The sequence below is a fragment of the Drosophila montana genome, unplaced genomic scaffold (assembly GCF_035044405.1).
Source record: "Drosophila montana isolate Dmon_TW-CO22-7 unplaced genomic scaffold, ASM3504440v1 contig_3848_1, whole genome shotgun sequence".
In the NCBI taxonomy this organism is placed as follows: Eukaryota; Metazoa; Arthropoda; class Insecta; order Diptera; family Drosophilidae; genus Drosophila; species Drosophila montana.
The window spans coordinates 1,700,543-1,944,335 of NW_026998720.1; the positions used below are offsets into that span (position 1 = coordinate 1,700,543).

Here is a 243,793-nt window from a genome sequence, read left to right on the forward strand (position 1 = left end):
TGTACTTGAACAGATCTATATGAAAACTTATTTGAGATATGTTTAGTCGATTACAATTCACTGTCAAGGGTGATTATGTCATGGAAAATTAGTGGAACCATTTGCTATAAAACAAAATGTAGGAAAATATTTCCTGCGGTGGTTTTTCTTGCATAATTTCTATGGTTAGTTGTTTTTTTATAGCATCTACTTGAAAAGATCTAGAAGAATATTTTTGTGCACAGTATTTAATCGATTTTAGATAAGTCACTGTTAAGGGCGGAATTCTCAAGAGAGATGGAGGATTTAGGTTCTATATGCGAACGTTTAATATTCTTTCATAGGGCTTAAGTGTATGCTCAGAGTCTTTACATGCAAAAAGGAGCGGTATGTGGTTTCTCGAATGTTGACAAAAGCACGCCTACAGGCGGAAAATGGGTGAGAAAGCAGACGTTAGATATTTAATAAAAACAAACAATGAACTATTTAATATGACATTACAAGAATAGGATTTAGTTACTTGTACTATGACCTTTAGCTACAACAATACAGTGGATCCCGGATTCTCGTAATTTGCCTTTTACCAAATTAGTCAGTTTTAATATGTTAAGTGCTTTAATTATGCTACGTATGCGATAAGGACGAAGCTTAATTAAGAGGCAATAAAATCGTTGCCGGTGCGTGTCAGTGCCATGCAACACCTGAAGGCGGCAACACGCCGCATACGCGCCTCCTGGCGGACGCCTCGACTGCGCAGCTCCTGGACACTGACCAGTCGCGTGGTGATGGGCTGTTTGATTATTGCTATAGTGCAGAATATTGTGTATGGGATCTTTCCGTGTTGTTTCGATTTCAAGCACAAGAAGTTTGTGTTTTGCAAGACTTTGGCCATTTACTGCTTTTCTGTGGCCACTTTAATTGGCGCGTTCTATGTGACTCAGATATGGGTGGCATATAGCGAGAACAAAATCGATCTGCGCGATCCCATTCAGATCTATTGCTATATGAACCTCTGCGTGGCGCTGATCAACTATGTGACCCAATGGGCCATCGTACCGGAAATCTTGAGTTTTCAGAACAGTTTGCCATTATTCAGCACCATCGACTTTTTTACCATCTCACTGAGATCAGTGGGCCGGGCCATGTCTCTGGCCAGCCTCAAGATGTTTGTCCTTCCGCTCCTGATGCATTTGACGCTGATTGTATACCAGAGACATAAACAACCCGATCTTAGTTGGATAGGCACAGCCAAGATAATGCTGCCCATCTACTTGGGTAACCAGCTGAACAACTGCTTCTTTGGCGGCATTGTGATTACCAAGATTGTGCTGGTCGCGATCAACAGGCGATTGCGTGAGATTCTCAACGAGGTGAACAGATTGCAAACACAATTGGAGTTGCTGCTGCACAAATCCTACTATCGTATACAACGCTTCTGCGACCTGGCCGATCGTCTGGATGAGCTGGCGTGCAAGTATACGCTGTCAACTGGTTACTCCATGAACTATCTGCTGCTAACCGGCATCTCGCTAGTCTCATCCATGGCCATTAATTTGATTATCACAACGCTGGGCTTCTACACGCAATATCAAGCCGTTGCTGATCATATTATGCTCGAAGAGGCCTATGATATACCCCGAGCATTGGCACATTTTGTCTTTTTGGTGGTTCCGTTCACAGAAATATGTTTGGTGGCGCGCGTCAGTCAACAAGTGCTAGATGAAGTAGTTTGCCGAGTTGTCTGTAAAATTTAAATAAAACTATTCGCTTTCTTGCAGGCTAAGGAAACAGGTGACTTGCTGCAGCGCATCAATTTGGAGCACGCCGACGTGCGCTTCAAGCAAGTTGTGGATGCATTATGGCTGGAAGTGAGTACAATTAAATACAAGTTGATGCCAATGGGTCTGCTAGAGCTGGACGGTTCGCTGATCAACAAAATATTCTCAACAGTCGCTGGCTTTCTATTGTTTCTTATACAAAATGATCTAACACAGCGATTTTCGCTGAAATAATATTTGTTAATTTATCAGCTTTAAATTCAAAACGTTTCTGGCGTCAATCGATAAAAGTTCACTTACTGCTTGTGGTGGCTGTGCGATAAGTAACTAGGCACTTACCAACACTAAGTTTTCGGGTTACGCAACACTGTTTGTTTGCATCGAACGGATGATTGTAAATAAAAGCATTAAAATGCAAATGCGCCTTTTTATTTTTAGTTTACAAAATTAGAGCATAAGTTAAAAGTGAACACAATGGCGCGCATTACATGGCGCACAAACTCCACACAGAGTCTAGTGTAAGTGTGAGACCGGGTGTTCGATTATCTGTCTGTTGTGCATATGTAAACTTTGTTATTCTACCGGCAGCTCCACATTTCGCCTACGCTGGAGCTATATGAACCATTGCTGGCACTCGCTCACCTTCAATGCACACATGAATTCCAGCTATGCCACCGACGTGTGCATGACGCCCATCTTCTGGGTTGTGGACAACTATACACACTGTCTGGGACCAGTATGTAATGGCTTTTCAATTTGTTTACAAGCAGCTCATAGGCAGCGATGCCGCTTCAAAAAAGCGGTATTCAATGTTAAAAATGGCTAAAACAAGCTAAATAGCCAATTCCAACTGGAAAATAGCTGAATTGGCAGTACTGCTCGCAGATTATATATTCACTGATATACACTTGCAGAGTTTGAAAATTTGGTCATACAAAAAAAACTATATACACATGTTCTTGATCTGTATCAACAGCCAAATCTGTCTGTCTGTTTCTGGGCAAACTAATTTAATAAATTTAATCCGCTTTTAACTTTTTGTATTTTTGAGATATCTAAAAGTAACTTTTCTTTTTAATTATTTTTAAGCCCATCGAGCTGTATGAAATACCTATCATATAATGTCTAACTCCTTTGGCCAACCCTCAGCTAAAAGTTCTTTCTTGTTTGTACTTTCAGTTCTTCGTTGTGGGCGTGGCTATACTGACTACTGCCGTTGTGGGCATCGCCTATTGGATTGGGCTGCCCTTTTGGTGGGCCAAGAGCCAAGTGGCAACGATACTGCTGCTTATTGTGGGCAACTGGCTGCTCCTAAACATTATTTTCCATTATGTGATGGCTGTGATAACGCCCGCTGGACAGCCCCCAGAAGGTGTTAGCCATGTGGAGGCCGTCAGCATGTGCACCAAATGCATTTCCCCAAAGCCGCCGCGCACGCATCACTGTTCCGTGTGCAATCGCTGCATATTGAAGATGGATCATCATTGTCGTGCGTATAGGGTCTGACTTCCCTCTTTGTACTGTTTATAGCAAAGTTCATTTTTAGCTTGGCTTAATAACTGCGTGGGTTATGCGAATCATCGCTACTTCTTTCTATATATGCTGTACACCACGCTGGGCTGCCTGTTTCTTATTGTGTGCGGCCTGGAGATTGGCTACAAATATCTCTGGCTGGATCACAGCGAGCACTGGACGGAATTGGAACCGCTCGAGGGTCACCCAGTCAAATTCAATCTAAGCGGACATGCTATACGTGTTGTACGTTTATTCAATCCAAATATTATTGCAACTCCCTTTATATATATGTATATGGTTTGCAGACGCATCCGCATGAGTACGATGACATCCTGTTGCCAGCAGCTGTGCATCATTTGCCCACGCCCATGGCAGACACGCTGGCTGACTCCACGCCCACACGGCGACGCATTTTATGGTTTATGGCCGTGACCAATGTGGCAGTGGTGATTGCCCTGGGCACCCTTTGCACCTGGCACGCCAAGCTCATCACACGCGGCGAGACCAGTGTGGAGGCGCATATTAATGAGGCTGAACGCAAAAGATTCTTACAACTCAAACGCATTTACGTTAATCCCTATAATTTTGGCACCAAAAAGAATTGGAAACTATTTCTGGGCCTTGTGCGTGGCAGGTAATTCCTGTCGTTAAATACATACTTTTACTTCACTAACACAATACACTTTCTTTTCAGATCGTTTTGGCGCTCCGTGTTGCTGCCCTCGTGGCACAGACCCGAGGGCAACGGTCTTAGTTTTCATACTGTGCACGACGCAATCTTCGAGGATGAGTGGCCATAGTGCTTGTGCGAAGGATTGAAGCTTTTGTGATGTCATCTTAGCGAATTAGTTAAATTATTAGGCTTAAGTCAAGCATTTCCATTAGGGTGGCATGCCACGAATATTTATTAGTCATCTATTAGTAAAAGCTAAGACTCGATATTCAACGTTTCCATAGAGATTATCAGCTAGATATGTGTATGTCCTAACCAAATAAACGGAACTGCCGCAATTTACAAGCTTAAAACCTGTTGATTGGATACGTTGCTAGGATATGCCTTGTGCGCCGGTATGGCAACTTGTTGCCAGGACGCCAATTTATGTACTTTTGGGTTTAGTCGATACGAAGAGCTGAGTTGAAGGGAAGCAAATTTATATTATCCAAAAATGTCCAAGGCTTCGGGCTCGGAGGACGAGCCGTTGGTGCCAGATGACTTTGATGATGACTTCTTCAGGGAGCTCAGCGATAAGATACCCGAGGTGAGCCGCATCTTTACGAGAATCAGGACGCTCTAACAATTTCGTTAAACATTTGCAGGCAACCAAGGCGTTGCGTCAAAAGGATACGCCCAACAATGCGGACAATGTGCAGCGTCTGCTCATCTGTGGCACACGCTACAAGAATGATCTGCGCATGGAGGAGGGTCGCTCGCAAGAGCTGCGCGAACAAATAGCTGTGCTCGAGGAGCGTCTGGAGAATGCGGCGAACATAAGCAAATTGGATATGGCCACCATTGAGCAGCTGCGTGGGGTTATAGGTGAGTGTTTAGAGAGAGCAACGATCGTCTTGTCTATCATATATGTTGCCTGCACAGAGGGCGCTTGGAAGCAGAAGGATGCCTCCCAGATACGCGAGCAGTCGGCACAGGACGAGGTGTTGAGTCTGCGTCAGAAACTGGATGCCGCCGAGCAGATGATCATACACCTTAACGAAAAGGGTCGCGCCAAGAGCAGCAAGCGGGATGACAGCAAAGAATGTGAAAGACTCAATGATGAAATTAAGGAGCTAAACAAGCGCCTGCAGTTGCAACGCGCCTACGCGGCGGAGGTGGAGGCCACCATACAGGCGCTGGAGGGCAAAAACAAGGAGATCCTCAAGCTGCTGGATGTAAGTATGAAATAAAGCTGATCGATAGACACTGCCTATAATAGATATCTGCCGGATCAGGAAACCTCCAGCGATGCGTGCAATTTGAAGCGCAAGAGTGATGCTCTGTCCAAGGAACTGGCTGCCATGAAAAGCGAGGAGACCAAATATCTGGAGCAGATAGCACACATCAAGACGTCCAATGAGCATCTGACCAAGGTCAAGGTGCGTCAGAATTTGCAAATACTCTCGCTGAAGACGAACATGGAGCATCTGAATACGCTGCACAACAGCACCTGCAATAAGCTGGCCAAGATTACGGTGGATCTGGACTATACGGTGCAGGAGCGGGACAAAAATAAACGTGCCTTGAATCAGCGCATTAATCTGCTTAAGGTGCGTGAAGATGAGCTCATCAAGCTGCGCCAAGACAACGCCAAGCTGGCCAAATCACAGGAGACCATCGCACGCAAATATGGCGGTCTGGAGATGTCCAAGCAGGAGGTGGAGCAGGAGAATATGCGGCTCAAGTAGATGTGCCACATCCTCCATAATATATATGGAATACATTAAATATTTTGCATTTACAGAACCCAGCTGGGCACCCAAGACAAGGAGCTGGAGTCCATGCGTCGTGTGGTGCATCATTTCGAGAAGAACAATGAGAATCTGATCAAGGAACGCGATGTGCTCAAGCGAGATCTGCAGGGCGAGCATCAGAGCGCTGAGAAAAACGTCGCCCTATATCAGGAGTCCCAGCACGAGGTGCGCGCGCTCAAGGACATCATCAGCAGTATGGACTTGAAGCAGAAAAAACTGCAGGAGGACTTGAAGAAGCAGAAAAAGGAAAATGCCAAAAAGCTGGACGAGATTCAGCAGTGGGTTGATAAAGTCGATCTGTTCCAAAGTAAGTGTGCTGCTGTATTGGAAAATTCTATTAAAATTCATGTCACATCCTATTACAGATGAAATTCATCTGAAGGAGAATCAAGAGATCGAGCTGAAGCGCACGATTAGCGATCTGGAAACCAAGTGCTCTAAGTTTCAGCAGCAGCACGATCTTGTGTCCAGCGAGCGGCAGGGTCTGCAGCGTTCGCTGCAAGCCGCGGACGAGGAGCGGCAAAAGCTGCGGGATCAGTTAAGCAATCTGCAGTCACAGATCGAGACGCTCAAGGGCAAGATTAGCTATCGGGATGGTGAGCTGAGCAAGCTTCAGCTGCAAATTGATCGCATGGAGAAGGAGCGTCGATTGCTGCGCAACGATGTGCGGCATGCGCAGCTGGGTCAGCAGCACACCAAGGCGGAGCTGCTGGACAAGCGCAAGGAGAACGATCGTCACGCGAAATCGCTGCAGGAGGACGAACAGCGTTTGGCACGCCTGCGCAAGGATGTCGACAATCTGATGAACGAGAAGAACTCGATCAGTGCGGCGCTGACCAAGCGCAACGAGGAGTACTTCAAACTCCAGCACAATTTGGAGAATCTGCAGACCGCCCACGATCAGACGGAGCGTCAGTTGCTCCAGTGCCAGGACGATATGCGTCTAATGGGCGTCGAGATTAAAAACTTGCGCACGGAACGCAATGTGCTGCGCGCCGATCGCGAAAGTGCCGCCGATCTGCGGCAGGAGCTGCTGCAAATGCAGCGCCTGCTCAACCAGGAACGCATCAAGGCGCGTGCCCTGCAGGACGAAATGATGACGCCCATGAATGTGCATCGCTGGCGTCTGTTGCGCGGCAAGGATCCGGAAAAAATGGATTTGCTCGAACGCATACACATCCTGCGCAAACAGCTGCTCAGCCAGAATGTGGCTGCCCTGGAGCAGGAGCGGGCGCTGACTGAGGCGCAACAGCTCTATGCGGCACTCAAGGAGTTCATGCTCAAGCTGCCCAGTCACAAGGTGCAGGCGGAGCTAAACACTGTCAAGGTGGGCGTGGCTGCTTACGTTACTTTACTACTTACGTTACGTTACTGTTTACGGCCTTAGTCTATGATGTGCCTACTGGCAAATATTTTTAGTATTCAGTCAGGTTCTATTCTGTGGGAGAGTTTACAGTTTGCTAAAGCCAAAAAACGTTCTGGGTCCTCCATGGCCACATTATTTATCTTTTCTATACTTGTCCTATTTTTTATCGCGAGTCTAGTAGAATTGTATCCCATGATTTGACTTCAGATTATAGAAGATTTTCATCCATGGTCACATTATTCAGTTTCTATATTCCTCGTCTTTTTCTAATAGCATATTCTAATGAAATATACATCCATAGACATAATTCTACCTCAGATTATAATAGATTGTCCTCCTTGGTCACATCATTTAGCTTCTATATTCTTTGTCCTGAGCATTATTCCACTTATATCTAAAAGTTTTCATATATCCACAGAATAAAAGAAAGTAACAAAACCCTCTTCATATTAAAAATATAATCTGTTCGTAGTAAATAATAGTTTACATATCTTCGTATTCTGCCGCTTTTGTGGCCTTGTTTCGCCTGCAGGCCTGCGTATCCGCCAAGGATCGGAAGCTAAAGGTGCTCATGGCCGAGCTGAGTGCCCGGGAGGCTGGCGAGAAATGCAACGCCCAGCAGCTGGTTGAGCTGCGCGGCAGCCTGGCGCAGACCAAGACGCAGCTGCTGGAGGAGAAGCGACGCAAACAGAAGCTTCTGGAGGAGCGTCAACTATGGGAGCAGATGCAGGCGCATTGCTACTCGGCACCGGCGCAGCTGCCACGCACCCTGGGAGCCGGCTTCAAGGTGATCAGCACGTTGCTCTAGAGGATCGCCTAAATAAATGCACATATACCAGCTAAAAGCTACAGTCGTTGGCTTTCCTTTCAAGCGGTGGAGTATGCAAAGTCGCCGCAAAGCTCGCTGGAGCCCATGTGGAAGACCTGCTGGTGCTTGTGGGCACGGCCTTTGCGCGATACGGAGACTATTTTAAGTAGCTGATCGATCGCTGTGTTGGGCTGCTGCAGCAGTTGCTCCTTTTGGATCACCTGCTGAAACTCATCAATGATGAATTCCCGCGACTTCAGATCAATCTCATTGATGGCCAGCTCGGCTCGCATCGCCTTCACCTTGCGGCGCTGCCGCTGATTGATTTGCTGCTGCAGCCAGAGACGCTTCACCGTATCGGGATCGGGCATATGCTGTAGCTGCTCCTTGAGCGTATCGTATAGTCGCTGTATATCCTGCACCCGACGCTCCATATTGCCACGCTCCACGCTGAGCCGTATGTTGCGCTTGAGCAGCACCTGTATTTTGCGTATCAATTGATATTTACACGGATCCTTGCCGATTAGCACACGCCAGCGATGTATGCGATATGGATACTTCATCTCCTCCGTGAACGCGGCCACGTGCAGGCGTTCACGATTGAGCTGACGCTCGAGCCGCACAACCTCGTGGCGCATGTTGGACGTATCGTTGAGGGCACGTCGCAAGCACTCGTTGGACATGGACAGATTGGTGATCTCCGTTTTGAGCAGTCGTATATCGTCCACCCGCTGATTGTACTGCATGGTGCCGCGCTTGATTGCCAGCTGCATCATGGCGAGCCGTTCCTGCTGGACGCGCAGCTCGCCGTTTCGTCGTACCATTTGCTGGCCGACCAGTGTCTTTTCCTTGTTGACCTCGTCCAGGCTGATGGTGATCTGTTTGAAACGCTTCTCATCCTGCTCGATGGTGTGCTGCAGCTGCTCCCCATGCATCTTCATCTCGGTCAGATCGGTGCGCATGCGCTCCAGCTGGCGATCCTTGGCATGAATCTCGTTCTGCTTGTGCTTCACCAGATTGTCCAGCTGATCGATGCGATTCTTTTGCATGACTATTTCCTTCTCGTTGGTGGCCAATTGCTGGCACAATTGATTGATCTGAAAGCTGAGCTTGCCATTGATATCCTCCAATCTCTGCCTCGCCCGGCCGCACATGTCCAGATTCTTCTCCAGCATTATCTTCTCGTTGTGCACAAATTCCATTTGTTTTTTGGCCTTCAGATAGCTCTCGTGCTTATGTTCCAGCTGCTCCCTAACTTCCGCCAGTTTCTCCGTCTTTCGTGCCATTTTCCCTGCAAGTGCAACATGCGTGCGTGTGTGTGAGTCAGTCTCTGAGTGTGTGTGTGTCTGTTTATGCCACTTACCTTCCAATGACTCGATTGTCTTGTTCAGCTCATTGCCCTCTACCTGCAGCTCGTTGACCTCCCTCTTTATCTTATGTATTTTTATATCCTTGTCGTCCAACATTTTGTTCGCCCGACCCAGCTGGATTTGCACATCCTGCATACGATTGCGTTGCACGACCAGATCGTGCCGCAATACAGCCATCGCATCGTTATGATTTACCATCTCCGTTTGCAACTTTTTATAAGACCGTGTGATATCCTCCTTCTGCCGTATCATATCCTCCAGTTGCCCGTTGGTCACCAACAGTTTCTTTTCGAGCGCAGTCAGCTCGTTACTGAGAACAGTGAGAGAAAAGTTGGGGAGCTATTTATGGTGATTGATTGATTGACTGACAGACCGATTAAATGACTTGACTCTCTGTTTGACTTGCTCGTTAACTGACTAAATGAATCGCTGACTGATTGATTGACCGATGGACTAACAGAAGGTTTGATTGACATAATGAATGATTTAACGACACACTAATTGGTTAACTTACTCACTAATTAACAGACTGATTGACCAACTATAAGACTGACTGCTTGATTTAATGGCATATTGATTGACCGATTGACTCACTGCTCGTCGAACTGACTGACTGTTTGAAGGTACTATTGAAAAAATTGAAGATTATTTGACAAACTGGCGATCAGACTGATTGATTGGCTCACAGCCTGACTGATTGACAGGCTGTTTATCAATGCACAGCTCGAACTAGAAAGCTTACACTAAGACGGCGTTTTAAAAAATATGCTCCCACAAATCCATCTTTATGTTGACTGACACTTACTTTATGTACGTCTCCTGCTCAGCGTATTCGGCGTTCTTCTTGGACAGCTGATGGAATCGACGATTGAGCAGCATATAGATTTCGGCTTTCTTTTTCTTATCGTTGTGACTTAGTCGAATTGCTCGCTCCAATTCATCCTTTTTGTGCAGCAGCGCTTTATTGGTGGATTCCAAATTTTTGAGTACCGCATTGGTGTAACGTTGCTCCTCGTCCATTTGATGATTGATCTTCATCAAATTGTAGTTCTCATGCGAGAGCCGATCGATTGCCTGTCCTAGATTATTATTAAGGGTCGAGGTCTCATGAAATTTGTTCTCAAAAACGTGCATATCCTGATTCACTGCATTCAGATACTCCAGTTCCTTGCGCTGACTGATGACCTTATCCTGCAGGCCCTCCACAATTTGACGTTTCTTGTGCTCTAGGCCATATAAATCCGATTCGAGCTGCTTAACGCGATGTTGCTGAGACTTAATCGTAGTGCGATGATCTAAAATGATGGCCTCCAGGGAAGCGGCATAGAAGCGATTCGTTTCCAGGCGCTTTTGGTATTCTTTCAGCTCTCTGGCCAGACGATCCCGTTCCCGAAAGACAACACCGCGTATGCGCATATCCTTGCTGAGAGAGGGAGAGCGAGAGAAAGAGACCGTGAGTGAAAGGGAGATCTTAATTGCAACTCTATAGTACTTACGTATAACGATTGTCATTGGATTGCAATATCTTGGCATGATTTTCCTTTGTGGTATAGTCCACTTGAGTGTTCCGCGCCAGGGCCTCGCGATATTCGACCGCATCGGCTGTGCGCCAGGCCTCGGCCAACGATTCGCGCAGTCGCTTCATCAAATTATGTGAATCGGCAGACGCCTCAATGGCGAGCTGTAGCTTTGTATTTGCGGCATCGACTTTCGCCTGCGTGTCCTTGGCAGCTTCCACCTCGTCCACGTAGTATGCATGCAATCTGGCCAAAATGTCCACGAAGCGCTTCACCTTGCTGGCCACAAAGGTATTTAAAGGCACCAGATGCTGCACCAGCTCGTACGATATGCCAAAGAAATCTTCGTTCAAATCCTCAATCAGATCCAATTGCGCTGCATCCACCTGGTCGGCGTATTTTTCATCGTGCATCATTGTACGCCAATAAGTCGACTCCGATTTTTCAACGGTTTTCTTTTTGCGCAGCTTCCGGTCCGGCATGGTCGTCCTTTAAGAATGGAGTGCGACAAATATGAAAACACGTGAAACTAATGCAACAGCAAAAATAACTGCAAAGCAACGAAAGAAATTGGTAAAAAGCGCGCAAAAAAAAAAAAATAAAACACGCCTATGAAAAATTCAAAACAAACAATACGAACAGAATTAAAACGCAAACTAACTTCAGTCTCAAATAAAAAAAAAAACAGAAATTTGTTTTTACTGAAGTTCAGATTGGCATGCGTAAAAGTTAGTAAGTACTATTAACGCACAGTTGGACTTAATATTTAGTATAGTGAGTATATTATGTATATATAGTATATTATGAGTATATTATATCCTGTGGTATATTAGACTTGATTTAATATATATATATATTTATACATTTTCAACTAATTTTAGTACATATGATATACTTAATCATGCAATCCGCAGCGATTGCTAGATATATATATGCTAAGGTAAAGCCTCCTAATACCTAATATATATACTATTTATATTTTATAGATTTATTTTATTTTAATTATATAATTTCGTTCAGCTTTAAATTAAGACTAGAAAGTACAGGTAACTTACGAATACCTTCTATATATATATCTGATTCTTGAAGCTTAATTTAGCATGGCATTTTACATAAACTAAATTTACGTCCGATTGTCCCTATTAAAGCTTCAACTTCCCAGTTGAGTCAAAATTGGTTAGTTTGGTAAAAAAAATTTTAAAATGAAAATGCAAATGCAGTTTTAAATTAACTCTCAATTTTTGTTCGAACTCATCAAGTTTGGCAATCCTTCCAGAATATATCAACTTATTATAATACCCTCTACAAGCGTAAGCCAAAAAACTTTCCATCTATTTTTAAAGATTTCTTTTAAATATATATATTATTAACATACTGAACTCCACCCAATCATTTAGAATTTCGTTTTATTGATTTAAGCAAAATATGATATATGTATTTATTAAACAGTTTTTTTTTTGCTTTTGATTTTTTATTAGTTTTTATTTCAAGTCAGAAAAATATATATATAGGCATATATGTATATTATGTGTAAAACTGTGTTTTATAAAGTTGAAATCAATTTTCCGCTAGCTTAAAGAAATGTTTAACATAAATTGGATTTCGTATAAAGTAAGAACACAATAGTCGGTTCATGCCGACTATATATATATATATATCTGTATATATTTATATGCCCTGTACATAAAGTAAATGTTATTATTACATTTAATTGTTAATGGGTATTGCTGTTGCTTTTTGCGGAAATTAATGTTGGGACTAATACAGGGTATATAAATAACAATAAATCACAATAATTTTATGCAAATTTTCGCTAGAATTTATGTCTATTATTCTGCTCAGTTTGCTGCACATGCTACAAAAATATATATACATTATGTACTAGAATCTAGATCTTAAACGTGACACGAGAACAATTTCAATTTAATAGCTACGATCCGTTGCGCTACGAACCCCAGTCCCAAAACCGAAAATGATCTATTTGAAATGCAGGCCATCATCTGATATAGACATACATAGAGAAATGTGTGTGTGTGTGTGTGTATATATATTTATATATATTCTATATGTTGCATTGATACATATGATATGAGCTGAAAGCATTTGTTTGCAGTTACATATTTATAGGTTTACCGAATGGTACATATATAAATATATATGTATATCTGTGTAATATATAGTTACATGGATAGTTGCGTATAATACATAGATCGAAGCTTTATTGTACAGTTTTGATACGACACTCGAATTGGTCAATTTGTTAAAAATAATAGAATTTAGCGGTATATCTATATATAGATCGTATATATATATATGTATAAATATATATTTATGGGGTATATGCGGGCTTCTTGTCTAGGAATTGAAAATCTTTCTCTTTTCTTTTAGGTTACAAAATATAATAAAAAACAAAAACAATTTTGACGAACGATTGCGTTTCACAGTTTTGCTTTTCCCTCCATTGGGGCGGCGCCAGTAGAGTTGCGCACATATTTGGTCTCGGCGTTGGCAGCGCCAATGGCCACTCCTAAGAGGCGCTCGCTGCCTGCGGCCTGCTCGCCTGGCTGTGCGTCTGTGTCCGGGACGAGCGCACCTCACGCACATAGCATTCGCGGCAGACGCGCACCGCTTTTGTCAGACCATATTTGGGCAACGGTGCGGATGCATTCGAGCAGACGCCGCAAAAGACGCCGCCGCAGTTGCGGCAATGATGACGTCGCCGGAAGGCTGTGAATGGCGTTTGGCAGGACATGCAACGCGGCGCCTTGCCATCGGGTATCCAGGCAGGTGGCGACATTGTCGTTGTTGTTGATGATGTTGTGGTGGTGGCGGCTGCTGCTGCAGCTGCTGTTGTTGTCGTTGAGCCTATGGACGGCATCGATGCCGAGTTGCTATGCAGACGCCGGCGGCTGCCACTGCGCGTGCTTATGGGTGAATTGTTCTCCGAGCTGGAGCTGCTCGAGGAGGCGCTAGAAGGAGAATTGCTGCCAACGGAATTGTTGCGCTGTCGCTGCATTTGTAGCTGCAGTTGCGCCTGCTGTTGCTGTTGCAGCTGCTGCCGTTGTTCCTCCTGCAACGTGCCGCTGGTGGCTGCCTCCTGATCACCCAAACTGCGACTGCGCGCCACATGGCTGCGTGCCACTGTCGAGCTGTTGGAGCTGCTGCTGCTGCCGCCGCTGTTATTGTTGTTGTTGTAGCCGCCACCGGCCAAATCTATGGTATTGTTGCGCTGCATTGCCGCGCCCGCGGAGTGACGGGCTGCATTGGTGCTACCGTTGCCGCTGCCCATGTTGAACACATTGTCCAGCTCCGGATTGACCTCCTCGGCTGAGTAAATGCTTTGATTGGAGCCGGCGCTCTCTTGTATCACATCGTTTTCCGAGGCACGAAACTCGAATAGCTCCGATTCCTTTGTCTTTTCTGGTATATCAATATCCTCCTGGGACGAAGACATATTGATAAGGAACACGCTGCGCAATATCTGGCGCAGATCAGAGGCAAAATTTGTCTGCAGTTGATCGGCAACACCAGCAATGCAAACGAACAGACGGTGCAGCAGATTCTCAGTGCTCCTGTGGATAATATGATGATAATAGGTTACGCAATTGCCGCCATATATGCCGATATATATGTCAGAAGGATACTCACTTAAACTTAAGGCGCGCTGTGGTATTGCGCATGGCCAGCGACACATCATCGGAGAAGGACGAGGCATTGCTGGTATCGGCACTCGCCACGCCATGGCCATGATCCATTGTTTGCTGCTGCTCAGCGGTCGTCGACTCCCAATGCTCCTGGCTGCAACGTTTGCGTGCGCTGCGACTTGTGCGATGCGGATGCGTCTGATGGTGATGATGATGGTGACTTTGACTGTGCTGCTCCGCTTGTGCTGGCTGCTGCTGCTGATGATGCTGGCGGTGATGGTGATGGTGGTGATGGTGTCGATGATGATGGTGACTGTGACTGTGGTGCCGTTGTCGATGGCTTCCGCTGCGCATTGACTGCCCGCCGCCATTTGGTGTTTTGATTGTCAATTGCTGATTGCTTCCGGTCGTTTGCTCATTCTCGCTGCTGCTGCTGGGCAAACGCAGACGCTGCAGTGTGCGTCGTGCGGCCAACATGGCAGCACTGGTGCTGGGCTCCTCCTGCTGCTCTGATGGCTGCAGTTGCTCCCCTTGCTGCCGCTGCTGCTGCTCCTGTTCTGCGCCAAACTCATCGTCTTCGCTGGCCACGAAGTTGTCCGTGAGTGGCGCCGTTTGCGGTTGCAATAGATTGCCCAGATTTGTATTGGGTATTAGATAGCCGGAGGCACAATCCGCCGCTGCCACAATGGCCTTCAATTGTGCCTCAATATATTCATCCACATCGCTGTCGCTATCATCATTCAAGTCCTGCTCATCGCTGTCCAGCATACCACACTCCTCCTCATCGTCTTCCCCCTCCTCCTCCTCCACCTCATCATCATCATCATCCTCGCTCCAGTTGGCCGGCGGATTTGTGGAGGTCGTGGCCGCCGAAGAGGTGGATGCTATGGAATGAGAGGGCGTGGGCGAGGGCGCTGGCGAGGCTGTGGGCGTGCTGCCCGCTGAGAGCGACAACATGGACGGAGAGCGTGCGACTGCCTGTGTGGCTGCACTCGCACTGCCGCTGCTGTTGTTGTGGTTGTTGCTGTTGTTGTTGTTGCGATGATCCACCAGGCGTTCGACGGCTTTGTGCGGGCTTGTTGTACTGGTTTTTGTGCTGCCGCTGTCACTGCTGTTGGCATTGTTATTGTTGTTGTGGTTGTTGCTGCCGTTGTGCTCAGGACTGGGTGCCTCAATGCTGCTGTAGCCTAGTGGCACCTGCAGGCGAAACCAGAATAGATAAATAAAAGCGCCAATTACAAATTGAACGAGAAGACTAACCTTCGTGTTGATCTCTTCATTGGTGCAGAGCAGTTTCTCCAGCTGATACAGCTCCTGTTTGCTCAGGTTGCGCAACAGATCCCTGATCTTAATAAGTATTGTGCGAAATGGACGAAACATTTCGGAGAGCTCATCGCCCGGCATATCCATATTGAGCGGACCCTTTGCATAGATTACCAAACCGGCCACAATAGCCAATCGTGGTATAGAAAACATAAGGCCCGGATCGAAAGCATCCACCATGTCCTGATCGAGCAGTCCGATCTTCAGGGCACGCTGCAGCGTTTCCGAGAAGAGCACACCAATCCATTGCTGCATCTCGTATTCGTGACGCGACTTCACCTGCACCATGGCGCTCACATAGCTCAGTTCGAACTCGGCGAAGAGATGATCGAAGATCTTGAGACTCTCGTACAGCTGCTCGGTAGTCGAATCGTTAAAGTCCAGGTGAAGCGTCTTGCTGTTGGGCACATTGTTGCGCAGGCATTGATCGCGCAGCAGAACTCGCACATTGCTCAGACTTTTGGTGACGGCTTGGGCCAGCGGACGCATCTCTTTGCTCTCGGATTCGCGGTTCAAAATCGATGAGCCGGCGGCAAGGCACTCGGCGCCAAACCACAGCTGCCCGGCCAGGTTCTCCTGCAGCACTTCTTCCGGGAATTTGGCGCGAAAGGCACGCGGATCACGTTCTTCGCCCAGCAGCTCTTCCATAATCAAGTTGGTTATGGCCAACACTTTGTCCTGCAAACGATTAACCATATTTTAAAGATGACCCTTTAATTAGTAGGCGTGGCACTCACCTGATTCTGGCGCAGTCTGCTGACCAAGCGCGTGCACCGATCCGGCTCGGCGCGTCCATCGAAGCTGTCCAGCTCACTAGCCACGGCCGTCAGCGAACGGTCTGCATGGTAGAAACGTGCCAGCAAGGATTTGTCATCAGCCTGCAAGGAAGCGAGAGTAAACAGATAGGCATTACAAAAGGTGCTCTTATCAATGCAATAGGACGCAACTAAAGTGACGCAGCCTCACACACACACACACACACACACACGTACATTCGCTAACTGCGTTGCGAATTCATGTACATATTTCACAAGCACCGCATCACGTAATGGAACAAACAGCTAAACGCAGCTCAGGTGAGTAAGCGCCAGCAGCGATAGCTACTGGCAACTTCTGACGATAAACGTATACAGTGCTCGCTCGATATGATTAGCTATAATAGTAAGATGTGGTAACCTTGCAAAAGGCAGTGCAGCTTAATGCCGAAATATGTATGTACTATTTTATTGCATTCTTTGTAAAGTATTTAGATTTAAAATATTTGATTAGCTGGCTCGATTTACTAAAATTTGGGTTTAATACGATTTTTTCAGTATATTTCGGCTGCAACGCAACGAAGGACGCCGGTTCAAATCCATAAATAGATATGTATGTATATATTTTATAGGTTATATACATATATATACATATAACTTATATATACATATAACTCTCTCCCTCTCTTGAAAGTATCTTAATGAAACTTTGCAGGCAGTTCATGTGGGAAATTCGGCCGAGTTGGATCAAAAAATCGAAAATGCAATGTCAACAATCGGTGAGAAGTTGAGTTTCTTTATAAAAAACCGTTTTTGGTTTTTAAGAAATCATGATCAAGTTGTCCAAGTCCCACATTTAGGGTGGTCCTTATATTAAAGAAGAAATTATTTTGCATCGGAACTCATTACGCAGCACTCATAGGAATGATAGAATGGTAGTATAATATTTATAAACTTAGTTTTTCAAGATACTAAGCTGTTGAAAAGCAAAAATATGTCGAAATAGGTTCAACTTAAAATAAAAAAATAATTTGTAGATTATCTAGACTATCTTTATTTATTATGCTCGTAACAATGAGCCAAATGCTATATTTTATCCATTCTATTCTGCGAGTAAACAATGTGATTAGCTCTTGTCAAAGAGTGGGAACAGAAAAATAACGCTTCACGTATTAGCTGTATCTTTAGATATTTCTTGCGGTAGATCTAGATCTATATTAAAAATCATATGTTATTCATGAAGCCAAACTGCGCAATATGCAGAGTTACAACTTCACTGATCAAGATATATTTTTTTTATATAATTGTGTATAAATCCATTTTAATTCAATCCGCTAATTAAAATAAGTTAAGCATTCGTTGCTGCCAACTTGAGGCAAAAATCAGTAAGAGAGGCAATCTTCACTCTTCAGCTCTCTTGTTTGCTGTCTCTCTCTCGCTCTCGCGCCCTCTTTCTGTTAGCAAGTTAACGGCAGCTGAACTTGTTTAATTTTTGCTCTGCTGCTTTTTTTTTTCTTTCCTTTTGCTTTATTTATGCATTTGTGATCTGTTTAAATATGAAATAAAAAGCAGACGAAAGGCAACAGAGCTCAAATGCTAAATGCGTTGGAAGGAAACAGAAAACGTACGACGAAATGTGTTTATTATAAAGACAAACACGTCGAAAAAAACGTTGACTCCACAAACTGCGCAGTTCGACCAGCCAAGTTAAGAGAAGAACAGAGCATTAAGAGTGGGGGCAGCAAACGGGGCGAGGCAAAGGCAATTGCAAAAGTTTTGCGTACAAAAAAAAAATAATACGAAAAAATGTTTTAAGGGAAATTACGGCAATAAGAAACAACGGCAACAACAACAACCACGTCAAATACAATGAGAGAGATAGCTTAATTACCACGTTTCCAGTTCGTTTTCCAGTTAGTGAACGCCAACGAATGGCCAATAAGAAAACAAAACCAAAACTGAAAATGAATCACGCGCGAATCGATGAATGTGGAATAAGTAATAAAAACGTATAAAATGAAGTTAAGTCTTATACGTAGTTATACGTACATATACAAAAAAAAAATTGAACCGAAAGCGAGGCAACACTCAATGCCGACGTCAGCGTCAGTGCCTACGTTGTGTTGTTGTTGTTGGCGTCGTTGTTGTTGTTGCTACATGTGGCAATTCCATTTGTTTACACAACAATTAAACGTGCAATAAGCGAAACGCTGTGTGTGTGTGTGTGGGACTCTTGACTTTCGGTTCTTTGGGGCCATGTCTTAGGTAGAAGCATTATGTCTATTATATGTATATGTATGCAAGGTCGTGAGTAAATAGTTCAATGACTGCCGCCACTCAAGTTCTCACAGCCGCTCGCGCTCTTCTCTCCCTCTCTCTCTCTCTCTCTCTGTAACCGTCTCTTTCTGCTTTTGGTCAAAAAGCGACGTCGCAGTTGATCGACCATTTGTTGCTTAGCGCCAGATTTATTATGGCCATTCACTTGACGCCATTGCGACACTACGCAACACGTCAAACTGAGCATCGGCTTTGCCAAAACACAACTTAAATATCAATCAAATTTGATTGATAAAGAGCGTAACTTTGGTGAGCACTGCTTTTCGAGCGGATGCCAATGAACGACCTTAAAGTCCACAGCAAACACCTAATTAATTAATTAATTACACTTAGCTTATATTAAGTTTAATGCACGAATCTCAATTGCAATTAAAAGCAGAGAACCGCAGGCCTCAGACAAAACCAACAACACATGAATGTCTAATTAAATATTCCAGATGTGTTTTGGCCAGGTGTAATGTCGTTAGCTAGAGGTACAGCTTATGCCGGTTAAGGCGCCGTCAAGGATACATTAAAGACATTTTCTTAACTATAAATTTGAGGAAATCCAGCTTTATATTTATAATAGTTATATGATAATGCCTTGGATTGTGTATGCATATACTTATTTCTAATTGCCATCCAAAGTGTACTCTATATAGAATGTTTTTGTAAACAATTTACACACTGAGTCATCGATTTTCTTAGGTACAAAAGTATTAGTGCTCCACAAATTTCTGATAATAAGGTTTAATGATAATTTTGTAATGCGAATCGCATGAAATCAGTTTTGTTAGTTGATGATTGTTTTGTTGTGATGTGTTGTCGTTGCCCTTGAAAAAATAAAACTTGATCGCTTAACTTAACTTAAAAAAATACTATTTCTGAACTAACAAAAATGTTTACATCTTTTAAGGATTTACATTTTTTTAAAGAACATTTGGAAAGATTTATTATAATTTATTTTTTATTTAAAATAAATTTTAAAAACGCATTTTGCTATCTATAAATTAAAACGAGAAAGAAGTGCTATCTTCGGCACACCGAAGATTTAATACCCTTGCAGACCCAACCTTTTCAAAATGCTCATAGTGCTTTGCCCGTATCTAAGAAGCACAGGGAAAATAGTTAATGCCGAGTATGGTTAAGATATCTTGAAAAACAAAACAGGTTTCCATACAACAACTTAATTTTCGACCGATCGTTCCTATGGCAGCTATATGATATAGTTGCCCGATGTGAATAAGATTTTTGCATAAGTGGAGGGAGCATAGTAAAACTAATAAATGCCGAGTTTGGTCAAGATATCTTGAAAAACAAAAAAATTCCATACAACAGCATAATTTTCGACTGATCGTTCCTATGGCAGCTATATGATATAGTTGTCCGATCTTAGTAGAATTTTGCATATATATGGGGACCGTAGTAAAACTAATAAATACCGAGTTTGGTTAAGATATCTTGAAACACATAAAAATTTTCTATACAAAAACTTAATTTTCGACCGATCTTTCCTATGGCAGCTATATGATATAGTGGTCCGATCTTAATAGGATTTTGCATATATATGGGGAGCCTAGTAAAACTAATAAATACCGAGTTTGGTCAAGATAACTTTATAAACAAAAATGTTTTTCATACAAGAACCTACTTTTCGACCGATCGTTCCTATGGCAGCTATATGATATAGTGGTCCGATCCAGCTGGTTTTGACATATGAGCTGCGTGCAACAGAAAGAGGGAATTCTGCAAAGTTTCATAAAGATAGCTTTAAAACTGAGAGACTAGTTCGCATAGAAACAGACAGACGGACAGACGGACAGACGGACATGGCTATATCAACTCGGCTGTTGATACTGATCAAGAATATATATACTTTATGGGGTCGGAGATGTCTCCTTCTATGCGTTACACATTTCACGACAAAATTATAATACCCTCTGCAAGGGTATAAAAAATGCGTTTCATCAATGTTGGCAACATGAAATGCTGTCGCATAGTGTGATTAGGGGTAATCCCCATTACCCAATGCTATAATAATTGTTAATATGCATGTTTTTTTAGCAAACATGATAACAAACCGAAAGCAGTGTTGATTTAGAACAATTTGTACAGCTGTTTGATTTTAATTTAATGTTTGATATATAAACAATTGTACAGAATGTACAAATGGAAAGTAATATAAAATAATAGAATTTGAATAAAATCATAAAATTCAAGTGAAAATTTGCGGCTATGGAATGCGAATGGATAACAAAAATCGATATAAATACATTTGTGTAGCATGATCTTGAAATTCCTTAAAATAATACACTCTAAACTGCGCAAATAGAGCCCGCAGAAAGTCTTTTGAATACTAAATCCCATATGTTAAGGTAGTTTTAGTTATTTTTGGGAAATAATGCACAGAATATTTGAATTATTGCCTCAACTGGTTGATTGTAGCTTATCGCAACAACAGCAAAAAAAAAAAACCAATAATAATAAATTAAATGTGAGTAAGCGAATCGAATGTTGCTGATAGCACGCACACACTCTCACACTCACATATATATATATAAATATATATATGGCCACACTTATTGTAAACATATCAAAAGTCCAGGCAAACGAGACAAGTGTTTGCAAGCGCATGTAGACTTCGGGTGTGCGGTTGCAATTCGTATAAAAAATATGAAAATGAGACAACAATTTTGAATGCCAAGTCAATCATTTTCAGGCTACAGCAGTTGTTAAGGACACATTTTCTGACGTCAGACAAAAAGCGACCTCGCTGGCACAAAATGGCCAGCAACAGGCAACTGACACAGGTCCTTGAGCCGCCCGGGACGAGGACGAAGGCGAGCACGACCACGAGCAGGGGCAGGAGCAGGGGACAGCACTAAATTGCAGGCAGTTTTTAACCTCGACTGCAGCTGGAAAAATGAATGAGGTACTCAACGAGAAAATCCCCCTCCCCATATTGCACTCTTGAGTAGCGTCATGCGGTGGCGCCAAGCCGACTGCGAGCTCCCTTTCACAGCAACTGTTCGTCTATCTGTGGACGCACTTGACATTGAATACATGCTATGAGGTCGCATCTTTTCTGGCACTCAATCAGTTCAAAATTGGCAGGGACGAGGGGGGACAACAAGAAAGAGAAAATAAGAGAAAAATATTAGCAATTGAAAGCCTTGATTACACACAACAACAAGAATGCGAACGAGGTGGAGACCCAATGTTAACCCCACAACATGACCTTATAAGCATGAGCGCACACACATACATATATATATATATATATATATACATATCTGAACGATTGTATAACAGAATAAAGCAATATTTTGTGCGCTTCCCTGAGGCGCTGGCACCTGCTCCAAAACGATTAATTGCCAATTAGCGACGTGTGTGGGGCATGGAAGAGGGATGCTGTAGGGGCAGGGGTGAGGGGTGATTTCTATTGAAAAATCAATTGAATTTAATTGCTGTACAATTTATAACTAGAATTAGACTAGTGTCAAATTTAATAGAGTCGCAAACGGTGAGAAAATAATCAAACAACTAGCAGCTGTTCTTCTAGTATGCCCCAGGCCCCAGGCTCATGATAATTGCTGCCAGTTATCAGTAACTATGCTACAAATATACACACACACACACACACAGATACACACATGTACATAGGTTTGTCATTATAATCGGCATTCCAAGCAAAACAAAGAGCTTCAAATTTAGTAATCACCTCACACAGTACTTGACAAATGCCAAACACAGATAATTTTGTAGGTATACTTTTATAAATTTCAACTATGCTCACCATAAAAATATAAATATAAAGTAGAAAAACAATATGCGTCGCAAATAAAATAAGTTGAACAAAAATAATAAATTCGAACGGAATTAGAAGTTAAAAGCGTGCAACTTAATAGGAAACTGAGACTAAGAAACAGTGCAAATTATCATATAAGTACAGTTTTTAGTTGCGAAAATATAAATAAGAAGTTGTCAAAAAACTAGAATATATACCAAGATCTAGACGGGTTCGATCTAATATTATATTTTAAGCAATTTTTGAAAACAGAAGTTTATGGGAGTTTGAGGTGCTTAATTTTTTTTTACCATTATAGAGGGTATTATAATTTAGAATAGAAATGTGCAACGCATAGAAGGAGACATTTCCGGTCACTTTTTGGGATATATGTATATATTCTAGATCAGCATCAACAGTCGAGCTAATACAGTCTGTCTGTTCCAATGTGAACTAGTCTCTCAGTTTTAAAGCTATCAACATGAAACTTAGCATAGTCTTGCTGTTGCAGGCAGTACATATGTCGGAACCGGCCGGATCGAACCACTATATCATATATCTGCCACAGGAACGATCGGTCGAAAGTTAAGTACATGTATGAACAACTGTTTTTACATTGAGATCACTAAACCGAGCTCGGGCTTTATAAGTTCCACCTAGATCCTTATATAAATTAAAAAAGTTATCAACATCGGAACACTATATCATATAGCTGCCATAGGAAAAGTAGGTAATATGGCAAAATATTCTGTTTTCAACGATATTCCAACAAACTGCATTTTCGAGCTGCACATTCTCATATATCTGCAAAACGGAAATGTCTACAAGGGTATACTTTCTCATTTTAATTTATGGGAAATTTTTAGCTTAAAATATGTCAAAAATTGTTAAAATTTACTTTTTCAATTTAAATTCTATCCGACACTATGTGAAAATATATATGTTCCATATCATTTACATTGTTAATTTGTCTGCTGCCATTGCCGAGGTCTGATCTAGTTCCGTACCTGTAAACGAATTCGACTTATTTTATCGATTATATATCTTTTATCACCATGTCTAGCCACACAATCGAAAGTTATCAATTACATTAATAGGACAGATAATTGGTTTCTCCAAATGTAATCGAAGGTTTCGATTATAATTGTTGTTAATATAAACATATATGCATATATACATATGTATATACATGTATATATAAACTTTTATATTGAATATAAAAATGAATCAATCGATTAATATAAGGAAACTGATCTAAAATATACGTAAACCTAGATGTATAACTGAAATTAAAAGCCATAACCGAAAACGTTTGTTCTCACAGAACAGTTAACAGAATTGGCAATATCATTTACTCAGACAAATTGCTATATATAAACTATAGCATTTGGTAATTGTTCCTAATTACGATTGTGCTTAATAGGAGCTTCCGAGGAATTAAATTAGCTTTACGATTTGATTTACAGGCATTAAGTGTCACGCAAGCCCAACTGAAATTGAATTAGATATATATGTATACAAACGAAAAATGTATGCCTAGATATTCGAATATACATACATATACATATATATTTTCACTTTCGATAAACAGGCAATGCACGAATTCGAACTGAGTGTAAAAATACAAATGCGATTGTGAAATTGTCGCCTTTGGCAATGGTGTCGATAATTGGGGAACTGTCTCAACAAGGGAAATGAGCGCAATTTAATGAGGCGGCAAAATGTGAGTCATGGTCAAATTAATTATATAAATAAATGATAATCCCCATATGCATATACATACATATACATATATGCACGAATGCACAGCAGTAGCTACTGCAAAAGATTAACAAAAACAAATCAATGCAAACCCCACCTCACAGCATTTGCCAGGAAGAATTTATAGGCGCAATAATTATTCTCATTTATGCCGAGTGCAAAGATAAAGACAATAAAAGAATATTAAAGCAAAAATAAATAAAAGTCCATGTGGCGTAAAATTAGCTGAGAAAAAAAAACATTAATTATGAAACGAGAAAAACGCATGATTCAAACGAATTTGTTCAGGCTTTAACGTCATTATTGATCTGAAACAAAAGAAGAAAAACTTTTAACTTTTATTTCCGGGCAATTCGTAATGCATTGCCTCCGGATTGCGAGTGCATTCAACTTGCAAAGCAAAAAATATAACTAAAGGCAAAAATAAATTAAAATTCCCTTTATATTCGACAAGCATAAGTGCAAAATCCGGTAAAAAGTTAAACGGAAGTTAAGCTAACTCTCAGGCATAACTCTCTCGATTCAGGTTCTATTCGCCGAAATTTTAATGCAGCCCCGTTTTAGAGTCAACAAAAGTGGCAAAAATTAAACATTTTATTATGTCACAATTTATTCAATTTGTTAACAAATAAAAGGCCACATTTGCATACATTTCCAAACAAACATGCAAGTGATAGAAAGCGACAGATAGAGAAACACAGAGAGAGAGAGAGAGCGAGAGAGGGGTAGAGATAGAGCGAATGAGAGAGAGAGGGGTATAGATAGAGCGAGTGGGAGAGAGTGATAGAGAGGGCTTCAGATAGACCGAGTGAATAACCAAACAAACAAACTAATGCGGAAGAGGCGACAACAGGCGAACAAACAGGGGCAAAAACAAAAGCCATTCCAATAAATTGAATAATAGCCGCGTTGGGTTTGGGCCAGTTTAGGCCGCAATACCAACTGGGCTGACCCGATTACATATTCATGAGTCGTGGCGAGGCAACGTAAACCTTCCATCATATCATTCTTATGTCATTTGTTGATATAATTTCAACTTGATCGGAGTATCTAAGAAGACATTTTAAATAATTTTTTAAATGAAAACAAATAACAGTACCTCTAGTCGAGAATTCCCGACTGAAAGATACCCTACAATCTTTCGAGATTTCTTATACATATATATAGATACATAACCACACATGCATCGCAAGTTGCGCGTTTTTGACTATCTTCGGTGTCTATTGTCCGATCTTTTTTGGAACATAAATATGTTATTAAAACGAGCCTAAATACCGCAGCGCAAGGCTTTCGTATTCAATTTTTGGGGAGAGTTTTTCCAAAAATAAAATATTCTGGATATGTGTAAGCTATACGTAAGTCTGCGTACCAAAATATGTCTAGCAAAATGTACGCTTTTTAAACATAAGAAATATTAAGCAAAGCTTCCGTTTTTCTGTCCAGAAGAGATTTGTTCTTTCGTATTTTATAATATAATCATTAAATATAAATACAAAATTGGTTTCCTCTTATCGCCCGCATTTTTGTTGAATACTTTAAATAGCTTTCAGTGCATTAAGACTATCAAGCACTATGGCATTTTCTTTATATAGCAACAACAATTGCACATCAGTGCGCTTTATCAGATTTGCATGCCAAGAGGCACACGTAAATGGAATATTTATAGACAATATATGTAGATAAATGATATAGGTTTATATTAATAAACGTGCCGCACTCGCAGCCCAAGCTACTGCATGAATATAGTATTTTATTAGATAAAAGCCTACGCAGGCAAGTTTATAGTTTATAAGTAGTTGTACTAACTAAAAGTAATAAATATTATTTTAAACAATTTTGTTTTCTTTCACATTTTTGCTCATCTTTTAGTGTGACCTTCCTACGCGTCTGGCGACCCACTTACAAAGAGGCACTACAGTCGCCTCGAGTTTAAGTGAATTTTGCAAGCCCGAGACAAAAAGCGGGTTAAACCAAACATTAACTGGCTCAGCTCAGCTCAGGGGCTGCTCGGTTCAGCCACGGATCTGTTGTGATTATAAAGCAACGCTTTATTCCCATCCACAGGCGCCACAGTTTGTTGCCCATTGATGACAAAGATGATGAACCGCAAACGCTTTCACTTTTCTTTACGTTTTGTTTATTTTATACCCTGAACCCATTGCAAATGGGTAAATGGGGTATTATGATTATGTACAAGAAGCATCTCCCACAACATAAAGTAGGTTCTTGCTCAGCATCAGCAGTCCATCAAGTTTGGTTTGAGTCATCGATAGCTTGGACCGTATCCACCAAATCTTTTATCCTAGCTTTTATGAGCTAGCGTATAAACAGATGCAATATATTTCACTTGTTGGATACCTGCCTACTTTTGGAGGCACAGTCTGGGGCTTATAATTTTATACACATTTGTACATATATCAACTTTAATCCGTGAAAATTAGTTGATCAGGAACACATTTCTCATAGTGAGAGCCGTAGGGACAAAGAGGCACAGCAGCGTAGAGTTTCAGGGTATCTCCCAGTCGTGCACTCTCCACTAGAGCACTCTTAATTGCTTTTACGTGGGTTGAGGTTAGAGTGCAAGCTACGCAGCGTTTAATCATTCGACATGCGTTGTCCGCACTCGGAAGTGACGCGTCGCTAATTGAATAACCAGAGATATTCTCAGTTAGCCAGCAAGTGGTCTGTGGGAGACGGTGGGGGGCGTTGCTTTGCTCGCAGCACGCGCAGCAGTTCCAGTTTCACAGCACCAAATTTACCTACCCCCAGCAACCCGACCCGTCTCCCTCTCTCTCTTTCTCTCGCTCTCTAGCTAGCTTTCGCATCTCATTGATATGCCAGGCAGTGCGCGTGGTCTTATGCAACTGCCGCTTTGAGCAATTGATAAGGCTGCTCTGTAGGGCACACTCTCGGGTAGTCTAACCTGGGCTTCACTCTGTTCGTTGGGATTAGGTAATATGTGTGTATGTACGAGTGCCTCGGTGGCTATTCGAAAGTAGGAGATTGGCTGCTGGCCAGTGCATTGCACTGCTCGCAATGCAGACGCCGACGACGTCGACGACGACGACGGTGCGACGATGCGACGAGATCGATTCGATGTGAATGGTGAAAATTTCACCGCTTTTACTTTTCCCATTGCACACGGTCAGCGGTCTGCTTGGCTATAAATACTTATATATATATATTTTTTTTATTTTTTGGTTGGAAAATGTTGCTGTCAGCGCGCGTCGGGTAAACACGTAAGCCGTAAACGTAATAATTGACATATTGGCGCAGACAACGCTGCGCCAAACCACCTGCAGAGGTGGCCAAGCCAGAAGATGGCCCGGTCTGGTCGCAGTAGCGAAAAGGAAAAGGGGGGCTTTTACTTTGGCATATGGCATCAACATGTATTTAATTGTAACGTTTACCGTTTGCAATCAGATCCAAACTAAGTAGGATCCATCAACAATCAAATACAGACAGCTGTTGGAGTGAGTTTGAGCTTTATGTGATAACAAAGAGCTGTCAAATAAGCTCGGCAACATCAAAAAACTAATGGGATTTATTTCAGAAATCAAAACTCATGATTCACGACGGCCAAACAATGATATACAACGAGAATGGCTGGCGCAGCCAACTTAATACCTGCCTCTCATGTTGCCAGATCGGTGTAAGAAATCAAAAATGTTCTTTACTTTTTTGTGCCTCTCTTTATGCTGTCTATAGACATGGCGTTTCCCAATCACACACAATTACCAGACTGTCGAAAAAGGAATAACAATGTTAAAGTAAAAACAACTTCCAATTATTGTTAAGATTTTTTGTACTGGCGCAGCCAATGCTGCCAGATCGTTGTCAAAACCCAAATGTCTTTTGTCGCTAATATCAAAATTCATTCCTTTACGATTTCAAAATAAAAAATATACTTCGATCAAGCTCAGTTATGGCTATCAAGCAGACTTGATAATGCTTGACTATTTTATGAAATGTTATTGCAGCCAACTTAACGAGCACTCAATCAAATAGTGTTGCCAGCTTGTTGTTAGAAATTAATAATCTCTCCACACTCGTACATTTATTGCTACATATTATTTTCTAATTCCCTCCCCTTTTACTTTTTAATGCAGCCGAATGAAGCTCAAAGTTACGACTCTCACAATTGCCACTCTCGCATGAACTCATGAAAATGTCATGAAAAGTTATTCAATAGCAACGTTAACAATCTCCCATCGACTAGACAACTTTCGTACCTTGCATTATCGCATTAGATGCAAGATTTATGTAGATTATGCCAACAAATCGCAGCTCTACAATAAAAAATAAAATGAAAAACATTGCCAGGCCAATTAACAGCCAAGGCTTTTTTGCAGTTCGAGATTTTCACTCGGCAATCGAAGCTCGTAAATAACCGATTAAACATTCACACTCTGTTAATTTAGCTTATGTATGTAAGTGTATACATATGCAATACATTTTCCGAAATGCTCAACTGACTCAGTTGTGCGCTGCCTGCCTTCATTCACTCAATACTTTTCACAATTCATCAATTTTAAGTGTTGTTATCACTTGTTTTCCTGGTGCTTGAGCCCCATGCGTCACAAAGGGCGTACTAAACAGCGCACTAAGTACACACACACACACACGCACACGCACACACACACACACGTACACACAATTGATTACATTTATTAATATGCATGTGTAGAGTTTTCATAGTTCCCAATGGAAAAGTTACAGATACGCAGAATATTTTACACTGATTCTGTCAAGCCAAAGTCTGAACAGTAGGTGAATTATATTTTGAAAATATCGACACTTAAATACCCTTTTGAGAATCTTCATATTGATACGTTTGAGCTCATAAAAAAGAATTTAAACTGAAGAGTTGAAAAATATTCAAAAAAAAAGGTTTTCAACAGGTCGTTTCATAGGAAGTTGTTCGATAACCTTATATATGTAAGTTAGGTGCACAGTTTGACTCGTAGTTAGTTTATTTAAACGATCTTTCCTGTAAAATGTGTAATATGTGTGTATTGCAATGTGGCCTATTCAAATATACATATGCATCATATATAATGTCTGCAAACAAAATACAGATCTATGCCCGCTTTTATCAAACTGTTTTAAAATTAGCAAACAGTTTAGATACAATTAAGTTAAATTCCAACAACTATAAACGTTTATTCTTGATAGTTTCAAAGATGAATTCTCCGATGTGTTACACTTTAAGTGAACTATCTAAATTACCGAGTGGAAGTGTATTAAGAAAACACTTTAATTCATCGTCGTATCAACAACAAATAAATTGGTTAAACCGCTTACGAAATTCTTTCCAGCGATAAAAATCACGTGCAAATCACGTCATTTGGGAAAAGCACAGTTCAGCGAATTAATTTAAATGATATCCAAGTGCAAAAGCATGTGAAACACTCGTGAATAGACCGAATCAAAATCGTGCATTTCTTTATTATTTATGTTAAGCCAGTGTGTGTGTGTCGTAATATTCAGATGGCATTTTCTGGGCTTTACTAGAAGAACCAACCAAATGGGGCCAACTAAAATGAGCGCAGAGCAAAAGTTGTTAACAGACGGCGGCGTCAACAGCGGCACATGTCAATATGGCCCAAATTGTATGAGCCAATGGATAACAGGTTCTTGTTGTTGTTGTTGTTGTTGTAGCTGTGGGCACGCGCAACAGGCCGCGTCCGCCATTCACTTGACGACACCAATAGCAGACACACACACACGTCCACATACACACACACACACACACATAGACACAAACACACAGACTGCTGCAGTCTCATTTTGATTAACGGTACGTATGCGCATCGCACTCATTCATAAAGTCTATTTGCTTTTTGTAAGTTTACACTGCACGAAAATCAGGTGCACTGCGTTTAGTCAAAATGTGATTTACAATATGAATAAATAAATTTATGAAAATTGTTTAAGACTGATTGAATCAATAAAAAGAATAATTTAAATCTCAATATATCAACAACAAAAATCAATAAAAAACATAGCCTAAATCTGATTGAATGATATGTTTGCTTTTTAACAATATAAAACATAAAACCTGCATTTAAAGCAACTAGATCAACACTTTCTTAACTTATTTCAGCACGTTCGCTAATATAAATAATATACATAGAACTACTTTCCCAACAATAACAACAATCAGTTAAGCTTCCTAAAGTTTCTTTTGAATTTTGGAGTAGGGTTACCACCTCAAGGTCTTTAAACAACATCATTTTCATTAAAAAGACTAAAATCGGGGTCGCCACTTGTTAGACCCAAGCTTTTTTCCTTAAGTAATTTCTGGTATTTCTCGGCTAGTTGTTAAAGGTACGACAACTATGCCAGATATAAAGCAGCTCCACTTTTATGATATCTGCCGATATTCTCGCTCAAGGTTGCCATCTTAAGCGAACATTACGTGGCACATTAAACAGTTTACATTTTTCAAATGTCACATATGCATTAACAATAAAATCAACATTGTTATCACAAAGTATTATTAACTATCAAGCTGGCGAGCACTCTTACATCTTACAAAGTCGTCTATTTGTTTTTCCAGTGCATGAAAGAGTTTAATTTGAGTATTTGTCGTGTGTGTGTAATTAAAGTAGCCGTGGCACTGCCATTACCAATATTAAGTATACAATTAGCAACTGTACTTTGCCACTGGTCTTGAGTATTTCATTTCATTTCTATTTTGTTTCATTTGCTTCCTCAACATGAAATGGACATATTGCGTTTGTGGTTGCTTTATAAAATTTTCTCGCATTTTGTTGTTATTTTTGTTGCTTATTTTATAGGGTTAAGAAAGCGTTACGAAATGAATTTTCAACAGGCAGTCGGCGTTTTGAGAGTGACGTGCAATTCAACCTCCATTGCCCTGCAAGTCAGAGTCAGTTACTTGCAACATATATTTATATTTCTCGCTCTCTCCCTCTCCCTCTCTCCCTCTCTCTATTGCTATCTAGCCAATTGAAAGAAAGCTCTTTGGGCCACAGAGATTTGTGTCAAAAATGACTGTTAAATGTTTTTATTATTATTTTTTTTTCGTATTTTCTTATTGTAATTGTTGCCATTTTGCCTGCTCATGTTTTTTCTTTGCACAAGCAGCATTTTTATCGCGGCAGACAGAGTTTACTGTGTTAATGGACCCTTTGTGCTGATGGCGCGAACTTAAGTGCTTTACCCTTGCAACATACTCCGAATGCAGAGAAACCCGAATTGTAATTGTGGAAAAATTAAATAAATGTGGATACATATTTGAGTATAAACGAAAACCTTAATTATTAAAGCCAAACCCAGTCCGAAACAAACAAAAATAAACTCTTTTCAGGGTGCCAATGATACATTTGTTTCTCTCTCTTCCTTAGATTTTGTATAACAACAAGCGTAACTTTTCTATGAACATTTTCTGCTACTTTACGATACCCTATAAAAAAGCAATTGGAGCCAGATTTCACTATTTATAATTTTTTTTTTCGCTGACAAGCTATAAAACAATTCAATGCCAACATTAATCGAGTTAATGACACACAATTCAAATAGGCAAGTTTTAAGGCAATATAAAACGTATGTATAATACGTAGTACGTATAATGAGGCAGTCGAAGAGATCCCAACACAGAAGTGTAAAAATAGAGAACTGAATAAAATTGCAAATTGTGATTGTTCACATTCCGTGTTTCATAATTATATGAACAACAGGTAGCAGGCGGTGCAAAGACGTTAAGATCGGAGAGGTGGGAGGTAGGCAGATCAACTCAAATACTATATAACATACACACGGAAATTTGGAATCAGCACACCCACAAACAACATATAAGCTGATAGATAAATAAATATAAGCCACGTGTACCTCTAGTAATTTGCATATGCATATGTGTACATAGAATAAACGCAATATTTATTGAACAGCTCTAGACTTGTAAGCATATACACATATTTTACAATAGAGTGCACATTGAACTCTAATCTTGTTTATTACATAATGCTTGTAATAATTCACCTGGCCGGTGTATAGTAGGTGTATTCACGATTGTGCCCATTTGATAATCAATTGCAAAACCAAGGCAATGAAGCTGTCCCCTTGTTGCAATTGTTTTAGCTTTTACTGGATTTATTTTGGCTGTGCTTTGTTTTCAGGTACATTTTTAAAAATTGTTGCATAGCTTAAATGTATTGTTGTCTATTTTAAATATAGCGTTGCCACATAGTGAAAATGTCATTTGGAAGACCTAAGAAATCCGGCAACTATTGCGCTGAAGACTTAGCTACAAACAATGCTTTTCTTTTTAAGTATGTATGTAAAAAGAGACTGATATACTTTGGCCACACTTGCCTTGATTTATTAGCCAGCGACTTCGCTCAGAATCGCAAGACAAAAGCAAAACAAAGGAAAGTAGCCGCAAAGCCACAAAAAAAAAAACAAGACACACACACACACTTTAACACAAACAATAACGGCAACAATGAAGCACCAGGAAGCATCTGACGGATTACACATGTGCAGTCAATGAAAGAAAATGAGTGCGAGAGTGAGAGGACGCAGACAGAGTGCAAAAACTATGCTGCATTTTCTATTTCATTCATTCGCCTGCTGACTTTGCCGCCTCTTCTACTACTTTGATGTTGGAAAACGTAACGTTATTTACGAGGTTTGCAAGGCAAGAGTAGGCAAACAAAGAAGTGTGTTAGTGAACAGCGCAAAAAGAAAAGCAAGACTAAAAAGAAATTGCAACAACAACACAAAACACTAGGGAAGCAACCGGAAAGTGAAGCAACTCAAAAAGCTGCTTCAATTTATTTGTATTATATGCATACATACATACATATGTGCAAAAACAAAAGGAGAGAGAGGAACAAAAATTAATTCCACGATGCATTAGTATGCGCATGCATGTGTACACATGCACATATGTGCATTTCCAGTGGCTTATGTGCATATAAAAAAAACTTTAATGAATTTATTGCATTGCAGTGCAGCGAGCGTAGAAATTTTCAATTAAACGCAAAGGAAAATTGTACTATAAAAACAGCTATAAAAATTGGGTAAAGCAGAAGAAATTGATAAATGGGAAATGGGAAGCACCTAAATCGATTGAGCCATGCTGAACCAAAGTGATGTGCATGTGTGTGTGTGTGTGTGTGCGATATTAACTTGGACGTAGGCCCATATTGTGGGTAATACCAAACGAATTGACCGTGTATGCCGTTAGATAATCACGTATATGTACAAATGTGTGTCTTTAATCTAACTGCATTTGCCATACCCTCTAATGTTCCTGACACAAATTTTTTAGATGTTTAACTGTACCTTATATATACGTACATATTTATATGCATATGGTCCGTCATATCGGATTTAATCGGGCGAGCTCTATTCTATTATACCAATTTTAAATCTTGTCTAATCTCTACAGTTATTTTATATGCAAGCGAGATAGAAGGCTACAATTCCAGAATCAAATCAATAATACAAACATGACAGATTGCCAAAAGCTTTCTTTTTCTAAACAACAAAATAAAAATGATATAAAATTATAAATTATTACAGCATATTTATAATTAAACAATTTCCTTAACCCTATTTCTGTAAATTGTCACAAATTACCCAGTATAGTTAATATTTTACATCATTTTGAAAATGACTTCCACTTGACGAGGTCACAAATATAAGACTCTGATTTTAAACTGATTTTTAAATGGATTTTTGCGTGTAAATTGCTTCTAATTTCATTTTATACACTTCACATTTGTATATGTATTTGAACATAGCTTGTGAAATGAGCAGAGCGGACGGCAATCAAAACGTCAAGCAGATTGATAGATTGACGTGCGATTGCAGTTAAGAGCAACAAGGGAAGATACAACACTTAAATCGTGAGTGTGGGGGGGGAGTGAAACATTATTTTTGGAACAGTATAAAATGAAAAAGATCTTAACGGGACACATTATATTTCCAGGAAGCACCGTGAGAGCGTCAAGCGATTCGTCTTGCGCCTAAATTTAGAATTCAATGAATTTGTATTTGGAAATTTCTTTTATTTTGAGTGATGTTTGAGGCTAAAAATAACTAAAACTGAAATGCTCGATACAATACTAATAAAAAATCTGATATATCTAATTAGACTCGAGTCGATTTGTGCAATGCTTATAATTGGAAGAGTTTTCAATTGGAAATTCCAGGTTTTTTTCCATTGAAATGAGCTGCCTGGCAAAACAACAAAAATTCCCAGTCAACGCGGCCATTTTCAAAGTCGTCTCAGACAATTACATACGTACACATATATATACACGTATTACTAAATACGTATACATATGTATGTACATATATACATACATGCCTTTATTAAAATCAAGAACAGAATCAAAATTACTATACGTAGTTCGCAATTTACAACACGAACAGACTGATGGCTACTGTTGTTCTTGTTGTCGTTGTGTTGTTTCTTTTTGTTGTTATTGTTTGTGCTGTATCAAGTGTTGTGTTCCGCACATGTTGCCAATTTGTATAGTGTGGGTAACGTATGCAGTTTTCACATCTTAATGCAACTGCCTGCGCGCTAGTGTTGGTAAATGTTGCGGCTGTTGTTGTTGTGCTAGCTGGTTTCCAACTTCTGCCAACGTCAGCGAATTAATCATGCAAGCCCCAGTGCCAGCGATTACAATAGCTAACTACGAATGAGGAAAATAAAAATTGCGGTTAAAACGCAGCTGGCCGTGTGTGTGAGAGGGAGAGGAAAAGAGACTGAGCCAGCCAGGGCCAAAGCAGCACTGTGATGACGTCACAAGCGCACACAGCCGCACGCTACTTCTCGCTGCTTGACACCATTTTCGCTATTGCTCTTAATTAATTACAGGTCTCCTTCATTATATTTTTTCTTTGTAATATATTTTTAAATGATAAGCAGAGACCAACACAGAGTGAGACGCTCCAACTATTATCATAATTATAGAACTGAAGTGTGTGCGTGTGTGTGAGAGTACTAACAAATGCAAATTAGGTTATCAGCGTTTTGATGTTGCTTTCTGTTGGCATACGCACCTTCGGTTTATTTAGCCACTTGCGAAATGTATCCATGGTTCAGCTTGGCCGTCCCGTTACCGTCAGCTGAACAGCTGTTAAAACTTTAACTGAGCCACCGTCTCTCTCCACCCCACTACTACACACCGATGACAATTAATCTGTGTGTAAGCAGGCTGTCAAATGACTAGCAGTTGGCGCCGATTTGCTCCAATAGATGGCGTCGTTGTCGTCCTTGCCCAACGCGCGCGACTGGCACACAACAACAATAACATAAACGAAATGGCGCGTATGACAAATCCAAACAAAACAATAGCAAATATGCAAGAGAGCACAATAACAACTATGTGTCTGGGTGTCTGTGTGCCTGTGTTTTGTTTGTGTGTGTACTATGTTCTGTTTACTGCTTGGCCACACTGCGTTCAATACAAGCGCATATGCATGCGTGTGTGTGTTGTGTGTAAGTATGTATGTTCGACTTTGTGCGCTACTGTTGCATTCGCGTTGTTGGATTTTCACTTTTCGGGCATTTTCAATGCATTTTATCGAATTTTACACTTTTTGTATAACTTGAAATTGCTTCGTCTCATGCTTCTTTTTATTTTGTAACTTTACAAGTGCTAAATTAATTTTCTTTTTGTTAAATGCCTTTCGCACTTGGCTTCGTATATTCGTATTCGGTTTGCTTTCAACACACACGCGTGACTGTTGCGTGCTCTTTCACTATCCAAAAATCATTTGAACTGCATTTCTTTATGTGGAAATTGCGTCGATTTGTTAAAATTCTTGAAATATGTTGAAACTATATCAGAACACAATTGGAAAATAGGTTTTTTTGCGAAAAAACCATTGAACTCGCGCAACACTTATCCGCCCTACCGTCTAAACAAGCGAAGCACGTACGTTGCGTTCAAAGATTTTTTTCGACTAACATATGTTAAGATTTTTTTGTTATTTAAAATAATGTAAACGGAATGTTAACACGCTAACCATCGATAAGATATTCGATAGCTATCGATGCTCTTACACATTAGAAATGGTACGCTGGTCAAACTCATTTTCGCTAACACAATAGACTTCGATAGAAGAATATCACGTGCTCCAATTATGTTGCTATTCGAGTAGATAACGACTGAACATTGTCAATTTGTTGGCCGATTTTGGCTTATTACTTTTACTTTACTCGTTGCAAGCAAAAACGTATTGTGCATTAACAGCTTCTTTACATGCTCTTATTTGCGTTATCGTGCTCATATTTGCGTACACATTCCCCTGGCGTTAGAATGACTGTTAAACGTTCAAGACCTAAGAGAATTGCATTTTCATTATATACAAATTGTAGTGAATGTATATGACATGATGTGTAATGGCAAAAACCTTTCTAATTAGAATTTTGAATTTGCCTTGAATTTTAATTATGCCGTATCAGTCAACTAAGAACTTTCATTAAAACAGCTGGCAACTACCAGCGAAAGGTGTGCGAACGAGACAACTATATGAATTGGCGCCAACATTTGAAAGATTAATTATATTATGCGGCCATTAAATGTATTTTAATGTACAAATTGTGTGCAAAATATTCTAAGCTAGTGATTTCTATTTACTGCAAGGCGATGCGTCGAAAATGATTGTTGAGCGGACCCTCGTCCGAGTAGCCAGCGATCTCCTGGGGTATAATACCCGATTCTTCAATCGAGGTGCACGGACGGCACATGCACTCCAGCGGCGCCTTGGTAAGGACTTTCTTGAACTTGCGCTCACCGTGCTTGACCTTGGGGCAGAACAACGAGACGGCGGCCTCACGCTCGCCCGATTCCTGGCAGCACATGCAAGAGCGCTCCATTTGCCAGATCTTGCTGCCCGACACCTGGCAAGGAGAGTATCAATGGATTGTGGTTGAATTGATTGATTAATTGTGATTCGATGCCCACCTGTATATAGCTGGCACAGCGACCCACACAGGCAAACGAGGGTATGGGCTTGGGCACACAGCCCGGATATTGCAGGACATGGATGACGGGCGTTACCTGGCAATCGTCGCCCAGATGCCCGATATCTGCTGATGCAAGCAAATCAGAAATGAGGCCTGTAGACAGCACCATTAGCTAAATAATTATATATTCATACCGTTATCGCGGGCACCCGCTGCCGCGCTGTCCGCCTGGGCCATGCACATCTTCAGCAGGCTAACTAGGACGCAGTACAACAGAATCAGTACGAATATCCTGTTGTTCTCGTGGCGTAGCACATGGCGCAGCATTTTTGTATTGTCCAAGTGTCCCCCAAGTCGCGACGCCTGCAAATGGAAAACGCTGCCAGCCGCCCAACGCTTTTTATAGTTGCCGCTCCAAAGTGGGCTCCGTGGCCCGCGGCCGGCCGCAGCTGTCGCCCTAATGTCCTCTGCCCGGCCACATGACTTATAGCCCAATAAAGGCGACGCGGCCCGGGATAAACCTTTTTGCCTAGTAATTGCATACATGAAAAGGGCATTTGTCCCGCTGCGCTGCGCTCCTCGCGCTCATTTATTGCCCCACTCACAATCACAAATCACAGCTTAAGCAAAAACCCGACCAGCGTCGACATCATCATCAACGACAACGTCAGTCCAGCAGCTCCATTCCTCTGGGCCAGAAAGCTGACCAGCTTGCCCAAGCGCTGCTCTGCCCATTGCACATTCGAGTCCACCGTCTCCAGTGCCTGCCTAAGCGTCTCCGCGGAGCTGCCGAACAGCGTCTGGCTCTCCTTGTAGAAATTCGAGAACAGCTGCTGCTGCTCCCGCGTGCTGAAATAGTCCGCCAAATCGCTCAGCGCCTGGGCAGTCTTCGGCCAGCTCTCCAAGCTGCAGTTAATTAAGTGTTATCTAATTTGACAGAAACTAAAACTACAAAAGAACTTACGCCTCAGCCAGTTGTGCGATGTCCTCGGTTATCATTTGGAAAATGGGCGTTACCAGGTCGGGATTCTGCTCGTACAGCTGAGCCAGGCCAACAATCTTCAGGTCCACGCTGTTGCCCTTGCCTAAGATCTCGTTCTGGTAGTGCGTTCGATAATCCCTCGTACAGCTGGCGGCTCGCCAGAATATCTCTCTGTCTATATAGTTGGTTTCGTTTGCATAGTATGCCATTACGCGGGCATATCCGCCAGATCTGGAGGCTGCACAGTAGAATGTCTCCCGATAGTCTGGAGATGGCTTTTCCGTGCTGCCTTCAAATAACTCCTTTATCTGGTTGGTGCAATTGGAATTCTGGTACTTGCAGAGCCAGGCGACCTGCTTGTTGCGATTGTAGACATCCAACACCTTGTCCCCGGAGGTCCAACCTACGCCCAGTATATCGAAGACCGCAGCTGCGATATCGCTTAGATACTTGTTAAAGTTGGGCAGCTGCTGTGGGGTCAAACGCTTTGCGACCTCTTCCATGCCCACATATGCCGCATACCAGGGTATATATTCTGTTTCTGTGCTCATGTACTCCATGAACTCGAATACCTCCACATAGTCAATCAATCCAGCGAGGGCGAAGTTGAAGAGGTCGTCAATGATTGCAGCACGATTCTCGACGGGGATCCCACTGTGGTCACTCTTGGTCAGGGCTACTTGAATCCGGCCAAGCAACGGTCCTTCGTAAAAAACTCGGTAGTAGTTGGCTTGTTTAAGATTAACGATAACCCAGTCAATGGGTTCGTCCGACCAGCGCGCATATATATCAACTATTTTATCAAAGTAGAAAGCGGGCGTCAGATTTTGGAAATTCGGTGCTAGGTTTGTGGCGTAGGTGATGGGCACTGTGTAGCGCAGTTTGGGATCGCTACCATCGCTGGCATTCAACAGAAAGCGTTCCTGATCCCAAGATAACAAATGGTTATCCAGAGTGAGGCTCACTATGATCCGTGGGTAGCCCACCTGCGCGGTAAAATCGTATATGAATTGATTTAAGTCGACGTGCGCGAGTTGAGGCCAGTTTTCCCTGAGGTGGTCAAACAAATCTGTGGGCAAGGTGTTACTCAAGTGGCTAAACAAGAATGAAATCTAAGATTTATAAGATTGGGCTCAAGGAATTTGTACTCACTGCTGCTTCAGGTAGTTCCTAATGGCCTTGTCAAAGTTTTCCTCGCCCATTGCAAGGCGCCACATGCGGATTATACTAGCGGCCTTGGCAAATGCGATTCTTCCGAACTTGTAATCGATGTCTGCGGGTGTAAGGATGCTCAGCTCTGAGCTGGTCATGGGTTGCGTAAGATTTAGAGAGTCGGTTATTAGGATGTGCTGAAGCTTATGCACAACAAACTGCTGATCCAGCTGATATTCCGGATATAGCTGCAAGGCAATGATATGAGAAAGGTCAAGTAAAAGCAATGCAGTCGGTATCCCCCAATAGGGGAATAAATCTCAAAGCAGATCGGAAAGAACCTTCACGATTAAGAGGAAATTAACTTCTAAGCTGACTCTAAGGAGGGAGTCGGGAACAAAAATCTTGTGCTTGATCTTTAATGATCTAGCCATCAAATTGTTGATTATGGCATCGAAACTGTGGAAGAAAAGGAGTTTTATGCTTTGCGAGGACGTCTTTGAGTATGGACGTGGCTCTATACGCCTAACTCCTTATTTGGAGTATTATATATGTTATATACCCAAAGTTTAGCTTAAATGGTGTCTGACTACACTGCATAAGCCCAAATATATTCTGAACAAAGCAAATAATCTATAGATGATAAGGCATTTCAGATACCACAAATCGCTGTTTGCCTATCTTACCTTGTGTCCCATGAAGAACTCATAGTAGCGCGCGAATCCCTCATGCAACCAAATGTAGCTCCACCATTTGCATGTGACGCTGTTCCCGAACCACATGTGCGCGTTCTCATGGACTATGTTGCGAATGGTGAACTCCTTCTGCGTCCAGCCATCCGTAACGCCTGGCTGTTCCAAGACCGCCTTATCCCTGGAATTGTATGATTTAAGAATGATTTAAGGACTCCGTTCGTCATATTAATCCCTGAATATACCTACTTGAAAATGACCAGGCCCCAGTTCTCCATGCTGTTGTGGGGAAAACGGGGTGTGGTTGCATACTGCAACAGCTCGTTGCCGAGCTGCTGATAAGACTGCTGGAACAGCTCACCAAATGCGGGCAGCACACGCTCTGCCACGCTGTAGCTGAACTCCGTGTAGTTGTAGTACGCCGGACGGGTTAGGATGGACAACGAGCTGTTGCCCCGTGCCTGGTACTCGGAGACCACGAAAGCCAACAGATAGGTGGACATGATGGGGGTTACCTCAAAGTGATCCGTAAATCGATTATTCCTGCAAATTCAAATTGATTTAAAGGTATTCTATGAAGGAACTATCCGCTTAAGCATACCCCTCGTCTGTAGTTTTGATCAAATGCGTGTTACTGACGACCCTTAGATCACTTGGTCGGCCAATGTGCATCTGGAACTTGGCCTTTAGAGCGGGTTCGTCAAAGCAGGGAAAGACCAGGCGTGCGTTGATGGGTTGCATCTGAGTTAATAGCACCCATTTGGTCTTCATCGTAGCCTCGTCTATATAGCTGGCGGAGAAAAGACCCACCGTATCGGACTGAACTTTCCCGGAGTACTTGAAGTACAAGGTGTAGTTGGCATCGGCAGCTAAGGACTGCGCCAGGGGCACTGTTAGCTGCTGTGTCTGCTCCTCAGTCGTCAGCCGATTGTTAAGTCCACTCTCCACCAGCTGTCCAGCAGCATTATAGAGTGAGCATTCTTCTATATCGATGGATATATCCTTGTGCAGCGTGATTTCCTTCACATCTGCCAGCACCGCCTTCAAAGTGATGAAGACCTCGCCATCGAACTGTGTACCAGGGTTCTCAGCGTCGCCGCGTAGACCTATGGTAAGGTTATAGAAGGTGGGCACTACGTTGCCTTCGAGCCGATAGTTGAGGGCACACTCATTGCTCCCGATCCAGGCAAATGAGAGAAGTGCGATTAAGGGCCAACTTCGGATTTGACAACTTTTCATGTCGAAAGCGATTCCAAGACTGAGTTCGCTTTAGGCCAATTCTATTCATATTGACTCATGAAAATCTTTCCAACAAAAAGGTTATTTTTTTGAAAGATTAGATTAAAATCTGAGCTAGGATGAACAATTGGCCAACTAGTTTATTTTGATAGCATATAGCTGTTTCCAACCGTGAATCGGTATAGCTAGGGGTATATCTATGCGGTTCCAAGCTATTGACATGAAATATAATTATGAAAATTTATTAGCTTTTTAATTATCAGAATTGATAAGCATATACACACGTTTGGAACTGTGACGTAGAAATGATTATTTTAACTTCCTAGAAATCATATACACTTTGTTAAATGATTAGATTAGGTGAATTATGGCTTGTTTTAATGTTTTTTTAATCGATAGGGGGGCCTGTTTTAAAGAACCATAAGCTGTTTGGCACGTCTAGTATCATAGATATATATTTATATTTAATGAAATACAGATATAGTTATAGCCGAAGATATATAGATGTACATTTTAAGCTTGATATTGATCTAAATTTATATATTCATTATTATATATACATGTATAGATTACAAAAGAAATAAAAGCAAAATGTACTTAGCAAACTCAGGAGAAGGCCTTTTTCGTGCAAGTGAGGAAAACATTCCAAACACATTCCTGTCGCTTTACAGTAGCCTGAATGGACTGACTTGTAAGAAGCTGGGAAAGTGGGGAAGGTGAAAAAACTTAATGCCCCAAGAAATCATACATTCTCACTAGACATTAAGTAAGAATTTTAAAAAAAAGCTTTGTAGGTAAAGCAAGACACCAGGAAATGCGTATTGGCGTATTGGGCCAAAGTACTGGAAGAATCGACCAGAAAACTCCCCAAAAAGCTTACAAATTTGACAAGAACCTAATGTAAATCTATTAAGGTCTAAACATCTACGAACTACAGGCATAAGAAAGTTGATCATGGGTTTTAAATGATTTACAATCTTGTAAATCTAACCCACGCCTTTATTTAAATTCCTATTTAAGCAACAAATTCAAAAGTGTGCACATCATCATTAGCAAAGAAGATACCAACGTCAGTCCAGCAGCTCCATTCCTCTGGGCCAGAAAGCTGACCAGCTTGCCCAAGCGCTGCTCTGCCCATTGCACATTCGAGTCCACCGTCTCCAGTGCCTGCCTAAGCGTCTCCGCGGAGCTGCCGAACAGCGTCTGGCTCTCCTTGTAGAAATTCGAGAACAGCTGCTGCTGCTCCCGCGTGCTGAAATAGTCCGCCAAATCGCTCAGCGCCTGGGCAGTCTTCGGCCAGCTCTCCAAGCTGCAGTTAATTAAGTGTTATCTAATTTGACAGAAACTAAAACTACAAAAGAACTTACGCCTCAGCCAGTTGTGCGATGTCCTCGGTTATCATTTGGAAAATGGGCGTTACCAGGTCGGGATTCTGCTCGTACAGCTGAGCCAGGCCAACAATCTTCAGGTCCACGCTGTTGCCCTTGCCTAAGATCTCGTTCTGGTAGTGCGTTCGATAATCCCTTGTACAGCTGGCGGCGCGCCAAAGGATCTCTCTGTCTATATAGCTGTTTTCATTTGCATAGTATTCCAATACGCGGCTATATCCGCCAGATCTGGAGGCTGCACAGTAGAATGTCTCCCGATAGTCTGGAGATGGCTTTTCCGTGCTGCCTTCAAATAACTCCTTTATCTGGTTGGTGCAATTGGAATTCTGGTACTTGCAGAGCCAGGCGACCTGCTTGTTGCGATTGTAGACATCCAACACCTTGTCCCCGGAAGTCCAACCTACGCCCAGTTTGTCGAAGACCGCAGCTGCGATATCGCTTAGATACTTGTTAAAGTTGGGCAGCTGCTGTGGGGTCAAACGCTTTGCGACCTCTTCCATGCCCACATATGCCGCATACCAGGGTATATATTCTGTTTCTGTGCTCATGTACTCCATGAACTCGAATACCTCCACATAGTCAATCAATCCAGCGAGGGCGAAGTTGAAGAGGTCGTCAATGATTGCAGCACGATTCTCGACGGGGATCCCACTGTGGTCACTCTTGGTCAGGGCTAATTGAATCCGGCTAAGCAATGGTGCCTTGTAAAATACTCGGTAGTAGTTGGCTTGTTTAAGATTAACGATAACCCAGTCAATGGATTCGTCCGACCAGTGCCGATATATATCAAATCTTTTATCAAAGTAGAAAGCGGGCGTCAGATTTTGGAAATTGGGTGCCAGGTTTGTGGCGTAGGTGATGGGCACTGTGTAGCGCAGTTTGGGATCGCTACCATCGCTGGCATTCAACAGAAAGCGTTGCTGATCCCAGGTGATCAAGTTGCCATTGAGATCTAGGCTCACTATGATCCGAGGGTAGCCCACCTGTATGGTGAAGTCGTAATAGGATTGATTTAATAACCCATATTCCTGTATAGGCCAACGTTCGTTGAGAAGTACATATAAGCCAGTGGGCGACGTACTGCTTAAGTAGCTAAGTGTTGGAGAAAATGCAAGTAAGATTTATCGGGCTGGATTTAAGGCATTTGCACTTACTAATGCTGGAGGAAATCTTGGATGGCCAAATTAAAGTTCTCCTCGCCCATTGCGATGCGCCACATGCGGATTACACTAGCAGCCTTTGCAAATGTGAGTTCGTCGAACTTATAGTCAATATCCGCGGGTGTAAGGATGCTCCCTAGTGGGCTGGTCATAGCCTGTGTGAGATTTTGAGAATCACTCAAAAGGGCATTATGAAGCTTGTGCACAAGAAATTGCTGGTCAAGCTGATATTCCGGGTATAGCTAAAACGAAATTTGCGATACATTAAAGACAAATTGAAATCCAAGCTTATAGATTCTAAGGCAACCTCCTGTCCCATAAAGAATTCATAGTAGCTCGCGAATCCCTCATGCAACCAAATGTAGCTCCACCATTTGCATGTGACGCTGTTCCCGAACCACATGTGCGCGTTCTCATGGACTATGTTGCGAATGGTGAACTCCTTCTGCGTCCAGCCATCCGTAACGCCTGGCTGTTCCAAGACCGCCTTATCCCTGGAATTGTATGATTTAAGAATGATTTAAGGACTCCGTTCGTCATATTAATCCCTGAATATACCTACTTGAAAATGACCAGGCCCCAGTTCTCCATGCTGTTGTGGGGAAAACGGGGTGTGGTTGCATACTGCAACAGCTCGTTGCCGAGCTGCTGATAAGACTGCTGGAACAGCTCACCAAATGCGGGCAGCACACGCTCTGCCACGCTGTAGCTGAACTCCGTGTAGTTGTAGTACGCCGGACGGGTTAGGATGGACAACGAGCTGTTGCCCCGTGCCTGGTACTCGGAGACCACGAAAGCCAACAGATAGGTGGACATGATGGGGGTTACCTCAAAGTGATCCGTAAATCGATTATTCCTGCAAATTCAAATTGATTTAAAGGTATTCTATGAAGGAACTATCCGCTTAAGCATACCCCTCGTCTGTAGTTTTGATCAATTGCGTGTTACTGACGACCCTTAGATCACTTGGTCGGCCAATGTGCATCTGGAACTTGGCCTTTAGAGCGGGTTCGTCAAAGCAGGGAAAGACCAGGCGTGCGTTGATGGGTTGCATCTGAGTTAATAGCACCCATTTGGTCTTCATCGTAGCCTCGTCTATATAGCTGGCGGAGAAAAGACCCACCGTATCGGACTGAACTTTCCCGGAGTACTTGAAGTACAAGGTGTAGTTGGCATCGGCAGCTAAGGACTGCGCCAGGGGCACTGTTAGCTGCTGTGTCTGCTCCTCAGTCGTCAGCCGATTGTTAAGTCCACTCTCCACCAGCTGTCCAGCAGCATTATAGAGTGAGCATTCTTCTATATCGATGGATATATCCTTGTGCAGCGTGATTTCCTTCACATCTGCCAGCACCGCCTTCAAAGTGATGAAGACCTCGCCATCGAACTGTGTACCAGGGTTCTCAGCGTCGCCGCGTAGACCTATGGTAAGGTTATAGAAGGTGGGCACTACGTTGCCTTCGAGCCGATAGTTGAGGGCACACTCATTGCTCCCGATCCAGGCAAATGAGAGAAGTGCGATTAAGGGCCAACTTCGGATTTGACAATTTTTCATGTCGAAAGCGATTCCAAGACTGAGTTCGCTTTAGGCCAATTCTAATCAGGTTGACTCGCACTCCTTTCCGAAAAATAGGTGATTTTGTTGAAAGATAAGATTAAATTCAGAGCCACAATGAACAATAGACCAACTAGTTGAATTTTACGCTGACGACGGTTGCTAACTGTGAATCTGTATTTTACGAGCTTGGGAAGGATTACACATCGATTGTCAGTATCAGAAGTGATAAGTATATATGTCGATGTTTATATGCTACCAGGTGTTACCTAGAAATAGTATTTGAATCCCTTTTAGCTGATTAAATTAGGTGAACTGTGGCAATTCGTTTTTATCGAGGCGAGTGTGTTGTATTAGAATTTTAAGTTATATGCAGAAGTGTGGATACTAAACATTTATTTATTTGTCATAATTAAAGACATAAATATGGGTAAAGATTAAGAGAGATAATTAAGTTGAGCTATTGACTTGGATAAACAGATTTAAAAAGTAGATATTAATTTAATACATAGAAAATAAGACGAGGGTGGCTTTAGATAAAATCGGATTACCAGCAATCGGAACATCAACAATAAAGAAAATGTTAACTTCATGGCAATGAAAGGATGTTGGAGTTTCCTTAAAATATATGTCCGAGGCTAAAAGCCGGTGAAGTACTTTATGACTTTACTGCTGAAAATCCTTTGTTTTTGGCGAACACTAAATTACCTAAAGGCGTCAAGAAAATCGGCTGCAGGACATGCAAGGGGACATCAGGAACCAAAACCGGGGGCCACAGTAATAATTGTTTAATTGAGACAATCTAAAACAAGTAAAAGGTTCTAGTCGGGAGCTCTCGACTAGAGGATATCCTGATATCCTCTAATTCCAATACCAAATGTTGCTCGCTACTCGCGCTCGTTTGCTTTAGTAGTAATAAAATAAATTTAAAAAAATATAGTTCCCTCGGTAGGGTTCGATCTCGCTACAGACCACACTCCTTGACGAAGCCTCTACTCAACAGCCACACCAACAACTGAGTCTTGATGAGAAAAAAGCGGATTAAAATAGCAGCACAGAAAACAATACAATCGCAATTGCAATGCTGTTGATAGAATTCACAGAAGACGAATTCTGTATACATGTATACAGAAGTTCTTGCAATTTGCGCTGGCTGCCGAAAACAGGTGGCCAGCCAAAACTCGTTTTCTTTAATAACTTCTGTGTTTCCTAACTGATCTTGACGAAATTTTAAACAGTAGATCTTATTGTACTATAGAATATTTGTATATTATCAAAAAGTCCGTTGCATTTAAATTGTGGCTTAAATTGGTGGGCAATATTGGTGATAACAATAAAATGAAAGATACTTGATCTATTAATATGCTATTTCGGAAGTTACATGTCTAGTTTGGTGACCCTAGCTTTTATAATTGACCGAAATTGCTCAAAAAGCAGGATTTCGATATAGATTTTTATCGATTACTTGCAAACGGGACAAGTTATCGAATATCGGATAAAAACTCGTACTGCGCGGGCACTAGGAGGACCTACATTTCAAATGTCTAGCTCTTATAGGTTCTGAGATCCTTGCGTTCATACATACGGACGGACGGACGGACAGACAGACGGACATGAAAAGATCGACTCGGCTTGTGATGCTGATCAAGAATAAATATACTTTGTGGGGTCGGAGATGCTTCCTTCTGCAGTTGCATAAATTTGCATAAATACAGAATACCCTTTTTACCCGTTTTCAATGGGTTCAGGGTATAAACATACATTTATTGCTAAATTATTAAATGTCGAATATTCAGCTCTTGTGTGTTTGGTAAAACACATAAAAATGATTTATTTTCGTTCCTATCCAAGCAAGAAAGTTAAAAGTGGGGTCATCACTAGCAAAGCCGACACCAGCGTCAGTCCAGCAGCGCTGTTCCTCTGGCCCAAAAAGTCGATCAGCTTGCCCAAGTTCTCCTCTGTCCAATTCACATGCTTGTCGACGTTGGACAGTGCTTCGGTAAGTATTTCCGCCGAGCTGCCAAATAGGTTCTGGTTTTCATCAATAAAAGTGGAGAAGAGCTGCTGCTGCGTCCGTGTGGTAAAGTAGTCTGACATACTGGCCAGCGCCTCGGCAGTCTTCGGCCAGCTGTCCAAGCTGCAATTAAAAGAGTGGGATTTTTTTTTTATAAAAAAAATTCTAGAAGGAATTTTGTAAGGATCTTACGCAGCAGCCAACTGTGTGATGTCCTCAGTTACGGCAAGGAAAATTTGTGTTATCATGTCGGGATTCTGCTCGTACAGCTGTGCCAGGCCAACCATCTTTAGGGACACGCTGTTGGCGATACCTAAGATCTCCTTTTGGTAGTGCGCTCGATAATCTCTTGTACAACTGGCGGCGCGCCAAAGGAGTTCTCGTTCGGTGGGGTTGGTTTCGTTCGCATAGTATTCCAAGACGCGGGCATATCCGCCCGTTCTGGAGGCTGCACAGTAGAAAGTCTCTCGATAGTCTGGCGATAGCGGTTCGGAGCTGCTTACAAACTTTTCGCGCACCTTGTTATTGCAATTCATGTCCTGATACCTGCAGAGCCAGGCCACCTGCTTGTCGCGATTGTAGACATCCAACGCCGTGTCGTTAGCCCTCAAACTTACACCGAGGCTTTTCTGTACCGAAGCTGTGATATCGCCAAGATATTTCCCGAAATTGGACAGATGCTCTGGGGGCAAGCGCTTGGCCACACGTGCCATGCCCTCATAGGCCGCATACCAGGGAACATAATCGACTTCCCCACTCATGTACTCCAGGAACTTGAAGACGTCAGCGTAATCAAGACTTCCAATGTAGGCAAAGTTGAAGAGATCATCAATGATTGCCGCACGGTTCTCGACTGCGATTTCACTGTGGTTGGCCTTCGCCAGAGCCACTTGAATCCGATTTAATAGCGATGGCTCATAGTATACACGATAATAATTAGATTGTTTTAGATTGAACACAATCCAGTCAATGGGCTCAGGCAAACTCAACTGCACAAAATCCAAAGACTTATTGAAGTACATATAGGGTGTCAGGTTCTGGAAATTGGGCGACAAGTTCGTGGCAAATGTGATGGGCACCGTGTAGCGTAAATTAGTATCGCTGCCATCGTCTGGATTCAGCAGGAAACGATGTTGTCGCAAGGTGATCATGCGGTCCTCCCAGGTAATATTCACCATGATTGTTGGAAAGCCCACCTGCTCGGTGAAGTCATAAAAAAACTGATCTAAGTTTATATTGACAGCTGGCCAGTTCGTCTTGAGATGTGTAAACAAATCTTTGGGTTCTGTGCTACCCAAGTGACTAACCGAGAGAAGAGACATGAGATTTATGGGATTAGACATGAGGAATGTGTACTCACTGCTGCTTCAGGTATGCTCGGATGGCCGTATCAAAGTTGTCAGCGCCCATAGCATTACACCACATGCGAACTATGCTGGCGCCCTTGGCATAGGTAATGCTGCTGAATTTGTAGCCGATTTGGGATGGAGTTTGTATGCTCGCCTCTGGGCTGGTCATCGGCTGGGTGCTGGCCTTGGCATCGGTTGCAAAGATCAACTGAAGCTGGCGCACAACAAACTGCTCGTCTAGTCGATACTCTGGGTGCAGCTGGTGAGAAAAGAAATCTGCTTGGTATCTATCTGAACTGATATTTCTTTAGGGATAGATGTTTACCTGATGCGCCATGAAGTACTCGTAATAGCGTGCAAATGCCTCGTTCAGCCAGAAGTAACTCCACCAGGAAAAGGTTACGCTGTTGCCGAACCACATGTGCGATGTCTCGTGTGCCAGAATCCGTATCGTATGCTCCTTGTCATTCCAGCCGTCTGAGTAGTAAGGCTCATGCTCCAGCACGGTATCTCTGAAAAGTAAAGCCACATTTTGAGCATTAAGATGACTTGCAGGGCTGCAAGTGGGAGTTTTATCCATTAAAAAAGGAATAAAAAGATTGGAATAACAAGAAAGAATGGCTAAATAGCCATATAGCTAAGAAGTTCGTGCATACCAAGGCTTTATTTTGAACCCATTGATCCTATAGTATACAGTACTCCGTTTTTAATACAGTTTTGCAGATATGCGGGGAGAATAGTTTAGCTCTTAATAGCCGAAAAGCATAAAAGTATTCCATGAAATGAGATAATGTAACAGGTAATAGATGGCTTATTTTTATCAATTTAAGAGATAAAGGGGCTGAATTTTTATGATTTAGATTACCTTTTTTTAAATAGAAATTACTCATGGGCGAATATGATGCTGTGGTACCTTCTAGTTGGACACTCTCGACTCTAGCACACTTACTTGTAGATAATGAGACCCCAGTTCTCCATGCCATTGTGTGGAAAGCGCGGTGTGGTCGCATGCAAGAGGACCTGGTTGCCCAAATCCTTATAGGACTGCTGGAACAGATCGTCGTAGGCATCCAGCACGCTTTTGGCCACATTGTAACTGAACTCGGTCTTGTTATAGTCTTCTGGCCGAGTTATCACTGCTAATTCGTTGATATTGCCACGTGCCCGATACTCGGAGACCATGAATGCCAATAGGTAAGTGGACATTGGTGGCGTCACGTCAAAGTGATCCATAAAGCGATTGCTGCTGCAATTCGAAATTTATCAAGTTTAGACAGGCTTGGGCATTATCTTCATGTTTTCAACTTACCCCTCGTCAATTGTTTCGATTAGCTTCGTATTACTTGTGGCATTCACGCCGCCTGCTCGGCCAATGTGCACCTGGAACCTGGCCTTGAAGGCGGGCTCGTCGAAGCAGGGAAAGACCAGGCGTGCATTGATGCGCTGCAGCTGCGTTAGGAGCATCCACTTGGTCTTGCCCGTCTGCTGATCCACATAGCTGGCGGAATAAAGGCCCGTCATGCCGCTCTGCACTTGGCCAACGTACTTGAAGTGCAGCGTGTAGTTCCTGTTGACGGTTAAAGTCTGCGCCAGATGCACAGTCAGCTGCTGTGTCGGCTGGTCATAGGTTAGCGAGCTCTGCCCAATATCCTCCAATAGATCACCGGTATCGTTATAGAGCCAGGCTCCATCTGCTATTTCAATGTCGTCCTTGTGCAGCGTGATTTGCCGCACATCCGTCTGCACCGCGTGCAGCGTTATTTTCACCTCGCCATCGAATGTTGTGCCTGGATTATTAGCATCGCCCCTCAGACTTATGGTCAGGTTGTAGAATGTGGGCAATACGTTGCCTTCCAGCCGATAGTTGGCAGCGCCAGCAACGCCGGCAAAAAGGGCAATCAGTGATAGAAGGCCGACGAGCAGCCAGTTGCCCGGTCCAAAACTGTTCATGCCGAGAGCAGGTACAATACTGAGCAAATACTCATACTAAAACAAAAATGCTAAACAATCAGCCGAGCACAGATGATGTTGCTTTTTTGTCGATTAGATAACACGGACAATGGGTGTCGATGCGATGATTAGCCACACCCCGCACAGCAAAGTGGTTCTTGTAGTTATTTGGGTTGTACTTGTCGCAAAACAGTGTTCAACAAATGCTACTTTTAACCCTAGGCCTACCTATTTGTTGACAAAAGGCTATTTACATCTATATAAATAACAAATAACAACAAATTTCCATACTACCAGTTCTCCATATATATATGAAGCCTTAACTGTTTGTACTTGACATACATTCCTTAACCGATCTGAGCACGGTTTGCTTTTGAAAGGTTTGGCAACCAGTTTTGAATGAAATTACGAGATTTTATTCTTTTGTTGTTGTATGGAATATTTTAGCATAATTGCGCAATTTACTGAGTGTAAAACCTAAACACATCTAATTTGACGTATATTGTTTATGTACATAAGAATAGATAAGCGCATATATAAACCTATTCATATAACCTTATCAAACTATTCTCTCGATGATGCTGATAATCTCAAGAAAGTCCCCCTAACTGTACTCATATTTCTTATCGCTGTTAATATAAATAAATTTAACTGAACGGATCGACTATTATTATTATTATTTTTATAGGGTATATTGGTTAGGGTATTATGGATTTTTGCAAATGTATGGAGCAGGCAGAAGGAAGAATTTCCGACCTCGGAGATTCAGATTGAAATTCAAATCACGGATAGCTTACCATTTTTCCATGAAATCGATAGGAATCCATATCGAAATTCTGTTTTTCGAGCATATCTCGTAGCTTATAAGAGCTAAAGACACAAAATTTGGTATAAAGACCTTGGTTTTGGTATGGTATTCCGGATACGGAATATTTTACTTTTTTATACCTTCCCCTGTTCCCGCCAAATATATTCTTAATCAGCATTAACAGCAGAGGCACTCGTGGTTTTTGGTAGTAGACTAAGGTAAACATCGTTTCTTCTAGACTTATTATGATAATGAAATTAAGAAGTTTAAAGCCGATGAAAGTAGTTCTTAAGCGTAAAGTAAAAATAATATTCAGCCCAATTTGCAGGGAACTATGAAACATAAGTCCCCTTCCCCATTTAGATTAGATAAAATTGTAGAATTTTTTATTATAAGTTTTAGCCGATAAATGTAGTTTTACTAAACGCCATCTTATCTGGCTTTTTTATTGCCTCTTGAACAGGCGGTAATTGTACAAATACTTTTTGTTGGACGAGCGCCCCAAATGCAGTTGGCAATTGGCTAATCTTGGCCTTAACGCAGCAGCGTGACCAGGGCCACCAGCAGCAGGGTCAACAGGCTGAAGCCGCTTAGCATGGCGCTGCCGTTGCGTTGGGCCAAATATGTGCGGAATGTGCCCAGCTTGGATGTGGCCCATTCCAGATTCTCCTTGACGGTCGTCTCGGCTGCCGTCAATGTGGCTGCCGAGCTACCAAATTTGCCGCCGTTCGCGGTATTGAACTTTTGCAGCTCCTCGTATTGCGATTCCTCCGTGAAGCGTGCGGCAATGTTGGAGATGACTGTGGCCACCGAGGAGTAGCCACCCATGCTGATTGGGGCAAAGCGGAAAAAAAAGAAAGAAATTTAGATATGCTAACGAGGCTGGTAAATCAACCGGTAACTTACGCAACGGCCAGCTCCTCGAATCGTTTGGTGACCAGCTCGAAGACGGGGCCAACATTCTCATTGTTCTCAGTGTACAGGGTGCTCAGCACTGAGGATTTGTCCTGTTTTCGAATCTCATCAGACAGCGTCAGATTGAAGACACGCTCGATGAGCGTACTTTGTTTCACACAACCGAATGAGTTCTGCAGCAGAGTTTCCTCTGTGGCCACCTTCTCGGTCTTGAATTTCTCATACAAAGCCTCAAACTCCGTGCTGCCGCCCTCGCGCAGCGCCACACAGTAGACCACGGAGCGTATGTTCTTGGGAACAGTGGACAGCGACTTGAAGTAGCTCTGTGCCTTGCTAATGCAATCGGCATTGCCAAAGCGACAGCTCCAGGACAGCACCTTGGTGCGCAAATAAATATCGAGTGCGGTCTCATTGGAGGTCTCATTAAAGCCCAGCTGGCTATAGGCCTTGGCGGTCAGCTGCTGAATGTAGTTGCCGAAATGGGCGGTATCTGTGCCCAGTCGTATGGCCAAGTAGTTGAAACCATTAAACGCCGCTGTCCAGGGTATATAATTGGTTTCCGTTTCCAGATATTCCAGCACCTGCAGTGTCAGATCGTAAAGGATATGTCCGGCACGGGCCAAATTGAGCAAATCGTCAACCACCTGGGCGCGATTCACCTCATGTATATCACTCCAGTTGGTGCTGATGAGCGCGGAATGAATAGCATGCCAATTGCTCTCAGTGTAATTGACGCGATAGTAGCCCGTCTCCTGAATGTTGGCCAGCACCCATGTGACTGCATTGGCTAATGTAACTGTCTGTGGAGTGGACGATGACAGCACAAACTTCGGCTTGGTGTCCGTGAAATTCTTCTCCAGACTGGTGGTGTAGCTGATGGGCACCGTGTATGTCAGGCTGGCATCTGCGCCATCGTTTTCCTTGAGCAGGAAACGCTTTTGACTGAACTCAACGCTCTTTCCATCACTGCTCAGCTTGGCATTGATCAGCGGATAGCCCACCTGGGTGGTAAAGTTGTAAAAGATGTGCTCCGCGCTGCTGTTGAATCGATCAGTTGGCCAATTCGCCTTCCAGGCGCCCAGCAAATACTCCGGCACCGATGACTGATATTGGCTGTGGATGGCAAAAACTATTACTATCTGTGACCAAAAAAAGCAAGAGTGCTCTAGTTAGTAGTGCTCGTCTAGCAGATACCCTGTTCCGCGTCACACTACCAGCTGCGCACCTTACTCTGCGGCTGCGCTTCTTCACTTTGATCCACACCATGTGTGCTTGAGTAGCTTCGGTTCCGATCTTAATGAAATTTTTACTGTATTCACATGTGACACAAATTTAAGGCTTTAGCTTTAAAATTTAGTTTTTTTTTTTTTTTTTCCAATTTTTGGTATAAATAAGAATGGATGCCTCAAAAAAGTAAAACATTTTGGATCTATATATACTTTATGAGAACCACCATACCTTGGTGTATCTAGCTCTTAGCATTTGGTAGTTATTCTTGAAAAGTATTATGAAATTGGGGCTAAATAATAAACTCGTTCTGCCTATCGTAAAAAATAATATAGTTTTAAAATTTCAATTCTCGAGCTTTTGTAGTTTGATAGACCGTTGGAAAGTTTTCTCAGGCGGACAAGGTTAGCCTAAGAAGCTCACTGTCCTTATCAAGATATTAGGTGATTTGATATATACTTCCTTCTTCCTATTACATACATTCCCACAAAAACATTACACGCTCTTCACCCATTTTAAATGTATACAAGGTATAAAAACTATAAAATTGACTTACTATTTGACAAGATATTCCTGCAGCGATTTTTGGAAATTCTCAGTGCCCATTGTGTGCTCAATCATGCGTATAAAGGTGGCGCCCTTGTTATAGGAGATGCTATTGAACATGCGGCTCAGATGAGCTGGCGTATAGGTATTCGGGTCGCTTAGGGGATTTGTGGCATTAGTGGAGTCCATGGCCATTACCGATTGTAATTGATCGACCACAAACTGTTTCTCCAGCTCCCATTCGGTTTCGACAAAGGCGGTACCGAAGTATTGGAAGAAACGGGCAAAGCCCTCATTCAGCCAGGTGTAGCTCCACCATTTGCAGGTGACCAGATCACCGAACCACATATGCGCCTGTTCGTGGGCGACAACTGCAGCAATTGACTGGCGGGATGAAAGCGTCGTGGCGGACTCATCCACCAGCAGGCTGCGCTCTCTGTAGGTGAGCAGGCCCCAGTTCTCCATGGCGCCTGCTGAGAAATCGGGTATGGCAGCCATATCCATTTTATCATTGCCCAGCGTATAGTAGCTCAAGTTCAAGTATTTGCCCATCTCCTCCAGAATCAGACGACCCACATTGAAGCTGTATTGCGTCTGCGCATAGAACTCGGGACGTGCCAGGACACCAAACTGGTCATCCTTGCGTACGGTGAACTCGGAGATGATAAAGGCCAGCAGATATGTTGACATTTTCGGCGTGGTATTATACACATCCAAATAGTATTCGCTAGTATGGGAATATAGTTAGTAGAGGATCTTCAGGAATTCACCCATAACTTACCCATTGTCGGTGGGTGTGCTGGACAGTTGTCTGGTATTACTAACCGAGGTGAGGGTGCGATGACGTTTCAGGGTCACATTGAAGGTGGCCTTGAACTGCGGCTCATCGAAGCTGGGAAAAGCGCGACGTGCATGATTTGTCTGGAACTGTGTGGAACCCAGCCATCTGTCAAATGAAAAATAATGCAAGCCACATTAGCTCCTGCTAACCTGGCAACTGAAAGTCTCAAACCCACTTGGTCTCATTGTTGTCATTCACATAAGAGCTGCGATAGAAACCATGCATATCATCCTCCATCAGACCCGTATAGACGAAATGAAGTATATAACGTTGACTGGCCTCCAGATCCACTGTTACAGTCAAATTTCTAATATCCGTTTCATCGCTCTGTGACACTAAGGTCAGCGCTGTGCGAGTAACTATTGCGCCCTCTGTCGCCGGCTTGGTCCAGTATTCGCTGAGCGAATAGGTCAAATTTTTCGAGTGCAGCACCACATATTTCGTTTTAACCACTGGCTCAATTTCAATCCAAACCTCACCGTCAAAGGTAAAACGCTTGTCGCCATCGCTTTCCAGCAAATACGGGCGCAACGATATGTTATAGTTAATAGGATTAATGTCCTCCGTCAGTCTGTAGTCAGCGTCTGCGGCGGCATAGCTGGTCGGTGGCTGCAGGTCCAGTTCCTGCCGAGGGGCCGCGAGCACAGCGCACAGGCAGGCAGCCCATAAGACAGCCAAACGCAGGGTAAACATATCAACTGTAGAAATTGGGATTTTCCATCGATTAGTGGTTCCAATAAGTAGTAGTCGAACTATTTCACCACACGTTATGCAATTGCTGAGCACTTACTTTCAATTCTTCTTGTCTGTTTTCTTTCTTGTCACTGGACTAAAATATTATTCGCACGGCCTGCGGCACGCAATTCGGAAACTTAACTAACGTCAGCTGCAAATCGACGGTACTATATATGAAGCCTTTAACTGGCTATAACAGCGATTTATCTCTAACCTTAAAACATTTTATTTGAGTCAAGATAATGTGCGCATTGCTTATAGATTATACGACGATTACGATGACGCTCCGATAAGAGAGTCAGGCGGTGATTTACGCCCTCTGTGTGCATTTGCCAATCAAAAACTTAAGCATGGCCGACAGTTATATATTGATAGATTTAATACTGGACTTTAATCCAGTTGCCAAACGGATATGACTCAGAGAACATAGAGCTAAGAATTGGGGAAAAACATTTCAAGCATTCAATCTTTTTATACCTCCGACCTATTAAATTGGAAAATAATAACTTTGGGAAGAGCTGGGGTAGCTTCGTAATGAAGACATGTCTGATACTATGATCATTACTAGATTAATGATACACTTCTCTAGTCTAATTTTGAAGACATAGAGATAGCAAGCTTTATCTTAAAAATGTTCTGATGTAGGTATAAAAAGATAAGTATTAGGGTGAAATTTTAAAATTAACAAATCTTAATGTACGTGTACTGTCGAAGAATATATATAACCAATCTTGAGTAAATAAAAGGTATTTTAATCGTAAAAAAATCGTTTGCTGTTTTGGCAGGAAATAGGACAAGCTTTAATTAATAATAGCTGCCAAAGATGGACAAACAGTGCTCGATTTAGTTAAATGGTTGTGACGATCAGAACAAAAACAAAAAGATATCTCTATATATAAAACTGATAAACTGATTGACTGATTAATTGACTGACTGACTGATTGGTAATCAACTCACAGCCCATACCGTATGAGCTAGCTGAAATTTTCACTGTAGTTACCTTATGTGATGAAGGTGCATGTTAAGACGTCTCGGAGGTTTCGGAAAATTCAACCCACAAGTGAAAAAATCGCTAAAAGCGTTTGTATGAAACTTTTTTGTTTACCATCGTCCTTAAACTCATTTTCAAAGACATTTGTTCAAATTCATTTGCTTTACACTTTTCGCAGAATCCAAGCTTCCTTTCGTCTTCAAGATTCTTACCGCAGGTCTAACATGAGCGGAAACCGTTGATTCCAAAACTTGGTTCTTTAGTCGATGCACTCAATACATATTTTTAAATAGAAGTGGAGATCAAGATGGGTAGATTTCAATTTTCCACGGGCGTGTACTTAGTGGAAAGGTAATATCTAAAATGTTTAGCACAAAAACGTTCCACGAGCAAGGCCGGGCAATACCCGCTAGAAATATATATATTGTTGAATAAATATATATATACTATACCTTTTAAATCCAATTTACGACAACAGGGTATATAAATTAATTACAAATGCTTTTATTATAACATATATTTTTGCCTATCATCCTGGTGTGCTAGAAATATCATTGTGATCAGATAGCAGGCACTTCAACCTTATCTTCGATCAAGTGTAGCTTGTATATGTTATAATTATTCAACTATATATTTTAAAGCATTTTATACCATTTATACGTATATAATATGCTATATTTATTGACTTGGTAATTTTTTTTAGTCATAACTAAATTAAAACTATGTGTATACTTTAGGAATTCGAAACCGAACTCTCGTTATTCAGTTGACTGAATGAGTCAATTTGCAACTTATTCACCCTAAAGTGCGTTCATAAATGTTTACATGTTTCTCTGTAATTGATAGTTACTTGAAATAAAAAGAACAAATCTTTATCTAATCGCTCCAATCATAAATTAAAAATATAAAAGGCATTACATGCAATTTTTTCTAATAAAATAATATTATGTATTGTAGTTTTTATGGCCAATAAAACGCTGGTGATATGGGGTTTATTTATAATCTATCGGCTGCGTCTAGACCACTCGGGAAAAAGTGCTGCTTACTATGGAAATATTTCAAATTCGAATTGCATGCATACGATGAAATAATATTGCATAAATAAATCTTACTAGAATTCGAATTATAAATAGGATTTTAGATGTCATTCAATAGCCACAACCTAAATTCAATGTCAGCAGCTGATGATAAATTGAAAATGGCTCTTGTCACGAACGGATTAGCCAATTGCCGATAGTTCGTTATCGTTATAGATGATTTACACTTAACAGTTATTGTTGCCATGTGATCATATTGCTCATGTTGATAGGCATATGAGCTATTTATGATCAACATAAACGTAATATTCCTAAAATGTTCCTGCCTAAAAGCTTCATAAATACTAAAGTATTTTTTGCTTAAGAGTAGATAATAGTTTCTTATCGGGCTATATAGAGCTATAACATTCATAATAAACTGAGCGACAGAATCTAAAGTATTTGGAAATGACGTGGCCATTTTGTTTATTAGCGAACGGAAATGTAAAGAATTTGTATATATACATAACTGCGAAACGAGGAAGACCCTAAGCTAACTTGATAGCTCCTAAAATAATACCTAGAACAATTTGGCGGCCAAAAGGCACAGTGCTAGAGCTAGCACAGATGCGGTCATAGCGGGACTGCCGTTGCGGAAGCCAGTTACCCAGGAAATGATGGGCTCCCGATTGGCCGACAGCCACTCCATGTTGGCGGCAATGGTGGTATCCACGCTGGCCTGCAATGTGTCGGGTACAAATTCAGAGCCTTTGACAACATCAATCAGTAGCTGCAGCTTTTGCTTTTGACTCTCGGTAACCACATAGGCAGCCATGCTCTCAATGTCAGCGTAGAGTGGATTAGTACCACCAAAGCCAGCATTCAGATTGCCATACTCCTGCCAATGCTCGAGCAGGAAATCAATGCAGACGAGCAGACCCACCTCACCACGGGAATAGGTGGGACTGAGCAATGTGTAGCGCTCCTGGGTGCGCAGCTTGTTGGTCTGATCAATGCTGCTGGACACATACTTCATCAGCTGATCCTCGTTCTGGGAACAGCCCAGGGCTGAGATGAGCAGACGACGCTCGGCCTGATCGTTGGAGTTCATCAATTTGTCATAGACAAAGTTAAATGTCTTATCCTCGGCCTGCTTGAGGCCATTGCAATATACGGGCGTCTGCAGATTCGGTTCAATCGGAGTGCCCTGATCGACCAGCGCTTGCAGCTTGGCGTTCGTCTCGTCCAGACAGCTCTGCAGACCCGCCAGACAGGCCACATTGATGACCACGTTGCGGGTGAACTTGGCCAAATGCTGCTCCCCATTGATGTCATTCACGCCAAATTTGTCGAATTGATCGCTGACCAATGCGGCCACATAGAACTGGAAATGCTCGTAGGCCTCATCGCTGCTCAGATACCGATTGAACAGGGTAATCGCGGTATTGGCCGCCGACCAGGGTGCATATTGATTCTCCTGGGGCAGGTAGGTGAGCAGCTGCAACAGGAGAGCATGTGACAAGCGATTGCTCGTAGCGAAACGATATGCATCGCTGATCAGTTGGGCACGATTGCGAGGGTGAATCTTATGCGAACGGTTGGCCAAGCCCTCAATAATCAGCTGCCAGTTGCGCTCATCGTAATTGATGCGATAGTAGCCTGTCGACTGTTTGTTCAGGATCAACCAATCATCGCTGCTCAGCTTAGCATCGGCAACGCTCGTCTCCTTCACCTTGAGCAGATAGTGTGTGGCCTCGGTATTGCGGAAATCAGGATTCGATGCAACCGCATAGTTCACAGGTACATACCAGAGCTTCTCGCTCGTGAATGTCTTATTATTGGTATATTGCTCCTGCTTAATGGTGAAGGAGCCATCGTTATAGTTGCGCTCCACAGTGATCAGTGGGACACCACCCTGTCGCGTCCAGTTGGAGAGCATGTCTCCCACGAGAGCTGGTACCTCATAGTTCAGTTCGCGGGCGGCCAGCGAAATGGCATCAAACAGATCTGTCTCATTGGCAGCGGAGTAGGCCCTAGAAGATGCACATTTTCATGATTTTTCAGTTTCAACTTACAGAAATCCACTTACTTGGTCACCAGATAGTTGTTAAGACCTTGCTGGAACACGGTGTTGGTCAGCGCATGACGCCACATGTCCAGCACGGAGCCGGCCTTGGCATATGCAATTGAGTCATAGAGCTGGGAAATTTCCGACGGTTTCTCCACAAAATTCGTCATGGGTCGCACATTGGGATTGGCATCAGCAATGAGAGCGCTCTGATAAGAGCCAGCGTGGAAGGTTTGGAATATATCCCACTCTGGATAGGCCTTAGACAGAAAATCAATTGAAGTTAGGCTTACGTTAATCTTCAGCTAGCCTAGGTCACTTACCAAATCAGTAGCTAGGTTCTCGAATAGCGTGGCAAAACCCTCCTTGAGCCAGAGATAGCTCCACCATTCAATGGCAACCAGGTCACCAAACCACATATGTGTATCCTCATGTGCCTCGACAGTAGCAATGTTCGTCTGCGTATTAATAGTAGAGTTTTCGACGTTGTACAGCAAATACTCCTCACGATAGGTAGCCAGACCCCAGTTCTCCATGGCACCAGCTGCAAAGTCGGGTATAGCCGCCTGATCCAGCTTAGGTAGAGCAAAAGGTACACCGAAATAGCCGGAGAGACGCTTCTCGACCAGCATGCCTGTAGTCAGTGCCCATTCCTGCTCATGCTCGGTGCCCTTGCGCGAGAAGACGCGCTGGGGCAACCCATTCAGTTGACCCTCCGAGTACACAAACTCCGATACAATGAAGGCCACCAGATAGGTGGGCATACTGACAGAGGTCTTGAAAGCAGTAATACCGGAGCTGAAAAAAATTAAAAAGGAATTAAATAAGAATCCAGTTGAAATTCCATAGGGATTCCTTGGGAATTTCATTGAAAATTCGTAGGAGTTCCCAAGGAATTTCGTAATAATTCTAAAGAAATTTGGCTGGTATAACAAACCTGGTCTTAGAGTCATCCACTGGCATATTGCTGATGGCATTGTAGCTGGGATCGTGATGGATGGTAATCGTAAAGTTGGCCCGCTTGGCTGGCTCATCATAGCAGGGGAAGGCGTGACGTGCATCGGTGCTCTCGAACTGTGTGGTGGCCAAGTATTTGGTAGCACCATTGTCATCCGTATACGTGGACAAGTAGAAGCCCCCATTGTCCGTTCGCAAATTACCCTCATACTTGATAGTCAACAGCCAACTGGTGCCCTCCTCAAAGGTAAGATCATTGGCGGACAGCTTTAGGAACTCACGGTCTGTATCGTGTGTGATTTCCAGTACAGTGTCAGTTGTCTCTCCATCCTTGCGTATGGTCGCCGTAAAGTTCTCCAGCTGTCGCGCATGCACTACAATAACTGTGCTGGTCTCTAAAACTTTTAAGCTTATGGTAACCGTGCCGCTAAAGCCTGTGTCGCCTGTGTGCACATTCGTGTGCAGCTCGACGGTATATTCCACAGGTTCCGTGTTGTTGGGCAACCGATAGGTGTCATTGTCGGCACGTGGTGCTAAACGCAGATTGGGATTCTCTAGTTGCTGCAGCTGCTCAAAAGGGGGAAAATTCCGTACAACGGCCGCATGGGCGGTGGTGGCCACCACCAGCAGTAGGGCCAAGATCGTGACAAGAACGCGAGCCATGTTGTCAACGGTGCGACGACAACTGGACAACAACTGGGTAGCGCTTGGTAGCTTTCCACTTTTAAGCCAAATTGTCGCCCCAGCCGAGACAATTTTTCGCTCGTACATATGAACTAGTGGAGCTCGTCTTATCGTCTAACCAGGCATAAAGATTATTTTAATCATTCAGGGCCGCCCCTAAGCCTTGCCACGCCCCAATTCAATTGGTTGGCCAATTGGCCAACGAATGTCGTAAATCAAAGAAACGATCTTTGAATTGGCTACGTTAAGTGGAACGCGTGCGCCTTGGCTATAAGAATTGAACTCCTTGAACGCGGTTGTCAGGCGTGGATGAGAGGTTAGATAAGAAAACAAGTAGACGCCAGTTCAAGATACTAATGTCATTTGATGATAAGTAGTTATATTACTTATTAAGATAATGTATCTCCAATTAAAAACTACAATAAAAATACTAGTGAAGAAACTTAAATTTACCGACTATTTGAATTTAGTTTATCAATAGAAAACAGTTAAGCTTATGATATATAATTAGGAAATAAAAAATCGCTCAGCTCACGTGAGAATTAAAGGGCAATTACGAAAATACAAAAGTATTCCACTAGAAGATGCCCTACACATAGTTTAAAGTGGCTGAGTAGCATAATTCCTCCATTTGCAAATATAGTTTTTAAATATTTGGGGAAATAAAATATATCGAAAAACAAAAATGTTTTTCTTACAACAGCTTAATTTTCGACCGATCGTTTCTATGGCAGCAATATGATATAGTGGTCCGATATTGTTAGGACTTTGCATATATATGATGAGCATAGTAAAACTAATAAATGTCGAGTTTGCTCAAATTTTTTTAATAAAATAAAAAGTTTTTCATATAAGAACCTACTTTTCAACCGGTTCCTATGGCAGCTATATGATATAGTGGTCCGATCTTGCCGGTTCCGACATATGTACTGCGTGCAACAGAAAGAGGGACTTCTTCACAGTTGTATGACGATAGCTTTAAAACTGAGAATCAAATTGGCATAGAAAAAGACAGACGGACAGACGGTCAGATAGACAGACGGACATGCTTATATCTACTCGGTTTTTGATACTGATAAAGAATATATATACTTTATGGGTTCAGAGATGTCTCGTTTTATGCGTTGCTTATTTCACGACAAAATTATAATACCCAATGCAAGGGTATAACAAGTAAGAGGCTGTAGTCGGGAGTTCCCGACTAGGGGATACCTTGAACCCTCTTCCACCAACACTAAACACAGCTAGCGCTACCAGCTCGTTGGCTTTAGCAGTAATAAAAATAAAATTAAAAAAAAAAATTCCATCAATAAGACTCGAGCTTGCTGCAGACAGCACTACCTACCGCTGCCTCTATTCAACAGCCATAACACTAATTCACAATTGCAATGCTGTTGATAGCATTTAATGAAGAAGCGCATGAATGTATTTGTGTAACCATCCTTGCAATTTGCACTAGCTGCCGCAGGCACGAGGCCAGCCAAAACACATTTTCTTTAATAACTTTTGTGAAATTTTCAGCAGTAGATCTTATTATACTATAGAATATTCGTGTATTTTCAAAAAGACAATTGCATTAAACTTGCGCCTTAAATTGGTGGGCAATACAATTTTCTGTATTTACCTGATTTATAACTATGTGGTGGTAGCGGGGTAGTGGCGATAGCTATAAAATGAAATATACTAAGTATATACATTTATACTATTCTAGGAGCCACAAGTTCGCTGACTCTAGCTCTAAAAACCTAAGATATTTGCTTAAAAAACAGGATTTCGGAATCAACTTTGATCGATTACTTCAAAACAGAGCAAGTTATCGATGATCGGAATCAAACTCGTACAGCGCGGGCATTAGGAAAACCTACGATCCATAATTCAAGTCTCTAGCTCATATAGGTACTGAGATCCCTGCTGTTCAGGCGGAGAGATAGACAGGCGGACAAGGCTAGATCGACTAGGCTATGGATGCTGATTTTAAAGGATATGAAAAATATATAAAACTAAACAAAATATTAACTGGTTATCGTAGTACTGGTTATTCAAGGCATTGCCTTTCGTTGAAACTTAGAAAATCAAGTTAAAGATCGATTTTAATTGCAGAGTATCGCAAACCTATAAGATCTGTTTTAAAATGTCTCAGATTGTCGATTTTATACAGATTCGCAGATGAGCACGGTTAGATCGGATTCTAGATTCTTCGTTACATAAAAATGTTGGACTATACAACCTTATTGAGTCATGTTTTTTTTTCCAAAACAGAATGAAATTATGACTCTGCCCTTGACAAACAGCCACTTAAAGCATTCAAGGCTTGTGCGGTTCATAAAGTTTGAGTATTATCGGAATTATGGCCGAATCATGATGTGTACATTTGGTAATGACAATTGTGTATAGGTTTTAGTCACAACTATCACGGCTATATTAGTGCTGTGTTAAATGCGATAAGATTGATCAAACTGAAGTGGGGCCAATAAAACCAAATTCCAGTTAATCAAACTATGGCTATTGTTTTTAAAGGTGCTACTAAACAAAATTTAAAAATTTCACCATATTTCCCAATAAACAAGGTGCGAAATATGTGTGTATACTAAGAATGCATTTACAAGAATATATAGCTTAACGCAGGGGGAATTACTTAGATTTATTATCGATTTATTTTCTAGACATCTGAATTCAATTGAATCTGTACAAAAGCAAAGTTACGAACATTGTCAGTATGGCGAAAGTGGAGGCAGAGAGGGTACTGCTGCCGTTGGTGCGATAGGCAACTAGCCAGTTTATGACCGGATCACGATGCACATCCAACCAATCAAAGTTGGTCTTTATGTTGGCCTCTACATCGGTCTCTGTGTTATCTGCGAGATACTCAGCTCCGTTGGTCCTGATTGTGTCCACCAGCGCATTAAGCTGTAATGAAAAATTCATGAAAATTGGGCGCTATTTTTAATAGAATGTTTAGCTTACGCGATTCTTTTGCGACTCGCTAACCACCGAGCTGGCAATGCCGCGCAATGCTGAGTCCAGTGGCTTTTGATTGCCTGTGCCCAGGTCGCCGTATGCCTTCCAATTCGCTTCCAAGAAGTCCAAGCTAGCCGTAAGACCCGCCTCGCTCCTGGTGTAGGCAGCACTCAACACGGAGGTGCGCTCCGAATAGCTTAGATTGTTTGTATCATCGATGGAGTACGCTACAAATCTCTTCAGCTGGTCGGCATCCTGCGCGCAGCCTAGCGCGGAGATATATGTGCTGCGATCGGTGGCATCATTGGAGTTCAGCAGATTGGTAACAACTGAACTAAAGGTTGCATGCTCGGCCTCGCGCAGTCCGGCGCAATAGGCCTGTGTCTTTAGTGTGGGCTCGATGGGAATACCATCATATAGGGAGTCCTGCAGCTTTTTGTGCGACAGTTGGTAGCACTTGGGGCTGCCCACCTGGCAGGCCAGACTGACTAGGGTCACGCGCAGATAGTTGTTCAGGTAGTGTTCGCCAGGTATTTCGTTGACGCCCAGCTTACTGAAGATATCCTCGACCAGTTCGATTACGAACTCTCGGAAATGCTCGTAATTTGCATCGCCGCGCAGATATGTATCGTAGATAGTAAATATGCTATTGGCTGTGGACCAGGGCGCATACTGATCCTCATTTCTCAGATATGCCATCAGCTGAAACAGTGTGGCCTGGCTAAGGCGACCCGTATCCACGAAGCGATACGCATCGTGCATCAGCTGAGCCCGATTGCGCGTATGGAAAGCGTAGGGCTGCTCCAATAGGCCTTGCGAAATTAGCCGATAGTTCTCCTCATCGTACAATATACGATAGAAGCCAGTGGATTGTTTATTTAGAATCAACCAATCATCCTTCGATATTTGCACATCGCTCACCGTCAGCTCCTTGACTTTGAGCAAATAGTGGGAGGCGGTGGTGTTGCGGTAATCGGGATTGGAGGCGGAAGCACAGTTGATGGGCACATGCCAGGTGGCCTCATTTGCAGTATCCTTGTCATTGAGATAACGTTGCTGTTTAATGGTAAAGGTGCCATCCTCATAGTTACGCTCCACGGTTAGCAAGGGAAAACCAGCCTGTGTGGACCAGCTGGAGAATATGTCGGGAACCCCAGCGGGTAACTTGTGCCCAAGCTCATCGGCTGCCTCCTGCAGTGAGGCGAACAAATTCCACTCGTCCGTGGAGTTGTATTGACTGGTGGAAAAATATATTTGTAATTATACATAAGTTCAGGACATGTCCCATTTTTACCCTTGAAACCCCTTACTAGGAATATATCTTTACAAATAAAGCTTTTTCCCACTAACTGATCGTAGCATTAATAATCCAAACTTTTAAAATTAGTTTGAAGGTTGGAGGTGGAATAAAAATTAAACTTTCCCACCTTAATTTTATAGGAATTTCCAAAAGGCTAAAAGCACGTCATAAGTCAATTTTTACTAAGGTCTTTGAAAACGTGTTTAATGTCCATGGAATGGGTTTTGCAAAATTCCAAGAGAAATTTTTCATAATCTGAATTGTACACAATTCAGTTTCCTACCTCATCAGTCATCAGTCTTTCAGTCAATCGGGATAAACAGGACTTTCATTTTAAATACTCACTTTTGTGTTAGATATATGTTTAGGCCACGTCGAAACACAGCATCTGTAAACGCATTCTTGAACATGTACAACACACTGGCTGGCTTGGCATAGGATATGGTACCATAGCGTCCCGATATCTCATTGGGTGTTTGGACGTAGTGCGACATGGGCGTAGATATGGAAGCATCATTAATCAAGGCGCTGTTGTAGTCACTCACATGAAAGATCTGATAGGTATTCCATTCGGGAAAGGCTATATCATTGGATTCATATGAGAAGAGGGTGGCGAAACCCTCTTTGAGCCAGAGATAGGTCCACCATTTGAGCGATACCAAATCACCGAACCACATGTGCGCATACTCGTGTCCAATAATATTAGTAATGCTCGTTTTGAGATTAATCGTGGATGTCTCCTTGGTCCACCACATGTACTGCTCCCGATAGGTGGCTAGGCCCCAATTCTCCATGGCGCCGGCTGAAAAGTCCGGTATGCCCGCTTGATCTAGTTTGGGTAGTGCAAAAGGCACACCGAGGTATTTTTCCAAGCTAGCCTCAACTACTAGACCGGACCAGAGAGTCCACTCCTGTTGATCCTGCTTGCCCTTGCGCGAAAATACACGTTGGGGTAAGCCATTTAGCTCGCCGCCTGTGGACTCAAACTCCGAGACAATGAAGGCTATCAAATAGGTGGACATCTTGGGTGTTGTTAGGAAAACCGTTTTGCCGTTGCTATCATAAGAACGATGTTGATTAGAAAACCCTCTTTAACCCACTCATGGTTACACTCACCTCGATTCGGCTTCATTTACTGGCATGTTACTGATGGCATTGTGGCTGGGATCGTGATGGATGGTAATCGTAAAGTTGGCCCGCTTGGCTGGCTCATCATAGCAGGGGAAGGCGTGACGCGCATTGGTGCTCTCGAACTGTGTGGTGGCCAGATAGCTGGAGAGTAAGCCATTCAAATATCAAATCGATTCATTCACATAATTCAATACCAAAGAACTTACTGTACGACATTGCTGTCATCCGTGTAGCTGGATATATAAAAACCGCCCATATCGTTGCGCAACAGACCCGTATAGTTGATGCTTAGCGTCCAGTTACTGTCTTTTGCAAAGCTTATGGTGCTGTCAACCGGCTTGAGGGTCAGAAATTCTCGTGTGCTTTCATAACTGACATTCAGACTTATCGGTGCGCTCTCCGCAGAATCCTTGCTTTGAATTATGGCTGTAAAATTTTCAGTTTGACGCGCATGCAGAGTGATCGTATTGGTTGTCTCGATCACCTGCAGATCGATCGTGACAATGCCATTAAAGTCGCGAGTGCCATTATGAACTTGTGTCCACAGCTCCACATTGTAGGCTACGGGCACCGTATTGTTAGGCAATCGATAGTTATCCTCGCTGTTGTTATCCTCGCGCGTTTCGATCAATCCCGATAAGGCCTGATATCCTTTGGTTTCCAGCTGCACCATATCCTCCAATGGCGGCAGCCGAGCCTGTTGACTGGCCGCAACCAGCAGCAGCAGCAACAGCCACGAATTCAACACCCAACGCGCCATCTCGAGCGCTCTAAATTCAAATATATATAAAGCTTCGGCTTCGCAATGCTCGCAAATTTATAGAAAACTTCATATCTTATCCTGCAGGGCAACCATCATATAGATAACTCCCTGATAAACGAACGATAAAGTACACTTAATGCACTCATTAGCCCAAGTAGTTAAGTTGGTTTGGCATTTGGTACATGAGTAGTTATTGGCTCGTAAAATAAATCGATTGTTCATCGGTTAGGCAGCTTATCTCTAGACGTGGTCAATAAATGATTTCAATTTGGTTGCTGTATTAAAATAGTTTACTAGTACAATCGCACTTATATAGAAATTTGACCTTACAATTCAATGACTATGATAAAAGTGAATAACTTTTAATTTCTACTTCATTAATCAGTTTCAGGGTATCAATGAATGTATTGATTACTTAGCGCGTATTAAAAATTCCCTATATATGCTGATCGAGAAATTTGTAAATTAGTTTAAGGTATAGGAATGTAAAAACCCGGGTTCAATTCATGAAAATCGCATAGAAATGTAGTTTTTATGTGCGAGGAATTGAGAGCGATAGAGAGAGAGAGCGAAGAAAGTAAGCTAAAGCCAATGAAAGGAAAATAAGACAGAGAGTGGTTAAAGTAAATATGAGAGACTGGCGGAATGAATTACAGAGAGAGTGAGATGGCATGGGAAAGTGGTTGAGCATAAGAGAGAGGTAAACTTTAAATAAGAGTGCAGAAATATATAATAAACTAGCGGGTATAACCCGGCCTTGCCCGTGGCACGTCTGTTATAAAATCAATGTTTTCAAAAAGCTTTGAAAATGATTTTGAAACTGATCGGACCGGAATCAAACAACTCTTATGCAAATCGAAAAACTCTTTAAATTCACCAAAAAATCTTAAAAATGCATTTTCCACCGTAGGAGTTTAGATTTTGCGAAAAATGTGAATCCCGTCTCAAATGAATTTTCATATAGATCTTTGGAAATAAATTTAAACACAAAACGTCATCCACCAAATCTTCGAACCCCATTTGCACCAAGGAGGGATGGATTTTGCAAAAAGTGTGAAACACCTCTCAAATGAATTTGAATATAGATCTTCGAAAATGAGTTTGGGGCCGATCGGATGGTAAACAAAAAACTTTCATACAACCGTTTTCCGCCATTTACCACTGTTGCGGGTGGAATTTTCCAAATCGTCGAAATACGTATTCATTAAGTTCTTATTGAGAGCTTTGAAAATAAGTTTGAAGCAAATCGGACACAACTTAAAACTTCGCACAAAAAATCTTTAAATCGCATTCCCCCCGAAGAAGTTTGAATTCTGCGAAAAGTGTGAAATACGTCTGAAATGATTTTTCTTATAGATCTTTGGAAACGAATTTGAGCGCGAAACGTCACCCACCAAATCTTTCACCTCAATTTCCACCAAGGAGGAATGGGTTTTCCGAAAAGTGCGAAACACCCCTCAAATGAATTTGAACTAAGATCTTTGAAAATAAATTTGGGGCCGATCGGATGGTAAACAAAAAAGTTACATACAAACGTTTTTCGCGATTTTTCCACACTTGCGAGTGGAATTTCCCGAAACCCCGTCTTAAGGTGCACCTACATCACATAAGTAACTACAGTGAAAATTTCAGCTTCCTAGCTCTTACGGGTTGGGCTGTGCGTTGATCACCAATCAGTCAGTCAGTCAGTCAGTCAGTCAGGACAAACAGTTTTATATATAGAGATTACTAAATAAAACCTTTCAAATAAACACCGCTAACACACACTATAAAATATGTAAGACCTTTTAGGGATGATAAAAATCGCATATAGTTCCGATATTTATTGGATTTTTTGTAGGCGCAGCTTCCCGGCTTAGTGTTTTTCCTAAACTTTATTTCGACTATTTTGCTACTTAGTTAAAAATTTATTTTAGTTAACTTTTGACTTAAATTATACACTTAATACAATGGCTAAAACTGCAGCTTTACGCGTAACGCACTGCGTACCATTTTGCTGGCCGCACTCAATAGGCCTGCGGGTCGATTGGAGCCGTTGGCCACACTGAGAGATGCTGCATAGGTGTTTTCACTGCCAGTTGGGGAAAGTTCTTTGAGCAGCCAATTGTGTATTGGGCGTTCGAATTTGTCCAGAAACTGTTCGCTGTTGCGCATCTTCTTGCCCACCCGGCGCGAGTCTATAGATATCAAAGGATCCTTGGGACTGAGATGCTCCATTTGCATGTACATATCAATATTTTGGCGCAGCGTAGCAAACTAAAAGGTTGAAGGAAATGCCGTTTAGAAAAATATGGCTAATTCCGATAGTAAAAACTTACATGGTGTTTTTGACGCTCAGGCACGAATTCGGTAATATCATTAAAGAGCTGCACAAAGAAGTTGGAGCGAGCTAGCAGCTTATAGTTGTGATCTATAAAATGCCAGATGACGGAACGTGCCGCCATATTCGATTTGAATACATAGGACAGATACATCATAGCCTCCCGTTCATTCAGCAAAGTATACGTAGAATTCTCGCCCACCAACAGATTTAAATAGTGTCGCATATGCTGATGACTTTGTGTGCAGCGCAGCGAATAAATCATATCATCGTAGTAGGCAGAATTTCGATCCGTAACATGCAGCAATTCGATTAGGCTACCGAACTCCTCATCGCTCAGATGTCGCACACCCATGCACAATATAATATCGTGCATGGCATAATAATCCGGATAATCGCTCTCAAAGTTGTTCTTCTTGAAGATATACTCATGCGCCAGCCGATGCGTATAGTCCAGGCACTCGGGCATATCCACACGGCATGCCATGTGCAAGATATCGGAGCGTGCCAGTATATCCATAGTTGCCTCTCCAGTGTCTTCTTTGTGGAAGAGACGCAGAAATGTGGGCGCAACTAGGCGACGCACGAACTGCTTGAACAGCGAATGGGCTGTGGTGCCATAGAGATTACAGTCAAGAAACTCTATGGTATTGGCCACCTGACTCCAGGGCGTTAAATCATCTTCAAATTTCAAATACTTGAACAGCTCAAAGAGCACATCAACCGATTCGAGCTCATTCCGTTCGATCAGGGGAGCCAGATCCTGAAATAGAGCCGCGCGATTCATGGCATGTATAAGCGAATGATTCTGCTGGAGCTGCCGTGCTATCGCCTGCAGATTGTCCGTATCATAGAGCACATGATAGAAGCCCGTCTGCTGTTTATTAACAATCAGCCAGTCCCGTCCTCCCAGCTGCAGCTGCAGCTCCTCCAGACTCAACGTATGCTCCATCACCGGCGGCATGAAGTACTCGGCATGCGTATGCTCAAAGCTAGGGGACTGGGCGCTGGCAAAGTTCAGTGGTATCCACCAGTGTTCACTCTTCGAGTGTATCGAACGTTGTCTCAAGGTGATTGTATCGTTCTCATAGTTCCGTATGACCGAGACAATGGGAAGCCATTCACTGTGCGTCCAGGACAGCATGATGTCACGCACCATATGCGCCCAGGATTGCTGCTGGAATTGTGCATCCTCCAGCACAGACTCCTGGATGGTATCGAACAGATCCTGCTCGCTGACAACGCTGTATTGGCTGGAAGATCGTTAAACTTATGGCACATCAATTGCAATTGATCAGTTCAGTGGCTCCCCTCCGGGACTTACAATTTCTTCAGATAACGGCTAATGCCCTGCACAAAGGTCTTCTGATGGAAGGCGTGATGAAACATCTTGATGACGCAGGCGGCACGCTTATAGCTTATAATATCAAAGACATGCATAATATCCGGCTCGGTTTCCACGTAGTATGTCATTGGGCGCACATCAAAGAAACTGCTGTAGCTATAGGCATGCTCCGCTTCATCTCTGATGAATATATCCATGACCCTGTCTTCGGGATGCAGCTGTAGGCAGATAATTTTGTTTAGTAATTTGTTATAAATTTGTTATAAAATATCTAACGATAAAGTATATGTATTCTTCAAAAGTATAAATAGCCGTTTGGATAATCTCTCAGCTTACTATCGCCAAGGAATCAGTACATATATCGGAATCAGGCGGATCGGACAACTATATCAAAAAGCTGCCATATGAATGATCTTGGTTCTTGTATCCGATGGGATATCTTGACTAATTTTGGCATTTACTAATTTGACTTTCTGCGAAACCGTATCAGGTGAGATTACTTTATTATATGGGACAGATCGGTTGGAAATAAAGCTAGTATATAAACATATGCAAGCACTTCTCAAGAATATGTCCGGAAGAGTATTCAATCATCCGCGTATCATTCATTATTTTCCCAGTCACTTACCAAATCAGTTATAACGTAGCTAAAGTAGGTGGCAAATCCTTCGTTTATCCAGACATAGGACCACCATTCCGGCGACACCAGATTACCGAACCACTGATGCGATATCTCGTGATTCTGCATTAGTTTATTTTTCAATCGCTTGTGCTTGTCCGTTACATCCAGTGACAGTAGACTATCTTCCCGGAAGGTGATTAGACCCCAATTCTCCATGGCAGCACCCTGGTTCTTTTTAAGCGCCACGTGATCCAACTTGGGTAGCGAGTATCTGACACCAAAGTAATCCTCCAGTGCGGCCACAGTAAGCACTGCATTCTTCAGTGCGGTGCGACCCTTGTCCTTGCTTGTGGGAGAGGAATAGATGCTCTGCGTAACGCCGCGATACGTCTCCGAGATGTGCTCAAAATTGGAGATAACAAATGCCACCAAATACGTGGACATGGGCGGCGTAGTCTGGAAAGTGGTTGTTGTCAGCTCGCTGTACTCAATACGAAATCGCATTATAACTAAGTCAAAGATTAGGCTTCAGAGGGAACATACCCATGATTAAGCACCTCGAGCACAGGCATATTTGAAACTGCCATCAAGCTGCTGCTGTGCGTCAATCTGATGCTATAGTTGGACTTAAAGGCGGGCTCATCATAGCACGGGAAGATCAAACGTGCATATGTCGGCTCCGATTGGGTGGCTGCCACATAGCTTTAAATAAACAATTGAAGCATTAAATTGTTGCTTATTTTTATGTAGCGCATAGACCAATTCCTATTCCATAAATTATATATACTCTTCATCAGTAGAAACATTTGTCCTGAAAATTTCCATAGGTCTGCCTGTGCCTCCTACATCGAAATAGGCTGAATTGGACAAGAAAATAGCTTCCATGGGAATATTTGGTTAAAATTAGGTTCTTATAAGACAAACTTTATTGTTTGTTTTTTATTTTTAAGATGCCATGTCTTGAATTTCAAGAGTTTTACCAAGCGGCTTAGTTAATTGGCTTTCAATACTTTCTGCCTTCTCGGCAAGCCAAAAAGAACTGTTCTTTCTTGTTAAAAAAATATCAACATATTCCATAGCATATTTTTCTTTCGGCCAAAAATTGAGGTACACGATCGTGTGGCTTAGTATAGAAATATATAATGGAAATCTACTATATATCTTATAGGGTATTTAATCTTTAGCAACACACAAAAACACTCTTTTTAACACTAAATTTGTATTTTTTAATTAGGAACTGCTATTTCTTTGAACTTGCTTCAAAGGCAATTCTCTGCATTATACGAATTGCTGTGTAAAGCCAAATCAAAACAAACACATTGCCTTGTTTCCATCAAGATTCATTGAGAAAGCGGCAATAATAATAAATAATCTATTATATATATTTTGTTGTTGTCAGCGCTTTATCGGGGCTGCTGCTCAGCTGTCGTCGCCGATAAGGGACTGACAAGAGTCGCAGCCGGATTTTGTTGTGGTCACAGTCATGCCCCTTTATGAAGAAAACCATTGAGCCATTCGACATAATGTTTGTGCGTCTAAAATATTTGTTTATATGCAACTTGAATGACGCGCATAACGAATATGAGTACTCTACTATTGTGTGATAAGGCCACGCTGGACGTGTGACTATAAACAAGTGAGTGTGCTTGAGATAAGAGTGTTTGGCCAGACAAATACCCTGTAGTCAAGGCGAAGGGAAGAGGACAGGTGAATAGCAATCTTGAATATAAATGAACTTACAGTTAAGTTCATATTTTAATGTTTGTAATTCAATATTTTTGATCTGCATTCGGTATACAAAACTCCACGTATCTAATTTCCTAACTCTAGCTCTTTTAAGCACTGAGAACTGACTTTGTTTATATGACTTCTACCCTATTTTAGCATTTGTCTGCTAGCAGGGTATAAAAAGTGAGAGCTAAACAAAGCAGAAAAAAAGCAAAAGTTATAATTATGCGAATATCATTATCGTTTAAATTAAGAGTTGTGATTATATAATAAGAAAGCACGCGCGCGCGTGTATAGAGTAAGTGTAATGCATTTGCGCCTTTGAACCTAGCTACACAATGAGGCTTATCAAACCGAAATAACAACAGCCAAAAACAACAACAGTAAAAACTCACACAGTACGATTGTTGAGCGGCTCCTCATAGGCCATCCAATACAGACCCTTCGGACGAGTGCCCATCAGGCCCGTGTAGGAGATGTGCAGTCGATATCGCTGTCCGGCCTCAAAGGCCTGATAGTTAACGAGCGGATGTACGATGAGAAATGTTGTATGCGGATCATACGTATGCGTAATATCATCCACAAGTTCACCCAAAGCCTCTGGCATGTCTGGGTCAAGTAGTCGCAGCGTTATATGAATATCGCTCAAGTTCTTTGCATGTAGCACAATCTCGTTCGTTGAACGCCTAATCTCAATGTCTATGGCGGTATTTCCGCTAAAGCGCCAATCCCCAAGATGTATATTAGTGCTAATGTCCAGCCGATAGCTCAATGGATACGTATCGTTCGGCAGGCGCAGCGATCGCGTGGACAGCAGATGCGGCGATGGGGTTGTCGTTGCCGTTGCCACTGCCTCAACTGCCTCAGCCTCCTGCGACCAGCCGAGTGCCGCAAACAGCACAATAATAATACTAGCACACGGCGTAAGCATTACGGAAATGTGATTATGTGAGCACGCACGTTGCCTACCAAAACTCGACTAAACGTTGCGTTGGGGCGACTGCGGTTAAAGCGTTTAAAGCCTGCTGTTTGCTGCTGATAAGATAACAACTGATTGATCGTATAAGAGCGTCGAGTGCTGCTGTTGCTGCTGTCGTATACATTTTGGAGTCGAAATTGTGCTCACGACATCCACTTGCGACAGGTCAGTGCACAATCCTGACTCTCCTTTAAGCTAGGCGCTCTTAAATACTCTCTTACGTATTAATTTCCCATTCTTAAACAGTGCACAACGCTCAACTGCTTGTGTCTTATTGTGCACTGTGAGAAATTGGCAGCGTCGTACATGAAATTTCCAATTGTATAATTAAATTTAAAAACAATAATCTTGACTTGGACAAGGCCGAGCAATCTATGCTTGTTGGCATGTATTTATTAACACCATCACCTATAATAATAATTAATATTAATAAAACAAATTTACTTCGGAAAATTATTATTTTGATGCATATGCAAAATATTATTTATTTTATTATTATTTTTAATTATATATAAATGTTATAAAAGAGCTTACAACTATATTTAACTTAATTATTATATAAATGCAAAGGCTGTGTACCTTAGTACAAAATGTATTCACGAGAATTCAAATAAGAATATATAAAATATTATATAAATTAATTTTCGAATAATGCGCTATTTTATTTATATAACTACTTTATTTATACTTATTTAACATATTAACTTGTGCTTATTTAAAAAATCGTATGATATATATGTGTGTACATTTATTTAAATATTAAAAGCCAAACAAATTTTTTTCTAAATATATATAAAACTCTTACACACAAATTCAAATCGATCGATGCCTCTTTTTTTTCGCAGTGTATGGCCTGTGCTAAATTCACTGCATTAATTGCCCTTGCGATTGCTTCGGCGAAGCGTTCGTTCGCATTGTTGTTTTTGTGAGCAAAACACCCGATCGAATTTGAGCTATAGACGGGTGTACGACAACATATGTATATCATCGGGTTGCACAAGCCAAACGCTTCAGTCGATGCTTCACTTTCTTAACGTGAAAATGTCAATTTGCCGCTGCTTTAAACTATTGTTGTTATGGGTATTACTGTGTTTTTGTATTATGCGCCATGTGCAGGCGCGACAAGATAACATAGTAAAGCGCAATTGCTCTGAGAATGGACAATATGTGAGTATATGGCAAAATCAGACAGTTTTAGCATTAATAATAACAATACATATATATGTACATATATTTTAGTGCCAAATGCATATGGACTGTTGTTCCCGAAAGTGCATGACATATATGTACAAGTGCGCGCCCAGAGTGCCAGAGAAATATCCTGAAAACAATGGCAGCCCAACGGGCTTGAATTCTCTCCCAGACTTTTGGTGGCCTCTATACCATGCGAATGCATCACTCAACGAAGATCTGGAGATTGTTACGCTGCAAGATGATAAGACCACAACAAGAGCTGAGCTCGTTGAAAACAACAGCCAATCAGTGGAGAAAGCGGGCATTGCCTACGATATAGTCACTCCATCAAGCACTGCTCCAACCGCGAGTACACCCCGCTGTAACCGCGTTGGCGATGTGGTAAGCAGATGTAGTGCTTCGCTTACTTTCACTCTTATATATTTATATGTATATATATTTATTTGCTTTTCAGTGCTCAGATAGCAGCGAATGCTGTACAATGCGTTGTCACACCTACCTCCATAAGTGCGTCACCTAAAGTCACAAGCCCGCTTACTAACTGAACCTACCCACATGTATTTATATGGCATAAGTTTTTGTATGCTGATTCTGTATTGTTAATAAACAAGTCTTTGCACATATTTACTTATGGATTTTTAATTTAATTAAGGGCTCAGCAGCAGCGTATTTGGTTCTTTAACTGTATTTAATGTTGTTAAATGATTTTATCATTCGTAAATTTGATGAAAATTAACTATTAGAATTCACTATACGAAACGTACATGCAAATAATATTTTTGGACTGAACAATACTTTTAATCCTTTTAATCTAAAAAAGATACATTACTTGTTTTGCAACCAAATAGCATTAGTTAAAGTTAAGAATTTAAGTGTGACAAATATTACGAATACAAACATATATGAGAATGGAAATCATCAGAGAATAAAGAAAACAAACACATGCTTTTATATCTAGCATAAATAAACGAAAAAGATTATATCATATATAGATAATTATTTATATAAGATATTATATAAATTTGAACTTCATTAAATTAACTAGTTCACGTTTTTACAATGTCAGAGGTAAGAAACTATTCATAACGAAGAACCCTTCACCCCAATAAATAAGGGATTTTTTGTATTTTTGGAGTTATTTGCAATTTGTATATGGAGGTTGCAAACATTCTGATAAAACTCTAAAGCCCACAGATAGAGAAGAGTCAATCTAGCCAATTCGTCTCTCAGTTTTTTAAGTCTTATAAAATTTATAATAATGAAACTTAGTATATTGCCCATATTACGAGACGTGAAGCTTTTGCGTTAAAACCCTGTATAGAGATACTAGCGGGTATAGCCCGGCCTTGCCCGTGGCACGTATATAAAAAATTTTCCCTAAAAGCTTTTGAAAATGATTTTGATGATCGCTTACCGTTCGATCAACTTTCATACAAACGTTTATTTTCCCAAATCGCTGAAAGTTAAGTTCTTATGTATCGCTTTTGCACTTTCCACCGTGAATGCTTTGATTTTGACAATACAGCACGTCTCAAACGAATTCATTAATTTCTTATGTAGAGCTTTGAAAATAGGTTTGTAGCAAATCGGACAGAACTTAAAACTTAGCCCAAAAAATCGTTGAAGCTCACTCCTACCGAAGAAGATTAGATTCTGCGAAAAGTGTGAAACACATCTCAATTAATTTATCATATAGATCTTTGGAAATAAATTTGAGAGCGAAACGTCACCCAGCAAATCTTTGACCCCCATTTCCAGCAAGGAGGAATGGATTTTCCAAAAAGTTTCATACAAACGTGTTTCGCGATTTTTCCATACTTGCGGGTGGAATTTCCCGAAACCCCGTCTTAACGTGCACCTTCATCCAATAAGGTAACTACAGTGAAAGTTTCAGCTTCCTAGCTCTGACGGTTTGGTCAGTCAGTCAATCAGTCAGTCAGTCAGTCAGTCAGTCAGTCAGTCAGTCATTCAGTCAGGACAAACAGTTTTATATATAGAGATAACAAGCGCGTGCTAAATGCATGCAAGTGTATATAACCTTCGGCTCTCGGAAGATGGCTGCCCTTTCTTCTTTTTCATTTATGCATGTGTTGTTGTTTTGTCTATTAGTATTATACAACTCAGAGCGGCTGATAAGAAGTATATAAACAAAATACCCATATCTGAGTATTTAAATGCAGCTTATTTCGTCTGCGGTTTTTCGAGTCGAAGCCCGCATTTAATTATTTAATTCAGCACACAGTATAATTTGCGAATTCCCCGCCCTTCGCGGAATTCGATTATAGGTCGTTTAAAAATAACAAAATAATAATAATAAAGCTTAAGATAATTAGCTGTCATGCTGTCTAAAATCATTTGGAAAATTTGGAAAATCATTGTAAATTTACAGAGATTAATAGCTTGATTTGGGTAAATGTGTTAAGTGGCATTTTACTATGTAACAGACAAATTTACCTGGCGTTGCCCGGCTCAAATTAATTAAGAGGTTTTTTGTGTGCAATTGAGGGAAGTAAAAAAATAAATGTTTTAATTTATAGAGCATACATATATTTATTTAAAAACAATTCGGGGGCTCGATCTCTACACATCATCCAATCATGCAAATAATACATAAGACAGTATAAAAGTTAACAAAAAAAAGAAAGAGGCTCTAGTCGGGAGTTTCCGACCAGACGAATACCCTGAACTCTCTTCTACCAACAACAAATGCAGCTCGCTCTACGTGCTCGTTTGCTTAAGCAGTAATAAAAAGAAAATGAAATTAAAAAAAAATATTTCCCTCATTAGGACTGGAACTCGAACTCGAACAGACCACTTGCCACTGTCTCTACTCAACAGCCAACCCAATAAATAATTGCTAATGAAAATAACGAATTAAAAGCGAAGCACATACACACACAGCACAGGAAACAATACAATCGCAGTTGCAATGATGTTGATGCAAACAGGTGGCCAGCCAAAACCCGTTTTCTTTAATAACTTTTGTGTTTTACCGATCTTTATGAAAAATCAATAGTAGATCTTCTTGTGATATACAATATTCGTATATTCTCAAAAAGACACTTGCATTAAAATTGTGGCTTAAATTACCGGGCAAGACAAATTGGTGTCTTAACTTGATTTATAGCTATGTGGTGGTAGTGGGGTGGTGGCGATAGCTATAAAATGAAATAAACTATATGTATTTATACTATCCAGAAGTTACATGTCAAGTTTGATGATTCTAGCTCTGAAAATCTCCAAAAACAGGGGAAAAGTTTTCGATTATCGGAAACAAATTCATACTGCACGGGCACTAGGAAAACCTACGTTCCAACGTTAAAGTCTCATATCGGTTCTGAGATCCTTGCGTTCATGCGTACGGACGGACGGACGGACGGACGGACGGACATGGCTAGATCGAGTCGGCCATTGATCAAGAATATATATTCTTTCTTTTTATTTCTTCTGACTGTTACATAGATTTGCACAAATACAATTTACCCCTTTTACCCATTTTTAATGGTTATAAAAATATAACAAAAGATTAATTTTAATTTTTATTATTAACATCCATTCGAATTTTATTTATTATAATTGCTTATTTTTGAGAATAACAAATTAAATAAACAATATTAATAATTACGCTGCAGCAAATGTGTTACCTCACTAAATATTACCGTATAGGCTTTTCGTTGGTCACCAATAAGGACAAACTATATATATATAAATATTTATATTATGCAAGATGAGCCTGCAAAACTTTCCGGCAGTCAAAGCATTATGTGTCGTTGCTCGGGTTCTGTTGATTGTTGTCCTTCACCGTACGGTTCGTATAGAGCGCATTAACTTTGACAAACAAAACAAAGCATAATATAAATGCATGCAAGTTAATATATATCTTAAAGGACAGGGGCACATTCTGAATTCGTAGAGCCCAATACATGTGATACTTATTGTCCAACAATACCCGCCATAAGCGCCGTATACGCAAAGTTCAAAAACGACCTTCTATAAAGCTATCTTTTATTTAATTTTAAAGAACATTTTTTCATGTGTTACATATTGCATACCAAAAATGCAGTACCCGCTGCATAAGCATAAGAGTAGCACTTATGCCACTTTAAAAAATAACCTTGGACCACTGTTCACGCACATTGCGTAACCCAGCTACCTTAAGGTCAAGCATCAGAGCAGCATTGATTAATGTGTACACAATGTTATCTGTACCTGGACTCGGTTTGTTTGGTTGACTTTAAATATTTGCCCAGTAATTTAACTGAGGAAAATATTCAATTATCTCGAACTCTTGACACAGATGTTATCAACTGCCTTGACTTGGGCAAATAGCAATTGGAGTTGCATGTCAAACGAGCTAAAAACTTGGCAATTAATTAATGACCGGGGTCATCTAACTAAAAGCTGCTCTTAAAATCAAGCTCCAATCGGCTGAGCAGCTCAGTTCACTCGAAGCTGCACTAGAAGCAGACTCACTGGGAAAAAATATGATGCTGATGCTACTGCTGCTGCTGTCTCCGCTGCTGTTTGGTGCTGCTGTAAGTTGACATTTGACTCTCATATTGCTTAGCTGTTTGATTGGGACTTTTTTCAACCCAGCAGAATGGTAAGGCCCTAATGCCTCTCAACGCTACGGGCAATGCAGCGAAAAAAATTTCAATTTTGCCACCGGCGCAACAGAATTCGGCATCAGTCAATCCGGAGGATATTAATCTCTTCACAAACATGTTCCTTAGCCTATTGAAAGGCACTGGCGATTGGCGCAATCAGGTGGCCATCGAAACGGTGCAGAGCGTGTGGCAAAGTCCGCCAATTGTTGACTACAGCCATCGGCTTTTTTCCACTTAGCTTTATAAATAATATATAGCCTTATCGGGGAAATGAAATTGTAGACAAATGTGTTTTCCAATAAATAAACCAAATCCACTTACCCAAAAGCATTCCATGCATTCCGACATCGGCCTATAAAAGCAGCTTCAATTTTTTATTGCCACTTAGAACATATTCGCCATGCAACTATCTAGGAACACCCTGTTGCTGTTGTTCGTTCTTGGAGCGTTGGTTAATCTTGCACGCAGCGGAGTTGTCAGAAATATCACCAGTGAGGCTGAAGACCCATTAGTTTCAGATGCCATTGATTTCGATATGAGTGCCAGCATAAGGAAATCAAAGGTCCAACTACCTCAGGTATGATTGAAATACAAATACAGATTGAAAAAATGTTTATAATTGAATTACTCTTAGAAAAACGCACAATCAGATATCCTTGACGCCGAAATAATTCCCTTCAGAAATGATTTGTCGCAGGTGCGATTTAGTCTTCATTAAACACATTTATCATTGGATACTATATTGTCTATTTGATTATTTAGATGAAGCGCCTGGAGTTAATGGACACCTGCAAAGGAATGGGTGCCAACTGCACGCGGTCTGAGGAATGCTGCACGCTCCAATGTTTAATGCTCAGCAAAGTGTGTTCCTTCTACTAAAAACCATGTAATGAATCATTTTAAATAAATAAGTTGCTGTGCACCTTGATTGTTTCTTTGACAATTCAGTTATTCAATTATATAAGAAATTGTCTCCGACTAAAGTTGTGGGTTGAATTAGCCAATAGCTACGGTAGTATGTTATAACATATATATTTTTAATAACAATTAAGAGAGCTCTAGTGGGGAACCCAGTAAAACTCTAGCTTTTTTTTATACATACATAACCAAAAACACATATTGACAAAGACACAGACACGCTGCGACTGTGCTTCTTCCGCCCTTAGCCCGAACAATGGAAAATGCAATCTTAATAAGCATCGGCTTTAATGGTTCGACACTCATGAAATTTTCAGGACATTAGTTTGACATCACAATGTGTGTATATATCAAAGCTCACGGCTATACCTTCAAAGCTGCGTTTTTATTGAAATTGTGGCGAAACTGTAAGTTTACAATAAGTAAAATATTCTGAAATTGTTTACCCTTTACAAGAACCTAATTCCTAAGTGTAGTGACACTTGCTTTTATAAGCCTCAATATTCCGAAAAAATAAATAAATTGAGCTATCGGTCATTTGAGACTGGCCCACGTTTCAAATTTAAAGTCCCTAGCTCTTTTAGTCTCCGCGATCGACGCCTTCAACAACAGACCGCACTACTTGCCGCCGTCTCTACCCAACAGCCACACCACTAGCTGTTTGATTAAGTCTCAATGAAAAAAACAAAAAAAAAAACGGACTAAAACAGCAGCACAGAAAACAATACAATCGCAATTGCAAAGCTGTTGATAGAATTCAAAGAAGACGCTTATGATTGTGTGTGTGTACATGTTTGATACCCAAACTCGAGGCCAGCCAAAACACATTTTCTTTAATAACTTTTGTGTTTCCTAATCGATCTTAATGAAATTTTCTAAAATACATCTTATAGTGCTATACAATATTTGGCTATTCTGAAAAAGTCAATTGCATTAAAATCGTGGCTTAAATTGGTGGGCAATACAATTTGGTTAATTAACTTGATTTATAGTTTTGTGGTGGTAGCGGAGAGGTGTCGATAGCTATAAATGAAAGATACTTGATATATATACATTATTCTAGAAGCAACATATAAAGTTTGGTGACTCTAGCTCTTATTATTTACCCAATTAGCTCAAAAAACAGGATTTCAATATCGATTTTTATCGATTGCTTGAAAACGGAGTAATTTATCGATTATCGGAAACAAACTCGTACTGCGCATGAACTAGGAGGACCTACATACCAAATTTCAAGTATCTAGTTATTATAGGTTCTGAAATCCTTGCGTTCATACATACGGAGGGACGGACAGACGGTCAGACAGACGGACGGACATGGCTAGATCGACTCGGCTGTTGATGCTGATCAATAATATATATACTTTATGAGGTCGGAGATGCTTCCTTCTGCCTGTTACATACATTTGCACAAATACATTATACCCTTTTTACCCATTTTCAATGTGTTCAGGGTATAAACATCTGGCCAGTCAGATATTTACAGTATGTTCACAGTATATACAAATGAATCGAACTGCATTTATGCTTATCGTCTACAATGTTTTCTTTGAACAACATTTTTAATGAAAACAAGCAAGAGTGCCTTAGTGGAGAGGTTCAGGGTCTAACGAAATATTCAAATATTCGAGGCGTGTATATACACGAGAGACTACAAACCAGACTTGGCTCTATAACCTTCCAAATGCTATATATTGATTTTTAACGATTTCGCTACGTTCGAAATCTCTAGCATTTGCAATTTCTGAGATTGATGCGTTCGTAAGTGCAGACGGACAGGATGGACAAATGTTTGTCCAGACAGACGAACATGTCTAAATCGACTCAGTTCATACTGAGTATCAGGAGGTATCAGGGATATCAAAGATATGTCCTTCTGCCTGTTGCATACGTTTGCTCTAGGCCATTATACCCCTTCTAAACCAATATCAATGGCTGCAGGGCATAATATTTTATGTATTATATACCGATATCGAAATCATTTTCTTGCATAAACAACAAATAAAAACAGATGTAAGCCAGAAGTACATAGATACATACATATGACTTATATGGTCACTGTTGCCTATAAAAGCTCGAATATGTATGAATTGCATACAGTATTAATTGTGCAATTACTATATTAAGAATGCAAATAACTTTGTGCGCATTACTTTTAATACATTTTCTGGGAATGGTCCAACTTGTGGTTGCGGAAGAAAATATTCCCAGAATACCGTTGAAAATGATTCCGGTCACTAAGAATCCCGCTAAAAAATTGTCACAGGTGCAGTCTGCATAAGCATATGTTAAGATTGTACATATATTACAAAAATGTCTACATATATTATATAATGTTTTTCATCCTGTTGCTTTCAGCCAAAACGGGTAAATCTACGTTTGAGGTACAAAAACGATACCAAAGTTATGGCCCACTCTAAGCATTTGTCACAGGTATGGATTGAAGTAAATTACATTTAACAATACAATTTTGTAATCGCAATTGAAATTTCTTCTACCGATCTGCTTTTAGAGAGAGCGCTTGACAATATTTGAAGACTGTCAGCCAATAGGTGGAGTGTGCAGAGTGCCAGAGGATTGTTGCACCCTGAAGTGTTTAAAGCTTTCCAAATTATGTGTTATTTAAAATAGGATTTGGTCCATCAAAATGAAGTCAATCACGAGATAACTGCATACTTGCTTTAATTATGTATATATCGTATATCCTACTAATTATTATCATTATTAAGTATTATTAATAAACAGAGAATTTGACAGAAGGTACTGTTATTCAATATTCAATATTGCTGTCCTACTTCTATTAGGGCTGCTGCTAAAGCATGGTGTGAGACAAAGAATATAGTCTCTGCCGAGCATGGCCCGAGTGCGTTGTGTAGCGTTCAGTTTGGTGTTCAGTGTTGGGTGTTCACTAACAGTACTAAAAGTCAAAGTAGAGTATTGAATGAAAAGAGAATAAGTAGTGCGCTAGAGGACTAGGAAAATCTTCCTATTCGAATGTGCAGGTCATTGTTTAACGGACGTACTTTTGAGAAGACACTTTGTGCTGCCAGTATGCCTAATTATAAGGAAAATGATTTCTCTGCTCCGACATATATATAAAGGAAAAACAAAGCAAATCAGTACCAAATATTACATTTCCAATTTTATAACATTCAATTTGTACCATATTTCAAAATAATGTGACGGCGTTGCATACCACAAATATATTAATCTCTTAAGAATTATATAAACGAGAGTGCGCGACTAGAGGATACAACGTTCACACGTAGAATAAATACTTCCCTGAAACACTTGAATATTAAAGATTAAAGATCAACTTGATTCGCATCCGTCATTCCTATTAATTTTTATACCCCGACCCCATTGAAAATGGGTAAAAAGGGTATAATATATTTGTGCAAATGTATGTAACTGGCAGAAGGAAGCATCTCCGACCCCATAAAGTATATATATTCTTGATCAGCATCAATAGCCGAGACCATCTAGCCATGTCTGTCTGTATTTCCGTCCGTCCGGCCGTCCGTCCGTGCGCTTGTCCGTCCGTCCGTATGCATGAACGCAAGGAACTCAGAACCTAGAAGAGCTAGAGACTTGAAATTTTGAACGTAGTTCCTTCTAGTGCCCCGGCAGTACGCTTTTGTTTCCGAAATTCGATAATTTGCCCCGTTTCCAAGTAATCTATCTATATATATCAAGTGTATCTCATTTTATAGCTATTGCGAGTGCACAACATAGCTATAAATTAAATATATAAACCAATTGGAACGACCCACCAGTTTAAGGCACAATTTTAATGCAATTGTCATTTTGAGAATATACGAATATTCTATAGCATAATAAGATGTACTCATTTTCTTTTTCTCTCTCTGTCTCTCCCAGTCTTCCTCACTCTTTCTAGAATAAGATTCTATATATCTCTTATCTCCATCTCTTTTTCTCAATCTCCATTATTAACCGCCTGGCTCTCTCTCTCTTTTTCTAATTCTCTCTTTCTTTCTCTGTCTCTCTGTCGCTATCTCTCTGGCAGCCCCTATCTCTAGCTTTCTCTCTCTCTCTCTTCCTTTCTCTCTCCCTGTCTCTGCCTGTCTCTCTCTATTTGTCTCTCTGCCTTTCTCACTCTCTCTCTTTTTAATTCAGCATTCAGTCGGCTGGCATTAATAAACTGTATCAACTGACACGCCCATCAAGCACCCATTGACAGTAATGTGAATTGAAGCACAATCAAATGGCATCTGTTCATCAATTTGTGTGTTTCCAAGACCTAACCCACACATAAACACACACAAACACGCAAAAACATACAAACACGAAAACACACACGCACACACTACAGCGGCAAACAATATTTCCGCCAGTGCAGACAATGCGACTGAGTCGTCATGCAAATTTTTATATTCATAGACATGCATTGACACATACGCTTACATATACAAGCGCACCCCCCCCCCCCCCCTCCCCGCCCGCTATTCACAAACCCACACATACACACGTATCTCAAGTGATATATTTTTTGCGGCACACACAAAACCAATACAATGAATTTAGACAGCAATTGTTTGGTTGTGTTGTTGTTGTTTCTGTGTTGTTCAACTGTTAGTTGGATCCTTTGTATATTTTATCGGCATATTCAATATGACAACATATTTGTGGTGTATTTTGTTATTACAGCTGTAAAATTTAAAGCCCCATTGTGAAGTTTATCTAAAGCTGTTTAAGCAATTAGCATTTGATTCAAATGCAGCCTATTGCCACTTTATGCGTAGCTGCTCAACCATATGGTAAACAGAGCTGCGACTTTAATTTGAGCAAGTGCTCTTATACAAAACTAAATAAACAGAGAGTTTTGATGGCTTTCAACTATACTTTGATACCCTAATTACGATGCTGATTTGATATACGAAAGAGCTCGTGTTTATATTTTTAAAGCTAATCGAACTCCAAGTCGAAAAAAAAAAAAACGATTTAAAATCACATATTTTTTAGTTGCATCGAATCTTATAGACCTCTGGCGTTCTAGTCAGGAGTGCCTGAAATGGAGTTATTCTGAATCCATTCTTCAATTAATTGGTGTTTATGGTCCCATCCTTATTGTGAATTTGACGCCCAAAAGTGTGTATATACCAAGGCGCGAGACTAAATTTTTTTTCGAATTTCTGTTTGAATATTTGTGGAATATCCAACAAGTACAATATTTTTGAGCTGTTTATAATCGAAATCGATATTTATTATTAAAATTAAAATTCCAAAACTCTAGCTTTTGTAAAAGCAACATGTCACGCTCAGACAGAAGTACAAATATAGCAAGTTTATATTCCTTTTACCTGTTACACACATTTATACAAAACGCTTTTTACCAATTTCAGTGGATTCAGAGTATTGCCCTATTATAAGCATTAGTTATTGGTGTTATGTATGTTTATTTGTAATTTATTGCCTAAATAAGTATATTTGTATTCTCTCTCTACCTGCGCAGATAAAATATTTGATCATTCCAAGGCCAAAAATGTTTTGTATTTAATAGCTGCTGCTATCATATTGACTTGTTTCAATTCCATTTGTTGTTGTAGTTGTACTCATAGAATTCATATGTATAAATACATTTTCATTTCTATTTTTTTGTTGTTGGTTAGACAAACGTGCTGCTGGTGCACATACGCTTCGAGCATTTGCATAAAAATCGCGTTCATAGCTAAAATGTGGACCACTTGAGTGCGCGAAATTGAGCGGGGAAGTGCAGTGGCGGGAGAGGGTAGGGGATATAAAAACCAAGGGCCATCAAGGTAAATAAAACAGCAGTCCGTGCCACGATTTGGGTTGCCCGGCAGCCCGAGCTCAGCACGTCTTTCGATTTAGTGTCTTGGATTTTTGGAAGCAAACCCTCTCTCTTTTTTACATCTTCTTCTTATTATTATTTTGCGCTTATTTTTCATGCTGGGAGGAAGACATAAAATCTGCGGAAGTCTTCAACATATCCGGCATGCATTGAAAAACTGTTCTACCCGCTCCACGCCCCCATCCTACCCTATTCACATCATTGCGAGCGATAAGAGGTCGCGCTGCGCGACAAAATTTGCGGGGCAAACAGATTTTTTGTGCTCGGATTCTTTGGCAGTGCTGCAAACCGGGAAATCACTTTTCATGGCAAGCTTTTCGGTGTCTGAATATCGATTGCGTGGCCCATCAAAATTCCATATGCACACAATCGGCTTCAGTTTCATATGCTTAAGCATTCCGCCTTAAAGTATGCAGTGAAGAAAAAAGATACGCGTGCAATTTGTCATGTGTGGCAAGTGCTTTCAGCCCACCCAACTAAGCGACCACCATCTTATTAGGGATTGCATTTGACAGTTGCTGTTGAATGTGTCTTTGGTCTGTGTGTGCCGTGGCTCAATTTGCTTTCCTTTTGTGGCTTATGTGTGCGTTGGTGCATAAAACTTTTACATTCGCTCTGTTGCCGACATGGCAGACACTTAAATGTTGAATGAATAATTTCACATGCCACGACCCACGGCCTCCGAAACTTTTTGCCGTTGACGTCAGGTGGCAACTGGCTTGAATTTTATGCAAGAACTTTGCTTAATAAGTGGTCGCAATTTCCCTTTGCCATTTGAAACTGTTTAATTGAAGTTCCACAGCCGTTGCAAACGACATGTATCCCACATAAAGAAACCTTTCACCTTATACATATATTCAACAATTGTCTATGTGTTTTCATATCAATTTTGCAACTCCATTTCGTAAGTTGTTTTTTCTTCAAATATTACGATTAGTCTCCATATTATATAACGTTTCATTGCATTTTGCAAAACTATTTACTTTACTGCTAAGTTTTCCCAATTATTTTACTTTCCTCACGTATAATAACAAAATTGCAAAATTTTTCATAAATATCGAGCAGAGATAGTTTCAATATTCAAATGTTGGAAATTTAATCGTTGCTCCAGTTTTTATTATGATATTACCTAAAAACCATTTGCCACAAATTATTTAAATAAAAACTACTTTAATAATTTAAAATATATATATATATATATCTATCTAGCGTTGCCATCATCAACTGTGTGCGAAAGGACATTGCCATTTCCGCTTCTGTACTACCGTTGCATATACCTGCATATTTTACGCTATTAACTTCCGTGCAAGCTGGTTAAAAATGTGTAAGAAAAACAAGAAGGGTGGAAAATCGATGGCAAATGTAAATATTTACATTAATTAATATTTCTACATTAAATGCTAAAGTTTAAACAATTGATAATTCCCAGTACAGGTAAGTAACAGCACTTGACGTTCACAAACATGTAGATAATTAATTTTTCCAATTTCATAATCCAACTATTAACTAACTAATAATGAATACATTTTAATTTTGTATTAAATATGGCCGACTAGTTGTTTGTAGACAGCTCGGGTGACACTCGCCAAGAATAATGTAATTACGTTGTTTCACTCGGCTTAGCACGACTTAAATATAACATAGATTATTTTATTACTTCTATAATAGTTTGCAAGTGCATTTAATCTTCTGATAGTTGAACATATTTTGTATTTGAACTCATAAAGTCAATGCACGACTGGCGACTTGTTGCCAGTGCCATGGTCCGTGCCCAGCCTGCGGCCCAGGCAATGTCAACATGACCCAAATGAACTTTTGCTTCCGCCTGGTCAGAAACAGGAAGTGTTCGCCGGGCATTGAACCGGCACAAGCTAAATGCAGCATGATGCAACTAAATTTGCTATGCTTGACTGGCTTATCAGCAATGACCTTCATATCGCCAACCAAACCACGGAAGCGGGTGGTTCGAAAGAAAAGAAGTATAAAATAAATGACAAAATGCTGCAAAAGCGTATTTAACAGCAGCTGTATATGTCTGTGTGTGACATGTGTGTGTAAAGCATGCAAAGAAAAAGCACATAAAAAACCTGTGCTTATGTTTGCATATGTCTAAGCTCTGGCGGCTCATTGGACTTGACAGCAACAACAAAGAGGACACTGACTCAAAAAAGGCAGGATTTTGCTGAACTTTTTCATGTGTGTGTGTGTGTGGCTTGCCACAAAAATTGATTTTAAATGTAACGTTGCCTAAAGCGGTGTCAATGAGGTTTGCTGTACCCCAGCTTAAACACAAAATAAAAACCTAGAACCTGAAAAAAAGAGCTCAATGCGAGCGAGATTAAGTCCGACATAAGACTAGGCCGTGCATTGTTGTTGTTCTTCCAACCACACATATGACATCAAATGGCAACTCATTATGCGGCTTTGGCCGGGCTTAAACATAAAAAAAGGCTAAATCACATCAGCAGCAGCTGTAGCAAATCAAAGCGAATGTCCATCAGCATTATGAGACTTTAGAAAGCAACCTGGCAACATGCTTGCAAACACACACACACACACGGACACACCGACACCTGTGACAGGGCAAAGTGTCAACGGTTGTCGCTTTGTTTGCCAGCTGCGGCTTTGGTCTGGACAGCGAATGGCTTTGAGCATTCAAACGAAACTCATTATATGCCATATAAGAACTTGTACGTGGATGTGTTTTCCCTTTTTTTTCTCAATCGAACAAACAATTTTCTTTTTTATACCCTATACACAAAAAGCGCTGCAGAGGTATAATTTCATAGTGTTGTATAATGTTACACCAAAAAAGAAAAGGGAAGAGTTAGTTTGGTTTAACTGTTTTTAAACAAAGAGATTAATAAATAAATCTGTTTTGTTCTTAAGTTAAGTTTGTTAATTATTAAGTCAGCTGTCTTATTAAGTTTTAAGAGATAATAATTAATTTAAAAATGTTGTGTATGACCATATAACTATTTTCATTAATAGTAGTCTTTAAAAAAACTATTATCTTATAATAAGGCACGGATTATAAAAGTCTGTCCTCGTAAGAGAAAATTATAATTAAGTCCTATTCTCCATTATCGCATTAGAGCCCTATTTGTAGCAAATTAAAATGTTTTCCTTTTTATTCAGCAATGTTTGAAGCCTTTAAAAAAATACATAAAGTTATTCAAGCACATTTTAACTGTTGTCTATTGCAAAGAGAAATTGTCAAAATTTGCATGAGTAAAACTGGTAGGAAATAAATTGTGAAAAGCCAAGAGAAACTTTCAGTTTCCTTTTGGGTCCTCAGATAACTTCTTCTGCAGCTCTTTAAATTTTGTAAATATTATTTTTAATATATATTTATATATTTAATATTCTATTTAATATTGCGATGAACCTAACGACTTTGTCTGGAAGTTGACGCACAAAAAACTAAAGGAACTTTGAAATAATTGATTTTTTAGTACGCAAAATGTTTAGTGTTTTATTGAATGCTAAAATTTACAAGGCTATAGGGCATCCTTTCGTCAAGCAATACCTTCTTTATGCCAATACATGTTTTAATACAAATTTTGCACGCGTTTGCATTTGCTTTTGTCAGACACAGCGCTTTGATGTTCAATAAAAGCAGGGAAAACTTTATAACTGTATTACAAAATAAATGTATTAAAATCACATGCGCCCTTAGGTCACCTTGATGTTGTCTTTGTACATTCATTTTTGGCCAGCCTTTAATACAATTTAAGGCCAAGTTGTAGTTTTAATTGGATTAAAGCCACTTAAAATGCATGTCCTACAAAAATTTGCATATGTATAGCAAGTACAGCTAATGGCAGTAGCCCCCGTTTTGGCGCCACATTCAAATTAATGAGCCATTAAACAGCTGCTTCAACACGCCTGCCACGTGCCCCAAGCGCCAGCTCAGAGTGGCTCGATTTGGTCATTTTTGCCTGTTGAGTTTGTATACCCTTGTAGAGGATATTACAATTTTGTCACGAATTGTGTAATGCATGCGTCTCCATACCCGTACATTATATGTATTCTTTATCAGTATCAATAGTTGATATATAGCCATGTCCCTCTGTCTGTTTGTATGTAAACTAATCTCTCAGTAAAGATATTTTCATCGGATCGTGTGTCTGTTGCAAATAGAACTTATGTCGAAATTGCCCGCATATAGAACAAATGTTGGAGTCGCCGTATCGGATCACTCTATCATAAGGCTGCAAAAAATTGCAAATGTCTGTCGAAAATTAAGATTTAAGTCGAAAAATGAAAATATTGGATATTTTGTTCTTGTATTTTCAGATATATCCAACAAACACTCCAACTACAAGGAAACGCCTTACAAGGATATTAAATCTTCGGCATGCCACGATAGCCGTCCGACTTAAATTTGTTTTTTCAACTTATGTTAATTGAATTGGTCAAAATGACAATGCGCCGCGCGTTGTAGAAGTAGCCGCCTTTTGTTGGCCCACGGCCTCGCTGTCAAGTGTGCTTCAATTGCTCGGGCTAAAAGTGCTTGTTACGCATACGCCCCGTGTGCCAAACAAAACTTTATGCATGCGGCATACAAAAAGCAGCTTTGAAGAGCTCTCTCTGATTTTGGGTTTTTGTGGCAGGACACGCACGTACATATACACAGTTGTATCACGCCCATTTAAATGTGAATTATATACATGTGTGTGTGTGCGTGTGTATTTTGGCCAATATTTGTTGCAGCGTTAACGCTTTTGTTAACAACTTTTTGCGCTTGTCGTAAACATTTTATTCAGTTTTTCAGTTGCGGGCGACAATTTCCGCAAAAGTAGTTCGACCTTTGGGAATTAGCTTGGGTTGCCATCGAAACAAGCAACAAGCATGTTAAACATTTGATTTTTTTTGTTTTACTTATTATTTTTCTATTTGAATTTCATTATGATTTGATTGTGCTTCCATTTAAGCTGCATCTGCTTTGATTTTCGGTGTTGCACAACTGACACGAGCAAACTTTCAATATGCTTTGCAAATGTTTGTTAAATGAGTCGCAAGTGGCTGCAGCTTTTTTGACAATTGCTGCAAAGCCTGGGGGCTAGTTTTTAGATTGTATGGAAAAATTATTAAGACAGATATATTTGACTGCGGAGTATAAAAAGACATTAGGGAAAACAGTTTTAACATTGAAGAGCATGATAAGTCGAAATATAGTTTAACTACTCGTCAAACTTAACTTTTCATCGAACATTAAATTTAATTATATAAATAAAACAACATTCTACCTTTGCTTGACAGACACGAAAAAAAAGCAACAGCCAATCTAGCTATTTATCTGTCAGCTAAGTATTTTAGTACAAGACAAAAATCACATACTGTCACACAATTTTTATCGTAAAGTATTCGGTTTTATATTAACTGACTAATAAGATTTGACCATGAAATAGAGAGTGAAACAATATAAAAATTAATAAATTAAGACAAATTGATCTGCTTGTTGAATTAATATTTAACAGCAATAGCTGTGAATTATTCGTCAGTTTAATGTTTGACTATTAAACTCGATATTTTTTATCATGGTATTGTAAGAGCCATATTGATTCTAAAAAGAGAAGCATTATAAAACGAAAAAATTGTACTGCTCCCCCACGCATTGCCTGGTTTCGATTTGCAAAATTGTTATTGACCTCTCAATTGCATGCAAACTTTGAGCATGGCCAACACTTTTTTAGCCTCATAAATGTTTCATCATAATTGTTCTGCAGGCAACACACAAACCCACAAAAAAAACAAAACACTACACAGCAAAGCAACAGCAAATCAACTAAAGGCTTCAACACCAGCAACCGCAATAATAATCATAACAGCAACTACAACAACAGCAGAACTCAATATGCTGTAAAAGGATTTTCTTGTCAAAGCCTATGCCAAAAGCAAGTCAAAGCTGTGTGACAATACACACATATACACTTTATTATACGCACACATGCACACGCAAGCACACAAGCCAAAGACACAGACAGACGCGCGCGTCGAGTATACGCAGCATGTGCCCGAGTTTATTTGCCTGCTGGCTTTAATGAAATTATTTTGTGCAGCTCGGTCAAAACTGTTGCATTTAAAGCTGCACATGTTGCCACATTTAATACAATTTTCATGGTAATCCCATTTGCCATCAATTATGCAACAGGCCATGGCCAAATACGTAACACACAAACTAGATGGTTTTCTGTTCCACTCAATATTTGAACTAGCGCTTAGATAGTAAAATAAATCTGTTGAATGGGGAATTTAATGTTAAATGTGATAATGGAACGAGTTTTGTGTTTATTTGAGTGTAAATTGAAGGTAAGCTTCGTTTAGGAATACTTTGAGTATATTATGAGAGCCGAAAAGGAAGGTCTAACGTTTAAAAGAAACTCTTACTTCTAATGTGTACATTAACTAGCGGTTCTTACACACCTTTTTCCGAACCAAGTTTTTTGCTTCAATGTTATACAGCATTTTTTCCTCCAGTTCTTCGCCCAGGGAAATTTAAATCAACCCGTAGCTCTTAAAAACACACGTATATAAATTATATTTTACATATACATATATATATTTTTGTTTTAATAAAAAATTGAATAAATTTAAAAGTAAACAATTGCAGTTGAATTTGAACCGGCCACCTCTCGCTTTTTAGTCCGATGCTAATAAAGCTGAATTGATTTGCATGCAAATGTGCTTACTTTCGACCCAAAAGGCAGACTTAGTAAAAACTCTAGCTACCAACTCTTAAGTTGAGTCAGTCAGTTAAAATTATTTTATATGTAGTTCCCTTTGACTAACTACATACAAACGAATAATGAACATATCCTGCTCCATGTTTGTCTATAACTATGCCCTGTCTTAGTTTTATCTCTTAGGCTATATCCCGATGTCATTTCTGGTTTCAATTGCCTGACAACGGGCAAAGTATCTGCTATGGCAACCGGATGTGCTGCCTGGTCTTCACTAAACTTTAAAGCTTGAGATTGTCAGAAGCTGTCAGGGCTGCAACAGTATGCAACAAGCATGTGGCAAGGACACACGCATAGCATGCTTATAAGCCGTTCGGCTCAGTTGCTGCCAGTATAAGCCGTTGGAAACCAGACACCTGCATGAGCAACAACTTCACTCACTCACCCACATCCTTTCTCTCTCTCTTTATCTCTGTCTGACTGCTGCTGTTGCTGCTGCTGTAATCCTTTCGCTGCATTTATCAAAGCAACGTTACGCCACGCAATTAATGGAAAATGTTGGCAAGTGAAGCACTGGCAGCTGGGTTTCCGTTTGTATGCAGCTGTGGTTTGCTGTCAACACTAATTACCCGCTCAACTAGTTCAATTTCCAAGAGATTTTCCAATGAACACAACGGTTATGAAACCACTGCAAGGCACAAGCATTTCCTAACCCTACCCCCCGACCACAACAGCGCTGGCTGCCCGAAATTCATTCGTGGAACTCAAAGTGACGCATTTGGTTTTAATGTATGCCGCATTGTATGCCACTTGCCACATTTAGTGCACCACGCTCAAATTTCCACAGTTTCAACATCATTTCCTTGCAACCGAGCTGCCTGTGGTTTTGGCTTTTGTCAATGACTGCTGATTATGCCACTCGTTAGAGCTGAGCGTGTGTCGTACTTGATGTGATGACTTAGCGTTGCATGAATATGCATGATATTCCTTTATAACATTTATATGCCCTTCGTGACCGCTACGCACAAATCCAATACGCGCCCATCTCTAGCACAAACAGAACACTAAACTGGATTTAGAAATTACAGATTTCTTGCACCATTAAATGGCACTAATTGGAATGTGCCACTAGTTGCCGCCCATTAGATGTTGTCAGCTTATTATTGGCTAACCATGGGCGTTCGGTTGTGGAGTTGAAAATTAATGTGTTGCTGCTCAATCTATGGCTATTTATTGTGGCGCCAGCTTCTGATGGCAGCCGTTGAAATTCTTTGATCTAAGGCGTAGTCATTAATCATACACCCATACAAACAAATACACACACACATACACACACGCACAGCTTCAAGTGTCACTCATTGTTGGTGGCAGATAACTGTCATAAACTTTAATTATATTTTCATCATGACAACGGCGACAACCACATTTCGCTGTTGATGCGCATGTTGCATGCCTCTCGCGCTTCCTCTTTGACTCTTGTTAGTTGCCCCAGCTGATGTGACTAGAACAGCCAGCACGTGCCACAGGCGCTGCCTGTGAAAAGCGAAAGTTGCAAAAAAAAAAAACAAAATGAAAAAAATAAAGGCAAAATTGCTAAAAGTACCAATTTCTTGCGCTGCTTCAGTCTTCACCGTGGCCGGCTGAAGTATTATATCTGGGCGCTGCACTGACAGGCCAACTAGTTGCATGCCAATAAAATTGGCATTCAATTTCAATTGTTGCCGCCATTGGCGTGTAAATGACAATTCCAGTTATCCCTTACATTTTTTATTTGATTTTGATTTTTTTTTTCAAATTAAAAGCAAGCCACTTAATCCACCACAGTCAGTGCCAAAGTCAATTAAACGAAAAACATATATAAAAGGATATGAAAAAATGCTCTAGTGAGCGTACTTGACTTGGTGATACCCTGTACAAAGGTGTAAGCAGAGGTAAATTCAGTGTTTTAAAAGCGTTTTGCTCAAAGTGATAAATCTAAAAAGATGCGGTTGAAAATCGCTGAAGGTCGTAAATATTATAGATACCTAGATGTGTTTATCAAGAATTTGAAATGTTTTTTTCTTAGAAAAGGAATATTACAACTTCACGTTTTTTTATTTTACTTTGAACAATAATTATATAAAAATTACTTTGTTAAATAATTATTATTATTTTTATTTAAGTTAAGCTGAAAGGTTTTAAGCAGTTAATATGAAAACTAATAAAGTATTTTGTATAACAAATTTGGAGATACAATCGCGTAGAGTCTCTGAGAATAAAGTCCCAAGACGTGTGTAGACGGATTTGAATAGATACTGACCGCAGCTGGTCAGAAATATCTACTTTATAAGAAGATGAAATAACTTCTTCCACCTGTAGCACAAAAAAACACAGGTATACAATACCCTTTTTAATCAATTTTTAGCATTTAAGAGTATGAAAACAAATTGAATGTGTGTGCGTTTGTATTTGCCGATTTTTATTCAATTTGTACCGTTTGCTGGTAGCTGCACCATAAAGCGAACTCTTCCATTATTTCTCGCTCAAATATAAAAAATTAAGAAAAAATCCGACGAGGATGTTCGATATGTGTATGTACTAGACCTACATGCGTCGTATATAAATATATATATATATATATATATATATATAAATGTATATGTGCGTAGCCATAAGCTGTAGGCCGACATTGATTGCCATTTAAGTGAGTTAATAAAGTTATTGATGGAGTATGCCGCCCGTTATACGTGTAACGAGCCTAACGACTTTTTTAACTTCAACTCAGTTGAAATGTGAAATAAAAGCGTGTCCTTACAGTTTAAATAATTGCCTCATTAGTATTAACAAGCTCGATAATGTGCGTTGGCAGACACGGCGTATACGTAATATCAAAATTTATTTAATCAACGGGCTATTTAAATAGCAATGCGATGCTGATCAGTCAGATAGGGCAAAGGGGGTGTCTCATTGAAGTGTTGAACAAACAAAATCCAATTAACAACGAGTGCGACAAATAATAGCCAAGACATGGCATAGAGATTGGGTCAAAAGCGAATGCGTTGATTGAGTTTCGGAATTTATTTACTACATTCAGTGGCCATTCAATGCGTTGCCAAGCAAACAGACACAGACACTCACACACACTCACACACACTCACACACAGCTGGCAAAGCAACAGGCGCTTCTGTTGTAGGATGTGCATGAAGGATGTTGCATGCAACTTGGCGGGCCAATGTGTGGCATGGGGGAAGCTGAAGTGCAGGTTAATTGCTTTGGAAATTACACACAGCGTAACATATGGCAATCGGTTTGTTGGCTGCCATACACAACGCTAATCGATTTATAAAGCAATTTTGAATGCGTTTAGCGGGAGTCAAGCAAGGATGATGTGTTGAGTAGCTGTGAGTGAAGTGAGGTTAACGCGTTTAGCTAGTTAAGATGTTTAGTTGCAAAGTGATTTTAATTTAATTAAGAATGTTGATCGTTCAAGATACATTTTAAGTTTTGCTCTTAATTAGTAAGAATAATTTGATTAACTCAGCTATTAATTAATGCCAAGACAAACAACAGGCAAAAGCTCAAAAACTGAGAAATCATCAGCGCGAAGTAAATTCGGCTTAACATACATACATAAGCGGATATAAAATAAAAATTGAGAATTGTAAAAGCCAATAATTAAAAAATTTAAAAATATAAACAGATTCATATCAGGAATCAGGTAAAAATCAACATCTATATCTAGATCTTTCAATAATTATCTTAGAATGATGGTGTTTAAATAAATAAAAAATGAACACATTTTGAAGGACCTGTATTTTAAATTTTCGGGTTAATGCATTTTTAGTTACTAAAATCAAGCATGACAAATCCTGTCGCTTACGAATAAAAATCTTCTCTTTCAACGTGATTATCCTCAGCCATAATGGGCTTAAAATCGATATTATTGATATTTGACTCTGTTTGAAACAAACAAATAACTAATTGCTCCGAAAAAAGCTATATGTAGGAGATAGGTTTAAATGTAATAGTAATTATAAAAAATATTTCATTGTGGTTGACCACAGCTCCGATTACCAGAGAGTTTATATAGACAGACGACTGAGCAGCAAAAAAATGAGTCTTCAAATGGGTGAACAATTAAAAGATTTTAATAGCCGTAAGCTGAAAATCAGAAACATATACCATATACATATTTCTATATTTTTTCATAGTTTTTACAGTTGAACATGACAACTCATAAAAAAGCAGAAGGAAATTTTCAAACAAACTGTGTGGGCTGTTAGGCGGACCATACGGGCGGGATATACATATTTTGAGGCGTCATTCGGCTCAAATGATAACTGTCAGGCGCTAAAAATGACAATAGGTTTAGTGCTGTGTTGGCCATGTTTGTTGATGCGTCGTTAAACTTTTCAGCCTCACGCATCGCACACATAAAGCCCTATGGGGCACATATCAATGCCTTATGTAGGAGCGTATATCCGAACGCGGGCACCAGGGCCAACGCAGCGGCTGAAATTGAATTATAGCTCTCACACACACACACACACAAACACACGGACGGACGCATACAAACACACGCATACACACACACACCAACACAATTGTATAGCTGAAGCCTGACATATCGAGCGAGACGTAATGAAATATCTGACTCTCTGACTGCATAACGCTGTGACGTCGACGTCGTAACGGTAACTGAAATAGAAACGGTCGCACACCAAAGGGGGTCGGGGCCATGGGCTTGGCTATGGATGTGGCTATGCAAACAGCAGCAACCATGCCACATTGTTAGACTCTTTCATTTTCAGCTTCGCATTTATGTATCTCGCACGTTTTTGTTGTTTGCTGTTGTTGTTGTTGTTGTTGATGTTGCCGCTGTTACTGTAAAATATGGCTACGGCCGCAGAAATATAACAGCAAATAAAATGAAACAACGAGAAAGAAAAACACTTCTATTCTAGTTAGCCGAAGATGAAATACCCTAACAGACATCGAAATTAACTTGATCTTTTAACAGGTGTACCATATAGAAAAATATGCTTCCAGACGACAGAATCCAGATCCCTGGCATTAGGTTCGGTTAACTTATTTAACTTATTTAACTTATTTATTCACTTATTTATTACAAAAACAATGGTTGTTTTTTTAGTCAAGTTATTGGTCCCTTAAAAGCTATATATTTGAAACCTTAATATCTTTGACGGAAATGGACTTGGACTTGGGCTTCAGCTCGGTTTAATGTAAGGTTCGGTTTTAGTCTGATTTGACATAGTCAGAGACACAATTTTAAACGATTTCCTATATAAAGTTGCGATCTGATTCCTTCCGCTTTAAAGAAATGCAGTGAAAAGCGGGGCAAATAAAATTTGCTCAGCAACAATTTCGCATATAAGTGTTGAATAATAATAATATTTAACAGTGGTCTCTCTTCATGTGTCACACATTTGGTTTCAAAATCCGAATGCCCCGTTGCTGAGGCATAAATAAGTTAGGCGAAGCCAACGCAACTGCAGGAGCCAACAACCTGTGCAGGAATCTGAGTTGGCCCGATGCTAGCCTGGCACCGGGACGAGCACCAGAACCGGCACCGGCATCAGCATCAGGACTAGCACCGGTATCGCCATCGTCATCAGCATCAGCATCGGCATCGGCATCGTCGTCATCGGCTTCGTTTTATTCTATTGTTTCATTTCATTTTATTGTCGTATGTCATACAATGGCGTTACATTTACATTTCCCATTAAACTTTTTGCTATCAGTTGTTCTCTATTTGTTGTTGTGCAATAAATTTAAATGCTTTGTAAGCCATTTTCATGAATTATATACAAGCAAGTCTCTTAGTGTGTGTGTCTGTTGGTGTGTGTGTGTGACTATGCGTGCAATAGGCATATAAATAATTCCAATATAAAAGCTTGTTGCAAATAATGTTTTTTCTTTTAAATTCTTTCTCGATAAATCGATTTTGATCGATTATTTTGACACGTTATTATCAGTTGTTATGATAGTTAAAATATTTTTAATCTCATATAGATTTTTATACCCTTGCAGAGGGTATTATAATTTAGTCGTGAAATGTATAACGCATAGAAGGAGACATCTCCGACCCCATAAAGTATATATATTCATGATCAGTATCAACAGCCGGGTCGATATAGCCATGTCCGGCTGTCCATCTGTCTGTTTCTATGCGAACTGGTCTCTCAGTTTTAAAGCTATCTTTATGAAACTTTGCAGAAGTCCCTGTTTCTGTTGCACGCAGTACATACGTCGAAACCTCATGAATCGCACCACTATATCACATAGCTGCCATAGAAACGATCGGCCAAAAATTAAGTTGTTATATGAAAAATATTTTTGTTTATCAAGATATCTTGAGCAAACTCGGCATATATTTATTTTACTACGCTCCTCATATACATGCAAAATCCTATCAACATCGGACCACTGTATCATTTAGCTGCCATAGGAACGATCGGTTTATTTTCCCTGTGCTTCTTAGATATGGGCAAAGCACTATGAGCATTATGAAAAGGTTGGGTCTGCAAGGGTATTAAATATTCGGCGTGCCGAAGATAGCTCTTCTTTCTCGTTTAAAATAATATTGCTGCAATTTTTCATTTAATGGACGATAGAGCTTTAATAAATCGGCTGGCAAACATTTAATTGATAGTTTGAGCACGCATTGATGTGTTTTTTTTATTTTTATTTTTAAAATATTTTATTTGTTAAATAGCTTTAAAGGTCGCTGTTGCCTTTTGCGCCATTTGTGTGTCTTTAGCATAAGTTTTAACAATATAAAAACTTGTTTAGGATTTGTTATGTTATGTTGTGTCGTTTATATTTTGTTGGAGTTAGGGGGTAGTATCTGGGCAAGGGTTCTCCTCTTTAGTCTCCTGATGGGACGGGCACCTTGAAGGTTGCTGGCGAGCCTATTGGCGTGTGTTGTTGTATAGCGCTCAGTTGGTCCTAATTTGTTCTTCAACCCAGGGGATTTACAGATCTCTGTGAAGAACTCTGTTGTGCACGCAATATGGGGATCCTGCCATCCTGCGCAGACTCATGCTTTGAAGGGATTGAACTCTTTTCCGGTTAGATGAAGCAGCCAAGCCCTAGATCTGTATGAGTTTGTAAGTAAGCTAGCCGTTTACTAGATAGGGGGTTGTGGAGCCATTTTAGCTTAGTCAATTTATTTCGGCAGCTTTCCACAATTCCCCTAATGTGGCTGGCGAAAGTTAGGCGCCTATCGATGGTGACGCCCAGGTGTTGTGGTTTTTCTGTTTCAACTGTAATTTAATTTGGTGTATTTGTATTAATTTTTTGTTATTTCTCCCTGTGAAATTACCTATCGTCGCCCGGCAACCTCTTGCTTTTTAGACGACTCTCAAATGCCTCGGCCACCTCGCAAAGCACGCTTATATGGCTGCGTTTCTGTTGGCGTGCTTCATACCGACCACTACCACGTTTTCTCCTACTTGCAAGAAGCATTTTCGAAAACCACTGCTCACTCTCGACCCATAAGGTAGCTTCTGTAGAAATTTCAGTTTCACAGCCCCTCCTGTTTAATCTGTGCGTCATCAGTCAGTCACTCAGTCATGAAAAACACTTTTATATTTATAAACTATATTATTTATTGAGTCTACTAAAAAATGCTGACATACATAAGTAAAAATACTTTACAATGAAAGATCTAATAAATATATATTTGTAATATATTCCAAAAACGATAAAGAGCGCCACATTTGCCCGTTCGGACTAGACTCTTTTTGCATTATTATATTTCTTTATTAATTTTTATTAGTACTCATTTTTCATTATTATTATAATTTGTATTGCCGAATTGGTTTATTTATTTCCATTGCATTGTAGCAGCTGATGAAACCGAATGCAATTATTCCTTAAATTCCTAAAGCGAACGCCACGCCAGGTTCCAATAACAATATGCAGCTTTATAGTGTGTGTGTACGAGTGGATGTGTGTGTGCGCTTGTGTGCGGCCCACAAAAGTATGCATCAAAAAACAGCCGAAATCACTCAGAACAATTTTGAGATGAAAAAAAAGCAAATGAAATTGCAAACAGTAAACGGAATATTGATTCAAGCTTGCACACAAGCATTCCTCACGTGCACACACACACACGCACACACACATACACACCATACCACATAGACCAGGTTGTCAGGTCGCTACTTGCAGATGCAACAATTTGTCATTGAAATGCAAGCGCATGAAAAACTAAAAACCAACCGAAAAAAAAAAATAGCCGACACCGACACCAGCAACGACGGTGCTGTTGCTGGAAAAGCTGTTGCTGCTGCTGCTGCGGCGCATTCTTCGTGGCAGCAACACGGCCGCCACAGCAACAGCAGCAGCAGCAAAGACAAATACGAAGAAGGATACGGCCGAGTCGCGGCCATGGCCGTGTGTGCAATTGCCGAGCGCCTTATATCGTATACGATAAGCGCACGACCAACAGTTGCTCGCAACTGGGAGCTGGTTGATAGGCAGCTTGGCGGCCAGGCTAAGGCACAGTCCACACTCGTCCGTTGGGCTGCACAGACGCGTTGCACGGCAGTTGACAGGTGTTTTTCTCAAGTGTCGCGTAACGGTTGAACAGAGATTTGAATATTTGAACATTCACTTTTGTGACAAGTGCAGGCAAATAATAGTTGCAAGTGCAGTTGAACGTTTCGCAAATTCAGAGTTGCGTTTGCTGTTGATGGCCGTGGCGCCTGCGTCGAAGGCAACTGTTGCTGCAGCTGCTCAAGTTGTGCATGTAAGTTGCAACACACACACACACACACATATATGTATAAATTTATATAAATATATACAAATATATATATAAATGAATAGACAAAACAAAGCTGAGATTGCGCCATCAATCCTGGCATGAAATTAGATCAATCAAACTTGTTGTGCTACGATATGTGTAGTACTATCGATTTACAACCAAACACACACAAATCACACACACACACACACACAAAACAAAAACACAACCACAACACACATGCCGAACAGATACTCAGCTAGACAGGTGCCAAGCTAAGGTACATCTGCCTAGAAAAGTATTCTAAAAATATGTAAGCTCACAGGGCAGACGACGACAACAGCCTCCGGTTTCGCTGGCTGTTGGATTAAAGCCCAAGCCTGAATGCATAAGGCAGGAAAATTGCGGCAATCTAAAATTGAATTTTAAACTAACGGCTTATAAATAAATTAAATCTATGCCAAGCAGAACGATTCAGACATAGATTGGCCCAAAAGCAGCGCTCTTTTTCAGCCACTCATGCATTTTCAAGATAGCCACCCATTTTTAAGCCATCAATGCATATTTAATTTGAATTCAAATTGCAAAAAAAAAAAATAAGCTGCGCAATTTGAATTCTATAATATTCCATTAAATCGAATGGGCGCATATTTAAATTATCCTTATACAAATTTACATACCTTAATCACAGTTCAAAAAATAAAAAGCAAAAAATTTCCTATAATTCATTAGATTTCTTTAAAAAAAAAGATAATATTTTAATTGCCAAATGCCCAACAAATTCCTCTGACTGCAATATCTAATATACGGACTTGTTTTAGATAACCCATTCCATAACTTATATATGTAAACTCTTTTTAATTGATATTTTAAATAATTTAAATTGATAAAACATCGAAATCTAAATATCAAATTGTTCTCATAGTTTTTTAAGCACAAAGCCATTCTAAAAAGTCGGAATGGAATCGGGATTAAATTTAAAACAGACCTCATACATACAATCACGAATGGTATTTGAAAAGCTTGGTTTTTTTTTTATAAATTAGCACCATCAACCCACAAGGCCTAAATACCAAAAAATGTGCAGGTTATTCGTTTAGTTCGTATAGCCTCCCAGCTCTATCCTTAGAATTGCAAATGTCTGGTCCCCTATTCGAAGATTTAACTTGATGAGAATTGCAAACGGCAATTAATGATATTTGATTCATTTGTATTGTTTGAATATGATTTTCATTATTTAAAGTAGTTCGGTAAGTAAAGTTGTAACTTAAATTATTTACAATTTTGAAGTGTGCTTAATTAAATAAATTTTATATATTTCTGAGGAAATAATAACCACAATTTTAGTTTTCCTCTCTAAACTACAGCTTTAAAGTGCCGCATAAGTATCTTATGGTTAAGTTGAACTACTCTGCAAAAGCCCGTTTTAATACCTTTTCTAGTTGCGAAAATGCATTAACATTTGCACATGCTTGTGGGCCAAGTTGTTCAATATGTTGGCCAACTGCAGCAGGCCAAAGTTTTTAAAGTGCTTGACCGCAGTGAGCTTCACCTGTGGCCAGCTGAAAAGCAATAAGCAATGAGCCTAACCCACCCTGACCCCACCTCCACCGCCACCACCCAGCGTTCTCTCATCAACCCGTTTTATCAGTTGAGCTGCCTTTCAGGGGCCTGTCAGCAGCCAGAGTGGGTCTGAGGGTTTTATAGGGGGGCATTGTCTGGTATGCCCCTCGCTTGCTTCCGACTGGCCAAATCGGAGACTATAGTATCCATATCCATTGAAGTGAATGTCACTCACAATATTGTGTAAAAGTTATTCGAAAACGAGCTACACCGAAATGATTTCCGTGAAAAGAAATGTGCTTAAAGGCATGCCAAAAATCAATGGAAAGCGTCTCCGCCCCAGGGCCAAGTGAAAGGCGGCATTTAATGCACAGCAAATGCCGCTGGTGGGCGTGTCAACGCCCCGCACTTAAATTACAACTTCACACACTTGTATAACGTGTAATAAGAACAAAAATAAAAAGAAACAAGAGTGAATGGCTATCATCAGCAAGCAAAAGATTGAATACTCTATTTATCACGTGGCTAACAATTTATTTTATACGGAAGCTTAATTTCTGATCGATTGTGCCTATAGAATTTATATAATATTGTAGTCCAGTTTGACAGAGTTGTGGACACAGTTTAGAAGTATAGTTAGGCACTTCATTGCTGAATTCGGTCCAGATTTCTTGAAAAACGGAATATAAACTCATTAATCAGTGAAGTCTTCCCATATTCGATATATAATTGACATTGATAATCTCTTACTCTTATGTAAGGCAAGTAGTTCAATTAGTTAATAGCAAGATTAGGCTAGATATCTTGAAAAAAGTCGTTGTTCAGAGTAGAATTTGTTCTGATCGACTTTCCTTGACAGTTATATGTTTTAGTGGTCTAATTTGGCCCTATGCAAGGTTTCTTAGCATTAGATTTAAACAGACCGAGAGTTGGCATAGAAACGGCCTGACAGATATGGCTTTATCGATTCGCCATGTATTGCCCATCAATAATAAATATATGAATTATTATGTAGAAAGCGGCTGTTTCTGTGCGCTACACATTTTAAGACAAAATTATAATACCCGCTGCAAGGGTATAACAAGCCACAACACGAAAAGCGCAAAAGGAAATCCAACAGCGACCAACTGACAGAGGGTGGTGGGGGGGAATAGAGGGGCCTCCCAGGCAAGCTAGTCATCGACATGTTGGTCATAGTCATCATCTTGGGCCGCATTTTCGCTTAAGGAAATTTGTGTGTCAGAAGCAAAAATATGAGGGAGAAAAAAACAAAGTATACAACTACTTTTTTTTTGGGAGGCGTGTGGAATGGCGCTTTACAGTCCCCAGCGGCCTGATTAAATTCGTATGCCACAGCCCAGTTCGGCCGCAAGAAAAAAAAATGGCCAACCGCCAAGAGAGACACTGAAGCTGGCACAGGATGCGTTTAGTGCGGCGCGCAAATGATGAAATAAACGAAACTAATCCAAAAGAAAGCCCAAAACGCGAGCGCAAAATTCCAAAATATTTACACTGCCAACCGCAGCCGCCACTGGCCACCGCCACGCCCTGGCCCTGCCCCAGTAGGATGAGGCCAACCGGCTGCTGTGATAAACATCTTTGCCAAGTAAGCAACAATTTTTGTGCCCCAAATTGGGGTTTTCTCTTCACTTGGCTTTTTTTTTTGTATTTTTCGGTAGGGTGGCTGATTGGATGACGAGGCTTAGCGCGTGCAGGCAAATATTTTTAATGATTTTTCCGTTCAGGCGCTTCGCTTCGATCTGAGCGTTTGTTTTTTACGCCCCAGTTAGTGCGAAACTAATTATATTGAATGCCAGCGCCAGCGTAGATATGGAAACAGAAGCTTGGACAAGAATTTCCAATTACGGACCAAAATCAGAGATTTCACACACTTCGACTCGACATTTTCTCGCCTTCAGTCATCGTCAGTCAACAGAGTAACACTGCTTGGCAACCCGTGCCCTATGTGTGAAATTTAATCGAATCACATAGCAGCGCAATTTTTTAAAACTGCGCGAAAATTCTGCTATCTCAAAGAGCTGAAGTTGATATACACTGCCTTAGACTAAGTACATGCACGATTGAGCCAAGCCCGTAACGTGCTTAATCAAACTGACATTTTCATAGATTAAGTACAACAATTTTTAGCTTCAATGCATATTGTTGATCTTCAAGATTGATTATTTTAGAAAAGTCCTGTATTTGAAATTGAACGTTACAATAACCCATCTTTTCTCAATATTTTTACTTGATTCGAGTAAAAGAATTTCTAAATTTTTCACGTAGTTCATTTATCATATTAATCATACAAATGCAAGACAATTTATTTATTAATAATATATTATGTATAAATTCTATAAGATTTTATAATTATGTTTTTATTTCAGTAACACAAATCATCAATCTGTATTATATATATATAATATTATATTATTTGCGGTGTTTTTATGAACATATATGTGTATATATTCTCGAAATCCGTACGAATGAGTAAATCATTATTTGTATATCGCCCCCATTCGTAATTTCCAAAAATGATTTTCAAGCATGCCTCGATAATTATATACGCTTTCCGTATAGTTATAGACAGTTTAAAAACGACAGTAAAGACAGTTTAATAATGCCTTGAGCCTAGATAAATTCATTAGCCAGTCCTTCCGTCTGGTTCTAATGCACAGAGCTCAATTTCTTTTCTTACCAAACTGCATCACAAATTGTTAATGCCTTTGGCAGTGTGTGGTTCAATCGGGCACCACGTGAGTCCATTTATTAATTTTTTTTCCTTTACTTCTTATTTTTTCTTCTGCCTGCGCTGCATGCAAATTTGTATCACGTTCGCGGACATTTCCAATGAAAAGTGGCAAGCAGAAAGGCTGGTATGCTGCTGTCGGCTGATTCTTGTTGCGTTTTGTTGCCGCTGCTAATGCAAAATTATGGCTTTCAGCTGAAACACGCTTCTACATTTCCGTTTCCGTTTGTGCTCTTGTAGTTTTAATGCATAGCACGCAAAACTGTGTGTGCCTCGATGTATGTGTGTGTGTGCGCACGTGTGTTTTTGAATGAGTGAGCAACACGTTTCCTTTGACATTGATTCACTCGCGCGGCAGCTGGAAGGATAATGTTTATCCTTTAGCCTGTACTAAACATGATCAAAGTCAGCATTTTTTAACCTGAAACTTGGAATGAGCCTAATAAAAAAAGCCGTTTTATGTGGAATTATGCTTGCCTAACTGATTTTTTTTCGTGTATATGGCAAACTTTTTTCACCTGCACTTTAAATAAGGCACAGCCCTTAGCTGCACTCGCTGCAGGACGCGTCTCTAGCCAGCAAGCCGTACATCCTTCACTTGGCCAGCCAATTAGGCCAACACAAGTGGCCAGAACGTGTGCTTCCACCCACTTAACAGCTCCTGGCCGGGCTTAGCCTTTGGTCAAGCCCTACTCCTTCATTGTGGGACAACCCTTCCGCCCAGGCAATTACAAAATGCTGCCGCCTCGTTGCCATGGCTAAGACGCGTGCCCTCTGTCCCTTGGTAGATTGAGCTGGCGGCATAACTTATTAATTAGTGGAATACATAAAGGCGCGTCAATTTCAATGCAAATGCACTTTTAATTAAATTTGAAAATAAAGGGTAAAAGAAAAAAAAATTGTTTACAACCCCAGCTCAACGCTAATAAAATGCAAATAAAATGCTCGCTAATTTAATTTCCGCTTAATTGTTAATTAAAGTGCAATAAAAAACACGCTAATTGCCGGAGAGTGATGGGGAAGCGTAGCATCGTGCACAGCTGCTGTTGCGAAATGAATAAGCTAAATACATAACTTGCAACATTCCGTTTCAGAAATTGCGATTTCATAGTCCGACATTATAATTTGCTTATAAATCTGCACGAAGTTTTACAGCTAACAGTTTCAATTCACAAGTTACAAACTCTAAGTGCAATTAGGAACAGGCGCGTATGTGTAAAACAAACTGGTATTACATGCCACATGCCGCACACACACACACACTCACCCACTCGCACTCAACTGAAAGACAACAACAAAATCCAATTTGGGTCTGTTGGGCACCCACAGTGTGTGCCACCGAAGCAGCCAGTGCCACACCCACAAAAGCACTCAAAAACAAAAAACCAAAAAAAAAAGCATGCAAAAGCCGTTAGATTGTGGCATCTCAAAAGTAGGCACGGCTCGGTCAACAGGATGTCCATGTTTTTGGTTGCCCAGCCAAGCCGATTATCTTTTCATGCTACATTTGTATCTCAAAAAAGTCAAATGGCACTAATCCAAATTTCACAAAAGGCGAACAACAAATTCAAAAATATGAGCTAAACGCATGTGTCTGTAGGTGTGTGTGTTTGTGTGAGTGAGTGTGTGCTGGGACCTTCAAAATATTGCAGCCTAAGCGCAATGGCAGCAACAGCAGGATCAGATTTTGCCTCCCACTTACACGCGTGTGTGTGCGTGTGTTTGTGTGAGTGTTCTAACTCCAAAAATTAATCTGACATTTTATAGTGTGGTCGTTTGAATACTCTAACAGAGTCTTGGGTAACGTTTTACTGTAGCTTAAAATAAAACATTTTTATATTATAATAAACATAATATTTTACAATATATTTCATGTTTAATATAGTTATGTCCACACATTTAGTCTATGATCATCTGCAAGCTACATAACCTAATGTCTTACATACATAGCACATATATATATACATATACATATATATATATATATATATATATATTTATATTTACATATCTATAATATAGGTTAACGCAGATAAAACCCTAGGTAATATTTGTGACATTCGTTTTAAACCAACTCTCTGCCTTTCGGTCTGGACATTTAACACAGCGGTACGATGAAAAACATCGATGATCAATAATTTAAAGCGCTTTCTTATTGAATCGATACTATCGTCTGTAACATCGATACCTTTGCAGCACTGGTAAATATATCTAGATAGCTTGTGATTTTATAGATAGCTTATATAACAAACTTTAACCAATTATTTCGCCTTTTGGTCGAGTTCTTACGATATATGGAAATAAAGCAGCGCACTTAAAATTCGGTGTTTTGCATTGTTTATATTCATGTTTATTCTAACGCTGGCATCTTTCCCCTACTGTCCTTGTCGTTCGTGGCCATTGCCAGCCACACATATAAAGTTGAGTTTATCTCAAGAATGTAGATTGCCTGTAAAATATTTAATTACACACTGCGGTGCCGCCGCAGACGCACAGAGAAAAAGCCTGGCAAGCGACAGCGACAGCAACAGCAATGGCTAACCAGAGAGGACATAACACGCATACGCCATGTATGGCTGGATGGCTTGTGCTTGTTCACTTGGCAATTTGCAAGTGTTGGCAACTGTGGAGTGTGCTACACACAAGTGACACTTGTATGCATGTGACTGAAGAGCTGTGTCGTGCTTGTGTGTGTGTGTGCGTGCTTGTGCAATTTGCTGTTTATTTATTTGCCCTACAGACTTACGGGTAACCTGGCTGTCAGCTTTACAACCAAATAGTTAAGCACATTTTGCATTTTTAATAAACTGAAGCAGCTCACTTTGCATATGAAATGTGTGCTGTAAAAAGAACTTCACAATGTTTTCCGCACATTCATTCATTAGTCGCCCGGCCACGTCGGAGTGCCAAAATGTTAATTATGTTTATTGAGCGCCCAACAGGACAAACAACTCATAAGGTAACTGGCAAACAGTGCGCGTCACATGAATAGCTACACAACTATAGTTTATTGTAATCCTAAAATACATTTACAACAGTAACTAGCAGTACAATATTTGTTTAAATTGTTAGCTTTATTTATTTATTCTTAATATTTTAAGGCCAATTAGATCTCGGTATGAGCCTTCTAATTAACAGGTTTCCATAGCTTAACCTCTTTAAGACGCCCGCATTGTGGCAAACAAATGCAACTAAAGTAAAGACTTATGAGAAGAGATATCTTTGTACACTTAAAAAAACTGCTTTAATTTATTTATATTTTGAGTACATTTCAAATTCTCAAAATTTGCTTATGTAATATTTTATAACATTAAACTAACCTAAAATTTAAAAATAATATTCCAAAAATATCCCCTGACACTTTACGCCCTGGTTTTAATTTAAGTTTTTTTAGCTGTTACGTAGGAGTGAAACGTTTTATTCGCGACTTTTTTCTAAGAGCTATAAATTGATACAAAGTCTTTTGCAAAAAACGTAATCAATATTATACTTGAAAAACTCTGGATCTAAATGAAAATGCAGATAATTGAAAGGAAAGTTTGAAAAATAAACCCATCTCAGTAGGTCTGACCATCTTGCATTTTCTAGTTTTCCTTTCGAAATAGGTTGATTTGGACACAATATACGCGCTATTTACTCCAAGTGTAGTCCGGTATATTCCTTAGTTCTAGACAGTCATTGCCACTAAATCGGCTTTGACCTTTCCTGAGAGACAAACGCGTTACGCTGGCTGCAGGAAAGCTTTGCATTTGATTTGCGCGAAGGTCGTTTTAAAAATAAGCAGGCGCCAAGCCAACCGCAAGCCACAAGCGCTGACACACGGCCTGTCGATCAGAGCTCGTCACTCAGTCAGTCAGTCAGTCAATCAGTCAGTCAGTCAGTTAGCCAGTCAGTCAGTCAGTTAGCCAGTTGGTTGGTGAAAGCCATTTCACTGTAGCCTTGAGCGCGCCCAGCGGCGTTCAGTCTTTGCATTGACATTGGGTGTGGCAGAGCCAGGGGCTGGGCCACGGCTCGTGCCGCACACAATCTGACGTGCGTCGAGGTGCTAAATGGCGCTCATTGGCTACCTGGCTGCTAGACACACAGTCTGTGTATTTATATGTGCGTGTGTGTGTGTTTCTGTTCGAATCCCTGGCAAGCACATAATTAAAAGCGACATTTGCTTGGCTTTTGTGGCATTAGAAAGTTGTTGCAATTAGAAAACTTTAATGAGCGCCGCACATAAAATCAGACTCGATGGGCGTCTAATGAATGATTGGCTATAACATAATTGGAACAGCGCCAATTGTAACTAAATCCAGTCAAAGTAACTCGACCCACACATTGACTGAGCCAACATGGGCTTAATATAACAACTCCAATTTGGCATTGATTCGGCAGCTATAAATATAAATGGGGTATCAGCAACAGCTTTGGTGTCTGACAAACTTAGGTATTTTGTTACTGACCCAGGAGCTGCAACAGCTTAAACTGACCTTCAACGCTGGCATTTTGTTTATTTTATTTGCCACCTTTGCTTGCGTGTCGCTAACAATTTTCGTATATATATTTATTTATATAGATTGGCAACAGCTATGTGTACAAATTGATTATAGACTTTTTCGTAATTTTCATTCATTAAAGCTTTACAGATTATGTCATTTATGCATAGCTATTTACAACAAAAAATGTCCACATTTTATTTTGGTTATAACAGACTCGATATTAAAATGCTTTCATATGATTGCTTTTTGGACCCCCAACAAAAACGAAACAAGAAAAAAATAAGAAAAACTTTTGTGAAATATTTGAACTATGTGTTTTGTCAGGAGCTCAGCAAAATGCGTAAAGGGCAGATGTCTACCTGTACTTGCCGTTGGGGCTATTGTTACACTGAAATGGAAATATAAAATACATGAAAAATTTATGAAAGGGAATTCGTTTATTATAAAATTGAACAATGCACGGCAGACTGCAGCACGCAACTTTAAAATTCGCATCAAAAAAATAAAAATTAATAGGGAAGAAAAGTTTCAAGTTTCTCCTCGAGCTGCTGAATTATTAACTCTCTTTTATATGATATATCATTATTTTTTCTATAAGATATTTGAACAACTCAAAACATCAATACATTAGCCTCAAATATGAACACTTGCTTTCCCTTCGCTCTCATCTACCGAGCACTGCCAGATGCATTTTACTGAAATGTATATACTTACTATACATATATATGTAAAATAATACAAAAGCTGGACTACCTACTCTAAAGGCTCTAATCACCTTGGTAAAGGTGATTTAATTGGATGCCAGGAATACGTAAAGGAAAGGAAATACATAATTCAATTATTATGTTTGCTTGGCATGCAAATTAGACATTCGATATGGTGCGTAGTCAAATTAGAATTTCAATGCAATTAAATGCACATTCAAAATAACTCATACGCACTGTTGCGCCGAAAATCAGAGCAAGAAATTGCTGTAACTTAATACGTATACGCTACGTACGCCAGCAAAGTAAAAAGCTCAAACCTACGTCTATTGACGTTTGGCCAAGCGTAAAGATGTAGCAGTGTGGGTGTGAGTGTGTGTGTGTGTCTGTGTGTGGGGTTTGGCTGTCGTAGGGTGGGGCCAGCTAGTGTCTAGAGTTGGACAATAAGCCAGAAGAAATGGCTTAGCGAAACGAAAAAGTGCTGCAACACGAACGTGTCAATGAGGTTTTTAAGCTTCTTGCTGCTTGACTAACAGTAAAGCACACTGACTGACGCAATGTGGGCAATCTCCAGCCAACAAACTAGCTGCCACCTGCCACCTGCCACCAGGCAGCTGCCACACAACTGGCTGTACTGAATCCCTGCCTGCCCTTTTGTTATAACATATTACTTTGCTGCTCAACATGTTGCGGCTGTGATGGCAACAGCATGTAAACAGACAAAAAGCGAATGCAGCAGCCAACGAGGCCAGATAAGAGGAGCCTGCAACATGATGTGCGTGGATGTGTGTGTGTGTGTGTATGAAAGAAAAACACAAACAGCAAAGTACACACACACACACACACACAATCACACACACCCACATGCACACACGCACAGCAAACGGATTATTTGTTTTCGGCAGCTACTTCTTTGTTTGCTATTCATTTTTTCTTTCACTCTTTGCACTGTGCAACATACAGAGGCCTTTCTTTATCTGCAGTTCGTGTGAGCACAACTGCCACCTGCCTCTATACACACACACACACAGACACAGCTATGCATATGTATGTATGCACAGCATGAATAAGCTAAGTGTTGCGCCTAAGCCTGAGGGCTAGTTTAGTGTTATATGCCAAGTGAAACTAATTTGGCAACAGCTTAGCAACAACTATCAGACCTTTGAGCTCAATACTCGATACGCTCGATATGTATATATATATATAGATAGATACATACATACATATATATATATAAAAAAGATATGGTCATCAAGTCAGAATGGGATGACATATTACCATAGCTACGCCTGTGTGCCTCGTTATGGCTCGGTTAGAAATTAGTGCGTCAGATATGGCCGACTGCCTTTTTTTTGCAGTGTTAATAAAATCACAACAGCTACTGACCACTGTGGGTGGGTGCTTTCAACCCAAGCGCCCGAACCACCCACACCAAAGCGGTGCCACAACAAACGCGACATTTTCAATATGCTGGCCAAAAGCAGCGCGAGGCTTTGAGCAAACATTGGTCAGGTCCGTGCTTACATGTGCGCCTGGCGTGGCATAAACAAACAAAAATAGCCAACAGATACACACACACACACATACATGGTGTTGCTGTTGTTTTTGTTGTTGCTTCTTTTTTGTTCTTGACGGTCCCGCTGGTCGGCCTCTAACGTGTGCAGAAGTCAATTCCCGTGCTCCCAAGGCTCGCCTGGTCGCGGTCGTGGTCATCACACGAGCTGACGCTAACAATGTTATTAAAAACTCATTCAAAGTCAATGTGCGTGTTTGCATATATCTCTGCGTGTGTGTGTGTGTGCCTCGGTGTTGATAAGGGGCGTCAGAGAACGCTCGATATTCCGGTAAAAGTTGTCGCATCTGTTTTTGCATTTGACACGTTTCAATTAGCACATGCACGCAGTATCAATCATCATCTCTTGTGCTCTGCTGAACAATTGGTCGTTTTACAGCACTGGTAAATGAAAACAAGAGCGTACGAAAAATAAAAAAAAAGTATTCAAAAACTCATAATGCATTTCAATTGTCACATTTCATTTTAATTTTCCGTTCAGCCGTCTAATAAACCAATATTTTAGTTTGATGATATTTTTCTTGTGATTCTTCAGTAGATTTAACTAACTAAAAAAAGCTGTATTAATTATACATCTAATTTTTTTGTGGTTGTATAAAATAAGCATAAAATACATATTTTTTATCAATAACTCTATCAATAAATCGGAAATAACAAAACCTTTGACATGTAACTTTTTTCATTCCAGTTCCAGTTAAATGCTTTCAACGTTTTTAATTTTGTAAAAACTCAACTGATTTTTTTAAATTTAAATCATTTAGTTCGTGGTTTGACCTTTACAGCATCTGAAAATTTACTATCTTCATTTTTATATTGATATCCAAGCTCAGTCACAATTTTGAAATCGGTGTCAATATTAACATTGAACAACACATGAAAAAATACTGAGAGAATCAAGTATTTTGTGATATTTCCTGGGAACATTGATTGCTCTGTTTAGATCCCAAATGTACTTTCCAAAATTTTCAATTGTTATACCTTTTTCAAAACTTCGTTTCGGTCACTGTTAGACGTTAACTTTTATTGCAGATAAATTCTGTTTATTGTCCGATTTGTCGGATGGCTTATGTGTTACCTAGTATATTAACACAATTCTATTACTCCCATCTTATCCCCATCGAAATATTTATTAATTACGATAATAATTGCCAAAGCATAAACATTAGCAATGGGCAAATGAATGTAGGAAACTAAAATATTGGCTGGCTGGCTGGCGGGCTGGAAGGCATGGCATTTAATTTCCTGTAGCTGGCAATCAATAAAAAGTCAACTAAAATGGACTTATTTGGTGGCAATGTCTATGGAACATAAAACCCAAAGGGTCTGCGAAATGAACAAGCGACAAAATAAAATGTTACCGAAAACCTTTAGCCAAGGATTTGCGGCAATGGCGATGAACTGATTAAATTGTTGACGGAAACAGCGTTGGGCCATGTCGCTGGGGGTTTATTTTTCTTTCTTTTTTTTCGACTGTGCGGCACATTGAAACTAATTCCGGCAGCGAAGTGCTGCCAATGGGTAGCTGCCGCACCCAACTCCCCTGCTCCCAGTTGAACTTTATCGATAAGCGTTGAGGCGCGCTGCACAGCAGGAATGTCTATTTTCGGCACGTCGAAAATTTAATACTCTTGTGGACAAGTGGCTTAGAAATGGTAAAAACTTATTTCTAGAGAGCTATATGTAGTAATCCGATGATAATGTGATATGATGTTATGGCCCATATGTAAGGTGTTTAGTAAAAATTTTAAATGCAAAACAGAAATGTTTTCATGCAACCACTTTTTACCGATTTTTACTATAGAGGTATATGATTTAGTAATCCTATATTAATAGGATACTGCTCAAATGTAAATGCCAAGTTCGGTCAAGAACTTCCGGCAGATTTCGACATATGAACTGCCTGCAACAGAAAAGGGGATCTTTGCATAGTTTCATGATAATATATAACTGCGAGACGAACTGGATAGAGGGCATGACTATCTCAAATCGGCTGTTGATACTGATCAAGGATATATATAATACATAAATTCGGAGTCGCCTCCTCCTATGCGTTACACAGTTCGTGACAAAAGTATAATACCCTCTACAATGGTGTCAAAAAGAAAAAAATAAACATGTTTGGGGAGATCTTTGCTGGCTAAAGGGAAATACATTTTTATGGACAATTTGGTTTTTATGTCAATTTTCTGTTGTTGCCCAGTGTAAATATGTACAAGACAATTCAAGCAGTTGCACAGCAAATTCCAATACCAATACCCAGACCCAAAATCCAAAACCAAGGGCCAGACCCAGAGCCCGAGCTCCAGTTCCAGTCAAGTTGGCGCACATTAAAAATGGGCGTTGTGGGGCGCATCGCTCACTGTTTGCCTGATTGGTTGCCGCATTTTGTTGTACGCTGTTCGTTTGGGTATTATTGTTAGTGTGGCAGGATGGCAAGGACGATGACTGCGACACGATGTTGTGATAATTGCCAGCAGCACTGTCAAGCAAAGAATGGAATGTGCCTGCTCTCTTCGCCCCGCACAGCCCAGCCCCTGGCTGTGGCAACTGTGGCACGCTGAGACTTTAAACATTTTCCCCGTGGCTTGCCGAAAGATTTCAGTTTTGTGGCAGCTGTAAACACACAGTCAGGGATTTGCTGCTAAGCCGCGCATAAAGCGTCGACTATGCTTCATACAATGCGCAACGTGCTGTAAAGTGGCAAGTCCTTTATGGTTCATAACTTACGAGTCTCCACAAAGCAGCAGCATATTATGAACCCAGTCAGAGATAAGCATTAACGCAAAGCAATTCAATTGAATATTATGCTGTTGAAGAATAACAAATATTTTTTTCTGGAGTAAAATTTTAAGGCAAGCGTTTTTACTAAGCTAACGGCTGGAGCTATAAGCTAAGGGCGATGTAGTCTTACTTATACAATTTTTTTTATTCCACACGTATTATATGTTCCATTTTTATAAACACTTCCCTTTCAATATTTTTAGGAATTGTCTAAAAGAAATAAGTAAATAGTTAAACAGAAATATGATCCTAATTATATTATGCCTAAAAAGTATGCTATAGACGACTCTTCAGTTCCAGTCATCTACTATTAGTTCTAGGCTGGAACTCTAACCGCAACCTATCTTTGACGACATCGTAAAACATGTTTCCCAACCCATAAGCCAAATATTCTATAAAAACTATATTTTTCATATTTATTCTCATAAAAAATCATAAAACGACAGCTGCTGACAATTCTTAATCTTTCGTAACCGTCGACTTTTACTGTCGAGTTTGCGAAGCTTTTTTTTTTATACCCTGTTCCCATAAAGTGTATGTTATAGGCAGAAGAAACTCCTACTCTATAAAGTATATCTTAACTAAGTCCGTCCAGCTTTGTCCGTTTATTTGGCTGTCCGCATGAATGCGTCTCTCTTACAGAATACAAGTACTAAAATCGGCTCTCGATCTCTGCTCATGATTTCTATATTAATATTTATAGACTTTCAACGCCGATTGATGAGCAGAAGCTATATCTACCACCTATCTAATTTAATAATTTCATTTAATGCCTTGATCTTTGATATATGCCTAAAATTGTATATATGTCTAAAAGACACCCAAAATTTCTGAACGATCTGAGAAAAAAAACTGAAGTTATTTAAGTAGTTATTCAATATGTGGTTCTAGGGAAAGAAGCGAAAGCTAGTGTGTGTATTTGTTGTTGTGCATGTGTGTGCGTAGCTATGAACTTAAGTTATGGCCAGTATGAGCTATAGGGTATTTATTAGTCGAGCTACCTCAAATCTAGCACTGTTGCATGTTTATCTTCATTGTTTTCTTTTTTTATTGAGGCCGCATTTATAATTCATTTTGCGCTAATTTCGACTATATTGTTGCTGACCAACTCTGTTGGGCGGCCTGTGATTTTGCTGCCACTGCAGAAGCACACACACACACAGAAACACACAGCCGCGCACACACACGCGTACGCACACACTCACACAAAGAGAGAGAAGCATGTGTGGCAGCAATTTCTCATTTTTATGCCTCGACATGTTGTAAAACCACATTAATGCGATGTAGTCCTTCAACAGCAACAATTACAATAACAACAACAACAACAACAACAACAACAACAAAAACAACAGCTGTCGACAGCGGCGTGTTGCATGTGGCACTCATATGCCTCCGCTCCCCCCATCATGCCGTCTACTATCTCTCGTTTGTCTAAGCTGAATTATGACTTCCTGGCAACACGTTTTTATATTTCCGTTTCCGTTGTCTGAAATTATTACCATAAAAGTAAGCAAAACTGCCGCAATAGCACCACAACACCACCCAACTCACATACAAACCACCCACTAAAGTGCACAATTACGCGCAGCAACTCATGGCGTGTTGGTTGGTTGCCCATTGGAATTTCAAAATAAATCTTTAACGATGCACTGGGGGCTCACGTGCTAGCCAACAGCTCGTCCTCCTTGAGCTATATATATGTTGTCATCGGTCGCTTGGATGGTCCGTTCGTCTGTCTGCTGTATACTGACGCGTTTGTATCTTTTTGCCCACACAATTCGCTCGCTAAGGCTGAAAGCACAACACAGCGACTGTAATAAAATGGGCCACAACACGTTCTCAAGAAAAAATCGTGGCTTCAAGTGGAAGGACTCAAGGATGTGATATTTTGTTTTCTTTTTGCTGGCAGCCATTTCTCATAATTTCATAAATAATTACATAATGCGTTGACAGCAGCGACAACAGCAACAACAACAAAATAAAAATATATAAATTAAAAAACGTTTTTTGGCGCAAGCCGCAGGAAGAGACACTTGATATAAACATATAAATGCGTATTACTTACGAGTTTTAATACTTGTGCGTAATATTAAAGAATACCGTGTTGGCAGCCGAATGATCTATTAGGCACAGGGTCAGCTTTTTCAGATTTTCTTATCAATCAGCAAGAATTTAGATTTGGAGCAGGTTCTTGCAAAAAAAAATTTGAAAAGATTAAATTTTTTTAAATAAGAATTTCAATATACCAAATAACCAATCCCAAATGAACGAAACAAATACAGAGTGGGTAAAAAGAAATAAAATGAGAGAGAAAAGGAGACAGAGCGAGAGAGAGAGAGAGAAAGATAAAGAGAAAGAGAAAGAGAGAGATTATGAGCACAGATAAAGTGTATTAGATTGTCAAAACAAGTTGTCAAAATAACACAATTAAACAAAGCATGCAAGCACTTTATGTCTTATTTGAATTCATGAGAACCGCATAGTAGGGCAGTAACTTAAAATAGGTTTTTCGCTGCGCAAGGCTTGGATAAGTCAACTTACGTACATATGATTAATATAATAAATGTTCTTATCTATATTTATTTATAATTAAATTTGATGCTAAACAAACTCAATTTTAATTAATTTCAAAATCAATTTTAAAATGTATAAAAACGTTCTATTATGATAGTTGCCTATGAATATCTTTGCTTATCATGCCGTTTCTATCGCAAAAACATTGTAGTTGCATTGCGGCAGCTGCTGCTGATTGTCACAATTTTCTGCACAATTTATACAGTGCGACGCCTCCCCTATTCTCAATCAGCAAAAAAAAAAAACAAAAAAAAAATTAGTACAGAAAGGGAAACACTGCGAATCAAAATGCAGTCGCGCAAATGAAAATCCATTTCCCCCGAACGAGCTCGAACTGTGCTGGGCAAATGGGAAGAAGAAAAATACTATAAAATACAGTAGATTCGTTTGCATGTTGCTGAAATCCTTTAACGTTGAGCGCACGCCTGAAATTGAAAAGCCAAACAAAAGGCATTGCTCGAATAACGGAAAATAACTGGAAAACATGAAAAACTACTCAACAGCAAATTATATGGAGGCATAATATCATAATGCCCCCGCCCCCCTCAGCACGCCAGCTGTTCGCCGGCGAATATCCACTTACATTGTGTAGAATTGGCTGAAATTTATAATGTACATAGATTATGCACTTAATTAAGCTCTTGATGTACTTGACGTCTGGAAAATGTTTAATAATTGCGTTAATTTTTCCCATATACCCTGTACAAATTAAATAAGGCTTGGATTATTTATATCGTATTGTTTGAAAGTAGTTTGTTTTATCCGTCGACTTCTAACTCCTATTCCAAATAAAACAGTGAAAATTTAGCGTATAATTGTTTCGTCATTTTTAAAATATCTAGCCCAAGGCGTGGAAATCGAAGTCTAAAGTTGTTAGAACAAACGCTCAATATAAGTTCGATAGGCGTCAAAAATATGTGCTTCAGCGAATTTCCAAAATCCATCAGCAGATACATAAAAATAAAAATCCATTCCCTTGATGGGAAAAATTAGGTCCCAGATGTTATTAGGTATTATAAGCGTTAAAAGGTAAAAATCATTTACAAAACTGATAAACCTCAATGGCGATAGCTTTAAAGTGAAAAATACATGGTATATATATACTTTTCCAGAAGCTAACTGTAAATTTTGGTGAAACAAGCTTTTAAAACCTAAAAACAGGATTTTTATAGGTTATAGGTTATCGGAACTATCGGCACTAGAAGCACCTACGCTGGAAATTTTAAGTCTCTAGCTCTTATAGGTTCTAAAATCCTGAGATAAAAAAAAAACGTACAGACGGACAAACAGACGGATATGGCTAGACCGACTCGGCTATTGATGCTGATCAAGATTAGATATACTTTGTGGGGTCGGAGTTGATTCCTTCTGCCTGTTACTCACACTTGCACAAATATTGTATACCCTTTTTAACCATTTTCAATGGTCCTAGGTACAAAAAGTACAGGATAACCAGTCAACCACTATGAAATTGTTAAATGTATTTAATATCGTTTTTTGCGACATCTCAGCCTACAGTCCACAAATTAGGGCATAGAAAACCGTGTTGATCGTTTTTTTTTTTTTGTAACTAGTTCATTTAAACAGCTCTCAACCAACGAGGTCAGCATATTATAATTTTAAATGTGCCAAACTTTTTATTTTAATTCAGTGTAATGCACTTTTAAACTAACAAATCGCAAATAATTAAATTAGTTAACAACCAAAGGCTGTTAATTTGTTGTCAGCGACACAAACACAACACTCACACACACACTCACACACACACACACACATACACGCACACAGCAACACAGCAAATAACTTTTACTTTGAGCAAAACTCATTTTCCAGCTAAAATCTATTCTGAGAAACTCATTTCCGTTGCTCAAGGATTTACAACAAATATGCCACATCTCCCACCAAGCTGTTGATTCTTTGGGCGCAAAAGTCAAATCAAGGCTTCTTTAAGAAACTATGCGCATAAGACCTAACATATAAGTACGATAGTATGTTAACGCTCAGCACTTCCCATTTGGTATATGATATATTGTATCCCCTATACTCACAAAAATCGGGGACGAAAAAAAATGATCAGCAAAAGCAGCTGTATTATCTTCATTATCATCAAATGAATATTACAGAGTGAGAACCTTTATATCATGCAATCATTAAACAGATTCAAAATAGGGCATATACACATGTTCATTTCTATAAAAAACATATTTAATCATTTTCGACAGATACAGATACATTTTAAAAAGTTCATATTGCAAGCCTCGATTTTACAAATAGTTTGACAAAATACCTCTTATTTACTCTGCGATCGGGAATTTACAATCTTTATGGGTTTGCAGTTACATGCGTTGCACGTTTCAGAATAAATTCATAAGACCCCCGACGAGAATGTAAGAAAATTAAGTAAATATATATCTTGACCATACTCGGCATTTATTATATCCTCATAAATATACGAAATCTTATTAACAACGGACCACTCTATCATATGGCTGCCATAGAAACGATGGGTCAAAAAGTAGGTTCTGTTATGTTAACCTTTTTATTTAGTTAAGATAACTTGACCAAACTCGGAATTTATTAGTTCTGTATACATATATGTAAAATATGAGCTGCCATATGAAAGATCGGTCCAAAGGTAGATATGTACTTAATATTGTGTTTTCCAACATATTTTCATCAAACTCAGCATTTACGAGCTTCACTATTTTCACATATCTGCAAAAGGGAAATTCCTAGAAGGGCATTAAATCTTCGGCCTGCCGAAGATGTCCTTACTTTCTCGTTTATATTTAATTTTATATTTTTTTATATATTTATACCCTGAACCCATTAAAAATGGGTAAAAAGGGTATAATGTATTTGTGGCAGAAGGATGTATGTAACAGGCAGAAGGAAGCATCTCCGACCCCATAAAGTATATATATTCTTGATCCTCATCAATAGCCGAGTAGATCTAGCCGTGTCCGTCTGTCTGTCTGTCCGTCTGTCCATGTGTATGAAGGATCTCTCTCGCAAGGCTCTCAGAACCTATAAGAGCTAGAGACTTGGAATTTTAGCTGTAGGTCCTCTTAGTCGCAGATCGAGTTTGTTTCCGATATTCGATAACTTGCCCCGTTTCCAAGTAATCGATAAAAAAATCGATATCGAAATCTAGTTTTTTGAGCAATTTCGGCAAATAATATGAGCTAGAGTTACCAAAATTGAAATGTAGCTTATAAAATAGTATATATATATAAAGTACTAGCGGGTATAACCCGCCCTTGCCCGTGGCTCGTATGTTATAAAATCAATGTTCTCAAACAAATTTGAAATGATTTTGAAACTGATCGGACGGTAAACAAATAACTTTCATACAAACGTTTTCCGCCAATTTACCACTGTTGAGAGTGGAATTTCCCAAATCGCTGAAACACGTATTCATTACATTCTTATGTAGAGCTTTGAAAATAAGTTTGAAGCAAATCGGACACAATTTAAAACTTCGCCCAAAAAATCTTTGAGTCGCATTCCACCCGAAAAAGTTTGGATTCTGCAAAAAGTGTAAAACACGTCTCAAATGATTTTTCTTATAGATCTATGGAAACGAATTTGAGCGCGAAACGTCACCCATAAAATTTTTTACCTCCATTTCCACCAAGGAGGAACGGATTTGTCGAAAAGTGTGAAATACCCCTTAATTGAATTTGAACCAAAAATATCTTTGAAAATAAGTTTGAGGGCGATCGGATGGTAAACAAAAAAGTTACATACAAACGTTTTTCGCGATTTTTCCACACTTGCGGGTGGAATTTCCCGAAACCCCGTCTTAACGTGCACCTACATCACATAAGGTAGCTACAGTGAAAATTTCAGCTTCCTAGCTCTTACGGTTTGGGCTGTGCGTTGATCACCAATCAGTCAGTCAGTCAGGCAGGACAAACAGTTTTTATATAGAGATTTATCATTTTATACCTATCGCCTGTCGGAAGAAGAGGGTTCAGGGTATCCCCTAGTCGGGAGCTCCCGACTAGAACCTCTTACTTGTTTTTTATTGCCATCTTTATTTATATTAATAGTTAGAGATAGATCTGATTTTAGCTACGATATTCAGCTATTTTTTAAGAATTTATATTTTTTACGTGATTTTTGAGTTAAGGCTAAAGCCCACACGATGCTCAAAACTCACACTCTGTTTCAAGGTCCAGTCATGTCTGTCTATAAGCAGGTTATCTCCCAGTGAAAACCACTCAACTGTCATTTTTCTGCTCGTTTATTATGTAAATTGTCGAGCGAGGACAGTTGTTTGTTTAGGCCAAGCTGCACGGCGGCAACTGCAGCCTCAGTGCCTGCATGAGTTATGAGTCGAGTTCAGCTGCGAGCCTCAGTTGCGCCACAGTTGCCAGCCAGCTTGTTGCATTTAATTATGAAGGGAAAAGTTTTGCAGTGGCCCTGCCGGCTGGGATGCGAGAATTTTGGGGTCAGCTAGAATCGCCGGCTGTCAGCTAATGAAATCAACAATGGAAAACAAGTTTGCCAAACTGTCATCGAGTTGTTGCAAGTTCAGCGCAATCGTTATTTAACGCTCAGCGCAATGCAAAGCCAATTGGCGCGGTGTGGCGGGTAATGGCTGGCAACGGAGCTGGGAACGTCAGCAGGTGTCCTGCTGCTACCCCATGCTCCTGTTGCTTGTGCGATTCTGCTAGCTGTGGCACGTAGCTGCGCTATCATAAATCTGTTGCATAAACTTGGTTGCTGTGTGGCAAGCAGCAACAGCAGCAACAGCAGGAGCAGCAGCAGCACCCAGGCACATTAACGACATCGTTGTGGCACCCATGAAAGATGCATGAGACACAGGCGCGTGCAGCAACAATGCCGCACAAGCTGTTTAACTAACCTGCCCAACCAGCACAACCCTGGCCGCAATCAACGCTGGCCAGAAAACTTGCCTCCCAGCAAGGCAAATACTTTATGCGATTATAATAAAGTCAACTCTATAAAGTTGTCATATATTCAATTCCCCAACGCCATGAAGCGGCATAAATTAGGCTTAGGCCGCAAGCAGCCAGCAGGTGGGGCACCTGGGGAAAGTTGGCTGGGGTGGGGGTGCGTTGATTGTATGTCATGAAAGTTGTCATGTTTCTCGCTGTTATTGCAGCTGCCTCATTGATCGATCGATTCGACATGAAAATGTCAGCACAATTAAGGCACATTGGAATCATTTGGCCAGGACTCAGCTCACACTTCTAGCGGATGCAGCACGCAATATTTGCCGAGCTGAGCGCACCGAGGCAAAAGCCTGGTGTTCACAGTCTAAGCCTTTAAGGCCTGCTAATTGAGTGCTTATCGATTAATGTGCGGCAGTCCGAAGTCCCTTCATTAATTATGTGAGCACGCAACGGTCTGTGGCAGATGGTGGGGGGACGGGGTGAACACAGTGAAGTGTGTTGGGGGCGTGTTGCGTTTCCACACGGTCTGCCTTTTAACTTGTGTACTCAAAAATTCCGCTTGCAAACGCATAAAATATGGCTTATCATAAAATATATAGCACAAGCGTTCACGCTCCATACAGGATGCTGCGCAGCAGGATAACACGATAAAATAAGAAAGAGTGCTCTAGTTGGGAGTGCCTGACTAGGAGATACCCTGTAAGCAGCTGTGAGTTGGCCCACAATGTGAAATCCTATTAGACGGACACCCCTTTTGAGCAGAAATTTTCTCTCAGACCATTTTGAATCGGGCAATACGCATTCCCCCTTCGGCCATACCCATTCCCGTACCATTCCCTATCCGAACTCTTATAATTCTCATTACTATTTATCGGCTAAGCCAAAACAGTTATCGTTTATTTAAAACAAGCTTGATTATTGCTGGACAAACAGGCAAATAGAGAGGCCTAGATCGTTTCGATCAATATACCCTTCGTTATCCATTTGCAATTGGGTACAGGGTATCAAGAGCAGCGGTATAATTAATGCTGTTGACAACGGCAGCTGCGGCAAAACTTGCGCAAGGACAACGTAACTGCTCTGCATGATTAATGCCATTATTAATTTTGGACACGTTAATTGCGCCAAAAATTGCCAAAAAACAGAGAGAGTAGACGATCGAAAATGTAAACAAGTTGCCTGCACATTGCACATACGCAACATTTGGCCAGAGACTCTGCCACGCAACATTCAATTACCAAGCAGCAGGCAGGACGCACGAGGCATGAGGCAAGCTATTCGAGTCGGTGGCATCATCAAAAACGCATCAGTGTCATTAGGGTCTGGGGTGGCAGGCATTTGCTCTGTCATTTTATGGCCATGGCGACTCTTTCTTGCCCAACCCCCCTCTGCTGCTCTACTTCCACCCGGTGCCGCGTGCCTGGCGTTTGTTTACTTTACCTTTTTTCGTTCCTCGTGTGGCGATGACTACGTCAAACAGCACAGCAGAAGCTGAGCTTTGCAGCAACTGTGCCAAGCAATTTTCAGCTCGAATCGCGCCAAATGAGCGCCAATCGGCTTGGAAGTTGGATGGGCGGCTGGCTGCGGGGGGATGGCTGGCAATTTGCAGCAAGTGTTGCCAACGCATTTTGCAGTTGTTGCACAAAAACAGTAGGCGGTGCCAGGTTTCATGGCATTATCATTGCCATAATCATAAAAGCGTATGGCAAAAGGCAACAAATGAGCTCGGGGCGGAGCTGAACCTGTGCAAATCGAGCTACCCGGCTCGACAAGTGTCAACATGTGGCGCATATCCTTTTATTACAATCAGGTCCTTTCACAATAAAAAAAGAAAGCAATTTCAAATTGAATGCAATTGGTGGTAGCTCAAGATATAATTTATTTGTTATGCTTTGCCAAAGATGTAACTAAAAATTGGTTTCAGTTTCTAATTCTAATTATAAATAATATAAATAAATCAATTTTACCATGTAGAAGCTTGGTGAACTACTTATGTCATAGTTTTTCGTTTCCAACTATCCAAAGCCAGTTTTCAGATTTCATGCTATTCCTCTCAGCAGAACGCTTCAGACAAACATTTTTATATTTATATATCTTTTTTAATACGATTTTATACATTACTTAATTCCATACTTTTTTGATAATCATCTTGTAACAAGCACAATCAATGAACAGATATCCTGTGCGAATGAGCTCAGCAAACATCGTTAATTAAAAAAGGATTCGTTATGAGTATTCTTGTTTGTGTTACACATTTAGTGACAAAATTGTAATGCCCACAAGAAGGGTATAAAAAACCGCATAAAGTGAGAAACTCGCTTTGTTGTCCGCGCAATTTGCACATTTGAAAGTGTCGTTGTGGCGGCATTTTGCATTTATGCGCTATCTTTCTGCCGGATATAAAACTAACAGCACACACAGTCTGTGTGTGTGTGAGAGAGAGGGAGTATCTGTGTGTGTGGTTGTTTGATGATGTTTGCCACAAAGACAACGCCACGTGGCCTATGGGCGCAATTTTGCTATTGGCGCTCGTTAAATTTGCATGCGGAAGCGCGGCACTGGCTATGTGTGTGTGTGTGTGTTTGTGTGTGTGTGTGGCAACAATGCTAAATGAGCGCAACAGTTATACACGCTGCCACTGACACAACGGCAAGGACAGTTTGTGGCTTCGGCACACGCGTCTTGGCAAAGAGCTCGTGTGTCTTTCCGCAAGTCTAGGTTCATTTGGTATGCGAGAAGCGTGCCAAGGACAAGTCAGCTGCAGCCACGCCCCCAAACGCAAGTAAACTCTATATGTATGCTGTTTGTCCAGGCGAAATTGAAATAGTCTGCGCCAGAGACAATTGGCAACATGGCAGCAGTCAAAAGGGGCCAACGCGTCGTATGCGCAACATACGCGTCTGTTGACTAAAACTGACTGAAAATAAGGAAAATAACTAAAATTATTCATCACTTTGGCTGAGCGCTAATATTTATTTAAAATTTCGCTTTGATTAAAATGCAAACGCCGAAGCCAAGCCAAGGCACTTCCTTGGAGAACAATCTAATGGCAGCCTTATGAATTAAACAGCAACGCCCGACAACAACAGCAATAACAAGTTGGACTACGAGAATTACTAAAAGAAGCCGAGTGACGCGTTTTGTAATTAAAACTTGCCAAGCGCACTTGCAAAAGTTTATTATGCGACCCACGCAACCCGCCCACAATCCAAAACCTGGCCAGATTCTAACCCCATTCTGGTCGGGGCATGCGGCTGTCAAATTCATAATCTGTGGCATAGCTGGCGCACGGCTGGCTTTGACCCAAAAGAATGGCCGCTGCTGTTGACAGTTTGACGCCCGCACTAAGCACAGGCTCCGCTGCAGCCAGTTGGTCTAAAAGAATGCGAAAAATGCTTTTGTTAGCCAGCTCTGATATATACCTGACGTGGCTGGCCGACTCTGTCAAAGCTGGCGTGGTTATTAGCGCATGATTGAAAACCGCAGGCTTTGAGCCCTACAAACTGCATGGCCTCAAAATTAGGCGGGTGCTCAGAAAACCCAAAAAAAAACAAATAAGAATGCTCTAGTCGGAAGTAATCGACTAGACGATACCCTACAAACAGCAATGAGCTCCCGTTACACACATGCTAGATGCCTTTAGTACATTAACACATAAAACACACACAAATACGCTGCTTCTTCTTCCACCACATTAATCATTAAAAAATGGCATAGAAAAGTGTGTGGATATCTTTAAAAATGAGCATTTTTTTCAGTTATTTGGGAATGGATAAGGAAAAAAAGGCAAGGTAAATATTTTTGGCCTATACTAGACGCTACAAACCAAGTTTGGCGTATCTAGCTCTTAAAAGCTCCGAGATATGGAAAAAAATCAAACAAAATATCGGTATCGATTCTTTGCGATTCTAAGAAGCCAGATGATTTATCGAAGATTTGAAATAAACTCGATCTTTGCGAAACATCGATACTTGCTATTTTGGTTCCGATCCTTAGTCTGTCCTTCTTGAGTGCATACTGTACTTATATACTTGTGCCAAGCTTCAAGACTCAAAAAGCAGAAAAATAAAAGTTCATAAAAGACGAACGTTGCATAAAACCAATATAATCTTCTGCAATTTGTGAACAGAGTGAAAAAAAAACAAATCACGCTCGGAGCCCTCATGCAGCTGGCTCAAAATCGAGAGCTTATCCGCCTCCGCCCATCAATTTGCATTTGACAAGCGGTCGCATTGAGCTTTGCCGCAGTTCCCTATTTTTTTGCTTTTTTTTTTTGGTAGTACCAGGTGCTGCTCACCTGGCCAAACCCTTTTGTTATCGCCATTGCTTGCCTTTTGTTTGCTTGATTAAATTATTTTTCATTATTTGGCAAATAAAAGCAGCAGCAGCAGCGGGGAGACACTCGAAGCAGCGCAAGAACGGCTGGCTTACACATTTAATAAGTTTATTATTAGCAAAAAGCAAAAGGCAAAAGGCGGCATAAAGCGCGCCATTATGAATAAAAAAAAAACGAAAAATGGAAAATCTTATCTAAAGGATGGCTTAAATTGCGCACAGGATTTGTCATTTTGAGTTGTGTCAACAAGCGCGGCACAGCGAAATTCATTTTCATGCCCAGCAAACATTTGTATAAGGGGTAGTTGAGTACGCACAGATATCTTCTTTACCTGGTATAACATATAATTCTGTACATACCATATAATTTCTGTCCTGAATATTTATATATATAGTTTATCACCCTTTATACAACACACACTTTGCGATAAATAATATATCCTTTGTCAGGGGACAAAAAGGCAATGAAAGGAAATTTCTCAAAAAACGAGCGACAAATTATTAAAAATAAATTATAAATATTTTGAGCTTATAATACAAAAAATGCTATAATCAAGTATAGACTGCATTATGCATGGAATCTTATTTAAAAAAAAAAGTAAATTAAAGGATATCTTATAGTGAGTTCACCAAAAAGCTGCCCACTCGGCACCTTTTGACTTTGACATAAGCTGCATCTGCTTGCGCTGTACTGAGCTCTGTCCATGCCGACTCCTTGCTTAACATATTATATTATATTATTTAATTGGCGCACTCTTAACATAAGACCCACTCGAAAGGTTTTATTAGTGCAGCTCATATTTGCATACAACGTTAAAAGCTGCTTTTGGGATTTAAGAGCAAATACCATTCAGGGCATTCATCAGCTTTTGTACTGCCATGCTGAATGTGGAGATCCGCTTGCGGTCAATTCGCAGGCAAAGCAAGCAAAACCACAAGGCCAACAAACGGCTTTGTGTTAAGGCGTTCCACGTACCCCCATAAAGGCAAATCGTATCAGCATGAAGACGCAAACGTGAGGAGCAGCCTGGCTCACTTTCATGTCAATGAAATGTTTAGATTTATGGACTAAGTAGGGGATAAATGTTAACGCCTCTTTAAAAACAAAAAAAAACTGTCTTATTTCAAAGTGAAACCCCAATAATTGATAGATATGAACTTGAAATTATTTGGAAACTGGTATTTATATTAGAATCTTACATGTTTGAAGTTCCTCTACCGTATCAAATAAATATTCTACTTAGTCTGAGTTTCGAATTTCGAATTTTATTGTAACTGGGTCACCTATCATGTTAAATAACAAATCGGAAACTCTTTAGCCAACACATTGTCTTATAGTATTTATAGTTGTAAGCAAAATCCAAAATCAAATTAAAATCCGATTTGGTTTGGATATTGAGGTTATTGGAGTTTAAAGATGACAAAATTATTGGATTTAACATGATTTTGACAACAAGTTGCACATTACAATAATATATTTTAAAAAAATAATGAAAAAAAAATTGTTATTATAATTTTTTAAGATTGTCAATTACGACAGAAAATCATAACTTCCAAAATAGTGAAGGTACTCTACAAAAAAAAAGTGAAAAAATTAACATTCGAAAATACATTCAATTTAACTGCAGCAGCTGAATCAAAGCGAATGTCAAAATATTTAGCATAAACATGCTTCAGCTTTGTCAAAGCTATGAAAGTTGAAAGTCCAAACAGAATATTTACCATAAAAAATTGTAAATGTCTAAGTCTTAAGTCGAAGGTGAGCTTTTCGATTCTTTTTGGCAACAGCTTTGACCCATTTCAATGTTGTGGCCAACATTTTTGTGCATCTGACAATCAAGGAAACTGAGCTCCACTTTTGATAGCACTCAATTAGCATAGAAATTGGGTTTTGCAGCTTGATTGAGGTGCAACTGATTCAAGAAACACAAGTTTTTTAAGGATTGAAAGCCCGACTGTACCGCCTCTTGGAATTCGGTCGGACATCAGTCGGACAGGATCACATGCACAGTGCGAAAACAAAGGCTTAACTTTTACAGTAAAGGCAAATTAAATGTTTTTAATTGATTTAAGTAAATAATTTCCAGGCAATCAACAGGCCTGAAACTGAATTAGATACATGTATGAGTGTCGGGTGTGCTCGACTGGAAGATAGCTAAAACCTAAACATACAAGAAATCACACAAACTAAAGGAAATGCATTCTAAAGTATATTCGGTGCTTATAGTCCGATCCTTGTGCAATATGTGGGGCCCAAATCTTACGCCCAACCATGTATATATACCGACGCGCAAGTCCATGCTTTCAAAATAAAATTTTTTAAATTTAAGATCGGAGAGATCGATGAGATTGGAGATCGGTGAGATCAGTGGGAGGTATTCAAGAAGTGGTATATTCGTAATCAGAGTATATCCTTCAAAATCCGTATCTTAAAATCGATATTTATCGATATTATGAAAATAAAGACAAAATTATGATAAATACATCAAGATATCTCAGAATTAAGAGATATGGACATACATTCGGGGAGATTCAGCTCTTCATCTAGAGCATAAACACTTTATGGAAATGCTTCCCCTCTCTCTGTTACATACATTTGCACAAAAGCATTATGCCCTCTTTACGCATTTTCAATGGGTGGTTCATGGTAAAAAGAAAATATGTATGCATGTTTGTGCATGCGTAATTGAATTTTGTTCCTGAGAAATTCGCCAAGACAAACTTATCGATTTGTTCGAAAATTATATTTGAAAACTTTGACTAACTCAATTTGATGTTGCAATTTGTAGTCCCGGGTAGTCCGGGTATCCGTGCACATTGGCAGCATCAAATGCAACAGTCTGCAGCGCAAAGTCAAGTCGTGGACAAAGTTCTGCCAGTTTCTGAGAACACTTAGATTTAAATAATAAATAGCATTAAATGGGAAAAGAAAAAAAAACACACAGAGAAAAATCAGTGCAGAGTAGAGCGGAGGCCACTTCAAAATCAAGTGGCATAGACGGCACAAATCGTGCCACATCATAATGAGCATCAAGGACAGCAGCTGCAGGATGCAAATGTCGCCGGCGAAATTGCATTCCCAGGCTGCATTTGGCTATGAGTTTGACTTCCTGCCCGTTTCCAGTTAACGGCCACAAAATTAGTTTAAACTTGACGGAAGCAAACGCAAAGGCCAAGACAGCGGCAGCAGTAGCAAATGCCTAGGCAACTCCTTTAAATGATTTGTTGTTGTTATCGCTATTGCCTCTATTACAGATGCTGCGCACCTACACCTGGCCAGAGACAAGGCCAACCACACAGACGTCAGCCAGTGCGATGGCCAACCACGAGTAGATGGACAGCGACAGCACCGAGGAGCAGAACCTGGAAATTAACATTAAAAATTAGAACAACAACAACAACAGCAAATTGGAATAGAAGAAGAAGTTGAAAAAACCACTCAAAATGCGCACTCTAGCCAAAACAACTGGCTTTAATGGCAGCGACGACTATCTAAATGGTCTGGATGGTGCAAATAGAACCGAATTTATATACACTATTAAGTCCAACTGGATTACGGAATGGTAAGAGCAATGTAAAAATGGAAAAAAAAACATTTTGTCATTACTGTTCGTAATTATTATTATTAATAATATTATTATATTGTTATTATTATTATTATTATTATTATTATTATTATTATTATTATTATTATTATTATTATTATTATTATTATTATTATTATTATTATTATTATTATTATTATGAATATTATTATTTTTAATTATTATTATTATTATTATTATTATTATTATTATTATTATTATTATTATTATTATTATTATTATTATTAATTTTATTAATTTGTATTACTATTATCGTTTAACTATTCTATATTATTATTCTTTCCATTATAATTATTATTAATACCTTTTTATTTTAGTTATGATTTATATTATAATATTTTTTTATTCATATTATTTTTTTATTATTATTGTTATTATAATTTTTATAGTTTTGAAGTTATTCACAATTTTGCTTTGCAATATCAGAATTATTAATTCGTGTTAGCTTATATAAAATCTGTAAAGAGTAGTCGCAGTCGGTTGCATCCGACTCCGTTTCGAATAGAATTAAATCAAGATAATAAGTGATTTTTGTCCAAAATTTGTGTTACGGGAAGAAAAGAAGCGTTCTGAAAATCGAAATATATCGTTTAAATCTCTTTCTCAAGGCGCATAAGGAAGGAGCGCGAGAATCTCTGCCGTGGCCTCTACAATAGGGTCATTGAGCACGCGGAGTGCAAACGCCTGTTGGAGGCGGCCAAGATCTATGGCGAGATTACGGACTTTAGCACTTGGTCACAAAATGAGCAGCTGCAATGGTATCGCAATTTCGGTTACAATTTGACCAACTTTGGCCGGAACAGCTCGACGGAGACAAGTGCCACGCCCGTGGAGGTTAGTGGACCGGTGCCCGTGTTGCCGCCATTTGAGACCTGGCAGACAATTGCCATTGCATTGTGTTTGTTTTTGTGCATCATTCTGACGGTGGGTGGCAACATTCTCGTGCTGCTCGCCTTTATTGTGGATCGGAATATACGACAGCCCAGCAACTACTTTATAGCCTCACTGGCCGCAACGGATATGTTGATAGGTAGGTAAAAGCTTGGACTCATCTCTATGCAAAATTTTTATTTGACTGACGCTTAACTGAATGATTGACAGAATACTTACTGATTGATTGACTGACTGATTTACTTACTGAATGATTTACTGACCGAATAACTAACTAACTGACCGAATAAATAACTAACAACTGACTTTCTAACTGATTAACTGAATGATTAACTGACTGGCTGACTGATTAACTACCTGAATGATTGACTGAATGATTGGCTGACTAATTGACAGATGGACCGACTGACTGACTGATTGATGGACTGACTGACCAATTAACTGATGGATTCACTGAACGACTGATTTACTGACGGGCGGATTGACTAATTGACTGATTAACTGAATGATGGACTGATTAACTGACTACGTGACTGACAGAATGACTGGCTGGATTGACCGACTGAGTGACGGAATTATTAACTGTCCGACTGTTGGATTATCTGATTGACTGACAGATTTATTGATTGATTGACTGTTTGGTAGATTAGTCGGTCCATCGGACTGACCGATTGACTGACTAATTTAATTATTGATTGACTTACTGCCGTATTGACTATCTGATTGTCCGTTCGATATACTCATTTTAAAATAGGTTTGTGATAATCACTTCAAGAAGGATTTATATATATGGGGGGATTAGCTCTAATTATATATTTACTAATACACACTTGTCTCTGCAGGAACCGTTTCCATGCCCTTCTATACGGTATATGTGCTGAAGGGCTATTGGGATCTGGGACCTTTGCTCTGCGACTTGTGGCTATCTGTGGACTATACCGTTTGCCTGGTCTCCCAATACACCGTCCTGTTGATAACCATCGATCGCTACTGTTCGGTAAAAATCGCGGCAAAGTATCGCAGCTGGCGTACTCGGACACGGGTCATTTATATGGTCTCCATCACCTGGATCATACCGACGCTGCTGTTCTTCATCTCGATCTTTGGCTGGGAGCATTTTACGGGCAAACGCGATCTGTTGCCGGGCCAATGCGCTGTGCAGTTTCTCAAGGATCCGGTATTCAATACGGCATTGATCATTGGCTATTATTGGACAACATTGATTGTGCTGTTCGTGCTGTATGCGGGCATCTATAAGACCGCCTACGACATGCAGAAGCGGAGCGAGGCCAAACAGCGCAAGATGCAGTCGATGGTGGCGCTGAGCGCTGGCGCCATGTCCGGCATGGCTGGTCATGCTGCGGGCATTGGAGTCATCGAGGAGAAGATACTGAAAACTAAGGTGCAGCTATCGGAGGTAGACAGCGGCGGCTGCAACACGGCCGTCAAGCGTCTGAGCGGCTCGGGCCAAGCCAATCCGTTGGCGCAGGCCACCGAAACAGTTGCCATTGTGCAGATGACACCCGAACAGCGACGCGCCTCCGAGGCCAAAGTTGAGGAATCCAAGCGTGCAGCAGCCGAGGCAGAGAAGAGCGAACGCTCCAGCAGTCCAGCCTTTGATTCGGATGAGGAGTCCTCTGTTAACCAAACACAGCAGCTGCTCAATCAACAGAAGCTGACCAATCTGCGCAAGCGCTCGTCCATTGGCCTGGTGTTTGGTGCACAGGCGGCGCTGTTGGCGACACGCAGCAAAGGTAACTTGCAACAGAGCACCACCAACTCCAAGTCAATTGAGGCCATGCACTCCATGGGCGCACGATCGCCACACCATCACCCAATTAACCAGTCGAGCTTGCAGCGCGCCCAGAGCAAGGAGGAGGTGGGCATGGGTCATTATCAGGCGCATACACCAATTGAGCGACCCAAGCGCACCTCCTGCTCCACTTTGTCCCAGATAGCCGAGCATGACCGTCTCATTGATATCCATCAACCCTCGGTACCAGCCAAGCATGACCCGCTCTCACCCGTGGATCTGGCGCCCATTGAGGTGCCGCGCCAGCAGGTGCAACAGTGCCTGGTGCAGGCCATATTGCCGCCGCCCGAAGCCTTTCAGTGCCCCACACCCCTGTCCGATTACTCGGATCGACCCTTTGGCAACAGCTCCGGCAATAGCGAACTGGCCATGAGCTACGATCTGATGACGAACAACTCGGAGCTGCGCTATATGGATGAGAGCTCCGCCATGATGGCCACCACCAATGACAATAGCGTTAGCTGCTCTCAGAGCAGCGCACCACGCACCGCTCCACGTTCCATGCCCGTTACCACAGCACAGCGCAGTGCCATTCCACCACCGCCACCCGCACGCAAACAGCTCCAAAGATCCAGCCCCCCCATTGTTCCAGCGACTGAGCCCAGCCAGAGACGGAGCGAGTGTCATGAGGAGAGCCAATCCCAGTCCCAGGAGCAGGTAGCCATTGAAAAACGTCTTCTCGTCTCATACACAGGCATCGAGGACTTTGCCAAGGGTCGGCGAGAGAGCTGCATTGAGGCCATTTGCCTGCTGGATGTGCCCGGGCAACGCAATGACCGTGTGCAGGCGGATTGTCCGCCTCGGCGCGCCTCCAGTCCCATGGAGACGAGCAGCAAGGATGCGGTGCTCTACTCTCCCATGCCACCGCCGCCGCTTAAACCAATGCCAGTCACAGGCAATGCTGCAGCAGGCGCAGCTGCTGGAACCGCTGCTGCAGTGGCTCCACCAGCACCAGTTTCTATCCAGCTGGAGCGCATTGATGAGCGTGAAGCGTCGGACTCAAACACCAATAAGATGCCCTCCACATCGGGCACCACCAGCAGCTCGGCTGGTCTGGCCGGCGGCATGAGAAAGGATGCCAAAGATCTGGATGAAGATGGCGGTGTCTCGCGTCGTGGCTCCAGCAAACGGCATTTCATGCACTCCATTGGCAAGCATTTCAAGAGCAAGAAGGCCCTGCCCCTGGTCATGGGCATGGCTGGCAGCCGGCAAAAGTCCAAATCGGAGAATCGTGCACGCAAAGCGTTTCGCACTATCTCCTTCATCTTGGGCTGCTTTGTGGCCTGCTGGACGCCGTATCATGTGTTGGCCCTGGTCGAGGGCTTCTGCCGGAATCCGCCGTGCACCAATGAGCATCTATATATGTTCTCCTATTTCCTGTGCTATGCCAACAGTCCAATGAATCCCTTCTGCTACGCATTGGCCAATCAGCAGTTCAAGAAGACATTTATGCGCATTCTCAAAGGTGATCTGCACATGACCTAAGCGAGCCTCCGGGCTGATGATGATGATGATGATGATGATGATGATGATGATGATGATGATGATGATGATGATGATGACTATGAGATGAGATGAGATTGATTGAGATGACAACAGCCGGATCCGTCTTTGGCATTGCATTTGTCAAGCGGTACACAACATTTCCGAGAGCCCCGCGGAATGTTGAGCCCCAATTTTATTCTAACTCTAGATTATGGTTAAATGCTCCGCCAAATTGTGGATCCCGCCCCTCCCCACTCTGTGGAACACCAATTGAATTCAAAATTTGAGCGGTGTTTGTAATTTAAGGTCAGCCAAAGGTGTGTGTTAGTTAGTGAAAGGAACTATTTGTTTAGCGACTAGTAGATGCTATTAGAACGGAGTTGTAGTAAAAGTTGAGGCAAATGTTTTAGACAATAAATAAATTAATGTTTATATATTATTAAGCTATGAGCCCAAAAAGTGGTAAATAGTACTTATATTAGTAAATAGTCTATGCAGCTAAATATATGCATACATAATAATGATAACAATAATAATGATGACTATATTCTCCCAATACATATGCATTACATATCCCAACTGAAGATTTTTTTTTCATTTATCATAGCATATATGCAACACACATAATATATATTCCTAACTGTGAGATTGCAAATGATATGCAAATATTTACACAAATTGCATTCACAAAATAACAAATAAATAAAAATAAATAAATAAATATTCTGTATACAGAGGCATACACCCATCCGACCCAACTGAATGTTCAACAATAAGTGTTAACCAGCAACAAAAACAACAAGAAAATATATAAAAACAAAAACAAAAGATTGATGTAACAAAAATATCTAACAAATATACAAAACCACAAAAAAATGCTCTTATATATAAATCTATATACATATGTTTAAAATATCCGTGTATAAATGTCAATTTCTATTTGAATATCGGGAACCGACAACTACACCAACTGCCCAGCGGGGTAGTATCGTGCTGTATCTATATATATATATACACACACATATATCTACATATATTTGTATTATAAGTGGAAAAGAGTTATATATAGATATATATTATATTTCGCGTCTATGCCGAGCTGCCTGAATTAGTTGACTTTGTTACACTTAACACATACGTATTAATTATTATATTATATTATATTATATATTGTAAAACACTGTTATTTGTTTAAATATGTCTCGAAAAGTTTACATATAGATTATTATTACTTTAATCTATGCCCAGCTGCCTAATTGGTTTGATTTTTGTTTAAATTTAACTGTTTAACCGTTAACAACTCTTCATTTACCTTCTAATTAGTTAACTTAAGCATTTCGTTTGTCTTAGTCCCTAAGTAAAGCATGTTACAATAACTACAGCATTAAATAAATAAAACATTTATGTCAGCAAAAAACAATATAAAACTTACTTTTCTTATATATTTCCAATTAATGCCAACTCAAAAGTGAGGCTCTCATCTCCATGAAAAGTGAGTCCTTACCCTTTAAACAATTTTAACTTGGTATCGAATGCCAATTTCTGTTTTTTTTTTTAATATTAACTTAAGTAAAGATTTTAAATTATTTTTAATGTTTTATCATACTCCTTAATTTTTAATCATTTTTCTATATTATTTTAAGACTTTACTGAAAGGAACAATTAAGAGGCTCTAGTCGGGAGCTCCCGACTAGGGAATAAAATACATTAAAAAAAAGTGTTCCCTCGATAAGTCTCGAACTCGTAACAGACCACGCTATTTGCAAACGCCTCTACTCAACAGCTAGACCAAGAATTAAGTCTAAAATAGCAGCACAGAAAACAATACAATCGCAATTGTAATGCTGTTGAGAGAATTCAAAGAAGACGCGCATGAATGTGTGTGTGTACATATATACAGAAATTCTTGCAAATTGAGCTAGCTGTCCCAAACTCGAGGCCAGCCAAAACACGTTTTCTTTAATAACTTGTGTGTTTCTTAACCAATCTTGATGAAGTTTGCTACAGTAGATCTTATTCTGCTATGGAATATTTGGATATTCTCAAAACGTCAATTGCATTTATGTTGTGGCTTATATTGGTGGGCAGCATAAATTTGTTTCCTTATTTGATTTATAGCTATGAGGTTGTAGCGGGGAATTAACAACAATTTTTTTATATCAATTTAAGACTTTACTATAAAGGAAAAAAGGCAAAGATTTTAAATTATTTACAAATATGATTTTGGGTCTACAAAAAAATCAGAAATTAATCCGCTATATGAAAAAATCGACGGTCCATAAATGGCTGGGAAAATGCTAAAAAAATTTTACACAAGCGAATTCATTTTCATTTTGAAACAGCTATGTAAAATGTTATTTGAAAGCTGATTCACAACTTAAATCCATTGCGCTGAGTGCCAATGAGGAGTGCACAGTCCAGAAAGTTTTTTAAGTTTTTTTACGTGCGGAAAACGGAGGGAAAATGAATACTTAAAATCTTATGAAAACTTGACCGAGGCAAGGCCACTTAATTGCAGCTTTGTGTGTTTGCAAAGTCAATAGCTACAGCTAAACTGCAAATTTAAAACAAAGCGTATTTTTAAATAGCGCCCTACTATGCGATTCTCATGAATTAGATGTATGTCTATATATAAAACTGTTTGTCCTGACTGACTGACTGACTGACTGACTGACTGACTGATTGGTGATCAACGCACAGCCAAAACCGTAAGAGATAGGAAGCTGAAATTTTCACTGTAGCTACCTTATGTGATGTAGGTGCACGTTAAGACGGCGTTTCGGGAAATTCCACCCGCAAGTGTGGAAAAATCGCGAAAAACGTTCGTATGTAACTTTTTTGTTTACCATCCGATCTTCCTCAAACTTATTTTCAAAGATCTTTGTTTAAATTCATTTGAGGGGTGTTTCACACTTTTAGGAAAATCCGTTCCTCCTTGGTGGAAATGGAGGTCAAAGATTTGGTGGGGGACGTTTCGCGCTCAAATTCATTTCCAGAGATCTATAAGAAAAATCATTTGATAAGTGTTTCACACTTTTCGCAGAATTCAAACTTCTTCGGGGGAATGCAATTTAAAGATTTTTTGGGCGAAGTTTTAAGTCTTGTCCGATTTGTTTCAAACTTATTTTCAAAGCTCTCAATAAGAACTTAATGAATACGTATTTCAGCGATTTGGGAAATTCCACTCGCAACAGTGGTAAATTGGCGGAAAACGTTTGTATGAAAGTTATTTGTTTACCGTCCGATCAGTTTCAAAATCATTTCAAATTTGTTTGAGAACATTGATATAACATACGTGCCACGGGCAAGGCCGGGTTATACCCGCTAGTGTATTTATATATGTGTATTATGTAAGTATGTATATGCATATGAATTCCTCTTTATACTTAAGGCAGACAAAATTTAATTTGCGTATGCCTTTATGTGCATTATTATGTACATAACTAAAGTTTTTGTTATTAATTCCAAATTTAGCAAACAATTTAAAATACATATTTCTTATTTAAAATGCGGGATATAAAAGGGTTCTAGATTTTATTGCACTAAAAAGCAAAACGAAATTTGTTATCCAAATTCCGCTTTCCAGCCCTGGCTGTCATCAAAATTGTTGCAATTTGCAACACTTTTAAATCTTGACATCAAAATTCAATTGAAACTATCCGAGCTAATTAATTCCGAACTCGGGTGTCGGGGCAGCGCGTAGTCCGCTTTGAAACGCCAAAGTGTGCAGTAAACATCAAGTAGTGGCCAGTTGGATACCCATCGAGCAGCTCCAGAGCATAGCGAGCATTAGCAACAACGCGATATCCACTTCCAATTGTCGGAAGCTCAAAGTACGAAAAACAACGCATTTGAATTAGTCCCACCTGTTGACCCCGTCTGCGATCGTTGAGCGAAACCGAAACTCACAATGGATTTATTTGTACGTTTCATGGGCTTGATCCTGACCTATCTGGGTCTGTTGATAAATAAGATACTGGAGTTGCTGATACTACGCAAGAAGCCCGATTACCCGCCCATCCGGAATCCCATTCTCACAAAAGCGGTTGTGCAGCTGGTGACGGATTTGCGACGTGGCCAGGTAATCGAAATTGTGAAGTTGTGAAATACCCAATTATTCAATTATTTCCGCATGCAGCTCACCTCCGAGCAGCTGGTCCGTGCGTATATTGGGCGTGTGCGAGAGGTGAATCCCTCGCTGAATGCGGTAATTGAGGATCGCTTCGACGAGGCGCTCCGTGAGGCCACGCATGCGGATACGCTGATCGCCAAGGCACCCTCAGAGTTTGATCGCGTGGCGCTTTATACACGATATCCCTTGCTGGGCATACCGTTCACCGTAAAGGAGTCATGCGGGCTAAAAGGTAAGCTACAGGCTATTCAACACTTTGTTACCCCAAACCCATTAAAATTAATCTAAGGGATATGCTTTGCGCAAATGTATGTAACTGTCCGTAGGAGACTTTAACAAAGTAGGAGACTTTAAAGTATATATCTAGTACGTCCTTTTGTTCCTCTTTCCATCTGTGTGAACGCTTCGATCTCTGAAACAACAAGAGCTAGTAATTTACGTTTTGTAATATAGATGCTCACATACGAAATGGAGGATATGTTTAAAATTTCTTTTCAATATCCTCTCCCACTTAAAAAATATCTATAAATATTGATTTGGAGATCTGATTTGTTAAACATTACTCAAAGAATACAAGAGCCAAAGAAACTAAACGTGGTATATAAGTTCTTGTTTAGCATACACTGACTAGGAATATTTCACTTTGTGGAAAGCTCCCCCAAAGAAATCATTTGTGAATAAAAGGTCTTTGCGCTTGGGTATTTTTAGACAGTTGGGTGGCAAATTGGGGCTTCAAAAGTTTGACAATGATCGGACTATAAACACCTAAGTTATTCAAGAACCCATTTCCTATAAAGTAGGGCTAAGGTGCGAAAGAACAGCTCGTTTGTGCGAGCGTGCGTTCGTGCGTGTAAATATGTATGTGTGCTTTTGTATAGGCATGCATGGAAGTTCAGGGTATCTGCACTCCCGACTAGACCACTATAACTAGTTTAACCACAATTTGAACACCTTGATTTGTCGTATATTCCTGCCAGGACTCTCCTATGCGGTGGGCAGCGTTGTGCGCAAGGGCATGAAAGCGCCCAAGGATGGGGATGTCGTGGAGCTGGTGCGCGCTGCTGGCGGCATACCGCTGCTGGTATCCGCCAATCCCGAGTTCTGCATGAGCTTCGAGACGAACACGGTGGCCAACGGACGCTGTGTGAACCCCTACGATCTGGCACGCACCTCAGCCGGCTCCTCTGGCGGCGAAGGAGCTTTAAATGGCGTCGGTGCCACAACTTTTGGTGTCGCCTCCGACATTAGCGGCTCCATACGGCTGCCGGCAATGTTTTGCGGCGTCTATGGCCATAAGCCCACGGGTGGACTCACCTCTGTGAAGGGTCACTTTCCCTACTCGCTGGTGGACAAGAATTTTCCTAGCTACCTGCAAATAGGACCGATTACGCGATTTGCGCGCGACTTGCCGCTCCTCCTGGAGATAATGGCGGGCGACAATAAGCACAAGCTGAAAATGCAGGAGCCGGTGCCGCTCAAGGAGATTAAAGTAAGCTGCAAATAGTCTAAATATGTATACTCTGTTCACAAAAGGAAACATGGCATATTGGTCATGGTCATTCCGTCTGACTGTGCTACGCACAATATATTTTCGTATTTACCCTCGTCAGGTCAAGTAAAGGGCGAGTACTTCACGAGATTAAAGTAGTGTTCGAGCATTCTGAAAATACTCTGTTCACAAAAGGAAGTAGGGCATATTAGTTAATTGTAATGTCCGTCTTGCCATCACATCTGTCCGTCCGGCAGATCATGCCAAGAGCAGATATATCTCGAGATCAAAGTCGGATATACTCTGTCCACTAAAGCAAATATGTATACCCTGTTCATAAAAGAAAAAGGGCATATTAGTTATTTGCAATGTCCGTCTTGCTTTTATTCCAGTCAGCCAGATAACCTGCTTTAGCGGAAAAGTGCTTCCAGCTCCTTTAAAAAAAGAAGACTTAATCGATATTTGCTAAACCGTTTGAGAGTGATTGGTGTTACAGTTTTAAAGTCAGCAAGCTAATTAAAAAAAAAAGATTTTTTTTAGAGATTCAACTCTTGTGACACTGTGAACAGAGTATCGATTATTTGACTACACCCGACTGCAACGTTCTTCTCCTGAATTTGCAGATCTACTACGCCTACGGCTATTCGGGGCTTAACGGTGTGACGCATCCGTATGTGGACACGGACATCAAATTGACAATTGTGCGCGCCATCAAATGCTTTACCAAGGCTGGCATTCAGCCGCAACTGGTGGGTCGTAGTGCATGAGTAATAGCCAACATTGTGTAAGACATAATCTTTGATCAACTTATATAGCTGGATCTCAGTTTTCTGCGCAACTCATTTGAGGTGGCGATCACGGCCCTGGTTGATCTGAAGGGTCTGCCGAGCATTATAACGCAACAGTCCGATCGGCCGCCGCATATGAAGATGCTGCTCATGGAAATGCTTAACAGCATCATTGGCCACTCGCTGTTTACTAAGGAGGCGCTTTTTCTGGAGCTCATGCAACGCATGAATGGCATGATGTCCGCTGAGAAGATGGAACAGTATCGCCAGGAGGTCGGCCCGATAAAGGAGCATCTAATGGTAATGCATGGACCGTATATTTTTTAGATAGAATTTACTCTAGTTGTTTCTTTTGGTTTACAGGAACTACTTGGTGATCGCGGAGTGCTATTCCTGCCCACATTCCACACGAGCGCGCTGTGCTTTCACACATCTTTGGTGAATATCACGGGCATTGATAATCTTCTGCTCTTCAATGTGCTGGGCTTTCCGGCAACGCACGTGCCCATGGGCCTGAATGTGCGCGGCATGCCCGTGGGTTTTCAGGTGATAGCGGCGCCATATCAGGACAAACTCTGCCTGCAGATTGCTGCCGAACTGGAGGTCGTCTTTCATGGCTGGGTCCCGCCGGTGTTGCATCAGCTGGTCAACCCGAGATCACAATAATCAATTTCCTAGACAATTATGTATAATGGTTAGCTTAGGTTACGGGTCAAAAAATAAATGAACAACTCGTCATTTAAATCGTAACGGCTGCGTGAGTGTGCATTTATTCTATCGATATACCATATACTGTTACTTTCACGAAAATATTAGTGTTGGCTAACCTGAGTGAGTTAGGCTTTAATTCATTGAGTAATAAACTCAATGGCTTTAATTAAACACACACTCTCTCGATTTACCTCTCTCTCTCCCTCTCACAGCTTCGCTAACGCACACTTACGTTTTACGCTCGCTCTCGCCCGCTCTCTCAGCTTTCGGCTCAGATCGTTAAGTGACATACACAATATAAACAGCCAATACGCAAGAGAACTTCCAATAGCTGTGTGTGGGTGTGTGTGTTATCGATATCACTTTTTAATACGCTCTGCAAACACACACAAACAATTTGCGTGCGCGCTCTCTTTATCTCTCTCAATTGGCCTTGCTTTATGTAAACAAGTCTTTGGGGCTTGTTCATCCATTCATTCGCACTCATATAATCAGTATGCTGCCGGCTTTGCCGCGAATAAGATTGTTACGTGTTTTGCTAATTTTTTCATCGTACCTTATACGCTATGGAACTTTTACTACGTTTGCTATTAATATTCATTAAATTTGTCGCATTTATTGCGCACGCGCTGCAATATGCATTTATCTGGGCACGTGGACGTCAGATAAAGAAAAGTCTACCAGCTAACAGTAATCCTCTGCTGACGCTTAGCATTCAGGAGCTGCGCATGCGACTTCGCAGCCGCAAGGTGAGCAACTTAAGAAGAAGAACAAGAAAGAACAAGAAGAACAGTTATCGGTTTTGCCGAAGTTGAAAAACCCTGCAGGGTATTTGGCATGCTAATTAGACAGATGGATATGGGTAGATTGACTTGCCTCTTAAAAGTAATTCCACAAGGCTATCTCTTATGAGTTACATACTTCTCGACAAAGTCATAATACCCCATACAATCTAAACACTCTTGTGTTTTAGCTTACCTCCGTTGAGCTGGTGGGCGCCTATATCGAGCGCATAAAAGTCGTGAATACCCTGTTAAATGCCGTGGTGGAGGCGCGCTTCGAGGCAGCGCTGCGTGAGGCAGCCGCTGCGGATGAGCTGATAGCCGCTGCCGGCGGCGCGGCGGATCAGCTGTTCGTTAAGCAGCCCCTGCTGGGTCTGCCTGTTACCGTGAAGGAGTCTTGTGCTCTCTCCGGCATGTCCTTTGCCGTGGGCAGCCTGGCGAGAAGTGAGCGGCGAGCGGATCAGGATGGTGTTGTGGTGGCTCGGATACGTGCCGCCGGTGCAATACCCTTGCTGGTCTCCGCCACGCCCGAGTACTGCTACTCCACGGATACGGATACGCTGCTAAATGGACGCTGCCGGAATCCGTTTGACTTCGAACGCACGCCGGGCGGCAGCTCGGGCGGTGAGGTGAGTGAACGGTAGTACAGTGAAAGCTCTCTGGCGTAAACAACTACAGTTGCTCCGATAAAAACTAGTATGTATACAGTGAAAACTCTCCTAACGGACACTCCTAGTAAGCGGACATGCCTCTCGAAACCGTATAAATCTGGACACCCCCTATTAAGCGGACGCCCCTCTGGAGTGAAAAAAAACTACCCGAACATTGCTGTTCGCCCAAGAGGGTTTTCACTGTATTGATTTAAACTCCCGATAATCAAGCTTGACACTAGAGAACCCTCCAGGCGAGCTAGTCCGTTAGCAGAGTTTTCACTGTACTTCAGTAAGATCCATTGCGATTGCTCAATCTTCGCTTAGGGCGCACTGAACGGCGCCGGCGCCTCGCTTTTTGGCATTGGCTCGGACATTGGCGGCTCCATACGCATTCCCAGTCTTTTTTGTGGCATCTTCGGGCACAAAGCCACTGGGAGCGTGGTCAGCGTATCGGGTCACTTTCCCAACTCGAGCGATGCAGATTTCCAGCAGTATTTGGTGCTGGGTCCGATGACCAGATTCGCTGTCGATCTCGCCCAGCTGCTGGAGTTGATGGCTGGGCCAGAGGCGGCGGCGCAGCTGCGTCTGCACGAGCTGATCCCGCTGAGCCAGCTACAGGTGCACTACTCCCTGGGCTTCGAAGGTCTCAATGGAGGCATGCATCAAGCTGTCGAGGAGGACATCAAAACGGCCATACGCAAGGCTGTGGTGCATCTGCAGACAATGGGACTGCCCGTGCAGCGGGCAAATCTGACGGGCTTTGGCGATTCCCTGGAGATTGCGTTAAGCGGCATTGCGCGTCTGGGCCAAATGCCTTTTGTGCTGGATTCGGCAGCTACGGAACGGAACCAAGTGGGGCAAACCCTGATGCAGCTCTTGCGCAGCCTGTGGGGTAGATCCCGTTATACAACCAATGCCCTGATCTTTGATCTAATGCGTCGCACCAACGCCTTTATGCCCAGCCAGCGTCTGGAAAGTTATCACCGCGAGGCGCTGGCTCTAGCTGGCCAGTTGACTGTGGGTATATCAAATTAAGGGCTGTTGCTGCTTAACCCAAAATCTCTCTAATCCTCAAGGAACTGCTCGGCACAACCGGCGTACTGCTCTTTCCCACAATGCATGCGCCTGCCACAAGGCATGGCTGGACGCCCCTCCAACTGTGGGGCGTGGATTATACGCTTCTGTTCAATATACTGGGTCTGCCGGCTACGCATGTTCCCATGGGCCTCAATGGCCAGGGTCTGCCCATTGGATTCTCGGTGATTGCGGCACCCTATCAGGATCGTCTGTGTCTGCGTGTGGCTGTGGAATTGGAGCGTGCCTTCGGCGGCTGGCAGCCACCAAATCCCTAATAACCTCTCTCTTATTCAATGTGTACTAAAAGTCGTTAAAATGGTATTTTCAAATTTAGCGTATTTTCATTTTAAAATGTTTGCCAGCGCCATCTGTCGTTAGAATTGTGAACAGCAAACGCGTTTTGGTTTGAAATGTACAACAATGCACTAAAAAATCACTATGAAAAAAACAACAAATATTCTCTTCAATGTTCTTTTCTGCGATATTATTGTACTTTTATTTATACAGTTTTTTAAACTTTGAAATCGCCGGTACATGAAATACCAAAATTTTTAAAAGTAAATTTACTGAGCTAAATAAGTATTTAAGCGAATAAGTGTGGGTGCACTGCAGCTAGTTAAATATTAATACAAAAAAATATATAGTCTAACAGCAGTTGACAGCTTAATTAGTTTATTTATTCACTTTTACTAATCATTTTTATAAAATAAACCTATTTGGCGCCAGTTAGATTCGTGTGCCGTTCATTTTTAGCGCATTTTCGCAATTTTTTTTTGGTATTTTTTGTATTGCCGCTCACTAACAGATGTTGTCGCGCCCCTCTCAGTCACTCTCTCGCTTGCACACGCAACTTGCATCAGCCACTCGGTGTGGTAGTATTAGTAGTATTACTGAGCTCGCGTGTGTTTCGTTTCGTGTGTGTTTCGTATCAGCGTTACTTCTGTCGGGGTTCACTTCGTTTGTTGTCATAACGCGAGAGACTTTCATCGAGAACGGACGTATTTTTGTGTACGCCGAAACAAATTGACAATATTGTTGGAAAAATATTCCGCAGAAAATATATCGGAGACTATAGAGCATGGGCACTTAGCGGATAAGCATAGTAAATACGTGTCGCAATTTAGGCAGAGAAGTGATACGAAATTGCAAAAAAAAGAAGCATACAAAATCTGAAACGTGATCTTGTAGCGCGGTGTATCACATAACCAAGCTGCTGGTCCAGAAATTGCCTTTGCGCGTGTAATCGTCACTTAAACAGAAATAGAAACGAGAACGTACAACATTTGTACAACAATTAAATAAATGTGCGCGTGTTCAAAATTTTGAAAACGCAACAACAAGTGGAAATACAACTACAACAGCAAAAAGAACGGGAAGTGCTCGCGGCCGCTCAACAAGTGTAACAAATAAGCGCACTGGGATTATCTAATAAACCAATAATATATACATATAAATACAAGACTCGGGCTCGCACCTCCCCAAATAATAATAAAACAGATTATATACCAAATAGGCAGCATAAATATTAAATTTAAACCAGTCAAGTGTTTGAGAGCTCATTGTGTGTGTGTTTCGTGTGTATGAATGTATCTGCATGTGTGTGTGTGAAACGAGCAACAGCAGCTACAACTACAACAACAACAGCAACAATACGGCAACGTCAACAACACGCAATTGCTGTGAGCGCGACGGAGACAGCAACAGCGTGAGTCATAAAAGTGAAATGAAAATGCGGATAAAGAGAGAAGCGCCGTGTCTACTGCTATTTATGCCAATCCAAAATAACAACAACAACAACAACAATCGCATTGGTGGTAAGTCGCAGAACCAAATACAAAATACAAAAATAAATATTTAGTTAATATTAGCTAGAATTACTCACAAGTATTTTGAGATTAAAAAACGAGGCAATTTTCCCGCTTGGAATGCCTGCTGTTTACTTTATAAACTTTGCGCGCTCAAGCGTACCCCGCTTGTATGCAAAGGGGGTAGCGGCAGCGGCAGCACACACGTAAGCAGCAGCAACAGCAGCAGTAGTAGTAAGCAGTGCTGCCATTTACGCTTTTTTCCCGTCAAATCTGGCGTTCTTTTGTAAAGCAATGGGCAGCGGAAATTCCAGCTTACATTTTGAATTGTCTTTACGTTTTGCCGCATATATAAATTGCACAAATATGTCATTTTATAAGCGTAAATTGATGTCCGCTAGTAAATTATCAATTGTTATCTGTCCACGGAAATCTCATAAGCGTTTCTTCCGCTTCTGTTAAATAAATTGTGTTTTGTTTTCTACCTTCTTTTCCACTTAGAACTAGCTATATTTTTCTGCTGAAAAGCTGGCAACACTGTTGTTTAGCGTAAGCGTCGTCAACGTTTGTCTGCCGTGCGAGCCAACGCCTGCCCCTGCGCCCTGTGCCCTACCGACATAGCATTTTCAACGAGTCAGACTTGAAGTCAGAGGCAGCGGCAGCAACAGTGGCGGAGCGTCGGTTTCTACTTACTTCATACGTGACTCACATTCGCGTGTCTTTCAGAAATAAAAGCAAACGAAAAAAGAAGCTTTTTTTGTTCGTTGAGAAAAAAAATGTAAAGCAAAGCAGGTTTGTGCGACAGACTGGCAACGCTGGCAACGAAACCCGCTTTGAAACGACCTTTCGAGTACGAATTCGTCGGCACAGCAACAACAAATACAACAACAACAATAAAAGCAACAGCCTCAGTTGGCAGCGGGCAGCAACAACTTTAAAACTTGGCGAAGTTTCAGTACATACACATGTATGCATGCGTGTGTGTGCAGTGCATTGGCATGCGATTTGACTTGTTTCTGTTAGCCGCAGCAACAACAACAGCCACCACAACATTTCCTGCCGCGAGTGAAAACTTTTTTGTTGGTTTTTGGCTTTTGAGGCTTTGAGGTCGCTCGACACTGATAAGCGAAGTTTCTGCTCTACACAAATTGTTGCTCGTTTGTGTTTTTTTTCTGCCTGGACAGCATAAAAGCCATAGCCACTAGAAACTGTTTATGCGGCTGCGACTGATAAGGTTTCTACTTCATACACACATACACTAACACATATGCGGTTGCCTATTCCCTGCCATCCATTCCCATGATAAGCGCTTTCCAAGCTCTTGTGCCCTTTTTTTTGTCGTAAAGCTTTGCATTGGGCCTCGCTTTGGTTACGTTTTTGCCTCGCTCTGCCGCTGCGTTGTGCGCTAATCAAGCTGCGTGCCGAAATAAATGTCTTACGTCAGTTTGTCAAACAGCAGCAGCGAATATTTGCGGTTGTTTTTTTGTTTATTTGATGTGAATGTATGTATTCATGTGAGTCGGCGCGACAAGTTTTTAGGTATTGGTTCACATCGAAAGCTGACGTCATTTGATCGCAGAGAAACCAAAATAGAATTAAACAAATCTTAATATAATGTATTTACTCTGCATTGCAGCTAATCACAAGGACTATCCCAACAACAAGCGGTCCAGGGAAAATCTGGCATGTGACGAACAGCAGCTGACGGCGACGTCGACGTCAACGGCAGCAATGAATGTTGGCAGCAATGGCGGCCGAACGCCGCCGCTCATGCGCAGCTGCTCCAGTCCGGCGGTATACGGTGAGCAAATAACTGTTTCTTAATATGTTTATGTACGTAGATAGTTTGTATTCCGCTGCAAGTGCTTAGCACTTTTCATATAAACCAGTTTCGGTGGTAGTTGCAGTTTCAATTCCACTTCCACTTCCAGTTATCTTTTTAAACTGTCCATCTATCAGCTGTCAAATCTGTTATCTGCATATTTGCATGTGCGCTGTTTGTGCTTTTCATTGCATTTCATTTCCTCGTCCCAGCCTAGCTTAGAGAGACCTTCTCCAACACTACACATCTGTGTATACACAGTATTTGCTCTTGGCAGCACTCTCTCGCTCGCACGCGCTGTGTAAAGCTCTGCTTAACATTATAAACAAACAATGTTGTTTTTGTTTTAGCACGTGCTGCCAGATAAACATGACATTTTTGCTCTCGTTCAGATTGTTTTATTCATTTTGCACGTTATGAAATACAACATATGCACACAACCTGCAAAACATGCACAACAATAATAACAATAATTGCACTTGACAAAAGCAGCGACAGCAAAAAAAAACACAAAAACAAAAAGAAAAGAGAAGAGAAGAGAGAAAAATGCTCAATGTCGAACTTTTGGCATCTGTGTTGCCAAATGTAACAAATTACTCATTACGCTACACTATTTGCTTGCTGAGCTTTCTGAACAGTGTAAAGTGGGCTAAGCCTATAAGCTCAGCCCTAAATCTAATTGCTGAATGTGCGGCGGCGAAAGGGGGCTGCTCCTGCTGCTGCTGCTGCTGCTGTTAATGCTGTCACTGGTCAGGCATGTGATCGCGCTATGATGCAAATAGATTTCAATGTCGCGCTGCTGTTATGACAACAGCGCTGAGATTTGTTATTGCAGCTAACACTCCTGTCCTCCCGCTCAGACCCACAGAGACTAGCGCGTTTTGCGCTAGCTTTCACGCACAGGTCATTCGAATTGTTGTTGTTTTCTTTTGCAATGCATTTTCTATTCCTGTTTACGTCACAATCGCTTTGAGTCATTAATTGTTCGAGTTTGTTTCTGTAATTTAATTGCATTTACTTATTTGCACTTACTGTTAATATATTTATTATCAGTAGATGGCGTAAATACCACGCATTTCATATCATGACAAATCACATATTTTTTGGGCTACTTGTGTTGTATGTGTTTGTGAGCTCGTGTGTGTGTTTTATGGGTCTCACCCCGAAGGTGTATGACTAATGCAATTGATTTCCGTGCCACACTGTGACCCACAAACGTAATTACATGTACTAAATACAACTATACATGTGTGTGTGAGTCTGTGTGTGTGCTTGGGTGCATGGGCCCGAAACATTGGGCCAGTTGTTGCCTTGGCTATCAATTAACACGCGAGCGACAGAAATAATCGATGAATTGGAAACAGCCAGCAGCATAATGCGCAGCCAGCATACAACTAAGCATAGAGCCACAATAGATACATAGATACAGATACATAGATACACAGCTACACAGCTATAAACTGAACGATTGTGCGCCTCATTGAAAGTGCTACGAACCCAACAAACGACGCAAAATATTGTGAGATGGCAAAGCAACCACAACGGGGGCAGCACCTCCACCCCCAAAAGACCCACCCAGCTAGCCAGCCGCCACCCTGCTTGGCCCGCAGCCGCCCACAGCAACTGCCAATAAAACTAAACTGTGCGATTGCTGGCATGACTCATGCAACAACAACAACAACAGCAACAAAAGCAAAAACAAGCGAAAGGAAGGCGCAGCAACAACAAAAATAAACAATTTGTTGTAGAAAACGTAGACGCTATTGTAAACACACACAGATACACCCGCACACACACACACACACACACACACACATACACACAACAATAGATACACAACGCTGATCATCATGAACATCATTTGTGGCAACGGCTCTTTTGTTGCATGACATCGCAATTGGCAGACCGAACGCGAACCCCAAGAAACAGCTAGAGATACACTCAAAAAAAAGTTGAATTCAATACAACAACTTCTCCATAGAAACTGAGTACAACTATTTACAAATCAAAGATCATTTAAAAGAAATATAATTTGAATAATAAATAAATATAGGAAATTAGGTTATTAAAATCAGGAAAAAAATCTACAAAGTTGAAAAGTTTGCTACAATTTAAAGAAATTGGAAAAATAATTTCCATGAGCAGAAGAGACTTAAAGTGGTAAAAAGAAATTAACTTTCTATAAATTAGAAATAAAAAAGTCTTTGTATGTAATTATTAATTATTAATTTAGTAAAACACTGAAAGTTTATAGAAAAGGTTATTTAGGAACTGTAGAAAGTTTAAAAAAGCTTTTATTGGCGCGTAATGAATTGCTCGATCTAATGTGCTTATAGTTTCTTTTAGTGTAGAGGTCTAGAAACAAAGATCTTTTTTTTTTTTTTTCTTCTTTATTTTGGTTTATTTTGCGCTGGAATCGATCAGTGCCTTCTGATCTCTACCAAGCGGAGTTAAGGGTATAGTGTATAGTTATTATTTAATAACTTAAATGAAACAAAGATCTAGAGCTAGATCTTCTGCGCTAGAGAAGTGCGTATGCTTCGACTAGGCTAGTTTCAAGTTGTTCTACTATTTAAAGAATTTTAGATATACAATTAATAATATATGTTATCGATTATTTATTTTAGATATCGAAACACATCCCGCCTCGCCAGTATTCCCACATCTGCTGCTGGGCAATGGACGCGATGCGGATGATCCCAGCAGCGTGGGCGCCAATTGTGTCCTAAATGTTACCTGCCAAAGTCCCAGCGAGAGTCATCTGCAGGGCCTCAAGTATATGCAAAATACCTGCCAGCGATACGCCCCATCAAAATATTAAGCAATATTTCCAGGAGGCATTCGATTTCATAGGTAAGTTCACAAAAAACAATCGATAGCCAGCTATCGGCGTTTTATAAGCCACATAATTTATATTGCGCCTAGTCATCCAAGGCTGATAAAACGTGACTGGCCGAAAGGGCATTATTAGGCTATGGGCGATGGAGAGGGAAGAGGGTAGGGGGGCGAATGTTTTGCGTAACGGTTTTTTGCTGTGGCTACCACTTGGAAAATTCGTTTGCCTTTGTTTAGTATTTCTTTTTCATAGCCCGAACCCATCGAGAACGGGTTAAAAGGGTATATTGTTTTTTCCATAAAGTGTATATTTTTTCCGGATCAGGACGAGCAGCTGACTCGATCCAGCTGTGTCCGTCGCTAGAAACTTAAGATTTGATATAGAAATTTTCCTATAAACAGAACGAGTTTATTTATTTTTAACGATATTTCTTTCCATATCGATAAATATCGAAGCTTAACTCGTACATTGTGAGAGCTTAATATATGATATTTGGTGTTATATGATTTTATATAAAAAAATAATTTTTAAAGGCAGATTCTTGTGTTTTTCTTTAGATCATACCTAAGTCCTGAAAAGTTCATAAAAATCGGACTGCAAACCCCGAAGCTAGTAAACAAGAAGCACATCAAATTGTGCTGCGATTTGGGTATTTTCTAGTCGGATACTCCCGACTAGAGTACTCTTACTTGTTTTCTGCTGCCACAGGCAGTTTTTTCATTTCCCTCTTTTTTCAAGGCATATTCAAAGAAGCTCGTATATTTAGTTAATTTTAAGTGTAATACGGATGTCTATACCTATATATATATATGTATATATACAAATAAATATATTTATATATATATACCTATATGTACATATGTATCTTTTGTCTGTACATAGTATCCATAGCCATGGAATATTTTGCTGACGTCAATCGCATTTTTCCATTTTCGTTTTTCTCGCGGGCAAAAGTTGTGTTCTACGCTTTTGTACATTTATAATTTTTTTTTAGTATTTCATTTATTATTTTATGTTTTTTCTTTTTGTTGTATTAGTAGCTTTATGGCTTAACAAGTCTCGGCACGTGTGCGCACGAGCTTGGCATTTTCTTGTTTATTATATTATACGAATATTTTAATTTATAACAGTTGAGAAATGCTCCGCGACAAGTTTGATTGACTTTGGAAAATCTCGTGCAGCTAATTAAGAAAAGAAATTATTTCTTTTAGATATATTTTTGGAGATTGTAAAGACTAGCATCTAAAAAGAAATACCAAAAAGATATAAAAATTTACAATTAAAATTAAATGTTACATCGTATTTACTTTGAAAACTTCCTGAAAATCAACTAAGTTATAGGCTATGAAAATTCATTTAAAGGATTCTATAATATAAACTGTACTTGGAAACATAGTCAAAATTTGCCGTATTTTAACTTCAGACTTGTCGATATACACAGCCATTTGTACACCGAATATGATTATGCCCTTCTTCGTTAATCTGACAGAAATGATTTTACATACACAACTTTTCTACTTACAAAAAACAACCTTAGAACAGTAGTAATATTGTGGGATATGCAGCTTTAAACTGTTTCTAAAATATAAAAATCTTTCAAAAAAAGGATTTACTTGATTAACACTAAAATAATATAGTCTATGAATATGGATATACCCTTTTATTTCGCAATCTTAAATCGCAGGGTATACAACAATTTGTCTGCCAGATTTCAAAAGGGTGGCAAGCGTAACTGTTTAAGGGCCCGCCGCCGCCACCTACTTCTCACATCCTCTGAGCGCCTGCCAGCTCCTACGCTTTCCACTCCATTCGTCGGCAAAGCGACGTCATTGTTGTTGCCGTTGTTGTTGTTGTTGTTGCGTGTTGGCGTTGGCAGACAGCATGGCGGCTGCGACGACGTCGCCGTCGTCATTGTTTGTCGTCGTTGTTGCGACTCGGCTGCGACTACGACTCTGACTTCGACGGCGACTGTGCTGCTCCTGTGTTTTGGTTTTTGTTTGCTTTTTGCATAATGGGCGATGACGTTAACGTCCAGCACAGAGTTACACATTCACGCCATTACGCAGTATCTACATATGTGTGTGAGTGGAAATTTTATGCAAATTAGGAGCGGCGACAACCGCAAACGTCCTTTCTGATAAGGGTTGTCACCCTGCCCGAGTGCCCTCTCTCTTCACGTTCTTGTTGCTGCCGCTACTGTTGGTGTTTATGTTTTTTGTTGCCGCCACTGTAACCATGTCGCATGACTCATCGTTCGGCATGGCGCACAGTGCAATGTGGAACAGCGCACACACACACATACACCGGGGGCACACTCCTTGTAGCATTCAGCCATCCGCATCGATTTTCTCGTCTTATTGTTGCTATTTATTGCCGCCACCGCCGCCGCCAGCGGTACTTCACCCCCGCTAGCTGCCGCTGCCCGCCGCGCTGCTGCGTCGCTGCTCTCGCTCTTTGGCATATGTTCTATTTTTAAGCGCACGTCGTTCAGGACGACGCCGACGTCCGTTGATTGTTGTTGCTGTTGTTTTGCGCTCGGCCGTCGTCGTTTAGTTCCTGTTTATGAGTCATCGCGTCTCGCTTTTGTTGGCATTATCCTTGATGCGTGGCCTCGACAATGCGCTGACGTTGACGTCACAGCCGGCTGCCGCTGCCACTGCTGTTGCTGTTGCTTGTCAGGTGCGTGTGCAGCAACAGCTGTTGCTTTAGCTTCATCTTCTCCATTAACATTTGTCTGGCTGTTTCAGGAAGAAACCAACACCCACACACCCCCACCTCCTGTCGCTTAGCTCTCAAAGCCAAAAACATGTTCAAGTATGCATTATTTTTGTAACTGTTCTGTTCGGTGCTCTCTCACCACCATGCTCTCGTGCTCTCCCCACTCACTCACTCATTTGCTTGCTTGCTGGCTGTGTGTGTGCTGCCAAAACACATTAGTACTCAGGCACGAAATAAAAGAAGAAAAAAATATTGTGAACGAGTGCTATGAGTCATGATTTTGCCTCTGCCGCCGCTTTTGTCGCCACCCGCCCGACCGCCTGGCCACTGCCACTGCCTGCCTTTTGCGCATTCGTTTTCTGTCATTGTTGTTGGCTCCGTCGTCACCTTATGCTTATTATTATTACTCTTATGATTGTCTGTATTTCTTACACTACTTATGATTTCTCATTGTTGCTGTCCGTTGTTGCTGCTGCGTTTCATTCATCATAATATAACAGCACTTGGCGTATATGTGTGTGCGAGTGCAAGCGAGAAGGGGGCAAGCACCGCTAAGTGTTGCTTGAAAGCTTCGTCTCATTAGAGTGAATTGTCGTGTTGCTCATGTCTCATTATGCTTGGATTCGGTTTTCTCATTAACACTAGCCGAGCATAAATAGGTAAATGAGCTTTTCAGCACTGGCCACTTGGCCTAGAAACCAATCAAAGCAACAACGACCCACGGCAACTTTTGACACACGATAAGCGCCAACAAAGCCCAAGCAATCAATTTTGAAAGTAACGCCAGCCTGTCTGATTAGACTGTACCCTAATAACGCACTATTTATACATATGTATGTATACGTACAGTATGTACACAGTAGCAGCTCGCTAATTAATACACTTCGGTTTCACAGGTGATTCTAATTTGCGGAATATTGTTATATCTGAAAGCCATATTTTTCCATACAAAATATCAAAAATCAATATGAATTAATATAATGTTCTATTTCTTGGTTTCGATAGAATAGAGCTTTTTAAATATCTAAAGAATTTAATAATTTATTTTAGACTAGTTCTATTTCTTGGTTTCGATAGAATATAATTCTTGGGATCTCTAAAGAATTTCTAAAAATTCTATTTTTCGAGCGTTCACTGTACTTGTCCATACGTTTAGGCTCAAATGAATGTACATACATATGTATGTGTATATAGTATTTGTGCAGTTCTCTTATCAAACTTTACTATCTGGTCGCCAACAGAGGCCTCTTTTGAGGCATGCTAACAACTAGCCGAGGCATTTAAAAGTTGACGCACAGCTAAACAAACTCGAAACGGAGCCCGAACCATTTGTTTATCTCAGATCATATATGTACATATACATATACATATATAGAGTATCTCTACTTGATATTAACACAATCGCAAACAAGCCCACTACTAAAATGCTGACTGAAGTTTTATCAGACAGGTCTGACGAGCAAATAGATTAGATAACGTGCCAAGTACGGCAGTACTTGCAGCTATTTTCGAGATATGTATATTTCAACCAATCCAAAGTTTCCCAGTAATCCTGCACGGCTGTGTTGCGATCCCGGGGCTCGCTCGCCGCTGGGTGACTAACGCGGCCTCGGGGCGACATTTCTGTTGGCCCCGTGCACATAATTTCAATATTCGTCAGCGAGCTATTTATAAAAACAAAAAACGAAAAAACAAAAACAAAACCAAAACCGAAAACAACAACAAAAACAAATCTCTGTGTGCAGGAATTTTTCGAAATTTTTCAGACTGTGCCGGGCGCAAGAAAATTTATAAAAACACTTCATCATACACTGTATTTATTACAAGGAAGGCATACCTAACACGCCCCCGCGCCCTCTGACTCTTACTCAGAGCTATCGGGGAGCTGCCCGCGCAATTCTCGAATTTGTTTATGAAAACTTTTCGCGTATTATGAATCACAATATCACGAGCCGGTCACATACATATATGTACATATAAATACAAGCCCACCTACCCGCTCCCCCCGTCCCCCCTCCACTCCTCTTAATATTGCGGCCGGGTTTTGGGTTGAAGGCAACATCAAAGTGCAGGCAGGCAAGGCAAATCTCCAAGTCGGACTTGGAGCCGCTTTGTTTCCGTATGACTCGTCGTTTGTCAAGTTGAAGGTCAGCGCTGAGCGGCGCTTCATCAGCTGCTTGACGGAATGATTCATGATCGGGCGATCCTGAGAAGCACCTGCCGCGTTTGCCACACGGACTTCGGAACGGTGAGCGGTGTTTGGTGATCGCTGCCTAGGCGCAGCGTGCTGAGTAAGCGTTACGACCAGCGCGGGAGTGCCCGACTATGAGGTACTCATAGTACTCACACGGACACAACAACACACACAGTCACACGTCAGATCTTTCCTCAGCTTCACACTTTGGAAATTACAGACTTGAATAACTCTTGTATTTGTTGCCCGATTGTTATGAAACTTTCAGGTCTTGGATTTGGCCTTTAAATGCGCGTATATACGAAAAATGGGGATTTTTCCTCTACAATATTTGCCAATTTTAAAGGCAGCTTTTATTTTACTAGTTAAACATGCTAAGATTGAATGATTCTTGTTCCTCTAAACTTCAAGACATGGTTTTGAGTAACAAGAAAGTGCGGCTGAAGATCAATATTTATCGATTTTTGAGTAACCAAGAAAGTTGCATTAGGTTGAAGTTATTATTGTCGATATATGGTCAATAAAACTGATTTGACAATCGATAAATATCGATTTCAGGGAATGATAATCCCCCATTTACAGACCAATTTTAATGACTACAGGGTATTAACAGCAACTCGAAAGTAATTAAATATTTTAAAACAAACAAACTACTTGTTGCCCGGCGAGACACAGACATCACACACACACACTTACACACACAAACAGACCCAGACACATAGTTAGGAACAGTCATATAACGATATCATGTTGCCGGGCTCTGGTCTGGTGGTTGTTTCGCTCTTTCTCCGTTTCTGTGTTTCTGGCCATGACTCAGAGGAGTTGCCATGTGTGTTGCAAGGTAACCCGAACAGCAATCAGTGTGACCCTTGCGCCGGCTTAATCATCATGAACATCATCGCCAAAAGTGAGAATGATTTGAGGAATGGGAACAACATCATTGTCCGCACATAGGACCGTCTGTTGGCCCAGTTCTCTCTGTGACGCACACCCCGGGGCCAAATAACGCACAAAAGAACGCAATGGCGACGCCGCCGCCGCCGCCACCGGCTGCTGTTGCACGGTCGGACGGTCGCACGGGCTACTTTGGCTACCCAAAGTTGGCATTACGCATCAGCCGCATTGACGCCCCAAAAATGGAGTCACGACGACAACGACGACGACGACGACGACGACGGCGTCGTCGGTGACAGCCCTATGAATGGCCGGGGACTGCGCTTTAATAGACACGATTCGAGCCACTCATCGCCGGGCTATGCGCGGCACAGCGTTTAGTCATAAATGTCGCACCGTAATTGATGATTACTAATCACTCGCCACCCCACCCCTCATCACACCATACACAATATCGCATGAACAATATGCATATGGCCAACCTATCGGCAATTACCACCTAAACGCCTTTTCCGATAAATCCCCCGTTAACAGACGGTTTCCCCAATCTCAAGCTACAGTCCGAGTTCCGTTTTATATGATGACTACATAGCTTCCGTTGAAGATATGTCTTGGAATTTTTAATGCCTCGTCTCATCTAATAGGAATGTTCATGTTGCAACAGTTTTCTGAATAGTATCATATTTTAATCCAAATTATAAATGCCATAAATATGTGATCTTTCGCAAATTAGAACATTCCGATTTCAATTTGCAAATAAAATCTGATCTTTGATATTTGACGCAAGAATAGAACTTACTGATACTAGCCTAGAAGAAGCTAAGATTTTATTGTTAATATTATAACAAAACCATGTAAGAGGAAGAACAATGCAATTCTCAGTTAAAATAGCTTACTGGGCCTATAAAATATGTATTATACTCATAATAGTTACTGCTCGAGCACTCTCTTGTTTTTCCATAAGAAATCAAATGAATGATCGCTTTTTTCCATGAGATCTCTATATGATATAGTCAACATCTTAACTCAGATCCCATTTTTGATCGTGAATGATGAAAATTATTGAACAATTTATGAATATAAAACTACATTCACATACTATATGTTAAATTTAGATTTCTTATGATCCAATTTCAAAGGATTTTTAAAATTCTTTAGTTTAAAATATATAAAATTTAAAGTATACATAAATATTTACAAAATAATAACTTTATTTTAAAGACTTCCAATGCATGACAATTATATATAAATAGTTCAGTTCTTATTTCCATTACTGTGTTTATCCAATACATCCAGTTCCTTGTTATATACTTTAAGTATATTTTATATAACATATTAGTCAGTGCTGGAGATTAAAGATATTGCTCCAATATATGTATTGCATGACAAAATATAGAAGCACAAACAAGGATCTTTCAGTCTTATCTATAAAGCTCATGTCATATAGCTTGTGATTATACCATTGCTTAATCCAAATAAAATCTAATCTCAAGATTAGCCTAGGCGAATTCCCAGAATGACAGTAGAAGTCATTTTAACTCATATTGCAAAGTCATTTATTGTGTCATAGGACATTAAAAGGTACTCAACAAATGTGTAACGAGAAAAACTCTTTTTCAAGAAATCTGTACCATATATGACTGTATCATATAGATCCTATAGAAACAGTTATTGTGTGCTGTCAAGCATTAACTATTATATCATTCTTCATTCAAAATTTCCTTGCTTTATTATTTAATCTGTTATATTATGCATATTTCATGAGATTTCCTTCATCTGAGAATTGTATTATTTTTCTATCTGAAATTTCCACTATCCTTATCAGCTGATGCTTGAGCTGTTCTATTACTCAACTGTGATATATGAGTTAATTCCGAGTTCCGCTTAAAATGATCTCACTGTAGAGCAAAAACATCAAGTTGTTTGGCAAGTTCTTCCCCCTCTTCGAGTGTTGCCTGATTCGCTGCGTAAATCTTTAGCCTAGTCCAAGACGGGCTAATACTTCTTGGCCCACTGTCTGAGGCCTCTCTCTTACTCTCTCTCTCTTTTTCTTTGGAGTGTCTGTGGCCAATGCCTGGCAAATGAGTCACTTGGGGCGGGCGCGTTTATGGCGCGTTTTATGCGCGGTTTTAACTGTCTGAGCGACGGGGTCATTAACTAAGAGGATTTATGAGCACCATGAGCACGGTGACCAGTTGTCTGCTGACGACAAAAGACACGCACACACACACACGTGTGTGTATATCTCTGATGAGTGTGTTTATTTTTGGCTAGCCTAAAATAGCGAATTTATAGACACCATCCATAGCCCAAAAGAGGCAGCTGATGTGCTTGTAACTAGGCACTTGTATTATTCATTATCATTATCATTATTATTATCATTAATTTATTACAGTGAAACTCTACTAACGAACTACGCTATAAGCGGATAAATTCATTCGGTAGCTCATTTTCATAGTTTCCAACTTTTTGTCATCTGAAGCTAAACTTAAATTGATTTAAAGTGGATAAAAATGGATTTTAAGAGTAAGATACATTCGGTCTCCTGAGCCCCAAAAACTTTTCAAAGAACGGACTTTAAACAACGAAGTTACTTAACAACATTTTTCTCGTACATAGTGTGGGGGGGACGGGATGGTAAGACGAAGCACATTTCTTCGACATACTATCTTAGCAACATTTCAGGTGTTCACTGTACTAGAATGAGATTATCATTATTATATTATTTATGACTATTATTATTTATTGTGGGTTTTCCACCCTTACGACTCATAATTGCAATATCATCGTTGTTTGCCTAGTCGCTTGCCAATTCGTTCAATTTTTTTATGGTTATCATTGCCTGGTGCTGATAAGCGTCAGCTAACTTGATTTGATTTTTCCGGGCCATACTTGAAACCCCTTTGGAAGGAAAGACAGCTTTTGTTTTTTGATGTTATTTTTAATACCGTTACTCGTAGTACGTACAGCTACAGCAAACAGTCGCTCGTTTCTTATCAGGCCAACACTTTGCACTCATTCATTGATAGATCGAATGTGCCTGTGTGTGTGTGTGTGTGCGTACTGGGCTTGTATTGTGGTAAATTGACTTTGCGAATCACTCGAAATTTCCAGGCGCAATTGCTGGCGGATTTACACGCGATGTGTAGCTTCCCAAAACGCTTATCACTGATAACCATTATTGGTTGTCTGGTTTAGTGTGTGGTGTAAAAAGGGGCAGGGTGGGTGTAGTGTCAATAACGGCTGGACGATCCACAGGGGCGCCAGCCTGGCGAAGTGTCCGCTGACGACAAGCGATGACTAATACCAATTCACTGACTGCAAGGCTCAAAATGCAGCTTATCAGCTGCGCTGCGTGTTTGGAAATCAGACAAGTGTGTACACAAATGTTTATATATACAAACAAATGCATATGTATGTGTGTACATGTGTATCTGTATGAGTAATCATTGATTAGCAACTGCAAGGCCTGTGCTCGCGCCCCCCTATTGCGATTAGATAGCCAGCCACAGGCATAAAAGTTGCGCTGCGTAGGGTGGTTGCTATTTCAGCACCACCCCATAAAAAAGGAAACAAATAAAAAACAACTCGAAGCTGCGTACGCTGCCTGGCTCGACTGGCTTATCTTGCCCAAAAATAACAACGTAAATTATGAGTTAATGTGCGCGCGCGTGTGTGTGTGTAAATATTCTCGATTGCTGTGTTTGTCAATAAAGCAGCAGCGCTTTGCGTTTGCATGACTCATCCATTGCACAGCAAACAGTTCACGCACACACATACATACACACACACACACGCTAGCGTGAGAGCAATATACGCATACAATTACAAATTATTGACAGCACTGAGCGAGCGCCAATATCAGCAGCAGCAACAGCAACATCATCAAAGCTTAAAAGCCCGCGGCAACAAAAAGTTTCTCCCAACTCAATACATGCGCAAGTTTGTGAGCGGCGCAGCCTGTGTGTGCTTGTAGAGGGAGAGAGCGCGAGAGCAGTGCAGCGCGTAGGTTGGCAGCAATCATTTTGCGTTGTCGATAAATTTTTCGAGCTGCTGCTGAACTGGAATTCTTATTTATTTATTTATTAATTTTTTTTTTCAATGCCCAACTAATTGGCATTTGTTGATGCAAATCGTGGCGCCTTATCAGCTGATAAGAGAGTAATTTTCATTTAAAAAAGTGCTAAACAACTCTTTTTCTCTCTTTCTTGCAGAGGATGCACGCAAAACAGGTTCGCGCGTCTTGTTGCATTGTCACGCGGGCATCTCGCGCAGCGCCACCATCGCCATTGCCTACGTCATGCGGTATAAGTCGCTCTCGCTGCTGGAGGCCTACAAGCTGGTGAAAGTGGCCCGGCCCATCATTTCGCCCAATCTGAACTTTATGGGCCAGCTGCTAGAGCTGGAGCAGAGTCTGCGCAAGAGCGGCGTCCTGGCGCCGTTGCCCGTAACACCCATTGTCAGCAGTCATACGCCGCAAACCCCGTTAGCGGCCACAACTAGTCAGCTCGTGGAGCAGCCCGAGCAGGAGGCAGCAGCTGCTGTAGCACATCTGGCGCCATCGTCGCGCCCGTTGCAAAGTAAATCCAAATCGGATAGCGAGGCCATGGATGAGGATGTTTATGATTATGATGATGTGGATAGCGGTGCTGGCAGCTTTGCCGGCAGCAATTGCTCATCGCGCCTAACCTCACCGCCTATCACACCGGACGAGACCCCCTGCACTTCGGCAGCTGCGGCTGCCACCGAGCTGGATTCACCTTGTTCCAACACCAGCAGCGGCATCTACTCTATGTCATCGTCGCGGCCGTTTAGTGCGCCCAATAGTTATGCTGCTGCCACGCCCGCACCCGCCGCTACTCCTGCAGCGCCGGCGCTGCTGTCGCCCTCGCGGCCGCTGGCGCTCTTCAAGCGTAACTCGCCTGTCAAGCTTAGGCTCAATCTGGAGTCCAACTATACGCCAAACATACCAAAATCCATATCCTGCATATCCATACACAATGCAAGCCTGCGCAGTCCGCTGCAGCGGGATGCGCCAGCCACGCCCAGCTGCGAAGCGGCGCCAACAACGCCCGGCGACAATAATTGCAGCAGCAGCAGCAACAACAACAACAACCTGGTGGCGGCCACGTCGAGTGATTGATCCATCAGGCGGAGGCGCCACCGCCGGCCCTTAGCTGTGAATAAAATAAAACTGATGTGTACATTTAAGTGATGCGAAATTTGTATTTTTGTATACAGAACACTGGATTGAAGGGATTGATTGGTTGATCGATTGATCGACTATTTGATGTGAGCGTGTATAATTTGTACCTAAATATGTTTTCCCAAAACACTGACAAGAGAAATCACAATGTAAGCATCCAAAATTGGGGCAAAATTCATTGAGCATAAAACAGAATATGTAGTCTAATTTGTAATTTGTAAATCTTTTGTAATGTATTTTAGACCACAGCAAAAGAGAAAAACAAAACAGAAAAAAAAACAAAAGCAAAGAAAAATAGAAAACTTTAAACTAAAAGCATCTACTTATTAAATCTTGTGCTGCTATTATAAATTGTTTAAAAACCTCGTAATGTTTAATTTAGTATAAGCCGATCTTAACTATACATATAGTAAACAGAATAATCATATATAAAAATTACAATGAACTTTACAACCGCACTGCAAATATTTCTGCTCGCTTGCCACAGAACGAAATACCCTGTACCCAATATTTAGAAATCCAAATCCCCAATCATAAAGATGCAAACTATCTACTATATTATCAAAACTGTTCTAAGTTTTATGCAACTATTGTTCCCAGCCACCGCCAACAGACACACACACACATTGCACACACTCAGTCACACTTTTTAAACTTATAATTGCATGTATGTATTGTATATTTAAACTTTTTAAAGTGAGCAAGCATCATTGTTTGGTTTGTGTTTGTGTTTTACTAGTTTTAGTTATTTATAAAAACAGATGATAGAGAGAAAGAGCGAGAGAGTTGTATGCAATCTGAATTCATTTGATTTAGTTTTTAAGCATATTTTAATATAAGGCTCTACACCCAAAAAGTGTAACACGTTAAGTAAATAGAAAACATAAAAAAGTAACCAAAAAATATTAAACGACTTTTATTCAAATTTAGCTTTTGGCGCTTAATGGATTGTCACACAGCTCTGTTATATATCCGTGAGCAACTCTGCTCGCATACAACCCTGCTTACGATACAACCCTGGCAAAGGCTCGTGCTCGTTGCGAGCGCCTGTTTGATTTGTATTGTCGACTTTGCTTTGCTGGAAATTGTGTGTGTAATATGTAACAAAGGTATTTATTTTTAATAAATAAAATATTTATTTACAGCTCAGCTACATTTAACATATAACTGTGACTCAAGCTGACTGTGGAGATACGCTTATTGCGTTTTAGATTTTGGATTACGCTTTCAACGCCATTTTGGCTGCTATACCAAAGGGAATTTACCGTTTAGGCGCTGACCTTGCAAGTACTCAAATTGTTCATTTCGCATCAGCGAGGATTTAAATAACGTCAAAAAAAAAGCAGCTCCAATTGCAAAATGTCTGAATTAGATTGGGATGATCCAAACTACGTGGAGCAGCCAACAAAGTACTCGCAATCAACATATAACGAAAATAACAACGATGAATATTCTCGGGGTCGGCGCAGCGGCGGCAGATACGACAGCCACAATAAACGCGACAGAGAGCATCGCGAGAGTTACAGTAACAAGCGTCGCGATAATTATGAAAGAGATGGAAACAGCTCCGTGAAGAGCGCTGCCGAGCACGCTTTCAGCGAATCGCTAAAAATCTCCACGGATATGGTGGGTCGCGTCATTGGACGCGGTGGTTCGAATATAACGCGCATTCAGAATGATTTCACAGTGCGCATCAATGTAGATAAAGTCGATCTACTGGTCAAGGTGTCTGGTAATTTTCAACTAAATGTCAGCGATGCGGTGAATGAGATACGCAAGCAAATCAGCGGCATGGGAGCAGGAGGAGGAGGGGGCTACAGCCGTTCCAACGAAGGAGGATATGTCCAGTCTGATAAAGGCGGCGGCTATGGGCGTTCCCATGGTGGAGGCTACGGTCGCTTTGATGATGGTGGTGGCCACGGTCGTTCGGTCGAAGGAGTCGATAGCTATGGTCATTCCAACCATAATAGCAATGGCGGTGGACACTGCAATTATGAGTTTACAGCGCCGGCACCACGACCAGAAACTGCAGCCGATGGCGACTTGACGGGCACCATCGACTGGGAAGCCCTGAACAAGGCGTCAGTAAGTCGCAGCTAAACTATGACTAGCCATCAACTTCATGAATTCATACCATTGTTAACAGAAAATAGCTGAGGCCGCACGCTGGGCCAAATGTCCGAAATTGATAAAGGACTTCTACAAAGAGTTGCCGGAGGTGTCCAATCTGTCTGAGGCAGAGGTGGCACGTATACGCATGGAGAACAACAATATTAGTGTTTCGCATGTCTTTGAACCGAAGGAAGGCGAACCCCCATCGCCCATACCCAATCCTGTATGGACTTTCGAGCAATGCTTCGCCGAGTATCCCGATTTGCTGGGCGAAATACAGAAGCAGGGCTTTGCGCATCCATCGCCCATACAATCTCAAGCTTGGCCCATTCTGCTCAAGGGTCATGATATGATTGGCATCGCTCAAACGGGCACGGGCAAAACCCTCGCCTTTCTGTTGCCCGGCATGATTCACACCGAATACCAGAGCACGCCACGTGGCACACGCGGTGGCGCCAATGTCCTGGTTTTGGCGCCCACACGTGAGCTAGCGCTCCAGATCGAAATGGAGGTGAAGAAGTATTCCTTTCGCCAAATGAAAGCGTGAGTTCGGCATTTGTTTTTTTTGGTTCCTTTAATCCTTTGTAATCTTATCTTTATGTCCTTGAAAAACGTATTCACATTGTATTTGAATATGTCAGAAACAGGCATCTGCCCATAAAGTATCTATAGATTCGTAATCTGATCCAAAAGGCGAGTCGATAAAGAGCAGATTAGAGTCGCATGTGTAAGTCTGTCTATGGATCCGTATCCTTCAGCCGGACCATCTAAAAAAAACAATTCCCTTATGCAAATATCTCTCTACCTAGGGTCATATACCCTAGGATCTATCCGTGAAGTAGAGAGATATTTGCATAAAAGAATTGTTTTTTTTTTTAGATATCTTGAGCAACCTTTGTAGTTTCTTCTTATATTTGAAGTAAATCATTATAAACAAATAGACATTTAATAAGAACAATTTTGTTGTCTTGGAAGTATATTACTTAAATGCAGCCATTGCAATCTTCACTTTATTTCAAACACATAAATATCGGACATCTATATTATAAATCTACCTTCTTTGCTACCTTCATTCTTAACAGTGTTTGCATCTACGGCGGCGGCAATCGTAATATGCAAATTTCGGATGTGGAACGTGGCGCTGAGATTATTATCTGTACGCCGGGTCGTCTAAATGATTTAGTGCAGGCCGGCGTTGTCAATGTGTCGTCGATAACCTATCTGGTGCTGGATGAAGCCGATCGCATGCTGGACATGGGCTTTGAGCCGCAGATACGCAAAGTTCTGCTCGACATACGGCCGGACAGGCAGACCATAATGACATCGGCCACCTGGCCGCCGGGTGTGCGCCGCTTGGCACAAAGCTATATGCAGAATCCCATACAGGTGTGCGTCGGCTCACTGGATCTGGCCGCTACGCATTCCGTGAAGCAGGTGATTGAACTTCTGGAGGATGACAGGGATAAGTTCCATGTGCTTAAATCGTTTGTTAAGAACATGTCTAAGACGGACAAGATAATTGTGTTCTGTGGTCGCAAAGCTCGCGCCGATGATGTCTCCAGCGATTTATCCCTGGATGGTTTCGCTACACAATGCATTCATGGCAACCGGGATCAGAGCGATCGTGAACAGGCTATCGCCGATATTAAATCGGGTATAGTACGCATTTTAATTGCCACCGATGTGGCCTCACGTGGTCTGGACATTGAGGACATAACGTGAGTGTACCAGGTATATATCATATATAAATCCTAATCCTGCTGTCTGCTTTTAGCCATGTCATCAACTACGATTTCCCCCGTAACATTGAGGAGTATGTGCATCGTGTGGGTCGCACAGGCAGAGCTGGACGCCTTGGCACGTCCATTAGCTTTATTACACGCGACGACTGGGGCGTAGCCAAGGAGCTGATTACCATATTGGAAGAGGCTGCACAGGAAGTGCCTGAAGAGTTGCGTAACATGTCCAAACGTTTTGCGGCCATGAAACAACGCCGTGCAGCCGAAGGTGGCGCTGTTGGCGGACGCGGCGGCGGACGTGGTGGCGGAGGCGGCCGTCGTGATCGTTATTAAATCTGACAAAATTTGTATTATGCTCTACAGCAACAAGGATTATTGTTTTTTAAACAAATCAAGACAACGCATTGAAGCGCTCGAATTTATAGTTTATATATGTACTTAACCAGCATATGCAATCATTTCCTAGATTTACAGTGTATAAAACATACATTAAATAAAAAAAGGATAGGAAATGTATTATAGAAATGTATTTAATTTTCAACTCCTGCGTATTTTTGCAATAGTTCCTGTTTGCGCTTTCGCAGCAGCGCCTCCTGCACATCCTGTTGTGAGGGGACGGGCACATGGGCAGTGAAACGTGGCGCCAGCAGACCGAGCGGATCATTTTCCGCAGCACGTGTTTTGGCATCTTCGGCAGCTTCGCGTGCTGGCCCTGAGAGCGGATAGATTTCTTCATCATCCTCCTCCTCGTCAATAATGCGGCCATCGCGTGCCATTTTCTCGCGCCACTCCTGCACCGCCTTTTGCAGGGCGGCTCGCTCAATCTTCTCCTCCAGCGGTATCAGGACGCCGTCCTCGTCGTCGCGATAACCATAGTATTCGGCGTCAATATCTTTCATCAGTTCGGCGCGTGTTTTGCGCGGCGGAGGCGGTGGATCCTGTTCGAAGAGCTCACGCACACCGGGCAAATCTTTGGCGGCACCAAAGTACTTGTAGCCACGATTGCCCGGCACCTCACGGCCTTCGGCATCGAACATTTTGGGGCCATAGCGACGATAATGTGGACCGCCTAGCGCTGATATTTGATTCTCCCAGTGGCGCTTCTCGCGCAGCAGCTTGTTGATCTCATCGTTGAGGTCGCGTATGCGAAACTCGCCCAGGCCAGCTGCAAATTGGATGTTAGTACAGTGATTCTACATAGACAATTAACATCACTTGCCATTTTGAATTTGTGCTACTTTTTTGGATATTTCACGTATAATCTCCAGACGAAATTTCTCACATTTGGGCAGGCTGTGACATTCCGAAGCTAAGTAAGGACGTCGTTCCTTTTCACCCGATTCGACTTCTTTGGCGGCTCGCCAACGCGCCAACGTTGTCCTGCCGGCAGCAAAATAAGTACGAGTAAAATGCAGGTGATGTTTTTCTAATATACAGCATACTTACATTGCCTTTTCCGCATTTCTAGCCTGAAAGGAATCAGTTTTTATTGAAAATTATAATAATTTAATTAATTAAACGTTTGCTTACCATTTTTATTTATTGTTTATGTTCCAGATTGTGGTTGTTGGTCGATAAGTGATAGAATTATAACGTGAACTGCCATTCACCACGAATTACACGGTTTCTATTCGATTATTGACATCGATGATTGTACTGCTGTTAAATAACAGCTGGCTCTGTTTTGGACTTTGACTGTTCGCAGCTGTAAGGTTCAGTTCGTAGTTGAACGCCTGCTTGAAACAAGTTTTTATATCATTGTCTAACAGTTAAATACACTCGAAAAATATTAGGTACTGTTGTGTTAAGTGAGAATGCAAAATCTATAACAGAAAACAGTGCCAATTTGGCGGACAAAATATTTGTAGCGAACTAGATGAACGAACAATATTGTCATTCGTTCATTTGAGTCAGTAGCTCGATTAAACGTGTTCCGATACAACTCTACTGCTGTTTCGCCTACGCCATTTATTTGCAAGGAAAAAATAAATTAACAAAACAGAAGAATCATGCTGGCGCTTATCAACAGAATCCTGGACTGGTTTAAGAGCATCTTCTGGAAAGAGGAGATGGAACTGACCCTGGTCGGCCTGCAATTCTCAGGCAAAACGACATTCGTCAATGTTATTGCAGTGAGTATGCTTTTTTTTTTTTTTTTTTTTTTGCAAATTATTAGTGTGTGTGGGGCGGCGGCTGTTCTTTGCGGGCGGGGGTCAGCAGAGCAGTGTGCCGCAGGCTATGACAATGCAATAGCCAGAGTAAGAAACCAATAAACTAAATGCCTCGGGCTGAAGGAGGAGCGCGGGGCGCCAGGCGCAAATAGTGACAAATCGAGCGTTGTTGTTGTTTGGCTGTTTTCTATTGATTTGCCTTTGTTTCTAAAAACGTCACGTAGTTATCAACTTTTGTATTCATTGCTTTTTGTGCTGTTGATTTTCACAGAGTTAATAATTTACGCTATGTTAACTTCTTTTAGCACTTATATTTATTGTGTCTGGCGTTAATCAATACATGGCGTACACATATTTGCATTAATGACGACATTATCAGCTCCCAGCACATAGTCTGCCAAGCTCATAAACTCTATTTACTGATAAGCACCGATTCGGACTTAAAACCTGGCATCTAAGCTGTACACAAAATAAATAATATGCGGACGCCTTTGTTGTGAGTCATATGCATGCAGCGTTTTAGAATGTTTAAGTTAATTAAACTCCCACAGCCAATAGGTGAACTATTATAGTAATTGTACAGTGTAACCTCTAGAGACGAACCAGGTGTCCAGCTGTGTGCAGAAATTGTAGTTGTGTTAGGTACAAATTTTGTTCTAAACTTTATTTTTCTTAAAAAAATGCTTTTTCTTGCACACAAACTATTCCTGGAGCAGACAACAAATATGATATAATATATATAATACGGAATTTAGAAATGTTTTTAAGCATTGGGGCTATTAATTTATAATAAATTGAATAATTGTTCTGTAGACAAGTGTAAGAAATCTAAGAACCAGCGTTTAACCCCAAATCTGGGGTCATAGATATGAAAAACAAGTCTCAACAATCGAATCCTAAGACGAGGCAAGGGCTCCAACTCTGAACCGCACCATCAAACATTTTGGTTTGCCGCCTTGATGCGCATAAATTCTGTATTTTTGTGATAACTTATCTTTTAAGCCTTAGCAAGGGTATAATATTTACTTATACATATCTTTCTCACCCCCAGTCCGGTCAGTTCGCAGAGGATATGATACCCACAGTTGGTTTTAATATGCGCAAAATCACCAAAGGCAACGTGACCATCAAGGTGTGGGATATAGGGGGCCAGCCACGTTTTCGTTCCATGTGGGAGCGCTACTGTCGCGGCGTGAATGCAATTGTGTAAGAAACTCAGCTTTATCTAAGTTCTGTGTACACTCACATTACCCCCTTATCTTTTGTGTATTTTAGTTATATGGTGGATGCGGCTGATTTGGACAAATTGGAAGCGTCACGCAATGAGCTGCACTCGCTGCTAGACAAGCCGCAGCTAAATGGCATTCCAGTGCTCGTCCTGGGCAATAAACGTGATCTTCCAGGCGCTCTCGATGAGACCGGGCTCATTGAGCGAATGTGAGTGGTTGCTATATACCATATATACATTTATATATCTTTATATTTCTTGCTTTGCAGGAATCTGTCCAGCATACAGGATCGGGAGATTTGTTGTTATAGTATTTCGTGTAAGGAAAAGGACAACATCGACATAACGCTGCAGTGGTTAATTCAGCATTCGAAAAGCCAAAGTCGTTAGATTATAGCCTAACATTTACACGCACACACACACACACACAATACACACACATACACATATACACAAATTGATGCACTCTCTCGCATACACACTGAACAACTAACTTAATTTGCAGAATATTAATTTAAAGTAGACTGTTAATTGATGTATGAGAATGATTGAATGAGCAAAAGTTATTGCAATGGCTCGTTATGATTGTTGGCATGTGTGTTTGTATGATAAATTGTAGATCGTGTTCGAGTGTTGATGGTGCAGTGCATAGAATTCGCGTTAGGTGGGCGGGAGTTACTCGACGTTAGGACCAAAAATCTCGAATTGTAGTTCACAAATGACAAAGGACTAATGAAAAATAGCCAACGGATTCTGTATAAAACTGAATATAAAAACGCAAACATACACACACACCCACACACACACACACACATATATACCCTTGACTTATACAATCCCATTGTACACAGCGAGAAATCGCATAGTATTTTGCATAATGATGTGCTTTCACCTCATACAGCCGTTGAATTTGGTGTCTATCAATTTGTTGCTTGTATGAACAATAGTTAGGCTTATGTTTAGTGTTTTATTGGTGTGATTATAAACTATTAATTTTTTTATCATTTTATATATATATATAGAGATATACAAATACAAATTATGATTTACATATGTAATAAATATGCAAATATTTATATTTATAGTTTACATTTTTGCTTAGCGAAAATTTTTTAAAAATGAAATACGTTTGAAAATATATACATACAAAGTACATACTTGCAACAAAAATCAACTAATAGAATGTTTGCAAGCTTAAATGCCATTGCTAAAGAAACAAGTATAATTATCAAAAAATAATATTTAATAATAATTGATACCAGTGTAAGATACATGCATATACCTATTGTTCTGTTTCTGTATCAGCGAATTTTGTGAGCGTTAACTTTAAATGCAAGCGCCGGCACGCTTTATGTATGACATCTCTTTCACACACGCAAACACCCATGGTTAAATCATGCTTATGTACTATAATTTATATTTTAATAACCAATTCCAATTACTAACAACATTATCTAACTGACAAAGTACACGCCCAAAAAGCGAACAAACGCAAAACTAATAAAGACTATTATAAAAGAACAGCTAAAGCATAAAGAATCCTATTAAGACAATGATATTCGTATGTGAGATGCGCAGAAAATATTTCGAGAATAAATATGTATGTATGTGTTTTGAACTAAGCCCTAAAGTATGCAATCAAATGAAAAAAGTATGCTATAAGACGAGCAGATAAGATACTTTTGGTAACGATAAGTCAAAAGTGTTTCTATTGATCTTAATTCCTTTAAGGAAGCTCGATGATTTTGTGTGGGTAGGCAATCTTATGGCATTTTTAAAGATCACATGGAATGTTGTCATAAAATGGGTCTTCAAATTGTTTCAGCTATACACTTTGCAATATTTCTAATAAGGATACATGTTCATATGGCAAACATCTCAATTTGTCTACGGCTTAAAGTTCGGCAATAAGACATTATATGACATATATTAAAGTTCGCCCGAAAATTAGAATTGGGCGTTACTATTTCATTAGCTGCCTTGAATCGATATTGTTTATTTTTGATTCTTATATGATTATTCTGTTTTTAAAAATTTACAAAAATCTTAAGAAAATGTATTTCATTGATCAATTTTAAACTATTGTTATATTCGTTAATTATATAAAATGGAATGTGAAGAAATTCAAATGTTTGCAAACGCTTGAGAGTGTCTTAGTCGACTTTTAGCATTAGTTTGTGTTATATATCCATATATATGCGGAAAAAGGAACAGCATTTTCTGCTGTCAAAAGTCAGGATCTGCGCTTCAAGAAGTTGAGAATGAGGAATAAAAATGGAAATAAAACAGATATGATTATTTTCAATTTTGTTTCGTATAGGATAGCATACGTACCTTGACTGGGAGAAACTCTGTATAAAACTGTTTTTCCTCACTGACTGACTGACCGAGAGAATGATTAACTGACTGACTGACTGACTTCGTAATGTGATCACTGAGACAGGGTTGCGGAAAAATTCGATCTCATAGGGGAAAGCGGACAAAATGTTGAATGTTAGAGTACAACAACGCAGACAAATAGTTTGCGAACAGGACGTCATGGTGATAGGTGTCTGAGCGTCGGACTAGCAAGTAGCAGTTCGCTGGTTCGAATTCAGAAGATCTTTCATTTTTATATTTGCTCATTTACTATAGCTATAATAATGTGGCTATAATAATACATTTAAATTTGGCAAATAAATAGGCAAATGCTGTGTGTGAGTGAAGTTAACGCGAATTTGCGCATATTCTCAACATTATTCTTTCAACCCGTACGATGTGGGGTAATTTCTGTATATTTATCTTATTTAAAAAACACTTCAAAGTAATTTTTATTATTTGTATACATAAGTATAGGCATAAGTGCACATTATTATATATTTTCCATGCGCACTCGTGATGGTTCCAGTGTGATAAGAACACTGCACACTGCTCTCAGACCCATGAATCAACGACAAGTGACAACATATTTTGTTAGCCTAGGCCCTCAAAAGGGTCATCAGCTATTCCGAGCGTATGTTGAATATAATTTATAGCCGCATTTGAGGCGCTGCACAAGACTGGTAGTTGGCCACCCAGTTGTCGGAGCAAGTCAACAATTGATCGATGCCACAAATGCGAACGAATCTGAACGCATAAATACTCCTAACTGCTCGAAACCGAAGCCGAATCCCAACACAGACCGGAGCCCTTTGGCAGCAGCAACGAATAGCCTGGCTGGCTAATTAGGCATTCTGTGTGCAGAGGCCGTGTTCCAGGAATACGTGTCAAGTGCCTGGGCCCAAGTGCACTGACTGCGGCTACTTGAGGAGGAGCCAACTGCGACACGAGCCGTGTGACTCATAAGCAAATATTCTCATGCCTGGGCTGTTGGTTTCCTGCTTCCTTTTCGGCCGCAGCCGCGTGCACTGCGCAACAAGTTCGCTGCCTAAGTCTTTTGTTTTGGTTAACCCCCTACCCCCCTCCCGCCCTGCGCGTCCACCTCAAATAATTCAAATTGAGTTAATTACACTTTTAAATGCTGGAAATTAACATTGCGCCGATAAGCATCTCAGCTGCTGCTATGCCTTTTTGGTTCGCTTGCTGCTTGGCCGCAAGCCACAACAACATAAGTGGCCATAACTTGGCCAAATCCAGCAGCGACAACGGGTTGCTTGTGCTCGTGCTTGGACAAGCTCATAAATTTTCATAAACATAACAAAACATTACGCATACACGAAAGAAAAAACCTAACCAGAAACTAAATTTCAATTATGTTTTGTGGCTATAAAAAAACAAAACTAAAATTCTAGCTGTTTTATGCGATTTTTTGTGCGACTTGTGCTGATTATATAATGACATTAAAACATGCCAAAAAAAAAACAGGCAAAAATCAAATGTTGTTGGCAAGCAACATTTAAATATTTTTGCAGGCCAGCGATAAGCTGAACGGGAACGCGCTGATTTGTATGCGCCACAGACGCCGACGCCAGCCACCAACCCAGTCAGCCAAACAGCCAGTTAGCCAGTGAGCCAGTCAGCCGCGTGACTCCTTTGATATAAAGCCGTCAAAGCCAAAAGCTGGGCGGGGTGTTGACCATAAATATGCGCAGACCCAAACCATTATATATTAGTAATATATTAATTAGCCAATGTCAATACAATACATAAAGCTTATCACATATATCAGATATTATATCGGATATTATATCTAGCTGCCAGCTGTACTTTTGCCTTATAATGCCTAAATATATTTTAATTGCAAGCACTGTGGGTCCCCACAATGCTGGGCCCACCAGAAGTGTGTCTGTGCCCAACATGCTGTGCCACCTGAAAAGTTCCTGGAATTGCAGCACTAAAAAGAACCAAAATACAAAAAACAAAAAAAAAAAAAAAAAGGAAAGGCTGGCTAAAACAATAAGCCCAAACAACAATAACAACAACAAGAACAAGATCAGCAGCAGGCATAAAGTTCAAACCTTAACAAGATGAACAAAAGACCGAGCCCAGACTGGGACTTGGACTCAAGCTCGAACTTGGACTCGGGCTGGCTGGCTGACTGCCTGGCTGGCTGGCGTACTTGGCAGACTCGTGGGCAACAATTTTCATGTTTTTTGGGCTGTCAGTAGCAAATATCGCCAAAAACAACGACAAGTAAGAGTGCTCTAGTCGGGCGTGCTCGACAAGCAGATATCCTGCAGCCAGCTCCAAGCTGCAGCTATAAATAGTAAGCTTACAACACTGTGTCTATACCAAAGCGCAAGGCCTTATCTTCATAAATTGGTTGCCTTTTTCTGTTTTTTATTTTTTTTTTAATTTTCGAGGATCTCAAATATTGTAAGATTTTATATTAGCATTAATAAACACCCAGTTAAATGCATGACACATAACTCTTCGAATTATGTTTAAAAAAAAAACAAGTTTTAAAATCAATATTTTAAGATATTATAAAAATGGGAGAAGTTTTTGCGAAAAAGGAAGATAAGCCCGTTCTGCGAATGGAATATATATTTCAAAATCAAGTCATAGCTAGATGGACTCAGCCCGACTCAAATATATGTATATTTATATATATAAATACGGACGGACGGATAGACAGACGGACATGGCTAGATCAACTCGGCCATTGATGCTGATCAAGAATATATGTATATATTTTATGGGATCGAAGATACACCGCTTGTTACAAAAGTTTGCGCAAACACATCACACCCATTTTGGGAATATTGAGTGGGTTCAGGGTATAACAAGAGGATACGCTGACAACAACTTGGCCTGACAACCAGGCAAATGCAAATAAGTTTGTTTCACTGGCTTTTCTGCTGAATTGACCAAGTTAAGCTTAAGCAGCGCCCGCCTATGCTTGATTTCCACCTTCAGCTGCAAGTGTGTGCCTCACTCTCTCAATCTCTCTCTCTCTCTCTCTCTTTCTCTCTCGTTCTGGCTTTCTCACTCTGTTTCTTTGGCGCTGGAGAATCTTGGCCTCGTCTGCCTTTTGTGATTTATCGTCTTTTATCGGCTGCGCCATTTGCCTTAGCCGGCTGCAGCACTAGGCCATAGGTGAACCATAATTCACGCAGCAATTGCCAAAGCCAGGGCAGGAGCAGGGATCGTAGGAGGAGGAGGAGGAGTAGTCGCAGCTCAATCCCCATTGCTGCACTAATAAAGTGCTCAGGTGTGAGGCTGCGTCGGAGCATCTGCTGCCAACGCTTGCTTTAATTGATGACAACATCTTGGAATTTTCGTTGGTATTTTTGCGCTCAAGTTTGTCTTGTCGCCTTATTTCACACTCGCATTCCCAGCAGCAGCAGGAGCGACAGCAGCAGCAGCAGCGAGAGCAGCCAGACCAAGGGCAGCCAGCTGGACCGGGCAGCCAATAAGATCTCTCTGCCTCTCTCTCCCTCTCTCTTTCTCTGGCTGAGATCTGTTAAATAATGAAACATTTGCACGATACTGGAATCGTATCTGGCGCTGGCGAAGTAGCCATTGCCACAACAATCCACATCCACACAATCCGCCATAGCCCAGCCAACTGGGCTGCTGCTGCTGGTGATCTTGGTGGTGGTGGTGGTGGTGGTGCAACATATCGTACAAGATTTCCGGGAATTGAAAACTGCTAAAAATCGTGTTTGATTTTATACGTTTCGCTGTTTCTCTCCTGGCCTGGAGTTCGCCTCTGTTGCATGCAACAGCAGTAGAAACTGTGGCTGTGGTAGCTGCGGTTGCGACTGCGACTGCGACTGTGGCAGATACCTGTAGCATCTACGATATGCGTCGTGGTTCAACATGCAATCGCAACAAACGAAAGCAGCTTGTTAACTAATTAAAACCGAAATATATGCAAATCAAAGGACGCTGATACGAGGAAATCCAACACAAAAACCAAACAACCAGCTAGCCAGCCAGTAAGCCAGCCAGTTAGTCAGCCATCCAGTTAGTTAATCAGCCAGGCAGCTCGTAGCCAAAATGTTTTTGGCTACCGTTTGGCTGTTGTCCTACTCCTGGTCGCAGGCAATTAAGTGGAGAGCAGCTGCCAACTGCCATAATGCTGACAATACAACTAAATAGCACAAAGCGCATTGTCCAAAAATTAATTGCAACATTTTGGTGGTCTTCACCCACAGTGCGCATTGACGAGTCGCCACCAGAACCGGACTCGAATATGCAATCAATTCAAATGGATTTCATTCGAAGCAGCAGCGATTTACGACAATGCCCACAGAGCCCAGGCCCAGGCCCAGGCCCAGGCCCAGGTCCAAGTCCAGACGCAGGCAGCCTTTTAGAGCGCTTTTTTTGGGTTCATTGTCGAGCTACGTGCAGCATCCCCAAGGGCTTTTAGGGTCCAAGCGGTGCGGGCGGGCTGACCATCGTCTTCGTAGTCGTCGGCTTGGTCCAGCGTCTTGGTCGCCAAAAGGTGCGGGACATATGTAAAACAAGCCTTGAACAACCGCAGCGTCAGTCTGGCCAGGCAGCCAGCCAGCCAGCCAGCCAGCCAGCCAGGCAGTCGGGCAAAAAGGATTCGGAAGTGAAATTTATTTTGCATATCGCCGCCTGACAATGCCCCCAGTTGCATTGTCTCAACGGCCAAAGGCAAGTGCTCCTGGGAAACTTTTGCGCATCGCATTTATCAAGCTGCAGTCAATTTGGCCAGCGAGCTGCGGATTGTCGATTGTCACTGGGAAATTATCCAATTTTGTGCCTTCGGCATTCAATTGCGCCTGTCAATTTACAAGCCAGATTCGCGGACCCCGGACGAGTAGCTGTCAGCGTGATGAACGGGCCGAGCTGTGTGGTCGGCTCTGCCTTGGGTTAGGAGGAGTGGAGGGGCATGCTGGTGGCAATAGGGAGTGTGTTTTGGGCCAGTGGCTTGTGTTTTGCCATATAAAATCATAATCGCTGATCAGCCGCATTGCCTTAACCCTTAGTCCAGAACACCTTAACCCTTACCCCGACATGCCCGACAATTGCTTCCGGAGATGCGTGCCAAGTCATGCAATACCACGGTTAATATGCCCTCTGCAAAGGGTATTCTATACTTCTCCATGGTATTTGTACTACATATAAAAAAGACGTCAGCGAACCCACAAAGAATATATATATATATATATGCCTGATCCGCCGATATGTCCGTCTGATTTTCAATGCAATATATTCGCACAGCTTTTAATCTCTTCTCATGAATCTTTCTAAAGGTACGTCTTTTTGATGCAGGCTTAACCTAGGTCTATATCGGTGGGATCGTATAGCTGCCTCAGGAAAGATGTGTCGAAATGTGAGTTCTATTCTGAAAATCCATTATGCTTTTCATGATATCTTGAACAATTAACAATTAACGACTTTAATTCTGCGCCTCATATATGAGCTAAATCTTAACCAAACATCGGACAACCATATCATCTAGCTGCCACAGGAACTATGACTTCAAATGAGACTTTTTGTATGACTAATGATTTCTGTTTGTTTTTCAAGATATCTTAACCACGTTCAGCCCTTACAAGCTATGCTATGCTCGAAACTTATAAACAAAATCTTAGCCACAACAGACAAATATAACATAAGGCAACAATGGGAACAATCAACGAAATTCACAAGGCATGCCTGCGAGGGTATTAAGTCGTCGTCAGTCCGGAGCACAACAGTTTTTAATCGTTTGTTTTTTTCGGTATTTTTTGTTGCATTCTTTATTAATTGCATCAAGATCAACTGCAGCAGTGAGCGCCGCCAGCGCCAAACTTGTGAAAATATGATAAAAAAACAAGACGAAAAAAAATTTCGCTAATGAGTATTTACCTTTCGCACAGGCATGGCTGTGGCAGGGGGCGGGGGTTCGGGGTACGGGGTAGGGTGTACGGCTACGGGGCGTATGCTTAATGCTAGATTAATATCGCAAAATTTCATGTGCGCTGAACTTAACGGCTGATCGCTCATAAAATTAATCAAGCTGCTTTAGGCTACTTTAAACGTTGCCAACATTTTACATTTATTTTGTTATTTTCTGGTTTGTGTTTTTTTTGGTTCGCCTGCCTGTTATTATTTTCACATACTTTGGTGGGATTTCCTTTCCTTAACAAATTGCTTTTGTTATCGATGCAAGCGGGCAAGTTGAATGCACTCAGCATATATCCATATCCATATAGTTAGCTGCGACGGGTCTCACGTACAGGCGAACGGGCGATCGATCGACTTATCCCGATCCCCGTCAGGTCTGTGGCCCTGTGCATGACGTGCCATTTGTTACATTATAAAATATAATAAATTTGTGCGTGTGTGTTTGTGTGTGTGTTGGCTTGGATTTGCCCATAAATATCCTAGAAGACGCCTGATGGACTCGTCGATTGTCGCTTGTGTGTGGGGCCAGCATTTGCATAAGTTCATCGGCGAAAAATGTCAATTTTAATTGAATTTCTATTGTACACGAACCGATCTTGACGAGCAATTCGATTTATGTCTGCCTGTTCGTCTGTTCGTCTGTCCGTCTCCCCGTCTGTCCGTCTGCCCCTTAATGGTAATAAACATGTCAGCCGCAAAGCGAACCAACTAATTTGAGCGCTAGTTTAAAATGCTGCTGGTTGCTGCTGGCCATCGGCAAACGGGAAAACCTGCTTTTGGGCCAACACAGATCTTGTCATGGGATGCTGCTGCTGCTGCACCTCAGCCGGCAACGCGTTGCACCAATCCCAGGCGCTAGCTTAATGCCATAATTTATGCGCAACAACTCGCTTTTGAGTTGGCTCCGCCTTTTGGCCAATCAGCGGCGAGTTTTCAGCTTGTCTATTCGCTTGCCCCCCTCCCCATCGTCCGTGCACTGTATCGGCATCTGTTTACCTGCACTTGCCACAACAGATTGCGAGTCCTGTCTGGTTAATGGTGTGAAAACACCTTTCAATACCCTTACAACAGGCACACTCACGCTTATCAGTCCGTTTCGGGTCAAGAATTAAAGAATTTTTAATACTAGGATAGGGCTTGGTAAAGACTACATTAAAAATCTTAATTGTATGCTCTAATTGTATTGCAATATATGTTTTCATTGAATTTAGCAAAATAATATTACTTGTTGACAGCCGTTCGGGATTCAGATAGATCTGATAGTTGGATATCTTATGGGAAAATTCCTTATGGATCCAACATTTTCACGGGCCAAATATATTAACTTTCTTTTTGTATAAACTTTTCAAAAGTATAATGAACCAACTTAAAATACGTTTTAAAAAAGCGTCATAAACAGAACTCGACACCAGCAATAGATTTAAAATGAATGCACATATTATCGGGGAATACATTTTTTTTTTTATTTTTAATCAATTTTTGCGCTAAATAAATCAGGATCTCAAACAATGACCAAAATGGTATTAAAAATCAAAATCGCGTAAGTTATTAAAAGGCTTTGAGAGCGTAAGGAACAGAATCAGTTTGTTTTATTGATGTGGCAGATGTAGAAGTCAATATTTTTTTTCTTCTTGGCATAGTTTTTGACAGTCAAATAAACCAACTCAGAAACTTTTTTAATTTGATGCTAGAAATCAAAAAGAATTTTGTAGATTAATATCGAACTTATTTGTTAACGCAGAGGCTCGACCCTTGGGTAAAATATAGAAAAACGAGAAAGTAAGGATATCTTCAGTACGAAGATTTAATACCTTTGGCGACAGAATTTTGTTCCATTCTAGTACCTACCTTTCGACCTATGGCAGCTATATGATACAGTAGTCCGATCCGGCCGGTTTCGACATGTGTACTGTCTGCAAAGAAAAGCCGACGTATGTAAAGTGTTCAGACGATAGCTTCAAGACTGAGAAACAAGTTCGCAAGGAAACAGACAGACGGACGGATCGACGGGCGCACATGGCTATATCAACTCTGATGTTGATGCTGATTTAGGATATATATACTTTATGGGGTGCGAGATGTCTCCTTCTGTGCGTTACACATTTCATTACATATTTAAAAAAACTACTACTACAATTTTAAGAAATTATGCATCAATATTTAGGTGCAAAATCATTTACGATTGTAACCCATAATCAAAATGGGATCATTTGACATGTTGGGAGTTTAAAACTTAGAACGTAGAGCATTGGGAGGGTTACAGGCCCAGGATGTTGTCGCTTTTGACATTAGTTTTGAGTATAAAATAACCCACCTCCGAGCTTATTAAATGAGGACTCCCAATTTATCAAATTTTTGTTGTCCAAAAAATACAGCAGAACGCTTGGAAAAATCTAAAATTGTTCAACAGAAGAGTAAATCATATTTAAATATTAAAAAAAATAGAGTTAAGGGCCCAACTGGTATTATTTATTCGAATCGGTTTCCGCCCAATAAAATGGCATACATTTTATATAAATTTTTTTTTTATTATTATTACTATCCTTATTTAAAATCTGCCCGCTTTTTGTTATTTAAACTATTTTCAATAAAATTCAGTACAAATTTGTATTTTTTCTCTTATTTTATTACTTGTTATATATGTCTATTTTAATGAATCTTACAAGACACACAATTAAATTCTCTTAACATACTTTTTTTTGATAATTTTACTCCTAACGTTTATGTACTAAAAAATGTCTTAAATTAAAGATATTTGAAAATTGGTATGCAAACTATTTGAAATTGAAATATTATTATATTAAATATTATATTGAATATTATACAAAAATATAATATAATGTAATAGGGTTGTTAGAACCAATTTATCTCAGAGCAATTTAATTATGTTTTGAATTTTTTAATATTTTCTTTTATGTCCTTAAAAATTTCTTAACTTAAAGAATATCGAAATTCTGTAAATAAAAAATAAAAATATTTTTACATATTATTAAAGATTGCAAGACTTTTAAATTCTCTAAACAATTTGAGATGCTTAATTTGCTGAAATTTAAAGTGAGTGTTTAGTGAGTGTATAGGAAAGTCGTGTCAGTTATGATAGCTTTCCCTTTTGTTATTTTATCTTAGCTGCAACTTCTTGTATTTGTTATTGTTGTTGCTTTTTCTGTTATTTGGTGGCACGCTGCGGAAACATGAATTACAAATTTCAGTTCCAATTTGGCTCGCACGGAATTGCACCTGCCCGGGCTGGCCCGAGTGTTACCCCTGCGGCCGTTACGCAAGCGATGCTGATGAAGCAATAAAAATGCAGCGCGTGCCACAAGCGGCCAAGAAGCCGCCAAAAAAGGTGCAAGGTGCATCCAAATGCAGCGCATCCATACCACGTACCACACACACACACACACACACACACACACACACACACACACACACATAGAGAAACAAACACACAAATATAATTAAATATCCGTTGCCAATGAACCCCGTCGACAAGGAAACTCGCTTGGGAATGTTGACTGTGTCCCGATTTGATCCTAAGCCCTGCTGCGCCTAGCGGATTAATGAATTTCTCGTTATGCGCTTGACTGACAGCTAAAACCGCAACAGTTTCTGGCCGAGCGGGAGGGAGGGTGAGCGAGCGGGCATTATGTAGAGCAATGGGATTCCGGAATTGTGGCTCGCTTTGATTTGTACAGCGATTTAACGCCTGATTGGCTAATGGGCTGAGCGGCTTTCAAGTGGTTGCAATTGCCAGTTGCAATTGTTGGTTTCTTATTTGTCAATTGCCAATTGATCTTTTGGGCAATTGATCCGCTTTGCGCTTGCGGTTTGCGTGCGAAATATCCACAAAAAAAAAAATGAAATGAGAAACCAAGAAACGAAAAACGAGAGTACCTGACTGGGAGATACTCTAAACTGTTTTTGCCTTTTGTCCTACAGCTTGTGTGAAAAATGCTTTCTTGATTAACTTTGATGCTTATACTTATTTCGATATTTATGAAATATTAAAAAATCGAAATAAAATCAAAATCGATATTTATCGATATTTAATAAAATCAATCGTGGTATTTCTTAGCTATTTCCTAGCTTCTGTTGGCAGTCAGTGAGTTTGTCTGGCTAAGAGTAGATGGAGTCGGGCTTGCCTCCTTCTGCCTGTTACATAAATTAGCACAAAAACAATATACCCCATTTACAATATTTACAAAACACTTTTAAAAGCGCGCACATTCAATTTAATTAATTTCCAGTTGCCGATTGGCATCTAAATGTTGTATTAATTGTTAAACATTATGCGCCAAGTGACCACAAGATATGAGCTCTGTTCCAATCACAGCCACCACCCCCCCCCCCCCCCCTCCCATTCTCCTTCTCCACGCTCTTAACTGCTTGCCGCAGATAGCTGCGTGCTGTTACAAGGTGGGGCCGCATAAATCTGCTGCCTTAATTGCAGCTTACAGCTTAGCCTGGCTTAGAGCTGGAGCTTGCCGCATTCCCGAAATTGATTTCGTATACGTTTATATGAGTTTACGAGGCGCCGTAAAAAATCGCATCAAATCGAATCAAATGCAGGCAAATCCTGGCTAGAGCCAACGCACGTGTAAATAAATTGCTAACGGGCAACAAAAAAAAAACCGGTCAACCCTTTGACCGTCAACCGTTGTCCTTTATCGCAGCTGCCCAAAGGGTTCGGACCCCTTCTCCATATTTGTGCACTAATCCCGGTCAATAAAACACAATTTTTGCCACTTGATGGCCGATGCTGGGTATATGCAGCCAGTGGAAAAGCAAAATAAAGCTTAGCTACATTTACTTTTCAATTGCGTTACGGCGTTGTCTTGAGTGTGTTAGAGGGGATGGGGGCGGGCGGCTTGGGGCATATCGGCACAGTGTAGCTAAATAAATAAGAATTGTGCCAGTTGAACTGTGCGACAACAACGACGGACGTCAAGTTTTATGTTTGTTTATCGCCAAACGGAAAGCTGGACACTCGCAGCTGGATAGCTTGGACAGCCGGATAGCGAAGCAAAAGGGACAGAAGGCCGGCCACACACTCAAGCACCACCCACATGGCTAGTGGATCTGTTGTGGGCTGCAGTGTTGCCAATTTAGATATTTTATGGCTGTTCTAAGAGTTCGTCAGCTGCCTGCAATTCTGGTTGTTTTTAAACTCATTTAGTTATTTTTAAGTTTTTTCCTTAGGTTTTATTTTAGCCTTTATTTGCTTCACAAGTAATAGCATGCCCTTTTAATGCCTATCGATATCGAAATTTTACGCTTTTGTCATCTTTAGCACTTTTTGTTGCCTATCGATATCGAAATTTTAGGCTTTTGTCAACACTATTCTAATGTATACATATTCTTTTTGAATTAATTGTGGCGTGTGTTGATTTAATCTGTGAAATATGAAGAAGCTTCGCAATGATTGGGTCGGTAAAACCAATCTTCTAACATAAAAGCCAAATTATTGGTGGTGGTTATCTGGATGTGTTAGGCAAACAATTAAGTTTGCGTTTCCAACTGTTTCAAGTGACCTTCCTTTCCTCTTTAGGTTAAGAAACAAAGGAATAATAAAAGAAGCCAGCCGTTTACCCTTTTGTGACTCAACATATAACACAGACGACACTTGCCAATACATTTCAGTTATTTATAGCTATTTTTAACACTGGTCTCAGCTTGAGTTGGCAACACTGGTGGCTTGCTTCACAATTTGCCTCTGGATTTATGCGTTTGCCATTGGCTATTTATTTTCTTCAGCTATTTTCTTGATTTGGCAATTTTCTGTGCATTCAGCCATGTAATTGAGTTGGCAATTTTTGAGAATTACGCAGCAAATGTGGTATTTTCTAGAGGCCCATCAAACTGGTTGGAGCTGAGTTAGAATTCTGACTCTGGTGCAGGCAGATGCATATCGCGTGAGAGACAGAACGCATGCAGAGAGCCTAAGCAAAGGTTTTTTTTGTTTTGTTGCTTTTATGGCTCATAACTGCTCTAATTAAGGCCATTGTCAAGAATGGGCCGCGGCAACAGCAACTTGCAACTAGCAACTAGCAACTGGCAAGTTGCATTGGCAGATTTTTGCTGTTGCATGTCGCCAGGGCTCAGTCGCCCATTTAATTGTCATGTTGTGCATTGAGAATGACAGCATTTTGGGCGCTCAAATGCGGCAGTCGCACGTGAGGCGACAATTATGCACATATACACACACTCACAGGCACACACACGGAGCATAAAAGCCTGGCAACATTCAGCGCCAGCAACATTTGCTGCTGGCAACATGTTGCCGCTGCTCTACGCATATTGTAAATGAGTTTGGGCCCAAAGCTGACACAAAGTGGCATAATTACATGTTCCGATGACAAGACCTGCTAGGTTTGTTCACGCGCTCGTCTGGGGTTAAGGAAGCAGAGGAAGGAGGGGCTAAGGCACAGGAATGCTGCACGAATGACCAAAAACCAACTGGGCAGGCAATTGCATTTTTGGTTACATTTCGCTCACGTTTCGGCTGCAATTAAAAACGAACTGAAAAATGAAAGAGCCAGAGAGACCCAGGGCCAGGAGTTACAAACAGCCTAGCGGAGGCGCAAAAGGCCGCGTTTAGCCAACTATGAAGATTTAGATAAGCGCCTCATTTTGCTGGCCGCTGGCCCAGGCCAGGCCAGGCCCGGCCCGCTTGGCACCAGCTCCGACTCCGGCTACGGCTCGGCCCTGGTCAGTTTTGGGTTCAGTTCTGCCTGTGTACACGTTTTCCATTTCATTTCGTGTATGCTGTGTGTGTGTGTGTGTGTGTGCCCCTGTCAGGCGAGCGGAGCGTGTATTGGCTTTGGGTTACCATTTGGTCTAAATTGTCGCGCGGACCTTGAGTGTCCTACACTTGCATTTAAATTACAGCAGACATTTTTTATGTTTTCTTCTTTATTCTTCTTGTTACGAGGGTGTAAAATGTATGCCCTCCAAAAATTTATTTGTCATAATGTAATTTTAAATGTTGCCTTTCGCATTTGCTAATGACTTTTTAGCGTCGGCATATTACATTTAAATTGTACACAACAACATTTGCTGCAGATGGAGAGGTGGGAGGCGCATTTTGTACAAATTGTATGCCACCCAATCAAATACAAATCGGCACCCACCACGACAGACCACGCAAACGGCGTTGATCCACAGTGGGCCAGTCGTGGTCGTTGGCAATCATCGCCGGGCTGTAATGATTGCAAACACAATCTGGCCATGTTGATCTCTGTGGCTCGAAAGACTGGAGTCCAAGGCACACAGTCGTTCAGGCGCGCGCACGCCGCAAAAGTTTTCCGCAGAATTTCCCTCAGTTTTCTATTGCCCGCCGCTGTGGTCATGACTTGGGCGACTGCATAGAATTTCAACAATAATCGCAGCGAGCGGCTAACAAACCAGCAAACAAGGCGAAAACAACACACAGACAACGCCAACAACAACAGGAACAACAACAAAGCAGCTGGTATCATCATAATCATAATGCGCATAAGCCGCATGGCAAGGCTAAGGGCGGGCTAAGGGGCGTGACAAGGTATGAGCGGGGGGCAGCGGGCAGAGGTGCAGCGGGAATTCATTCCAACGAATTCGCAATTCTGCGAAATCAAATTGCACAAATATTTCTCTTATGCAATGCAACAGCAGAGAGGCGCATTGGGGGCGCGGTAGTGTGTCGATCCCCCGAGCTGCCATTGCCAGATGGGGCACCCAACTAAGTAACTAAGCGAAGCTGAAGCTCCAGAGCGCACTCGCGCAGCCAGTCGAGGTTGCCCCGCTGCCATTGTGGTGGCCATTGTTAGACATAGACACACAGACACCACAGATGGGTCGCCCAAAGCTTGTTCAGGTTTACACGATGCCAGCAAGCGAGAACAAACTTTTTTATATGTAAAATATTGAGATCTCAATAATTAATTAGTTCACTAATCACATTTATGAGTTTTTTAGAAATTGATAAATAAAAAACAATAAAAAGTTAATTCGCCCCCGGGTGGACTCGAACCACCAACCTTTCGGTTAACAGCCGAACGCGCTAACCGATTGCGCCACGGAGGCAGTTAATAATCAGTTGGCAAATTATAAACATTACACAAATACTAAATATAAAAGCTTAAAGAATAAAGAATTACAAATTCTTTTTGATATTTACTAAATATTTCCCTTATCTGTTTCTTATCGTAAGGAAAGCTAACAGCAATATTTAACGTTTTTAGTCTTATCTGTAAGAAAATAATTTATATACAAAGTAACTAAACGTACTTTCACTGAAATGTTTTGATTAATGCAATTCTTAGCGGTATGCAATATTTAACTATATAAATTATGCACACAATATAATAATGATCGCTACCAAACTCGATACCATGTATTCATACAGATCTTTATTTATCGCAAGCCCACTGCGTGTACAAATATATATATATTATATAAATAAATAAACCAAAACTTAGCCTTTTGTGTGTGATAGTAATTATATATTTATACAAAAAAAAAATAAATAGATTTTTAAAATTTCGATCCTGCCAGGAGTCGAACCTGGAATCTTCTGATCCGTAGTCAGACGCGTTATCCATTGCGCCACAGGACCGCTTATCCATATCGCCTTTTATTGCTGTGCATGTATTATTATAAGCAAATTGATAGTTCTATAAATAGACTTAAATGCTTATGTGTTTATGATAATTTTTTTTTGTGTCTTGCGTGCTAACGAACTTATTTACATATAATTTTCATATCTTATTGAGTTAAGAAAACTTTGAATTAATATCATATTCCGGTTCACACTCAGTTTTCTTTACGTCGTTGTTTCGAGCTAACTGTTCTCAATTTTCTGTAGCATGTGTCGTGTATGATAGGTGTTCTCAGTTTTGTTAAACTTGTTCTTTACGATAAGTGTTTGTAGCTTTCAAACTGCAAACTGCAAACTGTTCTCACTTGTTTGTATCCTATTAGTTTATGCAAACTAATGTCAGTTTTGCTAATTTTGTTCTTTATGAGCAATGTAATATAGTTAGTTTTCCTTAATATATACTGTTCACAGTTATCTTCATCAATTGTTAATGCTAATTGTTTTCAGTTGTAGATATGATGCTTATGCCAATGGTGCTCAGTTTCTAAAGCTTCTTCTTTACAAAAAAGTGTCAGTTTTCGTATCACAGTCGTTTACATTGATTGTTCTCAGTTTTCTGTACATTATTACTTAATGCTTACTGTTCTCTATTTTTTTAAAATATTGCATAGTACTTAATATCGACAATATGATTTTTACTTCTTGTATAATTTTCTAAAAACTAACATAAAGTAAAATTAACTCATATTATGTAAAATGTTTCCATTTACTTACATTTTTTCATAAATTGAAATGATTTTTCGATGCTTGTTTTATTTTTTTTATTTATTTTCAATTTCCATAGACAAGAAATTTGCATAATTTACAATTTTCAAATAAATTCTACCCTTTTTTCACGATCTTGAGATTTGGCCATTTCGTATAAACGTTGGCAGCGTCTGGCAGTCTCCTGTGAACGTGATAAGCTCGAAATCAACCGCATCGTCATCATCTTCGTCGTGGTGGCGGTGGCGACCGCCACTACTGCTGCTGGCAGAGAGTCCAATCGGCATGGCCAACTGGTCGCCGTCGTCGTCGTCGTCGTTGGAGCAGTGGAATTACAGCAACTCTAATCTCTCGACAATTGTGGGCGCACACAGCGCGCAGGCGCAGCGAAATCATGCGAAGAGGAAATGAAATCGCACAACTGCAACTGCAACTGGCAACTGGCAGATGTGGGACCCTGCGCCGGCGCGGTGCTGCGACGGGTGGACAACCAGAGACCCCAAGCAGTCTGCGAGGCCTTCCTTAATGTTTCAGTGTTTGTGACTCTCTGTTTGCTGTTGCCATGTAGAGTCCGGGTCCTGGTCGTGTCTGGCTTCTAACTTTGGGAGAATTCCTTTAAATGGTTTTTTTGTGCGGCTGCTGCTCAAATGAATCATCCCAGCCGAGCCGAGCCGCGCCGAGCTGAGCTGAGCTCCTCCCTGCTGTGGCGTCGAGTGCTGACACAGCCAGAGACCTGCACAAGATGTGTGAATTTTTTGTTTTTTTTTTTAATGTTGACTTGCCCCAGAGACTCGAGCTGCCACATCGACTCGATCTGTGGCGAAAGGAGTGAAAATTTATTGAGCTGTGGGCGCGCATTATTCATGCTGCACTGCACCAGCAAACGGTTTGGAGGTGGGGGGTAGCAAAAAGCGAACGGGCTCTAAGCCAACCAACCAGCGTGTTCCCGAGTCTTGGCACCAAAAACTAGGCGACACTAGTCGCCGCGCGCTGTTGCTTGGGGACTTGGTCGCCGTCAGTTTGGGTTAACAGGTTAATGTTGTCCACCGGTCTAAAAAGCTAAGCTAAAAAAAATATATATATATATATAAAGAACTATGCGCTATTGTTTCACATGAGCAGCCCGAGACCAGGCCACTTATCGCCTGTCAAATGTAATCGATGATATTGTTGTTGCTGCGGCTGCTGCTGCTGCTCCTAATGATGACGAAAGTTGCCGTTGTTGCTGCTGCTGCTGCTGCGGCTGCTGCTGCTGATATCTGCATCTAATCATCTCACTGTTTTACACTTGCCAAAGGTGTTGCACGCTTATCACCTGGCCCAGGTAATTACAACAGAAATGTTGTCGAAAACAATAATTCGTTTGGCTTAATTTCTGAGAAAATGTTATTTATGCCTGCGGCAGGGCAGGGCTGGCTGTTGGGGATACGAGCTGCATGCTTGTGGCGCGTTTATCGTGTTGCATCAATAAATTGCCCAGTCGAGCAGCAGCAGAAGCAGCAAGAGCAGGAGCAGGAGCTACAGCAATCGCAGGTCTCAACATTTCATAATATTTACAATAAACATGCAACTGCTGAACAAGAAGGATTCTGGCCATGCGAGTTGGCAGCAACAACAATTGTTGTTGCACAGTTGCTGGCAACATTTAGCGCATCATGTTGCGTGAAATTTGACACTTTAGCCATGTTGTTGCCGTTGGTTTTGTTGTTGTTGCTTTGACTGCTGCTGCTGCTGCTGCTGCTGCTGCTCTTAGCGATGACGACACAGTCAAACTGCCAGACACACGGGCAACACATTTGAGTTTTGTCTTGTTGCTGCTGTCTCTGCTGCTGCTGTGTCTGTTGCTTATTTATGTGCGTCAGGTTTTTGCAGGCATGCGACGGTACAGTAAAAACTGGCTTTGGGCGCTACCGAATTTATGTGCCTTTGTCATATTTGCTGGCGGCCTTATAACAATAATACACAAATATGGCCAATGCGTTGTCAACAGCTGCAGGCTCCAGCTAAAGACTGGCACACACTGTGTCTCTCATTGCATGCTGGATGCTGTATGCTGCATGCTGCATGCTGCTGCCCCATGCAAAAACGCACACAATCAAGCGACAAATTGATCGCACTCTGAGATAGGCAAACTCCCAGCAACATGCTGATGGTCTGCTTAGGCCTACAAGGCAATGGCCCAGGGACAGCGGCCAACAGCGGACAACTGGACAACGAAACTAATATCTGTGCAATTGCCAATGCCAATTTTCCTATTTAATATGCCACGAATTGACATGGCCGTTGCCATTAACCATTTGATATGGGCAACAGAGACCACAGAGAGCCAGAGTTTTAGGTTTTGTGGTGCGCGCAACATGGGAACATGCTGTCACATTAAAACGGCCAATTGGCATTGGGCCTTAATTTAATCAAATTAGCTGAGAAATGAAATTGTTTATGGCGCCAGTTTGTTCAGTTCAGTTAATCGAAATCTAAAACAAATTATGAGAGAGCACAAATTGCAAATTGCAATTGCAAATTGCCGACTGCAATATGCTCGGCCATGGGCCAAAGGCAAATGCAATTTAAATAATTAATAACGCACACACAATTTAATTTCATTAGGATAATTCTAATTAGAAAGTGGAGCTGCAGTAGCTGCAAGTTGTTGCTGTTGTTGTTGTTGCTGTTGTTGTTGTTGTTGTTGTTGCCCTATCGCCTGTGTCCAATCGCTGCCTACAAAAGCCCAATTTTCGTTTGAGTGTATGTGTGTGCATGTGTTTAAGCTGAAATTTAATTGAAATTGTGGCTGTCATTGTAAAATTAATGAATAGACAAGCAGCACACATACACACACACACGCACACACTCTGCTGCACACTCATAGAAAAGCAATTACATTTAACAGCTGCCTGGGCAACTGCATTGATGAGCTTTGGCTCTGATGCAAGTCTGATAAATAGTCATGCACATATATACTATATACCAGATATATATATATATATGGTATATTATGTAATGGCTTTGCAGATAATAACGCAACATGGACACTGGCTAATTAAATTGGTTTGCGGACGAGGCGTCGGTGTTGAACTGTGCTATATTAAAATCCATTTAAATCTAACAAATGTATCGATATTCTTTTGGACCAATGGCCACAGTGTCCTATCATAGTTAATCATCTAAAGAAGCATTTTGTTTGTTTGCCTGTAACTGTATGTGTGTGCTTGTGTACTTGTGTGTGTGTTGGTGTGCGTGGCCGTTTTCTGTGTGTCGCCATTGTTGGCCATACATTTCCAATCAGATAAACCTGCAGCCCAAACGCACGAGCGCACAAACCATGGCCATGGCAGAGACAAGAGGAAGAGCAACAGCAGCAGCAGCAGAAGCAGCAGCAGCACCAACAGCAGAGGAGCAGACAGTAGCAGGCGGGGTGGCAGGCAGAGGCAGACGGTAGGAGGCAAAGGCCCAATGTTATCGGAACGCTGTTGCCACTGCCACTAATTAGTTAATGCATGACCAAATAATTGTTGCCATCGCTGCTTTTGTTCGCCACTATTTATATAAATGTATATACCTATACATATACATATTATATATAAGTATTAACATAGCTATGCGTAGTTCTATATTACATAAGCCCATATTATATGACGCACTAAGTGCCTTCTACAGTTGAACGGGCTAATTTGAATTCTATCTCATGTTGAAAATTATATTAAAGCTAGAATGAAGAAAAGTACTCAGTTTTCTGTAAAGTACCGAATATTCAAAACTATATTTTTGCCGTTAGGTTTATGACATCGTATTTGATATAGATGTCCGATGCTGTTAATCCAAGTGATTCGATCCATCTGGCTTTGACATATGTTATGCCTGCGGCAAATTGACGGATACCAAATTCATTTATTTTTAATAGATAAATACAAGAAAGAAAGTCTTACTTCGTCGTATCGCAAGTCCTTGTAGACATACATCCGACTTAGGGTTAGGCTTAAGAAACTCAAAATTGCTGAATTTTGGTGTTGATATCTTGAAAAGAAAAAAAAATATATATATATATATAATTTTCGTACAAAAACTTATTTTTCGAGTTATTCTTCGTATATACATATATATGATCTAGGCGTGAGATATTGATTGGACTTGCTCATTTTTATAAACTATGCAAGTAGAGTATAGTTACACTGTTGTGTAGCTTACAGCGTATTAAGATTGAGGGGTATTTACAATGATGGTTGTGGACATAGTCTAATAATCTCAAGGACTTAAATAGTTCGCCTAGTTGTTAGGTCGCAGAAGTGTATCTTTGGAAGCGCCTCTCTGTAATTGGGCTAGCCAGGATCCTGGCGACAGCGTTTTGATGCTGCAGCAGTTTGGCGGTGTAGCGGCTGCTTAAGAAATGTATCTGATCTCTGACCCTTGTTAGGCGAAACTTCATCGTAGGGCTGACCTATGCCAAATTTGGCGAAGATATCTTAAGAACTTAAGCTCCGACCAATGGTTAAGATTTTGCTCGTATGTAAGGGGCATAAGGGAAGTTTGGTCAAGATGACCTTATTTGATGACCAAACAAGTTATTTAAACAAGATCTTAATTTTCGACCGATCATTCCGATGTCAGCTATATGATACGACGAGAGCTTGTATTTTTATATCGACTCGGCTATAGCTACTGATCAAGAATAGATATACTTTAGAGCTTTGAGATGTCTCCTTAAGTGCGTTAAATATATCTTGTCCTAATTATAATATCCTGCTAGAGTATAAGCCTCTTTTTCAAATAGTTTTATTATGCTTTGTTGAAATTGGCAAATATTGCAACTGAATGGAGAAATATTAAACTCTATGTTGGCCCAAAACCTCTATTTTCCAAACCAAAGTGTCGGATATTGTGATGAGATATTATAACATAAAAACTACTTTAATTCCTGATTTTCATCATTGAGGTGAAATTGTCAAGAATCCTTTATGACGTAATAACAAATAGGATATGTAAACAATAAGAATTTCTAAAGTTTAAGGTAAAATTAAACCATGCTTTGATTATAGTTCAGAAAATATTAAAATTCTTATGTAGAGAAAAGCGCACAGTTCATAACTTAAATTTTTCTTTAATTGAATGCTGAAGCATTTCTATAAAAAGATTATATTAAATATTACTAAAAAATTAAAAAGATTGTGTCTTTTCAAAAAGTCCTAAAACCTATTGAAAAACGTTACTATTTTTTTTTCCTTTTTATCATAATGAGATTTTATTAAAGAACTTTTCGGAGGTTGCTTACAAGATTTTCAATACATATTTCAATCTAGTCAGTTATATTGATATAGTTGTCAGGAAGAGGATTGTGTTTTGTTGATTAGCATAAGCCGTTCAGCCTATTAGCTATAGAAACGCCCCGATCGCAGAGACTACAACAAATATATGTCGCTAGTCATGAACCAGTCAGAACCAATCGAACTAATCGAGCTGCTAGCACATGTCCCCAGCTATCTATTAGATAATCATAAAGGCCCTACGTTTGTTCTATTCCTGTGCGTTTGACCTGGCCTAAACACTAATTAGCTAATGCATGCCCAAATATTTGTGACTGCCGCTGCTGCTACTTTGTTCAGCTAGCCATTGATTTATGCTGCCATATTGTATTTTAGGCTGGTTTATGTTTTGGTTATGGTCAGCTGCGTGTGGCATGTAGCGTTTCCCAGGCACAGCACATATGAATATGCGGCCCACCAGGGCTTATCGCAGATGCTGATTAACTGATTTATATATGGCCAGTCATTTGTAATGCATTGATCGCCGCGTTCAAGTTCTGCGACTGTCCATAGCTGATGGAGAACAGTTCAACTAATGTCATAGTTTTATTTGTGATTATTTCAAGTTAATTGCGCACACCCCACAAAAAAAAAGTACCGAATAACAATGTAATTATATAACAATTATGGGCGTGGTCAGGTAGAAACATTGACACATGCGAACTTGAATGCAATTAGACAAATGAGGGTCGCCCCCAAATGGGACTCACAGGGAGCTCATGTGATGCTGTGCAATTTCTCCGACATGGATCTGCACAATATGGCGACTATATAAACGATTGTTGTTGTTGTTGTGCTTGGCTGCATTTAACGTGCATTTAATTGTCGGCTCAATTACACTGCCCAAAAGATGCACTCGCCGTGATAGGCTAGGTATTTGTATATATTGTTATTATTTCATTAAATAGATGCTTGATGAGCCTTGCGTGTGGCTGCAAAAAAAAAGCGAAAATGAAAAATTGGCACAAGGTGCAACGGAAGCGGATGCCCGTTGACAATTAATGGAATTAGCCAATGCACATTGATATGTGGCTTTAAGCACATACAAATTCGCTTAGCTGGATGCCGACTTTATGGCCGCCAGACACGCGTTGGCCATTAATTAGCGCCATGCCCATAAAACCAGGGGGCAGTCTAGTTTTTAACTACTCATAAACTGAGCGAAGGTACTTTACATACCTATGCTTATTTGCAGTTGATGTGCGCTTTATGACCAGCCGGCGCACTCGTAAAACAAAAGACTTAGGTAACGAACTTTGGCGGCTAATGCTTGAATGTGTTTCTACTGTGCTTGTGCTGTCTGTTGGCTGGTGTTGCCGTTGTCGTACCAATAAATTAACATGCCATTTCACGCCTCAATACAAGCAACTGCGTCTCCAGCTCATAACTCATGCGTTCAATATACAACAAATGCCGCATAACAAATGACCAACTGGGCCAAAAGACGTTAGAACTTCGGCGTTGGCCAACACCTCGGCGGCGGCAGAGACGACCAAGACGGCAAAGACGGCGCACGTTTTGTATTGAAGACGCATCGAAATTTAAAGAGCAATTCATAAGCATAAATGGGCATTATAAATACATTGCTTCCACACAATTGTCTGTCTGCACAATTGTGCGCCTCGGCTGATTTCGATTTCGATTTGTGTCCAATCATCTGGCCGCAATTAATCAATCTTGGCCGTCAGTTACCGTTCTACAGTTTCACTAACACAATTAGAGGCAACTCGCTTTTTTTTTTTTCATAAATTATTTTATTTATTTTTTGTTGTTTGCTTGTTTTTGTTTGTAGTTTTTTTTTTTGTATTTTTATATATTTTTTTCTGATTTTTGTATATCTTTTCTGGTGGCCTTTAAATTTAAATAAACGTATGTTTTTTTTTTTATATATTCAACTATCAATATGGCCAATTACAATACATTTATCGCATATGCTTACAACATATATATCTGTAGCTCTAGAAGTAAGTATACATATACATATTACATATTCTTTTTATCCATTTTGTTTTTGTTTTTGTTTTGTTTTACCTCACACGCACATAAATTAAGTTTAACACTAAATTTGTAGTATATGTACACAGAACTTAAGCGGTTATTTAAAGTTTTATAAATACTTTAGTTTCTTTTTTTTTTGCTAAAATTATACAAAAATTGCTAACAAATGTTTTTTTTTAAGTTTTGTTTATGTTTATCGGTTTTTTTTCTCATATTTTACAAATTGCCTTTAACATTGAATTGATTTAAATGTATTTTATGTTTATTTTTAAGACTTAGCCATAAACATTGAACATTTATATGTACATATAGTATGGGCTTGTGTGTATATGTATGTGTGTATGTATGCCTTATAGTACATACACTGTCCTACCATTTGACTTCATTTTGTTTTTTCTTCCATCTCTTTGCCTTGCTATTAGGTTAAGTATGTGTTATTAAAAGTTAATTTTACATTTATTAAATTGTTTAAATTTATGTTTTTTCTTTTTGTTTATCACGTCTGTTTGTTTAATGTCTAATAATTTAACTAATTTACAGTTTAAAGTATTTTGCAATTTACAATTGCATTGCGTAATAGGACAAACATTTTGCAGTTGCTTTATACTAAACAGTTTTTCCGTTTTTATGCGTGTTTTTTTTTACTTTGTTTTTGTTTTTTTTATTTTTGGACGTGCATTTAATGAATTAATATTAATGCTTAGTTATCGTTAGTTTCTGTGTGCTTGTTGTTGCTTTTGTTGCTGCTCTTGTTTTCAGTTAGAGATATACATACATATATACATATTAATATTTATGAAATTCCGTTTGTCGGGCTTTTGTTTTTATTTAATTTGTATTTTTTTAATAATTTTATTTTGTATATTTTTGCTGATTTTATGGCAGTTCATAAAGCACAATTAAATACGCCGAAATTGCGTCAAGAAATTAAATTAATTAAGCGAAAAATAAAACAATGAATACACACAATCACACACACACACACATACACATACACACACATACACACACACAAACGATCGCAATAAAAATAATATGTGCGGCCCTTTAATTAATTTTAATGGGCTTTGTTTTAGCTGCTGGCCGACAACGACGAAAACTTAAATAATTAAAAATTGCACGCAATGTTTACAATTAGGAATAGCCAGCACTTGACCAGCGAGCACACCGCCCGCACTTCCCGCAAAGATAAGCTAGGAGATCTCCAGATGTGGCTCCTGCCTGCTTGAAGGTTCTGACGCGCTGCTCCTGCTCCTGTTTCTGCTGCTGCTGTTGCTTGTGCTCTGGTCAAATGGCTGCGAAGGGAGAGTCCTCAGTTTGGCATTGTGTTTGTTTGGAAATCAAGTCAGTTTACAAATCGGCGCTGCTCTAGCTGAACAAGTTGTTGTTCAAATTGTTCCCGCTCCATCACGTGTAGTCAGTGCGCCAGGTGCCCTGCAATTGTAGAGAGGGGGAAGAGTGGGGGAGCACCCAAAATGGAGACTTTAATAAACATTGCGCTACGCTCTCGCTCTCTCTCTCTCTCTCTCTGTCTCTCTTTCGCTGTCTTGCTCTTATACAGCTCGTCTCTTATACGACGCGTACTCACCATCGAGCTGAGACCCAAGTGATAGGGCTGAGAGTGTGGCACAACGCCGCCGCCCAGTGAACCCGCCGTGGAGAAGCCACCCTGGAGTCCACCGGAGGCGCCCAATGCGCCCATGCCGCCGGTATACCAGCTGCCGTGCATATGCGCATGTGCCGGATGCAACCCGCTGGAAAGGTGTCCATGTTGCGCTGGAATGGAAACAAAAGGCGATATATGCTTAGCATGGCATTGGACACGCTGGCTCATTGTTGCTTACCCATGGAGGCCGAGAAGCCGCCGCCAAAGCCCTTGGACGGATCAAGCGGCTTGAAATCGCCCATGCCCAGATGTCCGCCAATTGGCAGACAGCCGCCACCCAGGCCCTTCTTCTTCTTTGACTTGGAGCTGAGCTTGCGATTACGCGTTTGTATGCCCTCCTTTTTCATGGTAAGTGGACGATTGACCTGCAACAAGAGGAACAAACACATATGAGGCAGCTGTTTAGTGGGTGTGTTGCAAATAGGCGGCAAAAAAAAAATCAATAAACTGTGTCTGCTGCTGCTGCTGCTGCCCAGCGGCAACTAAAATGGGTCAAATTTATGCAAATTCATGGCGCGGCCCTTTTTGGCCGGAAATGCCGCTAACTGCACACGCTGTCTGTTGCAACGCACTGTGCGGCACACAACTGTGTGGCAGCAGCAGGAGCAGCAGTCGGGAACCGGGAAGTGAAAATGAAGTATTACAAGCATTTCTACACGATCAGATAAGCGACATTTGCGAATGCGATTAGTTGGCGCTGATAGCAAACGTCGCGCTGCCAGAGGGGCGAGACGCAAACGAAGCTACTTTTTATACCCTGTTTTTTTCGCTCTTCAGTGTTTTTTTTTGTTGTTGTTGTGTGTATGAGTCCATTGTTGGGGCTGCCTGCCTGCCGCTTCATATGCAATTTCCTATCACTTGCGAACATCTAAGCGGCAACAACAGCGCCTCATTGCGCTACAATTACAATATTGAGTTACCCATTCGCCGAGGCTGCGTTGACGACAAAGAAAAGTTACATTTTCTCTAAATAATAAGGTATATATATATATATATAGTAGCTAGCAGTAGTTGCACTTAATGGAGAGTGGAGTGTGGAGTGTGCAGTCCGGGACTACCTGGGCGTGAATTACGACATTGTTTGTGGCCCTTTTTCTGTTGCTTGTTGCCCCGAAATTGTTAAATTGCCGGGCAATTGTTTGTGTGAGCCGCTTGACGAAAGATTTTTAAAGGCGGAGGGTTGAATTGTGTAATGCAGCGAAAACAACGGCAAACAAGAGCAAAATGTATCAGTTACAGTGGGCACACAGAGGGATGGCTGTAGGGAGGGGGGTTAGGGGCGAGGGATGCTGCTGCTGAATTGGACGATCGGTAATTGATAGTCTCTCTGGTCTGTGCCGCCTCCCTAGCGTTTAGCGCAAATTGTGGCAATTAGCAGCTTAGCAGCAGCTGCTCAAAAGCTTTAATTGATATGCAGCAGCAGTGGCAGCAGCAGTGGCAGCCGCGGCGATTAAACAAAGCATAAAGTTGTTAATGCGCTGGGGCGCACAGGCCTAGCTCATTAAGGAATTCAGCAGAAACTCCAGCCGCAGAGCAGCGCTGATTTTTATGCATAAAATCTTAATCGAGCGTGCGAACGAGCGTTTTGCGTTTGGGGCATGCAACATGGGGGCAACACGCGCCGCTGCAGCTCACTTGCAATCTGACAGGCTGCCAAAGACAGCCAAGTGGGTGGGCTGCATGTAAAAAGGGGCGAGTCGCACAGAGCTGTTGCCTGTTCTTGGCAAATTGGCTGAAACGGCGCCAGGCGCATGTCTCTAACGCTGCCGCAGTTAGCTGTTGCAGCTGCAGCTGTGACACAACAGGATATTCAACAGCAAGCGCACAGCAGGAGCTGATAAACAGTTAAACAGGCTGTGCAACAGGACGCGTGCTTGGGCGACGGTAAGTGTCTGATTTTTGGTCTTAATTAGCGCACTTTTCCAGCGAACTGTGTGAAGACACGCGCAACGACAATCACGGAGAGAGAGAGAGAGGGGTGGATTGCACTAAATGCAGTCAACATTTCCATAAAATGTGCCAATCACATGGCCAGATCGCTCAGCCAAGAGGCCCACACAGGCTGACGACGACGACGTCGACGATGGCGGCCAAATGACAAACGAATTGAATTGAAATGAACTGCTAGAGCTAGGCAGCAGCAGCAGCAACAACAACATCAACAAAAACAACAACAACCATAGCACTGAACACTGAGCAATGCAAAAAGCGCGCTGATTGGCATCTTATCAAGATGGGACACTGTCCAATTGAAAGAAAATTTTTGCAAAATAAATTTCGCCGCTATGAATGCGCAGGCTCATGTGTGTATGTTTGTGTGTAGGCCATTAGCTGGCAAACACACACACAGACACACTCACACAGACATACACGCTCTCGCGCCACCCAAAGCGTGCACATTTCTATATATTTTTCCTTTTTGGCGCATTGCTCATACGCCACGTTGCAAGCGGTCGCCGCTTTTAGTGTTAACATGCCTGCACATCAGATTAGATTTATATGGAGCATATATGCACAATGTATATGGCTTGTGCTGCACTTGCTTTGATATATGGTATATATGCCACACTCCGACTTCGCGCAATTAAAACATTTCGCCACCGCCAATTGCCGATTGCCATCGAAATCGAACTGCAGTTTCAACGGTTGCAGCTGCCACACAAAAATAAAAGCCCCCCACCGCAAAATTAATTAGCTTGCGGTCACACAGGTGGCCCATCAATTTTGGGCAGCCCACACTGACATGTAAATGTGCTAAAAGTTCAAGTGATTTCTCTCAAAGTTTTGCCGCATTCACCGAAACTCATTAAAAGCACACTGGCGGGCATTACAAAATAAAAAAAAAACAAGGGTATAAAATAAAAAACTTAAAAAACAAGTAAGGAATCAAGGAAACAAAGCAGAGTTGTCTAATGTTGCGAGTCTGACTAGGCAATGCCCTGTAACTACAGCTTCATATTAAAATTTTGTATCACAAAATTACCTACATTTTGATAAGTTTGATATAAGCAACTGAAGACTACATACTCTATCATAAGTAGCTCTGTTTCTTAAGCAGCTATGCTGTTTTCTAAATTAAGAATGCGTACTTTGTACAGAGCCAAAGAGCCTTATAATATCTTGAAACTGATGTTTTGCTGTTTAAAGAAGAGTTATCCATCTCAAGATTTAAGCAGGGTATATCAAAATGAATAATTATAGAGTTTTCGTTGATACCAAAGGTCTCCTTAGAAATTCATAATGATCTTATATGCCTATATCATGAATCTATAACGTATATTTTAGAAAGTTTTAGCTGTTCCTACAGTATATCATAATTGATTTCTAGGGAATACAAACGAACATATACTTTTTAGAACCTGAGCTATAGCAAAAGTATTGCCAAGCTACCCAAAAACTATGATGTATAGAACCTACGAGCTTTCATAAATCTAGAATATATACTCTGCCTAAAGTTACCTGAAAAGGACTACCCGGAAGTATAACACCTCATAGAATATAAAATATATTTAAATTTATATTTAAAGCAACAATAGACTGTCTCTGTTTTGAAAGACTCGCTCTACATTGTTATTAATAATATGAAATGTAAAAATTTTCTTTATTCTAATATATTTTATAGTCCCACCTTTGTCAATCTTTCTGCCAGCTACAAGCTTAAGCGCATATAATACCCTATAAGCCAGTTTTTTTTTAGAGGGTATCGCATATCCTAAGCGCTAACGTTTATGTGCCGTCGTGGCTAATGAATATTTAATAAGCCAGAAGTTGGTCAAAACAACCCTCTGAAGCGGGGGGGCAACAGGGACGTCGGCCAGCCCCTCAGGGCGCGAAAATGTTATTAAATCTAGTTTCCACATGGCTCGACAGCGTCTATATCATTGGCTGCATTTCAAGGGGGGAGCACAGAGGGGTGTAGTCAACTCAGTGAGCCGTAGTCTATTACATAAATTACGCCAATTTCTGGGCGCTCGTCGCCGGTTGCCGTCGCCGTCGCCGTTTGCCGTCGCACGCGTTAGCCATAATAAAATCAAAGCTTATCGCATTTTCACAGCCAAACACCAGACGCTTATCTTGCAACAGCAACAGCAGCAACAACACGAGCAACACGAGCAACAACCACGACGGGCATCTTTAAATAATCATCAACAATTCATCATCGGGGTTGTTGCTGCTGCCGCTGTTGCTGCAACCTGCCACCCTCTTTGGGCGTCTTACAAAAAGGGGGCGTTGGGTGTGTGGTACACTTCATTTTTGTCACTTTTAATCTGTGTGTGTTTCCCGTGCGCTGCTTCCGCTGGAGAGCGCTTGAGTGGCCCGAGCGGCTGTTAAATGTTGCGTTAAATCGCTTAAGCGCTTAACGAGGGTTAAAAGCGAAGCCAAACCGATCACAAATCACAAATCGATGGCCCGCTGGGCCAACCTCTGATTTATAGACAGCTATACACATATACATATATACAGGATTTAACTATAGCTATTTGACTTTCTACTTACATTGTGCAGCTTGTAGTACAATCCGCAGGCATTGCACACGGGCTCGCCGCTGGCATTGCGCCGCCAAAGGGTTGTGGTTGTGGTCTTGCAATTGGCGCAGGATGTGCCCGCCCGCTTGGCCGCGCTCTGCAGCGACTGTAGTGTCTGCAAAAAGAAGGAAAAAATTAGAATTTGATTAGTTTAGCTTGGTTAGCTTGGTTATGCGCTTGACTGCAGTCGAATTTTTCTCTCGTTTTTTTATTATTGATCATTCAGGCAGCAGTCGAGCTTTAACAAAATAATTGAATAACTAACATTAGTCGAGGAACCCAACATTTTATTATATATTGCCCGACTAGGTGATACCCTGAATCTAGCGACAAGCTTCTTTATGCAGTCCGGTGTTTGAAGTCCGATTTCTATGAAATTCGCAAGGCTTAAATGTGGCTTAGAAGAGTGTTCATATAGCAAAGCGTGCATGAGTTTTTTCTTTAATCATGGTGGGAACGCCGAAAGGAGCGGGGGCATTAAGAATAATATCCTATACGAAAATCTACATACCAAGTTGTATCTTGCTCTTATAATCTTTGAGATATGCTTAGAAAAAAGTGTCTCAAAATCGATATTTATCGATATTAGGTGAATGGAAGGAGATATCGGAATGGAATGTTTATATCAGAATAGAACAGAAAACTTCAAGTCTCAGGTGCTGATGCAGCGTTATTCTGAATTATTTGGATTCGCCAGATTTAAACACGCTATCTCCAAGTACGGTCTCCTAACTAAATTGTAAATGGCCCGCTTATATCTTAGAACTAGCCTGTGTTTTTACACATTTTAAAGTAAAGAAAATATACTCTTTGGACTTGTCAGGGTGAACTAGTGCATTTCAGCGGGCTTCGAGGAATTTTTTCTGGAACAGTATTCAATTACATTGAGCAACTCTTGTCGCAGCATCAGCAGCTTGAGGCAAGAAAATTGATTATGCTAATGTCACACGCCCACAAATATGTTGGTCGCGCTAATTGAACGGTGCCAAAACTAACGCAGCACACACACACACCCACATACACACGTACACACATACACACATTCACACGCACACACACACAAACACAGATAAACAGGTAAGTGCTTAGTGCTCTGTTCAGGTCCTGTTCTCTGGATTGCAAACAAAGTTGCTCGACACACCAGGCAACAACATTTTTTAAATGGCATGCGGACTCCAAGTTGGGGCCTTTAACAGCAGCATCAATTCATTAAAATGACAATTTTTACAAAACTGCCCAAAAACAACAGCAGCAACAACAACAGCAACAGCAACAACAACAACTGGGGAGCATGTCTGCGCCACGCTTAAATTTCCACGAATTGGCTACAAGAACCGTAGCCCCAAACTCGAGACCGAAAACATTGTCTGCAGTGCCTCGTCGCCGCAGCGAAGAGCCAGAACCGAGAATCGAGAATCAAGAATCGAGAACCCAGAACCAGGCAGCAGGCCCCAAAGTAGTCTTGTGGCCTCGCATCTGGGCTCTGCAGCTACATCCACAGCTACAGCTTCAGCTTTTGGCTTATGTTCATGTTGCTCGTACAGCAACAACAACTACGACAACAACGACAACAACAACAACAACAAGAACAACGCAAACACATTGCAACGCGGCCCTAAACTGGCGTTGATCATGTTTGACTTTGATTTTTAATTGTTGCCTCCTGCCTCTGCGCCCTGCTTGTGGCTCACCTGTTCTGGTTTCGCCTTGCTGCCACGCTGCCATTAACATAAATCAGAGGTCATGCCACAAGACTCTCCCCATCCCAACTGCAGTCGGAGTTGGAGTCGGAGTCCGTTGTCGCAGTCGCGCTGCAACAGTGTCTGCATATTTTTTGGTGGCACTGTTGTTGTGTGTTAACGAGCTTGTAACAATTTCACATACAGACAGCTGCGACTTGCGGCCAAATCGAAATCGAAATGTGCGAGAATTCAAAATTCATTTGCAACGCCTACAAATGCTGGCTCCACCAACAGCTCCAGGTAATTATGTGGCCAGGCCAAAGCGACTTTATATATATATATATATATAAATTAAGTTGTTAACATGACACTGCAACAAAACGCACTAAGCAGGCGAATGCCACAAAATGTTGCAAGTCTCAATTCGTAATCCCTAACCAGGCCAAACTGGTCGCTGTGAGTTGTAGGTGCTAAATTGCAGCATGTTTATTTGGGACTGTTTAAGCAGGCACTGTGTTTAGCTAACAGTGCCACAAAATGTGGCACATAAATCAATGTCAGGCCGGGCGGGTTTTGGCTGTTGCGGGGCAGGGCGCTCGGGGCGGCAGCATCGTATTGACAAACTGTCAAACATTGTCAAAGGGGCGCATTTTAATTGAAATGCAAAAAGCGCAAGCGCCAACACTCAAACAACAGCAACAACAGCAACAATAGCAACAAAAACAAGGCGTACACAAGATGGCGCTTGCGATAAATAATATTATACAAAAGCAGAAGACAATACAGCAAATTCTCATATATATCCATATATACATATGTATTTAGTTATATGCACTTATATATGTGTGTGTGTGTGTGTGTGCGTTTGTCTTGAATCCATAAATTTTAATTTCTCAATGCGCTTAAGCATGACAAAATGCCCCTCTCATACCCTAACCGAGGGTATGACAATTTTGTCGCGAATGTGGCATATGCGACCACATTAAGTGAATATAATCATAAAATAAATTAAAAATAAACTAACTGTATGTATTTAAATTTATTATTGAGCAAAATCAACAGGCCATTCAATAATAGTCCCTTAGTTTTTAAACTTTCCTGATGAAACTTATTAAACATAATTTCTTTCTGAACAGACAAAAAAACTATTTATTTAATTGATGAAAAAGTTGGTACGATCAAAACATCAAAATCATCGGACGCATACCTGATATATCTGTTAAAAGCGGAAAAGTTAGGCTTTTATTTAAAAATCTTTTTTGTTTTTTTAAGATACCTCCAGCAATATAAGTAAGTCAGTTACTGAATACTTAAACAAAAGCTAAAACTAAAGAGCTGCCTGGAATCGTGGAAAAAGAAATTGTTTCCTGACCAACTTTTTAGTTTTTCAAGATATCTGTAGACATACTCAGTAAGTAAGGATTCACTGTGCTCCTCATTTGTTAAACATGTTAAATCGAAATACTATATATACATATGACATAGCTTTCATAGGACTAATTGTTCAAAAAGTAAAATTTGTGCTGTTTTGAATATCTTAAGCTTTTATTTTTGAAAGAGACCGGAAGATATGCATATAAGGGAAATTAAATCATTGATTAGGGGTATCCAATCTAAACTATGTTATGATGTTATTAAGGCGTCTTTCAAAAGTACACATATATGTTAACCCTAAATCAAATTTTGTGAAGCTAATCAAATTTAAGCTACATTGAAAGCTGTGAAAAGTTAAGACAGATTGTATTATTTTTCACCAAATCAACAATTGGTAGCTTCACGCATCGAAGCACTTAATCAAAAAGCTGTCTAAGAAACTAACTGTATGATTATTATGTAGTGCATTGATCATTTGTGTGCAAGAGTATTTAAACTTCGACATGTCAATGATGAATTCCTCATATTATTTTTTTCTTTATTGTTGCCACCTTGCATTGATTTATATGAGTTGCAACGGAGCACAAAATGTCTGCAGTTCACAAAATGGCGGCTGTTTGAATTGTTGCTATTTACTTTTGGGTTTTGAATTTGAATTGTTTATTTTTGAATTGTTTATAAAATGTATGCAAATTATGTTTTCATTTACACAAAGAGGCATTTGAATATTTAATTGAAATTGGGAAAACAAACGCAATAACAAAATGTGCCACGAAAATTGTGTAAAGCAAATGAAAAGCGTTGCCGACAAAAGTAAATGCTTTTGTATATACAAATATATATATGTATATAGCTAGTAGGATGGTGGTGTAGAGGGGGCGGGTTGCGACAGGGTAGTCAAGAGGTGCTGGGTCAGACAGCAGAGCTACAGTTCTATTTATTGCGCAGCTTTTGTGCGCTGGGGATGGCAATGCCCTTTGCCATCTTAGATATCGCACCAAAGACGCAGGCCAAGGAGGTGCTGGCGGGGGGCGTTGGTTGGAGCAGCTAAACAGAGGGAGAAACAGAGAGAGAGAGACAGAGAGTGACTGAGAGGGAAGTGTGGAGGTGGAGGCAGCAGCAGCAGCAGCCGGTTGCCCAGCAAATGTTACGTTTATCTCAGTGTAACATCTTTTACTTGGGGGCACACTCAGGCTGGGTGTGTGTATGAGTATGTGCACTGTATCTGTATCTGTATCTGTAGCTGTATCTGTATCTGTATATGTGTGCATGCTATGTATCTGCAGCTGTATCTGTAGCTGTTTATGTGGCTGTGTGCGTTACCCCACTGCCCACACAGCACAGACATTTTATCAGCTCATTTTTTTTCTGCTTTATTTTATTTTTTTTTTCTGCTTTATCTGACAAAACATTCATTAAATTGTTCGCAGCCAGCGCAAAAAGTCGTTTGCAGTTGCCAACCCTCAGCGCTGAATTGCCCTTTGGGGGTTGTTTTGGAGCAGCCCCCACAAGGCACACACACACACACACACATAGACACACACACACACAAAGAGAAGATGGCAAAAGATAGCGCCCAGATCTCAGGCAGCAGCGCAACGAAAATTTCTATATCTGATGCTGGCTTTGACTTGGGTAACTGTCAGTTGGTGGTTGGGCGCGGGTTTTTTTTTTTTTTTGGGTGGCTACCAGCGCAACGAAATGAAATGAAAAGCCGAGGCATCGAGGCAAGCGCCAACAAAATGTCCGGGCCATAACAGTTACACATATTTACATATATATATTGAGCTATATATATCTTCTTTTTTTTGATCATGTTTTGCAGTGTTTGTAACAGAAATAAAACTTGTGCGACTGTGAAATTTAATTTAAAAATTCAAATTTCGTTTGTGGCAGCACAAAATGGACTAGGCTCGCGTATACTCTATTTTTTCTCCTTTTTTGCCTTTCTTTTTTTTTATATCCTGGACTCATTTCCTTTTTGCCAAACGGATTCGTTGAGCACAGCCACATGCTGTTAGCAGCTTTGGGGCGTGGCAGGGCAGGCTGTTGCTTTGGAATTTTGTGTTGTTTTTTTTTTTCGATATTTATTTCAAGGGTTGCTAGCACAGCTCGTTGATTGGCTTCGTGTTTTTGTAGTATTTTTTTTTAGACACATTTGCCTAATTAATACATCAGCTTGGCTCATTTGCAGGCACGCACAAAGAAAGCGAAAAACTATTGCTAAAAATCACACCTGCTGCTCGGCCAGAAAAATCAATAAAATGTTTTTACTGAACAGGTATAGAAACAACGACAACAACTTCAGCTACGACAAGCTATTAATGTCGCTCATTAATGCTGCTCAATGAATTTTACGAGCCCTTTGGAGCTGTTGTTGTGCTGGCCACAACTTGTCGTCGCATGGAAATTTGTCGCAGACAGCGCCCAAAAGGTTTCAGTCTTGTGCATTTTAAACAGCAGCAACAACAACAATAACAACAACAACAACAGTGACAGCAACATGGTCAAGTCTAGGCAAAAATGGGGGCCCCGCTCCTCCAGCCATGGCCGCGATTTGTGAAGGCATGAAAATCGTCATTAATATTTGTCACTGGACATTGCAACTGCACATATAAATTAAATAGAACCTGGTCCCCTTTTGGCCAGCTGCTGTTACCAAAATGAATGTGCTCTAAACACGCGCTTTTTACAGCATTTCTGACTGTGGGGCTGCGTGCCTGGCCACATTTTCACATATTGTCTGAGCGAAAATAGAAGGGTTAGAAAATGCAACCCTTTCGGGGCGCAGCTCAGCTTTTCGGGCTCAGTGCAAATTATGCCTTTGCATATTAAATAGATTTATGTTATTTTTTTTATTTATTTTTAACCCGTTCGTTTGCCTAAAGCTGAGACCAGGGTCGCCCTAACGAGTGGCAGAACGCAGGCCTTAATCATCTGCGACCCGCGCACAGACTCCACGCTCGTACACACACTCTCTCGCTGTCTCACTTTCTCTCTCTCTCTCTCTCTGACTGCTGCTGCTCGCTGTTTTGTGGCTTGTGTGAGCCTGTTTCATTATATTATTGGCACGCCCAGTTTTGCGGCTGCGGCTGCGCTTCATATCGTTAATTTTTAATTGATCTGCGCTGCGGCACAATGTTGCAGTTCGTCAGCTTGTGCCCCAAGCAGCATCAGCAGCAGCAACAGCAGGACACATGTAGCCCGCTGCTCGCTCCCAGCCTCAGCCACAGCCACAGCCTCGCCCCTTAGCCTCTTGCTGGCCAGTTCAAGTGCATTTTAATGGCATTAGGCTGCCCACTTGATGAAATGAGCGCACTCTTAACAAGATCCTAGCGCCCCACAAAATATAAAAAAGGAGCATAACAAGTGAACATATTGCTCTGGCCTCTGGCCGAGCCACAGCGAAAATGTCCGGGCGACTTAATGCGCTCGATTGCGTATACGCCCCGTTTGCCGAACGTGCATTGAACTTTTACTTTGGCTCAGTTGTTGATGTTGTTAATGTTGTTGCCGTTGTTGCCTTTTGCTTTAGATTTGATACGTTTTGCTGCTGCTGCTGTTGCTGCTGTTGTTGTTGTAGTTTTATCGATCGCTTTGACTTTGACTTTCATTTGGCGCGCATTTTGGTAACTTGATTTATACGTGAAGCGTCTGCGCCTTGCATTTAATTTTTGGCGTAACTGCCTCCAGAATTGTTGCCCCGTTTATTGTTGCTCTTCGCTTGGGTTTTTTAATTCGCGTTATGCGCGAAATTCCCACGCCAAAGGGCTGCCAATTCAATTCGATCCAGTTCTCGTTTCGAGCGTCTATCGCACATATGGCGCACACACAAAACGCTCTCAGCAAAAATGTGTTAATTAGAATTTCGGTTGGTTTTTGTTTTCCTTTTTTTTGAGCTTTTGATAAGCATAGCACACAAGCTACCCCATACTCCCCCGACAACAACAAAAACATGCAAAACTGTCGAGTCAGCATTTGTCAATCACTTGACGCCAGTTAATTTTATTGATGATTCTCGCTCAGCTAGTTGGTTGTTGTTGTTGTGGCACAGTGGGATGCCTAACATTTGAAACACCGATCGGAACACAAGACATGTATAGTTACTTTGTATGGCAACACACCGATGCTCGATTGCTCTGCCCAACACGTTGCGTTAAATAAAAACTATTTGAAATGCTTTTTAAAAAACGTTAAATTTTTTGCTGATTTTTCTGCAATATTTTTGATGAAAATTTGCAAGGCCGAAATTCAATTTTTTTTTATTAATATCTGGTTTTACAGACTTTACGCTTGTAATCTGATTTTATTTAAAAATTATTTATCCAGACAACAACCAAGTTACCAAATCTGTCTTATTTGAAAATCCAAGTTTTTCGCTTAAAAAATTTCTGGGATTCTAAAATATTCCAAATTTTCCCTTCTATATCTCTCTGCCACTTCTTTGTTTAATCCATTTTTTATATATATTTTATTTACAAGTTAATTTCTGAAGGGCTTTTTTTATTAAAATATATCTGCTGCTGCGGGCTGCTTAAGACAAGTCTTTTATGAGAGACCGCATATTTTAACTGTCAGCATATTAAATTATTACCTGCCTTTTTATTATGTATTTAGTTTTCTTCAAATAAATCTATGACTAAGTTAGGGCATTCCAAATTGAAATTGATGTATTTAATGGCCGTTAAATGGCGGCTAATGTAAAGTGTTGTTGTTGTTGTTTTTGGCGTTGAAATACGCCTTTGATAAATAATTAATTAAGCAGCTTTGTGGGCACTTAAATAATACATTTATAAATGATTGTGTCAAGTGTTGATGGGTTTATTGTTACAGCGCCGGCAAACAGCAACAAAAACAGCAACAACTGCAGCCACAAAGCTGCAAATGGCAATTGCAAGTTGTTGTCTTTGCATTCAAATGATATAAGGCAACGTAATAAGCATAAAAATAAAAAATTTTGCAGCGCTTAACAACAATTTATATATATACGAATGAACAGCAACGGCAACAACAACAATAACAAGAACAACAGCCAACGTTTTGTTCAATTTATTGTGTGAAAACTCGCATAAATTAAAAATAAAAACAAAACAAAACAAAACAAAAAAAAACGACTGCGGCATAAATATTATGCAAAATGCAAGCAACGCCCGTGCCCACAACCCTGGGCCTACTCCGCCAGCCCCTCAGGGGCTTGACTAACACATGTCGTTTATATTTATATTTATATTTATATAAGTCACGATTGCGTTGTTGTTGCTGCTGTTCGCTGAGATGCGCCCGGCAGTTGCTGACCTTAACAGCTGTGTTCCTAAGCATTTAACATGCATTTGCAATTAGCCATAGTCAGAATAGCCTTAAAGCCAGCTACGAATGTGACAAATCCATACTGAAGGCTGGCTAGCCAATTGGGGCTTGGCCTGGACTTGCCACAGAGCCTGCGGCAGCGAGTGGCGCACACAACATTTGTGGCCTTATAATTAAATGCAATTATTGAAACGCCAGCGGGCCAAGTGGGCAGCCAAAAAATAAGAAACAACAATGAAAAAGAGCAACAACAACAACTGCAAACATATGTAAGCGAAGGCGACTGAATTGTTGTTGTTGTTGTTGCTGCTGCCGCTGCTGCTTGGTTTGCGGGCTAAAATACATAAATTAAAAATTTGCATTGTTCTGTTTCAGCAAGAACAGCAACAACAAAGCACAATTTTTGCGCTGCTCAAAGTTACGACTTGTTGACTGTTTTCATACAATTCGGAAATTTAATTAAAGGCGGCCGAGCAGACAATGAGATGCGCAAGTCGCAGTTGCCGTCGCAGTCGCAGTTGCAGTGGGGCAGGTGCAGTTGCAGTTGCAGATACCATTGGCCAGTGGCCAGCGTTGTATGCAAAACGCAGAGTCAGAGCAGTCAACACAGTCTTGACCCTCTTGCAAAATCAATACAATTGCCACCCAGCGCGAATTGAAAGCGAGTCTCCAGTCAATTTTGTTGGCAAAACAATTGAATTGCATTTCAGCCGCAGGCGATGTGGCCGGCCCTTCAAAAAGGACATTGATGGGCAGCATCCTGTGGCATCGGGCGACTCGGCCAGCCCGCATACACCAGTCGCTGCCATAAGTCGAGCGTTAGGGCACATAAATATTAATTTGTTGCATATTTTGTCAACGAGAAATCAACAAACACTTCGTGCCACCACAAACAGGCAAACGCAACGTTCGCCTCCAGCTGTGAATTTCTTGGGAATTCCCTGCGTTTGCCCGCGCTGCCACGTCAGTAGTATGTGCTGCTGCTTCTTCTTATTTGATTTGTTTTTTTTTTATCCAATAATGGTTTATTTATGTTAATGTTATGCAATCAAAATGCATACGATTTAAATGCCAATAAAAAATCAACGCGAACAGCTACGAGACGAGACACAAACCCAACTGCAGTTAACAGTTGTTTGTTGTTGTTGCTGTTGTTGTTGTTGCTGCTTATTTTGTTTTTACGCATGTTTAATGGACTAATTTTGTATAGGTTGTATAGGCAGTAAGCTGTCTTGCTTTCTCTTTCACACGCAGTGACAGCGTGTGAGTTCGTTGCTTAAGTCTTTCGTTTGCTGTTCCTGCTGCTGCTGCTGCTGATGTAGCTGGCGCCAGGGCAGACCTTCGGACGGACAGCGTTACATATATTTTCATAGTTTGTTGTTGTTGATGCGTGCGCCCGATAAAAAACGATAATGTGCCTCGGCCAGCGACACAGACAGAGACAAAGAGTGAGAGCGAGAGGGAGAGGGAGAGTGAGAGAGTAGAAGTTGTTTTGTGGCATCTCCAATAACCCACACAAACAACTGGCTGCTGCCTGATTATGTTTTTAGTGCGTTAAGTGATAATGATGATGCGCCTTGATTGTTATCAGCCAAAGCGTTCACTCAGCTCTGCAATCAAGACGCCAGCTAGTCAGAAAAATGATAATTAAATGCATATTCGCATGTGTGTGTGTGTGTGTGTGTCGGAGTGTGCTGCGTTATGTTCCTGGAATTATTATGACATTTGAGAACTTTCACGCTGCTTTTTATGGCTTTTGGCGACAGAAACGTGCGCTGAGATTGATGCGCCAGCAAATTCCCAGGAATACAGTTTATAAATTTATTGATCAATTTGTGGCAATGTGTGGAAGCTGCACGCAGCGGGTGGTTCAGTGGGTGTGGTTGGTCAAGGGGGGGCTGTATTCTGTATTAAACTAGCATTTAAAAATTTTGCTGCAACTTACCAGTCTTCGCTTTGGCTTGATCAGCGGTCGATTCTGTCCGTTCATTTTGTAGTACAGGCCACAGGCATTGCACAGATAATGTCCAGTGCCGTCGCGTCGCCACAGCGGCGTGGAGGTGGCGCCACAGTTCACACACTCGCGACCCTCTGTAAATACACAAAAAACAATGTTTGTTAAGACTCAAATATAATATGTGGTTAAATTTGGCTAAAATTAGAGTTTAGTCTGCAGTGCAGGCAGCAGGCAGCTTGTTGGGCAACAATAACAACAACAACAACAACAACAACAAGAGCAATACAAAGTAGCTGCGGCAACAACAACTCGCTGCGGCACACATTTTTCAGCTGTTTCTCAGTCTTGTTTTTTGCTCTAAGTTAACAAATTTTTTGTAGCTGCTTTTTTCTCTTTGTTGTTTGTTTTTTTTTTTCATTTCTTATTCGCTGGCATAAAACGCATGGAAGCGGAAATGATGGATTCGCTGGCACTGGGCGCTGCAGCGCTGCCTTCCTTGCTGACTCCACACATTTTAATTAAGCAGCGGCCGGTTCTAGTGGCTGCAATCGGCCCCGACTAGCCCCTGCCTTGGCACTAACTGTTTCGCGGCAAACGCAACTCATTTGAATAACTTTAGGCATAATTTGTAAGCGACTTGACTTGACTTGGCTTTGAAAATGAAGTTGCAAATGTAACGCGTTATTAACGTTCGTATATTACAGTTGCCTTTGTCTTTGTATGGCATATTCTGCTCTCGCATTTAATGACGCCACTAAATGGGCTTCATTATATCGTTTGTCTGTCTGTTTGTTGGTTTGCTTGTTTGTTTGTTTGCTTGCTGGCTCGTTCGTTTCAAATTGAAATTTAGTCATAAAAAAACAAATGAGGAAAAAAGAGGAAAACTTGCGGCGCGTTCTGGCTAAAACAGATTTAACGCTACCCACCCAAAAATGAGGCCAAATTGGACTCACATATTTTTGGTGCATTGTAATTAATTAACGTTTGCGCTTTACATGCTCGCATAGGCATAACTTTCATTCCTTTTGGCATGCTGGTTTTTTATTGAATATTAGCTGGTCACACCCAGTGGCTAGCGGCGGCTCATTAAGTGCGTTGTCAACTCGTTGCCTGCCCAAATGCCATTAGAAACATTTTGATGACAGTTTTTCTGTTTTGGCTTTTTAAGAGCCTTACGTGATTTGCTGCTGTTTATACGCGCTTCGACTGCTAGAACCAACGCTCAAGCCCTGCCCCCCTCCTACCAGAGCCTGGCTGCGCAGCAGGACAATCACACGTGTGTCCTGTGTCCCGCTGGCATGCCAAGCATTTTGTTTTTGAGCTTTCAAAGAAATTAAATTAAACGTTCTGCGTGTTTCGTATCCCCCCCCTCGAGACAGCCTTGCGCATTGTCCACTCTAAAGCTGAGCCAGCGCCACCCGCAGCCACCCCGCCCACGCACTCGCCAGGGGCGCGTTAAATAAACAGTTCATTTGTTTTCATTTAATCGCAACTTTACCTTGCTTTTTTTTAGATATATATATGTATATATATTTATATCTGTATATATATTTATCTTTTTTTAGCGCGTGTACTTGATATTTTTTGTGCGTTTCGTTTCGTTTCGTTTTCTTTTTTTTCTTCTTTTCTTGCTGATTTTTGTACGACTTTTTTAATTGCCGCACATTTGGCGCTGGGCGTTATTTGCTTTTCAGTTTCAGTTTTTCTTTATCGTTGAGGCGGGGCAGGGGGAATGCGTAACAAAGGCCCCAAGCCAAATTGCCGCCAATCAAAAAAGTAACACCCACTGTATAAAAATTGCATAAATTATTTGAAAGCCGCTGAAATCGTTTACAGTTATTTGTTTGACTTGACTTTGTTTTTATTTATTTTTTTAGCGTTCTACAAATAGCTTTTAATATTCGCTGTGACAACTTTTATTGAGTTGCTAAAGTTGCAGATCGTGTAGTTGGTTGAGCACTTTATTTGCACAGGTTTCGCATTGAAAGATGGTTTTTTGTTTGTTATTTCTTATTATCACAGTTTATCAAATTGAAGCTGAGATCTTTCGCCATATACCTTTATTTCTTTTCATCAACAGATCAGAGATGTAGACTCTTTAAAATTGCCTAATTCGCTTAGCTTTCATTTGCATTTATTTTTCTGTTAATCAATTCCTTAAATTCCTATTCATTGGGCAATTGCTACTTCTACAAATTCTTTAAAAAATCGTTAAAATTCTCAGTTTCCAATACGATTGGAGCAAATCTTTTGTGTTAATCTTATATCTTTTATCAATTTGTAAAAAATAGACTTATATATCGTGTTGGGCATTTCATATCCAATTGAAATATATAAGGTTTTCTGAATATATCTTCTTGATATCATATCTCTAATTGAAGCAAATGTCATAGTTCCAGAGTCTTGGTTAAATTCTTTTGGCTTCAATTTGAATGTTCCTTCATCTTGTTGAGAAATTTATTTTGTTAACTTTTCTATATCTTCCATTTCGCTTTTAAGAACATATAACTGCATTAACTCGGATAGCTCGAAATATATATTTAAATCTTTTTAATGTATTCAGCATTTTCAAGGGTTTGCCTCCATAGCTCTTCATAACTCTAGTATTTTGTATCTTGTGGTGTCCTTAATATCATCTAGATCTCTCAACATGCTGTCGAACGTGGCCTAAGGATTACTTTATTGCAATTAATACGTTTTTAGGCAATTTTAGCTTTTAACTGTCTTATTAAAACTTTTTAAAGCAAGTTGTGAAACATAATTGTAGAATCTGGAGTTCATTTAAACTACCTGCATACTTGACTGCCTGAGATCAAACTACATTTTCTGTAGATCTATAAAGGTGCATAACCTGTCCTTTGATATCATCTTGATTTAGTATTCCACCTCAATTTCGACTGATTTGACTATTGCCTGATGTCCTTTACCCGTTCAACAGTCGCACACAGTAGCCGTTGAGTGCGGAAAACTTTATGCATTTATTGGCTGTTATAAATCCGAATACAGGTCGAGTGTTTTGCTGGGCTGCCACATTCAGCCCATATTAAGCCATAAAGTGTGGCTTTGTGGCATTGTGAGTGGCTGCTGCTGCTGCTGCTGCTGTTGCTGTGGTTGTTCTTTTTGTTGTTGTTGCTTTTGTTCTAGCACAATTCCAATGAAGTTCGCTGTGGTTTCTCTGTTGCTGCTGCTCCAAGCCACTCGCCAGTTAATAAATCAAATGTGTTAATGATGTTTTTACCCAGTGTGCCCACTTTTGACAACAAAGGCAGCACAAGAGGGCCAACAACGACGGCGACAACTACAGCCCCTGCGAGAAGTATTCGTATCCGTAATATGAATCCCACAAAGCGCTATATGGCATACACGGCGCACGCGCACAGCCTCTCTTTCACTCTCTCTTTCTTTCCCTCTTTCTCTGACTCTCGCTCTGTGTACGCCTCTCTGTCTCACTCCAGTGCTGGCCTCTTTTGTTTTAGTACATTTTTATTTGATTCTCTGGGGCTGATCTGTAGAGGATCCTTGTATTCCGCTCTCTTTCACTCGCGCTCGCCCTTGCTCTTTCGCCGTGTGTGTGTTTTTTATGGCCATTAAATTATTTGGGTTCTTTCTTGTTGTTATTGTTTTCCAGCTTTGTTTTGATTTCAATTTGCCTGTCGCCGGGCTGCTGTCTGCTGCATGCCCCCGCCCATGCCTTTGACAGTTTTTCACAATTTTATTTATTTTCATTTTCATTTTCCACACAACAACACGTAGCAGGTTGGCCAGATTCTCAGTTAACCTATGATTTAGTAGCATGTTATAACTGTTTCTCTTGTGGTCCAGCCACAGTATGAGTCGGAGCCGGAGCCGGAGCCACAGCCACATCCACATGGGCACAATCATCCACAGCATTGCGTTGTAATTTCTTGGAAATTTGTGCACACTTTGGTATTTCGTTTTCGTGTGCTCTTCTTTGGGTTTGGGTTGAATTTTTTTTATATTTTGGTTTTACGGCCACGGGTTCGTGTGACATTGTCTGGGCATGGGCCTGAACCCGAAACGTAGCCCAAGAGACACCGGAGAGCATCGGCTGAACCTGTTTTTAGGGCCTGATTTGGCATTAAGAAGGTCTTGGGCATGTGTCCGAGTTTAAAGGTCTAACTAACTGTGCTCGCTGCTTGATTTGACATTTGGCGTCAGTGGCCATAATTGTCTAGAATTTATGTCTTGTACCTTTTCAGGAGAAGAAAAATTCCGTTTAATTTGTTAGTCGCAGTCGTGGGCAGGCCCAATGCGAAGGGTCAACTGCAGTTTTAATTAGTTGCCGTTGTTTGTTGTTGTTGTTTGTTTGTTGATATTAATAAACATTTATACTAGTTAAAGGTTACTTAGAGATACATAGATATATAGATAGATGGTTACAGCAATAGAGAGAGAGAGAGAGTGTGAGAGAGAGAGAGAGGTATATATATATATATAGATATACATATATATAGATAGAGAGAGAGACGTTTACTGGTGAACAAGACAAAAGACACATGTGGATGTGTGAGTAAATAGTTGTTGTTGAATTTGATATATATTTTTCTTTTTGCTTTAATGAAAATGAAAATGCTTAAGAAAGTCACAAACACAAGGAAAATAACGTTTAAAATACAATAAAATCGAAAATAAAATGCAAGCTGAAGCTGAATAAAATGTATGCGCTTAGTATGAATAATTTACACAGGATAGCAGGAGAGCAGGAGAGCGGACAGGAGAGAGCTTGATTCAACTGGGAGTTCGTAGGCCTTCGCTGGCTGGCATGGCCGGTTAACGCCTGTGGCCATGCCACGCATGCCTCAAATAAGCGGCAAGCGCCTCATTTTAAGGCCACAGCTGTCAAGGCGCTGGGACAAAGGAACAATGGACGCGCGCACAAGAAGCTCATCCCCGCTGTTAAGCTGTAGCTGTGACTGCGACTGCGCCTGCCGATGGACATGCGGACGCACAGACCCACAGACCCACAGACCCACGGACAGCACGGCTGATTGAGTGAAGGCTGCGCGTACCATAGAGGTCTGACCATGGACTCGTACCCATATCAATTACTTAAAGCTCATTCACAACATTTTTTATTTTCACCTGACAAAAGCCCAAATGGCATCCAATCAATTTGGCCAAGCGCTGGCCAAGCATAAATCCACCGTCCAGTCAACTGCACAGTGGACTCGACTGAGACTTGGGGAATGCGCGACTGGCGACTGCCATTGATTTTTGGGGGGGGCAGTGGCAACAAGAGCCAAGAGCACCCAACACATGTTCTTGCGCCCCGAAAAAACTTATCGCAAGCGATGCGATAAACGATAAATAAATACAAAAACAACAAACGGACAGACAGACAGTGGACAGTGGACAGTGGAACGTCGGATCCTTGGCTAACGAACGCGCCCGCAGCCACAACAATAATGTCGCAGACAACTTTTTGGTTAGTTAAACAGCAACAACAACAGCAGAAAGAAAAAAAAACTGTCGAGCAAATGAAATAATATGAAGCGCAGGCAAAACATTTTGTCAGCCCGCAGCTTCCTACATTGCAGATGCAGATGCAGATACAGCTACAGATACAGATACAGCTACAAAGGCTGAGATACAGATACAAAGACGTGGGCTACTTAGTTCACATGGCAACTTTTTGCTTCCTCATTTGACTTTTGACTGTTAAATGTGCGAGTGCTTAACAGCAAGCTGAACATAAACATTTCTGTTACTCTCTTTTAACAGTCTGTCACTTAACAGCTGGCTGTAAGCTAAGCCGGCTGTTAAGTTGCTTCATATAAAACTTGGCTGCCTTTGCGAGGGGTTGCAACTGCAACTGCCGCAGCGACCCTCAACCCGCAACCTCTCACGCATTACCGAGCGGCTATAAAGTTGTCGTTGTTGTTGTTTTTGCTGCTATTGTTGTTGTTGTGGTTGTTGCTGGCAGCGACATGCGAAACCGGCTGAGACGGCGACTGCGAAGCAGGTGCAGCGACAAACTTCCGCAGCGAATGCTAGCGTGTATTTGTGTGCGTGTGTGTGTGGCAGCAGCAGCAACATGAAGTAATTAACAACTACAACACAAAACAACAAAAACAACAACATTAACAACCAGCTGATGACGCAGCGCAGCACAGCTAAAGCGTTGACAATAGCATTGAAGTTTTTGCAGCAGCGGCAACTGCAGTTCACTCTCTGCTGCTGCCGTTTCTTCTTCTTCTTCTTCTTCTTCGTTGTTGTTGCCATTGTGCCTATTTCATGGTGAGCGCACGCGGCGTATACGCAATGCTACAAAACTGCCGGGCAAACAGGGGGGCGTGTGTAAATCTGAATCTGCCTGACTGCATACATATTTTAAGAGTGGAGCAGGAAACATGCCCAAGTGGCGGGAATTTGGACAGAGCTAAGAGAGAGAGAGAGGGAAGGAGATTGGAAGGGATAGTGGGAGAGGCAGAGAGGAAGCACACACACATGTCAAGTGCCGCTGAAAATGTTGAAGAGTGGTGCCACAAAGTGCAGTTAAGTGAGCGAGCTTCCCACGTGTGTGTGTGTGTGTGCGAGCGTGTGAAACAAATGAAAATCAAAAGCCAAAAAGAAAATAAAACATATGAAGAACTTAGGCTACAAAGTAAAAGAATAGAACTAAACTAGAAACTAAAATCGATAAGTGTTTGCATACAACACAGATCTAATTATAATTAAGCAAATCGTTTATCGATCAACAATATTTTCTATCGTTCATCGATCGAACAATTAACAATTATTTATCACCCACACCAATATCGCAACAGTGTTTGAAACTTTTGTCTTGCTTACCAGCACTGGTCCGGGGCTTTGTGCGCACGGGCTTCACATCGAGTCCGACGCCGCCAGCGCCACCACCACTGGAGCTGCTGTGACCGCCGCTGCTCATGGCGCTGCCCATGCCGCTCATGCCAATGCCACCGCCCCCGCCGCTGCCGCTGCCACCGCCGCTGCCATGCAGCCCCGCAATGCCGCTGCCGGACGCGGAGCCGGACGCACCGTGATGATGACTATGACTGTGATGGTGATGATGGTGCGCCGCCGCCGCCGCTGCGGCACCCATGCTATGCCGCACAGCGGCCGCTGCCACGGAGGAACTTTGGAACATGTTGGCTGCGGCAACAGCCGCCTGATGCTGCGCCGCCGCATGGTGATACGAGGCATAGCTGCTGTCGTAGCTGTTGGCATTGTTTGCCACGTAATGCGCCTGGGCGGTGCCATCGAAAAGACCGTTCGACGTCGAGGCGGAGGCGGATGAGGAGGCATTGCTGTTGTTGCTTTGCTGCTGCTGCTGCTGTTGCTGCTGCTGCTGCTGCGGCGCTTGGTTGCCGCCGCTGCTGCCGTTGCTGCTGCTATTTGAGCTATTTGTATTATTGTTGTTGTTGTTAGTACTACCTTCGCGCTGCTTGGGCGCAGACGATTGCGCCGGTCCAGCGCTGGCCGCATGCGCTGCAGCTGCGCCGCCATTCTGTATGGAGGGCTTGATGTCCAGCGCACAGCTGGCGTCCGTCAGTGAGGTAGAGCCCGTGGCCTGCTGATGCATGAAGGCGTTCATCACGGCCTGTAACGGTATCAATCGCAAAATTGAAGTGGATAAGCAATGAGAGAGAGAGGGGGAGAGCGCGGGCAGGGGGTCGGCTTACCTGGTACTCGGACGGGCCGGTTTGTACTGAGTCGGGCGTGGAGTCCTTTGGCGGTGTCGGTGGGAATGGAAACGAATGCTGGCCGGCCGCCGTCGTCTGGTGGCTTTGGCCCACCTGGCCCAGTTTGTGCTCCACCTGCGGCTCCTGGGGGCAGGCGAACTGACCCATGCCCCAAGCGCTGGCGGGTGCAAACGATTTGTGTTCGCTGGTTAGCCAGGGACTGAGCGGCGGATGAAAGTGCGGCCGGCACACTTGGGACGTGGCATGTGAGGAGGGCATGCGGGATGCTAAAGGAAAAGTAAACGAAAAAAGAGCAAAATACAAGGATAAGAATTTAATAAAACGCGTTAAAAAATCAAGTTAAATGCAGCATTAAATCAATTATGGCCAAAATTTATAACGAAGATTAACAGCCTAAGCCGAGATGAGAATCAAGAGGCAGAGTGACTGAGGTAGAGAGGGCAGGGCAGGGGGCAGAGAGCTCAAGACAGAGACCAGAAGCGATAAAAAATTCATAATAAATGACGTTGTTCTCTTTTTTCGAGGCGGAAAAGCTGCGTTATAATTTATGAAACACCAGCAACAGTTGCTGCTGCCGCAGCCCCTGCTGCTGCTGCTGCTGCTGCCGTGGCAGGCAGTAAGGCACTCGGACCACGGACGCTCGCGGCCTTAGCGCAGACTGACTTTGCATATGGCCAAGACTGCGGCTGCGGCTGCTGCTGCTGCATTGTCATAAATTGTTTAATTTGTATCATAAACAATCGCGTTAAACTTTTGTCCCAAAGCTAAAAAGATCGATCAGCAGCGGGCTTCGAGTGCGCCGCCGCCGCCGCTGCCGCCGTTGCTGCTGCCCTCAAACCCAGAAAGCCGGGCTTTGGCTAAAAGTGTAGCCTAAATGTCTGGCAGTGTATAATTTAGCGGACACCAAGTGAGATTTATGTGCGCCAATGCTGCCGTTTTCATAGCGCTGCAACGCATCGTTGCAACGTGCCACGCCATCTCATATACATGCATACATATATCCTGCAATTGTTTGCGGCAGTGGCAGTGAGGTGTGGGCAGCGGGGCAAGGCTGGGGAGCTGCTTGCTCTGCGCACTTATTCTTATTATTATCATTAATATTGGTGCCCCGGCTGCAGCTCCAAACAGCTCTGTGTTAGCTTTGGGGCTTGTTTGTATGTGAAATTATTTTTGATTATGCAGCAGCCGCTGTCGAACGCTGACGCCAAAGTCGACTCCGACTTTAACTCCAGCTCCAACTTCGACTTCGACTCCGACTCCGTTTGCCATGTTGCCACGAAAAGCCCCGCTTGGATTGTCTGTCTAACAGTAGGTCAGTCAGTTCAATGCTCGCCGAGATGGATTACTTTGCGGCCCAAGCAATAATCTGAGCAGACGGGCAAATAAAGCTATCAACAGCTAGCCGAATCGTAGATGCTCTATCGCACAGGCTGCTCAAAAAGCTGCTGAAATGCATAAATTGACTCAAGGCAAGCTCTAAATGCGCTGAAGTCGAAATTTCAAAAAGTAAGAGTCTATTGTAATCATTCGATTATTTTTGTTTTTAAAGTATTTTAGTATATTATGTGTATGAGCTACACTGGGAGAAATAGCCCAGGATAACGCGCTCAAATAAAGTACGAAAATTTGAAAAAATTCAGTAAAAATTATATTTTTGAACTCGAATTGTATTTAACAATTTTTTTTCTTAATTTAAAAATTCCTTAATCCAAGATTCAAGACAATGCTCAATCTGAAAATAATGTCCGCTTATTTTGAGCATGCAAATGCTTGTAAAAAGTATTTTGAACTTAAACCAAGCCTTTATGCCGTTTATTCTGACAATTAAATATGATTCATAATTTATTTAAAAATATGTTCAAGAACGAAATGTAATTGAAAGCAAATCTGAATGCATTTAAGTCCAGTCAAATTTAAAATTAGCAGCGCATTTTTCGCCGAGTGTACAAAACTCTGTTGGCTTCTCTTTCCCAAGGGTATTCGGATCTTGCCACTGCCTGCTGCCTGCTGTCTGTTGTTGCACTGTTGCGGATCGATCGCTGCCTGCGATAATATCCATTTGATTATCCTAATAACAGTGCTTTAGCAGCGATATTATATGTACGTGTGTCTGATTATAGAAATTATGCACAGCAGCCCGACGCAGGCGCAGGCGCAGAGTCTTTGGTCCCGGTTGCTGCTGTCTGTTGTGAGATAGTTTTGTGGCACAGTGCAATGCCTCAATTGTTGCGGCTTGTTACCATCCAGCCACAGCCACAGAGAAAACTTCACACTTTGGCAGCAGAGACAATTGCTGCGACGTGCCACCAAAAAGTGCAGCTGCCACAGCCACACATACATGCATGCAGTATGAAGAAGTTATATTCTATATGAAGTCGTCATCGACTGGCGCTGTGTATATAATTTTGGGTGCCCAAATAAGCGCATTGGATATGCCAAATTATATGTGAGGAGGCATCGCTTTCAGTGAGCCTTCACTTGCCACAAATCAATGGCAATGCGAACTTTAATTGCGGCCAATGAAAACTTTCAATTTGCGATCGTGTTGCCGATAACAGAGCGCTGTTAAGGCTGCTGTTAAGCGCCGATGAGTCACTGTTAACTGTTGTTGCATTTGCGGCTGCTGTTGTTCAAGGCTGTTGGCATATTCTATTTTTTTTTAGTATAAAACCGACTTTAATATATTTTAAAATTCCTTTAATCTTAATTTAAAGATAACAGTGGGCTGTTAAGACTGTTAAGATGAGTCACTGTTAACTGTTGTTGTTGCTGTTGCGGCTGCTGTTGTTAAAGGCTGTTGGCATCTTTTTTTTTTGTATAAAACAATTCGCTAATAAATCAAGCTGAGTACAGCAATTAAAGTTGCAAAAACACACACACACACATGCAGCGACATTTTTTTGATATTGTGGCTGCTGCTGCTGCTGCTGTTGTTGTCATTGTCGGTATGCAAAGCTCGTGCTGGTGAAAAGCGGCGACGTCGTCGTCGTGCCCTTGGCCGTCCCCCAAAGCCAAAAGCCTGGCTGACACGTTCTACACAACAGCAACAACAGCAGCAACAACAGCAATAAACAAAGCGCTACAATAAAATCTGCCTTTAATTTTTGTTGTAGCGCACCGCAAAAACAAAAAAGCCAAATAACAAAAAACATTTTGAAGTTTTTGGCCTGCGCTTGATTTCTTCAAACTGACAGATCAAAGCCACAAAGCCGACTCGTATGTGTGTGTGTGTGTGTGTGTGTGTGTGTGTGTAAGAGACACTCCATAAAGCGACGCTTAGACATGTGTGTGGCGTTTTAAAAGCGTTTGACAAGCGCTCAACTCGAACTCAACTCGAGCTGAAGTCAACTTAAAGCCAAGTCTCAACTCAGCGCCTGTACGTCTAAGCCGTGTCTGCCTCAGAAACTAAACAGAAAAGCGTACCGAAAGCGCCTTTTAATTGCAGTCTCAAATTGTTGCTGTTGTTGTTGTTATGGCCAGTCGCCAACGTGAATGACATAATTAATTGTATGCACAGCCAGCCGAGCACTTAGCTCGACGTGTTTGACATTTGAAGATGACAATCCCTGACAGAGCGACAGGAGCTGCAGGCAGTCAGGCAGCAGCAGCAGCAGCAGGTGATGGGGCAGTGTCGGGCCTATGGCCAATTCAATTAACCAAAATGCAGCTAAAAAGAAAAACAGGCAGCTGGCAATAGCTATGGCGCCTTATCACTGGCAGCACATCGCATTTGAATGATCAGCAACAAAAGGCCCGAACTGAAACCTCAGCCTCAGAGTGACAACACTCGATTCATTGTGTGTGCTGTGTGTGAACATCTTGATAAGCAGGCTGGGATGCTATTAGAGCGCGGCCATTGGGTAAATGTAACAGCTTTTCGCAAAAAAGGATTGCCAGCTCTTTGCTAGATTAAATTCACACCAACCGGCGGATTAGGGGTGAGAAAAAGAGCGAGAGTGAGATATGGAGAGGGAGAGGGAGAGAGCGTGTCGGCAGCTCGTCTTATCGCAGTCAGCAAATCAAATCGCCAAATGAGTGCGCGGCGACTAAAATGTAACGTATGTCAGTCAGTCAGTCAGTCAGCCAGTCAGTCAGTCAGTCATTCAGTCAGTTAGATCGGCTCAGTCACTCACTACGTCAATTTGGGAAATGCGTCGCCTGCTTCAGCTGCTTCCGCCTGGCATTAAGCCACAATCAATCATACAAAAGGCAGCCAGCGGCTGAGACAGTCGATCCAATGTCTTAGCCGTGGCTCAGTGAATCCTGCAATGACCCCTCGCAGTTGCCGCTGCTGCTGCAGGCGCTCGCTTAATTTATAACCTGAGCGACCCTCGATTGTGGCCAGGACATGAACAGAGACTTTTCACCTGCCTTGTTTGTAGGCGCGTGGCTCCAAAATGCGGTCAAGTGTCTCTGCGAGTCGAGCTGCTGCCTGCCTGCCTGCCTGCCACTTACACCTGCTCCAAATTGAAAAAACAAAAATAAAATGCAGCAAGCGGCGGCAATAAACTATAACGGATTCCAGTTTTAGCCACCACCATGTAGCCGTGTAGCCGTGTAGCCAGGTAGGTCAGTTAGAGGCCGCTGCCGCAAAAGACACCTTCAGCTGCTCAGGGAGCTGCCAGCTCTCCACCAGCTCTTGAGCTCACGAGCTGCTTAGCATTTTGCGCTCTTGTTGTTTGTTTTAATTATTTCTTTGGTTTCTTCTTATTTTTTTTTCCTTGTATTTTTTATTTTTCATATTTTGCTAGCTTGGCGCATATTGCAGCTCAGTTGCGTGCCAACAGCTTGACTGACTGACGGGCGGACTGACTGACTGGCTGACTGCTTGACTGACTGACAGGCTGGCGGCTGCTTTATTAAGCGCAAACTGCGCTGCCATTGCCATCTATATTATTAACACTTTATTTGCGGCTTGCTGCCGCTGCTGCCCCCCCAAACTACACGTCTGCCCCGCCCTCTGCCCTGCCACATTTCCGTCTTCAACGCTGCGCGCTGCTCCAGTTGCATGCCAGCTTATCATTAGTCATAAGTTGTCAATTCTATTTATGATAATGCGTTTAATAACTTAACCACAAATTCTCATCCAGCTCCTGCTGCCACGCAATTATGCCACTCATATGCGCATTGCACAACAACTCAACATACATAGCTCAGGTATTTTTTGTTGTTGAATATATTTGCATGGTTTCTCAAAATTTGAATTATTTTTTAAGTGTTTCATTTGTTATTAATTGCTTAATAATGAAAGACTCTTAAACCAAGAGTTCTTTTTAAATAATATGCATTATTTACGTTTTCGGTTTAAGCTTCAAGAAGGTTACTGGTTCGAATCCCAGGCTAGGGTATGCTTGTAATGATGTTTTAGCTAAGGGCCATAGATGTAAGTGCTATTTAAAAAAGTTTGATAGATAGTCTGTAACTGTATATACTATCAATCATAACAAATCGCATATTTCTCATATATTATTTCCCTTTAAAGAAATGCCTCATATATTTATAAGAGTCTACGACAAAAACTCTAAAATTTTATTGAAAGTAAATATCTTAATATTTGAAGTTGATCTAATAGCAAATGCATTTATTTGGAAAATATTTGCTCGATATATTTAATTGAGAATAACAATTGCAGAGTAGTTAACAAATGTTCAGCTAATTATCCAAGTATTTTCAAATTACATTTCTTGTACGTTTTTTTTGATGAGGCAATAAATTATGGCTATGGATAGAGAAAACTGGAGCTGTGGTTAACAAGCATATTTAGCTTAACGTGTGAATTACGTGGCCTGACTAACTTTTGCATACGTGCAGCAATGTTGCCACAAAACATGTTGACAAGACGACAAGCAGCAGCGGCTGCGGCAGCATCGAGCGACAAATGTTGCCGCACTAAATAAAAACTTGCAGCAAGGCGAGGCAGCGGCAGCGGCAGCCGCAGCAGCAGCAACAACAACAACAAATACATGTAAAAGCCAAGTTGAGGGTTTGAAATGCGCCATTTTTGTTGCCATTTGTTTGCGTTTGCTGCTCTCGTTGTTGTTGCTGCAGTTGCTGTTGCTGTTGCTGCCGGCCACACCATTTTCTTGCAGCTTTTTGTGTGTGTTTTATTTTTGTATTTTTTTTCCATTTGTTATGGTGGGTGCTACGGCTGGTAAAAAATGTTAATAATGCGGCTGCATTTGCAGCAGTTGGCAGCGTGCACGCGCACTCATTTTGTAGCTGCAGCTGTGGGTAGCAGCAGCAGCAACAGCAGCAGCAGTGTCCAAGTTGCCGTTGATCCTTTTTGGCCAACACGCAAGCATAATAAATTTATGCAAATGCCAGGCCGGAGTCTAGGCGAGTGATTGGGCCGACAGTGTCACTCAGTCAGGCTCAAGTCATGCTGACAGGCTTTGCAGTGGCCATTCAAAGGCATGGCTAATGAGCAATACACACACACACAAGCACACGCACACACACACACACACACAGACAGGATCTGCAGTCGCTGTCAGGCGCGCCTCAAATGCCTTTGGCGCACTTATGACAGTTCGAAGCGTCAGCAAAATCATTAAAATTGACAAGTTTTTATATGACACAACCAAATTTGGTAAGCCAAAAGGCTGCAGCGGCCACAACGCAACGTTTGAAGTGTTGTTGGGGCAAGTTGTTGTTGCCGTTGTTGCTGTTGTCGATGGTGCTGCTGCTGCTGTGGACCACCAGGCAGGCGGGCGCTGCTTCACATGTCATAAATAAGAACGCGTTGACATTTATCACAACAAAGGGCTTCAGGCTAAAAACAAAGCTGCGCCCCCCGCACAAAACAAAAAGCGAACGCGAAACGTTGCATAAATTCATAAGCCCTGAACTTGAGAAATTCAATTGATGCGACGACAACAGCAACAGTTGCCGCCGTTGCCGTAGCTGTTCGCCGTTTGCTGCGTCCACTTTTCGCATATTAATAAAATATTTTATTAAACACACGCGCCGCCGCAGGATGCTGTGCCAGCAATATTATGCTAAACAGTGTGCCCCCAAAAAAGGCTGCAAACGAAAATCGTGCCCGGTGGGTCCGTGCAGCAGTCGCAGCAGCAGCAGCGGCAACAAATTTTTGGCGGCGTCTCTTGCGACACACTCGTATGACATATTTTTTATTTTTTTTTTTGCCAAGAACAACGCATTATTATTTCCCTTATTCTTGTTGTTGTTATTGTTGTTGTTGTTTGTTTGCTGTTGCTTTTATTGCTGCATTGTTTCGTCCCAAAGAGCAGAAAGATTCAAGCATTTATGCTAAGCAGGCGGCTGAAAGATATGCAAACTGGTTTCTTGTTCGAAAAGCTCGCGAGCTTCTCAACAAATTTTCGCTGCTCATCGAATGTTAATGAGCCGGAGGGGGCGTCATTTGTTAGATTCGCGGCCAAATAGGCATCGCCACCTGATCAGGTCAGACCAGGTGGTCCCCAGCGTGTTAAGCGTGTGTTCTCCGCTTCTCGGTAAGATTGTTCTATTTTGATAGTTGACGACGCTTCTTGGAAGCCATTAAACATTTACTATTAACCATTTACTATTAGCCATTAAGGCATTAGACATTAAACATTTGCCGATTAGCTGCCAAGCGTACAATGACTTCGCCCCGGCTGATTAATATGCCATTGGGGCTAGCAGTCCCTGCTCGGGCGCTCGCCCGAAAGATCAGTTAAGGCCATGTCGCAGCTCGAACTGGCAAAGTCATTTGTAAACTTGACACTGCCAAATGCAGCACACAAAAGCCAAACGGCCCAAACGGCTGCACAAATGTATTAGCAACAGTTTATCACAAAATGTTGCTGCTGCGGTTGCTGCTGTTGTTGCTGTTACGACTGCATGTTGCTGTCGTTGTTGCAGTTGCAATTGCATTGACAGCGGGGGCGACAACGTCAGCAGCAGCAACAGCAGCAGCCAACAATGCGCTAATATTCAATATTGTAATTGCAGTCACAAATCGTGCTCGACGGCAGTAAAGAGCAGCAGACGGCCTGGCAACATGTTGCTGCTGCTGTGGCTGCTGCTGTTGCTGCCGTCTGTTGTCGGTGAATGTTGCGCTGGTTGCGCATAAAATTAATGAACGCTGCCACATTGCGCTTTGTATGTTCAGTGTCGGCATATTGACCGCTTGCTGTGTTAGACAAATCACAACAACAGCAACAACAACATTGCCTGTTGCTGGCGTGTGTTGCAGCAACATGCGTAAGCTTTGTTTGCTTCTTGTCATTATAAATTGCTGCCGAGCAGTATTTTGATTTTACAAATTAATAATGAAAGCAGCAGACAACATTGTACAACACAGCAGCAGCAGCAACAGTAACGGCAGCAGCAGCAACACAGGGCACAGTAGCAACATTATTGATGATGCACATCAGGCACTCTCACACATATACATGCCTATGTATGTGTGCTGTAGTTCCAGGAATCTGGCGCTGACAAATGACAAGCAAGCGGGCAAAAGGATGTCGAGCGCAAAAATGCCAGCTAGCTCAAAGACTTCCGGCCTAGTTCATCAGAAGCGTCGGCAAAATCTCTAAGAAGAATGCCGCAGCCGCCATCTTGGCGAGCCGAGATTGATGCCAGCAACAGGCAACTAGCAACCAGCAACGAGCAACTAGCAACCGGCAACAGGCAAGCAGCAACAGGCGACATTGATAGTGATTGAAGGACAGCTGTTCACACTAGCCAGGCGAAGAGCCAGCGGGCAAAACGAAATGTCAAATTAGAATGCGAAACGTGTTGGCAATGGGAATGCCAAGAACTGGGTAGCTGGTCGCTCGCTGCTCGGAGCTGCAGCTGGACAATGGAGTTTGTTTGCTGGACGTGGCGGCACCTTTGGCTCTCGGCGGCATGCAAAGTAGCCAGTTGGTCGGCTAGTCAGGCAGCCAGTGAGGCGACAACGGCAACTGTTGCTGCAGTGCAAATTAATTGAAGCATCGCCGCAATGTCAACGACAGCAGCAGCAGCAGCAGTCCCAGCAGCAGCGACATCACGTGTTGCATGTTGCATTTGGCGTAGGCAGTTAAAGTTGAATTCAAAGTCGGGCGTTGGGGGCCAGTTGTGGCAGGCACATTCTTATAATTATGTCATTTAATTAAGCAAAGACAGTTTGCCGTTGCCACGACTAATTAAAACATCGCGCCAGCAGCAGCGGCAGCAGCAACGGCAACGGCAGCAGCAGCAACAACATGTGCAACGCGGGCGGTGCGCCATATGAATGACCGGCCACTGTCGAATGCAATAAACAATATGCAACAGCAGCAGTAGCAACAACAACAACAACAACAACAGTTACAATAGCAATCAGGCACAACAACAAACAGCTTGCCGCTGCATCATACGATGCAAAGAATGCTTCCCAGAATTTGGGTCATAATTAATGTGGCATGATTTCAAGACATTTTAATCAAAGCGAATTGAGAGGGCAACTGCAGCAGCAACTGCAGCAGCAGCAGTAGGAACAGTCGCAATGAGAAAGCTCAAGGTTTGTAATACCTTTGAAAATTGTCACAGATGCACACACAGACAGTCTTACGCACACACACACACACACACAAGCTGGGCGAAGCGCATTTAAAGTCACATCAATCATACGCAGCGGTGGCCCAGCTGTTCAATTGCAATACCATAACTCATTTTTATAGGCCGCCGCCACGCTCCCAGTGCCCAGTTCGCTGAAAACTTGCGCACCGGGATTAAGATTTGCGGCCCGAGATTCGGCCATGCCCAGGCTCAGTCAGCTCGACGTCGCAGTCAGTAAATTACAACAACTATTACAACCAAACACACACTAACACACACACATTTGTTGTGGTGCCGTGCCCGACTGTCTGGTGCTGTTGCCGTGCCGTGTTGGCCCGCCTGCAGCCTGTTGGGGCCCTGGTCTATGTCTATGGCTTTTGTGCTTTTGTGTTGGCCGTGTTGTAATTTCTTGGAAATTTCTGTTTTATGCGCGCACCACAACTTGGGCCAGCGCGAAATTTATGAGACCATGGCTGACCAAGTGCAACACCTGGTAGCCTGGCAGCCAGGAAGCGGCCCAGCCTTCACTTCGCATCAGCCCCCAAAGGCTCTGGCGAGCGGCAGCGCAAATTGCATTGGCATTGCTTTGGGCTTTAAATGGACTTTGATATCCCTGGCTGAATGGGCCCGCATTTATTTGATATCCCTTTTGTGACTTTGCCACTGTGCGTGACATTTGCGTTAAGTGCTTCAAGAGTTGTGTGGGAATATTTTCAACTGCAGACAAGACATGCACACACACACACACACACTCGCACACACAGCGCACTGCCAAAGTTTTCATTTGCCTGATTTTGTCAACGCGATAAGCAACAAAGTTGCAACAACAAATGAAAATTCACGACGAAAAATATTGTCAAAAAGCCGAACTGCTGCTCACCTATTCTATCCCACACTCTGGCCCCAATTATTGTGTAGGCAAATGTGCGAGTGCAATGGCAATACGCACGGCTAAAAACCGTTAGATTGTGTGTGTGTTTTTATGTGTGTGTGAGTTGATGTGCGTGTGTGTGCTTGTAGCCTTGCTTAAAATGCAGTTATTGCAGTCTCTGGCTAATTAAAAGTGCATTTAAATGATTGCAGTCGTGCAGGCGGTCCAATTCTCTTGTTGCGTTCAAAACGAAGCCATAATACCCTTTTATGTGTATTTATAAAACAATTCTGGAGATAAATAACACTACGAAAAGCAATGCATAAAGTATAAATAAGATTATTAAGCTACCAAAGTGACATACTAATTTAAGCTTAAGAGTTGAACTAAAAAATTGATAATATAAATAAAGTCAAGTTCGAATCGGAGCACAATATCATAAAGTACATATCTATACGATAATCGGTTGCAAATTGAATTGTTTGGTTCTCAATATATCTTTACCAAAGTCTTCATTGAGCTGCGAACATAAAATTAAATGTTTATCAACCTAGGACATTCAATTAATAGAGTATATGTAGATCCCACTGGGCAGTACATCTCATTGACAAATACATTGACAATCTCATTAAATAATACAACGGACGTACTAGTAAACAGGTTCAAAACCATACTTAAAATAAAGTAGAATAGAAAGGTATTAAAAATTGTTCAAATATATTATACAATTATCATGATACTCTTCTATTTGCCAAAAATGACTAAAACCTAGATTTCCATAGGTCACTGTCACATCAAATTATTAAAATGAAATCTAATTTTTAGAAAATTGCCATAAAATAAATTTTAAGAAATAAGTGTCTAAGAATTTCACATGATTCTTTGATGAAAAATAAAAACTAATATTTTATTATGATCGATATATGCATAATAACCAAATTAGATTAGTGACTCGATAGCAAATGTATGAGACCCGTTCTAGTGTAGAGAACAAATGGCGACACGAAAAAAAGTCCAAGTTTGCCAAAAAACATAAACTAAATTAAATAAAAGTTTGTTGAGGCCATATTGAAGACTATACATATATATGAACATGTTCATTTTTCATCGAAAAGGCAACCCAGAAATAAGAAATGAGCAACAATAAATACGCGGCCAGAGCCAAAACAATACACAAGAAAAATAAATAAGTGAATAAAAATAAAAAAAACAAATAAAAATCAGAAAAAAAAGTTATTGCCGAAATTTTCGGCATGTTTGCTTTTGAAATTTAAATTTCACATGTTGCTATTGTTGTTGTCGGTTTTTATGGCTTGTATCATAAAAATCTGCAAGTGTGTTAGTTTGCATGTGTGTGTGTTTGTATTGTGTTTGTGTTGTGTTTAAGTGAGCGCGTCAAAATCCATTAAACTGCATTTGCAAACACACGACGAGAGTCTCAATGTTTGTATATGTGTGCGTAAATGGCTGCCCCCTACACACACACACACACACATACACACGTCCGCACACACACTTACGCCCGCTTTACGCGCTGTTATTTGGGCTGCTCCAAATGTTAAGCGCTTGAGCTAAGCAGCAGAGTCATATGTGCCAGCTAAATTGAGTTACTGTTGGAATTCAGTTTTTTGACAACTCTGGCGAACGTACTCATCCGAAATGTGACACATGCAGACTAATGAATTTTAAAATCAACGCTCGCCACAGGTGCTCCAACGAGATCTCCACCAGCAGCAGCCCCAGCCACAGCCACAGCCACAGGCACAGCCACAGCCACAGCAGCAACTGCAAGAGCTGCTCCAGCCGACAAACTGTCTGTCAAAAAAATGGCAGACAAAGAGCGCGCGATTTGAATGCGCGGGCTTTAGAGTGCATGAATGGAATTACAGCAGCCGGATCAGTGCCTGCGCGTTGCCATCAAATCAAATCAAGCATCAATAAAGTCCGCATATGAATAACATGAATTAAACATAAATGCAAACGGGGCGGCGGTCGGCGGGCAATCGGGCTGTGGAGGCTATGGAGCTAAGGAGGCTGTGGCTCGCCAAAAGAGCTGATTGATCACTTGCAGCCACCCGCTTGGGCTGTCTTTCGGTGCGCGCGTTCCACATTCCGCGCCACAGAGAAAAAAAATTTTAAATTAAAATTTTCGCACACTTGAGTAGCAGGAAATAAATTCAACGGCAGCCGCATCGATGCATGTCACACGTCCGTCGTCTGTCCCGCTCGTCGCGTTTTACGTGGAACTGTCAAAATGCAGGCAAAAGCTGCGCTCAGCTACAACAATAACAACAACAACAACAACAACAATGAAAGAAAATAACAATAACAATAACAATGGCAATGGCAACTGCAGCGCAATGCTAAGTGCCAAGTGAAAATGGATTTTCGGGCAGTCAACTGTCAAAACTGACAGCAACAGCAGCCGCCGTCTGAGCCGCCGCAACGGTGGCACCCACTTTTTCAAATTGAAAATTAACTTAGCGGAACCCAAAATTTCTGCCTGACTTTTTGGCCCCAAAAAAGTGCTCACATTTTCGGAGCAATTTGTTGTTGTTGCAGGCGTGTGAATCTAGAAATTGTTGTCGTCTGCTGCTGCTGCTGCTGTCTGTTGTTGTTGTTGTTGCTGCTACCATAACACTAATGAGCATAGATAATTTGCTTCTATTTTCCGTATACTCTAAAGGGGTTTTATCATTTTGCTATGAAATGTGTCAGTTATAAAAACAGACATATCCAAACACATAAATGATATATATTCTTGTTCAACATTAACAGTCGCGGCGTTTGAGCTCTGTTCGTCTATCCCTCTGTCTGATTCTATGCTAGCTAATTACTCAGTTACTCTTATTCTGCAACTTTTCGGTTGCAAGCAGCACATATATCAGAACTTGCCGGATCGTACCTCTATAACATATAGCTGCCGTAAAAATGATCTGTCGAAAAACTTGTTTCCTTATCAAGACATTTAAACGAAACTAGGCGATTATAAGATTCCCTACGCTTCCTTTCACATAAGTAAACAACACTATATCATATACCTGCCACAGAAAGATCGATCGAAAATAAAGTTCCGTAAGAATATTTTCTTATTTAACATGTTATTCTGACCAATCTTAGCATTTACGAGATCTACTCTTTCACATGTGAGCTAAACCTTATCCTCATCGAACTACTATATCATAATGGAAGAATCGGTCGCTTATTAAGTTTCTTATGGAATATTATTTTGTTTTGCAAAATATCTTGACCCAACCTCAGCAATTACGAGCTTTAAAATTCTCCTCAAATATATGCAAGATCGTAAGTCGTATGCCCACAAGGGTATTTAATCTTCGCCGTGCCAATAATAGTCGGTTTTTGTTCATTTTTTTGGGTTTTCTTTTTGTGGCAACAAATTGCGCGCAATTAGAAAACATGGAGCTGCAGCTGGGAAAAGTTAAAGTGCGCCAAGTCTGGGAGTCGCCACGTCTGGGATAGTTACACCGCAATTGTCAAGCTGTAAGTGAGCTGTTTACAGTTAAAGCGAGGGCCCGTTAAAGCTGGCACTCACACACACACTCACAGAAATCACATTTAGGGGCAGCCAAAAATAAAGCAGTTTGTTAAGGGAAAAACCAATGCCAGGGGTTGGGCAAACAGATTCAGTTAGTCCCAAAGTAAAGCTAAGGGATGTTGCCCCTGTCGCCGTTGCCCCTCCCTCTGTGTCGAGCGCACAGCCAACAGGAAACGTGCGACAAAAAAATAAATACAAAAAAAAAGAAGGCGCGAAGCAATCGATTTGTGGGCTGAGCCAGCCCACACACTCACACACACACACACGCATGAGAGCCACCCCCATTCATTAAAAACGCATTAGAAATGACATTAGGACAAATGTAGCCTCGGTGCGCCACTAAAATTACTTAAACAATAAATAAAACATAAACCTGGAATCAGAATTGGTTTGGCGGGTAATGGGAGTGGGAGTGGAAGTGGGAGGGGGGGTGTCTCTATTACTTACTGTGCTGATGATAGCTGGGATAGTAGCGTCGATGGTGTCCATTGCTTTCGAGCGCATAGAAGGCGCTCATGTCGCTGGTATCCAGTCCGAGGCCGGCGCCGCCAGCACCGCCGCCCAAAGCGGCACCAACGCTGCTGCCCGCCGATGAGGCGCCGCTGGACAGGCTGTGATGGCTATGGGCCAGGCTGCTGCCGGCGCTGCCCAGGCCATTTGTTTGGGGCGAACCGCCGCCGCCACCGCCGCCGCCGCCGCCTAAGCGCGGACTGTCGTACCAGCTGCGAGCGGCAGCCTCCGCTGTTGAGGTCATATCCATTTCGAGTATAATTTTGAATGTTTTTTACGTAGTACGTGGGGCGCGCAAAATTCTACAGAGAATCAAGATCTCTGTGCTCCTGCTCCTGCTTCTGCTGCTGCTGCTTCTGCTTCTGCTTTGCACTCTCTTGCTCTTAAGCTCGAAAGTGTTGAATAATTGCCGTTATTTATATTTATTATTTGACGCTTCTCAACACATGTTTATGCGCGCGTTTTGCAACACTGCGTGGGCTGTAAATGAGGTTAAATAAGAACTTCTTGAAAACTTATTTTCGATTGTCTTCGACTCGCAAGTGATATGATTTTCAACGGTAGCTCTTGCGTGCCTTATCAGCTTCACACCTTTTGCTTATCAGCCTCAATCAATTTTATATTTGGTTTCTAATTTCTTTTTATAGCCAGCCAGTACAGTTGGCAATCAGCTCTGGCCAGTTGATTTACAATTGCGAGGTAGCCACAACAATAACTGGGTGTATATATAGTATATATATATATACAGTCCAGGTCCAACAGAGCCTGATTAGAATTTGATGACCACATGCGTAGCCAAAGTGTGGGAAACGGGGTATTGCATTTCGTACACACTTGATGGATGGAACAATGAAACAGAAGGCAGACACAGTATTTTGCAGCAGTCCTCCCGGGGGATCTAATAAACATGTCGCATTCTGAGGAGGCACAAACAATTTTTGGACCATTGTTCTGCATTGTTTTCTCGGTGTTTAGAGTGCAACTCGTCTAATAAACCCAAAACAATGTCAAATCATGTCAATTGTATGCCCAACGCTGTGTGAATTTCAATGCCTGGTATGCTGCTCAAGCAAAATAGGTAAGCAAATAGCAAAAGATGAAAAATAGCAAACATTTGTCAGCTATTTAGCCTTTTTTCAAGCAATATCAATTTGGGGAGAGATCGAAGAATAAAGCCTGGCTGTCATTTATATGTTAATTATTATAATAGTTATATTAAAGAATTTTATTTACTTGTTTGTTGGGCAGGAAATCTAAGCAAACAAAGAAACTAAAAAACGCTTATTTGCATCAATTTTAATTAGTATTAAGAACTTTTATATAGATATGGAACGATCTGACTTGACATACATGTATATATCACAAATTATAAAAAAAGCTGACAAAGCTATTTCTTTTTGAAACTTTTAATTCTCAATTCCAATGGCAAGTATGTTGATCAGGCAGTAAAAATACCAACCAAAATTCGTGCAATTAATAGTTGCTATAAATTTGGTAACAACTTGTATCATGAAATTTACTACTTATTTCAGCAATTTCATTTCGACAGAAGATAAGAACTGTCTCATATTTATAACAGTTATTTCTTTCTTGAATTTTTAAGTTAAGAATTATTTAGTTTTCTAAGAATTTGTTCAAATGCTGTCAGTTAAGAAGTCAACTCCCTTAAACAATAGAACTTTTGTGCGTACAAAATTGATGCGCTGCATACCTAGCCTAAGACTGTCTGCCTTGCAGGCAGGCAAGCTGCAATTGTAAATGCCTTTTGCCTGGCTCCGGCGCTAGAGCCCACAACAGTATTCCGAGAGCGACAACTTGTTGTGTGGGCGTTCGGCACCGACGGCAACTAAACTGGTGAGCGCACTTGGCTGAAGCGGGGAAAGGTGTGCTGCAATAGCTTCACCTGGCCGGCAATTAGCGCTAAACATGCGGTCTATATCCTACGCTCGACTAGGCCCAATTAGATGAGTTTTGGGGCCTGGGGGTTGCTATCTGTCGCATCATTGAGTCCACAAAGCAGCATATATCAATATGCTAGCTATCTATTGACGCGTTTGCTTAGACAGGTAGCTGGACACAAAAGTATATATATTGAGATATACAATTTTTGAAAAATTCTTATCTGGCATTCTATGTACATATGTGCCCTATGATATCTGCTGGTTGTATCTAGCTGTGTATGTCTGTTCAGTTCTTGCCAGATTTTTATCAATAATTTTGACTACTTTTTGTTTGTATTTGATGTGGCTGTTGTGACTTTTATAGTTGTTATTGTTGTTTGTTTTAGCTTCAACCAAAAATTATTAATAATAAAAAGACAGCAGAACTTGTTGTTGTCTCAAGACCTGTCCAGGTTGTTGTGGCTTGCTGTTGTTGTTGTTTCTTGTTGTTGGGCCTCAGATGCCTATCGCACAATTGACAATTGCGCTACAAACAACCAGGCAACTGATGATAAGGCAACATAAATTTCTTCTATGAACACTGCGCACTGTTTTCAGTTTTTGATTTCGATTGTTTAAGGTTTCACTGTAAAATTGCTGGGCACCCAAAACTCAATCAATTTATCAGAGGCACAGATAGCTGCACTCGACGACATTGTTGTTGCTGTTGTTGTTGTTGTTTTTGTTGTTTTTTGGGGAAAACACTTTTCATTAAAATGTTAGAATTGATAGCAATAAATTGATAAGCAAACTGTCAAATATTTTGGGTTTCTTTTTTAATGTTTTGTAAGTTTATATTCTTATGTATCTATAATAATAATGCTGATTGTGGCACTGAGGCTGATAAGAACTTGTGTTGCAGCTGCGTTAAAATCACATCCGTTGCAAGCTTACTTGCGTTTTGGTTGAACACTTGTCATTTAACTGTATTCTTTTATAAAAATAATATTTGCATAATTTTCTTACATTTTGCACACATTTGTTAGTCACACATTTGTTTTGTTTATGTTTTCTTCTGGTTTGTTTTGTTTGATTCAGCACTAATTTGTTGTTAGGTAAATTTTTGCGCGCTTTTGCCGACGCGATTTTTGTAGCTGGGCTTGTCGCTTGCCGCTGTTTATTAATGTAGAATTGTTGATGTTGTTGTTGTTGTTAGAGCGCAGTTGCTGTTTATTACTGTTGCAAACGCGACGCGCACCGTATACGTAATACGTAGTGTGTGAGCACACGAAAACGATAAACGAAACGAGCGAACGGGCGAACGAGGCACGAGCAAACACTTCAACGGCCGCAGACCAACTGAACCACGAGCGCAAAACAGGAAAGCCAGCGACAGAGACACGCGCTGCGTATGTGTGTGTGCGTGTGCGTGTGTGCGCGCGTGTGTGTGTGAAACTCGTCTGACGAGGGCCGGGCTTTGGCATTTGGCACATACAAGATGGTCGCAGCTGCAAGCGGCCAGGCCAGGCAACAAAGCGAGACGGCACTACTGTCAATGGCAATATGCTTGTCACTGTTTGGCTTGCATGCGGGGCGTGTTTTTTGTTTGTTATGCACGCGGGCAGGTAAACCGGTTTGCGTTTCGTTTCGCTTGGCTCTGGTTCCTGTTAATGTTGTTGTTGTTGCTGTTGTTATTGCAGTTGCATGTTTGTTTGTTTGTGTAGGGTATGATGTTGCTGTTGTTGCCGTCGCTGCTGCTGCTGAGGCTCGTCATGCTCGAGTGCATCGTTCAATAATCTCTCTGTGGCACGCCTCTCTGCGCTCTGCACTTGGCACGGTGCTTCAACGTCGACTCGCTCATGCGCCAGGTGAGGCTTTGGCTTTGGCTTTGCTTGTCTGTCGACTCTCTCTCAGCCAATGCCTCTCACTCTGTTTGTGCCACAGCGTTTCGGCCACTGATTTCTGCCTGCTGCCTGCTGCCTTTGCCTTTGCCTTTTACCATTGCCATTGCCTGGCTGTCAAACAGTGACAACAATCATCGATCGTTCCGTTTGTGATTATGTGGTTTATTTATGGGCTTTAACATGTGTGCAGATTTGTCTGCCGATTTTGAGTTATGCATGTGAGACGCACAGTCTGTCTGAGTGTAGGTGTGCGTGTGTCTCCGTGTGTGTGTGTGTGTGTGTGTGTGTTGGTGTGTATGTATGTGTGCTGTTTAGCGCACATAAAACTAAATTTGCATAAATTAGCAGCTGGAAATTAAGCTAAATACACAATTATGCCCATGTTTATGAATATAACTGTGCACACACACACACACACACACGCTCATACACTTAAGTATGTAAAATAGCTAATAAGCATACGATTTGGCCTCCACAGCCACAGCTTTTGTTTCTTTTTTTTTCTTCTTATTTTTCTCAGGCAGCAGCATCTTTGGCTGCCACACAAACTATCTAGATACAAATTATTAATATCGAGCTCATATTTTTTGTGGTTGAACAACTTGGCAAGTTGGCTGCCGTCTTCAACTTTTCGAGTCTGAGTCTTTGTGTAGTTTGTGTTGCCTCTGTACAGCTGCTGCGCATAAACAGCAAACACACACACACACACACACACACACACACACACACACAAACACACACACACACACAGACAAACAGAGGGAGATATATATGCGGTTGTACATAGGAAGCGCCGCTACGTGAGCTGCCTTTTTCGGGGTTCCCGCATTGATTTTCGCTTTAAAAAGTTTTTCATTTTTTGCGCTCGAAACTTTTTGGCAAAAGGGTTAAATGCTGCGATTGTTGTTCCTGCTGTTGTTGTGGTTGTTGTTGCTTGCCTGCACCTGAAATTGAGCGCAAAAGTAGCGCAAAGTCTTTTGCAAGTGGCTGGGCAGGATGCTCTGCCGCAGCTGGACCAACTTTCCCAGGGCAGGGCCCCGCCAAACATATTTTGAAACATTGCATTCTCATTTCATAAGTTCATGCAACTGAGATAGAAATCTGAGTAGCTCACTTTAGCTTTATGGCTTTAAACAGCTGAAATTGTGCCACGGCTGCCCCAAAGCAGCAGTCAGAGAGATTGCAATATGCCGCTAATACTACGAGATACATGTTTAGAGAACCACAAACACACATGTCACATTGTAACACATACTTATTTTTTGGTTAAACTTGATCTGAGATCGGACAACAACAAGATACATATGTATATTTATATGCTCAACATAACCTGAGCATGGGAAAAAGCCAAAGCAAAACTAGCTTGGATCATTTGTAGGGCATAATCGAAGAAAGACGTTATTAATGCAAATGGGTGAACAAACGAAACTAACCAATAGAAATAAACACTTAAAGATAAACCATATAAGGTCTATCTTTAGGTTGACTTCTCAGGCAACAACAATTAGCAATAGCTGTGGATAATCAATATATTTGGCAATTTGATAAGATTAGATACTAGGTGACTATATTAAATGCCAAGGTTGATATCAATATCATCTAAAAGAAGTAAGTGTCTGACGCAAAGATTATTAACTGAAATCTGACAAAACGGAAATACCAGAAAATTCAACATGGGCTTCTTTTCGAAATCTACAAAAATACAAAAATACAAACTTTAATTACGTACACAAAATTTTTTTTCCAAAGAGTTTAGACTACATAAGGGCAATAAGATAATACAGGCTATAATGGCTATTACAGGCTATAATATGTCTGACGCAAAGATTATTAACTGAAGTCTGACAAAACGGAAATACCAGAAAATTCAACATGGGCTTCTTTTCGAAATCTACAAAAATACAAACTTTAATTACGTACACAAAATTTTTTTTCCAAAGAGTTTAGACTACTTAAGGGCAATAAGATAATACAGGCTATAATAAATTTAACAGTCTAAAAAGATTCGTTTAAAGCATATTGCATTTTTAAAAGAACTGTGCAGCGAAATAATATATTTTGAAATAATGTAAAGTAAGAGATCAGTCTAATTTAAAAAACATTTAAAACTAGTAAGACTGCTCTAGTTGGGGGTTGTCGACTGGGGGATACCCTGAGCCTTCTTGATGGCTGTATCTATTAAATGAAAGATACTTGATCTGTAGATACTATTGACTCTAGCTCCTCAAACTAAGAGATTCGCTCAAAAAACAGGATTTCGATATCGATTTCTAGCGATTGCTTGGAAACGGGGCAACTTATCGATTATCAGAAACAAACTCGTACTGTGCGGGCACCTTCAAGTCTCTAGCTTTTACAGGCTCTGAGATCCTTGCGTTCTTACATACGGACAGACGGAAAGACGGACATGGATAGATCAACTCGGCTTTTGATGCTGATCAAGAATATATATGCTATATAGGGGTCGGAAATGCTTCATTCTACCTGAATGGGTTCAGGGTATAAAATTGTTGCTTTGATTAAAGTTGATTTTAATATTTTACTTAATGTGAATGTGAATTAATACAACAATTTTAATAGCGATTTACTACGCATTCACTTGCTTTGCAGTGTGAGATGAAAGGATTGTTAATTTCAATTAAATATATTCAAATGTTTATTAAATATATAAACTGGAATTTCTACAGAGCCCAGAACAATAATCATATTTTAGCTTGTTTCAAATTGTTTGAACTTAATTGTTTTTTATTGTTTGGGAAACTTGTTTGCATTCAGCAGATTTTAGATAGCCTAGCATTCACTTAGTCTAGTATGAAGCTTAGTAACTGGATTTGAACCGATCTCAACTCGAATTTCTATTATTCAACTTAACGGTTCTTTAGCATGTTACTTTTTTCCTCACATTTTCTCCGACTTTCTTTTGATATGCTCGCAGTCTACGCAGAAATCATCAAGCATATAAATAGCTCGACCTGTACAGGTCTGGCACCCACACACACAAACACACACACGCACACACGCATGGTGGAAAAGTACTTCTAATGCATATTTTTCCAGCACGTGCGCAGCTTTTCCGGCTGCGTTCGCGTCGCAATGTCCATGTCCAAAACTCGGCGTCGTCGACAGAGCGGAGCAAAGCAGAGACAAGGCCAGCCCCCCCCAATAGAGTAAGCCATGTGCAGCGCAGCGTATGGAGTTGCCCCCTACTATAAGCCTCCCCATCCACACCCCCCACAGCAGAGACCCCTCGCTTAGATCTAAGTATTCCTGCATTGAATTGAAGCCGACGCACGTTGCGTGTAATTTTGATTTTAATCGCATAAAAATGTTTTGTTTATATGTATAATTTAGTTTTAGCAATTTATGTTAACCTTTTGTTACCATTTTTAATTTGTTATTGTTGTCGTCGTCGTCGTTGTTGCTGTTGTTGCTGCTGTAGCTCATAAGCAGCAACAATTAAATGCGCCATAAAATTGGTTTAAATACGCGCTCGCTATTTAAATGTATCTTTGAGTGTGTGTGTGTGTGTGTGTGTAGCTGTGTATGGATAGATACATATAGTATAAATGTGCGCTACGCGACATATAGACAGTTATTATTATTGTGGCAGTTGTTGTTGTAATTGTTATAATCATTGCCATGCGATAGAAATCAGCGACATTTTTACAGCATTTAAACAAAGCATAAATTCTGATTTAGCTTCAAAACTGTCGCAGCTTCTGCCTGACTCTGTGTGTGTGTGAGTGTGTATCTGTGTGCTTGTGCATCTGTTTGCATGCAATATGCTGCTCGAATATAATCATAAAAATTGTGCGGCAGATTATAAATAAAATCAACAAAATAAAATGCTATTTAAATTGCCACTTGTAATTGCAAAATCCCTCTTTGCACCCCGCCCAGCCCCTGAAACCAAACAGCGTTCCACATATTATTGAGGCCATAAATATGCATGCCGCGTTCTATGTACGATCCACACACACACACACACACACACTCACACTCAACTAAGCTAACTTTTTATGAATGGTTTTTAACATTAAGATAAACAGATATAGCCAAAAAGCTTACATATGATACGCTGGAATGTGTTTGATAAAATAGTTTTCTATAGAAAAGATAGCGAATCTTAATGATAATTACATGGCTAGACGAAAGTTAATTGTTTGTCTTTTACTTTTCAAGAGCTGTTCTTTCCATATTGTTGTTAATATTGTTGTTATTGGTTATTTCACATTTTCCATTTATTGTCGTACAAATGCATTTGTAAAGAGATGAAAAGGGACTCCAACGAAATATATAGCGTCTAGGAACCTTACTAAGGATAAGGTCAATTGTTATACATCATAAAAAAATATTGTTAGAATTGTTTTGAAATTATTTTACAATTTTCTGTTGCAATAATTGTTGTTAAAAACCTTTCTTATTATTTGATATCTTAATCGAATCGGTTCTTAATTGAAGCCGCTAAAATCGAGGGCCAGAGAGGCCTAATGACAACGTCAAATTGAAATATATAGCTGTGCTTTCTATTTCCGTTTCTTTTCGAATATTCGCGAATTGAATGAACTTGGGGAAATTAAATTAGGTTAACTGTTTCTGAATAGGCGCCTCTTTAATCTTATCTTCCGGTGCTCAAGGCTGTTTCAACGTACTTGAACTTTTTTTGAGAGATATAAGTATATCTTTTCTTAATCATATCAATTAGCTGGTGCGATGTAGCCATCGCTGTCAGTACATCCGTTTGTCAATAACTGTCAGGCTGTCTGTTCTTATGCCAATTAATTCGCTCAGCTATATAGATATCTTTATTTTATTTCAGTTAGATGGCGTATCATTGTTAGGAGTTACATTTCATTGTCAAATAGTCAGCAGAACTAAAATGAAACATAAGAAGAAGGATGAGTTACCAAGGATTGGAAGGATAGCCAAAGTGAGTTATGATAATATATGATATAATATATAAAATATAATATATAATACATATAATCAGTGTGTGCTGCTCTCCAGGATAAACTCTTTTGCGTTAAAGTTAAAAAAAAACGCTAAGTTCGATTCAGGTTTAGGTTTGGATTTTTCGTATCCAATTAATTCGATTCAAGCTTCGGTTTGTGGTAAATAAATAAATGATAAATATTTATAGCTATTAAATAAGTTCTTCATTTAACTTGAAGCCAATCGTCAATTGGCTCAAAGGAAACCATCAATAGTCACGTGCATCACCCTTGGCAATAATCGGCAAACATTTTGCTAAACTTTGCTGTTGATTTTCTGTGTATATATAATTTAATAACTATAACAACAACAACAATTGCAATAGACGCCGGGGCAGTTCATATGTCATGTGCCAGTTTTGCAACTGCAGTGCAGCCAGCGCCCTACCTACAGCCCCGTACCGCCCACTGCCGCCAAGCTAGTCCACTTGGCCACGCTCTAATTTCATAATAAACTGGCTGGCAGCCATTGCAACAACAGGAACAACAAGGCGCATGCATGGCGGCCAACCTGCAACGAGAGGCAATTCAAATTGACTGGGGCGCCTACCCAAACCGCAATGGGTGTAAATTTCATGCAGCGGCATAGCAGAGCCTGGCGGCACATCCTGTGCAGCTCGTAAGCACCTCATGCGCCAGGCTATAAATGTAAATTGCCTAAATGTGCAAAAGCTCGAGCATAGACCATACGTTGCCCGCACACTGACACTGGTCGTGGGGGGTGGATGGGTTAGTGGGTAGGGGGGCGGGAGCGGGAGCGGGATTGCAGCAGAAGAGGTGGGAAGTTGGGGCTGTGAGGCCCGTAAATGAAATCAGTTGGTGCGCGAATCCTGCATGGGTCAATTATGCAAAT

General features: G+C 41.1%; 20 protein-coding genes, 1 long non-coding RNA gene and 2 other non-coding genes across 29 annotated transcripts; 11 read left to right on the forward strand and 12 right to left on the reverse strand.

Moving 5' to 3' along the window:
- Positions 1-671: 671 nt before the first annotated feature.
- Gr97a (Gustatory receptor 97a) lies at positions 672-2,056 on the forward strand. Its single transcript, XM_064696811.1, has 2 exons — positions 672-1,703; positions 1,758-2,056. The coding sequence occupies exons 1-2, from the start codon at positions 672-674 to the stop codon at positions 1,989-1,991; spliced, it is 1,266 nt and encodes a 421-aa protein (XP_064552881.1). The 3' UTR covers positions 1,992-2,056.
- Positions 2,057-2,123: 67 nt separating this feature from the next.
- Positions 2,124-4,290, forward strand: LOC135438383 (palmitoyltransferase ZDHHC16). Its single transcript, XM_064696683.1, has 6 exons — positions 2,124-2,275; positions 2,346-2,493; positions 2,937-3,246; positions 3,304-3,515; positions 3,578-3,906; positions 3,967-4,290. The coding sequence occupies exons 1-6, from the start codon at positions 2,232-2,234 to the stop codon at positions 4,070-4,072; spliced, it is 1,149 nt and encodes a 382-aa protein (XP_064552753.1). The 5' UTR covers positions 2,124-2,231; the 3' UTR covers positions 4,073-4,290.
- A 99-nt stretch (positions 4,291-4,389) lies between these two features.
- On the forward strand, positions 4,390-7,912 carry LOC135438382 (cilia- and flagella-associated protein 58). Its single transcript, XM_064696682.1, has 7 exons — positions 4,390-4,531; positions 4,590-4,809; positions 4,867-5,159; positions 5,220-5,668; positions 5,729-6,045; positions 6,104-7,065; positions 7,637-7,912. Exons 1-7 carry the CDS (start codon positions 4,439-4,441, stop codon positions 7,910-7,912), a joined length of 2,610 nt encoding a protein of 869 aa, XP_064552752.1. The 5' UTR covers positions 4,390-4,438.
- On the reverse strand, positions 7,548-11,402 carry LOC135438381 (cilia- and flagella-associated protein 58). Of its 2 annotated transcripts, XM_064696680.1 has the most exons (4): positions 10,779-11,402; positions 10,088-10,705; positions 9,276-9,592; positions 7,548-9,203 (listed from the first exon to the last, which is right to left on the reverse strand). In XM_064696680.1, exons 1-4 carry the CDS (start codon positions 11,279-11,281, stop codon positions 7,972-7,974), a joined length of 2,670 nt encoding a protein of 889 aa, XP_064552750.1. In that variant the 5' UTR covers positions 11,282-11,402; the 3' UTR covers positions 7,548-7,971. The 2 variants fall into 2 exon arrangements, with proteins under 2 accessions (XP_064552750.1, XP_064552751.1); XM_064696681.1 differs by lacking the exons at positions 10,088-10,705; positions 10,779-11,402 and adding an exon at positions 9,656-9,735.
- Positions 11,403-12,305: 903 nt separating this feature from the next.
- On the reverse strand, positions 12,306-36,319 carry LOC135438654 (lateral signaling target protein 2 homolog). 2 transcript variants are annotated; one of them, XM_064697037.1, is made up of 5 exons: positions 35,432-36,319; positions 16,504-16,644; positions 15,704-16,444; positions 14,448-15,640; positions 12,306-14,371 (listed from the first exon to the last, which is right to left on the reverse strand). In XM_064697037.1, the coding sequence occupies exons 1-5, from the start codon at positions 35,465-35,467 to the stop codon at positions 13,327-13,329; spliced, it is 3,156 nt and encodes a 1,051-aa protein (XP_064553107.1). In that variant the 5' UTR covers positions 35,468-36,319; the 3' UTR covers positions 12,306-13,326. The 2 variants fall into 2 exon arrangements, with proteins under 2 accessions (XP_064553107.1, XP_064553108.1); XM_064697038.1 differs by lacking the exon at positions 35,432-36,319 and adding an exon at positions 18,413-18,431.
- A 633-nt stretch (positions 36,320-36,952) lies between these two features.
- On the reverse strand, positions 36,953-37,889 carry Burs (Bursicon). Its single transcript, XM_064696479.1, has 3 exons — positions 37,538-37,889; positions 37,342-37,466; positions 36,953-37,277 (listed from the first exon to the last, which is right to left on the reverse strand). Exons 1-3 carry the CDS (start codon positions 37,887-37,889, stop codon positions 37,011-37,013), a joined length of 744 nt encoding a protein of 247 aa, XP_064552549.1. The 3' UTR covers positions 36,953-37,010.
- A 10-nt stretch (positions 37,890-37,899) lies between these two features.
- On the reverse strand, positions 37,900-41,438 carry LOC135438245 (aminopeptidase N-like). The gene is given in 6 exon segments (XM_064696480.1): positions 37,900-38,249; positions 38,308-39,420; positions 39,478-39,725; positions 40,164-40,350; positions 40,419-40,697; positions 40,741-41,438. Coding segments are annotated over 6 exon segments (2,787 nt in total). The 5' UTR covers positions 41,409-41,438; the 3' UTR covers positions 37,900-37,957.
- A 902-nt stretch (positions 41,439-42,340) lies between these two features.
- Positions 42,341-51,078, reverse strand: LOC135438486 (leucyl-cystinyl aminopeptidase-like). The gene is made up of 12 exons (XM_064696812.1): positions 50,181-51,078; positions 49,821-50,117; positions 49,197-49,383; positions 48,883-49,130; positions 47,715-48,824; positions 47,352-47,645; positions 44,871-45,536; positions 44,519-44,812; positions 44,264-44,450; positions 43,951-44,198; positions 42,776-43,888; positions 42,341-42,717 (listed from the first exon to the last, which is right to left on the reverse strand). The coding sequence occupies exons 1-12, from the start codon at positions 50,819-50,821 to the stop codon at positions 42,420-42,422; spliced, it is 5,583 nt and encodes a 1,860-aa protein (XP_064552882.1). The 5' UTR covers positions 50,822-51,078; the 3' UTR covers positions 42,341-42,419.
- A 909-nt stretch (positions 51,079-51,987) lies between these two features.
- LOC135438328 (membrane alanyl aminopeptidase) lies at positions 51,988-56,095 on the reverse strand. Its single transcript, XM_064696612.1, has 6 exons — positions 55,949-56,095; positions 55,334-55,856; positions 55,099-55,263; positions 54,328-55,044; positions 52,536-53,657; positions 51,988-52,458 (listed from the first exon to the last, which is right to left on the reverse strand). The coding sequence occupies exons 2-6, from the start codon at positions 55,849-55,851 to the stop codon at positions 52,164-52,166; spliced, it is 2,817 nt and encodes a 938-aa protein (XP_064552682.1). The 5' UTR covers positions 55,852-55,856; positions 55,949-56,095; the 3' UTR covers positions 51,988-52,163.
- Positions 56,096-58,354: 2,259 nt separating this feature from the next.
- LOC135438487 (aminopeptidase N-like) lies at positions 58,355-67,769 on the reverse strand. The gene is made up of 9 exons (XM_064696814.1): positions 67,205-67,769; positions 66,984-67,139; positions 66,213-66,923; positions 64,574-65,804; positions 64,299-64,516; positions 60,906-61,715; positions 60,292-60,766; positions 59,990-60,228; positions 58,355-59,933 (listed from the first exon to the last, which is right to left on the reverse strand). Exons 1-9 carry the CDS (start codon positions 67,756-67,758, stop codon positions 58,481-58,483), a joined length of 5,847 nt encoding a protein of 1,948 aa, XP_064552884.1. The 5' UTR covers positions 67,759-67,769; the 3' UTR covers positions 58,355-58,480.
- A 1,777-nt stretch (positions 67,770-69,546) lies between these two features.
- On the reverse strand, positions 69,547-74,745 carry LOC135438538 (endoplasmic reticulum aminopeptidase 1). 3 transcript variants are annotated; one of them, XM_064696881.1, is made up of 6 exons: positions 74,172-74,745; positions 72,592-72,750; positions 72,055-72,529; positions 71,406-71,644; positions 70,080-71,334; positions 69,547-70,017 (listed from the first exon to the last, which is right to left on the reverse strand). In XM_064696881.1, the coding sequence occupies exons 1-6, from the start codon at positions 74,705-74,707 to the stop codon at positions 69,715-69,717; spliced, it is 2,967 nt and encodes a 988-aa protein (XP_064552951.1). In that variant the 5' UTR covers positions 74,708-74,745; the 3' UTR covers positions 69,547-69,714. The 3 variants fall into 3 exon arrangements, with proteins under 3 accessions (XP_064552951.1, XP_064552953.1, XP_064552954.1); XM_064696883.1 differs by lacking the exon at positions 74,172-74,745 and having other exon boundaries at positions 72,055-72,504; positions 72,592-72,706; XM_064696884.1 differs by lacking the exon at positions 69,547-70,017 and having other exon boundaries at positions 71,086-71,350.
- Positions 74,746-75,762: 1,017 nt separating this feature from the next.
- LOC135438469 (uncharacterized) lies at positions 75,763-76,572 on the forward strand. The gene is made up of 3 exons (XR_010437887.1): positions 75,763-75,922; positions 75,995-76,330; positions 76,404-76,572. It is a non-coding gene; the product is annotated as an uncharacterized LOC135438469 (long non-coding RNA).
- A 4,362-nt stretch (positions 76,573-80,934) lies between these two features.
- Positions 80,935-81,484, forward strand: LOC135438578 (uncharacterized). Its single transcript, XM_064696934.1, has 3 exons — positions 80,935-81,133; positions 81,191-81,253; positions 81,319-81,484. Exons 1-3 carry the CDS (start codon positions 80,957-80,959, stop codon positions 81,433-81,435), a joined length of 357 nt encoding a protein of 118 aa, XP_064553004.1. The 5' UTR covers positions 80,935-80,956; the 3' UTR covers positions 81,436-81,484.
- Positions 81,485-102,519: 21,035 nt separating this feature from the next.
- mAChR-B (muscarinic acetylcholine receptor) lies at positions 102,520-137,360 on the forward strand. 2 transcript variants are annotated; one of them, XM_064697103.1, is made up of 5 exons: positions 102,520-102,749; positions 131,690-131,997; positions 132,648-133,069; positions 133,773-134,684; positions 135,438-137,360. In XM_064697103.1, the coding sequence occupies exons 2-5, from the start codon at positions 131,879-131,881 to the stop codon at positions 136,226-136,228; spliced, it is 2,244 nt and encodes a 747-aa protein (XP_064553173.1). In that variant the 5' UTR covers positions 102,520-102,749; positions 131,690-131,878; the 3' UTR covers positions 136,229-137,360. The 2 variants fall into 2 exon arrangements, with proteins under 2 accessions (XP_064553173.1, XP_064553172.1); XM_064697102.1 differs by having other exon boundaries at positions 133,773-137,360.
- A 2,525-nt stretch (positions 137,361-139,885) lies between these two features.
- On the forward strand, positions 139,886-143,387 carry LOC135438540 (fatty-acid amide hydrolase 2-B). The gene is made up of 6 exons (XM_064696886.1): positions 139,886-140,309; positions 140,367-140,592; positions 141,338-141,849; positions 142,473-142,598; positions 142,665-142,937; positions 143,001-143,387. Exons 1-6 carry the CDS (start codon positions 140,139-140,141, stop codon positions 143,301-143,303), a joined length of 1,611 nt encoding a protein of 536 aa, XP_064552956.1. The 5' UTR covers positions 139,886-140,138; the 3' UTR covers positions 143,304-143,387.
- A 454-nt stretch (positions 143,388-143,841) lies between these two features.
- LOC135438309 (fatty-acid amide hydrolase 2-A) lies at positions 143,842-146,327 on the forward strand. The gene is made up of 4 exons (XM_064696588.1): positions 143,842-144,097; positions 144,322-144,759; positions 145,108-145,800; positions 145,860-146,327. Exons 1-4 carry the CDS (start codon positions 143,915-143,917, stop codon positions 146,133-146,135), a joined length of 1,590 nt encoding a protein of 529 aa, XP_064552658.1. The 5' UTR covers positions 143,842-143,914; the 3' UTR covers positions 146,136-146,327.
- A 483-nt stretch (positions 146,328-146,810) lies between these two features.
- puc (puckered) lies at positions 146,811-163,686 on the forward strand. The gene is given in 5 exon segments (XM_064696589.1): positions 146,811-147,674; positions 149,302-149,466; positions 152,115-152,272; positions 152,274-152,340; positions 162,344-163,686. Coding segments are annotated over 5 exon segments (1,539 nt in total). The 5' UTR covers positions 146,811-147,454; the 3' UTR covers positions 163,273-163,686.
- Positions 163,687-164,344: 658 nt separating this feature from the next.
- On the forward strand, positions 164,345-167,702 carry LOC135438259 (probable ATP-dependent RNA helicase DDX43). The gene is made up of 5 exons (XM_064696508.1): positions 164,345-164,422; positions 164,481-165,420; positions 165,482-165,990; positions 166,530-167,165; positions 167,222-167,702. The coding sequence occupies exons 2-5, from the start codon at positions 164,695-164,697 to the stop codon at positions 167,517-167,519; spliced, it is 2,169 nt and encodes a 722-aa protein (XP_064552578.1). The 5' UTR covers positions 164,345-164,422; positions 164,481-164,694; the 3' UTR covers positions 167,520-167,702.
- LOC135438260 (pre-mRNA-splicing factor ISY1 homolog) lies at positions 167,699-168,958 on the reverse strand. The gene is made up of 4 exons (XM_064696509.1): positions 168,717-168,958; positions 168,633-168,655; positions 168,406-168,566; positions 167,699-168,351 (listed from the first exon to the last, which is right to left on the reverse strand). Exons 1-4 carry the CDS (start codon positions 168,717-168,719, stop codon positions 167,717-167,719), a joined length of 822 nt encoding a protein of 273 aa, XP_064552579.1. The 5' UTR covers positions 168,720-168,958; the 3' UTR covers positions 167,699-167,716.
- A 62-nt stretch (positions 168,959-169,020) lies between these two features.
- Arl8 (ADP-ribosylation factor-like protein 8) lies at positions 169,021-172,106 on the forward strand. The gene is made up of 4 exons (XM_064696510.1): positions 169,021-169,318; positions 170,409-170,563; positions 170,633-170,794; positions 170,855-172,106. Exons 1-4 carry the CDS (start codon positions 169,196-169,198, stop codon positions 170,973-170,975), a joined length of 561 nt encoding a protein of 186 aa, XP_064552580.1. The 5' UTR covers positions 169,021-169,195; the 3' UTR covers positions 170,976-172,106.
- A 14,752-nt stretch (positions 172,107-186,858) lies between these two features.
- Positions 186,859-186,932, reverse strand: TRNAN-GUU (transfer RNA asparagine (anticodon GUU)). Its single transcript has one exon. It is a non-coding gene; the product is annotated as a tRNA-Asn (tRNA).
- A 459-nt stretch (positions 186,933-187,391) lies between these two features.
- On the reverse strand, positions 187,392-187,464 carry TRNAR-ACG (transfer RNA arginine (anticodon ACG)). Its single transcript has one exon. It is a non-coding gene; the product is annotated as a tRNA-Arg (tRNA).
- Positions 187,465-195,706: 8,242 nt separating this feature from the next.
- Positions 195,707-237,389, reverse strand: grn (grain). Of its 2 annotated transcripts, none has more exons than XM_064697108.1 (9): positions 237,072-237,389; positions 234,103-234,645; positions 219,683-219,969; positions 219,435-219,600; positions 212,007-212,152; positions 201,670-201,813; positions 197,351-197,537; positions 197,095-197,282; positions 195,707-196,940 (listed from the first exon to the last, which is right to left on the reverse strand). In XM_064697108.1, exons 2-9 carry the CDS (start codon positions 234,413-234,415, stop codon positions 196,914-196,916), a joined length of 1,458 nt encoding a protein of 485 aa, XP_064553178.1. In that variant the 5' UTR covers positions 234,416-234,645; positions 237,072-237,389; the 3' UTR covers positions 195,707-196,913. The 2 variants fall into 2 exon arrangements, with proteins under 2 accessions (XP_064553178.1, XP_064553177.1); XM_064697107.1 differs by having other exon boundaries at positions 218,832-219,600.
- Between the last annotated feature and the right edge of the window lie 6,404 nt (positions 237,390-243,793).

Coding starts and splice junctions, on each gene's coding strand:
- Gr97a (XM_064696811.1), top strand. CDS start 672: ATGCAACACCTGAAGGCGGCAACACGCCGCATACGCGCCTCCTGGCGG. Junction 1,704..1,757: donor GTCAACAAGTGCTAGATGAA/GTAGTTTGCCGA, acceptor GCTTTCTTGCAG/GCTAAGGAAACAGGTGACTT.
- Arl8 (XM_064696510.1), top strand. CDS start 169,196: ATGCTGGCGCTTATCAACAGAATCCTGGACTGGTTTAAGAGCATCTTC. Junction 170,564..170,632: donor CGCGGCGTGAATGCAATTGT/GTAAGAAACTCA, acceptor TGTGTATTTTAG/TTATATGGTGGATGCGGCTG. Junction 170,795..170,854: donor ACCGGGCTCATTGAGCGAAT/GTGAGTGGTTGC, acceptor CTTGCTTTGCAG/GAATCTGTCCAGCATACAGG.
- LOC135438381 (XM_064696680.1), bottom strand. CDS start 11,281: ATGCCGGACCGGAAGCTGCGCAAAAAGAAAACCGTTGAAAAATCGGAG. Junction 10,706..10,778: donor TCCAATGACAATCGTTATAC/GTAAGTACTATA, acceptor TCCCTCTCTCAG/CAAGGATATGCGCATACGCG. Junction 9,593..10,087: donor GAGCAGGAGACGTACATAAA/GTAAGTGTCAGT, acceptor CACTGTTCTCAG/TAACGAGCTGACTGCGCTCG.
- LOC135438382 (XM_064696682.1), top strand. CDS start 4,439: ATGTCCAAGGCTTCGGGCTCGGAGGACGAGCCGTTGGTGCCAGATGAC. Junction 4,810..4,866: donor GCAGCTGCGTGGGGTTATAG/GTGAGTGTTTAG, acceptor TTGCCTGCACAG/AGGGCGCTTGGAAGCAGAAG. Junction 5,669..5,728: donor CAGGAGAATATGCGGCTCAA/GTAGATGTGCCA, acceptor TTGCATTTACAG/AACCCAGCTGGGCACCCAAG.
- LOC135438486 (XM_064696812.1), bottom strand. CDS start 50,821: ATGAACAGTTTTGGACCGGGCAACTGGCTGCTCGTCGGCCTTCTATCA. Junction 49,131..49,196: donor AGTACTTCATGGCGCATCAG/GTAAACATCTAT, acceptor TTTTCTCACCAG/CTGCACCCAGAGTATCGACT. Junction 45,537..47,351: donor TTAACTTTCTTGCTTGGATA/GGAACGAAAATA, acceptor ATTGGCCTAAAG/CGAACTCAGTCTTGGAATCG.
- LOC135438487 (XM_064696814.1), bottom strand. CDS start 67,758: ATGGCGCGTTGGGTGTTGAATTCGTGGCTGTTGCTGCTGCTGCTGGTT. Junction 64,517..64,573: donor GCGAGTCGCAAAAGAATCGC/GTAAGCTAAACA, acceptor TTTTCATTACAG/CTTAATGCGCTGGTGGACAC. Junction 59,934..59,989: donor AACAACTATCTGGTGACCAA/GTAAGTGGATTT, acceptor TGCATCTTCTAG/GGCCTACTCCGCTGCCAATG.
- LOC135438538 (XM_064696881.1), bottom strand. CDS start 74,707: ATGCTTACGCCGTGTGCTAGTATTATTATTGTGCTGTTTGCGGCACTC. Junction 71,645..72,054: donor GCTACGTTATAACTGATTTG/GTAAGTGACTGG, acceptor ATCTGCCTACAG/CTGCATCCCGAAGACAGGGT. Junction 70,018..70,079: donor CTGAGCGTCAAAAACACCAT/GTAAGTTTTTAC, acceptor TCAACCTTTTAG/TTTGCTACGCTGCGCCAAAA.
- LOC135438383 (XM_064696683.1), top strand. CDS start 2,232: ATGGCGCGCATTACATGGCGCACAAACTCCACACAGAGTCTAGT. Junction 2,276..2,345: donor AACTCCACACAGAGTCTAGT/GTAAGTGTGAGA, acceptor TTCTACCGGCAG/CTCCACATTTCGCCTACGCT. Junction 3,247..3,303: donor GAAGATGGATCATCATTGTC/GTGCGTATAGGG, acceptor GTTCATTTTTAG/CTTGGCTTAATAACTGCGTG.
- LOC135438578 (XM_064696934.1), top strand. CDS start 80,957: ATGCAACTATCTAGGAACACCCTGTTGCTGTTGTTCGTTCTTGGAGCG. Junction 81,134..81,190: donor CAAAGGTCCAACTACCTCAG/GTATGATTGAAA, acceptor AATTACTCTTAG/AAAAACGCACAATCAGATAT. Junction 81,254..81,318: donor TCAGAAATGATTTGTCGCAG/GTGCGATTTAGT, acceptor TTGATTATTTAG/ATGAAGCGCCTGGAGTTAAT.
- LOC135438328 (XM_064696612.1), bottom strand. CDS start 55,851: ATGTTTACCCTGCGTTTGGCTGTCTTATGGGCTGCCTGCCTGTGCGCT. Junction 53,658..54,327: donor CAGGAATATCTTGTCAAATA/GTAAGTCAATTT, acceptor TGCCATCCACAG/CCAATATCAGTCATCGGTGC. Junction 52,459..52,535: donor TTCGAGGAGCTGGCCGTTGC/GTAAGTTACCGG, acceptor TGCCCCAATCAG/CATGGGTGGCTACTCCTCGG.
- LOC135438259 (XM_064696508.1), top strand. CDS start 164,695: ATGTCTGAATTAGATTGGGATGATCCAAACTACGTGGAGCAGCCAACA. Junction 165,421..165,481: donor AAGCCCTGAACAAGGCGTCA/GTAAGTCGCAGC, acceptor CATTGTTAACAG/AAAATAGCTGAGGCCGCACG. Junction 165,991..166,529: donor TCCTTTCGCCAAATGAAAGC/GTGAGTTCGGCA, acceptor CATTCTTAACAG/TGTTTGCATCTACGGCGGCG.
- LOC135438540 (XM_064696886.1), top strand. CDS start 140,139: ATGGATTTATTTGTACGTTTCATGGGCTTGATCCTGACCTATCTGGGT. Junction 140,593..141,337: donor GGAGTCATGCGGGCTAAAAG/GTAAGCTACAGG, acceptor TATTCCTGCCAG/GACTCTCCTATGCGGTGGGC. Junction 141,850..142,472: donor TGCCGCTCAAGGAGATTAAA/GTAAGCTGCAAA, acceptor CTGAATTTGCAG/ATCTACTACGCCTACGGCTA.
- grn (XM_064697107.1), bottom strand. CDS start 234,415: ATGGATATGACCTCAACAGCGGAGGCTGCCGCTCGCAGCTGGTACGAC. Junction 201,814..212,006: donor TCAAGCCAAAGCGAAGACTG/GTAAGTTGCAGC, acceptor TTCTTTTTGCAG/ACACTACAGTCGCTGCAGAG. Junction 196,941..197,094: donor ACTTGGGTCTCAGCTCGATG/GTGAGTACGCGT, acceptor CTACAATTGCAG/GGCACCTGGCGCACTGACTA.
- LOC135438260 (XM_064696509.1), bottom strand. Junction 168,567..168,632: donor AGAAATGCGGAAAAGGCAAT/GTAAGTATGCTG, acceptor TGCTGCCGGCAG/GACAACGTTGGCGCGTTGGC. Junction 168,352..168,405: donor AGTAGCACAAATTCAAAATG/GCAAGTGATGTT, acceptor TCCAATTTGCAG/CTGGCCTGGGCGAGTTTCGC.
- LOC135438654 (XM_064697037.1), bottom strand. CDS start 35,467: ATGGATACATTTCGCAAGTGGCTAAATAAACCGAAG. Junction 15,641..15,703: donor ATGAAGAGATCAACACGAAG/GTTAGTCTTCTC, acceptor TTTCGCCTGCAG/GTGCCACTAGGCTACAGCAG. Junction 14,372..14,447: donor ACAGCGCGCCTTAAGTTTAA/GTGAGTATCCTT, acceptor TATTATCCACAG/GAGCACTGAGAATCTGCTGC.
- Burs (XM_064696479.1), bottom strand. CDS start 37,889: ATGTATGCAATTACTAGGCAAAAAGGTTTATCCCGGGCCGCGTCGCCT. Junction 37,467..37,537: donor AGCGGGTGCCCGCGATAACG/GTATGAATATAT, acceptor TTGCATCAGCAG/ATATCGGGCATCTGGGCGAC. Junction 37,278..37,341: donor GCTGTGCCAGCTATATACAG/GTGGGCATCGAA, acceptor TCTCCTTGCCAG/GTGTCGGGCAGCAAGATCTG.
- mAChR-B (XM_064697102.1), top strand. CDS start 131,879: ATGCGCACTCTAGCCAAAACAACTGGCTTTAATGGCAGCGACGACTAT. Junction 131,998..132,647: donor TCCAACTGGATTACGGAATG/GTAAGAGCAATG, acceptor CTCTTTCTCAAG/GCGCATAAGGAAGGAGCGCG. Junction 133,070..133,772: donor CGCAACGGATATGTTGATAG/GTAGGTAAAAGC, acceptor TTGTCTCTGCAG/GAACCGTTTCCATGCCCTTC.
- LOC135438309 (XM_064696588.1), top strand. CDS start 143,915: ATGGAACTTTTACTACGTTTGCTATTAATATTCATTAAATTTGTCGCA. Junction 144,760..145,107: donor GCGGCAGCTCGGGCGGTGAG/GTGAGTGAACGG, acceptor ATCTTCGCTTAG/GGCGCACTGAACGGCGCCGG. Junction 145,801..145,859: donor CTCTAGCTGGCCAGTTGACT/GTGGGTATATCA, acceptor CTAATCCTCAAG/GAACTGCTCGGCACAACCGG.